Source organism: Melitaea cinxia, chromosome 7, assembly GCF_905220565.1.
Source record: "Melitaea cinxia chromosome 7, ilMelCinx1.1, whole genome shotgun sequence".
Classification (NCBI taxonomy): Eukaryota; Metazoa; Arthropoda; class Insecta; order Lepidoptera; family Nymphalidae; genus Melitaea; species Melitaea cinxia.
In genome coordinates, this window is record NC_059400.1 from 5181659 (window position 1) to 5427232 (window position 245574).

Here is a 245574-nt window from a genome sequence, read left to right on the forward strand (position 1 = left end):
GAACAAAATAACATACTTTAAAGAATTTTTTTTATAGCACTTAAATAAATAATATGTTGCTCCAACGTCATCTAGCAATAATCGAGAAAACGTCCTCGATAGATTAAAATAAAACTAAATTAATAACGTCGAAAGACTAATAAATTGTTTTCTAATAGCGATAGATGGCGCTAGTTTATTTACCATTTTGATATTATATTTTAATCTTTTTCTTATTTACTGAATTTTTTGTTCAATTACAATAAAATATAGCCTATAGCACTCCTGAATAGTGTAGCTTTCTGTTAGTGAAAGAATTTTCATGATCGAATCAGTATTTGCGAAGATTACCCCCTACATACAAAGTTATAAACTTTACCTCTTTATAATATTAGTATAGATGACGTCACATTTTGCTAACCTGGTTTAGAGAGTAGTTTTACCCGTCCGCAAATTTTATAAACCGTCTCTTAGAAACAAGCGTGCTGCAATAATGATTTTTACTAAATTAGCATGAAATACTAAATATATCGTAAACAATTGTAAACGTAACGGGAATTAAATTATATATACTTTAAGTATAAATCGAGTGCATTCAAGGTTTTGTAACGGTACAAGTCCTCTGTCAGAGACACACATACGTATTTGTAGAGCTGTTGAATTGTAGGTACTTACTTGTTTTATTTCCAAAACAAAGTCAAAGAAATCGTATTCATTTTAGGGGCCAACGCGGACATGGGTTAGCTTTGTCTCTGTTCATGAATAATAGTGGCACAAGATTTTTGGTGTTCGAGTATTTGTTCAGGAGGTCTAGTCCTTTTGTCAGACTGGGTTACTACCATTTACAACACATTTACCCGTCTTTAAAGCATGACAGTGTGTCAGCCTTATTGAAGTGTTATTACTATAGTTATTAATAAATTATAGTAGGAACTTATACAGAAAGATTAAATCGACTGATAGCGTCAGAGGCCATGCTATATCCCGTAATATTACACAAGAGGATTTTGCAATTTGAAGACTTTCGTTAAAATTACTTACAATTATAAAACCATAAGGTGGAATCCAATTTTGGATACATCAATCTAAGTGTTATTATTGTTATTTTGGACCTAAGATCAATATTTATTGCAAATTTTAGGTCAAAGGAACAGTAACAATGGCGAATGTAGCACTGCTCAAGTTGACTCCAGTGCACATATCTCTGACCCGTCGTGATAGTATTATCGTATGTGTAGTTTCAACTACATTGCGATAACAAACAATCAAACGGGTATCAAACGATAGTTATGAAAATACTTATTCGTGTTGATAAGCAATCGAGCTGGTAACCTTTTACATTATTTATTTTCTAGTTTATTTAAATAAACCGCTTTTATTAAATTTGATTATTTATTTATCTATCGTATGAAGACCGTTGCTAGGACCTTTCTGGTGGCTTAAAGTAGAATTGTTTGATTATTTGGTAAAAAATTATACCTATGTACTTTTTAATCAACCTAAAAGATTAAGTAGTAAACACTCAAATCTTTGAAGATATAAATTTTCACATGCCATAGGAATTTTTTTTCCAAATATAATTATCCATCCATCCATCAGCATTGAGAAGTCCACTGCTGGACGTAGGCCTCTCCTAATATTTGCCACTCCGTCCTCCGTCCGGCTTCCCGCTGTTTTTTATAGGTCGTCCGTCACCTGGTTGGAGGGCGGCCTGTGCTACTTTTGTCGATACGTAGTCGCCATTCGAAAACCGCAAATATAATACTAAACAATAATATGAAATATAACTGAATATAGCTTACGCATATTTTGGTACCCATACTTTGTAATTTTCGAATTCATTTCAGGCAATGTAGACACGGGTACATTTTACGATATTCTTTTTTTGTATCTCGATATTTTGAAATAATAATATAGACAAAGGTTAGCATTCATGATTTTGTTACATAAAATACAATTAAAACCCTATTATATTGCTTATATTATTACGAAATTGGTATGAAAAATATGTCCTAGATAATATTACTAACAGTACTAAACAAACAGGCTTAAACAAGTTCTTCGCGTGTTTATGCGAATCTAACGAGGAATTTGCTAACATTATTGCATAAATGCAAAATGCATATACCGTATTATTAATTGTACAATTTTACCTTGTGTTATTTATAATTGTAAGTTACAAAATATACACGATATAATATATAACTGGATATTACAATAGATAGAATAGTAAAAAAAGTATGTACAAGAAAACATATTTTTCGTTATTTAGCCATTAAATTAAAAAAGTTTTCCAACATTTTTGTATATTAATATTACACCATTTTTTGTCCACCTCTAGCTTTTAAAGTCACAACGCAATACCAATTTAGAAAATATTCGTCGTTTCGATTACGAAATGTATTAATTCTTTTTTTAATATAACTATAATTGTAAAAATTACACACCTTTAATTCCGAGTTAAACACAAAGCACGTATCGAAATCACTATGGCCGTGTAGTGTGCACTGCGTGTAACGCAACCGCGAATCGGCGACCAAGTGACCGGCGTCCAACCCGCGAGCCAAACTTCCTCCGCTTATCAGCTTGTCCAAGGGTCAAGAACGAGAGTCATCAACAAGATGACTGACGTGACGACAGTTTGAAATAAGTTTTACGCTACTTTCACAACTATACAATGAAACTCGTAATTTTGTGAGGTACTACAGTTATAGCAAAGCTGTAAAGCATACATTATTATTTTGGTCGTTTAGGTAATCGAATGTAGATTAGATTATGCATTTGGATTAAACATGATATCAAGTCAAGCAGTAACGGCAGATGTCTACTGTGCTGAATCCCAAACAATGATAGCAAAACTAGCAGTGAAACAACCCCGACTCATGAATCGATCTTCACCATGATAACGCGAGACCTCATACAGCACGAGAAACCGTTTTAACTCTACAGGAACTTTAATTAGAAACCATTCGTCACCCTCCGTATTCACCAGACCTTGCTCCAACGGACTACCACTTTTTCGGGATTTGAACAATTTTATTTATTTATTTATTTAACAATTTATGTACACTAGGATTGCAATAGGAGATAGTTCTTATAAACAAAGGCACTACTTATCCCATGATGGAATCTCTTTCAGTAGTCCTGCCACAGGAAACTTATAAAATAGTCGCAAAATTAGCGTGTACAATCTAAACATATTGAGAATAAAAATATAATATATACTAATATTCTACGCGATAAAAAGTTTTCTTCTCAGGAGGCAGTACAAAATGCTTTCACACAGTTTGTCGAATCTAGATCACCAGAGTTCTATCGCAATGGCATAAATGATCTTCCTATTAGATTGCAGCAAAGTATAGATAATAATGGTAACTATTTTGATTAAATTAATATGTTAAATAAAAAAAGACTAATTTCAATGTTTCAGTACAAATCGGCAATATCATACTTTAACCCCTAATATTTATTTATGTATGTATGTTTGTATGTATTTATTTTTGTGTATATTTTTTTATTTATTAATTATATTCACACGTTTATGTCACAATTTGCAGACCTACACCGACACAATATCATCTCCTCTGCCTCTAGGTTGCCTTTTCAGCGATAAGACCGCCCTTTGTACCTTATGATACTTTGTCAAAATTAATTTCATATGTTTTATTTCGGTTTTGGTGTACAATAAAGTGCATTGTTGCAAAGTGTATTGTTTAATTGTCTGTTGTCTGTCACTGGAGTGGTGATTCACTTATAATGTTGCCGAAATATTGGTAATTTAAAAATAAAACCATAGACTTCAGAATTTAAATGAAAATAATAATATCATTGTAAAGATTAGGCATCCAACGTATTATAGTATTCATGACACACGTACTATACACCAGAGTGGTTGTTATATATTCAGCGCTATCTATTGTTTTTGGTGTTTTATCGATATTAGGGCGCTAACTCTAACCCCGCTAAGGCTCTCTTATTGAAGTGAAGACCTTTTAAGAAAAAAAAAAAATATTTTTCATACAATTTTTAATATTCTTTTTTAAGGCTAAAGCATCCCATTACGAAAGACAATAAATGATAATATTTTATTTATAATTTTTAGCAAGTTTAATTTATTTACATTCACTATAATATTGTTAAATTGAGTCTGTTGTCCTGTTGGGTGGTTACGGCAGTAGGGAATATAGCCACCCCCTCTCTTTCTGTGTCTGTGTCGGTGTCTCCTCTGTTTCACTACCACCTTGGAACTTAAAATGCCGACCGATGGCGGGATAACCATGCAACTGCTGGCTTTAAAATACACAGGTCGAAGACGGGCAGCAACGTCTTCAGTGCGACAAAGCCAGCCCTGCGGTCACCAACCCGCTTGCACAGCGTGGTGATTATGGGCAACACACATGAGTTCACCGCCATTTTTGGCGCGAACTTGTGGAGGCGTATGTTATATGTCTAGTAGTGGACTGCAGTCTGCGATAGGCTGAAGTGAAGACAAATAACTCATATTTAACAGATTTTAAGAAAAGTAAGAGGTTTTCAATTCGACTGTATTTTTGTGTGTTACCTCATAGCTGGACGTGTCGATGTAAAATAAAGTCGATTTTTTTTTTGTTTAATAGCAAATACAATTATTTTTGGCCCTAGTGTATATAGCATTGATCGTTGACTCGTCGTTCATGTGGGCCTAGCTAGTGAAGTCGAGAGGGTCTCGCGGAGCTTAGGCAACTCTGTGTTTTCCTGAAGAGTGCCCCAGGCGATACAGTGTCTGTCTGACACTGTCTAAATCGTCTGTCATAATAGACGGACTAAGACCAATGATGATGGCACTGAATTACTATCCGGTATCCGGCCGAATACAGAATTACTATCCGGTATCCGGCCGGATAGTGAAAACAAGGCCGGATAGGCCGGATACCGGATAGTTATCGGATATCCTTTTCATCTCTAGTATATAGTATTGAAAATTATACCTTAAAGTGGCAGACACTGTATTGGAAACATTTATCCCATTAATTTTTTTAAAAATAACTTTTAAATTCGTTACTTTAGGTATCTGGTTATCTCTTTAACTAACTAATGTTCGATTAAACCGCACATTACAATATACAATAATATACATATCTAATATACATCTACAATAATTTTATCTCTTTTAATAATAATCATCATTATTAAAAAATATTTATAGGATACAAATGAAACAAAAATATAAATTAATTTACCGCAATAGTTTAGCACTATTAACAAAAATCAAGTACAAAAAAATTTATTATAAAAAAACCATTTTAAAAATAATAATTAGATAATGGGTCTAAGCGTTGTATGTATATCATATTAAACTAAAAAGTTTAACTATCTATTGTCATAATTACAATTTCACTATAAAAATTTTTACTTACTAGTTATATCATTTCAGAGCACCTTTGTAAACACGTTTACGACTGACTTTTTTTGAGTCAATGCATATAAGCATAAAGTCAATGCGGTGGGACGGTAATAATGCGGTATCATCGGTTGTAGTGGTTTTTTCTTCTTTTATTTATCGCTTTGTATCAAAATAGTTCTCAATAACTACGATTATTGCATTTAACCTCGTAAGTCCCCACGTACTTGTACAAGTACAAATTAACGATAACAGTTCAGACCTGAGATTTGTACTACATAGATGGAGTAACTGCCTAATGTACTTACCCAAGTACAAATGAGGGATTGCTCATTTACCGGGTAGTTTTTTTACATCGCCAACATTGCTACTGTTATTATAATTCTTTACTCTGTAGTCAATTCCGTCATGTTAGACAGGTTACGTCAACTGTCAGTGTTAGTGTCACTTTTTAGCAAGATGACCACGCGGTCGGCTCGTCGGCTAACACGAGGTAAGATTGTCTGTTTATATCAATTAAATCATTTGTTATTTCTATTGTTTTTGAAATGAAATAGTGCTTTTAAATTATGAATATTGTAAAACAAGCAATATTTGTAAGAAAACTATATATTTAAAGTGGTTCCTGATCAGTCAAAATAATTTGTACTTGACATGGTACGTTAGGCGTTTGTTACATAAATAACTGTTTATAATTTGTACTTGAGGTGGTACATTCGGTCTATATAACTACTGTTTTTTTTCGTATTTGTAGCTTTCGACGAAATACAAATAGCAGAACTTCTTAATAATTCGGAGTTCGAAGACTCGGATGATGAATATGTGCCTGACCTGACCTCACTGACCTAACCTAAACCTGTCCTCGGAATCTGAAGGTGGAGAAATAGAAATCGCTGTAAGTGGAGGTGGATCTACTCGTCGTACTCAAAGTGCTCGTGACCAACGAGTTGGACGTGGCCGTGGCAGACGTACAAGTACAAGGGCACGACATAGCGGGCATAGTGCCTGTACCATCAAAAATGCGACGCTTATATGGCAATATCCACTTACCGGAACATCTAGACAAACAACAACGAGGCCATCTCTCTGGGTGTGACAAAAGGAGTTTATTTAAATGCTCTGACTGTTAGTGTTGCCCAAATGCAAGAACAAGACGAGACTTAGCCAGTCTTGGTCTTGGTCTTGCGCCAATACACCTGGTCTTGGTCTTGGTCTTGGTCTTGCGCTCCCAGTCTTGGTCTTGGTCTTGGTCTTGCAGCAAGAGTCTTGCAAGTCTTGCAATTACCTATTAGTCTATTACTATTTATTAAAGTTTACTTTAAATCTTAGAAAAACGTATTAGAATTGGAACATTGTGAGCTTGAATTAACATAGCCATAGTAAAGATCAAGCAGATTAATAAATAACTGAAGATTTGATAAGAAATTCGAAAAATCAACTGACCTATATGTCGTTTTCCATGGAAGTAACTGTTTCTTAATAAACATTTATGATTTATAAGCTTACATTTGCTAAAACATGTAAAAAAACAAATTAATTACAATAACTTGACTGTATTTTAAAGAACAATACTTATCTGTCTAGAAAGAGATTGAACCCTCAACTTATAAGAAATTTAATAAAAGAGTTTTACGATTTATCATTTATTTGAATAAAAAATAAAATAAAACAAAAATCAACAGCTTTATCATTAGGTTATGATACTTTATATCAATTTTTTTGACCAAGAATTAATACAAAGTAACCATCTGGCTGACTCATCACTTAACCTATTTCTATGTTTTCTAATTACTAATGATGCTTTAGAAAATAACCTCTCAGCAGGTACTGAAGTTGCAGGTATTGCATAGGTATGCATGAATTATTTCGAAAAACTCCTCAAATTTGCTTTTGGGTCTTTTAGATCTGTGACTCAAACTCTCGTTACTCGGACTAGAATAATTTGAATCTTCGTCACTCATATTAAATTGTACACGTGATACGTTTTTAGAAAACAACGAGAATTAGTAAAAACAATTATTAAGTTAGACTCGAAGCACAGCTCAATTGGAAATGACTGGAATTAAAATAATTCCTTTATTTATAGTACGTTTCCTTGCTTTCTACCGCGCCGCCTCGCCACGTGCCGGCTCTATGAAAAGGATGCCGCCGCAAATCAAACAATGCCGCGTGCGGCGTACAAACACACACTAAATATTACCTACTTGTACAGACGCGACGCGTGAATAAAATATATGTAAAGAATTAGTGCCAATCACTATTCTTTACATATAAGTGAATGTTTTGGCGTACATCTATACTAATATTATAAAGCTGAAGAGTTCGTTTATATGTTTGATGACAGAAGTTTTAAAATAAATAAATAAGTCCTGAACGTCACTATACCTCCAAAGTTACTATTCCTCGTGGACGAAGTCGCGGGCACAGCTAGTAAATACTTACTCTCATCATCTCTCTCAGAGATATTCGGGCTGGTAAGTAATACAAAACTCTTATCGCAGGCTTTTTATTTTATTAGTAGGTAAGTACCTACGCTTTTTATATTATTTTATTAGTTTTGTAGAATTTTTTTACACGTTTCAAGTATATTTAAAAGTGGCTACAATATTTATTAAACGGGTGATATTTGAACACTTTTTGCTATTTTTTCTTGTAAAAACTTAAGAAATATAATGACTAAATGTACAATAATAGTACCTAAGTAATTAGTTTAAAACCATATAAGTAATCAATATTATAATATATACTTACTAGAATGAATTAATATGACATCTACTACCTATCCTTACCATTTTATCCTAATCATAATACTACTTGCGTGATCAGTATAATGTATTCATTTTCATTCTAAGCACTCTGAAACTTATTTATTCTTTGGAACACCTGTAGGTACTCTTAAAATTCGAAATTATTTTGCATGAGTATACCTACGCCCTATGGCGGCAATCAAATAGTGTCAAATGTTATGATTTCGGCGTGGCGGCAACGATTGTTTTAGATTTCAAAAGAAGCCGCCGGCGCGTGTATCATAACCATGTACTTCCGAAAAGCGGCAAATTTCTTTGAGAAGTAAGTACAAAACCTTTGATGCCGCATTATCAAAGTGCCGATGGTTAAAACATAACTATGCATGCACTCAGTTTGATTTTAATAGATATTTTTTTATTCGCTATGTTTATGGTATTAGTCGTAATGCGCATAGGTCCAGTTTTTCATATTCTTTGATACAGTTTTTTGCGTCTCATAGAATTCCTAAGCGTACCTACCTATACACCGAACTGTTACACCTAACTACTCAGTGAAATAGCACTAAGTCCTAGCTGCAAGACGCAAGAGTCTTGCAGGCTATGTCTTGTTCTTGCTCAAGTCTTGCACGGTCAGTCTTGGTCTTGGTCTTGCTAAAAATACGCGGTCTTGTTCTTGGTCTTGGTCTTGCAAAAACGCAAGAACAAGACCAAGACTGCAAGACCAAGACTGAATTTGGGCAACACTACTGACTGTAATGTAGCTATTTGCCTAAACTCAACAAGAAATTGTTGCAGGGCCTTTCATCGACAAGAGAATTAATAATAAGAAATAAAAAATGATTTTGAAATAAGATGTCAATTAAACTAGCATGTAAGGAAGATTGTTATGTCCTCTATCCTATTTCGATAATTAAGAATAGTGATACTGTTATCCTCTGGTTTATAAAAGTAAATTATGCTAATATTGTCTTTGAGGGAGTATTTTATAAATGTTTCTAGAAGAAAAATATTGTTTATGTTGTAATAAAATAAAATATATACTACTAAGTGATTTTAGAACAAAAATACTATTTAATTTTAATACGAAATAAAAGCTTATAACTTTTTCATATTGTTTTATTATACTGTGTTAACACCTAATGTACTCCCACAAGTACAAAATATTTTTATTTATTTCCTTTTTAAGAAGGTGCTATACATCACAAACATACCGTAAAAAATACACACAACGAACCCTCACTTCAAAAATTGCCTAAAATCGACATAATTTTGTCTCGGTCTGAAGCATTATTCTTAATTTGTACTTGGTATAGTACAGCCGGCAGATATGACTACTGGTGTTAATAAAACACAGGACTTACGAGGTTAAGACGCATATTTTAAACGATTTAGAATTTTCAAACGAATTTAGTTTAGAAATTAGCGGGTAGTTGTTACTGGGATCATTTAATTAATAACTTTAATTTATTGTTATCTATACTACAAATAAATAAAATGGAGTGTCTGTTTGTAATATTAAAAGAACCGCTTTGTACTTAATGCATATGGATGTATACGCCATACATATACCAAAATAACATTTTTTTCAATTCTTGTCTGTCTGTTTGTTTCCGCTAATCTCTAAAACGGTTGGACCGATTTTGACGGGACTTTCACTGGCAGTTAGCTGATGTGAGGCGTAACTTAGGCTACTTTTATTTAAGAAATTAATTTATTTTATAACTCTGTGAAATAAACAATATTTTTTTTGTTAAATTTCACGCGGCCGAAGTTGCGGGCACAGCTGGTATATAAAATATTTATAGTACTTGACCTGCAGCGTAATCTATGTCTGTAGAATAAATATAGGTACAGTTTGTTTAACGTTTTTGTAACCAAATCTTTTGCATATCTACTGTATGTTTATTGAGTGTCAGCTGTGCCTTGCCTGTAAAAGAAAATTAGTTATTATGATATTCTAATGAATTCAGATCAAGCAGCCACTAATGAATTACTAAACTTGAGCAGATACAAATCGAAAGCTTTACTTAAGGCCTCGGAAGTTGATGATATTGTCTTTAAAAAGAGGCTAAATTTAAATATATTCCTAATCAGTTTTCCCGGATTAACATTCTTTGTCTACTCAAAGACATAATGTTCAATTCTCGTTCTAATTGTTGGTTTCTTCATCATCACTTCAGTTCTAAGCTTCTAAAATAACATTCTAATGTGGTCTGGGTGTATTGTGAATCAACTGAAGTTTTTGTAATTCTATGCTGCGTAAGATACACATCAGTATGAATATGTAGTTATTGTTAGTTTCGTGATTTTTATAGTCCGCTTACTATACAATTACTTCATCATCATCATCATTTCAGCCTATTGCAGTCCACTGCTGGACATATGCCTCCACAAGCTCGCGCCAAAAATGGCGTGAACTCATGTGTTTTGCCCATACTCACCACGCTGGGCAGGCAGTGGTTTCTCGGGCGTTTCAAATTCTCCTCCCTAACTTTCGTTACGTATACTGTTAAAAGTTTTTACTTCCACACCTTAAGCTACAGTAACATATACCAGGTTCTTTACAGGTTGAAATTCAGGTTATGTGCGGATTTCAGACATTGAGAAGAAACCGTGGAAGGAATGCTGAGGCGTAACTGTATTATATAGGCTATAACTTTATTGCACATAGTAACATATAACAATTATATTTAAATAAATTACATCGCGTGCAACGGGCGGTCTTATCACTAGATAGTGATCTCTTCCAGACTACTCACCAGAAATGAATCTAAGGGACTATTTACGGATCTACGGATCATCGAAGCGATGGCAGTCCTTCCCACCCGCTTCAGTTTATACATAGTGTTACGTGAAAAGGCGTACTTTGTTTCTAAACTGTATTGAAAAAAAAAATGATTTAAACATTAGCTCAGGTTACAACATTGAGAGGTTAATATTTATCGCAAATGATTCATTCACGTGCACGGGAGTGACACCTGACACGGGGTAATCATTATTTAAGCAAATGAATATTATTTTATTAAAAAGCCACTACGACAAGGTGTGTTCCTAAACGTGATCTGATCCTGGCCAGCGACAACGTCAAATGTTTACAAACAATGCAATTCGATGTCTATTTAAGATGCGATTAGGACTGGTTAAATCACTGACTGTCGTAGGTTTGATTATCGCTGCGATTCGTTATTAATATTTAAACGAATTAGGAAGGGTCCTTGCCCTACTGTGGGAAAATTAAAGACTAGTTCAGTGAAGTTTAATTTACTTTACCAGATCACACTAAATAACGCGTTGTCATTTAGGGTTGGTGTTCTGCCTTGCCTTCGATGGCCAGTTTATTTTTATTATTCCTCATTAAGCAGATTTTTTTAAACACAGTTTAAATATCAAACATTTTGAGACCAATCGGTCAAAAAGCAGTTTTCAACAATGTTGTCAGCAATATTGTTGAAAAAATATTTACTATACAATCTGAAACTCTTGCACCATAAATATTCATAATTATAAATATAATGACACATTAATTGCAAAAGGATATAATTTAATGTCAAAGGTTATTATGATAACATAACATCATAAAGCATTCACGCTTTGCATATAGTTGCAAAATACAAAATATTGACAATCTGTATTTTTTTATTGTGGTTTTTTATATTAGTTGCAAGACCAAGATTTTATCTATAATATGGTAATAAAATTTGTAAATAATTACGCCTACAATTGCTACATAGTTTATATTCAAAATGCTGTGGCAATTAAATACTCACTGAAGCATGATGTTCGGTTCAACATTATATCATTATCATTATTATATAATAAAACTAAGTTAATAAAATGTGCGTGCCGATAAAACTTAAAAAGGAGTCCGGCACGATAAAGGGACTTATATAGTGTGAGAGCCCTTTATCCCCCCTTGAAAAAGAAAGTTCCCGTTTTAATCTAAATGGCGTGTTTTTAAAGATATAAGGGCTTTTCTAACCCTTCAACTTGGAAATTAAATGTAGTGGCGCCACCTGTTTTCGAGTATTTGAACTCCATTCAGAACAACGATTATTTGGGTTGCATTTCGAAAGGCGCTGCGAGCAATTGTAGCGTGTGTAGTAATGGCGCGAAATTTAAAATTCCAATTTTAATAAAGTCTTAAATTACATTTGTTACTACATATAATAAAGTTATTAAATTTTGTGTATTTATACAGCAGTAGCTAACTTATATTTTGGAGTTAAAGCGACATAATTTTAGTTATTCAAATTAGTTCTGAAAATATTTTAAAATTTAAGTTTTTAAATTTCGCGCCTTTACTACGTATGCTACAGCTGCAGAACCTATTGTTACGGCGGACGATAATGTCGAGAACGTCCTAGAAGGTGTGAGAAAGAAAATATTCTCAAAATTTCTCCGAATATCCTAGAGCCTAGCTCTCTGAATATATTAGAGCCCGGTGTCACCCGCCAGAGTTAGTTCGATTTGAACAGCGAAACAAGCCGTGGATCGTTTTCTCACTCGTAAATGTACGAACGGCAGAATTTATTGCCGATTATCTCTCTGTCTGCCAGTCTTTATACTGAATCGATGGTAAATTCGCATTAACTACAGTTCGTTTAATAAAAACTACTATAAAATTTTAATTTGTAAAATTATAAATTAAAAGTTTTTTTTGAAGTCTACATAAATGAAAAATTTATTTCCAAAAATTGAATTAAAGACATTTTTGATTTTGAAAGGAACTGTTTCAGACTGTTGTAAGCAAGTTCCTAATGGCAACAAAACCAAGATATGGTTTGTCGTTCGTGGTACATTTGTTTAAATACACCATATGAGATGAAGTGGGTTTATGAACACACTAACATATAACAAAAAAAAATATACGGTCGAATAAATAACGCCATCTGTATTGGGTTCCGATAGGTGGCGTTATAAGAACGTAACGAGATAATAATAAAACAAAGTTAAAATTAAAATTATTTATTGAAACAATTTTGATTTTTAAATTAATAATATTATATATTCTTTACTAAATCTAGTGGGCTTTGATTTATAACTATGTAATAGGAGCAGAATATAATATAACGTAATGAACAGACGTAAGTAGCCATAAGTACACCAATTGTATGCGTATGCATGACGTTACAATACGTTAACACTAGGTATCAATATAGGATGTTTTGCTTTGAATTTCACTGGGTCGCGACTTACCAGAGCTCAAATTATACCGATCGTCCACCGAAGTGAGCTCCGAAGCTCAGGTGATTACTATTAATATTAATATTTTATTATACAAATACGACAAATCGTTTACATCCAATGGAAGGTATGTGTAGCATTAGTCCTTGATCGTAGTAACTAGCTTTTGGGTAATACATTTTAATTTATAATTAAATACAATAACATGACATTTTAATTTATGAGGTCAATATGGTCAGCAACTCAGTTGCTTATAGTCAATAAGTTTCTTTTTCATTTGATTTAAAATACACGTTTTATTGTTTTCACAGATTAAGTACATTATAATTTATACTGGTTACATTTTAATGGAAGTAAGTATAGTAGTACCCAGGCGATTCGAGCTTTGGTTAGTTAACTGAAAGACATAATATTAAATTTCATGGAAGATAGAAGATTATATATTCCTATATATCATAGACACTAAAATACATTTAACATTAAAATCGATTAGGCAAATGCTTTTAAAATGACAACGGGACGTAAAATGCATTATAAGCGTGTGTTTGTACCTATATGATACCTTACTATTCCAGCATTCCTGTCTAAATGATATTATTTGAAGAGAAAACCAAATACAAAACATTATTGATATTTTTTTGATGAATTGATATATATAATTACTCGTACAAAAAGGATATGACATAAACAAAAGTGAAGTTCTTACAGCCACTCTTATCACATATTACAGCGTTACTACGAGTACTAGTTTGTCTACCATAGAAAATCTAAGATAACATTTTATCGCCTGTATACAAATTTCTAAACCAAAATCTACAAAATAGCTCTCGGTTCCAGTTATACTAACTTTAATGTACAGCAGGGGTCAAATAGTATGTATAAAATAAATTGCGCAAAGCAATCGGCTAAGAAATGAACATATGTTGCATTTCACGTCAAATTTTCAGGAAAAATATATATTCACATTGAATAAATTTAATTTCATATACGTCGATTATAATTTGGCATCGAAATTAAAATCTTAATTCAAGCCTCGCGAGGGACGTAAATACTAACAAGCCTTTGTGACGAGTAAAAATGGCACAATGATGAGATGTGCTCTCATACTTAAGATCATAATACGAAAAACTCGAGAGCCTCGCACGAGTTTTTGTCAAAGTTTATTGCTATAGCTCATCATGGTGCTCGGAATTGTACACTCATTAAGCGACATTGCTCTGCAACTATTGCCCATATCAATGACGGATGCCATCAGAACATTCAAATAGCACTCGCTCTGATTTGTTTTGGTGGTACATATTTCTGCTCGATAGACCTCCGCGGTATACCGCTGATTTTTTTAGGGGAATTTCCATTGTAGTTGATGGAAGATGGGAGCGATTTGTAACCGCCATCCGAACTATAATCTGTATCTGTCGACTGACCGTTCAGGCTTGGGCTATGTCTGTTGCCGTTAACACTTTCCTTGCTACTAATCCTGCCATTGTATAAATCACCATAGGATGTATGGTGTTTAGTTGAAGTCTCTTCTATCACGGTCGACTTGGCCAATAACGGCTCAGTCGACAAATAGTGCTGATTGTGGAAGTTCTCAATGGACCGAGACCGAGATGAATAAAGGCTTCTTCTCTCCGTTTTCTCACCTACGGATGAGTCTCTCTTGATGTATCTTCGGTTTTCGGTGTTACTCGCTAAGGCTTGAAGGTATTTAGATCCAACTCGACTATTTGACTTAAGCTGAACCGAATCCGTTCTTTTGTCTGTCAGTCTGTTGTCGTCATTATTGAGTCCGTTCACTTTCCTCGCACCGCACTGACATTTCACGGTCCCGTTGGAGACAAGCCTCTTTGTCTTTTGTGCATCACTATACGACGGCAGCTTCCTTCCACTAGCTTGTTCATTCCAACTGCGTATAAAAATGACATATGTTAAAATTTTGTGTTTAGATAGATAAGTTACGTTATACTATATATATAAAAAACTATGACTTAATAGAATATAGAAAATAATGTATTTACTAAGAACTTTTATACACATATCAAACATAAGGTATCCAACATTAATTAACAATTGATATATTAAACATTAAATCATTTTATTGAGGTTTGTAAATACCATCAGAAATATCCTTGCAAGCTGAAATGCCTATATTTTTATACGATAATATTAATTCAATTGACATTAATTTGTTTATAAGAGGACAGCTACAGTTAGTAACGGCTCACCTTTACGTTCTGTTGTGGCAGCGTGTAACACAGATACAATGCTCATAATCAAGGTAAGTTATGGCTTATACGCAAAGTTAAGATAAAACAAAACCACAATCACACAAATACTGACAACTCATAAATCTGTTTTCCTAATAAACGATTAGTGTTTGTTATATTATATTGTTATTTTTTATAAAAACTGTTTTAGTTTGTGTTATATTGTGCGTGTTATAAAATAGATATAGTGTACAAAAATATATAATTTTTCATATTGGTATCTAAGTCGTGTATATAAAACTGCAAAATTTTATATAAAGCGTATAATTAATTATCGAAGGTCAGATTTAAATTATACGTTAAAAATCACGCGTTTAATGTCATTGATTATCCATATACCTATTATTTAAGTAATAGGAACAATAAAATCATTATAGGCACAAATCTGTTAAACATTTTAATATACAGTGTGTATACAAAGGTTTTCATAATCTATCACTTAATTGATTCGCCTAACAATAATAAAAGTGTTATATATGTGTATTAAAATTAGTATGGAGTCAGTTAAGGTATTTGTAACAATATTCATCAATGTCTTTGTCGGTAACAACTTCTCCAGATCTTTGATACAAGAGATGCAACAAGCAGAGCACATTGACAGAACACAAGAGGCAGAGAGCGAGCAAGCAGTCGATCCACGCTACCTGATCCGACGGACGAACTCTCGTACCCAAGTGGAAACTGGTCCGATAATATCCAAATATTTCGAGTTTATCGAATCAAAAGCAGCATGTGAGGAATTAGAACAGCGTGATTATACAAATGAACGAGGGGATAATAACATGGAAATAATTTAAAACGCAATGAATAAAATTTATAAAGTAAAACTTAAAAAAAAATATCTAACCCAAAGATTGAATTTGAAAAATAAATTTAATTAAATGTAATTTTATAGTTTATTATTAAAATTAATTATTAAAATAAGATTCCCGTAAAATACGGTGATAATGTAAGCGTTATTCTACACATGGACGTCGGTGAAAATGTCATTTTTTTATTCATGTAATCAGTGAAAGCAATGGTCCACTTTGAAGTTCTTACATTTGAAACGAGGCAATTAATTTTTGTTCTTGTAAATTGGGCTACTGAATTGCACTGCTTCCTACACTGCGACAAGTTATATCTAGGGATATATGTAATATAAAATATGGTAAATGATGTATGAAACAAATGTAATAAAGACTTGAGTGTTTGTATCGAAGCGGCGTATAACCTAAAACAACAAAACAAAGAATTCTAGTGGCGGACATGAAATTACAAAACACTAAGAAAACTCACAAATAAATTATATTCCAAATATTAATGAATAGTTATATAAAGGGAAAGAGACCGTGAAATCTAATGTTGGTTGGTTCTAGGGTTTTAAAATAATGTATAATGTATATTTACCTCACTAATCCGGAATTTTCAGAACTTGTTAGCGTGGCGCCAATTGCAGGCCGCAACTGAAACAATATAAAAAATCAATATTATGTAGGTTGTAGTGTACATTGTATTAACAAGGAAATATCTAAACTAATGACAATTCAGTTACCGCTTGTATTATATAGGTATATGATCTGGATAGGAAAAAAAAACTAGTTTAGTGAATGCATATAAGTATTCGAAAAGAAAAATATTGCTCTCATTTTCTGACTTTATAGAACGCTATGCCGAAAAAGCTTGATGATAATGATAATGATGATGATGATGATGATAATGATGATGATGATGATGATAAGATATTTGATTGAACCTAATACACGTGGTATTTCTAGTAGACATATAATTATTCTAGGTTAGATATCGAATACCTTATTTTACTTATATTTGTATTGGCCTTTTATCGTAGATTATAACCATGGTTACACGCTCATTGGATCGTTTATGCATAAATGACTAACCTTATTATTTTATCAATTTATGTATTACTGTATAAATTAATTAACAACAATCAAATATATGTAGGTCGGGTTGGGAACGGTGGCTCAGGGTACACTGACTCACGCCTATATTACATAAGACGTGGAATCATATTAATTGGAAATGGAATATCCGTGCGTGAATTAATGATTTCAGATCCCTAAATAAAAAGAAACTATGTTAGAAAGACATTGATCTCAAGAAGTGATTTGATATTATAACTTTTAATGTGACTAATGTTGGTGAATATTAGGCTTAAAGGACGATTTTGACTTAAATAAATACACATATCTGAATATAAATCATAATTTTAATTTAATATTAAATAACCGAGCCACTGTGTACTGTTAGAGTCACTGTGTACTATGGGGTCGAGTCACAGTAGTCACAGTAATGTACCGGACACAGTGGCTCATTTCCCATTTTTTAAAAATCATAATCTGACAACTTTAATATTATCTTTATTGGAAAAATAATAATGCAGCGAGAAAGATTAGTAACCAAAGCATATTGGGTGTCAATTGCAGCTCGTTACTTTAGCTTTTTCTTCATAATTTCAACACCCGAGTCACTGTTCCCGATCCGACCATACTATCTTGGATATCGATTGGATTATTTTCATTAAACATATGAGATTATATATTTGAACTGCTCAAAATATGGAGCAGCCCGACTGAGGTAGTACCTCGACCTTACAGAAGATCACAGCAAAATAATACTGTTTTCAAGCAGTATTGTGTTCTTGTTGGTGAGTAAGGTGACCAGAGCTCCTGGGGGGAATGGGGATTGGGTCGGCAACGCACTTGCGATGCTTCTGGTGTTGCAGGCGTCTATAAGCTACGGTAATCGCTTACCATCAGGTGAGCCGTACGCTTGTATGCCGACCTAGTAACATAAAAAAAAAATCTATACCAGTTCTCGTACTATACAGTATGTAATATGGTAAAGCTAACCCTGTCAGTCTGAGTGGCGACGTTGCAGGTGTCGTCGACGCGCGGCTCGTGGCTCTCTGCCATGCGCAGCATCTGTTGCTGCAGTACCCGCACCAGACGATCGCGCTCCTCTAATTGACCCTGGAATACAATTGCATTTCGATTTCGATTTCATTAATACTGACATTTTTCTGACTTTGTGAAGTAAAACTTCGACTGTCCCTACGTATAATATCGAAATCGAAAAAAGGCACTTTACATTTTTTACGCTGAATGATTTGTTAAGTATCGATAATGAGTTATAAACTCATGTAAAATGTGATTTTATGTGTATTTTATAGCATTTTCTCTTTTTTCTTTGAAAATATACATAAAGAGTAGTTTTTTCATGCAATAAAAAAATAGAAAATTTTCAGTTTCGATACTGTACGTAGGGACAGTCGAATTTTTTACGCACGCTTAACTTTGGGAGTAAGTTGACGAATGCGTGATGAGAGCGCTACGAAGTGTGATCGGGCGAGGTGAACGGAGCAAGAGAGATAGAGAGGTGCAACCACACATTTTTTTCTCTCTTTCTGTAATAGCCAGTTTCGTATATCTAGAACACAGTGCAGGCCGATTGCTAAAGAAGTTTTACTTCAGTGGTGAGGTTTATTAGCACACTCGTTTTTTTTTAATTAGTAGGAACCATCAACATTATTTTATTTATTTTTATTATATTTTGTAGGAGTTATCGTAGAAAAATATATATAAAACCTGTTTTCGGTTTATTTACTTTTATTTTGTTTATTGGGCAAAACACATGAGTTCACGTTATTTTTGGCGTAAACTTGTGGAGGCCTTTGTCCAGCAGTGGACTGTATAGGCTGTAATGTTGATGATGATGATGATTATGTTTATTAGGGAAACATACAATTATTACAACACTAATACAAAAAAATATAAATAGCATAAATTGATCAAGTTTCTACATAAAATAAAATACTATAGCTTAGGTATCTAGTAAATCCAGCGCATTTTTTTTCTGACTTACTTTTGCGAACCGTTCTGCTAAATTATGATACGTCTATTATATAGTAAGCGAACCATATAAATCACGAAACTAACAATAATTACATATTCATACTGATGTGTATCTTACGCAGCAAAAAATTACAAACTTCAGTTGATTCACAATACACCCAGAACATTAGAATGTAATTTTAGAAGGCTAGAACTGAAGTGTTTTTCTCATAAAAGTGGCTTAAATATTACTCGTATTTTTTATTTGGTGACCATTTCATACATGATAATATAACACTACTATTTTATCTCTATGTACTCTAATGTTTATGTATACAATGCAAGGGTCTTACCGTCAATTGTTTTTTTAGTTAATTGGAGGTTGATACAAGGAGGTCATTCATTCGGTCAGCATTAAGACAATCGAATTCCGGTTCTTATTATTTTAAAACGGATACTTAGAAGTTACGTCATTTTGGATTTAAATTTAAAAGTTGTCATTTACACGTTCGTCTGGGACGCGGAGCTCGATTAAATTTAATTGAAGGTACATTGCCTTTCCTTAATTAATGTATCAATTTGAAATTAAAGGAGCCGTTTGGTTAATTGCTTAGAGTCTGGACATCATCATGAGTTCCGGTCATGAGTAGATAGTAATTGTGAAGAGTTTCTCAAGTAGGCAAAGTAATAAAAAAGAAATTTTAGACTGTTCGCGCGGTAAGGTCACATATAATAAAGGTGAATGCCTCTTTCGTGTATAAAGATGCTTATTTTTTTTTACTTATATTAACTAATTATTTAGTAACAGTAGATTTTTTTTTAATTTTTAATTAAAATTTAACGTTTATAAAATTCGAATTAATTATATGTATATCATATTGCAATTAGTGTTTTCTTATCAATGCCTTCACTACGTTACTTCTATATTTTCTTTTTCTATTTTAATAGTTAACCGATTTTGTTTACATAAATGTTATTTCAAGGTTTTTACATATTTTTTTACCACTTTTGTTGCAAACAAGCGTACGTTCCTTCTGATTAATAGCTATCGTAGTCTGCAATGGACGCTTGCAACACTATGAGCATCGTGAGTGCGTTGCCGACCCTACGCCCGCTGTCAACATAACGCTTCCTTTTAAACTCTGGTTATATTCCTCACCATTGAAATACAAAACTACTTTTTAAGTTTTGTATCTAATTCCATAGTCGGACTGATCCAAAATTTGAGCAACATATTTCCTGCTGTACTCTAACTTATTCAATGTACTAATTTAAAATTCTATGTGTATTTTTTTTTTTCACTAATAGAGACCATTCTCATTAAGATCCATGAGTCCATAGACATGTACAGTTTTTTTAAACCTGTACAGATGAATGGCGCAAAATCGAAAATAGATTATTTTGAGGTTAACCTGTGCAGGCAAAGCAGCACAGGTAACATCTACGGTAGATCCACAAATGTAACCTCTACACCTCTACCTCTACGGTAGACCTGCACAGGTAAACTCTACGGTAAATTTGCACAGGTAACCTCCACGGTAAACCTGCGCAGGTAGCATCTCCAGTAGAGTGTATGCCATACTTAAGGAAGGGCGATATCTCACCTGCAGGTAGACTATCTGGCGGCGCATCTCGGCGCAGGCGTCGGGGTGCAGCGGCGACGCGGGGGGACGGCGCCCGTTGGCGCGCGCGGGGCTCTCCGCGCACGCCGCTAGCAACGGGTCGAGAGTTTCACTCTGGAATTGCGTGTTACACATTTTAATATTGATCATTGACTTGTGTAGCCCATGATGCCCAATATCCTCACGAATTAATATAAATAAAAGAACGTCTTTCCATCGGAGGTTTTGAAATATTGGAAATGTATTGTATATGTCTCAGACAATATATAAGTTGTTTAGTTGGCTCTTATAATAAATATCGACTAACAATGTTGAAGCCACCACAAGACTACTCTTGAAAGAATGAAATTTGCGCGATATGATGTTTTTGCTTGCTTTACATGATAGTACCTATGTTTTGTATAGCGACCAAATCTGGGAAATTTAAAGAAATAATCATAGCTTTAGTCTATTTTAGTCTCTTAGAACGCTTTCTGGCTAAAATGTATCTAATTTCTAGCTAAATCAAACATCAGTTCTTACAATTTGAAATGGGTTTCGTACACCTAATGAATCTAGCCTAAGTTTAAAAATTAGAAACCTCGAAAATGCATCTAGAAAGCAACTATATATTTTTTATTTTATTAGAAACATAAAGTTTGCATTTTTATTTACCATGCGTGGAAACTTGCGTCAATAGGATCTCTAAATGCTGTAATTAAGGTCGACTACACGCAAATAGTTCGACTTATTAGCAATGTGGCTCGCGGTTGTCGGCGCAACCAGTCGTTTGACTGAAGAACTTACGACTAGGTGTACTTTTTGTTATTAATTTTTATTCACACGAAACCACAATCAAACTAAGAACTATCACATACCTATATACAACACACTAATGGTTTGATAATTTAAAATCCCTACTTCTCTACCGCTTCTCATTTTATATGCCCTGTCCTATACCCTAAGGTTGTCTGGAAGAAATCGCTCTTAGCGATAAGACCGCCTTTGTACATCTTTCTTCGTATGTATCCCTTTTTGTAGCATTTTTTTGTAGTGTACAATAAAGAGTATTTATTATTATTATTATTATCATGAATGTTAAACCTTCACTATTCAAAATAAAATAATTAAAATTTACAATTCAAATAAATAGCTACTACGTTTATTAAAAAACCATCAGAAAAAAAGCACAATTTATACGTAACAATATCCTATTAAGAATTCAGTGCTCATACCTACTACTACTCATAAATTTATTTCATTATCACACTACAAAAAATACAAAAATATAAACCTAGTACGTATCGAAATGAAGTCCTTAGTATATTGTATACTTGTATACTTTGTTTACTAGACTGAACTTCAAAAGAAACAGTGCGTGTTAAAGTGGAATTCGCGGGACGAAGCTATACCTACTCGAGCGCTTCTCTGAAAAAAGGAGTGTTTGAGATTGTGTCCTATGAAACTATATTTTTCATCTATGTTGTGCTATCTCATACTACCTACATGCATTATAAGTGAAGGAGTCGGTAATGTTACGTTCTAAACTATATACATTTAGATATACAGCTTTTTTAATTTTGATATCAAACCCTCGAACACCACTTTTTGGATTTAGGGACAAGCGTCTGACGCATGGATCTCTTTATGTTTATGCGACTCCGTTAAAATACATAATGTATCGTTTTATCTCCAGTTAAATATATTCAAAATAAGCGGCATTAGTACAACATTGACAGTCTTGTCCAGCCTGCTCTGGATTTTCTATACGTAATTGTTATTTTACTTACACTCATCGAATGATGCTCCTCCCCGGGCTGCGATGAAGCGGCGAACAAGGCAATGCAACGAAAACATAAAAAGTTACAAAAAAAAAAAACTTGTGCAGTGCAGGCAGCGAAACAGACTTCGTAGTTAGAGCGGTTTCGTAAAAGATGCAGTGGTTAAAACGCAAATTAATTAACGTTAGGCAAGAGATATGTAAACAGTTATTTTGTAAAATTAGTTAAAAAATAGACATTCAAAACAAAAACATTAGATTGCTTTCTAAAAGTGAAATTTAAAAACATACATCTAAGCTTAACTAAAACACATATAAACTAACTATTAATAAAAATTATTCACAAAAGCCACGAAGAATTAAAATCACCAAAAGTAAATCATCAAAAATGCCGAGCACATGAAGTCGTTAATCGATTAAAATAGAAAAATTTTAGCATAAAATAATCTATGAAAAGATATCTCGTGTATTGTATACTTTGCTGATTATGCTTGTTATTAAAAATTTATCACGTTAACTAAATCAGTTGTGTTATAAACATAAGGCAATAAATTTTCTCATCGTTGGCATGACACTAGGTTTCAATGTTATCTGCATGACTAACTGTAATGCAAAGAAACGTTACTAATTATACACTTCCACTTGATTAGAAGAAGTATGTATACTAGGTACCATCATAACAAGAACGGAAATCGTTTAACTATATTTTATAATATCTTCCTTCTAGTTACGAATGAAGATTTAGTGTACTTAATTAATTATGCGACTATTATGGATACGTTCAAATAAAAAAATTAAAAAAACAAAAATGACAAATCTAATTTACTTCTTTTATTCTGTATATATTTTACCATCTGTTGAAATATAAATAATTTTAAGAATTAAAATTTATTCTAAAAAAATACACAAAATTTTAATTAAGGCTTAACATTTGAATTAAAATTTAGAAGAAGAATTATTGTCTTTTTGCAAAAGAAATTAACTAATTTAGATTTCTAAATTCACAAAAAAAATTTACGCTGCTTGCTCTTGTAATTGTGTATGAGCGTTAGCTGTATTTTGATTTAAAGAAGCTTATGTGTACAAAACCGTTAAACTTTGTCGCATTCATTGTAAAAACATCGTTTTATTGTTATCGTAAATGTTAACCTTTAGGTTAACATAATTACGTTAATATCTACCGTTTATTATGTCTTTAGAAGGTTACATTATAGCATGCTAGATAAGTCAAATGCATTATATAATAGGTAAAAGTTAGAAAAAAATGGTGAAAGGATAAGTATAGCAGTCTGCATAATGACAAAAATACAAGAATAAAAATTCTCAGACCACAAAAATAGATAAAGTATATACAAACTAAACGACAATGAGTGCTATCTAAAATAGAAATCTATGTGAAAAACCTCATGCTAGCATACCTCCTGTAGTACCCGTTTTAGTTGTAAGAGCAGTGTCTTTATGTCGACGACATCTTGAAGCAGCGATGACGGCGCCGGCGCAGGCGACGTGCTATCATCACTCACTCCAGCGTCGGACGGCGTCTGCGTCCGCGAACGTTGCAACAGACGTGCAGTACGCACAGGCAAACTGGCCCTGAAAGAGAAATAAAATAACAATAACACGAAAAGGAACATGTTATGTCGGAAGTAAAAAAAAACAACTGTTAACCTAAATTTGGAAAAACCATAATATTCCGCATATTATCAGTCAGATGAGGTGAAATAATTAATGATTCATATGTTTTAAAACACTATCAAAGGTAGCTCTAAAATAAAAATAATTATCACAATGTAATTGGATTTAGTGGCGCTATATTTTATATAAAATACGACAATTTTTAACAGACTTCAAAAAAGGAGCAGGTTACTCAATTCGACTGTATATATATATGTATGTTCGGGGGTAGCTTCGTCGTTTATAAACCGATTTTGATAATTCTTTTTTCGTTGGAAAGGAAATATCCCTGGTGTGGTACCATGAAAAGGAAACCAGAATCTGATGATGGGATCCCAGAGAAATCGACGGAAACTCGAAAATCCACATAACTTTTTACTGGATGTACCGATTTTGATAACTTTTTATTTAATCGAAAGCCAATGTTTATAATGTGGTCACATTTAAATTTCATCGAGATTTGATTACAACTTTTGGAGTAATCTTTGATAATGCGTATTTACTTGACTAATTATTCGTCTACCTACGTTGTATTACTTGTCGATATAATTGAAGTCGGTTTTTCTTCGTTTGCCTGCAAACACAATTATGTAATAAAACACAGTTTATTTTTAAGAGTAACTGCGGTTATTCTTGCCGATTCTTCTCTGCAACATCTGCATTCCTAAATCGGTAGCTTCTCTTGTCACAAAAACAAATATATAATTTTTATTTGTAAAATGACGATTCAAAATTGCTTCTGAGGCCGACTTGAAGATGTTTTTTGATTTTGATATTTAGTAATGATAAGTAATCACAATATTGTGAATACTCATAACTCGTAAAATAAAATCTCCCAGTGAATTAGAAAAATTATGTTTTACACCATTTGATAGCATATTATTTACATTCTTAGTGGTCGTTTTTAGGGTTCCGTACCTTAAAAGGAAGAAACGAAACCTTTATAGAATCGCTTTGCAGTCCGTCTCTCTGTCGAGACCCTTTTTCTCAGAAACGCTTGGATGTATTAAGCTGTAATTCATATCAAATACATAAGTCTACTGTTTTTTAGAGCTATGCTTTAGAGCTGAAAAAATCAAACTTCTAAACCAACGGAATCAAAAGATACGGCCGTTTATGGTGCAAAATTTTCGGCGCTCGCCAGTGAATCAAAACCTACAGGGTATTTCCCGTGAACTTAGAATCTTTAAATTTGGTAAGATGCAACGTCTTATAACACATATAAAGGAAAAATTGCGATAAGCATAAATTTTTAATTACATCATATAAGAAAGATATTTTAAATTGTATTGTTTGTACGGAACCCTCGGTGCGCGAGTTCGACTCGCACTTGGCAGGTTTTTTTAATGATATAAATGGTAACACTATAACGTTAAGATGGTCTTATTATGTGTTAAGAGATTCTTGCTCTTAAACTCGCTGAATAGATAAAAACAACGCTCCACATAAAAAATTCGAAGTACGCCCATCTCTCTAAACTGTCATACATACATATATAAAAGTCTGGTATAATATATTAATATTGTGTGTGTAGGGTGTGCCACGATGACAAAGTAATTTACTTATTGACCTAATTACGCTATATTTGTAATAAATAATGTTTTAGTAAGCCGGCTTATGGTAACTTGGCTAATGCTAAAAAGGCTTCCTAGTACCGCCAATATTTTTATACCTACATTTACAAAAATCTCATTGGGTTATCAGTGAAAGTCAGAAAATTCATTAGTCTCGTACGAATAATATTTTCCATTCATTCCATCAACCAGAGTAATTATTTTGACTATACTTTCGGTCTAAGCACATCTATAGCATCGGCTTGTTACATTGATTACTTATTCGGGTGTGCATATCCCTATCATAATCCATGTTCCTATTTATAAATAGGTATAAATTGTAACGATATCTATTCGTCATATCGACTTATATTATAATAAATACTTCTATTTATACCAATGCTATACAGTACCCAAAATCTTATTATTTTATATTTTTTACCCGTGTTTCTGGCTCTTCGTTTGAAAAACAAAGTTCAAAACATTTTCAGCTACACAGCTACTTTGTGTTTAATTTTATCATAATTATATTAGCAATTTTAAAATGCCCAAGTAAGTTTTGTTAGTTTTGGTTTCGGCTGAAAATTCTTTAATAATACAATAATAAATCAATGGAGTACCTAAATTATATATTTGTATTTCATTTATAAGGATTCAATTTCATGCTCAATTGCTTTTAAGACTTTCGATAGTTGTGTTTGCTTGCTAACGAAAAAAAAAACAAACACAATTACATGGAACAGTAATACAACGCAAGTAGACGAAATAATACTCAAGTGAATACGCGTTATCAAAGATTACTGAAAAAGTAGTGATTATATCTCAGCAAATATAAACGAAAATACAAAACAAGGATCAGCTTTCGATGAAAACAAGAATTATAAAAATCAGTATACCCAGTAAAAAGTTATGAAGTATACAACGTAGGTCAACGAAAAAGTAGTCAAGTAAATATGAATTATGTATAAGCGATAACTAAAAAAAAATTCTTTACGCTTCAGCCTGTAATTCCACTACTGGGCATAGGCCTCTTTCCCCATGTAGGAGAAGGATCAGAGCTTAATCCACCACGCTGCTCCAAAGCGGGTTGACGGGTATATTTCCTACTATGAGTAACGATAGCTATCAGGAGTACATGATAACAACCGGGACCGACAGCTTAACGTGCTCTCCGACGCACGGTGGGGAGACCCATAAGGAGTGCACAAACACTCAGACCACGGCAAACACCTGTATGACCAATACAAATGTTTGTCATGTGCGGGGATCGAACCCGCAACCGCCAGCGCAACAGGTACAATCCAAAAATAATACTTGTCACATCTTAATTACCCCCCTCTCTTCCCGTGGGTGTCATAAGAGGCGACTAAGGGATAACATAGTTCCACTATCACTTTGGAACTTAAAAAGCCGATTGATGGCGGGATAACCATTAAACTGTTGGCTTTGAAATACACAGGCCGAAGACGGGCAACGTCTTCGGTGCGACAAAGCCAGCCCTGCGGTGGTGACTATGAGCAAAACACATGAGTTCACGCTATTTTTGGCTCGAAGTTGTGGAGGCCTATGTCCTGCAGTGGACTGCGATAAACTGAACTGATGAGACCTTAATTAAATTTAAATAGAGTACATGACATCTACCACCTTTCGATTAAAAAAGAATCATCGAATTCTGGCCACCCGGTCAAAAATTCTGAGGTAACATACATTAAAAAAAATACAGTCGTATTGAGAACCTCGTCCTTTTTTTGAAGTCGGTTAAAAATTGATTTGTTAGACAATATAATTATGGTATGAAAACATCCTACAGCAAACATCCGCCGGTTATTGACAAATTCATACGTTGTAGTAATCTATAAATATAACAACTTTATCGAGGCGGTGTCTGTTCGTGGAATAATATTTTATTTTTAAACAGGAAACTTTATTTTCGCACACTACCAGCAGGTAAAAATAACATTTTATTTATTATTTATTACTTAATTATAAAAGCGATATATTAATAAAGATAATATCTGTATTAAACGTAATGTAAATTTTTTTGTGTAGCTGCTTGCAATGGAACTATACTCGTATGGTACGAGCATAGGGATTTCACCAATTTTACGTAGAGCTCTGTAGAAATATTAATATATTTGTAACAAGTAAGAACTTAAAAAGTACATAAATATTTACTAGTACTATAAAGAGTAAAGATTTTTTTAATGGATGTTCAAAATGTATAGGACCGATTTTACTAATTTTATCAATAGTTGAATGAATGAATGTGACAATAGACTATGTATATAATTTTAACGGAAGAAAACAGAGCAAAAAATAGTGTCGTTCATACAAGCGACTTTGTTTCTTTTTGTACTAAAGTTTGGTTTCGAAATATATTATATAAAAAGTTAAAATCATTACTTTTTCTATATTAACGTTAATCAATTTACGGTAAAAGCTGAAAATAGTTCTAACTCATTGTGTAAGAAACGAAACATCTAAATGTCTTATTGCTTTATAGAGAGACTGTTTCCAAATTGGATAATGTAATTATAGTACTCTACGTTTTATAGTGAGTAACAAATCAGACAAGTGTACGGTTAAATGATTTCTCAAGAAGATAAAAATAAGAAGTTACAGAAAGGAAAAACGATAATATCCGGTTACAACACCGGGCCAGTGCATTATTGCGATTTATTAATTCATAAACTTTTAAAATGGTATACCTAATATCATTTTCACACGTACATAATATAATAGCTGAAATGCGTATTAAAGTTAGTTAGTTACACAGTTGTTTGTTGCTCGTTACACATATACATAGGTAATACTTATCCTGAATTTATTTATTTCCTTACGATACATAAAACGAGTTGATATAATTATGTACATAACGTACATATACATTGTGTGAGCGTAAAGACCCTCAAACAGACCCTCTCATACGGCCTTGTCGTTCTATAGTTCTATCTGATTACGCTTAAAACAATGGATTATATTACTTTGATAGGTTTTATTCGAGCGAATATTTGAGTGTTTAAAAACATTGGACTGTTATCGATTGATAAGAAACAATCGGCTGAGTGATAACAAACGTATATAAGGAAATGATATTGAATATGTTTTACGTATAAAAAAATAAATGAAAGGAGAATATATTGTTTTAAACAAAATTGATGACGATGCGATCATTTTGCGAATAAAAAAAAACGTGTTTAAATGAAATCAAAGTATCACGCGATCTCTTTTGCTTATTTTCTAGCAGCACCTGTATTGCTTCGCTCGCTGACTGCGCAGACTGGGAGCTGGGCTGGAAGATCTCGCAGCGGGTTCTGCGACATGAAGATCTGTCTTTTGCCGTCGGGCTCCTAAGCTGTGTTGTCCACCTGTGGACGCGGTACACGCCGAACGCATCGCGGGAGAATTTCACGGCGCGCACGCACACGGCCGACTGAAGTTTGCGCGCCCGCGCTATCGCAGGTACCACCGCCAGTTCGCCCGGAAAAATCAGATCTCGCGACGACCCTACCCATTCACGCCGAACGGATCACAATAAGACTGATTTCTTTTGTTACACTCTGTTTCAATTCAACGGCTGATTAAGTTGACAAGTACTGTTACGTCTCCTACATATTTTAATACTTGACATTTTCAAGTTTTCTAACACGGCAACACTGTCACAGAGCGTCTATTCGTGATTCTGAATCGGATGATTGTTTTTAGTCTGCCAACAAGGGCATGTCGACTGACGCAGCGAGATGTATCGCTAAAACAGAACGTCAAATAAAAATACTGGACTGAGTGACTGCACAGAAGCTTCACACTACAACCGTATGTCACGCTCGCTGCCTCTCACAAACACTTTCTTTTGCGCACGAATCTTAAAAATACAATATAAATGTCATCGCTCCAGATATGTAGACACCTTAGACATTTTATTTCCATTTAGGTTATGTATAGCAATTTTAAACTTTATCATTATTTACTATATTAATGATATGGTACGTTGCGAGAGGAACTTATGGTTTAATGTTACTAAAATAATTTGTTTTGTTATGTGCAGTGGCGCCTATGCCGGTATCTATCAAGGGGATATCGCATGGCGCATGCGTTAAACCGTTCAATAATCCTAACTTTAGGAAAGGTTGAGTCATATTAAAAGTGTGCTAAACATTTCACCTATATGTTAAATATATTGTTTCACTAGACACTTCAAATATCACTAACTTATTTATTATTTTAGTCTGTGATATAAAAGTCGTGTCGTATGAATTGTGTAGCCTAAAGTGTCTACTACGTAGGAGAGTCTCCTCGCGACTGTTAGATTGTTGGTTTGTCAGTAATTTTAATTCTGCGAAAAGTAATAGTTGGAATTAGCAAAGCGAAACAACTGCTGTCGCATGTACAATTAACGGTACAACTTGGGTTACGTGTCAAATAAAAATAATAAAAGTTTGTATTTAACTTACTAATAAGACTGCCTTAAGTAAAAACAAAAGACAATATTTTTTGAAAATAACAAAAGTGCAAAAATAATGGTTACTTTCTAGCTATCGATTGAATCTCTACGTACAATAAAATTGTAATAGTCTGATTTGTCTATATAGATATATTTAAGAAAAACAAACATTAGAGATTAGTCCATAGTTTATTTACCTGTCAGTTTGTTCCACAGCTGAACTTCACTATGGAAAATAATTGTGTTTGCTCGCAAACGAAAAAAAACCGACTTCAATTACATTATATTACAATTATCAAAATCGGTATATCCAGTAGAAAGTTATGTGGTGTAATACAACGTAGGTCGACGAAAAGAGCGTCAAGTAAAAACGCATTATTAGATATAACTCGATAATTGTGTTTGCTCGCAAATGAAAAAAAAAAACCGACTTCAATTACATCGACGAGTAATACAACGTAGATCGACGAAAAAATAGTCAAGTAACTACGCGTTATCAAAGATTATTCAAAAAGTAGTTATCAAATCTCAATAAAATTTATATGTGACTACAGGACAAACATCAGCTTTCGATTAAATTAAAAATCATCAAAATCTGTACACCCAGTAAAAAGTTATTGCGGATTTTCAAGAGTTTCCCCCGATTTCTCTGGGATCCCATCATCAGATCCTGGTTTCCTTATCATGGTACTAAACTAGGGATATCTCATTTCCAACAAAAAGAGAATTATCAAAATCGGTACATCTAGTAGAAGGTTATGCGGTATAATACAACGTAGGTCGACGAAAAAAGCGTCAAGTAAAAACGCATTATTAGATATAACTCGAAAAGTAGTTATTAGATCTCAAATAAATTTAAATGGGACCAATTGACATACACCACCTTTCGATTAAAAAAAAATTTGTCGAAATCGGTCCACACGGTCAAAAGTTCTGATGTAACATACATAAAAAAAAGAAAATACAGTCGAATTGAGAACCTCCTCCTTTTTTGGAAGTCGGTTAAAAAGTAGTTGTTAGATCTCAAATAAATTTAAATGGGATCAAATGACACACATCACGTTTCGATTAAAAGAAAATTTGTCGAAATCGCTCCACCCAGTCAAAAGTTCTGAAGTAACATACATAAAAAAAAATACAGTCGAATTGAGAACCTCCTCCTTTTTTGGAAGTCGGTTAATAATATCTACCGTAAATCATGGTAGGTGTGAAGGTGATAAGTAAACAAGGATTTATATTGTCTATAAAAAATACCTTTGCAAATAATTCACTATTTTAGAACAAATTTGGTCAGTATAAAAAAGGTTATAATAGTGAGCCAACCTTATTTATATTGTCTATAAAAAATACCTTTGCAAATAATTCACTATTTTAGAACAAATTTGGACAGTATAAAAAAGGTTATAGTGAGCCAACCTTTAAAGATAGACATATGCTGTCGCGGACTTTTTTTTTAAGAACTTTTAAAGGGGAAAAATTCCGTAATACATGATTTTTGCGAAACTTTAACTTTTTCCGCAGCGCATGCAGCGGAAGCTCTGAAACGAAAAAAAGAACCCCCGATTTTGAAACTTTCTTCATTGACGCTGCTCTTATTGGGCTTAGCGTGATGATATGTTTAATCTAAACTAATATTATAAAGCTGAAGAGTTTGTTTGTTCGTTTGTTTGTTTGAACGCGCTAATCCCAGGAACTACTGGTTCGAATTGAAAAAATATTTTTGTGTTGGATAGTCTATTAATTATGTATTAAAGAGATGATAATAGCGTAATGTTATATAGTCTTTAAGCTTAACTCGAAAAGAGATGTTAGATCTCAATTAAATTTAAATGGGATCATATGAGACGCACCACCTTTCGGTTTGTAAAAAAATGTCGAAATCGGTCCACCCAGTAAAAAGTTCTGAGGTAACATACATAAAAAAATACACACGAATTGAAAACTTCCTTTTTCTGAAGTCAGTTAAAAAATAATATTTTTTTCCTATTCTCTTATTTCATAACATTTCTTATTAATGCTCTGCTCCTATTCGAAGCGTAATCTTATATAAATAGCCTATAACCTTCCTCGATAAATGGACTACCTGAACAAAAATAACCAAAATTCGAACCAGTTCCAGCGATTAGCGCGTTTAAACAAACAAATAAACTTTTCAGCTTTATAAGATGAGTATAGTAGTACAATCTATAAGTTATAAAAAAATGTATTCGGTTAATATTGTATGTAAGATACAAACAACTAAGTATTTTTATAATTGAACTTGATATACCGATGTTTAATGTAATAGTTACTTCTTATTTGCTTAGTTTCATAATAAGTTGACATTTGTTGACATTTATAATAATGTTATTTGGCACAGCCTATCATCAAGACCAATTGTCATCCCTTTTTTAATTACGTTTTCTACGTAAGGTTACAAAAGGTTATTGTATTTATCTTAAAAAGATTAAACTTTTAATAAAACTCAAAGAGCACACAGAATTCGAAATATCGTGAAGAGAAAAGCCTGCGATTGAACTTTTGACTTTTTCATTCTCTTCAGTTTATTTATTGTTGTTTGATTTATCCCTTTTTGGTAAACATTCTTAAGATTTTAAATGGTTACATTAGGTTATTAAAACAAATGAGCTTCTTGTTTAAGAATTTCATTTCATTGAAGTCATTAGTCACAAATCTAATTCCTTTATAAATGAATAGTGCGAATGTATGACTTCTTCAAGGTTCCCCGTATATTCATTCTATTTTATGTTTATCCTCAAAGCCACAGCCAGCCAAATGTGAATTATTTTTTCAACATCATATTAAATTTTGCCCTAGTTACAAAAACAGTTGGAAAATCCAATCTTTTCATTTTTGATAACAATTTAATTAGCTTTTGTCGTTTAAAGAATCAATAAACTTACCTACGAGTATTATTAAACTTTCCCTAATATTTACAAGTTCCACTACTTCTGTTTAATTGGAGTACTGTTAAACTAAATAAAAAAGAGTTGTCTGTTCAGTCTATACTGATGTAGATATAATCCGTTAAATTCCTCAACTGGTTACACGTACCTACATATCTCGGTACGGCTTCTCTTTTTTTTTTGTTTGGTGCAAAACAGGTCGTGGGTTTTTGTTCATGGCAAAAGTGGGATACTTTTGCGTTTATAACATTCCTACAAACACGTGACGAGGGAAATATTCATAGCTGGTACATGCTCTAAAATGATTAATTTTTAGTAGCTTCCCGTTAGACCCGATTCTGCTAAATACCTCCTCCTCGTTAAAATTCACAATCATAAAACAAAAAAATTAAAATAATTTACAATCCATTTCCAACGTATTATTGATGTAACGAACATCTTCTATTCATGTACCAATCAAAACTTTCATCATTTATCTATTTAATTTATTTTACGGTAATCTTAGCAATTATTATAATGATTATTAATTATATAAAGATCGATATATCATTCGACATCACTAGTAAAATGCCGTATAGCGGTATACGAGTAGCAGCGTATATGATCTCTCTCTCTTTTTTTATATATTTTAGAAGGCGAATTATGTCGAGCTCATCAGATTACATAACGGTTTTTTTGTATATCTGCAACATTCGATCATGACGCGTTGCATTTTCGAGCTTAGAAACTAATAACAGATATTACTTGACGTAAAATAAGATGCGGTAAAATAAGATATACATTGCGGTATATAAAAATGAACGGTTTTCTCAATAAAGCTCAAATCAATCACTATTTTTGTTAAATAGTTTAAATGAAATAATGCAAAGAAAACCAATACAACCAAATACAATAACGTTAAGCTTTATCTGTTACAACTAGCAACACCCTTACACGAACAAATAACAAAAAAGTGATAACATTTTACAGATAAGATATTGTTTAGTAAGTGGGTAATGTTATAGTCAAATATTTTGAAGCTAAAAAAAATGTATTGTATTGAATTGTTTTCCTCTGAATGTGCCATATTTGGAAATTTCCTTGACTTCTGCTACGCAAAAGGATTTTAATCAAAGCCGCTGCTATAGTGCTCCTAGATTAAGGATGATATCTACACAGATATGTCAAATTTATCCCGAAACATAAAAGTTTCTTGAAAATAAATGAGAAATTGAAAGTTTAGTAATAAGCTAACCCGAAATTGAATCCCTGACATTTAGATAAGATCATACACACATTAAACTTTATTACAGGGCATCTCGTCTTAGAAAAGAGACTGAGTGGTACACCGTAATTGTTATGCTGTTGTACAGTTTTGTTGCTGTGAATAGATATAAGATTGTAAAACAAAGGCGGTAGATACTTGCATTATAATGGCCGTTCACGATTTTATAACTCCCGGAGAGGCCAACTATGATCTGACACGGCCTTGTTTAAGTTATTTAATTTCTTACAGAAACTACTCTTTCCTAATTTCTAACGAAACACGAAATCGAATATTGTAAAATATTTGGTGCAATCGTTATTTTGTGTATCATTCGATGTTCTCCTCAGTTTTTGTCTGACAATGTGAGACTGTATGAGAGCCACAAATTAGTAAAAGCTTAGCATTAAAGTTTCTTGATTTTCAGTTTGTTTTACTGAACTAAAATCATAAAATGTTTATAAAACACTGTAACCGATCAATCGATCGATTCAGCCTGTAACATCCCACAACTGGGCTCTTCTTCTTCTACTATGTGCCTCTTTCCTTCATATAGGAGAATGATTGGAGCATTTGGAGCTTAATCTACCGCGTTACTCCACTGCGGGTTGGCGGATATGTTCCTTACTATGAAGATCGCTATCAGGTATGTATGATAATAACTAGGACCGACGATACAAACATGCATCCCGAGCGGGAATCAAACCCGCATACCGTCAGTGTTTTAGGCGACTAGACACGGACCACTACACCAGAGCGGTTGTTTAAGAGGCTCAACCTGAAATCGATAAAATTACGAATTTTTCAATTAAAAACAGTGAAATGAATATTTCCTCTTTGATGTATACTAATTACATGATATCGATGGTTAAAAAGTTTTGCATAGATACTTAAAAAAATAAATTTTATGGGTTTTCATAATTTATGAAATTTAGTAGGCTATAAGATTCATAATGTATTAAATATATTTATAGATGCAGTAAAAACACAACGAAAATACATATAGGTGACACATATTATGCTACTTAAAGTTATTTAAATTACAAATCTAAGATTACAAAGCCTGCAAAAGTTAGACTACAAAGCTGTCAAGAAAGAACAAAAAAGGTATTTAAAGTATGTAAAGGTGGTCTGAAAGAAGATGTAGTGACAAAAATTGAGAAAGGTATGCTCAGATGGTTTGGCCATGTCGAGAGAATGAGTGAAGAACGATTGACGAAAAAAGTGTATAAAGCGAGTGTGAATGGAAGGGTTGGAAGGAGTAGACCTAGGCGGACGTTCCGAGACCAAATAAGAGACGTCTTGAAAAAAGGCCAGGTCAAGAGTACCCTAAACCGAAGAGCATGTATGAAGGGAATAATGAAAGTGGACGAAGCGAAAGAAGTATGTAAGGATCGTAGCAAGTGGAAAGAAGTGGTCTGTGCCTACCCCTACGGGAAATAGGCATGATTATATGTAATCATATACCGAAATAAAAAAGTTATAACAGTCGACCATAGGATCAGACGACCGTGTGTGTATGTTATAAGATAATATTTAAGATACCTATATGTAAATAGCTCTGTCTCATCATTTGATTATACGCAGATTAAAAGTAACATAAGCATTGCAAAATTCCGATATGTGACTCCCCAGTCACAGTCATAAAATTAGTATGTAGGGTACGTACATAATTATCTTCGATTGTGGCCTTAACTGTATGAGACAGGTGGATCAAGATATCGTTGCTTATGTACAAAAAGCAAATAGTTGTATATTTCTTATATGTAAGAATTTTAAATTAGGGTTATTAGATTAGGTTGCTGCCTACGTATGTTGAGTATATCGAGTAACCTGTGATCTTGACGTCTGCAACGTCGCCGAAATATCAAGAGTTTCAAAGTGACAATCGCGATAACTAAAGTTCTTTAGGATAAAAAGTGTTTGTAGCGAATATAATCTACGAGTAATTCTTACATATCTAAATATGTGGGGCGTTACATAAAAATTCATACTTTTCTAGTTTTCGAATTAAAGAGTACCTACGTAACATTTAAAAACATTCCTTACCAATTAATAGTCATAAATTATTTTTGTGATAAATTTTTGAATAAGCTTTAATTAAAGTTAAAAAATAATTTATAGTTTTTTTCGCGTACCCGATCTGTCTGGTCAAGTATCGAGTATGATTTCATGTTATACGTAATTATGTAACTTTAGTATTTAACAGGTTATTAATTACTTCTAATACATGTCGATCTGGTCTGGCCCCAGATTTGGCCCGGTCAACTTTTTACCACATATTTATAAAGAAGACTCGAACAGAGGTTAAGCAATAATTCAATAATTATTAAATATGCAGTTAAAAAATAAATGTACCTAATTGTATTACACCTACCGTACCTTAATCCAAACTGCAGAATTAAAAATAATTAATTAAGTTATATATATATATATATATATATATATATATATATATATATATATATTATATATTATATATTTGTAAATGTATTATTCATTAAATAAGAATTTTACCTCAAAGAGACCGCGAAAACAGTTTTTGAAAACCCAGAGAAATGATAGTAATTGCCCATACCGTGGAGTAGAAATGATATAAGGATCGCCATACAAAAGTAGTTATCTTGATAAAGCTTTCTTAATTTATTGACACGTTTAGATTTAAAATTGTTTTTGATAATAAAACAATCCGATAATTGCAACCAGTTCTTTTGATATAATTTTGCCGCTTTCGAATAAATAAAAAGTAAAGTAGGCCGCTTAGTTGACAAATTATATACTTAGTAAACATTTAGTACCTGATTGACCCTACCACTTATATAACAAAAAAATCTCATCATATAACATATTTTAAAATAGTTTGTGGAAATTTATTGTTGACGTTTTCTTTATCTACTCTTAATTTTTTTTTAATTTTTTATAACTACATGTATATATTCTTGTATACTATTTTTATATGTAGAACCTTCGTGGCTTCTACTACATTGTAGACGTTTTTATAGACTAGATTATCATATTTTAATAATATCTTAAACTAGCATCTACAAAACCCTAATGAGTTCGTGGAAGAGGTTTCGGCCCTCAGTTCCCGGCAGCCCGACTATTCTTAAACTTTACAATTCATAAATATAAGTTTACAAAGATTAATATATATTATATACATTTTTATTTTTCATCACACACGGAGATAAAATCACTACTTATTTACTATTTTTGAATAAGACTCGAAAACGTGTGACTATACGTTTCACTTTACTAAACAATGAGTATTTTAAAAGAGCGGGAATAATTGTTTAGCGTTTCTTTTTATATAGTAAATGTCAATAATAACTATAGTTTACAGTTAACGTTAGAATCATAAAGAGACAAACAAACATTTGTTTTATAATGAATATTCAATATAGCGGCGTCGCTTGTTAACATTATTTTAACAGGTCATTGTTTTATCGAAATCGACTTTCCTTTTCTAAATATAACCATATTATCACTAAGACGCTCGAATCTTTATTATCTTTTTTAATTTCTTTATATCCTTATATTATTATTAGCGACCCGCCCCGGCTTCGCACGGGTGCAATGCTGATACTAAATATACTACAGAATGTCTTTATTTATAGTGTGAAGCTAGCTTATAGCATGGTTATTGACATAATAACAACAATATTCAAATATTTGTCGTTAGATTACACGTTGTTACAGAATGCGTTGAAGAAATAAAGGTTCACTGCTCCTTTCCCGTAGGTGATAGCGTGATAATATGTATCCTATATGTTGACCCGACTTCTTAATAATATTTGTGCCAAATTTGAAGTAAATCCATGCAGTACTTTTTGAGTTTATCCCGGACATACATACAGACAAACAGACAAACAGACAAAAATTCTAAAAACTAAATTTTTGCTTCGATATCGATCCAAGTATTCTTGGAAAAAAATATTCAATGTACAGTTTTGACTTTCCTACCATTTTATTAAATGTATAGGATTCTAAAAACATTCGTTGGACTAATAATTTGTTGCTAGCTGGCCGGCTAGCAAATATATATGGTTCTATTTTGCGAACTGTCAAACTTTTTTAAATTTTTTTATAAAGCTTTTAGTCCCTAAAACACTAAAAGTACTTTTATAAGAACATTTATTTACACATTAAACTAAAACTTATAAATAAAGTTAGCTGAAATTAGCCGTTCTCGAGTTTTATACTTAGCAACAACATTGATTTTTATTTGTGTGGAATCTCGTAATTGAAGGCGTCTTATACAAAAGTATTTTTAAAATCAAATTTTTGTATTTATATTTTGGAAGTATCTAACTACACCTAACCAGTTTATTTTTTTACTATGTGTTTACAAGGCTCCGAAGCGAGTTACGTAAATTGAAATCATCCATAATAAGTTATCCTTGTTTATTCGATGTACTCATATACAGTTAGTTATCTTACAGTATAGTTAGTTATGTTACATTATAAACGAAAATACTTTAAAACGAAATAAATGTATATTATGTACCATTAGCTGGTAGTAGATATTGTAGGTAATGTAGAATAATTCCTCAAAAAGCTGTTCTTATTTTTAAAGTGAATATACAAGTTCTTTTTTTAAAGTTAGTATATAAGTATACCTACTATTAAACAAATAGAAATAAACATTTCTTCATTTTGAAATCTTACAAAATTAACTATTAAATGAAATTATCTACAATAGTATTACAAAAGTCATTGTACGTGTCGTTTTACGACAATTGAAAGCCGAACAACGGAAATCAGAGAGATATCAACTAACATGATGCTTACCCAGTATCAAGTGCCAGTGGGATCTACAGGCTGAGGTTAAATTGACCTTCGGTCTGAACACAAGATAGAAGACTTTATGTCTATTATCATTCATCATCATCATCATCGTTTCAGCCTATCACAGTCCACTGCTGGACACAGTCCTCCACAAGTTCACGCCAAAAATAGCGCGAACTCATGTGTTTTGCCATAGTCACCACGCTGGGCAGGCGTATTGGTGACCGCAGGGCTGGCTTTGTCGCACCGAAGACGCTGCTGCCCGTTTTCGGCCTGTGTATTTCAAAGCCAGCAGTTGGATGGTTATCCCGCCACCGGTCGGCTTTATAAGTTCCAAGGTGGTAGTGGAATTGTGTTATCCCTTAGTCGCCTCTTACGACACCCTCGGGAAGAGAGGGGGTGGCTATATTCTTTACTACCGTAGCCACACAGGTGGACTATATTAGTGAATCTAGATATTTTTAGATGGCAAAGAATCATACGGTTCACTTTAAGGCAAGCGGTTACCGTAGCATATAAACTCTATCCTTCGCAGGACCTACCTTACTCACCACAAGAACTACTTGAGAGTAATATTTAGCTTTAATCTGTAAGGACGAGCTACTTCCCCAATCCGAACAAGTCCAGCTTCAGATTTGAGCGGGATGCAGTAGACTACTGCACCGTTTATACAAACTGATGTGCCATTCCTATTTACTAATAGATTTTATTTCTATTGTAATATTTATTATAACGAAACATCTTTTTCGGATTTTATCACGGCTTATTAAGATTTTACATGTCCGAAGCTTCGTATAATCCTAGATTCCGGAGACTCCTAGTCCAAAAAAGTTATTTCATTATAATTAGTGAAATTCGCGTAAACATTAAAGAACAATTATAATATTTATTTTAAAATCCGCGATGTAAACGAGGACAGTGCAGAAAGGACCTACAAGATTATCAATATTCAATTTCATTACTATGGTTACTACTAGGAAAAATATAATACAAAATGTACGATACTTCTAAAAAAATAAAACGAACATATAAACACACTCGTAGATACGTGTATTTGCACTGTCCTCGATGATATACAATAATTGCAATACCTCTGTGCTTGGCCATTAAGCATGGTGACAACTTGTGCTACGATGCCTTTAACCGGCGCCTCCTTATCCGCTACCGCACTCATCCTTTCCATCGTCATCACAGCACTATTTATAAAACACTTTTTCACTTTCACTTCCGCTTTTGTTCTTTTAACACTAGTCTAGACAATGGCAAACTGCATATTTTGAAGAAAAGAAAAAAAAAACACATGAAGTTATATAAAATTATAAGTAAATTTTAAGCAAAGTTTAACTGACTTGATGTTGAGCTTAGGATTAATGTATGCGAATATTCGCTTGAGTAAAGTACATAACAACGCCTACAGACGATACAATTATAAAATAAGGACCATGACATTATACAGAATCTAGAAAAAGATCAGGAAAATTAGAATGGCCGTGTTCCTCGGAAACTAGACCGTTATAATACAATACAACTTATTCACAAAAAGATATTTACGAGTTTATATCTTCTTTATAAATCATAAAAGTGTTAAAACGTACAACAATTCAAAATGAAAAGAAAAATCCAAAAAGATTCATGGGTATGTAGGTAGGTAACATATTTTTTTACAAATATCGATGTATTTGATCATTTTAATTACAAATATTATGCAATATTTAAATGTAATATATACTTAATATAATCATAACAGGAGTTGGACATCTTAGACGTATTTTTGTAAAGCCTAATATACCTAACCTTTTTTTTATTTATTTAATAAAATAAAAAATTTACAACAACAAAAATATTTTTAAGATATAGGCCACAATCGTTACATTACGAAACGTCAATAGATTTGAAGTAATAAGCATACACATAACTTTGGAAGTGATAAAATTTATCATTGGTTAACGAGATGGTCTATTTACGATTTATCTTTGACCGATTCAATCGGTTTCAATAACGTAATCTATTTCTGATTTGGTTCACTAGAGATAGAATTTTGGCTAATAGGAATCGTGACATAAATGTAGGTATCTTAGTTAAGCAGAATCTGAGATCAGTTCTTGAGATCGGCTAATTAGTAAACAGTTTAAAGTGAAAGCTATTAATATTAATTAACAATAATAATAAATCGTTTAAATCATTGTAATGATTAGGTGAAATGAATGTTATAATAAAAGAAAACCATGACTAAGTAAAACAAACGAATTATAAAAATGTAATAAATTACTTAAAAGGGAAACACTTACATCATTAAAAAATATAATTTCGTTCAAATGTCAACATACATGTGTACATATTTTAATTAATATCAATAATTATGTAATAACTGTTTAATTTATAATCAAAAATTCCATTTCTTAAAATGAAAGTTATCTTAATACTAATAAACGCATATTACCGTTGTAAATATTATGTAGTAAATCGGAGAAACAGTAAAAGATGAAATAAATACAACTCTCACTTAATGGTAAATCGATAGCCACTCTTAAATTTTAATATCAAAACTTTACAATAAAATACTTTGAATATTTTAGAACTTAGATTTGAGGTACGAAAAATATTTTATTATAATTAAAGTTGTTTTTTTTAAACTTGTAAAACTACCGAAATTTAAATTTAATAATATCACTTTTTACATAAGTCACATTTTATCAAACAAAATGTTCTTCACCAAGCTCGTTTAAAGTTAAGTAATGTTATTCAATATTGCTATGGCAACGAGCTCTGTGACAACACTGGGGTTGACGGTTTGAAGTTATATCCAAAACGTGAAACGTGATCTAAAACTATAGAACAGATAAGTTAAAACTATTACTTACAGAAATTTAAAATAAAGTTACCTTTTTAATTTCTAGATTATATTCTTTTTATAAACATGTTTATCAGTTAGCACTTTTTGTTCAAATTGTAGGTTAAAATGTAAACATTCGAGGGAAGACGTAAATAATGAAGGTAGAACAGAATTTGACGTTGAGGGTAAAAAAATTGTTTTATCAGCTGCTAAATTACATTTAATTAAAAATTACATAAATAATACTAATCGAATGTTAAATAGGTAGTTAAGTAATATCAGTTTTATAATATTTTATGTAATAAAATTTATTCAATACTACTTTTTATATTTTTATTTTTTTTAATTGAAATATGAATCATATGTATGTTTAATTTTAGAATAAGTATGATTCTATTAGCAAGCATAAAGACGACATTCGCTTTGTTGGGACACGTTGCTTATGAAGCAATCTATTACATCCTTATGTATAAAAAATAAATCTCCGAACACAAAGAGGTCCTTTTAACTTCAAAACAGCTGCTCGTGCGCAACAGCTGGGACGCTTACAGGAAATAAATAAGTTAGTAAATGTTTGTTCTTTTTGTTCTTCATTTGCGAAAAGACTTAATATAGAAAGGGCATATAAATTTCAGTGTATATAATTTCTATAAAGAAATTTGTAACAATTTATACCATACATACATTCATGCATTAAACTACACAAAGTATTGATTATGAATCATTACAAAAACAGAGGAAAACGCCGGTGATACGTTATCAAAGCGATTGTGTGCAATACTAACAATGAAATAAAATTATATAAATGTCAATGAACTATAATAATATGCTTATAGAGTTTACACATAGTTTAACAAAATCGTACCGGTGGTATCACAAATCCAATTATACAAAGCTAATGCAATTAGGTACGCCACGTACGTCCTAGGAACACATCTGACCCTATACTAGAAAGTAACGTAAATTTAATTACACTAATAACTATTTAAGTTCGATTTTCGGCGTTCAATGACCGGTGTTTCGGAGATTACTTCGATCGTATTTACCGCGCACGTGTTGATCGAGATTCGTTCACGTAGCGTACCTGCGTACACTCTCGCGCGCGACGCATCACAGACTAACATGAAACATCGAGATCCACGACCCATAGCACGCGGGCGCAGGCGGGCGAGATGAACCGCATAAAAACCAGAGCCAGCTGCATTGCTCTATCCGATTACCACATAGATCAAGGACCTTTCGACGGAAAGATCACCGTAAAATTTACCTTGAAAATCGGGGCGCGGAACGTGAAATTTCTCTCGCGAAACTTATTTCTAAACGGTCAGTCGCAATTAATTTAACTCGATGTTTTAATTCGGAACGGCGTTAATTGTACCTATTAGATTTTCCCTTATGTCTCTAGAGGTGTTCGTTCGTAAAAAAATTACATTTGTAATATTTCGGTATCACTTTGAACGTTAGGTGGGTACTTTAATTCCGTATTTTTTTTTTCATTTCTTTCATTTCATTCAAGTTGAATTTTAGTCTATGATGTAGTGAGTAAAATTGCACAATATAATATACTTTGTGTAAAGTAAACGAACGATGAAACCTAAGCTGAAAACCTGGACTTCGATAATATTACCTACTTCACAGAGTTACTTTGCATGAAACGTGATTGATTGAAAACTAATTTTAAATATGCACACTCAAATAGTAACATTCGTTGAAGTTAAATTTATTTTTAGTACGAGTTTCTCCTCTCACAAAGTTGAGTTAAATATAATAATATTAATACTAGCTGACCCCGCAAACGTTGTTTTGCCATATATGCTATTAACCCCCTTTTGACTTAGGGGTATGAAAAATAGATGTTGGCCGATACTCAGATCTACCCGATATGCATAAAATTTTTATAAAATTCGGTCCAGCCGTTTCGAAGTAACTAACATGTCATGTGACACGAGAATTTTATATATAAGAAGATATGTATATTTTATTCTATTTCTTTTTTCTATCTAGTGAATAATGTATTATTTACTAGGATTAAATAATGATCCTTTATGTTGTCACAAAGCCAACGTTTTATTAGAATATGGTCATTAAAATGTATCAAAGTTATTAACGCACAGTGCAAAACATTTAAGCTTTGAGGACTTTCTTAAAAGAAATAGGTACCATACCGGTGTATTTGGAACGCTTGAAAAGACTTAAAGCTAATAATTATATACTATTTATATACTATACCTATAAGTATTAAAGCAAAATTATATGTTCAATTCAGGATTATAAAATAAATAGAAAAATGTATAGTGATATCAAGAGTACCTATTATTATTATTTTTTTTTATTTTATTTTAATCTTCAATTTAGATAACAAACTCCCATTCACTCAATGAAAACATTTGGATATATACCTACGTAAAGTAATTCAAAAGTGTTCCCAGCATAATATCGCCTTGCAAAAATCTCGCACCGAACGGTCTCAAGACGCATAGGAATCGTTCTTATTGTTGTGTAACTACTATTATCATTATAATGGAGGTCAAATGAATACCCACCGTTTTAGAGTCGCAGCCATCTTTATACATTGTTCTTAATTTATAATCAAATATAAAAGCAACAGTTTGCTGCACAATATTATGTTACTTAACCATGACTTCTATTGTGATCAATCACGCGAAAACTGATTTGAAATATCTGTGACGGATTTATAAAATAGTTTACTAAATAACAGTTCAGTAAAAGTCCATCCAAACCTAATATCAAGGCTATTTCTGTCTCTAATTTTATAATACTTCAGTTATTGTACGAGTAGGTATAGTTATTTTTATTCATTAATTTAGGTGATTAGGTTTATATTACAAATTTTGAGAAATAGCTCAAGAGTAAAAACGTACTATATAGGACGAACAGACTGGTTGATAAAATGTTTGAAAGATGTTTTGCTGAGTATCCAACCTTTTAAATACAATGTAAATAAAAGTTAGTGTGGTAAATAAAAAAGTTTAATACATCTTAATTTTATGTCTTCTATTGTACTTGAAATAAAATAAAACAAAAGTAAAAGTTATAAAAATATAAAGACAAGGTTAGTTCTTATAATTTAAAGAATAAAATTCGTTAATGCGATTCGAAATCACGAACTATAATCGTTTTAGTGACAATTACGTAACCAACTAGCGTAATAAGGCTCGATCCACATTATAGTGTTGATATCAGTTCGTTCTCAGTCCGTCTATTGTTTCTTGTTTTACCGGATCGAGATTGGACCGAGAACGAACTGGGATCAATACTGTAATGTGGTTTGGGACTAATCGATTTGCTTTATTTTTGTATCTGTAATAAAGTGTAAGTTCAATAGTGTTATTTCAATGTTAACGTTTATATTTGTGTGCGATTTTTTATGAATTTTTCGGTATGCACTTGGACAAAACGAATGTTATGCTTAACAACCAAGTCATACCTAGACCGGTATCGGTCGATGGTACCCTTCTTGAAGTTGTTCAGGATTATCTATATCTAGGCCATACCATCCAACTAGGCTGCAACAACTTCGAGAAGGTGGCCAATAGGAGGATTCGGTTAGGCTGGGCGGCGTTTGGCAGGCTTCGTCGAGTTTTCAATTCAAAAATTCCGCAATGCTTGAAGATAAAAGTCTTCGAGCAATGCGTCCTGTCTGAGTTAACATACGGGGCCGAGACGTAGACACTGACGAAGGGACTGGTCCACAATTTTAAAGTCGCTCAACGTGCAATGGAACGGGCTATGCTTTTCGTTTCTCTCAAAAATAGGATTGGAAATGAGACTATCCGCGAGAGAACGAAAGTAACCAACATAGCTCACAGAATTAGCAAGTTGAAGTAGAAGTGGGCTCTCATCTGTGTCGCAGGACCGATGGCCGTTGGAGCAGACGTGTCCTTGAATAGAGACCGCGTCTTGGCAAACGCAGTGTGGGACGTCCTCCGGCCCGTTGGACCGACGATCTACGTAAGGTTGCCGGTGTAAGCTTGATTAGGATTGCGGAAAACCGGTATGTCTGGCGTAAACTTGGGTAGGTCTATGTCCAGCAGTGGACTGCGATAGGCTGAACTGACAAACTCAATCTTTTTAGTATAAGTATGTCTACTAAGATAAATAAACCTCATTTATTTACTTAATATAAAAAAGTTTATGTTTCACGGATGTTTAGAAATTTGAGATATAATAAAATTTTCATTGACTTGTCTGACTCTGTGACGTGTTCTTGCATCAATTTACGGTCGAACAATTGACCTAATTGGAACAATTACATACAATTCTCTTTAACATAAGGTTCTTACTCATCAGCAAAGCAACGTTTGTACGATGTTTTAGTAAAGTGCAGTTATAGTTGACAAACACTTATCTCATTAAGAATGATTGTTAAGTATAAATAATAACAAACGTAACTCTATTTAGTTTCGAAGTTCGCGGTATTGTCTTTGTGTGCGATGCTCTATGTTTGCGTATTTCAGGGTACATTCAATAAACACCGGTAACAATAGATTTCACACTGACATTGATATGAAACGCTTAGAGAAATCGTTACGATGCTCCACTGAAACGAATTAATTTGAAGTTGAGATTTTAATGGAAATTTAACTTTTATATAAAAAGTGAATGGTTTTGTCATTTGGAAATGTTTTAGACATTTCTATTGTGTGTCATATGTTATATGGGAATCTATGATCAGATATTGTTTTGATGATATGTTGTAGTAATTGAATAAAAGTAGAAATATATACGCATGTAATAATTACAAAAATATAATTTAACAGATATCTACTACATATAGTCTGTGTGGTTACGGCAGCAAAGAATATAGCCACCCCCTCTCTTCCCATGGGTGTCGTATGAGGCGACTAAGAGATAACACAGTTCCACTATCACCTTGGAGCTTAAAAAGCCGACCGATGGCGGGATAACCATCCAACTGCTAGCTTTGGCTGACCGAAGGCGGGCAGCAGGATCTTCGGTGCGACAAAGCCAGCCCTGCGGTCACCAACCCACCTGCCGCGTGGTGACTATGGGCAAAACACATGAGCTCACGCCATTTTTGGCGCGAACTTATGGAGGCCTATGTCCAGCAGTGGACTGCGATAGGCTGATGTGTGTGTGTGTGTGTGTGTGTGTGTGTGTGTGTGTGTGTGTATCTACAAGTTCTAATATTGAAGGTAGAGAAGGTATTTATCCGTCCTACTCTAACCGACTCTGCGTATATGCTTTCTTCTGCCACACTGCTCTATTGCGGATTACACAGATGCATATTTTTGAAAATTTCTGTCGCAACATAAGTCTCCATATGATTAATTAAACGAGCACACACTCTAATATAGTTTATTAAATCTTTGCTGATATTTCGACCCACATGCATGGACTTTGGTCGTGGCTTGATTCATTTCAGCCAAGAATATTAACCTATATCTCGGCATGTACCCATTTATTGAAATACAATATTGTGTTATATGACCACAACATAAAATTTATATATAGTCGAACTCGTAGTTAAATATTTACGATATTTTCCTTTAAAGCTGAGCGCGAAATAAACTAAACCAAATTAAAAATTAAATTACAAGCTAACGTATATGATTCTTCTTAATTCATAATTACAGTGATTGGTTAAGTAAGCTCAACAAATTTATCACATTTTCATTTTACTGTACTAAAATGTTGAACGAATAATGTGATTTATTCTGATACCGTAGTTTATTGAAAATAGTAGAAAAAAAAATTAAGTGTCCGATTCAATTGGTGAAATATTTGGGTTTAAGGGTTTTCTCTGAGAAAAGTCCAGAAAAATCGAGAAAAATCATTGAACTGGGTTTTTCATTACGCAAGACATACATTTCCGAAGAATCTTTCTCCAGTAGGTACCTTCTCGAGCACAGTTCCGACGAGATACTAATCGATGCTAGTTTATGCATACCTTATTATGGAACGTTAATATTTGTACTCACCCAATGTTGCTAAGGCTCGTAGTGCTGCCAGAAAGCGAGTCGGGCGCTGTCTTCCCTTGTGCCATCGCCGCCAGCTGTCGGTCAAGTAAGTTATTCTTCTCCAGCAGTTGGCTCCACTGACGGACGGCTGTCTTCGATGATGATAGCTCTTGACGTAATTGTCGCTCATCGAGAGAATTAAGACCGCTTCGTAGCGAACTGTCCAACCTGTAAATTTTGTAATAATTACTTCCCTGTTGGATGACTACTTTTGTTAAGTAAATTGTCATGTTCCCATTTATGCAGAAAGTCTTAAATTTCATTTAAATTTCATTAGGTAAAAGTGTATTTTATCTTAAAAGCGACTCAATAGATCGGTATCTAAAAAGTTTTGGAAGGTATGCCTACGTAAGCTAAATTACCTCTTTTGTGAGTGCATATCAATCAAATAAAAACCGTGGGAATATCTTATAATTTGATAATGCTTACTTTAATTACTAATTGTTCATAACAAAGTCATTACGTTGTTAAAATTAATTAAATTAATGTAACTAATTATTATACAATTATAAATTTGACAATCATTTTAAATTCTAAGCCAGATGCTTATCCTAACTGAACAACGCTTATAGAGCTAAAACAAAAGTGATTATCACATTTCTTTAATCATAAATTCATCATTATTTTAGTCTAACAAAATAAAATGGAAAGTGGCTTAGTCACATCTTCACATTATTTGATTCCTAAGTTATGACATTATTTTTCGTAATTACAACTTTTTATGTAAGTTTTTTTTATATATATATTTCTTATTCTGTGATGTAATTAATATTGTTTAAAGTTGTTGTACAATTGAGACGTTAACTTATTAACATATTTTTTGTTCAAAAAATGACGTTCAAGTGAAAATTATAAAACAATGAAGTTATCTGATGCTTTCACGGATTATAAAAAAATCTTTTTATGTACGGACTACAGACTACACTTTTACAAATTATGAGTTAAAATTCTCCATATTGTTATGTACATATACCATATACTTATGTATATTATTATGTACTGCTATCAATATTTTTTTTAATCTTAAATTATTTGTGCTATAGTTAAGGTAATTATTGTTTTATAGTTTAAAGATATCTATTTCTAACATTTTCTGATGACTTAATACATATGTGAGTTCCTACTTTTACCAGATTGCGCCAAAAGGAACGGTAAAATAAAATACAATTTGTGGATTCATTTTACTAACTTTTATCATACATCACAGTGATGTTTCATGGACAGTAATCAAAAACAAATAATCCAAGCAATTCGTTGTCCTAACCGCAGCAAATACAGTTTTACGGGATTTCGAAGAAATAATAGGTAAATGTTATTTTATTGATTGAATTTTTAACTTAACAGTTCAATTTATGTTTTGAATTGTTTGGTATTTTTTTCAAATGACTCTTTTTGATATAATGAATAGCTGAACGTTTATGACATAGAGTTTGCCAAAACAATTATTTAAATAACTAAGGGCCAGTACTGAATTTTTATATTAAGTTATAGTAAGTGTGTATTTTAAGTAACAGACGTTTTGAGCTTTGAGGGGAAGGGAACAGATTATTTTTTGAAATTGTAGAGATTTTTATGCTATTAAGGTTCTACATATATTATATTAAAAATATTTCAAGGCTAAAGTTTTAGTTACAGAATTAGATAAACAATAAAATTACAATTTAAATACGATAAACGTTATGCGTATTACATAATTATGTCATACGTATTTATTACATTAACAAGAATTTGTAACAATTCTACTTCAAAATATAAGTTTATAACTATTTGTTATATATTTTTATTTTTTATGAAAAATTTCAAGAAAAATCTAAAATTATTAAAAAAAAAAACTTAAGTTGTATAATAGTTCGTCTTAAAATTATTCAGTTTTATCTCGTAACCAAGTTTGGCAGCACATGACGATATTGTGTCCAGCGGAGTTATAATACATATATAACATACATACATAAATACACAAATAAATACATACCATTGCAACGTTTAATCTACTTTTTAATATCGTTTTTTTTTTTATTTATTTTTTAATTCAGCACATAAAATACTGTTTCATTTAGAGGGAATAGGAGCTGTACGCATATACACATTTTCCAATTTAGCTTCAGAGGCTCTTTTGCCTTGTCAGAGGATATCCTATCCTTTTCTTATCTAACTATAGTTATTTTTTTTAATTAACTTTAATGGTACACCAACGACAATGTATACATATAAGTTCAAAACATTAAATCCTAAAAAACCTTAGAATTATTAAACTCAAACACAATTAAAAATATTATATAGACATCAGTATCAGGCAAGAGCTTTATAATAATCATAATTTTGTGCAGATGTAGCACAGATTAATATCTGCCTGTCTGTTGAAAAATACTTTTAATAGCTTGCATACCTTTCAATGTAGTCGTCGACACTTTGTAAGCTCGTGATAGATTGTGCTAAGTCATTGTCCATCATGAGATCATCAGAGGCTAAGCTTGACAAAGTGTCTAGAGACGGCGTTCGCTCGGCTGCCGGGTTACGAGTACCTATTGAATACGAGAAAACATTGAATTTTTATAAAAAAATTACACAAATACGACAGCTGTTGTGTAGACATGTAAATTATTTAACACTAACGACTTGCCCGGCTCCGAACGGGTACAATGCTGATAATAAATATAAAATATAAAATAAATATCTGTAACGTAAGCGCAAAAAATATGTTTATTACGACATCACATTAGAATCCTCTAAATCTATCAGCGTTCCTCTACTGTATTATGAATATATTTTACATATAAACCTTACTCTGGAATCACTCTATTTACCAAAGAAAACCGCAAAAAAATCCGTTGCATGGTTTTAAAGGTCTAAGCATACAAACAGCGGGAAGAGACTTTGTTTTATACTATGTAATCATTATAAAGCTGAAGAGTTTGTTGTTTGTTCGTTTGAACGCGCTAGTCTTACATTTTTTCCGAGGAAAACTAGGATTATATTAACATTTTAGTACTTTTTTTTTAATAACTTGTAAGAAACCGCTGGTAAAGCTTGTTTATTTATACAATGATAAATTTGCTTTTATGCTTTATAGGATTAAAAGTTATATTACGTATTGATGAAAAAAGTGAATGTGAAACGTTTGAATTCCAAAAATACTAATAGGTAAGTGCAAATTAGAACGTTACACATTTGTGGTATATTATTTAAATCCAGGTAAACTACAAGGAGATAGGACCATTATTCCTTGGTGCTTTATTGATGCTGCGTTAGTACGCTTAGTATACTCGATACCAAAACTTGGTTATATTTCAAGAATGACTATAGACAGTGGACAGAGATCGTTTCTACATATAGTAATAGTTCTGGCTTATGTAAATCTATGTAAATAAATAGTGTAAGTTTTTATAACGGTTATATATTTCAGGTTCGTCAGATCGCTGTTTTATATACACTTTGCTTAAGAAACTCCTAATGGATTAGTATGCATTTTTACCTTTTCGACTTCTTTGAGTTTGTGGACTTGACAAAATGTGCTCTCTCGACCTTCTGATTTTACTAGATTCAGAATCTGCTCGCTTGATGGATGGGCTCCCTTGATTATTTTCTATAATGACGAAAAGAAGATTATTGTATAATACTGATAATGTGAATATATAAAATTAATAAACAAAGAATAAGAGATCTTAGCGTTAGGTAATTTACAACCGTATACAATACATTTTTGGCGTTTAAATATTATTCAAATAAAATTAAAAATAAATCACATTAAACTTTAAAAAAAATGAATAACCGTACATGAATTAAATTACTGTACTATATCACAAAGATACTTTTTTACACGAGTTCAAATATTGTAAGCACCAAACGTCAGTAACTAATGCTAATATCATTTATCTATTAAGACAAAGATAGGTGGGTAAAGAAAATGGTAATATAATTTATTTCTTACTTCTAAACAGTAGTGCTGGTTGATCTGCGATTTCATCATCGAAGAAGTCCCTCCCGTCTGATAGTGATAACGATACCGACGCGTGCGTGGGTGTGCCGGGGGACGGCGGGGTGTTGTTCTTACTGCCACTACCACCGCTACCACTGCCATCACTGCTAGAAATTTAAACAGAATATAGTTTATAGGTCATAAATTTAAACATTCAAAACTACAAGATTTGGACATTGAGAACTTATATTTAAAAAAAATAATAATTTTTATAATGCTATCTACGAAAACATTTGAAAAAAAAAACTTGCTTGTATATTATAAAATGTTCAATTTTAAAATAGCAACACACTTAAAATTTTTTTTAGAAATTAAGTTTATTAGAATTGGTTTGAATGGAATTCAATTTAATCCTCAATAGAAACACCCGAAAAAGTTTTATAAAATTTTTATTTGATGATAACGACTTTTAAAAATTATCTCATGCTATATAAATTATTAAATGACATATAATAAATTTAAAAGCATAAATAACGTAATCAAATGTAGTAGTTGTAACACTGAATGCGTTCTTACCTTGATTCTCTAACTGGTTGCAGAATTTCACCATCCACCCTATCGTTTTCCTCTACTATAGGATCAGGCGTTCTAGTTTTAGTATTAGCCGTTTGATAAGCACTAGATATTGATGGTGCGTCCCTTTCAACGTGTAAATCATTATTAGAGTCGCTAGTACTCGTGGAAGATATCAAACTGTCTGCTGGTGAAGTTTCGTCATCAAGGAGACTTTGGGTTGAAGTTTCTAATGCAGACATATCAAATTTAGACTCCTCAAGAGTGAGCGTCAGATTGTGGTCTGCGCTCTGATTTGTGCATGTACTGGTCGTGCTGTAGTTAGAACTTGTCATTGAACCTGGATTGAGGAATTATTTTATTAAGTTTAGAAATTCTTGAACAAAATTGTCATTAGACATTTGGTTTATGAACTAAGTAATTGGTAGGGTTAAGAATTGTAAAAAAAAAGTAAAAAAAAATGTATTAATTAATTATGCATTTCAAGGAACTTCTATGAAAACGGGTTGTAAGTATAACCTTAAATGAAGATTATAATTCCGGATAAATATAAAATTATATAATTTGGAAATTTAGGAAGTTTAAAGCTTATATTAGTAGAATAATTAACTAATGATTAAATGAATTCGACTAGCCCGTTGGCGCAGTTTGTAGTGACCCTGCTTTCTGCTCCGAGGGTTGTGGGTTCGATTCCCACCCCGAGTCTGGGTGTAATATAAATATTTATTTATATATGTATTATTTATAAGTATGTTTATCGAAAAAAAAAATATATGTAGCTATATACCAGTCGGCTGTTACCTATAACACAAGCATTAAGTTGCTTACGTTAGGAACAGACGACCGTGTGTGTATTGTGTAAATATTTATTTATTTATTATTTATTTATTTAATGATTTATAACTTATGTTTGCAGTTAATATATATTTGAAATTTATTCTAACCCATCATTGTACCACGAAGAGAATCATGTTGACTCAGTGTCAGAGATTTCATCAGCAAAGGATGAGGAACGGGGGGTTCATCGGCTATAACTATTGTCTTTGTTGGAATTTCTGGTTCTTTAATTTCATTTTCCTTCGTTTCAAGTTTAGACTTGTCTTCTTCGCAACTAGAGACACTGAGTGCGAGGGATACGTCATCTTGAGATCTGTAAGAGATATATAAAGATTTTAGGCTTCTTGTAGTATTCCCGATACATGCTTTTTGCCTACTGAAAAAAAAGACGTAAAAAGGTTTAGGGTTAAATATTTCCAACGCAAAGAAGTTAAATGGTATAGCTGATATAGCGGAAGTATTTGTACCTATTCTAATCTATTACCTCTGCTAAATTCATCTAGTAAGGTAAATCAGCGTGTCAGTGTCATATCTCTTCTGTTCTGTGTATTTTATTTTTATTTTTTAGTATGTATTTACTAGCAAGTTTCAAATTATATGATGTAATAACTTTCGGACTTTGAAAATATTCTTGAATTATAATTTTAAATATTAAAATATTTTAATTATCAAAATGAAAATTTAAAATGCATTTATACGAATTAAAATTTAGTTTAAAATATTTTAAGCTTCTCTAAATTACCGTGTTGCCATCGCTTCACCAGCAGCGTGACTTTGCCAAGCGCTGCTGTTACCGAAATGGCTCGCCTCGCTTTTGCAAGACGGGCTGGAATCCTTACTGGAGTCTACGCCTGGAGATGTCACGCCGCTTGAAGATTTAATAAACGATTTCTGAAATAAAATAAATAAATATAGGTATATTTTAGTCAATCGAGGCCGTAAATTTTATTTATTTATAGAGCGATACTATAAGCTTTTATAATAGCAAAAACACAATTGTACTGTTCAGTAACGCTTGTACAATAGCTTTTTCCCTTAAGACTTATTGCCATTGTTATCTACCAAACAATTTAAATAATCGGAGCTTTAATCAAAAGATTCAGATTACTGGCGCACATCCCTCAAGACTCTTCGATCGGTGACTATTCAAGAAGATAGAAAATGCCACATAATATGTTAGGCATATTCTATTTTAGGCATATTCAGTTGCCATGTAGTAGTAAAATAATTTGGGTTTTTACCAAAAAATTAAAAACAAATACAGAAATTACCTGCTTATCTAATTTTTCCGGTTGTGCTCTATCCAATACAAACTTCTCCTCATCTTTGTACTCATTGGTTTGAATCCTAGTCGGTCTGGTTTTATTTCTATAGCGTTCTAAAGTGGACATAGGCGAATTGCTACTTGGTGTGGGTTCAACTATAGGTTTTGAGACGACAGGTGAAGGAGGCGCATACGGTGTTTCCATAACTTCGCATTCGGGAGACAATTCCTCATTGAATGAACTTGGTAGTTTTGGTAGTGGAATGACGGCGTGACCAGTAACAACAGCGTCATCTGTAACAAAAATTTAGTATAATGTCAAAGAAGTTACGCGAGATAACTGTTTTGGTGTAGTGGTTCGCCTAAAAGCGGATGAATGTTCGATTCCCGGCATTTTGTAAAAAAAATCTGTTGTTCTTTTTTTTCAAGTTTCGAGGAGATTGATCAGCTTTTTTACTTAAATATCACAAATCGATCAAATTCGTAACAAAAATATTCAGAAGATAAATAAATACACAAATAAAGATCAGACAGTGTACATATTTACGAAAAAAAAAAACACATTGACAGCGATTTGCATCAGTTAGAAAACTATTAATATCACTAATTGCTACAATGATAGTTATACATACAAAACTTGAACTTTATCTTCTATTGGTTTAACGGCTTAAACCATTAAACTGAATTAATTAATACATTTCCTTTTCTTTTGTTTAAATTGACGTATTGTTTTCACAATGCTTAGCCGTGATCTGCTGAAATTAAGAAGGAAAGTTGGTGTACTTTTCATTAGGGACTCTAAATATTTAAATCACTAAATAAGGGACTTTTTATATTTCCTAAAGAGCACAGATAGTTGTATTGTTTTTTTTTTTTTTCATTAATCTATAATCATTACTAATTATCAGATTATCGTCACCTAAATATTTTGCACTTTCATCATTCACAAAATAAATCAAGTTATTTAATTTACTTGTTTATCGTCGTCGAAAATTTTCGACAAGTCTTTTTACTATGTAAATTGTGTAATAACGTTATATGTTGATAGTAAAAGTATTTAATAAAAAGTTTATTTTATTCGTTTTGTGCATTATATTATTTTTTATTTTTTTGTCATCACTGAACAAGTTTTTCAGTCTGGTATTCTCAGAAAATCCTTTCATTAGATACCCATAGTATAGGAAAACATAAAAACTTACTCTTCTATTTTTACTAGCCGCCATATTGGATTTAGAGTAACACATCATTTTGTTTTGTCGGGTTCATTCTATATTCATCATTTTGGATTGTAGGAGTGCATTAAAAATAACTAAGTAGTTCGCCCTATTTAAAAGTCCGCCATCTTTTGTGTGGACGCCACGTTGAATTTAGAATGACGTCACTTAATATGCGTTGTCATCCAAATTAAACGTGTGTAATTGTAATTGAGTTGCAAGATTCTACCCTAACAAACACATATATTACGTACATACTTACATTGTAAGTTAAGTAAAACGTAATGTATGCTACTACAATGTTATCATAGTAATATCTATATACCCATTATGTCCAGATCAGCCACTTGCAGTTCCCTCAGGTGAAAGCTATGCGCGCCTCGCATCACCATCTCGAGGTTGCGCGGGCGGCGGCGTGACCGCGGGGAGAGCTCCCCCTCGCCCCCCGTCCACACGCCCGAGTCCGTCGATACCGCGGAACCTGCACCTGACAGGGGTTTCGTTAATTATATTAATAATAAACACTTTTGATTCTAGGTCTGTTTATATATATATATATTAGGATTCTACCCTAGGTCGACCATTAATCACGTGAGGTTCAAAGGGGGGAGGGGTTGGGAAAACATCACGTCTATTTATTTTTCGTTAAACGCGCGACTTCTAAACTAAAAAAAAAAAACACCAACAACCTTGAACTGTTTAGTAATTTGTATCACGACGCTTATTTTTTCAAAATTTAATCAGGTTATAACCGTATTGAATGGTAATATTCTGATAATTTCAATATACATTGCACAAAAACAATAAATGTGATTTTGGCCATAAATAGTCCCTAACCTCAACAAATATTACAAAGGGGAGGGGGGGAGGTTGAAAAATTGCTAAAGAAAATCACGTGATTAATGGACGATCTCCCACGGGTTTTGCCGGGATTATTACTTTGAGACTCCTAAAACATATTTCGGCGTCGTTGCAGACGCTATGGTAGCGGGTGACCATATTAAATAACTCACTAGTAAAACCAACAGTTGCTGCCCTGTCTTTCGAAATGTCAAACATATAAAGTTATGTTTTATTAAACTTTCGAAATTTTCCAACGCATTGTCTTTATTTTTTATCATTAAGATGTTTCTCCAACGCCTTCTTAGCCTATTAGAAAAGTTAAAAAAAGAATCAGTTGAATTTGTTTAATATTTCAACACATTTAACAATTTATTTTCCTTTATATAGATAAATAAATTACAACTCAGTGATTACCAGTAATTACTATATAAATCACGATAGCGTGAATGCTGAAGCGAGTGCTAGATTTTTTTTTAATTTAATATTTTTGCAATTGAACGAAAGTCTTAGAAATCTTGAAACAAAAAAATAACAGGTATTAAGTAAGAAATATCAGGCTTTTACTCCCGAGTCTCCGATTAATTTTCATAAATATATTTTATGTAAATAATTAAAAAGATAATATGTACGTATGTATATTTGTTGTCTTATTTTACATTAATACTCAACTTTATATTTATAAAAAAAAAAAAACATTTATTTCCATAATATTTGTTACAATATTATGTGGATAAACATCTACTTATTCTTTAATGTTTGTTTCATTTGTGAACATAAACTTGAGCATGCATACACATACGTTGATGTACTTATTATATACACGGTAATTTTATCTTTTATTCAAACAAATTCAGTACCTTCTCTCCATCCATCAACAGCGCTGGCCTTTCTTGTGTTGTTGACAACCTGTAAATGAATAAAACATATCACATTACACATCTCACATGTCACTTTCACTGCACTTTCGAATAAAATCAAAAGATATTAATATTATTAACCATTTCGAGTTATAAAAATAAAGCTAAATAATCATAGCTCAAACTCTGAGAAGACAGAACGATACAATATACAGCAGTCAAGTGTACCTACTACCTTTGTATAGAGGTGGACGCTCAAAATACACCGGACGTATGCCGTGAGATTTATCTCAAGATACCGCAATCCATTCACAATATTTAATCTATTAACTAGATTTCGTGTAAAGATGCTCAAAAATCCGTTTTGTCTAACAAATGATTACACGTGTTCATTAGCTCGTATTCTATCTTATTCTAAGGCAACTGCTAGCATACGGACAATTAATTCTAAAGAAAAGAGGTCATTCAATTACAAAACAACACGAAGGAGTAAGAAAATACGTAACGTTTTTGCAATCTCTTATTACTTAATGAGAGTATACAACAAATATTTGTTTCGAATATACCACTGTTATTATTAATTTTTTTTTAAATTAAATAGTTGTGTTATTGTGCAAAAATCGTCCACAACTCGTAGACGTTGCATACGTTAATATTTGTGTTTTGTGTCGCAAAAAATATAAATGCTATCAATAATTAATATTGTTATTTATAAATGAACTAGCTGTGGCTGCGGTTTCACGCGCGTTAGTTTTAGGGGAAAATAGCTTATAGGCTTTCTCGTTAAATAGGCTATTAAACACAAAAATAATTTTTCAATTCGGATCAGTAGGTCCTGAAATTAGCGCGTTTAATCAAACAAACAAACAAACAAAACGTTTCAGCTTTTCAAAAAAAAAAAAAAATAGACTTGTTTTAAATTCCCATTAGATAAACTTTGAGTTTTTTCTGTAATTTTTTTATTTGTAGGTATCTGTTATAGAATTTTAACACAAACGTAATTTTATAAATATTAATTAGTACCGAAACATATACTTTATGTAAGAAATAAGTTGTAAGGTTTTCATACTCGTAATAATGAACGTCTTTGTCGTGAGAAATGAATTGGTAGTTTATATTAACATACAATTCTCGATTATGATACCTAAAGCTTATTATTCAGTATGACTTTATTTACGCGATAAAGAGCGTAAATATATTTATAAAATTTCATAAAATTGTAGATTAACAAATGTGAAATAAGTAAGCGATGACCATTTTTCCATTTTTTTCCAGAGGAATATAGACTATATTATAATGTTATCTTTTTACAAATCAATATATTTTCTCTAACACCCATACAGGAAAATACCACGGGGCCAAGCCTGACCCAGGCTTGGCCCAACTATGTAAAACTCTGGGCCAAGCCTGCAAGCCGGGCTTGTCCCAGTATTGGTAGAAGTCTGGGATGATAACGATGGGCCAAGCCTGGGCCAAGCTTGGTCGCCGGGACTGGGCCAGGCATGGTCACCGGGACTGGGCCAGGCATGGTCACCAGGACTGGGCCAAGCCTGCAAGCCAGGCTTGTCCCAGTATTGGTAGAAGTCTGGGATGATAACGATGGGCCAGGCCTGGGCCAGGCTTGGTTGTCGAGACTGGGCCAGACTTGTAAGCCAGGCTTGGTCCAGTCTTGGTAGAAGTCTGGAATGATAACGATGGGCCAGGCTTGGGTGCCGGTACTGGGCCAGGTTTGGTTACCGGGACTGGGCCAGGTTTGGTTGCCGGGACTGAGCCGGGCTTGGCCCAGTCTTGGTAGAAGTCTGGAAGGATAACGATAGGCCAGGCTTGGGTGCCGGGACTTGACCAGGGTTGGTTGCCGGGACCGGGCCTGACTTGGTTGGCAAGATCGGGCCATGCCTAATTCCCAGGACTAGGCCATGCTTTATTGCCAATATTAGACCTCGCTTAACTGCTATTACTGCCCAAAAAATTAAATGCCGAATATTTTCCATTTATAAAAAAATGGGATTAATAATTGTAAACACATGTTGATAGTAACTATATTTTTATTATGATGCACTAGTTAAATTACATTAAAATACTTCACTGACTGTAATTAACAATGCAATATAACTCATCATCATATATATTAATATAAATAATTGCTTGTTCTAACCGGTCACAACCTATAATTTTTCAATCTTTTGCTAACAATATTTTAATAATTTGTAAATCTTTGTGAATAATATTTGGATAGTTTTTAAATACCAATGCTTTGCGTTTTTCCTCGTTATCTTTTAAAGATTTATAAAACTACAAATGTCGCAATGTCTTTGTATGGCAAGGCGTCACCGATAATATTCCAAGCTCTTTGTTTACTCGGTGCCTCTCTTGACTGCTGGACGACTTCTAATATTTTATAACTTGTTGTCCAATGGTGTAATTGACGCTTTTTTTTACTTTAGACATTTCAGTGCAAATAATACGCTGCAAATATTTCGCAAGATGTTCGTAGGTAGTTTGTGATGCCTGGAAATTGTACAATAAATGATCGTGGTAATATGTATTATTTTAAAATTAAAAATGTATAATATTTTCGTACAATAATTGACCAGTGCTTTTAGCCTTTGATAATGGTAAAAAGTGAAAAAAAAATACATTATAGTAGTATATAACCGTTTTTTATTTCTTTACTTTTTACGTGAAATTATAGCTCACTAACGAAGAGATTTTAAGCAATACAGTATTAACCCTTATCCAATTAAGCACCTTAAATAGGTTATGCATTTAATATAGATCAATATGGCCCTCAGCTCACAGCATGTTATTTAAATGAATAGTTTCGAAGATATTACAAATTTAAAATGCAGGGATATAGCGGTTGCGGCGGTACCGGCCGGGCGGCGCGGGCGCGTGCCCGTAAATAATAATAAAAGTAATAGCGCGTCAAAGACCGCGCGCTTCGACCACCACACCAACTTTGTTATAAGCCGAGGTGCGACTTCTCTAGGAGACACCCTAAAATTTAGGGTGTCTCCTAGAGAGGCATTAGGTAGGTCCTAGGTCATTTAGGGCCTAAATGATAAATTTTGAGGTTATAAGAAAAAAGTGCAAATAAAAAATGTATATATCTTTTTAATACCTACAACTTTACCATTTACCTTATTTCCGTAAGACTTGTAGTTTAGCCAGAAATCGACATAAGCCGTTTTTATCCCCATAACCCTCACTTCCCGACATTTATTTTTCCTTTCATTTTCGTTGTATTCTCTTTCTTTTCCAATGGGTTTCATCCTACTATAATTTTTTAGGTTTCAAAAGCTAAATGTACTGGTCTATATGTAAATATAATAATAACAATATTAATAAAAACAACAACAACATAATCCTTAATTATTAATATGTTTGTTCAATGTCAATTTGTAATTATCATGTGTAATTTCTAAAACGCGTATCATTTTTCAATTATTATTACATGATAACTAATTCAGGAAATATTAAGTAAGTAATACCTTTAGGTTCCATTATACTTTCACACGCAGCTTCATCGCTCTTATCAGGTTCCTTCTAAATTGTCATTGGAAGGAATTACTACAAGAGCATAGGCTCAGTATTTAGATCAATCATAGATTCACTCTCAGTGCTCTCAACATCATTTGTTTTAAAGGATTTTTTAATCGGCGTGATCCTTGATTATAATCCTCTGAAACGCCAATAAATTATGTTACTACACGATTACTACTACACCGAGCACCATTACTTTTATTATTAGAATTGAAATTCAATAACATTAGCGAAAACAAATTTACGTTGTACAATTTAAAACTTCTAAAAGATTAAATTCGATTTTGATATCTATTAAAAGGTTAATTACAAGGTATTGTCTCGAGATAATTTTAATACTATAAATAAAATAATTAATGTGCGTAAATACTCACTAGCTTAGCTGATAATCTGATTGGTTATTTTAACCATGTCATGAAAGCCACGATTTCAAGTTCAACCCATTTATTCACCTTTTGTCTTCATCTTTTTTTGGTGGCCACAAACACATAGTTTCGTTCTCAGTAAGCCAAGAGATTAGTACTAACTCTATAATTTTTTTATTGTTTAACAATTTAAATTTATTTATAACAATTTCCGTCATTATACAAGTAAAATTTTTTTAATAATAACCTAAAAGAAATTAAAAACGTTGAGTGAAGTAAGCACGTTGCTCGACTGATTCAACATCAACACAACAGTAGCGTAGCGTATGTCGCAGCAAATAATTATGAAAAAATATGGCCGTCGTTTCACCGTTTACGCAGGTACTATTGTAGACATAAGTGCTAAGGCAAATGCTCCACCAACCTCTGCGGTTGCCCGTGAGATTCAAAATATATTATAAAATATATACTAGTATAAGTTTGTCAGCAAATGAATAATTGAATCGTGTATTAATAATAAAGAAAATCTCGATTATTATTTTCTTTTGAAAAATATGTAAAGACATCAAAAATCACATATATTATATTATATTATTTGTATTATTTTTTTATTGTACTCCTACACACTACACATTCTTGCACATACCAAGGTTGACTGGTATAAAATGCATTAGCGTTAAGCCCGCCTTTTGTACACATTTGTTTTAGTGTATTTATTGTACAATAAAGAATTTAAATAAATAAACAAATAAATCATTCTTCTCTCGTCTTAAAGTTGGCTGAAGTTGATGCATTATTTTGACACAAAATTAAACGTTAATAAAATAGACAAACGAATCCATTTCGTTCGTTATTGTACTCTAGGGCACGAGAAGCGTGTGCGAGGGTGGAGAGGGACGCAAGGCGACAGTGCGCGCTTACGCAGACCCGAAAATCTGTTACTACGCAAGGTTTTGCGAATTCAAGGTCAAACACGATGCGACACGTGAATAGTTGCTTTGCTACTTGCTACATTTTCTATTGTCTCCGTGTATAGACATATTTATATTGAGTATATCAATTTACGGCTTCTAGTAATTCTTAAATAATAATAATAAAGAAAAATAAACGTGTCTGACTGACTGTAAAAATTAATATTTTTTTTCTATCAATTAAAAATTAAATCATTTCAGTATTTTAAATTATACAGTTAATTTATTTAGCGCATAGTTAAATTGTAGATTATCAATTAATGGAAAAAAACTCAATTTAAAGTTTTAAATAATTATATTAAGTTTTGAAGTAATTAAGACGTGAAAACTATTTTATCGATTACTTTGCAAATAAACTTAAATATGTACAACAATAGTCTAATATTATATTACTTTTATTTATTCTTATAATGCTCATATATCTATTTTAATATATTATAAGTTACAAAGCTTTGTTTTTATTTTTATAATATTATATATATATATCGGTTCAGGTTTATTTCTTACACACATATTAATAGTTCCGACATTCCTTTTTTGTTTTCATTTTTTATTTAGTTTTTACTTTAATTAACATTCCACAACAATAAGTATTTAATACTAGGTTGTTTTGTTTCGGATCTTCCAAAACTTTATTTTTATAATGTTAGCTAATTTTTTCAATTAAATTATTTTTTCATATAGTTTTATACGACACAAACTCAACAATAGAATATACAACTTTATCTGTTATCTGTTAATAAGCTATGATGACACGAGTTTCAAAACTATATTTTTATTTTTATAATGTTTGATTCGCATACTTATTTAATTCATTAGTTTTTAAAGTTCTATATAAAACAACAAACAAATATAACAATAGTCTTTCTTTATTTTAAAATTATTCCTTTTTTTCGGTTACATTATTAACCTTTTTACATTGCTTGGTGTTGTAAACATTTATTATTCGAATTTCGTTACAATGTGTTTTGGTCCAAAGTTTGGTATTCATTGGCATGGCCGAGGCTAGTTTAACCAGTCTTGACCCACGCTTGGATCTCCAATGAATGGCCAAGACTAGGTTAGCCAGTGTTGGCCCAAGGTTGGCTGATCATTGGCATGGCCGAGGCTGGGTTAACCAGTCTTGGCCACCGCTTGGATCTCCAATGAATGGCCAAGGCTGGTTTAGCTAGTGTTGGCCCAAGGTTGGCTGATTATTGGCATGGCCGAGGCTGGGTTAACCAGTCTTGGCCCACGCTTGGATCTCCAATGAATGGCCAAGGCTGGGTTAGCCAGTCTTGGTTTAAGGTTGGGTGATCATTGGCATGGCCGAGGCTGGGTTAACCAGTCTTGGCCCACGCTTGGATCTCCAATGAATGGGCAAGGCTGGGTTAGCCAGTCTTGGCCCAAGGATGGGTGATCATTGGCATGGCCGAGGGTGGGTTAACCAGTCTTGGCCCACGCTTGGGTCTCCAATGAATGACCAAGGCTGGGTTAGCCAGTCTTGGCCCAAGGATGGGTGATCATTGGCATGGCCGAGGGTGGGTTAACCAGTCTTGGCCCACGCTTGGATCTCTAATGAATGGCCAAGGCTGGGTAACCCAGTCTTGCGCCAAGGTTGGGTGATCATTGGCATGGCCGAGGCTGGGTCAGCCAGTCTTGGCCCAAGGTTGGATAATCATTGGCATGGCCGAGGCTGGGTTAAGCAGCCTGGCCCAGGCATGGGCCAATACTGGTACGCCGAAGCTAGGTTTCCCAGTACTGGCCCAAGCCTGGCCCCTTTGTCAACTCTGGGGGTTTCCTGCTTGGGCAATTATGAATAGTTCATTTACATAAAAAAATAACTATTTTTAATTTGTGTAGATTGTTGCAAAATGATAATTCAAAATGCTTTTAAAATTTCCTTAAATAAAAAATATTTCGATTTTAATGCCATTGTGATTAAAACCTAGGTATATATATATAAAAAAGTATATCTCAAAAATGTTATCGCGTGTGCTACATACACGAATGCACTCTGCAGTGATATTTTAAGCAAACGGCACGGGTTTCAAAACCAACAGCCCTGAAATAGATGAAGGATGACCTACTTCAGACTTCATAGAAAAAACGACTTCTTCTTTTCATCTTATAAAGATTACTATAGCTTAGCAGATACCTTAAAAAAAATTCGAGACTCTTTAAGATAGTCAATGAAAGCAAATTAATTCAAACGTAAGTTAAGAGTTGATATGATTTACGAAAGTAGAATGTTGAATCTCGCTTTAGCTTTAGTTTTGATTTTCTTGTAAAAATTTGAAGTTGTGTCACATATTCTTTGTTTAAAATGTAACTCAACTCCCTCAGTCTATCTTTATAAATAAATAAAATTGAATAGTTTGTCATGTTAAAATATAATTATTTGCTAATAAATGTTATATTTAAACGGATTTTTTTTTATCATGGGTCTTTCTTGGAATACATTATATTTCACAAAATTGTCCTATATCCTGACGTGTCAATTGAGTTTTTGTTCTAATCTGCGAATTTTTCGACAAAATTTGTAACTTTTATTAAAGATAAACATTTTAGTTTTACAACTATAACTTTATACAAATGTAAATGTAGTTAAATTGGAATGTAGATTTGTAAAAAATATAACTTAGCAACTCTAGACATTACCTGTTTGGTAGTTTTTGCATCGATGTTCTTCACAGATGGATACTGGGGTCTCGGCAGCTGGTTAGTTTGAAATGTATATTTCCCGGGTGGCCTCTGAGGATCGATACTCTGGCTCCGCGGAACTGAGGTCGCTCGGTTTGGCGTTTCAGCTCTATTCTTTCTAGCATCCTATATAAGTAAAAAAATATACTGTATTTTAATCAAAACTCATAATAACTACCTTCTTATAAGCTAATTACATAACCATTTTCTGAAAATTTTATTTACTTTGTAAGTTGATAGACGAACATATAAATTGACTGGAGGCTTTTTATTTTAAAATTGTAACGCCATTAATTCAGTCTGTTTGTATGCAAGTTAAATTCTGGCATATCATAGACAGAAAAAAGTCGCATCTTACACCCTTTTCTTATTAGTGTTTTTGTTAAAATTAGTTTAAGTGATTTACAAAGACAGACACACACTGGAAATGAATATTTGTAAAAATCCAAATATCTATCTGAGGAATCGAACATGCAACTGCCAGCTCACGGGTAACACATTTTACTGCAACAGAGCGGTTAACTTATTTACTACAAAACTATTACTTATATAACACCTATTCACACATACAATCTTTTTATAGAAAAATCTCTTTCTAAGTCCCTAGTTTAACTTTACTTTTATTTAATCGTCTCAACCGCAGTGCCATAAAGGTTTCTTACAGTTACAGAAACAAACGTAACGTGTATAAAGTCAAAGCCAAGGCTAAGGTACTTAGCGTCATTACAATAAACCAATTACAAAGAAACATGTGTTGACACTTGACCATAATTCCGGTGACCTAATCGAGTAAATCCTTCTGGAGACTGGAGTGATACGTTATTCGAAAATTGTAGTCATCTTTTAATTTTAAATATATATTGAAAATAATTTAATTCGTAAATAAATTTGTTAGGAGAATCATTCAACTGCTTTTATTAGCACACAAAAACAAAACATAAAAGTCCAGGTTTATTTAAAATACATTTAATTATACATGTTTCTTTTGTGTAAGTTTGTTTATACTACCTTTGTCCATTTAAAAGGATAGATTTGGACTAAATGGTCTTAGGAGGACCCCAAGATCTTGTTATATTATTAAGTAATAGTTCCACTTGTGCCATAAAAATATTTTATCCGTTCGTGCCGCCAATATGCTTGGGACCTTTGTTTATAATATTAATATCTTTTACATACACAACCTATAAAAATTAGGGATGCCCAATACGATACAATATATCGAAATACCGATAAAGTACACAGACATATATATATATATATATATATATATATATATATATATATATGTCTTTGATAAAGTACTATACGATATATCGACATATACCTAATACAATATTAAAGTCATACGAGTCGCTGCGTTATATCGTATATATCCTATTAACTATTGTAAATATCGTATCGACGTATCATATTATTAAACTATGACAATACTTTGTTTATAATTAAATTTACAAGGATTACATTACTTAACTTCACCGACCCGTATCATATAAATGTAATGATTAAAAATGCTAGACATTGTTATTTTACTGTATGACACAGAGGACTCCACAAGTAAACTTTTTTTTAAAATTTCTCTGCATGTTTAAATTATTTAAGATCTTTATGAGATTGGATGTGCCGAAAGCTTTGTTTAAATTTAAAGCTCATTGCTTGTGTGTTGTTCTGTTTGAGTTATACCGATTTGCGTTTCACTATGGCAACACCAGTAAAGTCAATTAAGTATTTGGAATTATTTTATTAAAGCGGATAACGATGAAAAGTGTGAACTGTGCTATTTATATCTTATTTGGCGGTATTTTAAAGTTCGGATACAGGCAGGAATGTGAGATATTTTTTTTTGTTGTTGTTTTTTTAAATCAATAATGTATGCTTTTTAGCCTAAAACATACATTTTTTTCATTTTGAAACCACTTTATTTTAATGTTGATATGGTTTTATCTCAGATACGGTCTCAGAAAATTATTGTGTTTGCTCGCAAACAAAAAACGACATCTTGTTTCGTTTGGTGAATATTTAATTTTTTTTTAAATTTAATTTAAATAATAATCAACATCTTACCTGCGTTGGATACTGTTGGGTTTGATAGGTCAATATTACGGTTTGCTTCGTGACTGGCTTGGGGACACCGGCCGCGCCTACTATAGTCGTGACCCCAGTAGACGAGACTTGGGTCGCAAGGAGTGGCAAGTTGTATGATTGATTTGTACTTTTCTTATCTGAAAAATAATTTTTCATGAGTACTAGATTTTTATTTAGTAAAAGGCTTTTGTGATTATTGTTGATGTTACATTTATCATTTCATCATCATTTCAGCCTATCACAGTCCACTGCTGGACATAAGCCTCCAGAAAAAGTTCAAAGTTCACGCCAAAAATAGCGTGAACTCATGTGTTTTGCCCATAGTCACCACGCTGGGTAGGCGGGTTGGTGACCACAAGGCTAGCTTTGTCGCACCGAAGACGCTGCTGCCCGTCTTCGGCCTGTGTATTTCAAAACCAGCGGTAGGATGGCTATCCCGCCATCGGTTGGCTTTTTAAGTTCCAAGGTGGTAATGGAACTGTGTTATCCCTTAGTCGCCTCTTACGACACTCACGGGAAGAGAGGGGGTGGCTATATTCTTTAATGCCGTAGCCACACAGCATTTATGTTCAGTTACATTTATGTTTAGCTCAAAATGGCAATACTACGTCAAAATTATTTCATTTTAAAGTTTTGACGTTATAAATTTGTATATTTGTACAGATTTCGGATGAGTTAAAATGGAGAAATAGCCGTTAAACCCTAAACATTAATGTATTATTTAATTAAGTATCAAAAGTAAACATAATTCTAATTATAATTTTATTTCTTAGATACATTACACATTTTATTGATGCAGTGCATAGCCGATATTGATGTAGGGCATAGTATAAAAATATCCTGCTCAAAATTTGAAGCAGACCGTCTGGGGAAGTTAATCTTACAAGCGATCTCAGCTAAATAATACTGCTCTCAAGCAGTGATGTGTCCCTGTGGCGAGAAAGATAGCCAGAGCTTTTGGGCAGGGTTAGGGGTAGGGTTGGCAGCGCGCTTGCGACTCTTGTATTGCAGGCGTCAATAACCTATAAGCTATTGTCGTATTATATATATTCATCATCATTACAGCCTATACAGTCCACTGCTGGACATAGGCCTCCACAAGTTTACGCCAAAAATAACGTGAACTCATGTGTTTTGCCCATAGTCACCACGCTGGGCAGGCGGGTTGGTGACCGCAGTACTGGCTTTGTCGCATCGAAGACGCTGCTGCCCGTCTTCGGCCTGTGTATTTCAAAGCCAGCAGTTGGATGGTTATCCCGCCATCGGTCGGCTTTTTAAGTTCCAAGGTGGTAGCGGAACTGTGTTATCCCTTAGTCGCCTCTTACGACACCCACGGGAAGAGAGGGGGTGGCTATATTCTTTAGTACCGTAGCCACACAGTACAGTAGATATTATATATATTAGATTATTAATAATTAAGATAAGTTAAGTAAGTTATTATACGTATTTTAGCTACTACACATGTATGTATGTGTATTTGTGATTGTAGGTACACCTCTATATCTATCGTTTATTTATTTTTCACGTACCTTGTCTAATTGCTTGAAAATGATCGCTCTGTCAGCGAAAACACTGTCTTTTTTACATATTTAATTATTTCTGTTTTCTTGCATAATATTTATATCTAACATATTTTTTGGTTTCAAGATAAAGTATATTTGTATTTGTATAATAAATAATAATCATAACAATGAAGTATGCGTAGATTGATGCATCCGTATATTTGCATGTCCTTGGCGTGTCTGTTTAACATTAGTTATTGTGTTTTCCAAATAAAGCTATCGGTAGTGTTCAAATAAGCTGAAGATTAATGATATTCTATGTTCGTAGTACAATAGAATCGTAAAACATTAGAAGGCTCTTTCCGTCATGAACTTAATTTGCCTACGGTATGACAGGTAAGACCTACTTCTAGACTAGAGAGTCCTTGTTGTAGAACTTAAAGTAGTTGTTTCATCTTCATTCCCAATATTATCTATGGTTTTAATTGCATTATTATCTGTTACAGCTGGATGTATATAAGATTATGATTAATGTAGTTTGCTTCAAGTATTGTAGTAATTGTGATGCCAATAATCTGAGTTAGTTATATTAATGTGCATTCGGGCTCCAAATAACGTCATTTGCTTGTAAAGTTCGCAGGAAGCCAATGGGAAGCCAAAATGTTACTTTTGAGGAACATAGATCGGCATGGGTTATTTTTAATTTTTCCATCCTTTACGACTCTCATATTCGTGTCAATTGAAAAAACTGTACAAACTAGCTACTGATCCTTATGTATCTGTATGTCAATATTTTCTTTAAATAATTGTGTTTGTTTTCATTAAAAAAACCGACTTCAATTTACATCGATAAGTAATCAAATGAGAACTTAAATACGCATTATTAGGGATAACTCAAAAACTACTTGTGAGATGTCGCTTAAATGCAAAAAGAATTATCAAAATTAGTACACCTAGAAAAAAGTTATAAGGTAACACAGACATAAAAAACACGATTGGACAAATTACAATTCCTACAAAATAAAATGATAAAAATGTTATTCAATTTTAAATTTCGAACATCAACTAAAAAATCTATTGCGAAACTAAATTAATGAGCATAAAACAATTATAAGTATAATTACAGCACCTGCACTTTCATAAGTAAAACTATTAATAAAGATGTCCATACCAAACTACTGACAATTCAATAGCAGTAAAAAAATTTAGGCGCCCTTGCACTCGACGCGCGAGTCTCATTGTTTTGCCTAAAACTCGTACCAAGTTCGGTCAAACCGCAATAACATACGACGGTGCGCGTCTTTATAACAAGATACCCTCACACTGACTGTTTCATTATATTATTATAAAAATATCTGTCTGAGTCATGTCTGAGTATGTAGAAGGGAATGATAGTGGTTTTCAGATCGTGGTGATGTTTTTGTTTTTTAATTGATCCGGGGTATCTCATATCTGGTTGGTTTGTGTCTAATGATTTGTGTCTTATTGTCTCTATTGAAAATGTAAGTATGACAACGAATGTCTGTTATTTGTTTGTTTATGTTTTAATAAGTTCTCATTTAAGTGACATCACTTCATTGTCTTTATTAGAATAAATAATATTTAAACCTAAAAAATATAGTCGAATTGAGAACCTCCTCCTTTTTTAAAGTCAGTAAACTGTATATTAACGTTACTGCACAAAAAACACGGACATGACGTTTTAACAGAACGCTATGAACGTCAATGAAATGAACTGAAGCTATTATGAAGCTAATGTTTTTTGTTTATGATGAGAATGTGAATAATAGAATAAAGACATTAAAGTTTCTGACGGAACGTCAACGTCTTCCACATTGATATGTAAGAAAATTTCTAAAATAAAAGCTGATGTTCTGCTGTCATTAAGTATTTATTATTATAAATAATATAATAAATACCCTATGGTTACATAAATCACAGAATGTCATTTTATTAATTGTAATTCTGTTATGTACTGCTAATATCGATAAAATTAAGAAGTATTCTCGTTTACTTCATAATACATAATTATATGATTTCATTATTGTATATTATTTCTTATTCTTTCAAAATACTACGAGATAAGAAAACAAAATCATTAAACATCAAATCTCGTTGATAAAATCTGCTTTATTCGTAACGTTATTTTGCGTTTCCTGTAAAGTATAACCGAAGGTCAGTTACACTTTAGTAATATCTTGATAAAAATTAAAGGCAATTAAAACGCCTAACGCGCAAAAAATACAATACCTACATGGCAATTTTAATTAACTTTATTTTGGCGCAATTAATATACATTTTATAGCCCGTAGATATTAGCAACTGTATTTAGAGACTGTGTGCGAAAATTAAAGTTATATTGATTTGGATGATTTATTGGATTGAGATTAGAATTTGTATTTATTCCTCAAATTATTTTTCTCAGCTGCGTTTAGTTTCAATGAATGATGAATATAATCTTTGTATCGTGAGATCTTGTTCACATTTTTAGATGGTACATACTTTTAATAATCTAATCTTAATCTGTAATAGTTTTCTATAAAATTTCGTAAGAAATTGAGATTTTCATTTAATTGATAGGCTGTGCTTTTGATAAAAATATAATAATTTTTTATTTTTAGTGTTACATTACTGCTACGGGAGACTAATTGAATAATTTTTAATTACTTAACTAAGCGATGGTTTGATCTGATTGAGTCTAACTAAACTAACCAGTTTGTTCTTAGCTGATTCCATAATGTTACAAGATTGCATTTTCTGTAATCATAATTACCATTTTGTAATATTGATGATATAGGTAGTTGAGAGACAAACGCTTCAATTATACTCCTGCTTACAAAGAAGCTATAAGATAGATCTGGTAATATCTTTCTCCTTTTGGATTGTTTATCTTATGTTTCCATAAATGTCGACATTCATAATGTAGGTATCACTTATTTCGTTTTGAAGCAATTTGTTACTTTCAGAATTGTTTGACTAAAGTCGACGTTTTTATTATTTAAAATAATCTACCATTTTATACGCTAGGTTTATTTAATCGTCGAGTTAATTAGATGTGAAATAATGATATTACCTAAAGCGTTATTATTGATGGCGGTCTCCTTATCTTTGATCGGCGCGGCGAATGCCTGTTCCGCTGCCACGCTTACGTCGGCCACTTTGGCTGTCTTGCTGTGCTGCTGCCTGAAACCGAACCTAGGGAATTAAATAGCTAGGGTCATTTGTATTCAGTGTCATCGATTGATGACAATCAATTAAATACTATATTTTTTTAACCATACTGTAATTATATTAATGAAAACGTAAAAAAAAATATATATATATTTGTTCTTTTTTATATCTGTATCTTAAGAACAAATGTATGAACACTTAGGAAATAATATAAATTTTAAAAATAAGAAAATAACGCCTGCCAAAAAATTAAGAGCAGTTCTATTTTAGTACTGATTGCTACAACGTGTATACAAAACATTTAAATAAAAAAAATAAAAATTAAGATGTTATCAATGTCATAGTAAAAATGAAATCAATAACCTAAAATAGTTTTCATTACGTAGTACTTTCGTTGTCGTTCGTAGAAAGACATTTAGTATTATGCGCAATTGCACAGAATATAGAACAACGTTTCAATTCTGTTTTAAGCATATTAATATAATAATTATAATTTATTTTGATAATTTTAGTATCTTTATAAACCATTCTTTAAAGATTAGCGCATAGTCTATGCGTTAATTTAATTGAAACCGGATGTCATAATTAGTTTAGATGTTGTAACGTAACATTGTTTTGAATACGTCGATTTAAAATTTAAATACAGATACGAGCATGCGAAAGGATGTGGTAATTTCCTTTTGTGTAATTTTATTTGTAGATAAACTTTCTTTTTCCGGCTTCCTACTGTGTATAAAAACATATCAAACCTGTTTTTTTCGCGTTAAAACTTTTTTCTAGCCAGTAATTTTTTATTTAATAGAAAACGTGTGTAACAAATTAATATTTGATTAAAATTCGACGTTTATTGATGAATAAATAATACATGATCACTCGTTTGTCTAATATAAGATTACATTTATATTAATCATAAAAATCAGAAAGTTTTTATAAATTTTACATAAATATTTACAAAACATAACTAGTATTTAATTTTATAACTATATTTGTCTAAAAATAAACATTATTGTATAATCCCTACTTTGAATTTCGTACATGCTATAGAGAAGAATGTATGTTTTTTTTAAATATGGTAAATGAATATATAATTATGTACCTATTGGTACGGAGCGGCTGACCAGAAGTCTCCTTGCGAGGCCTTGCCAAGGGTGTTGAGCGACCAGAAAGGACCTCTTCAGGTCGTAGGTCTTCCGTAGAACCTGTTTAGAAGTTAGTTATTACAAAAATATGCAAAAATAACAATAATAAAAAAAAAAAATAAATAAAAATATCAAATAATTTAAACATAAACTGTCGTGTGAGTATACTAAGTACCACATATAGCTTAATTTAATTTAATTAAGCTTCATTAAGCTTCATTATTTAGTAAGGGCAGCGTTAATTCTTTTAAATACGTTGTTAAGCTTAAAACTTTACTAATGTAGACATAATGTTCAGAACTCAATTTCTTTATTTCTCATTTATATAAAGTACTAACTCAAAGACTGAGGTAGCTTTGCATGTGAAAATTTCTTTCTTTTGATAAATAAAATCAATATCAGTTACCGAATGCGGTTAAGAAATCATCAATTGTTATTATAGATTTATATCGTAAAAACGTGGCTAAAGTTTTTTCTAGAGAAAAGAGGCCAGATTTCTAGAAAGAATCTAGAGAAAAAAATTCGTTACTTTTAAAGCTAAGCCAACTCTCTTTTAAAACAAACTAAGAAGTTCAGCGTTACACGTATTCTCTAAAAAAATTCATGTTGACTTTTCTACCGTACTAAAGTAAATTTTAGGGTAGAAACCGACCAAGTCTCTATATTTTTAAATGTATTTACGTCATAAAGATGTCATGTCATACAAGGTAAATAGAGCGTGTTTATGAATATCATTCTTTGTAATCGCTATATTATGTTATGTAAAGAAATTATAAAGGAATTCCTGACATACCTCCATTTCCGTTTTTATCGTGAGGCTTTTGTTTCCTACGCGCGTTGTCGTCAGCGCGCGACGTGCTTGCTGGTCGCCGACGGAACCCAAACGAGGTAGCGACGCCCCGGCTCGGCTTGTTGCCGTTACCACCTGCACTCTTCTCCCTCTTTTTTGCACCCTTTGATTCAGAGTGGCCCTGGAAAATAAATCTTTATTAATCATCTCATATTTAAATCGCTTCAGCCTGTAATATCCCACTGTTGGGCATAGGCCTCTTTCCCCATGTAGGAGAAGGATCACAGCTTAATCCACCACGCTGCTCCAATGCGGGTTGGCGGATATATTCTCTACTATGAGTAACGATCGCTATCAAGTGTACATGATAACAACAGGGACTGACGGCTTAACGTGCTCTCCGAGGCACGGTGGGGAGACCCACAAGGACTGCACAAGCACCCAGACCATGGCAAACACCTGTATGGCCAATACAAAGGTATGTCATGTGCGGGGATCGAACCCGCAACCGCCAGCGCAACCAGCACAATCCATCGCTGTGACCGTTGCGCCAACGCGGCGTCAATATTTAAAGACAAATGAAAATAGACTAATTATAATAACATACTCGCGTTATCAGATTCGAACAAAGAAACGGAAGTCTGTAGATTCATTTTGTAATTTACTGAAATAAATCCAAAATTTCAGAAAAATTAACGATTATTTACACTTTTCCGTTTGGCAGTTCGTAAGACAGAACACCGTCAGTCCGGTCGGCTAGTTCTAATATATCTCTATTTCTGATATGCCTAGGTACTAATATCATAAATTTGAAGATTTTATTTGTTTGTCTAAACGCGCTAATCTCAGAAAGTTTTTGTTGATAGTTCATTTATCAAGGAAGGCTATAAGCCTATATAGGCTATGTAATATTTTAACGCCGATTAAACCGCGGGTTACAGCTACTATTATATTTATTTTTCTTATATCGCTTTATCAGATTCGATCTGTAGATACATTTTGTACTGTAATAGCTTGTAAATATTGCAATGTATATATAAAAGCCTCTTTCTTATCATGTTGGTTTAATATGTTAGACTGCTCTACGATGCGTTTGTGCCTACATACATGATACACATGTCTCAGAATCACTTTCGAAACATACAGGTTACCTCATAAAGTCACCATGTTTTCCTTCACCGTCTAACATGTTGAACTTTATACTCGTATTAGTTTTAGACGTTAGCCGTTACGTTTTCTTTTACGTATAATTGTTTAATTATTTCGTAATCTGTATTAAATTTTTTCTTTGGGTTTTCAAAATAAAAAACTACTCGTTTATAAAAATTAAATGAATTTCGAAGTAAGTAAACTTTCCTTACGCACGCTTGACTTGGGGCGTAAGTAAATATACGAGAGCGTAATGAAAAGTGTGATCGGGCGAGACGAACGGAGGAAGAGAGAGAGAGGTGCGAGCACACATTTTCTGTCTCTCTTTCTCTCATAGCCAGTTATTTTTCGCCTATTGCTAAAGAAGTTTAACTTCAGTCGTGTGGTTTAAAACACACTCGTTTTTTTTGTTTTTTTATTTAAAAATATTCCAAAATACTTCCGTCATCCGCTGAATCACAAATACAAATACATTTTTTTTCATACAATTGAAAATCAATATATTACGTCTGTTATACTCTTACAGTGAGTATTAATAACAGTGTAAATAATAGTTGTAATTGAAAACTCTGATCTTAAACAATAAGTGATTGAGTGTAAAAGTAAATAAACTGGAACAGTTTTCTGCGTTATGTTTACCTAAAGCCGTTTGTCGTCGTCACAATGTTTAAAAACTAGTTAGATGTTACCTACACTACAAAATAGTACAAGATAAGTCTCGAACTATCACGTACCAGTCATTTATTTTAGAGATGGATCACAAAAATTCTTGTTTTATGTTATATTTGAAATAATATATAAATATATAAAAATCAAAAGCTGAGCGTTTGTCTCGCTAAAACTCGAGAATAGCTGTACCAATTTGGCTATTTTTGTTCTTAAAATATTTGTGGAAGTTAAGGGAATATTTAAACGGTGAGAAACATAAGTAACGGAAAATAGTCAAAACGACAGTTTAATTTTCCAATACAAAATGATCCTAGCTGTGAAACATTTGATGTACTTTGTCAAAAAATTTGTCACTTTGTTCTCAAATATTTTTAGGTGCGTTCAGAAAGTGTTTTGTCAGTATTTCTCACAAACATATGTAGGTGATACGAAGTTCTCCGGGTCATCAAGTTTGAAACAAATTTAGAAATATGCACGATTTTATTTTTGTGTACCCACACATTAGGAATTCTAAACATTTTTGAATATCATATCAAAAATTGACCGCTCCAGCGGGATTCGAACCCGCGTCTCCGACTCCGACACGGTCAGTCGGAGACGCGGGTTCGAATCCCGCTGGAGCGGTCAATTTTTGATATGATATTCAAAAATGTTTAAATTTAGAAATGCTATATGGTTACTATAATATCAACGTCAAAATGATGAAATTATTTTAATTTAGAATAATGCCGACCAGTTTTAAATAACAAGTCCTGTGTAATTTTAAAACAAGGAAATCTCGGGTCGCAATTTTTTTAACTAATAAAAATAATAAAAAAAATATGAAACCTTTATCTGCTTGATGAGTGAACGAAAATCTTCCAATATTAACAAAATCCAAGGTTAACCAATTAAAAAAATCATTAAAATGTTTTTCACGAGATAATATTGTTCCTCTTCCATGTTTTTTCTAGCTTAAGTCAAACAAAAATAATTTAATAATTTAATTTAACGTTGACCTTTTTGCAATATTTCGTATAAAAAAATTGTAATAAAATTTGTATAATTTACTTAATTTGTTTACATATAATATACATAGGTTAAAAAAATATATAAATATTATACTCATACTAGCTGACCCAGCAAACGTTGTTTTGCCGCTAAACGCTATTAAAAATAGGGGTTGTTGGTAGAAGGGTGAAAATTTATGGCTGTATGTATTTTTTAAAATCAAATAACAATAAAATAAAACTAAACTTTTTTTAACTTTTTATTTTCAAAAAAATATATATATTTAGGGGTGGGTCACTCTTATAATTTAGTGGTATGAAATTTATATAGTGGTTGAATCTCAGATCTACCCAGATATGTATACAAAATTTCATAAAAATCGGTCCAGCTGTTTCGGAGGGGTTTGGTAACAAACACCGCGCCACGAGAATTTTATATATTTGAATTTAAAAAAAATTACCTGTGTGTTATTCGGTTTTTAAAACACTAATATAGTTACAGTTAAAATTCTTAATAAAAATTTTCTCTCAAAAAAAATTAAAAAAAAAGAAAAGTGCTAACCACAGATGGCGTGGTTAAACGACAACTTGTTTAAAATGTATACGCGTTGGTAACACTGACCCTATAACAATATAATATACTTACTAGGTAAAAGATATTTTTAAATATTTAATAAGAAAAAAATACAACACTAATTTTTAAGTCTCGTTTATATTTATACAAATCTAAAGCTTTAGTTTTCCGTTCCAGCGCCATCGAAAAAAACGTTGCCGTTTCATCAAAACGTTGCCGCTTCATCCGTAAAAAAAGTTTCGCTTTAAAAATTGTTATTAATTTTTTCCCAATAAAGATTTCATTTAATTGTTTGTAGCTGACTTCAATTCGATTGTATTTATGTGTTACTTCAACTTTTTACTGGGTGTACCGATTTTGATACTTTTTTTAATCGAAAGCTGGTGCTTGTCGTGTGGTCCTATTTCAATTTGATTGAGATCTGACCAGTACCTTTCGAATTATCCTTAATAATGAGTATTTAAATGACTATTTTTTCGTAACGTAGGAAATTTTTATATATTACTTGATAAATTCAACTCGTTTTTATTTTTATTTTACGAGCAAACAGAAATATAGTTATTAAAATAAAATAAATCCCATAACGCTACAATAATCAATACTTGTCATGATATTTTTGGCGTCTAATCCCAAAAGTGATAAAATCCAAGAAGTGGCATGAAGATAAAATTTGCCAAGTGGTAGTACCGTATTCACAGATACTACAGAACCGTACGGTATTGTCAACAAATCTTCATGTCAAAAAGAATTAGCGAGTCATGACAACTTCCTTCACAGATGGTCATACGCACTTACACAAAGATGACAAATTGGTACACAGGTCAAAGATCAAGCATGGTCTTTGCATTTGTTGGACGAAAAGAAATACAACATTTTGTATTCAACACGTTACCAGCACTATTGTTAGTTAAAATTATTATACAGTGTCTACTTATTTTTATATACCGGTCTTAAAGTCAGTTTTATCTTATTAATAATATTTATTCCCAGATAAGGCTTAAGTTTAAACAAATTCTCACTAACCTTACCTTGACTTATAACATTTTTGATTTACTGGTTGCGAACGGAAACATTCGTCTGATGAAATGGCGTTTAGCGGCGAACAAGGAATATAAATAATTAATTGACTTCTATCTGTTTATTTCGTTCTATCGTCTATCTTATACCTATAACTAAATCACTAACTGGACAAATAGGACCTTATACTTTAAACGTAATAATAATAATAATATATTCTTTATTATACACCACGATATAAACAAACAGAGTAGTAAATAAAAAAAAAAAGATGTACAAAGGCGATCTTACCGCTGAAGAGCAATTTCTTCCAGATAACCTTTGGGCACAGAACACGATACAGTAGTGACGTATATTTTGAATAAAGTTTATTCAAACGCTACGCTACAAGAAATTTAAGCAGAAACCTAAATAGATTTACGTAGGTTATTAGATTTTGAGAATCGGAATAAACACTGACAGTGTCAAATGGATTATCCGTTTGATGAAGAACTCAGAAAACTTGCAAATGCCATAATTTAATTCTTACTACTCTTTTCCTGGTATACTTCCAATGTTTTAATCTATAATCAAGCTTAAACAGGTTACTAGTTTTAACAGGCTTACCATATAGGCGCACTGTGAGCAGCGGTTAGCAGTCAGCTTAATGATTTCATTTATACTTTAGATTAATCAACAAAAATATTCTTAAAAGCTCTTGACTCGGAACAGAGCGCTAATGGCGCTAAGTTGTTTTTCTGGCAATCAATTGTAACTAAGTAATTATTCCAATTCTGACATTTTTAAACGATCAGTAATTATTCATATAAGGCTTTTTACTAATAACCCAATAACATTAAAATAAATATAATGTTTTGTGATCGGTACTATAAAAATCTGTATCATATGAAATAAAAATGTTACAATACATTAGACGATAGTACATATACTCGTATTTTCATAGAGTCAGGTCAGAGGTCAGCACTGGTTTGTGGGTGTTGCGCTGGCGGTTGCGGGTTCGATCCCCGCACATGACAAACATTTGTTTGCCATACAGATGTTTGCCGTGGTTTGTGTGCTTGCGCAGTCCTTGTGATGATGTGATTATGATGTGAATATTTACATTTGCTTCAAACGAAAAATCTTTTTTTGACGTCGGCTAAAAAGCGGAACAACCGAAATTGTATAATCCACACGGGCGAACTCGCGTGCGGAAAGCTGGCTAATATGCTAAAAGTATAATTAAATATATAACAAGTCATTGACATCATGTGTTTTATACAGCAATTAGTTTTTTATTGATTACGTTGTAATAAAAAATTCAACAACGATCTCCAGAGGAGTGGCATTTCCATATGAGGTAGATAGATCACAGCGATACGAGTGCAAGCGAAAGCTCTGACCCGCAAGTCTTGTTCATGATGTTACATAATATAACATAAAGAACTCAAAATCAAAAAAATTGCACGACTATACAATATTCAAGTATAGATTCATAATTTTAAATATACCTACTATAATTATTAAGTATTTTATAAGATTCATTTAAAAAACATAAAATAAAAACGTAATTCTGTGTTTTAATCGAATGCTACATTTATTGTCTATCGATTATTTCTATTATTTTAATAAACTTACAAGTTTAATTAATATCAATTATTTTTAAAAATGAAGTTACCACCGATTCGGTATGTAATACAAAGAAAAATCGGCAAGAAACTCCGCAGTTACTTTGAATGATGAGGCCTGGAATTTATTCTAGTTGGATTTGACGGACAAGGACTGGTGACATTATCACTTTGAGAATATTAGGTAATTACGATGTCAATAAAGAAATGGATATTTTCATTCATTGTGATTTTAGAGGGAGGTAGCAAAGCTGGTCGCATGTTTTAGGTACCTTTTTATGAATTATAATTCTTTTTGCTCGCAAACGAAAAAAAAAACTACTTCAATAACATCGACAAGTAATACAACGTATGTAAACAAAAAAAATAGTCGAGTTTTCTCAAAAAATAGTAATCATGTATCGAACAAATTTAAATGGGACTACGACATGCACCTTTCGATTAAAAAAAATCAAAATCGGTCCACCTACTCCAAAGTTCTGAGGTAACATAAGTATATAAGAAAATACACTCGAATTAAGAACCTTTTTTGGAAGGCGTTTAAAAGCTCCGGTTTAACGGAAAGTGAAGTTTATTTATTTCCGTCTACGTGTGAGAATTATTAAACACGTAATCATGGTTATTAATATCATGCAGCTACCTTATGCATTAAAACAATAAATCATTATATTTATATAAAAGTATCGTATATGGTTGCAAGGATCGCGCACAGGATACTTGCTACTTAAAATTGGAGTTGGAGTTTGGAGTTGGTTGTCTGTTTGTAATATTAAAATAACCGCTTTTTACTAAAGGCATTTGGATGTATACACGGTACATTACATACACCAAAAACATTTTTTTAAAATTTAGTGAGTCTGTGTGTCTGTTTGTTCCGGCTAATCTCTTAAACGGCTGGACCGATTTTGACGGGACTTTCACTGGCGGATAGCAGATGTAGTAAGGAGTAACTTAGGCTACTTTTATTTTAGAAATTTATTTATAGTATAGCTCTGAGAACTGAACAAATACTTTTTTGTTAAATTCCACGCGGACGAAGTCGCGGGTACAGCTAGTATTTAACTAAATTTCACAATTATTGACCGTTTTTAATAATTGTTTTAACTGCAAAAATAAGAACGGTTTTATTTTTATTTTATAACAATTCAATGGGATTACGATCACTATTACGATATTACCATATACTTGACACATCCGTGTGTGCTCGTGTGTATGCATGAAATATTTCGAAGTTCTCATCTGCTAGTTATTCAGAGCACGAATACAATGAATAGCATTTCTGTTTAAATATTCAAAGTACTTGACTTTTATAAACTCTCGGGTCGTTCACTAGAAAGATGTGACGAAACTTTGTTCGAGTGAAGGTATATTACGATTTCTTTCGCACGCTCGACTTATTTTGTTATATTGAATATTGTCTTTTTGATCGTATATGAAATAATTTTTATAGTTCAATTTATATTTATTTATTTGTAGAAACTTGTTTCTGCTATTGTTAATGTTAATATATCTAAACAAAAACAACTGCTTTGAAAGAATATAATGTTGAATTATATTTAAATGTAACTTAGTCGTTATTTATTTATTCAAGTAGGCTTTAAAAGCACTTTTGAATAATTATTTTACAAAGTATATATTCTTTCGTCACTTCACAATGTGTATATTAGTCTATAAAATTAATAACCTGTAACTAATTTCTATCTACTTTGCCGAAAAGAAATTGTATGAAATTCAACATTTACTCTTTTAAAAATGGTCAGTACATCGCTCTATCATTATAAATTCAGTCATATGACTTAATAAAAGGCAGTGTTACAAGTTACTACACCCACACATGAATGTAATATTTAACAGTCACACGACTGTATAATATGACGTTTGTAAAACTAAAATATTACTAGTAAACCTTTTTTTTAATTATTTATGTAATTTTATACTGTCGACAAAAATAAATAAAGATATATGTTTTTTTATTTCACTTAATAGTTTGAATTATTATTACTATTTTTTTTTTTGTTTTGATTTATTTTATTTTACGATATTTGTTATTTTCTTAAATACTAAATTTCCTAAATACTTTTATGTACTTAATTAAAAAACAATCAAAAAAATTTGAAAAAAAATCAAAAGCTAGAAAATATATATAAAATTCAACATTTTTTTTCAAATTGTGTTTCTTCTATACTATCCGAAGGAACTTCGTTCCTACCTGGTTATTAAAATATACTTTAGATACTATTTTTTTATACATTTTGTTGTATGCTGAAGCCTAAATAATAAAAAAAATCTTTCTTAAAAATAAAAGGTTCACCATCTGAACTATTTAACTTGCTGTGAAAGTAGTAACTACAAACAGCACTTATCTTGTTCTGTGTTATGATTTTTATTGTACTATTAAAATTACGTAAAACGATTCGTTGTCCATTTCAATTAAACTATGAATAAGAAACTTATTGCGTGTAAATAACGGGTTTTTAGATTTATGTAATCTTTGACAACCTCTAATGTTCTAGGTTTAGATTTATATTAAGTATGTAAAGTTAAGAAACGTTAAGCAGTCGGTCCCGGTTGATATCATGTACACTGTGTCATGTTACTCATAGTAGGAAATATCCGCCAACCCGCATTGGAGCAGCGTGGTAAATTAAGCTCTGATCCTTCTCCTGTATGGGGAAAGAGGCCTATGCCCAGCAGTGGGATATTACAGCCTGAAGCATATAAAGATGTTTGTCGTGGTCTGGGCATTTGTGCTTGTGTATTGTGTGTGTTTCCGGACCCTCAACTCAGGAGAAAATCCTACTGGTGGCCGTTGAGTGTAAAATGTTTATTTATTTATTTATTTATAACATTGCTTATTGTATAAATTTTATAAGTAGATATAAACAACTAGATTTTAACGGCCTGGACTTCAAGAGATGTCAAATATTTAATACCTATAATAGTATTTTAATTCCGTTTCACAGTATTCATAAATTTACTACACTAATATTATTTTACTAAAAGGCATGCGCTCTCGTTTTTGTAATGAAATAAGTCTAGACGTACGAACTCGTATATATTAAAATGAAATTTTAATATTTAAACGAAAGTAAAGTTTTTTTAATGTTAATTTTTGCAAACATTAAAACTTCATTAAGATGTTCATAAAAACTGGCACGAAAACACAAATACGAACATTATTTCATTAAAAGAAATCTAGAGTAATTTGTGATTACTAAATATTAATAGTGTATTAGGTGTCTAACCGACTTACGGCCGCTCTGTTGTAATGTGTCGTGTAGGCGCCTAAACACCAGCGATTCAGCAATTCCGACTCGGAGTGAATATTTGTGCTTATACAGATATTTATTTCCCGTCTGGTTTTCTGTCTTTGTGGGTCTCTCCACCGCACCTCAGATAGCACGTTAAGCTAGTATAAGTAATAAGTATCTAGTTATGAAGGTGGTAACTGCATAAATATATTTAAATGCTGTTTAGTTGTGTAAATATAAACAGTGCAAATATTACTTCAATATATTGAAATAAGGGCCTGCATCTTTTTCTATTTTACCTTTATTTTTGCGTTGCATTTGCAGCTGTAATTTGGTTGACTGAATTAAAATAAAAAAGGTTAGTAATTATTTTGAACATTTGCATATTACCACTACACACATAACTCACATAGTTAATTATTACCGTAGGAGCTGTGTAATATGATCGTACATATTAGAATTAAGCTGTGGTACAACAATTTAAACCCAATTTTAAATCTAAAAGTTGAAAGGCTATACGGATAACGAGTGCCAAATAAGTCATTGGCGTCACTTACCAACAGACCATTGTTTAGTTTTAGACCACATCCGCCTTGAGCCATATCAGACAAAGATATACATCTATAACTATATCTAAAACTTTATTTAAGAGATGACGAATAAACATGAGTACTAACCTAATATATACCTAACTTTATAATGTAAAAAATCTATTTACGTAACTAAAATGTAATCTTCTTCCAGACAAGAAAATACTTTACAATAAATGGCTGAATGTTGAGAAAAGGATATTACCTAATACTGTAACTGCCATCAACTTTATGTATAATTTTTCTGTACATTATTTTTAGTGCAATAAAGTATATAAATAAATAACTGTTTGAAGAAAATTTACAATAAAGCTCTTTGTTCACAGCTTCTCAGATTAGATCTTACAATATAACAAACAATAACTCTCAACTCAGACCATTGTTTTAAAGTTACTTATTGTGAAAGATGTTGAGATTGTAATTTATTAATTGATCATATCTTAGAAGAATATCGTAAAAGTAAAAATAAAACTATGGCGTTGGTATTATGAATATAATATTGTTAGGTAACAACGTTGTGTTATATATATGCTATATAAAGTTTACATATTTATAACATTATTAAATAAATAAATAATTAAAGATATTCTATTTAAAAAACAAAGACCTTATGTGGGTAAAAGGTATTGTATAACCTAAGCACATTATTTATTGCAAGATAATAAATAATGAACATATGTAGGTTTAATATTGTAATAATTGTAATTATTTAAGGTTTGTAATTGTACTAACACTAGATTATGAGAAACATTGTTACTAACACTATAATATGGGCTAGTAAATATAGATTAATTATAATTATTATTAATAATAGCGCTGGTTTTAATTAAAGACATATGATTACTTTGTTTTTTTTTTTTTGTAATAAGATTAGTCATTCATTACCATGTGCATTCCGAATTCATAACTGTTTGAAAAGACTACAGTGTAAACTCTACCTGGTTAGGGGACGTTCATAAAATACGTGAGATGTTTAAGGGGGGGAGGGCGTCGAGTCAAATCTCATCTAATCTTACGTTGGAGAGAAGGCCTCGGCAAATATCACGCATTTTTTTCTGATTGAAACAAAAAAAATATACTACTTTGTTCCATTTAATCCAGATTGTACATGCTTAAGATTTAATCTTAAGCGTCATCGTAATACGATTAAGATCATTCACTAATTCGTTCGAAAGAAAATAATTTCAATAACAATCCAACGCGTTTACCTAACAAACCCACATTTTGAAAAATCTCACGTGAGATTGGGGTATGGGGGAGGGGGTTGAATAAAATCTCACGTCATCTCACCAGGGGGGAGGGACCGAAAATTAAAAAAAAAAAACACCTCACGTAATTTATGGACGTCCACTAAGTAGTTACTGTTATAAAAGATAATGTCATTTGAACGCATAATAGGTTTGTCACTGAATACACGGCAAAAACAAATTTGCTTAAATTATTTTATAATTTTTCAACTATATTTTTTTTTTGATAGTGTAAATATCCGCTAATCCGATAATTAATTAAAAAACTCAAATACAACTCGCTCTTTACATGGCAGATTCACTCGTATCCGTGACGCAATTATTTTAATGGGAATCGATTCAAGCTATTGTTATTAAGAATAATGATGCAACAAACATTGAGAACAAATGAAATTAAATAATGTGTTTATATTCATTCATTTGGTTTAATGGAATAATGTTTTATATGACTACTTAAAGAATAAACGTGGGTAGCTGTTATGACACATGTTTTGAACATCCTGAGATCTGTTCGAAGTTTATTTTTGTTTAGAACCTAACCTAACCGTTAAAACTTTATATGACTCATACACTCTCTGATCTGCGAAATTTGCACCGCCACAGTTCCTTTACGTCAATGTATCGATTTTTTTTTTCTTTTATACGAACCTTGTCTAGACAATAACGAACACGAAGGAAAGAAGATTTGTCGAATTTGATGCAGTCTTTTTTAGATATGTATGTGAGTGTATATATTACGACGAATCATTTTTATTTATATAGATAGATAAGATTAACATATTCTTACTACGATGCAATCGTAATACATTAATTACGCAAATTATTAATACTTTGTAGAATATCGTGATGATTATTTTAAAAATAATAGAAAATAATAACCAATAATAATTATGAATTCATAATTTTGAACGAGCTCATTAATATAACAATTAATTAATTAAGGTCAAGGTTAACTTAGATTACGTCAAATTCATATGAAATTAGAATCATTGTTTTGATTCTACGGTATTTTAATTTAAACTTTATTATCTTAATAAAGAAGTTCGCCATTTTGTACTGTCAGTGCGACAATAACTTGCATTTGTATTTTCCTACATTATAAATACGTACGTCATTATTAAATTTAAACGCAGAACGAAGACCAAAACCAGTTTCTTTACGAAATATGCATCAATTCATGAAGATACTCGGAAGCTGACCCTCAGGTCGTAGAGTGGAAGAGACGAGTTTTACAAAATGATGCTAATAGCTACAAATAAACTGTCAAGGTTTATGGATACGATGCATGCAAATGCATGTACTTCTATTGAAATTTTACATTGTTGTAGCGTTGTGCATGTAGCTGCGTGTTTTATTGTGAAAACATTATAATTATTATTGGTTTGAGACTAGAGAAAATTCGAATGCAGTAAGTTTAATTAGTGCATTGGATAAATTTGATGCGAATACGCTGTTTTAATAAATTTATTTTAGAATTTTTTTTGGGCTTAGCGTTTTTAATAAACGTGTGTAAGTTACAACATTGCATTAATTGTTATTAATCATGGAGCAAGAGAGAGATGCCCGAGATGGGCGGCGCTACGTCGCGATCTGACGACAGTCCTCGGAGGGGACTTGTCACTGCCGAGCGTTATCACCGCGATGCTCGGTGACGACGAGTCCTGGAAGGCGATGGTCTCCTTCTGCGAGACAGTAATGTCCCAGAAGGAGAACGACGAGCGGATGAGAGAGGGGGCCGCCGACGAGGCCTCCGTCCGCAGGCGACGAACGGGGGTGCGTAGGAGGCGCTACTTAATGCGTTTCCAGTAACGCCCCTGTGCCCATGTCGGGCCGGGATGGGAACCCGGTCCTGCTAGACATGGCGTCGTCGGGATTGTTCAGAGGTGAGCCGGACAGTCCCATGGAGGAGAAGTCTGGTCTTTTCGCCGAGGCCAGCCTGTCGCTGGAGGGATCCTGTTGCCTGCAGATCCGGGACCCTCCAATTAAAGCGGCTGAAGGCTCCCGCAGGGGTTTTGGTCGGTAGTGCACCCCCAAGTGCTAAGCTGACATACGGTCTAGGAATGCCTATCCGGGCATCCTGGATATCACCCGTAAATGGGTTACCCTGCGATATCAAAAAAAAAAAAAAAAAAATGGAGCAAGAGAAAGATAAATGATATTTTATGTTGCTACATTCGCTATAACAAACAATAGTTAATTAAAAGTAAAGTCAAGATTTTAGTGAGGTTTCATTAAGTACTTAAATTTTTTGTTTACTCTTTTACCTAAGCATAATTATTATTCTAAGTAGACTAACCAGTTATTATGACACTCAGTTTTTTTTAGTTTAGCAATTAACTCGAAAATAATAAAATGAATCTAAGTTAAAACTTAGGGCTATTATGTACAATATAGGTAGATTTTTTTATCGAAGGTTAAATTTTGTTATTTCTGACTTTACCTTAATTCCGGTGCTGTGGTAACAGTACTCATGCTCCGTACTGCGACTATCACGCGTTATTTTCGAACAAATTTACGTAAAATCGATCTTTACTGGAAGATCAAAATACGATACGAACTGACCTTTAACGACTGACAAATCGACACTTTTAAACAAAATAACGCGTCAGACATAATATTCTAATAAAATTAGTAACATTGCGTGCTAGAATATAGGTTTAGAAATTCGAAAAATACCCAAAACCGAATCGAAGCACCCCACTGTCCACGTGGTCTTGGTCTGCCCTACCCCTAGTGTTTTTTTAAGCCGGAGCCAAGCGTTACTCTAACCTTAAAGGTGGTAGGTTAATTTTAACCTCAAAACTTCAACTACGATATCTCTGTAACAGCGGGGTTTAACAAAAATTTAACCTCCGATAAAAAAAAAATCTACCTATATTGTACATAATAACCAATTTTATCATTTAACTATTCTTCTTTAGTTTGTTAAATAATTTGATCAATAATGCATTCTCTAGTACTTATTTTATAATTTGTATTAATTTGTGTATAATTTGTGTTAGTTCAGTGCAGTTTCTTACAAAAATTTCAAAACATAAAAACAATATGCAAACCATTCGAACTAACAATGCTTGTACTTGTATGCAATGTAATAAATACCTTCCTTTGAATACAATTAAGACATTACAATAGATGGGAAACTTTTCACACGGACACTTAATAGACATTATTGTGTGTTCAAAGTCTTCGCGGCCTATCAAAGTTCAATGTGACGCTTATAATCAGATCGTTGGAATAAAACCTTTCGTAAGCACAAATAATGATCACGATTCTAATAAGTGAGGTGAAAGCTGGAACAAATTATCGGACTCATCTATTATCATGGAAAATTTACAGTGACGTTAACAAAATAGGCAATATCTTACACTGAGGTAGGGCACAGCAGGAAATTTCCTGTTCAAAATATGGAGCAGCCCGACTGGGGTAGTACATCGACCTAACAGAAGACCACAGCTAAATAATACTGTTTTTAAGCAGTATTGTGTTCCTGTTGGTGAGTAAGGTGATCAGAGCTCCTACGGGGGGGGGGGGGGGGGAGAGGATAGGGTCGGCAACGTGCTTGCGATACTTCTGGTGTTGCAGGCGCTTTATAAGCTACGGTAATCGCTTACCATCAGGTGAGCTGTCAGGTGCCTTACGCTTGTTTGCCGACCTAGTTATATATTTAAAAAAATCTTGTTTATAAGAATATATTGTGACAAGGATACCAGAACATATCCTACAAATAGAGTTATTATTATTATTATTATTATTAAGAAGAGATTATTTTAAGAAGAAAGAAACAAGCAATGAGATGTTACAGGCGGAATCAAAGTTACAAGAAAGCAAGTCACTCTATAATGTAACCTTCTGTAATCGTTTTTAAGTATCCAAGTACTATAGCCAGAAAGCTCTTAATTAATAAGTTAAATTGGAGCCAGTTTCAATTTGCTTTAATACAATTTATTTTTGATCACGATTGGAATTTAAAAAAAAGCTAGTTTCGTAAAATTCAGTGGTCTTTGTAAAATTTTAGTTTTTTTTTCTTTGTTATTCCATAGTACCCGTCATTATTTGAAATTACTACCGTCTTGATTTAAATTATTTTGTAAGACCGAAATATCGAACTTTTATTCAAAAACCGACCCGTTCCCACTTCGTTGGTCGTTAATTATTTTTGTGATGCAAATTTATAGTATAGTTTTCATTTCACTCGTATTTCTCCGACTTGATTTACATATACTATTATATTTTACTGAAGTTTTTGTTCAATAAAAATAAAATATAGCCTATATAACTCCTGAATAGTGTACCTTTGTGTTAGTGAAAGAATTTTCATGATCGGATCAGTAATTGCGAAGATAACCCCCCCCCCCCAAACAAAAAAGTTAGAAACTTTACCTCTTTATAATATTAATATATAGACTTTCATAGGATATTTTAATTTTAACTTCAATAAAAATAGTTCCGCAAATTATAGCTCTTTTGTAATGAGGAATTTCTGTTATAATCAACGTTTAACATAGTTTTGAGGTAGTACATATATTTCATAATTGCAACTATTGCGTAATTAGTTGTGGACCATCATAGCGAAATAAGCTAATCTTTTTCCTCTGAAAATTTAGAAAGGTCTTTCCTAATTATTTCAGCCTATCGCAGTCCACTGCTAGACATAAGCCTTCACAAGTTCGGGCCAAGAATGGCGCGAACTTATGTGTGTTTCCCATAGTCACCACGCTGAGCAAGCGGGTTGGTGACCGCAGGGCTGGCTTTGTCACACCGAAGACGCTGCTGCCCGTCTTCGGCTTGTGTATTTTAAAACCAGCAGGTGGATGGTTATCCCGCCATCGGTCGGCTTTTTAAGTTCCAAGGTGTAGTGGAACTGTGCTATCCCTTAGTCGCCCCTTACGACACCCACGGGAAGAGACGGGGTGACTTTACTCTTCATTGCCATAACACACAGCTGCCTTTTCTTATGAGGCTTCTTATATTGGTTACCTAGTATAACATTAACTAACTGTTAAAATACCATCAAGAAGAAATGCTGTTGAACAAAACCGAGATATAAAATTGATTCTTGAAGTAGCGGTTGTAAGATACGATCATTACAAGCTAGACTCATGAAACGATATCATTTTATGGTTAATACTCACACAATTCATAGATACGGAATTATGAGCTTTAATACTCTTAATTTAAAGATAAGATTGCTAATGAATGCGTTTCAAACCTAACTAGCTTATTCATAGGTTTGAGACGATAATGATAGAGAGTATTTCCACGCTGCCTCTGAGTCTTGGAACTAATTGTAAGATCTTGATAAAATTTCCATAATGACCTGGCGCAAATGCAAAGTATGTTAGACTTTACTTATATTAGTTGTAATTTTGCACTTTGTGATTTTCTGTAAATCTTCTTTAAATTTATCTATTTGACATTAAGAAATAATTAATTATATATATATATATATATATATATATATATATATATATACATATTTATATATATAAATATGTTAAGTAGGTTGGTGACGCAGTATTTTGAGAATGGTTATGTTTTTTGATCCATTCGAAATTTTATCCTAAGGTGAAATCACTTCAGCCTGTCGCAGTCCACTGTTGGATACAGGACTTCACAAATTCGCGCCAAAAAATGGCGTGAAATCATGTGTATTGCCATAGTCACCACGCTGGGCAGGCGGGTTGGTGACCGAAAGTGAAATATCGTCTTCAATTTTGTAAATGGTCAATAGTACAAATTGAAGCTTATTTCTACTCATCATGAGTAAGAAACCAGTTCTGAGAATATACAAGCCCTATAACGGGTCTAGATAGCTGTAATAAATTAGTTCTGACCGTTAACGAATACCACATGCACGTTAAGAAAATACTTTAAAAGCGATTGCTTTATATTATAACTGAAAAACATCCACCTACTGGGCATAGGCCTCTTTCCCCAATCCCCATGTAGGAGAAGGATCTGACCTTTACCGCGCTGCTTCAATTCGGGTTGGCGGATATATTCCCTACTATGAGTAACGATCGCTATCAGGTATGCATGATAACAAACGTGACCGACGGGTTAACATCCGCCAGCCACATATTTTGACTAAGGTGTAGAGTTTGTGAAGTTAGGGCTTGTAGAGTTAGGGCGTGTAGAGTTAGAAGCTTGGCTCTACATGAGATCTGATAACTTTTTGACAGTGCGAGCCATATGATCTCGTCTTGGCAACATTTTACATGAAAATGTTTTTGGTGGGATAATATATTCAATTAAATTCTATCGTAATATATTTATAAATAACAATATAATCTATATATATATATATATATATATATATATATATATATATATATATATATATATATATATATATATATATATATATATATATATATATATATATATATATATATATATATATATATATACATATATATAATATATTTAATGGTGAGAGACAGGAAATATTTTCAATGCAATATATTATATAGGGAAATTTTAATATATCCTGCTATTCCTTCTATTCCTTATTTCTTACAGAACTCAGAAGAGATAGTGCGGACAGTGTTTAAAATTCCAATCGTGTCAGACAGCTTACGGGACTTCTAAAAACTGATGTCTAAAACGATCAGATATATTTATAAAATATTTTTTTAAATGTTAGTTTAATATTTTTTCCTTAAACAGATTACAGACTGCTACAGATTTATTATAATTTCCATTTTGCGTTATTCTGAAGGTTTTATCAGCAGAATCACTGAACTATTTTAATAATTTCTAGTAATTAAATTAAATCATTAAAAAATCATAGAATGGATTGTAAATTCACGGCCGCGATGTGCGTTGTAAATCGTAAAAGGTTCAAATAAGTTATCATCATTATATTACTATAGGCACCGGCAGGTGTGAAATTCGTAATGACATCATCAACGACCAATGAATTATGGAAAGCTGTCATACTGCACGGTAATCAGTAGTGTATCCAGCACTTCTGTCTTCTGTTTCTAAAGTTATACCGTTAATGTGTTGTATACGCTTGATTTTAATTTCATTTTAAAATAAAAACTAAAGAATCGTTCAGTAAAACGTCCCACAGTGTAGTGTGAGGTTTTTTTTTTGCAAAAGATGTTAAGCTTTTGCATCAAAGAACATTGTCTCTACACGTTTTTCTGTCTTCATTCAAAACTTAATTTTATTAAAAATTTGAAATATAATACTAACGCCCGGTTTCTGAAACGTTTGTCAAAGTATAGGTCTACTAATCGGCTGTTAGATTTAAAACGGATGTCAAATCAATTGGAGTTGCTGAAACGTCATTCACAGCAAAATTAGCTAGTCCTCGATTAGTTTGATTTGACATTCGGTTTGTAACATGTGGTCATGTAACATAATTAAATATTATTTTATATATTTGTGATGTATCAAAACCTACAGAAATTGTTAGTTGTGATGTTATTTAATACATATGATAATACTCAAACATCTAATAAAGCATCATATAAACATCTAAGGAAGATACAATAAAAGGAAATAGTTCCTAAAAACAATAACTGACTAGCCCGTTGGCACAGTTTGTAGTGGCCCTGCTTTCTGTTCCGCAGGTTGCGGGTTCGATTCCCGTCTGAGTCTGGGTGTAATATTTGTATTTATATATTTATATATCTATTATTTCTTTGTATATTTATAAAAAATGTATGTTATAAGATATTTATTTATTTATTATTATTTAAAAAAAAACAATATCATGAAAATAAGACGAAGAGCATCTTTAGAAAAAAAAAAAATTATCAGAATATTGTAGACTGATTTAAAAAAAAAAAAAATTAGTAGAAAATAGTAAGATGAAAATATGATAAAGTAATTATAATTATAATAGCTTGTTTCAAATTTTAGTTGTTAAGTAATTATAAGTATTTTTTTAATAGTTCCTATAAATGTATATTTAGATATATATTTTTATGACCTTTTCTTTTAAATTCCCTATTATTTATATATTGTTAGTAATCAAATTTAAAACTTAACGATTAAAATGTGTCAATAATAGAGATGACCGAACTGAAGTGTTTTTATTTATTATTGAACTTTGACCAGTATCTTCTTCGTAATAATAATAGACATCTCTGTAAGCTACAACAAAGAACAAAAAATTTTAGTTTATCAAGACCAAAATGTAGACTATTATAAGATAAAACATACATTACATATATAAAACTTGGTTATAAATATGTTTTATATACCTTTAAAGAACCAAAATGTAGTTTCACGTAGAAAATAATTGTTTTCCTTAAGTTAATTCGCCGATATACACCGATTAGTGGACCGAGTATTTGACAGACGTTTGATCAATGATTATAGCTTAATTCGCGTTTCAGAAACCCAAAATGGCGGTTAACATACGATTCCAGAGTCAAATTTGACAGTTATGTCAACTGACAGTATGATTAAATTAAGTAGTTAACCATGCTTTTAGCAACTCATTTCATGCTTAACAAGAGATTTGACAGATGATTTGTTAATTTCAGCATTGATCAGCCTTTCGGAAACCGGGCGTTAATGTTTGTCTTTATCCTCATAATGACAATAATCAAACGCACTCATTTTCCTCCAATATAGGTCGAGAAATACAATATTTATTAACATAATATTTAAGAAAGTTGAAAACCTGGCATTCGCTTAAAACAATCTGAGTCTGCGTTTACCCTGAGGTTATACATGAGAAGGTGCAATTTGTTCCATGTTTCTATGTTAGGTGCAATCAAAGGCCGCGCCATTCACCATAATTCATCTACCGGGCACCACGTTCACACAATTCAAAGGTACCCTAATCAAGTAATTTGATCCAAGACGGTGAAATACCTCATTTCCTTTCTTGGAACTATGTAAAGAACATGTATGTATAATATTTCAAACACATTATTGGTGAAATATATAAGCAAAATGTTTTTTAATATTGAATTTAACGTTTAAATAAAAGTTATGAAATCTTTTTATTTCTTTAATTATTTTTTTTACTAACAGAAGTCCATAGCTTATGAGCTGGCAAAGCTCGCCTCGTTAGCTTACCAAGTTATAACATCAAAATAAGCTTAGTGTAACAAAACTTTACAGATTACGTAGGCATATGTAAAATTATGTATATATTTTTCAACCAATAGGTTTTGGCATAGCAGTTCTAAATAACCTTGTACATTAATAAAATTGTTACAAATTGTAAGGAGATACTACTATAATTGACTCTTAAAATTTTGTGCTAGTAACATTGAATGAATATTGCACATTAAAGCTACTTTTAGGTTATTAATTATCAACTGTTTATCATACCAATAAATAAAATTAGTGTCTGTTTGTAATATTAAAATAACGGTTTTTTAAGAAATGCATATGAATGTATACACGGTACATATACCATAATAACATTGTTTTACAATTTTTGTCTGTCTGTCTGTCTGTCTGTTTGTCCCGGCTATTCTTCGAAACGGCTGTACGGATTTTGACGCGACTTTCATTGGCAGATAGCTAATGTAGTAAGGAGTAACTTAGGCTACTTTATTTTAGAAATTTATTTATTTTATAACTGCGAACTGAACAATAACTTTTTGTTAAATTCCATGTGGACGAAGTCGCGGGCACAGCTAGTTATTAATATGATCAGTAATTTAGAAAACACTTTTATACAATAATAATGTAAATAAATATTAGATTGATGTACGACTTTGTCTCTAATAAATAGTATCTTTATTTTTTTTTTAATATCTTAACATACACATGCGGTCGTCTGTTGCGGGATACGGGGGTAGAAGGAATAGCTTCGATCTATGCTGACTTCATGTACAAATGCTTTGGTGTTGCCACTGTACCTGATAAATAAAAAGTTCCTCTCTTCTGGTATATCTTCCACACTCTGGAAGGATGTTCTTGTTATACCCATCCATAACGGTGGAGTTACAGGTTCTATCAAAAACTATAGACCTATTTCACTTATTACGGTAAAAATTGTATGACCCATACTTTCTTGGCACTTAAAACACTCATCGCACTGCAGAAATAATTTATACTAAACTTTGATATTAACCGATGCACACATACTTTTTCACTTTTTCTTTTTATTTTTTTATTTTTATATTTCTATTATTTAATTACGATACATATTTTGATAAAACGTTAATTACGATATAGTAAAAATTTCACTTTTTATTTAAAATTTATTTTTATCAATGTTTATTAATTTTAGTTTTAAGTTTTTACCCCAAATGTACTTCTCTACGATTCCTATTAAGATATTTTTACTATATTATTCCTTTTAAAAAAGTTGTATTTAAATTGCACGAATGTACAATGTCTCGTTTCTGTTGGTGTTGTTAGTCTTGTTTGGCGCAATTTATAAAAAAAAAAAATGAAGTAATAAATACGAATATTTGCAGTATTATTATTTAACAAATAATAAAATACTTTATGATGTATTTAAGTATTTAAAGTCTTCATATAAACGATCATAGAAATTAGTTTTAATTCTAGTAATAAAAGAGATTTACTGGATATAGATTAAAACTGTTATGCTATCATAACAGTTTTCATCTAGTTCATTTCCTTCACAAAAACTTTCTCGTGATAATTTTAGAGTTGAAAACACAAAAAAAGAAAAGCATTTCTTAATTCAAATAGGCTTTAAATGCACTTTGATTTACCATTTAACCAACAACACGGAGCATTTAACACATTATAATTAGATTGGTTTTTAATAAATTAACTATATTTAATGTGACACTACCGCCGATTCTAAACGTAGATTCTTATGAGAAAAATCGGCAAATAACTCAGCAATAAACTTCTCGTCAATATGACCTGTACTTGGTTTTCCTACCAACGCCTATGTATCGATTTATGATTACACACTTCCAGTGCACTGGGGTCAACACACATCCTGAGCAAGCTATGCGGATGAAACCAGTGACCTATTATATTACAGGTTTAGCTTGAACTAGACCGCACTATTAAAAGCATTGTTCATATTTTGACCTCAAAAGCTACTTGTTTATGTAGTTTTAACTTCAATCATGCACCGCTTGTGTCAGTAACAGATATAGCTTATTTTCTTGCTGTCTCACGTTACTAATTTTGGCCACTATTACAGTGTATTAATGTTTCATGCACATTTATCAAAGCAGTAAAATTTGTCGATAGCTCATACTAATTGCACTGATGAAGCCATAAATAAGTAAACAGCATTAAATTTAGTGGCATAATTAACGCACATTTTCGCGCTATCATCAACATTAAATAGCAGTAAACAAGCTGGCATGGAACATAGCTGAGTAAATGATTTTAGTTCATATTAAAGCTATATACTCCGTCTATTCTTGTATTTGAATTAAGAATTAAAACTCTATATTTATTGAAAGTTACCGGTTATTAAATTCTGAAAAAATACGAGTAAAATAAAAACATCTCATTTGTATGCATTAAAATGCAAATGTATCGAATAACTTGTAACTAATTGCTTATGCCTAATCACAAACAGCTTATTTCGATTACGTATTCAACGATTTCATATTTCTTTAATTGATCCAGATGTAATAAAGTTATATTTAAAAGTGTCATCGCATTATTTTTTTAATGATGGGGATACCTATACCTACTATACTACTTACTGAGGTAGGTTATGTAATCGTACGTAATATTTACTATATAATATAACAAATAGAATTTGTTTTAGGGTCACATTAAATATTACAATTTTGAATGTTCATATGTCATTTTTGTTGACTTTTAAGATCACTCTTCGTTCCACAGAGTTCTAGTATGACGATTATTATATACTTATGGATTATGTAACTATATAAAAAAATATCATAACGTCTTAAAAGAAAAAAATTATAAAAATCGGTATAGTAGGTTAAAATTTAACGATTACATAAATATATAATTTTTAAAACCTAAAGGTTAGTAAATAAGTGTAACTCCGATTATGAAATGATACAACAATTGTTAACCGACTTCAAAAACGAAGGTGGTTCTCAATTCGACTGTATTTTTTATAATGTATGTTACCTAAGAACTCTTGACTGGGTGGAGTGATTTCCATAATTCTTTTTCTTATCGAAAGGAGATGCATGTCTTACTTTTCTATTTAAATTCAATCGATATCTGACAAGTAATTTTTAAGTTTTCACTAATAAGGTGTATTTGCTTGACAATTTTTTTGTCTACCTACGTTGTATTACTTGTCGATGTAATTGAAATCGGTTATTTTTCGTTTTCGTCGTTCACAATTATTATAGACATGCACTGTTGATAATAAAAACATACAACAGATTTTTTAGACTTCACTAGAAACAGCAATATTATAATACGAATATCCTCTATGACTTCACACGATATTAGGTAATGATTGTAAACAAAAAACATTACACAAAGAAGTTTAACCTTTACGTCTAAATATGCGACTCTTATTATTAACATCGTAACAGAGAACACAATAATAATAACAAAATAATATAACATGTATAAGAACACGATTATGCTAAAATGTAATTGTTATACTATTACAATGGCGTGGGTGCGTGAACGTTGTAGGCAAGATTGATTACCCACGATGCGTTGCTTATTCTTACTTCCCTGGCTTTCACTTCGTAGGAAAACGTTATTGTAAAACACCTGCCTTACTATCAATGTTATTATTAGACTAATCTTCAAAGACTAAGATTCATATTGTATCACATAAAACCTCTCCTTAAGTAATATCCAATAAATAACTTATTTAACACAACTTATAGATGTATTCTTATAAGGTATCCACTACGTAAGTGATAAGGAATATAAGTTATGAATGTCAGGAAACATAAGAGAAAATCTTAATTGATTGTATTTGTGTCTTTATTGAAAACAAGTAGTGTTATAATTCGCAGTTAGCTAAAAATCTGCATTTAAAATCCAGGTACGTTTCAGTCAATTTAAAATGTAAAATATAACGCAACAAAAATAATTAATACTTACTTATCTTTTATGATCATATTAATTTCTATAATAGATAGAAAGAAATTTAGAAAATAAGAATTATGAACTTAATTTTCTTTTTAATACGTGAGAGATATGAAAATAAGACTTTTGCGAAGATATTGCACCATTGCGAAATTCGACGTCCATCTTGTGAAAATTTCGCAACAGGAGGTTTTCACTATTATATAATCCATATTTTTTCATAACATTGAAACTAGGTTCGTGGCTTATAAATTCAAAACAATATTCGCTAATACACTAGGAAAAGAGACACAATGATAAAATGTACGGGTACATTTCTAAATTTTATTAATAACTTATACTCACCATATCGTCGCACTGCGCTTCACCGTCGTCGTCATAGAAGATGCTGCAGTCATCCATCCCTGCTGCTGGTTGCGCAGGCCTTACTAAGCCGGGTCCCTATACCCGTTCATCAATACGGCCCCCGAGGGCCGGACAACCGGCATTCGAAATCACTATAACACTACACCGGCACCGACTAACGAAATAATTAATGTAACAAATCGAATGTACAAATTCAACGGGGTAATCCGATGAGTCACACCACAAATACCCGACTAAACTGCAACTAGGATCGAGACTTAGGCGCGTAGGTGACCTTAACTAGCTAAATCGAATCTAACGAACTGGTGTAAGCGACTTGTGTTCAATGAAAAATTTTTTGATCACTGACTAGCGGACGATAAAAACAGTTGTTTGTAAAATGGTAGATTGACGTTGTGTGTTTTTTGTTGTTCAAGGGCGATCCGATGCACGAGCTCGCCTTTACAGATGGTGTTTTTTGTATGGAACTGCGTAGATAGCCGTGTCGCGGTCGAGCTGAGGGTGGCGCGCGCACTCCGCCGGGGTGCATTGATCGCACATCCTCTGCGCATGTCTTTTGTGTGAAATTCTCGACTGTTTTGACATTTACTCGACCAGCCTAGGGTCAATTGATAATAAAATGTCGCCAATGTCGCTATGTATTGCGGCCACTTTAGATTATTTCGTGACTTATTCACTATTAAGGGACTTAGCGTACTCGAGAATTTTTTAACGTCAAATATTATATAAGATTGCAGATTTATCGTAATATAATTATTTTTATAGGAAATTAATTTTAATGTTTGTTCTCACGTTTTACTGGGAGAACGCCTTTTTATGTTGGTTTTATTTCATAGAAATCTTGAGAAAGTACGAACACAATTACATTTCCTTATAGGCAACCGTTCAAATGGAATTCTAAATAAACATAACTTCTAACTTTATACTTGAATATTAATACTTAAAACTGAAAATTGCGGTCAACAGAATTTAAATAACTTACATGTTTTAAAAATAGTTTGATCTTTAATCATTTGTGTAGTATGTTTAAAGAAAATAACTATGAAATTTAATCTAATTAGAATATTCTAAACGATGTGCGAAGGTGCTTAGTATGAAAGAGTTGAACTACAGTTAAACTGTGCCAAGGCACTCGGGACCAGCGGACATTCACTGCTCTGGCGTCTTCCTTATTTACAACTATGAGTAAATATGGCAGTAAAAATTAAAAGATTTACGTTTATTAAATTACAAAGCTGTTATGAGGTTTTACTACAGATCACGCTAACAGACACTAAGATAAGAGTACCCGTATTTGCCTTAACGGCAATAGTGGTTTCAATTTCCGCGCTCTGCTATAACTTGAAAGCTACGAATATAAAGCAGTAACTAAAAATCATTCGGATGGGATAGTCACAGTTAAAATGATTGAAACCATACAAATCGCTTATTTAAAAATAAATTTCAAGCCTTATAGACATGTCTCTTCAGTAATAATGATTATTAATATCTCACGGTAATGACTCCAGTTACGTCTATTTTAATAAGTTGTGGACATACTGCAAGTCATAATGTTTAAGTATATTGTGTAAACGTTCACTCTAAAACGTTTCACAATTTAACACTTATCTGATTGCATAAAAAATGTAGTCGTGACAATATTGGCACGTATTTCAAATATTTTATTGTTTTATTTATATTTTTAGTGTAAAAATCGGTTCTTCCATATTGTGTTTTCATATTGTGAATGCGAAATCAATTCACACACTCAACTGTATCATAACATCTATACATCTATACAAAAAAAAATTGGAGTGTCTGTTTGTAATATTAAAATAACCGCTTTTTACTAAATGCATATGGATGTATACACGGTACATATATCAAAATGACATTTTTTAAAATTTTTGTTTGTCTGTCTGTCTGTCTATTTGTTCCGGCTAATCTCTGAAACAGCTGGACCGATTTTGATGGGACTTTCACTGGCAGATAGCTAATGTAATAAAGACTATCTTAGGGTACTTTTATTTTAGAATTTTTTTTTTTATTTTATAACTGCGAACTGACAATAACTTTTTTGTTTAATTCCACGCGGATGAAGTTGCAGCTAGTACAGGATAATATTATGATCTTTTCTACTCATTGTAATTATTCTACTTAGCTATACGAACTCACTGACACCTCACCTTGTTGACGTGTACTTGAAGATATTTTTTAGAAGTGGTAAAATATAAATACACTTCGGACCGAGAATCGAACCCGTAGCCTTCTGCAGGTGTCATAGGGAGCTTCTTCCATCACTGCTCTAGAACGGTTGTCAATGTAAATGCACTCAGCTTCCTTTTGTTATAAAAATGTAAATATAATAGCCCACGGTTTTAACCTTCAAGCATGATCGAATCAAAGAAAAAAAAACTTGTGAAATCTTTAGTCCGTATTTAAAGTTTTATTTTTTATTTTAATTTATTGAAGAAGCACGATTTGTCACTAACATTATTTGTAAGTTACAATAAATTATTCTATATCAAGAAAAGCCTGTTGCAACTGATGCAAATTCTGTTTTTATATATCATTTGTAATACTGTTAAAACCTTGTATTGGTGTGCGAAAGAGTAAATAAATAAAATAAAATAAACACCTGCAGTTTTATTGGAGAGAAGCATCATAAATAAATCTATAAATTATATATCACACTTGCTTTAGAATCTTATAGAAATCCTCCAACGATGTAACTGAAATTCCTTCGCAGTTAAATGTATTGCCAAGTATTTCCCCGAGGAAATTTGGTTCGTGTAGAATTCTATCAGTAGGAACATCGTATGGGTAACTCAATGGGGACAAAGTATTTTTTAAATTTTTAACAAAATAAACGAGTGAAAAAGAAGGAAAATTATTCGGTTTGGATTGACCAAAACTAAGATGTTATAACTTGCTGTGTAGGTACGGCACCAAAGAATATAGCCACCCCCTCTCTTCCCGTGGGTGTCGTAAGAGGCGATTAAGGGATAACAAGGTTCCACTACCACCTTGGAACTTAAGAAGCCGACCGATGGCAGGATGACAAAGCCGGCCCTGCGGTCACCAACCCGCCTGCCCACCGTGGTGACTATGGGCAACACACATTAGTTCGCGCATTTTTGGCGCGAACTTGTGGAGGCTTACGTCCAGCAGTGGACTGCAATAGGCTGGAATGCTGAATGTTGATAAAATTAAATAACAAAGCAAGATCGAGTAAGAATCGAACTCACTTACCACAAGCTCCGTAAGTCCGTACCCATATGCGATAATAAAAATAAATGACGAATAAATACCGCGAAAATCATCTATATGGCCAATACAAAAGTCGCGTGAGCGGGGATCGAACAAGCAACCTCCAGCGCAACAGCCAGTTCTTACCTGTCTGAGGAGTTTTTCGAAGTAAAACTTCTTTACGCGCGCTTGACTTGGGGAGTAAGTTGGTGAATGCGTGACGAAAGCATTACGAAAAGTTTGATCGGGCGAAGCGAGGGCGGAGAAGTTGAGAGGGAGATGTGAGTTAGATGGAGCTAAAGAAGTTTTACTTCCGTCGTGTGGTCTAAAGTACACTCGTGTAAATATAGAATGCATTGACGATATGTTACTTCTCTTCTTAATCATAATTCACGAAATAATTAAGAATAATATTTCTATATCCTTAATTAAATGATTTAATTTGCCTTGAATACAAGCTAATGGATCCATTTGTTTTTATTGTTACTTTTAACTAACTTGTTAAATGTAATATTTGTTTTCATTCATGCATGAGTGCTAAAGACTATAATTGTAACAATATTATCAGTCCTATTACAGAAAATGGTTTATTTTTATGTATTTTAGTCCAGACTTAAAATTGTTTTCGAAGCAATTTGCTCATTTCCGGTATTTTATAATAACACCCGAGTCTTATCTACTTACGAGACTTTTATACGGAGAAAGATTTTGATACGGTTTCGTGTTATTTGTCTCAAAAGTACTGTTTAACTTGTATAGTTCTAATTTCAGAAATACCTAATAAAGTTTTATATGAACTTAAAGTTAAAGTTGAAATTTTAGTTGACGTTTCTAATTTATATTTGATTAGCGTCTCAAATTTTACTTGTATTAATTAACTTGATAGTTGTTATCGAGATTTATCAATTAGACAGTGAATGAATATATTTCGGTTATGTGTATATAATTATGTAGATTTCATTTCAAGGTAAAAGTCAATCGTTAAAGGTCGGTCGTTAAATCTAAATTAAACTATGGTCCAACTTAAATCTAAAATGTCAGTTTTGTGCGCTTTGCGATTTTTATAATCGTTTATTATATAGTATATATTGTACGAGTATGTTATCTACAATATCCTACAGTATTGGAACGGATATGAAATTTTTTTTCTGTTGACTGTCTTTATAACGCAAAAAGTAGCAGCTAAATTAAGCTTTTCGATTTACGTGTGTAGTTAAGATTTTAAAACGTCAAGATTAGATATGAAATTTAAAAAAAAAATTGTAGAAATTCGTGAGAATATCAAATTTATATAAAAGAAAGTTAAAAATAAAATTTTTTACTGCCATATTCCCCTTTTCGTGTGTATTTATTTTTATTGCTTAATTATGTAAATAATAAGTGAAATGGAATTTAAAAATTAATAAAAATATTAAATTCGATATTTGAGAATCGAATAAGCATTTATCATACATTCTAATAAAATAACTCTCATTGGAATATTTTATTGGTTATTATATAATTTTTTCTCGATTTACATATTATTCAACTTTATAATACCAATATAAGTGTATATCTACACTATTTAATTTAGAAATATTTAAACTCAAAAACTACTGAACTGAGTTTGAAAACTCTTTCACCAGTACAATGCTACGTTATCATTATGTGATATAAGCTATATTTTAACGGGAGAATAGAGCAACCAAAATCATATTATAATCCGTTAATAAGTTACTTCGGAAAGGTTATGTTTTGCATACTTTTAGTTTTCACATCTATAATGCCACTTGACTTCCCGCTTCAGCGTCGTTATATAAAAATGGTAAGTTTCTCGTGCAGCAAGAAATGCGTTTTGTAAAGTTGCATTTGTTGTGTTTGTTTAATGAGCAGATCCGGTCATTCCCTCGAGACCGCATTCCTTAGGGAGCTGAGAGCTGCGGAGCGGTTATGTCAATCCGACTTAACTCCTGTTTTATAGAAGATAGAAAAATATCCATAGGCCATGCTAAAGTTTTACCGTATATATGTGTGCGTAAAATATATCGAGTTCTAAATGAAAATTTTTTTGATAATAATATGTTAATCTATACATAAATATCCTTGCCGTAGATATCGTGTAAAATTTAATAATTTACGCACGATAGCCATTCCCGAGTAGAAATTATAAATTGGTTGTATTTTGTCAGAATGATAACTTTAATTAAAGTTATCATTCTGACAAAATACAACCAATTTATTACAATAGGGTCTCTAATTATGTATCTAAGATGTCCTATTTCTATGCTTTATCTAAGCGGAACGAACTCAATCACACATAAAATTGTATTGAAATCAGTCCAACCAAAATGGGGAGTACAATGACACATACAGACTTACGAAGTCAACCATATTTTTTAATTATATAATTATATACCGATTATTATTATACTATCATATTTATCTTATATACCGATTATTATTATACTATCTATATTTTTTATAAGAAAATTATCTAATATAATCAATGCAAAATTTAAGTAGAGAAAATTGTCTTACAGTTTATTCGTTTATTTAAAAATAATGTAATCTCCCAATCGTGATCTTCATTTTCGGCCACGGCAACCAATTATAATTTCGATCTGACCACGCTTGTGACCGCAATCAAGATGCCGACATCATTATACGAGTAGACGGGTTTGTTGCACGATTGAGTCAGACCCACGATATCGCACCCTTAATAAAATAAAGATGTAACTCAAAAATCGCAATTTGTGGGAATTGGCGTTTGAAGTTTAGCACTTTTTCCGCATTGTGTTTGATTAAAAATTACCAATTATTTGTAATGCTTTTAATGACTTTTATTATTGATATCAGTAGTTTAAAGTACAGAGATTAATAGAATAATAGAAAAACAACTGTGTTAAAATCTATAATAGCTGTAAAATGGAGATGAAAAAAAAGTTCCGACTTAAATCTCTTTATGCCAAAAATTACTTAATATTTTAGGTAGTATTTCAAAAAAATTCTCTTTAGTATTAAAACATAACAAAAAGTTTTAAAAATAAATCACAATGTTTCGTTTTATGATTATTTAATTGTAATTATGATGTTGTATGTACTAATGCATCATTTTTTTATAAAACGAAAACTGAAATTTATCACCTTTTTTTTAAATTAAACAAATTTTTATTAATCATCCGATATTTATATATCTCTTTATGGCTACAAATATTGTTTTTTAAACAAAACAAAAACTATACACTATTATAAGAATTAGGTACAATTAGTCTCTAGTACTGTGTGGCTACGGGTACTGTGTGGCTACGGTACCAAAGAATATAGCCACCCCCTCTCTTCCCGTGGGTGTCGTAAGAGGCGACTAAGGGATAACACAGTTCCACTACCACCTTGGAACTTAAAAAGCCGACCGGTGGCGGGATAACCACCCAACTGCTGGCTTTGAAATACACAGGCCGAAGACGGGCAGCAGCGTCTTCGGTGCGACAAAGCCAGTACTGCGGTCACCGAGCCGCCTGCCCAGCGTGGTGACTATGGGCAAAACACATGAGTTCACGCTATTTTTGGCGTAAACTTGTGGAGGCCTATGTCCAGCAGTGGACCGTATAGGCTGTAATGATGATGATGAGTCTCTAGTAAATATCTCCTAAAATCACAAATAATTACTAACCACAAATAATCTAATATATAAAATTCTCGTGTCGCGGTGTTTGTAGTTAAACTCCTCCGAAACGGCTAGACCGATTCACACGAAATTTTGTGTGCATATCGGGTAGGTCTGAGAATCGAACAACATCTATTTTTCATACCCCTAAGTTATCATATATGGCAAAACAACGTTTGCGGGGTCAGCTAGTAAATAGTATAAAAATCAGCAGTCTCTTCTTTCTTATATTGTCTATCATCTTGTTTTTGCTCATTGTTTGAATTATCATATGATACACATATATCACACTGACCTTTTTTTGGTTGGTGAAACCCTAAGTTAAATACCGTCGGAATCAATATTTTCTGCACATTTGAATCGTCTCGCCATAAGACTCGACGAATTCCAACCACCAGAGCAGGTTGGGTTTCGAAATGACTACAACACCGTAGACCACATCCATACTGTTCGACAGATTATTCAAAAGACAGAGACATATAATCAGCCGCTGTGTATGGAATTTGTGGACTGCGAGAAAGCCTTCAACTGTGTCGAGACCTGGGCTGTCCTGGACTCTCTGCAGAGATGTCATATCGACTGGCGATATATCGTGGTACTGAGATGTATGTACGACGCAACGACGATGACCGTTCATGTCCAGGACCAGAGAACAAGACCTATTTCTCTGCGGCGTGGGGTAAGACAGCAAGATGTAATATCACCGAAACTGTTTACCACTGCGCTAGAGGATATTTTTAAGACCTTGAACAAGGCATCAATGTCAACGGTGAATACATCTCACCTTCTTTTTGCCGACGATATCGTCATCTTTGCGGACACGTTAGATGAGTTAGGCCAAATGCTAGCCGGTCTAAACGAGTCCTCCCGACGTGTCGTTCTCTGTATGAACTTGGACAAAACGAAAGTTATGTCTAACAACCAAGTCATACCGAGACAGGTATCGGTCGATGGTACCCTTCTCTATGTTGTTCAGGATTATATTTACTTAGGCCATACTATCCAACTAGGCCGCAACAACTTTGAGAAGGAGGCCGATAGGAGAATTCGGTGGGGCTGGGCGGCATTTGGCAGGCTTCGTCGAGTCTTCACTTCGAAGATTCCGCAATGCTTGAAGACAAAAATCTTCGAGCAATACGTCCTGCCTGTGTTAACATTACCGAGCCGAGACATGGACACTGACGAAGGGACTGGTCCACAAATATAAAGTCCCTCAACGTGCAATGGAACTGGCCATGCTTGGGGTTTCCCTCAAAGATAGGATTAGAAACGAGACTACCGCGAGAGAACGAAAGTAACCGATATAGCCCACAGAATTAGCAAGTTGAAGTGGCAGTGTGCTGGTCATCTGTGGCGCAGGACCGGTGGCTGTTGGAGCAGACGCGTCCTGGAGAAGAGATCGCGTCTTGGCAAACACAGTTTGTGACGTCCTCTGGCCCGTTGGACCGACGATCTACCTAAGATTGCCGGTGTAAGCTGGATGAGGATTGCGGAAAACCGGGATGTCTAGCGCGAACTTGGGGAGGCCTATGTCCAGCAGTGCATTGCAATAGGCTGAACTGACTGACAAATATTTGGTTTATTATTGCAGTCAGAGTCAGAAGAACTTTGATTTTCAAACATAAAATTTCTTCTGTTGACAAGCTTATTAAACAACGTATTAAAATCTACAGTGCATCGTCGTCACTCAGGTCGACGTCACTTAGATCTGTGTATTATACTGGAGAAATATTGTAACTGGCCACACTATTGTAATTTCGTCGCTCTCTCAGCTGAATTTGCTCATATTTTGCTCAGTATCTTGTGGTGAATTGGTGTAAGACGTCTTTTCTTCACAATTCGTTGTAACGTTTTGTGGGGCAGGGTTTTGGGTAGGCATTGAACTATTGGAGCTTGAAAAACTGGATGAAGATGAGCTAGAAGAGCTTGACGATGATGAGCTAGATGAATCGGAACTAGATGAAGATGATCTTGAAGATGAACTAGAGGACTGTAAATGGCTAGTATTATTTAGGTGTCATTTTTCTCGTCAACTCATAAGTGACAGTAAAATATTGAGTCGGTGTCATCATTTTCGTCAGCTCTGCAGTTACATTTTTGGGCTCTGGAGATATATGTATTTTGTTGATTTTCCTCTTCAACCTGCATAACTTCTTTAGTCTAAAATAACAATAATTCATAACACTGTAGTATATTTTAAAGATGAATAATAATCATAATTATTTAACGTCAAAATAGCAGCATTGTTGAATGACAATGATCTATTCAGTCGTTTTGCCATAAAAGAGTAACAATCATCCATCCATACGTCATCCTCATAAACTTTCACATTTATTACAGTAATCAGATGAAAAAAAATTATAACTTATTACACTATTATTATATTACTTAAAAAGCCGACCGGTGGCGGGATAACCATCCAACTGCTGGCTTTGAAATACACAGGCCGAAGACGGGCAGCAGCGTCTTCGGAGCGACAAAGCCAGCCCTGCGGTCACCAACCCGCCTGCCCAGCGTGGTGACTATGGGCAAAACACATAAGTTCACGCTATTTTTAGCGAAAGCTTATGGAGGCCTATGTCCAGCAGTGGACTGTATAGGTTGTAATGATACACTATTATGTTTATCTTATAACTTTGACGCTCGATACGCTGAAACTTAACAAAAATTGTGAGCTCTAAGACGACTCCGTTTTCAAAACCTATAAAAATAAGCACAACAGTTACAAGTTATTCTTAACTTTTACACGAAAAGGGAATTAATGTTGAAAGTTTTTATTTATCTTTCGTCATTCTAAATAATAAAAAGAAGTAAACAAAAGTGACTTTTATAAATAGCCTTATTTATTACAATAAAGTGATACTTAACCAATTACTCCAACAACTAAGGCATATATTTCAATATAAAACTGAAGTGTTAGGCGTTAACTTTGTAAAATTTGTCAATTTTTAAAACAAAACCGAAGTAAATCCAAATGTTACACATCATTATCAAATGCGTTTTCTGAGAGAATGAAGTATAACAAAAATCATCTTTTTATTTTAAATCCCTTTTAATCTAATATCGAATTATTTGATGTTACTCAAAACGGCAGCACTTTAATCTCCGCTCACTGCCGGTGCATCTCTAAATCACGCCACTTTATAAGAACTGACTTGTCAGTTCCAGTTCATAGAAAAGAGAGCAACAGTCGCGTATCTCTCTGTATCTTATAGTTAAAACGCCGGAGTCGAAGTCTACCTATTCTTTACGCGACGAAGACGGGTTTTCTTGTAAAATCTCCAAATCCACAAATTTTGAGTTACATCTTTGTTTTATTAAAGGTGCGATATATGCATTTGTCTTATTCCATGCATCGTGATCAAGAGATGCCATCGGTCGAGTGTTTTGTAATTCATCTTAGACATTGATGGAAGTTCGGAATGTACGCCTGTAACCTATGGTTGTGAGTAATTATTATTAAATTACTTTTAAATTTTTTATTTATATTAAGTTTATACAATATTTTTTTTTTTGTTAAGCTATGTATTGGCCCTCCTTTTGGCGCGTAAGAGAAAAATGATGAGAGTAAACTTTTATAATGAGCGTGCACACTGGCACAAAAAACCTACACCCTGATATTAGCTAGCCAATGAAGTATAACTTCTTACGTGCGTACATAGGTACACACACACTTTTTTTATATAAAATTAATCATAATTAATACGTGTATAAATAAATCATATATTAATACGTGAAGCAAAAACTTTGAACCCCTTTTTACGAAAATTGCGCGGACGGAGGAGTATGAAATTTCGTACACTTAGGTACAGTTTATGTAGAGAAGGAGAGCAAAATGTTAATATTTTCTTTTAAATTATGCGTAAAAATATATTAAATCAATAAAAGAAACATTACACACACTACCTTGTATTTGACACACATATTATACTATTTTGTTGATTGTCAGTCTGTAGTCAAATTGAAAAATTTTAAAAAAGGTTCTATATTTTTATTATTTTTTGTTTTTTTGTAATTCAAATTTATAATTATGATCGAATTTCGACCGCTGGGTGACCACTAGTCTTATATAAATCGCTAATTGTGATGCTAAGCCCAAATCTAGGTAACTAATTCGACTATTTTTTATTTAACGCTTTGTAGAAGCTTCTTACGGCATGAAAAATTAAATCACTCTTAATAAAAGCAAGATTATAAAATATCGTATTGAAAAATAATTGCTATCGCTGCATTATACTCAAATCAATGAGTATGTAAATAATACTTAAGTAAAAACATACATGGAAGTATTGTACGCCTATTTTATATAAAGTGTAATTGGGAAGTGTTTAGCCGTTGAAAGCTAAGAGTCAGTAAACATTAAATTCGTTTTAATAAGGACTGAAGGTAAGATAAGGCATACAATAAAGTTATACTAAAAGTCATAGAATATTTTTGTTGTAACACCTCTGACTGGTTACGTAGTCAACGCAGTCGGTATTCGTGTTCTGGCATCGTATAATTAATTAATTACATTCCTGCGCGGGCGCGTTGTAACTTTGTGTGCGTGTGTACGGGCAATTTGTATAAGCGGAGATTCAGTTTGTGATGAGATTTTCAACAGATTATTTAAATGAAACATCTATCGCAATGAATAGACAAGAAGTTGATGTGAATGTCAGCAACAAGAACAATGGTCTGATACAATTCCCAATTAATACTTGCGTCAGGTAACTCATATATTTTACATAGGTACACCCGTGTCGTATCAAATTATCAAGAATTGAATCACAGGTTCTATAAGTACCTACTTATAACTGTTAACTATAATTTAATAATTGTAATAAAAAGCAACAGTTTATGAACTAGAAACTGTCATAAAGTGAAATTTTCCATAAATCTCGAACCTTTTTTATACAAACAAGTATTTACAATTTGCAATCGTAAAGGGATTGTAAGTGAAAGGGACTTGAAAGTTCTTTCGTTACATGTATTATGTCCATTACTATCACGAGCTTCATCGTTCCTGAAGATAAACGCGTTTGCCATGAATGGGCTTCTTTCACTCGGTGACATAAACTGACAGCAAGTCTTGCGCATAAAACTGAAAGCTGACCTTTGATAAATTAATGCATTTTTTTACACTGAAAGTGTAGTTTGCACACATTCACGATTTGTCTGATTGATAGTTTTTGGATTATTAACATTCCTATTTAAATCTAAAAAACTATAAAGTGTAATTTTTAAAGAGTTTATTAACGCTCTATCTCTCTTTATATTGTTCATTTTACTTATTTGTAAGACTTCCTTGCTACCTCGTCCTGTCACCATCCTAATTCCAATTCCAAAAACGTGACGATTTTGATTAAATGAACTTTTAGATAATACTTGTAACTTCTTACATTTGTTATTTTACCATGCCCAACTGGATTGCCCATTGGTCAAGTTGGAAGTGCCGCTTGTTTAGCTCCAGGGTTCTGGATTCGTTTTAACATTTATATAAAATATATTTAGAGCACAGATTATTATAGGTAGTAAATGTATGTTATATGATATTATTATTTATATAAATACACCTTCCATTAATCTGTTAACTAATTATATAGTTAAATAATATGTAGATAAACAACAAACGATATAACGATAAGATAACAAATATTTAAATAATATGTAGATCAATCTAATTGCACGGACTGCCTACCTTAGAAACAGTCGACCGTATAGAAACAGTCGACCGTGTTTGTGTGTTAAATATAATACATTTTTTCTCATGATTTATGTGACCTATTAAAAACTCTTATAAAAAAATAATACACTGCATAATTGTATTTGCTCGCAAACGAAAAAAAAAAACCGACTTCGATTACATCGACAAGTAATACAATGTAAGTAGACGAAAAAATAGTCAAGTAAATACGCGTTATCAAAGATTACTCAAAAAGTAATCAGATCTCAATGAAATTTAAATGTGACCACTTTCGATTAAATTAAAAATCATCAAAATCGGTACACCCAGTAAAAAGTTATGCGGTATAATACAACGTAGGTCGACGAAAAAATAATCAAGTAAAAATATTATTAGATATAACTCGAAAAGTAGTTGTTAGATCTCAAATAAATTTAAATGGAGCCAAATGACACATACCACGTTTCGATTAAAAATATTTTTGTCGAAATCGGTCCACCCAGTCAAAAGTTCTGAAGTAACATACATAAAAAAATACAGTCGAATTGATAACCCTCCTCCTTTTTTGGAAGTCGGTTAAAAAAAGTTAAGCCTCTTGGTTAAAATTTCTGCTAAAAAGTCGCATGCAAAACCTCACAGCTTCTTTTGTAATTTAATATCAATGTTCGTTTAAAATATACGTTACTATTAGCTCATTGGAGGATCTCTAGTAATTTTTTTATTTAAAATAGTATATAACTTATAATAGCGGTAGTTCTAATAGGTAGGATATTTAGCAGCTCTAGCGACTTGCGAGATAACTTCACAAAGTTTATAACGCACTTAGAACAAGTACTAGACATTTTAAATGCTAGGTACAGACGTACCGAGAAACCGCAAACGTTTATTTTTAACCAACTTCCAAAGAAGGAATAGGTTCTCAATTCGACTGTATTTTTTATGTATGTTACCACAAATTTTTTTACTGGGTGGACCGATTTCAGCAATTATTTTTTAATCGAAAAATGGTGGTTGTCATGTAGTCCCATTCTTTAATCGAAATTTTACAAGTAGATTTTGAGCAATCTTTTATAACGCGTATTTACTTGACTATTAATTCGTGTACCTACTACTACTTGTCGATGTAATTAACGTTGTTTTTTTTTGCGACCAAACACAATTATCCTTTTTTATTTCTTAAATTCTCTTCCGCATACACACAAGATAGACAACTTAATGAATGTGCTTCGATAACAGCCGACTGATACACGTTTTAATCATAAATGCTCGTAAAACATTTTAAAATAAGGAATATATACATATTCATTGTATTTTAATTTACAAGAACATTCATAAATTTAAAATACAGTCATCAGTGATCCTTCCTACTCAAAAACTTGTTTTTATTACTTAGATACGCAAATTACATTAACTTTAAGTTGTAAAAACGAAGCGTATTTAACCTTGAACAAAAGAAGTTTTTTGATAACAAATTTATTGTACTGTATTCTCTACAATTCTTCGGTTTTGCTTGATTGCAAAACAATAATAATAATAATACTCTTTATTGTACACAACAACAATCAACACAATAACGTATTACAAATAAAAAAACAGTGTACAAAGGTACAACAATTACGTTTGGTTCGCTTTATGTTCTCGCGCTCTCATCACATCTAGTCCTGCAATGGAATAAATGATAAAAACATCTGCAACGTTATCCGGCGTGCATAACTGCACAGAGCTTTCTCTTAATCTATAAGATCATCTAGATGGTGTAGTGTTTTGCCATCTGGTAATTTTTATTTAAACATACGTTAGGAAATAATGAGTAATGTACTTACATGCGACGAATACCTCGAAAAGTCGAAAGTTAAATAACATAAATGTATCTATAATAATGTAATAGCGTAAGATTGTTTTTGTAAATACATTAAGAGTAGAAATATATATATTGTATATTTTATGTTAATAAATATTAAAATAATAATATATTGTAATGTTATCAATTAGTGACAAAAATCAAAACTTAAAACATTTTTTTATGTGATTGAATGTATTAAAGCTTTTACCGTAACAAAATATAGAATCAAATTAAATACTTCCGTGTAATTGATTTAACTATTGTAATTTTAAGATTAACATCTCATTACATTTATAGCAGTAATGCAATAATTACCTTAATGATAAGTTATTAAACATCAAGTAGATTTGTGAACCTATTACAGATCTAATTGTATTTTTTTTTTTACGTCAAGTATAAAAAAGAGTGAACGAATCATTACAGGCAATTTAGTGGGAAGAAGTCTTGGGCGGAAGACGAACAATTACAGCGCTCTTTTTCTTTCAATTTCATCTTTTTGTCTCGAGACATTGCGATATATACCAGTACAGTGTAAAGCTAAGTGGTCTATAGAGCATAAAGAGGTGGAAAAATACATAAAAAACGACAAATTACTTAAGGAAAAGATTGAAAATAATTGAAAATCTATCTCAAGGCCAACGGCCCCCAAAATTGCTGATTAGTTCTGCTTAAATGAAAAAAATGTTTTCGCTATCTGGGGGCACGGTAGTGCCCCCGCCAAAACGAGCGAAAAAAAAACGAAAAGCACTACCTATCTTTTCTCGAAGCGCTTCGTCGTTTTTTTTGAACCCTCATATTTTGACTAAGGTGTAGAGTTTGTGAAGTTAGGGCTTGTAGAGTTAGGGCGTGTAGAGTTAGAAGCTTGGCTCTACATGAGATCTGATAACTTTTTGACAGTGCGAGCCATATGATCTCGTCTTGGCAACATTTTACATGAAAATGTTTTTGGTGGGATTGCATTTTTCTTTCAATGAAAAAAATTGAACATGTAATAACATGTCATAAATCTATACAAATATATAAAAATTAATCTCAATGCGCTTGGCCATACCACAATACCCGAGAATAACTTTACCGATATTTATTTGTTTATTTATTTTCTCCATACATACAAGTTTATAGAGCTTCGCTACAGATACAAAAAGTCACAGTAAGTAATTTATAAAATAAAAGAAAAAAAATGAAAATTATATGTATTTTTTATACTTTATATTATAGAAGATTCTTACGGAAAAAAAATTCACATCGGAGACGAAAACGAAAAAACAATTTTGGCGTAGCTTCCTGAGGCTGGCAACAGTGCCGGAAGGTTGGCAGCACTGAGACAATTCTGTCAAGAGGACAAAACGCCAACGTATCACACGATTAATAAGATATTTGTGAAAATCATTAAAACGAAGACTGACAAAGTAGTCACTTTACTTGATTATCCCACTATTCGCCCTCTAACGAGAAAAAGCTGTCCTCGACATTTATAAATATAGAAAATCGCGGAGAATAAAATAAAGGAATCCAAAAACCTAACATTTATTTAAACTTTACGTTCATATAGTCAGATATTATGAGACAAAAATCTAACAAATTTTTAAAAATTCCGTCCATTTATCGATAAACAATTTGTTTAACGCTAAAATATTTTGAATAAAAACTAAACAACACGCCTCCTATTTGTTTATATTAAACCTAAAAGTACAATTAAAAAAAAAACATACATAACTCATAATGGATTCGCTGAGTTGCAGACTGTTAATCGACCTGATGGGATTCTCGATTGATTTAAGTTACGCCAAAATTATAAGTACAATCACTTTATTCGATTAAATCACAAATAATATTACAATTTTAATAAAAAAAGATGCGTAATGTTATTATTAAATTCTTTAGTAAGTACATTGAAACTATAAAAGAAATACACATATAGAGTAAGACGGTATGCTGTGTGCATAAATCCTGAAACTGTTTTTTTAGAGGTTTTTCCTAGTCACTTTTTATTTTTATCTTATATAGATATAATTATGAAAATAATCAATAAACATTTTACACTTAACTGATAGGGGCTCTAAAAATATATACCTAACACAATATACCAATACCAATATACATATATCAGTTTGCTGTGAGTGGGAATGAAGCATGTGACCTCTAGTGCAACAAACACAGCAGTGACCACTGTGTTAATGTGTCATTAGAACATAAACGCTTTGAAACCTTTTAAACGCGCACTGTACCAATGAAGTGTGAAAAGACACTAAGATTTTAATAAAATCAGAACGTCTGCTCTTGAGATTAGTTTTATTGTAATTGTATAACGGTAATATCTGTCTGTTTATGAAGACTTTAATTAGATAAGCAAATTAATTCTTTATTACGGGAATTTTACTTTTAATTAAGCTATTGTTTAGTACAATGTAACCGTTTATTATAATTATTTAACACTTGACTGAATGCAGGACTACAACATTTGACAATATTTAATATAGTTGTAGAATAACCTTTAATAAACACCATAAATTATACGCTAGTACAAATATTTCATTATAAAATACCTGTTTTATAATCAATAGCATTTACATGATTCATTTATGATAATTTAAAAATTATATAACGAGCAAATTCAAAAGTCTGTCAGATCCATAGGTAAACGTTTTTATTTTTTCTAAATGAAATAGAGAAGATAAAAGTGGAAATAATATTTTAATGAATCAATCTGTTGTATAATACTATAAAATAGGTATAGGACAAAAATACAGTGACAATAAATAATAATTAATAGAAGCAGACGTTACTTGAAAAGCCCAATAAACTTAAGTCTGAATGACTAAATTATAAACCTCTTAAGTTATAGTGCAAGAAACTTGATACCAGAGGTGAGCTATAGGTCACTTCATTATGGGATTGAATTAAAACCAAGCTATAAAACCGATAAATACCCATTATGTATAAAGCGTTCTATACCGATCTTGCGGTTTTGTACACATAGTAGTTTTTTATGTTTAGATCGCGGTTACCTGTGTTAGTTCAACAATGAGATTTATTCGACTTATCAATCAAGTAAATGGAAAATTTAACAAACAATAAAATTGTAAATTGAAAAATCTTGTAAATTAACTGAAATACATCGACAATAATGACAATCGCCAAAACGAAATTTATTGAAAAGCAATAGAGTCGACGCGTAATGGAGAATGATTTAAAGACTGCATTATTTAAACTTTGATTATTTTACAAAATGAAAGTGATAATTTTAATTACTTTACTACTAGTTAAGAACTTATTCTATAATACTGTTCAATAAACAAAACAGAACTAATCATAAATAGTTAAGGATACCTCGACTCGTACTCGTACATTGATTTAATTTTATTGAAGTGGTCAATTTTATTGACCAATTTTCACTTATCAAAGGGTCACGATATAAAAATGATATATGCTGTTGTTTCACTTTTGTGGCGAAGATCGAAACGAGCAAATTATCTTAGCCATCGTCACGACGGTCGTGCCGATCAGCGTAGAAATACCTACTCCTACAATAAAATATTGTTCTCATTCTCAAATAACGGTTTATAAATTCTACTTCTGATCAGAAAAATAAATTATATTCGTAAAACCTTCTATAATATATAACTCGGGTCAGCTTGTAAATAGGATACCGTTAGATTTTAATTAAACCTTAACCGCATATGTGTAAACGAACAACCAATTAAATCGTTTAGTATTTTACTTAATAACTATTAATACTACAGAGGTGTCGGATTTATTACCAGTCCGGATATCTTCTTATATATAATAATTATTCTCATGTCACAATGTTAGTTACCATACTCCTCCGAAACAGTTGGACCGATTTTTATGAAATTTTGGTGTGCATATAGGTCTGAGAGTCGGCCTACAATTATTTTTCATATCCCTAAATTATAAAGGGGGAAGGATTAAGGGGGTTAATAACATATATTGCAAAAAAACGTTTGCGGAGTCAGCTAGTGTTAATGTACAAGTAAGTAGTAAGTGTAAGTGTAACAAATCACCTATTTTGAACAATATTTTTTCAATCTACTTATCTATTAACCTCAAGTCAATGTAGTCTTCAACCATTTTTATATTAAAAAAAAATACATGCACCGAGAATAAAGTTGTAACATCGCGGTTGTTATTAACTCCAAGTTACGTGAAATCATGGACTGGATTTTTTATAATACTTATAACATTTTAAATTTTTGCGCACTTATTCAAACACAATAATAATACTTGTTATTTCAGGTCTTCCTAATATTTAGATTATAATGTTTTCATTGGTATAATTAAAAAACTCCGTGATCCAATTAAGATTAATTGAAATTACTTAATTGAAGCGAAGGACAACCTTCAGCAATTATTTTTATTTATTTTTTCGTAGAACCATATTAATTGGTTCATTTGTATTAGATATCATACCATGTTATATTTATATCCATTTTGTTTTAATTCGAAGATTTGGAAATATTTATCGCAAAGCTAAAAATACAATAACCGGTTACCTCAATAGAAGCTAAGTAATAAAGTATATATATATATTTTTGTAATACTTGAAAAAGTGTTTTTTTTTTTTCTAAGGTATCGCCAGTGGTAAAGTTTTATATTTATAGTCACTAATTAAAATTACCTAAATACCTATCATCACATGTATAAAGACATATATATGAGTAGGTAAATAAAATAACTCCAAGTACCTTAATTTTTCCATCAAATTTATTTTCTAGAATGATAAAACTGGAATTCACCAATTTAACGCTGGATCTAAAAACGTCTAGACAGGTTTTGCTCGTTACGTACGGCGATAAAACCTCAAGAAACGACTACTTCTTTTTACTTTACAAACTAAACCACCATCGGTGTAGACTTGTATTTTTTATCGTTTATTGTGGTAACGGAAACAGTAAATTTTGAAAAAGTAGAAGTCTTATCGTTAATACTTACTATTTGTTTAAATTTGTTATTAGCGTTTGTGTACCTGTATATTTCTTGATGTAATATATAGTTGTAATATACATTTGTTGATACATCCGCGCAAAATAGGCAATATTTTTTTAATATAAATTGTATTCGCATTAAGCCTGTATCAACCCACTGTTGGGCATAGGCCTCGCATTCTCCATATAGGAGAAGGATTGGAGCTTAATCCACCACGCTGCTCCACTGTGTTGGCGGATATGTTCCCTACTATGCGTAACTATCGTGTATACGGTGACAACCGAGATCGACGGCTTACCGTGCTCTCATTATTGAACAAATACAAATATCCATCCCGAGCGGGAATCGAACCCGCAAACCGTCAGTGTTTTAGGCGATTACTCGCATCACTACACCAGGGCGGTTGTTGTTTGTATATAAATTGCATCAAAAATAAATTAGTACAAAGTCTTAGTCGAAGCAAATTAATATTGAAATAAAATCAATCATAACATTTTACCGATTCCCAAACGTATCGATTTCCAGCGTGAAAGTCTAGCTTGGTAACAATATCCACAATCCGCACAACTTTTTTCTCTCCCAAGAAACCACATTCACATATACAAAGGTAAATTAATCTACCACAAAAGGGAAAGTTTCGCATTTCGCATGGTTCACATGATACGGGAGTGCTTGTTTCAATCATTGAAACAATGAGAGCACACATGCACGTCGCTACGCGGCTACCTGTGCCATACCACTTCTTAAATGTAATAATAAAAAGCACATAAATAAAAATTAAACCAAACGACTGAACCAAATTGGATAATTCTTTTTTTTATGCTAGTCATTGTCAGGACAAGGTTTGTATAAAAGAAAAAAAATTGTAGCTTCACAAAGTTTGCCGAGTCAGTATTAAATAAATATAAGTTACAAGTAACCATTGTCTTCACTTTCTTTAATTAGTAAGAAATAATAATTACAGTACATTATTACCCCTCTATCTCTTTACAATTTTAAAGACTGTCTCGCAAATTTTGATAAAATTTAAACGCATAAAAGTTTAATAAAGTACTAATTAATTAGAATGTTCTCTTTAACATTGTTATATGCTATCATAAATTGAACGCAACAACTCACTTGTGATGTTAAACCGACTGAGATCGTCCCTCCGGACTCAACGTAATAGTTTCATAGCAGCAAAAAGTCTTTATTTCTAGACGCAAAGCAAAAATAAATCTTATAATGTAATTTATCTGTAACTAACGAAGGTTTTGTCCTATAAAATACAGTAGAGTTAATAGGTTTTTATAAAATCTCAACTATAAAAGTAAAGTAAACTTCGTAAAGTAAACATTGGGAAGATACCTAAAGTAAATGACGAAGTAGACAAGATTTATTAATATTTAAAATAACACATATTTTAAGGAATAAGTGTATAAAATTACATAAGATTAATTAAAACTTCATCATACAAGCACAAAAACATAAGTATTTAAACAATCAAAAGAAATAAATTTTGTTAATTACAAAATAACAGAATGCAACGATTTTAATAAAACAAATATCTTACGTTTTTGCAATGCAATTAGAGCTTCCTATCTTTGTTAAATAATGAAATATGCTTAATGCGAGGGGTTGATATGTAATTCATTAGAAACGAATAAACGAGTTTTTTAAACCAGACTTGTTTCATTCAATGTTTACATAATAGTTGTGGTCATCATTCAATATTTTTCTTTTAGTATAATACATTTTTTAGAAATGCAATCAAATTAGAACAAATGAATGCATAATAGTAGGTTCCTAAATTAAATATTGAACGTGTAGAAAAACAAATTTAAGAATGTGTTTTTAGTATTAAACTATTAATACCACTTTGATGTTAACCTCTCAGTCTTTATCAACATAAGTTAAAACTCTTAGTCTCCTAGAGTCTAGTTTCATTTCAATCAGTTGATTGAAATGAAACGACTTTTAGTTTTACAGCCAACTACCGGTCGATAATAGAAATATCCGACAAATAAAATAAAATTTGGTAACGAAGAAGGAAGAATATAGCATAAACTTTTAACTATTGGACACAGTTATACATCAGATATAACTATTCGGTGAAACAGGTATTTAGTTATTACAATTTTTTCAGAACAAAATGTAGTCTCTCTTACTAGTCCAGGTTTGTTTTAAAAATAACAACATTAATGCTTCATAACAAGTTTCATTGTAAGGAACAGTCGCTTGAGAATCTCGTGATTAAACGACGCATTAGCTTGGAAACTTACCCAAGTTCGTAATTATTGTGGAGAAAACGTAATTACTACGTAACATACTTGTAATACTATTATTATGATGGTTAAGATAGTAAAATGTAGATTCAATTAATATTATACAAAATAATGCAATATCCTTTATGAAATAAATCAAATTAAATAGAATTGGTCGAAATTCAATTTCCTTCCTTAGATTAAAAAAAAAAAAAAATATCCGCGTGGGAATATACAACATTTCACGAGTAATAGATAACGTAACTGTTTATTTATATTTTAAACATGACAAAAAAGCGAAATTAATAGGTATTCTATTTTACATGTAATTACATGGTACTACTACTAATAATAATCATAAGCACATACGTACATACATACATAATACAGATTATTAATCCTTAACAAATAATAAGACCGCCTTTGCATATTTATCAGTGTTTCTTTCTAATTTATTGTACTACTATTTGCTTTAGTATAAATATATAATAAAGCAATAAAATAAACAAACAAATAATTATTATGGTATAATGACCTTAAGAAGAACTAGTAAGTATAAGTATAAGTTCATGTAATTTATTTATTTACATATATTTGCAACGCAAAATTTACAAGTAAAAGAAACATCACTAAAAGTATTAAAAGATTTAATCTTGTTACGTTGGGAGGCGAATTTTTCTACGTTTCCTGTTCGGAAGGGAGATAATCGGGTCACTGGCCCCCATTGTATCCATCGGGCAACAATCATGACTGTTTCTGTGCGTTTAATTGTAACTGTTATCCGTACACGAACATCATTCACAATATCATACACTACTCCATTCATCCCTCGTCACGTTTAGAAAGCTCATCTAGATAGATATTTTATTATATCTGGTACAAGGTTGTATGAAAACATCCATTTATTATACAGATTCTAGATAAGTATTGTAAAGGTTATATTGCTAAAGGTCTCTGTTTGATAAATGATAAATAGTATTCAAGTTCTAGTAAAATAAGTAGTATGAACTATGTGTATAGTAAGACCACCAATTATTTAGGTTTTATGATATATCAAAAAAAGCGTGGGTCTACATAACTATGCAAAATTTTGAAGTAAAACTTCTTTACGCACGCTAAAGAGTAAGCTGGTGAATGCGTGACGAGAGCGTTACGAAAAGTGTGATGAGATATAATTCAGATGGAGCTAAAGAAATCTTACTTCAGACGTGTGGTCTAAAGCACACTCGTTATTTTTTTTTTTGTTTAATTTAAATAAGGTGATTATTTTAGTTATACCTAAGTATTTATAATAAAATGAAAGTACAAAAGTTGCGATAAAAATTACGCAAATTTAATCAGTTAGTTGTAATGGTATTATAAACAACAAAAAAGTGTGTTTGATAATGTTACAAAATTATAACAAAGGAATATGTTACCAAATGTTTTGTCAACTGACTCATGGCCGTCAGGTTGTTGATGATCCAATAGAAACGGCCACATTTATAACTGATAGTCGGCGAACATTTCAATTTGCATTTTAAAAATAATTTTTATATCGTCTATACTAGACACGTGAAATATCTTCTTTTTAATTTAAATTTAAAATAAGCTCATAAAACGAATAATACAGCTGTCTTATTTATTATTATTTTCACATCTCTACCAGACCACGGTAAAAATGTAAAATTTTATTGCAGTAGAACAATAAGTAACAATTTGTGTATAATATGATGTTAATAAGGTTTCAAAGCCGACTAATATTAAAAAGACGATGTTACGTAGTTTTCTTTTGCATTAAGTAAATATGATACTTAAACCTATTTTATAAACTTATATTATAAAAAATTATTTATTACGTGTAGAGTTGAAAATAGTATGAATTACCTATAGGTATTTAGTATGTAAGTATACCATTTATACGCACACTGCAAATAGTAAGAGGTAAATTCCTTGCAGAATTATTTTGCATTTAGAATTACCAACTTATGTGGATCTCTCTTGTGCTCTTTAATAAAACGTTTATTATACTCCATTCACTTCAATAGTGTCCATGACTTTCATTTCAAGTAGTAATAGAGACAATTATTTTACTATAAAGATCATAGTGCTACGCTTCAGCCTGTAATATCCCACTGCTAGACATAGGTATTTTTCCCCATGTAGCGAAGGATTAGAGCTTAATCCACCACGCTGCTCCAATGCGGGTTGCTGGATTTATTTCCTACTACGAGTCGCGATCGATATCATGTCGGTGATAACAACCGAGACCGACGCCTTAACGTGCTCTCGGAGGCTCGGTGGGTAGACCCACAAGGACTAACAACCAGACTGGAAATATATGTTTGTATAAACACAAATATCCACGCCGAGCGGGAATCGAATCTGCATAGTGCTACATTATAGTTGAATTTTGTTAAAAATAGTGTCAAAACAAACGAATTAGCATTCAAAATGTCATTCGCGTCATCTCGCGTTCATTTGAATTCTCGCATCGTTGACTAATTTTGATATTTCAGTCTTAACGGACCAAACATATATAACATTTTTATTATTACTCAATATTTATCAGATAATCGAAAATATAAATTCAATAAAAAGGCGATTACGCCCTACATAGGTATGATAAAATTTTGTATATTGACATTATAGCGTAACTAGGTACCGATGTTCAATGAAAATAAATAACGAATAAACATTTTATTTTCTTTCAAATTACAGTGTTAAACCAAGGACTTCTTTATTTGTTTAAAATTGTCTATATATTTGTGTTATTTTCCCAATTTAGCATTGCTGACATTAAAAATATTTTAGATCTTGATAGATACCTTCAAATGAGACTTTCTAAATATAACATTTCTGAAATTGATAGCACGGCTAATGATGCTAATAAGCTTTGTATGTAAAAACCTTTTGCATATTTATTATCTCTATTTAGATTTGTTTAAGTATATCGACTGGTTTTATGTGACTTAACTATTAAATTTATATGTTTATTTAATTAAAACTAAAGGATAAAAGTATTTTCTTATTCATGTAATAGGTAGTTTTATGATATACATGTATCACACTATACTTGTGAATATACTTACTCTGCGCGCACTCCCGCTAACGCTACTCGCAAGGCTCTCGGTGTCGTAGTGACGCGAGAACGCGTACGGGCCCGGATGGTCCCGGGACACACATTGCCCCATAAGCCCGCTCCCACAAGACACAAATTATAAGCAATTCACATCAATCACTTTTATTAATCTTTTATATCACTAACACTACACTTCACTACAAGTTCCGTTACTTAAGACATTGTTTTAGTAAGTTTATTTTATAACTATTTTCTGATATCAGCTAATATAAAGTTTATTGATTACTATTTTTAAGTAACTAAGACTATTAATAATGTAGTTTAAATATAAACGGTATAATATCTGAAAAATTATAGTAAACAAAAATAAGTAAATATTCAAAATAAAATTAATTATATAATTAAACGAATAATTTATTATTTATAATTATATTTTATATTATTATAAATAATAAATTATTCGTTTATTATTTATAATAATATAAAATTATTATACTGACATTAGTATAATAATTTTATTATACTAATGTCAGTATAATAATTTCCAACAACATTTATTTTTATTATGGAAGTAGTTGATATTCTAATTTACATTACCACTCTATAAATCTTGTAATATGTCTTCTTTTCCACACTTTGTAATCAACTAAACACAAATTCATATTCGTACACTCAGTTCATTATCAGTCTTATTTAATCACATGCGATCGAACTTAAATATTGGCGGTCAAAGCCACACCTGTCAACGGTGGGTAGCGCGTGGCGCGCACTGCGCTCCATGTGCGACTGTGACCTGCGCCGGCGCACCCGTGATGTCGCGACGGACCTTGCACAGCTGTTGATTGACTCATGCCATACGACAAGTGCCCCTAACACCGCTCCCTATCCTTGCAGGTATCTGTAACATAACACTTTTATCCCCACAATTGAGAGAGCCTTTTAAGTTAATTCAATAGTATAGGTACTAAGTGAGTATATAATATAGGTGTGTATGGTAGAATTAAATTGCCAATTTTTTAATTTAGTTTGATAACCGACCACATTAACGCGTATATTTTTTTTGTTTCTAGTCGAATGTATTACAAAAGATTTTTCACATACAAAGTTTATCAGCTGTGTTATTAATTACAGAAATTTTATATTTAGAAAGTCGTATTTTAAGGTATTTTTCAAGACCTAGAATATTTTCTATGTCAGCGATCCTATAATGACCAAATAACACAAATACAGGGATAATTTTAAAGAAATAAACAAATATATTAATAAAATTTTCGTCGCCTGTAAAAGTGCGCGATTTAATGTCTGTCAAAATCAAAAAGAAATAAAAAGGACAATGAATACAAATTAAAATTATACTAAAATAGCTAATTATAGTAAAAGTAAAGCTATCACCGATTTGGAATGTAAATTCTGCAGAGAAGAATCGCAAAGAAACTCCGTAGCTTTTTCTGTATTTTTGTTTTTTTTCCGTAGCTTACTTTAAATAATTGTGTTTACTCGCAAATGAAAAAACAACCGACTTCAATTACATCGATAAGTAATACTACGTATAGCTTGACGAAAAAGTAGTCAAGGAAATTCGCGTTATCAAAGATTATCTACTCAAAAAGTAGTGATCAGATCTCGATCAAATTTAATTATCCTAAATTAAAAAAAAAAAACCTACAATCGACCGATAGCGGTCTCGGTATCACTTGTTTATTAAATATGAATGTCATCGTCGCTGCGTCGTATATACACCTCATTATGTTTAATGATTTATTGCCAGTCGATACGACATCTGACATACGACTCTGTACAGAATCCAGGACAGCCCAGGTCTCGACAGATCAGACTTTCTCGTAGTCCACAGATGCCATACACAGAGGCTGATTACTTTATTCAGTATAATCTGCCGAAAAGTACGGATGTGGTCTCCGATGCTGCAGCCGTTTCGAAACCCAGCCTGCTCCGTTGCATAGAATTCGTTGAATCTTGTGGCGAGATAACTTGTAACGACCCTCAAGAACAACTTATAAACGTGGCTCAGACGTGTGATCGGTCTGTAGCTCTAAAAGAGAGAATTATCACCTCTTTTGAGGAACAGAACAACCACACTCCTGGATCATGCCTCCGGCGTGAAAATTAAAAAAATAAAATATATTGTGGCGCAATTGTTAATTTATCTACCTTATAAAAACATCCTGCAAGGAAACTCGAGATCCAAGGTCATAAATCCGCGAATAGCCCTTTATTGCAAAATAAATGCAGTCTCAATAACTGAAGCATTACCCTACAGTAACGTATTTGATTGATTTTCCACGGCCTATTCTCCGCAACTCGACGTCTTAGTGCGCCTATTTTGCGTGGTAGGCTGGGGGCCTCATTCATGCCAGCCTAGCTCCTTGAGGAAGCCTAGCAGACCCCTTGTGTTGCCGACGACTTCCCGGAGCGACCTCGGTGTCCCGAGGTGTATCGCCCTGTAATTCGCCACACTACCGCATTCCAGCAGGATGTGTGAGGCCGTTTCTTCTGCCTCCATGCACGCTCTGCATAGGGGGCTGTCTGTAACACCTAAGTTGTGTAAGTGTTTGTTAAGCAAGGCATGTCCCTACAGTAACGTAAAACATACACTATAGAAATAGCTAAAATATATTAAACGCGTAGTAGCAATGCCAGTCAGTTGACGAACTTTCCTAACTGCAAAGGCTGCGGACCTGAGTCTATCAGTAAAAGAGACAAATGATGTCTTTATAACTCCGTAAAACTCTGAAAAGATCAAATATTCTCTGAAATTTCGAACTTATTTTTAGTTATGCGCTATTTAGTATATTTATTATCGGTATCAAATATTAAAATGAGAGACTGTTTTAGAAACACCTATGCAATCATAACTGTCTATTCCTTGATCATGCACAGTAAAGGTCCTCTCGATTGTGCGTCTTATATTGACAAAATAAATGTCAGTATAAAAATCGCGAGAGAAGTCTTTCTCTAATGTCAAATCCGTTGTATACTACGGATATCGTGCGGATATGCTTGTTCAATAAATATATATATTTTAATATTTTATAAATTAAATACGAATGAATATTATATATGTTATGTGTGATTGCTATATACCTAATACATGTAAATATAATATACATAAATAAATAATTATGAGTTTCCCACATATTCTATTATGGAATTAGTGTATTATTTGTCCTATTACCACAAATTGGTTAAGTGTGTGTGTGTGTGTGTGTGTGTGTGTGTGTGTGTGTGTGTGGGTGTATTATAAGTATTTGTTGATAAATACATCTATTTAGGTAAACATATGTCCTTCAGCAAAGACAGAAACACAGAAGAAGTGGACCACGATAACGATTATCCGGAAAAAGTACTGGACACATAAAGAAATATTCAAATCACACCTCTCGCTACCCATCAAGAAGATGGCTATGGACTCAGCAATTCTACCATGTCTTACCTATGGATGTCAAACTTGGATATTTAATCACAAAATTATGCACAAAATTCAAACCACTCAAAGAAGAATGGAGAGAAGTTACCTCGGCTTACAACTGAAGGACAAAGTCAGAAATAGAGACATTCGCATAAAAAGTAAGGTAACAGACACATTCACGTTTTGCCTGCAAAGAAAGTGGAAATGGGTAGGTCACGTGGCCAGATACACAGACGATAAGTGGACACAAAAAGCTATCAAGTGAAAAGGCCTACGAGAGCAAGAGGCAGGCCTTACGCTAGATGGTTGGATGATTTAGCTAAAGACAAAGAGTTTAAATGACAATGATTAGTCTGTTTTATTGAATTTAGCTTAGTTTGATTAGTTTAAATTTGTTTTATTTAATTTTGTTTCATTTGTTTAATTTGATTTTGTTTAGTTTGAATAATTTTCATTTTGTTTAATTTGTTAAATTTAATTTTGTTTAATTTAATTTTGGTCAATTTAATTTTGTTCAATTTGTTTTTTTTATATATCACTTGGTGGCAAACTAGGTTTTTGCTGCAAAAAAAGATCTGCCACGTCAAATTTACTAAAAGATGTCGTTACCTTTCATATGTAAGTATTTTTTAATTACATTATTATTGTATACTTCTTTTAAACCTTTTTGTAAACTCAAAAATTACAAATAATATCGGTCGTGTTGTTTCGGATTTGCTTACCAACACAGGCCGCTCGGCCTCATACAATATGCGGATCGGTCGAGCGACTGATCCGAGTCTATTTTCAAGAAGTTGCTGTCGCCGAATAATAGTGTTGTTACCAGTTTGTTTGTAGATAGTTATCGATAAAAACGGCAAAGGCAAAGGAGGAGAGAAAGATATTTGAAATTCTGATTTATTTATAATATAATATTGCGAGCTTAATTTTAATATACATAGTTTTATAATAAAATTGCATTAAATTAAATATAATACAATACTTACGACTATTAACACATTTCACTACAATTACTTAGTGTTAACTTCGACCATAATGTTTTATATTAATAATTTTTGCAAGTTTCCTAAAGATCCAAAAAGGAATACATGGATTTTTTTTGTAATAGCAAACTAACCTGGAAATAATAAAAAGAGATAGTGTCATTTGCTCAATTAATTTCAATACATCTGACTTTCAAGAGTGTAACTGGCAAGATTAATAATGAAAAATATACCGGCACGAAAAGAAAATCCACAAAAATGTATTTGTCATATTTATAAAAAACTAATCCATTTTAAAAACCTACTAAAAATAAATACAACTGTCACTAGTTTTTAAAATGATATAAACATTTAGTTTATTTTTGACATGATAATTATTGTAGTACATAATAAATAAAGTCCATCTTTATAATAACACCTTATCTTTGTATCTAACCTAACCTAACCGAGTACTTGAATTTATCGATAGTGCGTATCGACAGTTGTTACAACAACCACGGCTGTAAGCAACTTGTCAGTGTAATTGCGGCATGTCATTATACTGTAATGACACAGAATGTATCTATGATGTGTGAAAAATGTAAGTGTGTTTATAATTTAGTATGTGTGAGTTTCGTAGTGACAAACGATTATTTTTGTGTGGGAATTAGGTAAAGTGTGCGTGTCAGTGATTTCCCCCCGCAAAAAATGATAGACAGTTTTGTATCGGCAAAAAAACGCTATGGCGACTCTCCTCCATGTTACTCTTTTCTTCTTACCTATAGAATCCAACAATCCATAAAAATGTCAATTTACTTTAAATAATTCAGGTTCCACTAAGCGTCCGTAACGCCCGCAAAGCCCTTTCTATCGTTCCACCTAAGACTCGTGGTCGCCGTGAGCGATCCCTCGACGCAAACAGTGACGTCATATATGAATATGACGTCACTGTTTGCGACCATATCGCCCACAAAATATATGTGGGTCAAAGTTGGCTTTCATCAGAACGTAGCGGGAATTTTCAAAACACAATTGTCAATGTCAAATTGTGAATGTTATCTCTCGTCTCGTTTCAATTTTGCAAAAACGCGACAATAAATTCGCGGGATTCCATGTTGAATTAAGTCTTACTCCAATCCATGTGAAATATTCACTCACAACCCCCACAGCTGCATGTTTTGCACATAGCTGACTCCTAACACTTGATAGCATTGATAGCGTCCTGATATGCGTTCCACTTATAAAATTCGCCCACAACGCCCGTGGTGTTTTTTACGTTAGTAGAACGGCAATTTCAGCGGTCGTAATCGACAGCGCTGCGGGTTTTAGGAGGAACGCGCCCATAAAGCATCAAAGTCAAATAAAGATGTCAATGTCAAAATATGACAACTATAATCTTAAATCTATAGGTAGGTAATGTTTTATCGTCAGATTATTTTTTGGCGCAGTATAACTGAAGCAGTACCTATAATTTGTTGTTACTGTGAATTTCGGACCTAAATAATTCCATGTCTGGAATGATAACTCGAGCAAGAGCCTTCTCGACGCAAGCGTTGAAGGTAGTCAATAATGCTGCTAAGCAACAGTTTGTTGTGACTTTACAAAGCGGTAAGTGTCAACAATTATTTTACTCATAATTTATAATATTTATGCAGTATATTAAATTAAGACATTTATTTACAGCGGAAGCAACCGTTACTTATGACAAAAAAGATGAAGAAATAACATTTATTCACACAAATGTGCCTAAGGAATTTCAAGGGCGAGGTGTTGGTAAACTGTTAGCTCAGGTATGGCGTGCTTAGTAAAATTCTATATGGCCTATTGATTATATCGATTATAGCCTGATGAAAATAAATTTAATATAGCATATTAATTATAAATTTTATATAACCTATTGATAGTTACAATTTAAATATTCATCTTGCCCAATAGAGATAAAGTATGTTATAACTGAGTATTTACTGAAATTAAGCTAAATATAATTGTAAATGCAATATTCAAGTGCAATAATTTTTTTTGGCTATGATGTACGATATAGGTAGATTTTTTTATCGGAAGTTAAATTTTTGTTCTTTCTGACTTTACCTTAATTCCGGTGCTGCGGTAAGTGTACTCATGCTCCGTACTGCGACTATCACGCGTAATTTTCGAACAAATTTACGTAAAAACGATCTTTACTGCAAGATCAAAATACGATACGAACTGACCTTTAACGACTGACAAATCGACACTTTTAAACAAAATAACGCGTCAGACATAATATTCTAATAAAATTAGTAACATTGCGTGCTAGAATATAGGTTTAGAAATTCGAAAAATACCCAAAACCGAATCGGAGCACCCCACTGTCCACGTGGTTTTGGTCTGCCCTACCCCTAGAGTGTTTTTTTTAAGCCGCGGAGGCGCGGAGGGACGGCAGCCCTCGCCCGTGTGAAAGCGCGCGAACGAATGTGTAGAGGAGCGGAACGGAGCATGAGTGAGCGTGCTTTCGCACGCAAGGGTGGAAGGGCTGCACTTCCCGCAGCGCCGGAGCCAAGCGTTACTCTAACCTTAAACACACAACTTCAACTACGATATCTCTGTAACAGTGGGGTTTAACAAAAATTTAACCTCCGATAAAAAAAACTACCTATATTGTACATCATAACCTTTTTTTTAATACCACTAGGTCGACAAACAAGCGTACGGCTCACCTGATGGTAAGCGATTACCGTAGCTTATAGACGCCTGCAACACCAGAAGCATCGCAAGCGCATTGCCGACCCAATCCCCAATCCCCCCCCCAGGAGCTCTGGTCACCTTACTCACCAACAGGAACACATTACTGCTTGAAAACAGTATTATTTAGCTGTGATCTTCTGTAAGGTCGAGGTACTACCCCAGTCGGACTGCTCCATATTTTGAGCAGGAAATTCCTGCTGTGCCCTACCTCAGTTAATATGTTTTAAATCTATGCTTTCATAAGTTAGTTTAGATCAGTGTTTCTCAAAGTGGTCAATAACGCCCCTTGTGGGTGCTGCAGTACTAAAGGGGCGGTAAGAGAGCTAGAAAAAAAAATGGTGCCGTTGTTTAGAGGCTTGGGGGACGATTTGTCATTTAATCTATAAGGACTCTCGACTACAACTTGTGAACATCAATTAATATTCATTAAAAGATTGCTCAAAGGGGGCACTATAAAATAATTTATTCTCTTAGTGGGCAGTAGACAAAATAAGTTTGGGAACCCCTGGTTTAGATGATATTAATATTTCCCTTTATAATATTAATATTTTTGTCAACAGCATGTTTTTACTTACGCCAATGACAACACCTTGAAGGTTGTATGCAAGTGTCATTTTCTTGCAAAATATTATGAAGATAATTTAGATAAATTTAAAAATCTTCAGGTACAACTAGATTTAGAATAAAACAATGGATGCTATGTGGTGTAGGTGTAATATACATTATTATTTACGTGAAAAATGTTATGGTAAGGTTAAAAAAATTGCTAGGGAAGCTGCAATGCAATATAGTGACAAATCAGAATTTTTATTTTATCATGGATTATCAAATATTTTAGAGGGACAAATACAACAAGGTATAAATGATTTAACACCTCTGCAATCCCATAGAGATTTGCAGTTTGCTATTGTGATGGCTCTTATTTACAGTAACAAACTGTTGAATAGTTCTGAAAGAGAAAATATATACAACTTGGAATCGAAATTAAAAGAAGAAAAAAAAGTCGCTAACAGTGTTTCATTTTATTATGCAGGATTATTTTTATCACTAGCAGAAAAGTATGAAAAAGCATCTGAATATATAAATAAATCATTAAGAAAAGATCCTAATAACTTGGATACATTAATTTTGAAAGGTTGGAATGACATGTACTTAAACATTGGTGACATTCAAGCTTCAATTTTGGACTGTCTAGAGTTAGCTCTTCAAAAAAGTGAAAGGAACATAGAAGCTCTTTTGGGTTTAGCAAAATTTAAATATTTTATGAGAGACTTCAATGCCTCCAATTTATTATTGGACAAACTTATAGTAAATAATCCACACCAAGCTGTACCAATTATTGAAAAATTAAAAAATGAATTTGCTGCTCAAAAATGGGATGCTGTATATGATGCACTAGAAAGAGTTCTTTCTATAGAACCGGCAAATGTTGAAGCTCTAAAGATAAGAATATTTATTGCCCTATGTAAGAATTCAGACTATATTGAAGCAGTTGATCAACTCAATACATTTTTTACTCTCTTGGAGAATGAAGAAACTAACAATGCTTTTCTATTTTATAATACTGCACAGACATTTTCTAGAGTATGTGGAAGATCTAGTGCAGTACTTTCTCAAGTATACAGATTTGCACAATATGCATCAGAAATGTATTCCAATAATGTTGATTACTTAAGTGAAGTGGGCTACCAATGCGTTTTACAGGGAAAGTATAAAGATTCCTTGAGTTTCTTTAAAGCAGCTAGTAGAGTTGACAGTAATTCCATAACTGCTTTATGTGGTTTAACAATTTGTCAAATGTTTGAAAATGGTCCAACTGATCAGATTTCTCAACAAATTGAGCTTTTGTATGAAATGCAAGGAATGCAAAAGTTTCCAATTTTGTACTTATTGTCAGCACAGTTGAACACAAAGAATCCAAATGCTGTTAACTTTTTGAACAAAGCAATAGATGCTCAAATAGCTTTAGCTGATATCTATCCATACAGCCTTATCTATATAAAGAATCTTGATCCAGATTTTCTTCTAGAAGTTTATAAAGAATACAAAAAGCATTTACCAAAAAAACCTTTTGTTATTGTTGGTCATATACTGTACAATCAAGAAGGAAATAATTCATCTGTGTCAAATTGTATGAAATTGTTAACTACAATATACCAATCATGTCCTGGATTAATACCTGTATTGTATGAATTAGCCAAATTAAAATTTGCCTTTGGTTATTCCGATGAGGCACAGAAGTTGGCTCAGCAGATTGTTGATCTTGATAATACTCATGCAGGTGCCCAAGTTTTACTAGCGCAAATATTAATTCAACAAGGTGCATTTGCAAAAGCAGCACAATCTTTAGAAATGTGCCTGAGCTATAATTTTAAAATTCGAGACAGTGCTATGTATCATTTTCTAAATGGTGTTATTTTAAAAAATATGAATCAGTTGCAAGAAGCATTGGCAAGCTTCGTAACGAGTCTTCAGATATTGACAGGAAAGAGTAATATTAACAGACATATTGAACCTGAACTAAATATAATTGATAGAGCTACATTATATTTGCAAATAATTGAACTACAAACAACTTTAGGACAACTTGGAGAAGCAGAAAAAACCATGCAGGTAATTATATTCTACAGAATTTACATGTTTTTTAGGTTATTGTAGTTTGGCTTCTTAAAAAAATCTCACACAAAATGTAGTCTTAATATATAAATAAGCTGCTTATTAATTTTAGGAAGCAATTCAGGAAATCACCTTTACTTCAGAAGAAAGTCGATTACTAATAGCTCGTTCAGAATTAGCCCTAAAAAAGGGTGACATTGACAATGCTATTGAAATTCTCAATGAAGTAAAACCAGGGCAATCTTATTACTTCCAAGCTCATAGCAAAATGGCACACATTTACTTAAAGGAAAAGAATGATAGAGTTATGTTCACATCATGCTTCAAAGATATTGTCAACAATCACCCAATGGCAGATGCACATACAATGATGGGTGACGCTTATATGTCAATTCATGGTGAGTTATAATTTCATACTTTTTAGTTTTACTGTTGACATAAACAGGCGTCATAAAGTAAATAAACTCATAAAATTTACATCACTAAGACTCGGGATTAGTGCATTCAAGAGAAAATCGTCATGTCCGTGCTAGAAGTGTAGTTTTTTGAAGTTTGCTATTGTAATTGTCATATATTATTTAAAATTACATCGTAAGTCATTCAACGTTGTTCATATTATTTTAAGAGCTTAACAAGGATTGTATGTACACAAGTTACTGTTTACTGTTTACTGTGTACTTGTGTGTACTGTTTGTTACACAAGTAAATGTTTTTTTAGCATATAAGTATACTTTTAAATTTTATTAATGTAGGTTAATTTTAACAATTATAGAGCCTGTACAAGCAGCTGAATCTTATGAAACAGCTTTAAAGGGCAACCCTAAAGACATAAATTTAATAAAAAAGCTAGGAGAAGCATTAATGAAAATGCATGAATATGATAAAGCAGTGCAACATTATGAAAATGCTATTAAATTGTTGAATGATGATGAACTTAAATTTGAATATCTGGAAATTCTTATCAAGGTTTGTGTAGATATATTTTAAAATTAGTTACATGACAATGATTTTTTTTAAATTATATTTTATTACTTTAAGTTGTAATACACAGAAGCTAATTAATTTAAGTCTTTGGCTTTTGGTTAATTTTAAACTAGTGATGTGCCGGATCGTCAAAAACCACGGATACGGATCCGGATACAAATATTTAGTGTCAAGATCCGCGGATACGGATACGGACCTTTATTTACTCACTCAACTGGTGTTGGTGCGTAGCTTTGAAACGATAGTTGGCGTTATGCCCGCCGCAATGACGGGCAGGACTAGGGTTGCCAGATCGAATGACCCTATTATCGGGAGAATAAAACAATTTTTCGGGATATTGGGACGTTGGTCGGAAGAAACAAAAATAAAATAAAATAAAAGTTAATATATATATTTTTAAACCAACAACATTTAACGTTATTGTTACATCGTCCGCTGCTGATAAAAATTTCTATATAAATAAATGCTAACTAAAAAAAAAAGAAAATGGTTTACTTATTACCTATATTATTATTATATTATCAATAATCAACGAAATTGAATAAAGTAATTTATTTTTTAGCTTCCCACAATGTATTTTGTGTTACTTTTCACAGATTTTACCATTTCTGTGATTTTTCACTATTTAATTTGCAATTCAAACAAAGTTGAGTGAAATTATTACCTCTGTTTTTATTAAATCCATAGATTGTTCAGTAAACTAAATACTCTTCCACAATAAGCATTGCTTACTGAAATAGACAGCACTAAACACATATATATTTTTTTATTCTTTACCTCTTTGAACCTACTAATAAAATAGGCTCATATTTTGTCATTGGACATATTCATTTTTCTTCGGGGAACAATAATAATCATTATACAGTTACATTTTTCTACTAGATCCAAGAGTTCATTCCATGACAACAAAGACTCCCTCTTAGTGAAAATTTCGAGAGCCTCTAATTAACATCTAATATAAAGAGTTCTTACTGAAATAAAATCGTTCTTCTAAGTACTTTAAAAGCTAGTTTGAAAAACTTCTCTGCTTCTTAATAAAATTGTTCCTTTTTAGTATCGGGTACTATAATTTATATGGATCTGTTCTTACTGCCATAGATTTTATCTTGCATTCTGCGTTTGATCTGGTTAGTAGCTTTCCCATTACAGCATTTTTTTTTTATTCAACTAGGTCGGCAAACAAGCGCTCAAGGCTCACCTGATGATAAGCGATTACCATCACCAAATATTTTTTAATTATACTAGTTAGTTACATAATCTAAGCTATTATGCAGCATTTAATCCTGTCAATTGGACATGGGTCCATAAGCCCGTGGATGTATATCACTTGGAAAAAAAAATATTCCTGTCAATTGAATTTGAAAATTAATAAAAGATCCGCGAGAAAAGTGCCGGATACGGATCTCATTTTTCCCGCGGATATCCGCGAATACGGATACGGATATCCGGAACATCACTATTTTAAACATTATTTGTCTCCGGTAATTGGAATGAAAAAGATAAAAATTTAACTGTCAAGTACAAAAGTTTGTTGATTTTGTTTATAAAATAGTACAAACATGACAGGCTTTCTATATTGTACTGTCATAATTTTTAGCTAAGGCAATACGACAAAGTTGATTCAACAATATCGAGCGAACTAAATCAATTATACAACAAAGAAAAAGATATATCAACATTGAAACGTCGTATCCGCCTGCTTCTTACTCAATTTAAAAGTCGTGAACTGAAAAATCCAACAGCGGGAAATACAAATTTAATTCTAACAGAAGCAAAAGATTTACAAACAACTATTTTGAAAAGAATAGAAATAGACTCGAGGAGAGATTTAGAAGAGGAGAAAAAGCAATTGTCAACAATTCTCTGTTTATTAGCAAAAGTAAAGTCTGCTAAGGAACCTGCAGTTGCAGCCAGCCTTTATTCGGAGGCATTAATAAATTTGCCGAGAGATCCAAATACTTTGTTGGCTTTAGCTAAATTATATGCCCAGGTAAAATTATTTACATAATCTAATTCTTCTTAAATTGCAAATTTTATTTTAAATTTAAAATACCGTATTTTTTAGATGAATAATCCTGAAAAATGTGAACAAACTTGTACCGTGCTTCTGAACACAGATCCTAATAACGAATCAGCAGCTGTTATGATGGCAGATTTAGCTTTTCGTAAGGTAATCCTCGTTTGTTCTGTTTTCAAATTTTATTGTAACTGTCAGATAGTCATGTGTTCATACTTTCCTAGTTTAACTCAAGCCATAATTATCGGTTAATTATTAAATACTATCTTTTATATTACGATATCTTGACACTTAGTATTTCGTTGAACTATAAGCCCATACTGAAAATCCTATTTCTATTATCGGACGAAGTGTCCCAAAAACCTAAACATTATCACTTTTGTCACAACCGTATTTGCGCTGGTCATTTTATAATATTCATTGTAATACACAGGTCGATTTAGAAACAGCTCAGCGTCATTTAGAACAAATTTTATCTGTAAAACTTACGAGCTGGGAGGCGCTTGCGCAACTCATTGAAGTGCAGTGGCGACGTGGGAAGTTAGAAGAAGTTGAACAAACATTGGATGCAGCTAAAACCCTATTAGGAAACCACGACGATCCAGGTATGATCATCGAAATAAACTCTCAATTTAGAGTAAAGTAGCAAGCCCGGCGAGCTTTGTAATGCCATATTTTTATTTCGTGAATATTACGTAGTTTTTTTTTCTAAAATTATCTTAATACAAACCTTGTCGTAGCAATAACGAACATAACAAAAAATTGGTGAAGACATTTAGAAGTATGTCTACAAATATAATCTTATTTTTGTCCATAAAACTGATTAATAAGATTTGCTTATTATAATTGGACTAGCAATTTCCGTGCGAATAATTCGCACTAAATAAGTAAAAAATTTACCGACCGTCAAAAACGTAAACGTAACGTAATGCACATCTTATGACGTCAGCGTGCGTTCGGACGTGCATGCTTGTGTGCGTGCGCGTGTGTATGCGTGAGCGTGTTAAGATTAGAGTCGTTTTTAGGCTATTCGTACTGCGTGGGCCTGCACTCGATGTACTCGGGGCGCGTGAACGCGGCGCTGCGGCAGCTGAACGCGGCGCGCCGCTCGCCGCGCTGGGCGCACGCCGCCGCGCGCCGCATGGCGCTGCTCTGTCTGGCGCAGCACGCCAGCGCGCCGCGCGCCGAGCCGCTGCCCGTCGACGACTCGTGAGTGTCCGGGTGTTTTCAAGAAAAATGGGAATTTAGAGCCCGTGGATATTAATTAAAAAAAAAAAAAGCGGAAAAATTAATAAGGTTTATCTTATTAACATTGAAGCCCTTCCCTTTTCTCTATCCATGTCCACTCTGTACTGACGCTGTACTATTTGTTCTCGTTTAAAACTTTTTCATATATATATTTAACATAATATAATTATATATTTTCGCGTATTATTTTTATTTTGAATACCATTTTGTAAATAATAATAAAATATATTTCGCCAGGGATACTCGTCTCCTAGCACTGAGAACAGGCGAAAAGCTTATATCGGAAGTAGCTCCATCGGAACGTAAATCGTTACAAGCTCTCTTGCAACTGGCTACTAAACAGAAATCGCAGGCCGAACGAGTGTTACAGGAACTTTTGCCACTAGTCACTGAAGATGGATTCCAGGATGACCCGTACCTTATTCTAGCTATTGCAAATGCGTAAGTGTGTAATGTATAGAATGCATTAAATTAAGAAGACTATCTTGACAGCTGCTTAGAATCAATTAAAATCATATGACTTATAACTTAACGCAATTTTTTTTATATATTTTCTCTAAATAAAAAAGCTCAAGTACGACCTAAAGAGAAACCAGCTTAAACTTTTTTTAATTATTTTGAGTGCATGTAATTTTTTTTACTAATAAAATTTTATTATAATATATTGCTAATACTATAAGCTGTTAATATATCTTTCAACTTTGTAAAGGTACAACATCTTAAAACAACCAACTAGGGCAAAAAACATTCTAAAAAGAACCATATCTTCTATACCATGGACACCAGAAAAAGCAGATGGCTTGGAGAGGTAACTTTTTTTTAACCATAGTAATCGTTTTGTGACTGTACATAACTATTTAATGTTCTCTATGGACTTACCTAGGATTTCTTTATAAGTTTGGGAGCATTCTAGCTAATAATATATTTTAATAAGTAACAGACTTTGTTCGTTTCCAATACTTAAGAGCCATTTCACAATTTTACGCTCTGCAAGTTTAGGTAAATTTGGTCGCATCGCGCGAATCGTACGAGCCGCGCGATCTTTGTGCTAGTAAGTATAGTGTGACAACCAAAAGACCATCTTGATCATTTTCTAATGTATAATAAAAATTAATAACTATGGTATAAAATGTTTTTTACATAATTAATTTGTTAAAAATTTCAAGTATGTTATATAACAACAGTCAATAAATTTAAAATAAAAATAAAAAATCAATTTTATGAAACAATTTATTTAAATTGATTTAGTTTTTTCAGTTTACGAATGAATCTAATATTTACGATATGAATAAAATAGCATTTTATGACATCGATACCGACAAACATATTAATTAACAAATAACAAGACAAACAGATTGAAATGCCTATTTGTATTGATAGTGTGAGAAAAGAAAATTAAATTATACATTTGTTTACAGAAATTATCATTATATTATTTTACAGTCATTTTCGTAATATGTCTAGTTTATTTTATTATGAAAGTATCAAATGCGTTTTATCCGCTATAACAACAGGCGCTTGGCGCGTGTGAGCGAAAGAGACGGCTGCGCAGAATTTGGCGTGGACCTTACCTCTAAGAGCGCTAGCGCTCGACTGATTTACTGGGCTTGATGCGTGGTAATATATACTATCTTTTTATTATTTAATATAAAATGTATTAAAAATAATTACATCTTTTAATTTTTTTTTTTTTTTTTTGTTTCCTTAATGATGTAAGTTTACTTTGATGAAGATACTTCGTTATAATTTCTTAGTTTTCTAAGAGAAATATCGCTTTTAAAATTGTACTTATTTGGAAAATATTCGTAACTTTAAATTTTTTTTATCGTTTAATAGAGATACAAATGGAATAAAAATCTATGATAGTGCGCAACAAAATTATATTCCACATATTATGATATTTTTTTAAAATGGTTTCAACGTAGAGGTTATTGAAAAGTAGGACTTCAAAGTATACATTGCGACCGTTTACCTAGGGAGGAGGCTGATGAAAAGGTTAATAATTTTATACACATAATATAAATCAAAATTCTGATCCGACTATGGACTACAACAAAGGTTGCTTTATTATATTTCAAGAATATAAATTACATTATTGCATCCAACACTGAGATTAACGACGTCTTAATATTACAATTTCGCGGATTGTTACCGATTTTTGTGAAATGGCTCTTAAATCAAACCGTAATCTTTACTTCATATATATCTAATACTTTTAAGTATTTTTTTGCTAAATTTTAGGTGTTGGTTGGAAGTTGCAGACAATCAAATAAATTCGGGTAGATCAGACGCAGCAAAGGAAATTTTAACAAAAATTATAAATCACAACAATTCTTGTGCAACCGCTTATCAATATTTGGGTAAGAATTACAAAAATTCAACGGATTATCTAGTTTTTTTTTTTTTTTTTTTTAATATATTTACTACTGTTTCAATGTATTTTTGTAGGATCTTTAGCCGAAAAGGATCAAAACTATAAAGTAGCCGCTTATAATTATGATAAGGCTTGGGTGCATACAGGTAAAAATGATTTGGCCGTAGGATATAAACTGGCGTACGCATACTTGAAGGTGAAAAAATACCCAGAATGTATTGTCGTCTGCAGAAATATTTTAAAAACTCACCCAGACTATCCGAAAATAAAGAAAGAAATATTAGATAAGGCTAAAATGAATCTCAGAACTTAAAGTATTTTAAAAAAATATGTATTGCAAGAAATATTCGAAATAAAAAAATTGTTTTCTTAGTGAAATAATTTGGCCGTTATTTGTTTCGATTTACGTAACAAGAACACTTGGTATAAATTTTTTACAGGTTTTGGAAATTTTATGCTTAGTTTCTCTTACATATTATAAGAAATATCTAAAATGACTATTTTGTAGGATCCTAATAATATAATATTACTATGAAAAAAGGCGCACAGCATTTTAATAAAATGACTAGACGAAATTGTGTTTTGTATTATTTAACATTTACATTATTTTTTATGGGTAGTTTCATTTTTAACCGAATTCAAAAAAGGAGGAGGTTCTCAATTCGAGTTTTTTCTGTGTGTAACCCCATAACTTTTTACTGGGTCACCGCTTTTGATGATTCTTTTTTTAATCGAAAGCTGATGCTTGATTAAGATATGACGAGTACTTTTTGAGTATCTCTAATAATGCTTATTTACGTACTATTTTTTCGTTTGCAAACAAACAAAATTATGCTTTCGATTCCTTGATAGATTTAAATGACATAATAAGTAGGCAATTGGGAAACTTCTCATTTTTATTTGTTACAACACAGCTTAAATAAAAGACAAGTTAAACGCAAAAATACTTTATTTAACATCTATGCATTGTGACCTTTGCACCTATTTGCAAACAAAATGTATGCGAATACTGTTGCAATCTAAACTACATCATTTGATTTTTTTTTTTTTTTGTTTCTGAAACTTTAATCTTCATTTTCTTCTTGTTCGAGAATAGTCTTGAAGCAGAATGGCTGGAAGACGTAACCCAGACCAGCGTAGAATTTGCTCATGAACTCGACCCTGAAATAAAAATGTTAATAATCTTATAGCATGAACATTTTCATCATGAAATAGTCTAACATTTTTACGAAATAAAACAACAACTAATGTCTTCATAAAAATTGCTTCAAAATTTGAAAAATTAAAAGTTACAAAAAAAATAACGTGTATACCAGTGCAAACGCAGTGTGTGCAAGAAGGCCGAAAGTCCTTCCATCATGACCAGGATGGCGAGTGTGAACAGTGACCAGAAGAAGAACGCCACGTAAAGCTTGATAGCCCCCACATAATTGTGGTCCGTCAGTCCGAACCTGAGCACCATACTCCACAGTACTTCGGATAATTCTGTGGGAATAAAAATGCCGAGTTAAGAACTCTAATAAATATTTTTCCAAAGAATTTCTGATATAAATAACCAGCCTCCTTTGAAAGTAAGTTAATTGAAGTTAAAAGGGAAATGACAAATTTACTTAAAATTAATATTTCTTGCCTTTTATTTTCTTCTCGATTAAGATATTGGATGTCCTTGGCCAAGTTCGAATGATAGTCTTGCGAGAACCTTCTTTAACTTGAGAAACAAACACATTACTAACATATATGGCATATATGAAGAAATAAGCGTATTTACCTGCGTGCGCTAGTGACAGGGCCCACAAACGTAGGTAGGAAGCTGTGTGGGAAATGGTACTGAGAACATATTCTATGGTGTGGATAGCTTGATGGATCATAATCTCGCTGAATGGCTCGTCGTCATGGTCATGGTCTGACGATTTAGCTTTTGCCTTCGGCGGTTCGCTAATATCTGTTTGTTCCTGCATTTCAATGCCCTGGTTTACGTTTCCATTGGATTGTGTGGGCTGAAAAAAAAATTAATTATTGATACTCTCAAGATTATCTAAAGTAATTCATATTAACCTTAACGTAGCGGTCGAAATTTATCAAGCCTAACAGTTATACAAATTCAAGAATATTTCCAAACCTTGTTGTCCTTCTTCTTCTTAGCCATTAGTAAATACAGCGGCTTTCCGAACAACATGACAGGGATGCAACAAAGGGCGATAAGTACAAAAACGCGTTGAATGGTGCCTTGGCCTTCGAACATGAACTCCTTGCAACCACCCTCAGCCTCAGTGCTTGAGAACAACATCATGTTAATGAAAAGAATAAGGACGGAAGGTGCGCATCCTTGAGAATAGGCGATGTCTGTAAATAATAATAACTTAATAAATACGACCCGTATTATGTAAAAGAACAGTAAAAATATTTAGGGACAATTCATAAATGAGGCTATACATTAGTATCTATATGTTACAATTATTTAACCCTTCTACCTTTTTGGCAAAGTTAAGATCTATGTGAAATGAAGTGATATCGATCTTTTATGAATTAAATATTAAAACGCGTTTCAAGAACTATTGTTATAAACGCACAGTTAAATCATACATAAGTACGTTTCTGTGCAAAAATGAAAAAAAAAGATTAAAAGTTTTTGTTGATGTATAGGAGAAATTTTTGTTAAAAAGTAAATAAGAATCATAAACATTTTATGTCTTACCCTCTGAAAAAGTACTGTAAGCAACCCATTTGTAGAACATCATGAAAACCATGTACAAGAAGAGAAGACACAGGAACACTACTTGTGGGATAAACTCGAGGAAGATGGAGTAGCGACGCTTGAAGAAACTGTTGGCAAGTTATTCAAAATTATATAACCGTTCATACTAGTAAATTAAAAGTGATATATTATGTGTTTAGGACATACTTGAAGTTAACGACGCTCATGCAGACACCGAAAATCATGTGTACGACGCCAAAGATAATTGATAGTTTCATTTTGTAAGAGTTCAAGAAAATAATCTTGTTGTCAGCAGTCTGGAAAACGCGAAAAGCTTTATAAAATATCATCATCGTCATAAATACGTAGCAATAATTATTTATAATAATAACATGTATATTAATCAGGTCACAGTATCTTACCTGCCAAATAGGATCAATACCGATAAAATAAGGCTGGTCGATGTATGAATCTTTAGGATCTAAAGACAGAGCCGCATTCGATTCAAGCGTTTCGTTATCGTACGGAACAACCCAAGAGGTACCAAAGATGTTCATCGACTTCGAGAATATATCGTTGTAAACGATACCGGTGTACATTGAGAAGCAGCCCATGAGTAAGATGATGTAACGACCAGCGAAGAAAATGTTCCAAATTTCATTGTTCGATTTCTTTGCAGCGAGCGAAACTTCTTTAATAACCATCCAAGCACCAAACAACGCCATGATAAAACCGTGGCCCAAATCACCGAACATCACGGCAAAGAGGAATGGGAAAGTAATTGTTGTGTAAAGTGCTGGAAAAAGAGAAAAAACATTAGTCGAATCTTTATTAAGGTTTTTAAACTTATTGAATTGACGCTATTGGTAATATATTCTTACCTGGATTACATTCCCTGTAAGAGGCAACACCATATGCATCGATAAGGTTCTGGAAACCACGAGTAAAACGGTTGGTGCGATTGAATGTTGGTGGCTCTTCGTCGGCTTCAATGCAGTTCAGGAAAGATGGGATAGAACTGCCGCATGCATTCTGTAAGTTAAAGAAATATGATAATTAAATAATCTTGACACCAAATTTCATGTAGTATGCGATTTTTTTCTTATGAAGCATTATTTATAATTTTTTTTAATGTTCTTACAGATCCATCAGCTAAAGCCTTTTGCACGTTGGGTAGATCAGCAGTTGGTACCCAACATTCTCCAATGAGACACTTCTTCGTGACGTCCATATTGAACAGGTTCAGAGTATGGTAAATTGCCTTCATCTTGCGAACCATGATTGACCAGCTACCGAGTTCCTTGGCCACACTAACGAGTACGCGTTGTCTGTGATCACGTGTTTGGTTCAGCACCTAATTTTTAAAAAAGAAAACGTTTAAAGGAATACCAAAAATGGTTTTTAAAGAGATAACATAGTCTTAAAGTTAAAAAAAGAGTATTACTCACCATATTTAGATCCTCAAGACGAGTTCTGACTCCTTTCACCATATCCAATCGCTCCGAATTGGATGGTGGACAAGGATACAATGATGCGTGGAAACCAGAGCATACTTTCTTGATGCGAGACTTAAGCTGTTCTCCTTGGAAGAAAGCAACGAATACTGTTTTGTAGATCTCGTTGCCCTAGAAATAAATATGAAGAGGTTCTAATTAAACATTCATTATTTAACCTTTCAGTTTGAAATTGACTTGATACCACTTGATAATTAAACTTAAACTGTGTTCTTTTTTTTTTTTAAAAATTCAAAATATTATAGAGCGTTTCGACACCGAGTTGGCGCAACGGTTACAGCCATGGATTGTACCTGTTGCGCTGGCGGTTGCGGGTTCGATCCCCGCACATGACAAACATTTGTATTGGCCATACAGGTGTTTGCCGTGGTCTGGGTGTTTGTGCAGTCCTTTTGGGGTCTCCCCACCGTGCCTCGGAGAGCACGTTAAGCCGTCGGTCCCGGTTGTTATCATGTACACCTGATAGCGATCGTTACTCATAGTAGGGAATTTATCCGCCAACCCGCATTGGAGCAGCGTGGTGGATTAAGCTCTAATCCTTCTCCTACATGGGGAAAGAGGCCTATGCCCAGTAGTGGGATATTACAGGCTGAAGCATAATAGAGCGTTTCGACACAATCGTTCCCCTTGCGTGCATATTGCACGATATCATCTCTAATTTTGAACGTATTTTATATGTTTATTAAAAAATAAGTTGCTTCAGACTTAAATCCCATATCACTTTAAAATGGTACTGAAAGTCGATTTTTATTTAGTAAGCAATTGTTAACTTACCGTATTGGGGTCCTCAAGAGGTTTATCTAGCTCGGAGCGACGGAGGAAGACGTTTCCTCTCGAGATGCGCCACAACATCCTTTCGAAAGCAGGCACGCGCTCGCGCTGTACAACGCCAGCGACAAAACCAAGGCGGCCGCGAGTAGCCGCTTGCTGGCCGGCCTCGTCGGATATCAGAGATCTGTTTTTGTGAGGTTAATATATTTATTTGCAAAAGTATATGAGGGTAGCCGTATGGATATTTTTAACTCTTTCATGTAAAATCTTTTGGACCCCATTGCCTTGGAACTTGGCTTATAAATAGATGATACCTAGTATTTTTTTTATTGTAAAATATTAAGGTACATTCTATTCCTTGAATCCTCCGTAATGTTTTAATAGCAAGTTTTGAATTTATGTTATAAAAGATGTAACTATTTTGTAATTTAATACTATAAACCTTATGAGTTTGTTTATTTAAACGCGCTAATCCCAGAAACTACTGGTTCTAATTGAAAAATTCTATTTTTTTTGGATAGTCCATTTACTGAGGAAGGGAAAGGCTATATAATAGATACTTATTTTAGTACGTTTTTGTTTTGTTATTTCCTTAAAATTAACGCGGGCGAAACCGCGAAGTACAACTAGTAAACCATATTACCAAAAATACTACAAACGTATAATACGCACTTTGTAAGTGAATCCATTCCTATTTCTTCTTGAGCAGAGAAGAAAGCTTCGGTTTTCTCTAGAACGTGTTTCAACTCCGTCAACTCCAGATAATTCTGTTTCAGGTTGATGGCATTGTGCGAAAGTTCAAGAATTTCATTTTCTGTCTTTTCCAAATGCGCCTGTGAATTAATTAGTTAAACCAATTAATATATCATTTTAGTACTAGCGACCCGCCCTGGCTTCGAACGGGTGCAATGCTGATACTAAATATAAAATATAAAATAAATATTTGCAATGTAAGCGCAAAAAGTGTGTTTATTTACGACCCACATTAGAAACCTCTAAAACTCTATACTATATATAAACCTTCCTCTAGAATCACTCTATTTACAAAAGAAAACCGCTTCAAAATCCTTTGCGTAGTTTTAAAGATCTAAGCATACAGACAGCGGGAAACGACTTTGTCATACTATGTAAGACATCTTTTTAAATAAGTACATAACAATTTTAAAATATGTATGTTAGTAAACAAGTTATTTTTATCAAAGACTATAATTGTACAGTTAAAAATATTTATTCAAACCTTAAAAATTTTAGTTAATGATTGACGTACGTGACGTGAAGTCAAAAGTTAGTCAGTAGGTAGAGTCTGTTATTTGAAGTATTACGCATTATAGTATCCAAACATTTACTTCTATTAAATAAAACATCGAACTATTCCAGTTAGAAGTTACGATTTTAACAAGAAATTCCGATACTACTTTCTATATTTTTTTTCTAACCTTTTCTCTTATCATCTCATTGTCGCTGTTGTGGAAAAATTATCCACAACAGCGAATCTATTTTGAGGTTTATACATTAGATAATCAAGTTTGGATGACCTCTTTGACCTTACGTACCTCAAGATCGATGATTTCCCTGGGATTGGGGGCGCGAGGCATGTCCTTGACTGGTGGAACATGCACTTTGTCCTTGTGAACCTCTGCTTCGATGTACCGCAGCTTACGTTCCATCTCATCGCACCTACGCACCTCGTTAACGAACTTGCGTTGGAACGCATTTACGTCAGGATTTAACTGGAATTAGAAAAATAATACGCATACTGTATAGCATTTTCTTAAGAATTCTTAGGTACTTGTATTATCTATATCTAATGTACATTATGTATAATGGCTTTAATAATTTGGAAGAAAAAAGTAGTTTGGAGTCTAACTCTTCGCGTCATATATGTATTATTAAGTGTTAGTGAAAGGCTACTTAGGCGTTAAATAAAACCCAATAATTATGGTATTAATTTACTATAACTGCGCGATGCTTACAAACATGAGATTATAAACTGGATTCTCATACAAAGCATTCAACGTCGTCGGTCGGACAATTTAGATCGAGCAAAAAACAGACCTAAAGACTAACAAACTATAGAACGGACGGACAGATGCTGAGTTTTAGGTCCCTTGGCACGGATTTATGCATAACATTAAAACGTTAACAAATGACGATTACATATTCCTTCACTTCTACTAGCTATCCAAGAGAGGCTTTTTAAGATAATTGTGTTTGCAGGCAAATGAAAAAAAAAACCGACTTCAATTATATCGACAAGTACTTAATACAACGTAGGTTGACGAAAAAATAGTCAAGCAAATACACATTATCAAAGATTACTCCAAAATTTGTAATCAGATCTCGATGAAATTTAAATGTGTACACATAATAAACATCGGCTTTTGATTAAATTAAAAATCATCAAAATCGGTACACCCAGTAAAAAGTTACGAGGATTTTCGAGAGTTTCCTTTGATTTCTCTGGGATCCCATCATCAGATCGTGGTTTCCTTATCATGGTACCACACCAGGGTATCTCCTTTCCAAATAACGGTCTAATTGAGTTACCTCTTCCTTTTTTGAAGTCGGTTAAAAATAGTGCTGTAACTATTTTAAAAGTTATATTGTTCAAGTTTTTTACTAGACGATTAGTTCGGCCTTTGAAATGCGGTTGTATGCTTTAATCATTTATATTGCGTTTTTGGTCTGTCCAGTGAATCCCGTTTGTCCAGGGTCAACAACTCAGTTGCTTGACCGCTGGGATGTGCTTATAAATATTCGTACAAGGCAAACCAGATCGACACATCGATCGATTATATGTTACTCCCCCCCCTGTCAGAAGAATTTACGTCTATAGCAAAATGCCAAAAAAATGGAGAAAAAAGAAAAAAAAAAAAAACAAAATACAAAATTTAACAGATCGCAACTAATACCAACTACCTGCCAAAAAATAAAAAACAAATACTACCAGTTTAATTCATACATCACTACATCCATCAAACAGCTACCAATTACGCAACAAAATAAAACTACATTTTAGTATTTTATTGCCGAATAGGTATATAAAAAAAAAACTTCAATATTTAATCACAATTACGAACCGTTAACTTCAAGTCTTTAATATGCCAAACTCCCAAATCTTTACCATTTAAATCCTGTAATCTATAAACTAAAGGAGACTTTTTACCAACAATTTTACACTTAATGAATTTCGGCGCTAATTTCTTAGTAAAACACTTATCTTTGTCCCTCAAAAAAATAAGTTTTCTTCTAAACAAAATCACCAACATTAAATTGCGCCGGCTTACGGCGTAAATTATATCATGTTTTATTTTTTAATGAGCTGCATATAAACGAAATTGTACTTTAGCAAAAATCACTGCCAACCGCCCAAGTTCTCCGCGTAAGAATCGCGAGGAGTAAAAATTATATTAACTACATTATCGGAGTCCAGATAATGCGAACCATATGACACTAACTCTCTGCCGTAAACCAAAAAGGACGGGGTGAAACCCGTGGTTTCATTCAGCGCACATTGCAATAGCAAATTGAATCTGTGGTAAGTACAAATCCCACGATCTATGATCCTCATCCACAAAGGATGCAATACATGTCAGAATAGTACGATTATATCTCTCAACCGGATTAACCTGAGGAGTACCTACTTATAACGCGGAGTAAAATGAACATTAGGAATATTATAACTTTTGAAAAAAAATATACACTCGTTACTAATGAATTGCGGACCATTATCTAAAATTACCGTCTGTGGAATACCGTGAACCAAAAAAACATTATCCTCAATTAATTTAATTATCAATTTGGAAACCGCGCGTTTCATATAGAAAATTAAACAAAATTTTGAAAAATAACATGTTATCACCAATATAAAATTATTTTGTTTCCTACTTGCCATGGTCGGACACAGTTCTTACATCGGCCCATGTCACCTACATGTTACATACCTATTCTTGTACAACCCAAAGTAAGTGTTAATAATTTGAAGCGATTTATCAAAAGAAGTTGTGAATTTTTACGAGTGGGAATCTCTGAACTGGAATCTGTGAACTGATCATTTAAAAATACACGTGGGTAAAAAATAAATAAAAATATAGTATTAGTTTTAACAAAATTTTATGTGATACGTTTGGTAGCTATTTAATTACAAAAACATAAAATACCACTAGTTTGTCTCATTACTTGTCATCTAAATAGTTTTATAGTTATTATATATTATCTATATATTATACGTGAAGCAACAACTTGAGTATGAAATTTGAAGAAAGAAGAAAGAAAGAAAGACATTTATTTGAGACACATACACTGCTTACAGACATACAACAAACACAATGAGAGCACAAATACATTAAAAAAGTAAAAAAAAAAGTCAAAATTAAGTAAAAATGTAACTAAAAATTTAAATAATTGATTTAAAATAAGAAAAGTAAAATTTTATCAAATAAAAAAAAAATTAATAAATAATAAAGCGAAAAGAGTAATAATAAAAAAAAAAAAACAAATTTCGCACACTAATAGCTTAAAATTTTATATAGATAAGGAGTTCGGAATGCTAATGTTTTTTTTTAATTATGCATAAAAAATACATTAAACCAATAAAAAAAATTACATACTATCATGTATTTGACACAGACGCATATATACTCTTTTGTTTATTATTATAGAAGTATAGTCTTTGAAAATAGAACCTTAAGAATTTTCAAACGTAAAATTTAAATTAATTATGCTTGCATTTTGACCAATGGGTGACCACTAGTAGGTACTTATAATTATGTAAATAAACCTGTATCTGTGTAGTCACAAAAACGAAACCATACATTTTGTAAAGTGCAGACTTTGATAATAGTTTCTAATTTGAGATTTTTAAGAAATTCATACAGTAATATATATAGAACCTCAATAAAAAGCTTTCTGACTAATTTTATAATATATTTAATATGAAAAAGATCTTAAATTAAAGAGAACTCAGAATCAAGTATAATATAGAAATATACCTATTTAAAAATATATTGATTTAGAGATAGGGACAATGACTTACCAATCCTATAAGCAATAAGATCGCCTGGTTGTACAATTTGTAACTATAATTGCTTGTAATGTAAATTTTGTTCTTTATTTAAATATTTAAATGTGCAATAAAGTATATTATTATTTTTTAAATTTTATATATAATATGCGTTGGCAACCTCAATCGCGCTTATATTAAGTTGAAGTATCAACAAAGCAACAGTGGTATGTTGGTAAAAATGACGACAACGAAATGTTTCAAACACTAAATATTTGAAACTTAATAATTACGTTTGTTCTCATTCAAATGTACTCGCTGTCTCATACATACTTTTGTTGCCAATTTATATCGACAAGTATATTACAATACATTTCAAAAACTACACGCCCGATCTCGATTTAATATCAGATCGCAACTAGAGCTAGCTTTCGAGTAATTTTTTACTTCATTTCTTTTTCAATAAAATCGGTATAGTAATAATAATATTAATAATAATAATACACTTTATTGTATCTACACCAAAAACAGAAGTAATACATCGCAAAGAAAGAAAATTTTTAACAATATATTCATTAGGTACAAAAGGCGGCTTTATCGCTATTAAAAAGGTATACCTTTTTAGTAAAATGTTATGAGGTCACACACAATAAATATACAGTACAAATGAGAATCTCCTTCTTTTTTTAAGTCAGTCGGTTATTAATAAGAAGTTTTATGATTTTTTGTTTAAATACGACAAAATTAAACTAATTGTAGTTATATTTCTGAATTTCCTTAAAATGTGCATTGAGATGATCTAAATAACATTAAAAATGAAATAATATAATTACGTAATATATGTTTTAAAACGTTCATAGTTTTATTTTAAGTCACTTTGGTAAATTATATAGTTTTGTCCGTAACAAATTACGTGAACTTGATCGATCAGTCACGTTAGTCAAAGGCGAGCGAGTTGCAAGTTCGGCTGTCTCCTGAAGGTAGTTGCAAGGTGAACATCTATCTGCACTTTCGAGTTTGCGACATGCTTTACGAACCATGGCTAATATAGATTAATGTAAAATAACTTGAACGTGTTTCTCTGAACCATTCGAACAATATTATAAACATCTACTCTGTGATCGGACTCCTATGGAAAAGTTATATGTAGGTATATGTACCACATACTTGCGTATATATGTATATAACTTGGAATATACCTTATTTATGAAATCAAATGTCCGTATTATTTTTCGTGCTATTGTATTTTTCATTTAAGATCGGTTTATGTATCACTCTATTCTTGTACTTGAAGTTCAAAACTTTTATTGATTTTATATCCATTATTTAAAAACTTAATGTAAACGCAGAAAAATAAGACCCTTTAAACAGTAGTTATTACTCATCTATCAAATAATAACTAACACATTAAAAAAAATACTTAAATATTATATACCATTTTGTCAGCAAGGTCACATACCTGCAGTATATCTTAAGTATAATATTTAAATAGCATGCTTGGTTATTAAAGAAAAGCTAAAAGTATTTAGACAATTTAAAACAATATGTACCTATTCATAAAAAGTTATTTCGTATTTGAATACTTTTGTTTCAACATACCTTGAAACTAAAGTAGGATAAGTGGGTACTCAAGTGTGAATAGCGTTTATTATGATTAATTGGCATGTTATCAATGTTCGTATGAATGGAAATATTATGATTTAAAACATATCGCGAGTCTAAGACGGTTCTAAACGAATACATCGAGAAAAAGAGAATCATTTGTTTAAAATTAAAATACGGATTTATACCAATAAAACAATCTTTACGAATATAATAACAACTAGTAGCCCACGACTTCGTCCGTGTGAAAAGTGACTTTGGACTGCATTTTTGAATATATCTTTTGGTTTGTTTTTTGGATTATAAATACCGTCGTGTGGGTATTTACATGTTCAACGAGATTTTTTAAATAGCCATAATTTTTTTTTATTTATTAACCGATTGACATGAAACAAACACTAAATGTTAAGTGAAGCTTACCAAAATGTCTTAGTGAAAACCGCATCTAAATCAGATAAGTCGTTTCTGAAATTAGCGTGCACAAACGCACAGACAAATAGGTAAAAAGTCTAACAATCATTGTTTTGGGTTCTGTTTACGTTGATAAAGGTCCCAATAATATTTTTTCTCGTATATTTTCCATGTACAGACAGCGATCCGTTACAATTTTATTATATGTTAAGAATTTTCGTATATTAGCTACTAAACAGTATCCATGTAAGAAAAATATAATTTTCATGGTTAATTTGGTATGCTTCTTACAATAGTTTTATTAGAAGTTAGTGTGAATATTACTAAACCTGAGATAGTCGACTAGAACACGTGATACGACATTAGGCGGTCGAGGGTAATAGTTATAAAGGTCTAGCACAAGCTCGAAGGTAAAGAAAACTATGCATCTTTCATTAAATTAAAGGGCAAAGGGATTAGGGGGCAGAGGATTCTTTGTAAGATAAGGAATCTTTACTCGGCAGAGGGACGTATTTTACTCTATAATATATTAAAGTACGACTTAAGTAAGTAAACTTACATCTCTGAACTGGACTGTGCCAGTTTCGCCGAGCTCCGAGACTGAGGTGTACGCTGCCTCAGGTTGTATGAAGAGCTGGCAGAGCGCCATCTCTTCGCTCCGGAACATCGCCCCCATCCTGGTGGTTTATTTTGATCCTTTTCCTTCAATAAAAGAAAAATATTTCTTTATATATATAATATATATATAAATTATAATTCACGAATGAAGTGAAGTAAAAAAACGACAAAAATCAAAGATTAGTAAGCATTCGTATTTAAGTTATATGTTTACCTGATCTTTGTGGATTTTCTTTTGGCAAAACATTAATTTTTATAAGTGTTACATTACAAAAACAAATAATCAAAATGAAATAAATTTAAAAGTTAGGGCTCAATTACAAAAAAACGTTTTTCGGCGGTTTATCAATGTTATGAAGTTGTCTTTGTTGTCGTTTTTAAAATACGCAACACTAAAAATTAATTTTGATCGTGGTCACCTACACGTGTTAGCGGTTCAGTTGATTCAAATGATACCAATTCGTTCCACATTTAAACAACAATGCGAATTTTTATTGTGTCAATGTATAATTAGATTTGTAATTTATGGACACGTGAAATGTATTCGCTTCTTGAACGACTTCGTACCCATACTAGAGGACGAAACAAATACTGATGCTATTTGATTAATAGTATTATATGCAGTTAATGTTGTTTTATAATGGAATTTATAATGAATGTTAATAATTACTTTAAGTGCACAGACACGAACTGCGTGAATGCATCTACTTAATTTATTGTGATATCTATTAAACGTTTAATTTGTGGGTAAATCAGTTTGTTTTGATAGAGAAAAGTTTGAATTTTATCTTTTACGTTACTCTTATAGATATCTGAGTGTTATAGAAATAAAAATAATATCTATCAGTAAATTATTACATACAACAATAATAATACAATAATAATAATACAATAATAATAATACAATAATAATAAAATACAATGTTTATGAAATTTTTGAAAAGACATTTAGTTTTAGATGTATTCTAATTGGTCTGCACTAGAAACATTGACACCGTTTTTATAATAAGTAATAGTTATTCTTATAATTTATTTCAATTGATGTATTGAAATAGTCTATCAGAATGATAATTACATTAGAAACCTTCATTGATGACCTTATAACTATTGACACTTATAATATCTAGCAATTGATTATAGAAGCTTTTCATTCTAGATATACCCATCGGAATGGGGGCATGATTGTATCAAGTGGATCACCTTTCTACACTGCAAGGTTAAAAATGATTGCCTCAGTTATTGTTATCGTTATGATCAATTGTTACTGAGGGCTGACGACTTTAATCGTAACGCAAACGACGCATGAGATCGATTTATCGAGATATTTATTAAATAACTAGTACACTGAACGTTCTTCTACTCGCTTAAGAAGTCTTAAATTACGGCGCCACCATTTGAGTCCAATTTTGAATATAAAGTAGTCTGGTGACGTGCACAGACGAGCAGAACATTTTAAAAAATATACATAAATTTATATGTATATTTTACAAATATGAGACTCAATTACAACTTTAAAATTCAAGTAAAAAAAATTATTTAAAAATTATTTTTATAAATATCATAGGTAAATGTAAAGTTACTCATGGGGCGGGATGTGCAAGTCAATACGGAATAACGTATAGACAAGTATTCGTAGGTATATGTAGGTATAATCAAATCATAGTAGAGTTGTTACGTCTTTTCTATCCTACGTGAGATTGGCGAAATCAAAAGTGATTCCCTAGCACAACGGAAAGCCATTAAATCCAGGAAATAATTTAATAGAGTTGTTGTTGATTGCTACGCATTTCGCTTATATAACCGCAATATCAAATATCTCCACCTCCAACATTAACAAACAAGTCATGTCGATGTATCTATATTATTTAGTATTGTAAAACTTGGTAAAAAAAAAATAGTTAAATTGGCGTTAAGATAATGCAGCAGTAAAAAAAAATGTCTACGCAAAAATTACACAAAAAAAAAACTGAAAGGTGATATTGAATAGTACCTTTAATAACCAAAAATAAAAGTAATTTAAAAATATGCTTTCTGTAATCATTAATATTACCTACATTTATTTTATTCAAACATTGTCGATTTAAGCTTTTATCTTTTTAAACAAACAAATATCTAAAAAAAAAATAACTTAAATAGATTGTAGAGAAATGTTTTATTATTGTTTCAGTTTCCGGCACAAAGAAAAAAGTTTTATTACAACTGACCGCAATTGTGAACAATGTTGTTTTTTAGCTATTATGCGATTATTACGCCTATGAAGCCGTCAGTGAAGCAGGAATTGTTTCATGACCGAGCCCAAGGCCAATGACTACTCTTTGCGCTGTTTTTGTCAGAAACGATGTCAACCATTTCCGAGAAGGTGATCGTTTTTGGATCATTTGACACAAATCGGCAGTCGATTAGCGGAAAGATACTTGATTTATTTGTTCAACTTTTACTATACACACACAATTGTATTTGCTCGCAAATGATAAAAAACCGACTGCAATTCCATCGACAAGAAATACAACATATGTAGGTAGACAAAAAGTAAATACGCGTTATCAAACATAACTCCAAAAGTCTCGTCATCATCATCATCATCACTCATCAGATCTCGATCAAATTTAAATGAGACCACAAGACAAGCATCAGCTTTCGATTAAAATAAAAATAATCAAAATTGACACACCCAATTAAGTTATACGATATACCTAATACAACGTAGGTCAATGAAATAGTCAAGTAAATACGCAATATTAGAGATAACTCAAGACTCAGGACTGGCTTTAACTGAGGTAGGGCACAGCAGGAATTTCCTGCTCAAAATATGGAGCAGCCCGACTGGAGTAGTACCTCGACCTTACAGAAGATCACAGCAAAATAATACTGTTTTCAAGCAGTATTGGTGAGTAAGGTGACCAGAGCTCCTGAGGGGATTGGGGATTGGGTCGGCAACGCGGTTGCGATGCTTCTGGTGTTGCAGGTGTCTTTAAGCTATGGTAATCGCTTACTATTAGGTGAGCCGTACGCTTGTTTGCCGACCTAGTGACATAAAAAAAAAGAAAAAAAAAGAACCATCGCAATCGATTCACCCACTCAGAAGCTATGAGGTAACGCACATAAAGAATACAGTGTAATTGATAGCCTCCTCCTATTTTGAAGTCGGTTAATAAAGTAAAACTTGTTTCTGTCGTTTGAAAATTAACGAACAGACATAAGTAAAATTTGATATTCGAAACGCGAAGAATACGTCTTCGTCTAAGACTTACGTAACATTGTAGGTAGGTTTTGTAGGTTTTTACAAGGTTGGTATGAATAAAAAATTTAAAAAATACATTAAAAAGATATTTCGGTACGACAAATAAGTTCGCCGGGGCAACTAGTCGCAAATAAAAGTTAAAAGCGACAAATACCTACATTAAAATATTGTCAGTCAATCAGTTAACCCGTTCAGCCTATTACAGTCCACTACTGGATATAGGCTCTCCCCAAGTTCGCGCCAAATATCCCGATTTTCAATCCTCATCCAGCCTACACGGACAATCCTACAAAGATCGTAATCACGTAGTTATCGTATAAAATATTGATTTGACATGATTTTTAATAATAACAAATAAACGGTACAAACATAACTTTCATGCCGGTGTTAGTTGTTACTAGCGGTAACGACGATTTATATGAGCACCAAATTGCTTGCCGCATATTGACGAGAAACACAACGTTTATAAATAGGAATTGTTTTGTTAGTGCTAACTGCCAAACCATTAGGATTTACTTGAACACATTTAAATACAAATATATTATTGACGACGGCGTTCTATTAATTAGTAACGTTAACACAATATTCAAAACAAAATATTCAAATGTCATTTAAAAGCCCATTGTAGACACAAATGTATCTTATTTCTTTAACAAAGGTAGTTATGAAATCATTTAAAGCACAAAAAATAACATTCTAGTAGGGTACATAAAGGATTTGAATTATAATTTTTTCGGAAATATATCTTGTTTCATAAAATTTTCATTTTTTTCGTTTTAATTTATGTAATTAAAGATAATTTTGCTGTTTTCTCGACCTTGCTATTCTAGTAATAGAAAAATTGAAACGCGATCGTCACTCACTATCCATAAATAATTGTGTTTGCTCGCAAACGAAAAAAAACCGACTTCAATTACATCGACGAGTATTACAACGTAGATCGACGAAATAATAGTCAAGTAACTACGCGTTATCAAAGATTACTCAAAAAGTAGTTATCAAATCTCAATAAAATTTATATGTGACCACATGATAAACATCAGCTTTCGATTAAATAAAAAATTATTAAAATCGGTACACCCAGAAAAAAGTTATTGCGGATTTCGAGGAGTTTTTCTCGATTTCTCTGTAATCCCATCATCAGATCCTGGTTTCCTTATCATGGTACTAAACTAGGGATATCTCCTTTCCAACAAAGAAAGAATTATCAAAATCGGTACGTGCAGTAGAAAGTTATGAGGTATAATACAACGAAGGTCGACGAAAAAAGCGTTAAGTAAAAACGCATTATTAGATATAACTCGAAAAGTAGTTGTTAGATCTCAAATAAATTTAAATGGGACCAATTGGCACACACCACCTTTCGATTAAAAAAAAATTGTCATAAAAAAAAACAGTCGATTTGAGAACCTCCTGCTTTTTTGGAAGCCGGTTAATAAAATAATAAGTACCTAAGTATCTACTCTTCCAAGTAATAGAATTCTTTTTGTTAAACTTAATTTAATTTTTTTTTTAATTAATTATTTTCTTTAATTAGTTTTTATTTGTTGTTTATTAATGATATTTATTAAAAATAATTTTTCAAATTTAAAACTTTGAAGCCGAAATTAAAGGTACCTAAGTTTAAAAGAGTTAAAAAGTTTAAGTTAAGCTTTATTCAAGTTCTGAGTTGCGTGTAGGGAATTCGATCCCAGGATCTTGAAAATCGAAAATTCCGGCTCATTTTTCGGTATTCAAATCCCGGAATTTCATTTGTAAATTCCCGGGACTTTCGGGATTTGAAATAAAATAATTACTCATAGATAGATAACTTTTTAACCTATCCGAATTATAAAAAAAAAATATGTATGTACACAGGGAAAACCAAAAGCGCGCCCTCTTTTCACTTATGAAACGTAAAATTAAGAAGCAGGTGATAGACAGTTGTTTATATGTCATTTTTTTCGCAATACCAAAAAAAAAGATACTTCATTATTTAATTTTAATAATAATATTTTTTTTTGACTGATAGCTGATAATATCTACTTTTACTACTATATTTCTGTTTAAATAAAAAAAAAAAAAAACTAAGTAGGTAACTAGCTACTTACAGTGAAATGTTAATATTTAAGTGTTGAGGTTTATTGATTGTTTACAGTACAAAATACTATGTTAAATAATTGGTATTCAATAGTAATTATAATGATTAGTTAACGACGCTATAGCTAGTGTCTATTAAGTTCAAAAATGTGATTACAATTTAAAAAAAGTAAAAGTCTGAATAAAGCGTGATTTTGATGTGTTTCAACTCTTTTTTGTATAATTCAAAAATCCCGGGATCCAGGGATCGCTTTTCGTCAATCCCTAAATGTCGGGATCGGGAAAACGGGCCGCGATCGACTTTTCTAGTTGCGTGTGACACATTCGTATCAAATTAAAATTCATGGTTATGCTCCCTGAAGGCTGTCATGACAATTTCCGGTTTGTTTTCCTCTTCCGACATAATGACCTTTGATCAATTGATAAGTTTTTATTTATCCATTTATTTTCTAAAAGCTTGTAGTTAATATGTTATAACTATCAATCTGTTTAAAATAGTTTTAGTATACAAGTCCTTAAAAATACATTTTAATAATAATTAAGCTAACAAAAAATCTGGATGCAGATACAGCTAATAAGTTACTCTTTCAAAAACAAATTATCACTATAACGCTTAAAGAATTATGAACATAGTCATATATCCGACATATACGAGCAAGAGGTGTTTATTAATTTATTAGCATTCAGACTGTAACCTTCCCCTGTAGTATAGGCCTCTTTTTCTATATAGGATAAGGATTGTATCTTGATCCATCACGCTGCTCCATTGCGGTTTAGCGGATATATAATTATAACTAGCTTAATATGGATTCGATATGTGACTTATATCTGCACTCTATTTGCACTGGGCATATATGGGTGGCAATAATGTGTATTTGCACATCTATTGTCAACACTAGCGATAATCATGATATGACAGCAAATTTTTATTCAATTTATTTTTAATTTTTTAGGGTCACAAACAATGTATCATTAGTATTTATTAACCATTACTTTAAATGATTATTATTAGACCTAAGTGCTTAGACAGACACAAAATTTCTTACTTTATATTAGAAGCGTAAACATGTAACAATTTATTGTTTTTTAACCGACTTCCAAAAAAGGAGGAGGTTCTCAATTCGACTGTTTTTTTTTATGTATGTTACATCAGAACTTTTGACCGGGTAGACCGATTTCCACAAATTTTGTTTTAATCGAAAGGTGGTGTGTGCCAATTGGTCCCATTTAAATTTATTTGAAATCTAACAACTACTTTTCGAGTTATATTTAATAATGCGTTTTTACTTGACGCTTTTTTCGTCGACCTACGTTGTATTATACCGCATAACTTTCTACTGGATGTACCGATTTTGATAATTCTTTTTTTGTTGGAAAGAGGATATCCCTAGTTTGATACCCTGATAAGGAAACCAGGATCTGATGATGGGATCCCTGATAAATCGAGGGAAACTCTCGAAAATCCGCAATAACTTTTTACTGGGTGTACCGATTTTGATAATTTTTAATTTAATCGAAAGCTGATGTTTATCATGTGGTCACATATAAATTTTATTGAGATCTGATAACTACTTTTTGACTAATCTTTGATAACGCGTAGTTGCTTGACTATTTTTTCGTCGATCTACGTTGTATTACTTGTCGATGTAATTGAAGTCGGTTTTTTTTCGTTTGCGAGCAAACACAATTATTTACAATTTCTTATTTATATTTAACTTCAAGTCCAGTATTCGACGCTAAATAAATGCGATATATAAAAATTCCCATGATTCTATAATAATAAACGCCTTACACTTAACGGCTCCAGGATTATCTCCTCTGTCAGGAGTCCGGAAACATACACAATACGCAACCATAAACGTCTAGACCACGGCAAACATCTGTATGGCCAATACAATCGTTTGCCATGTGCCCCCGCAACCGCCAGCTCCTATTTTAAAGTCGCCGAGTGTATTTTAAAGAATTTTTCGCCTATAATATTTCCAGCATATAAATTCTACAATCATATATTGAAGATGTTATCCAGTATTAATAACCACGAACAAAGCATTCGATAAACAATTGGTGTGTACTTGTAAAGTTACTAAATATAGTTTTTGAACGTCAGGTATCAGACGATGACGGCATAATAATTGTTTAGGTAATGGTAATTTGGTTATTTACACCTGTATACTTGTTGCGAAAACTTAGGAATTTTACTCGCACATAGCACCTATATTTATGAAATAATAGATGTAGTAAAACATTTAATAATGCACAATCATGGCCTTTTAAATGCTTCATATCTCAATAAATTTGCCCTTTTTGAATAAGATTCTGCTGTATGCTTACGGCCGTAAAGAATATAGCCACCCTCTCTCTTCCCGTGGGTGTCGTAAGAAGCGACATAGGGATAACGTTCCACTACCACCTTCACACTCAACGGTTCACACGGTGTAATAGGACCTACATTTCACAAGTAAAAAGTGTTTATATCTAGCATTTATTTAATAGCGTCAGGCGCATATTATTACATTTATCCATTGTACTAGACTATGCTATGAACAATTTCACTAGGCTTGTAATTCGATATTTACTCATTCGATTAAAATATTTCGAATTTTATACACAGCGTATGAGTATACATATAAGAAAAATTTTGTTTCATATAAAAAAAATTACAAGTATATAGAACCGTAGCTGATAAATAAGCAATGATGTCTGAAAATAATTTCTATGCAGCACTATATAGATAGGCACATAGATTGAAAAAAGTAGCTAAAGCTAGTAAACTCTAAGTATTATAATAAAAAAAAAACTTTAACAGCGTGTATATATAAAAAAGTAATAGGTACTTATGTAAGCATTGATATAATATTCGAGCTTTATTCCATCTTCGTTTGAATAAAAATCGATATTTACAAAACATTAACAAAACCTATCTACGTTGTACTAATTACTTACTATTTGGGTTTTTATAGATAAATGCTACTTACCGATGTAAATTAGTTTTTTTTCGTTCGTCACGACATATGAGTAATTATTTTAGCATTGTAAGAGTTTTCTTAACACAAAATATAAATATAAAAATCATATTTCTAGAACGTTTCATAATTGATTGAAATAATTTTTATTTTTTATTTTACTTAAAGTAATTATTTTGCTTAATCGTCCAATCTTATAGATTTGTATTATTCTTTTAATTTGAAAATTAAATTTCACTTTCAATTTAATAATTTTAGGGCCGATTTCACCATCAGTTGTGGATAAACCTTATCCTGTTATTACCTATAATACCTCAAAACACTAACCTATCAATTAAGTTACAAAATTAACTTTAACACCAGGAAGTAGAATAGGCCATTAGGACCTCCACAACTAATAAACTATAACTTTTAGATTCACATTTTCCAATAGAAATCTATACATATAATAAAATGATAGGAAAATCAAAACTGTACATTGAATATTTTTTTTTAAAAGAATACTTGGGGTGTGATCTACAATCGATACCGAAGCCAAAAATATAGTTTTTAGAATTTTTGTCTGTTTGTCTGTATGTATGTCTGGGATAAACTCAAAAAGTACTGCATGGATTTACTTCAAATTTGGCACGAATATTATTAAGAAGTCGGGTTAACATATAGGCTACAAATTATCACGCTATCGCCTACGGGGAACGAGCAGTGAACCTTTATTTCTTCAACGCATTCTGTAACAACGTGTAATCTAACGACGCATATTTGAATGTTGTTATTATGTTAATAACCATGCTATAAGCTAGCTTCATACTATAAATAAAGACATTCTGTAGTACATTTAGTATCAGCATTGCACCCGTGCAAAACCGGGGCGGGTCGCTAGTTTTACATAAAACCACAAGAGACATTCTAACAATACATTAATTCATATAAGCACATTGATAGATGTTATGATAGCTTTCTTCGTTTCTGCTATTGTATTTGTTACACAACGCAAGCATACCAGAGATATGGAGAACATACCTACGTCGATAACATAAACATTATGAAATACTCGTAACTGTTAAACTAACACGAAAGCGCAAGCAATGTGTAATGTTATACGCAGTTTACTTGTGAAAATGCAAACAAATAGCATTTTTAAACAATTACTGACATATTATTATTAAACTTTATAACTAGAATAATTTAAAAAATACGAAAGTAAATTATTCTAACTGTCTGTCTGTCTGGCTGTTCGTCTACTTAACAATACACTTTCTTTCAACTTTACAAATCTCTTTGGCTACTTACTATTACTTACTATATTACTATTTGTACGTATACATTATTAAGTATACGAAACTTTGATGCAGGTAGGACATAAACTAGTCTAAATAATGCGGGATAATACAGGAAAACAAAAAATTGAAATTTCAAAAGGGATAATTTCAAATGAGACTATATACTAGTCATATTTCATATTAAAGCAAATATGTAAAAAATTTACGTCAACGACTTTTAGGTTTTGTAAAGAATATCTAATTAAGCGTTCCGAACCTTAGCTAAATATTTGTTTTGTACATTAGTCACAACCGTTCGCAGCCGTTCCTTTAATCGAGCGATAATTGCACCGCTGACGTACGTCACTACAATTTAATTTTTTTTTTTTTTTTTTTTGTTTACTTTGGTAAGTATTATTCATTGGGGTATTTTATCAGTTGTGATTTTAATATACTATCAACTTTAATTAATGTATGTAATTAATTATCCCCTAAATTTGTTTACTATGTTCTCATCAATATCGTCACATATAATGAAACTGTTATTACAAACTAAAAATAATTTGAATATACAGCGCTATCATTTGAATAAATGTATGGGACACGTTTCAGCTCAAAAAAAAATCCTGTGATCATGTTTAATTTCATTGATACGCTACCGGAAAATCACTTATGGGGCGGGGCGTCCATAAATTACGTGAGGTGTTTTTTTTTAATTTTTTTGTCCCTCCCTCCGCCCCCTGGTGAGATTTTATTCAACCTTCACCCCCGTCCCCCAATCTCACGTGAGATTTTTCAAAATGTGGGTTTCTAACGTAAACGCGTTGGATTGTTATTGTAAAAAGAAAAAAAAAATGCTTCGTGCTTTTATTTACGACTAGTTAAGACTTATTAGATTAGACTAGTTTTATTTATTTATTTATTTAATTTTTATTAAGACTAGTTATCAGACACAATCAACAAATCAGACAGTCAGTAAATGTATAACGTCGAAGTATGAATGAAATTATTTCCTTTCGAACGAATTAGTGAATGATCTTAATTGTATTACGCTGCTTAAAATTAAATCTTAAGCATGTACAATCTGGATTAAATGGACCCAAATAGTAATTTTTTTTATTTCAATCAGAAAAAAAATTTGCGTGATATTTGCCGAGGCCCCTCTCTCCAATGTAAGATTAGATGAAATTTGACTCGACCCCCTCCCCCCTTAAACATTTCACGTATTTTATGAAAGCCCCCTTAGCTATACCGTACTATGATACCGTGTTATGTTATGACGTCATGATGATACACAGTTCAATTTGCAGCACACCAAAACCACAGAAACAACTACTATGACATTTGCGACCGATGATTTATTTAAGGTTTTGATACGATTGTAATAGAAGAATGTTATACTTGTTTGTGTATCTCTTTAAAAAGGAAAGTACCTACGCTGTGAATATCAAAAATTCTTCTTATATGAACTACCAGTCTAGCATCATATAAAGCAATTTTCAGTCTCTAACATAAAAATTGCAAACTTATGTCTACAAATGTTTTTACCTTAATTAGGTGATTTTAAGTGGACAGAAAATGGCACTGTCACTGGGATTGTGCAAAAACATTTTATACCAGACAAATACATGTTACGAGACAATGATAACGAGTATTATTTATGAAGATAATCTTGTTTAATAGCTTTTACTGATTATTATGATATCCTACTTAAAAAGATAAGGAGAAAAGTGAAATGAAGCACGTAACATGTAATCGAAGGCGTATACACATTTTATAACTACAAATGTTTGTTAAGATATACAATCAGTGTACATGATAGTATAACAACTAAGTGGCATAAAACAATTTCGTATGTTATTCTTATTGTTAAATGTCTTTGTAACATACATTATTCATTGCATTAGCCTTCCTTTTGGAGTTTACTCTTTTAGAATTGATTTTCATTTGAGGCCCCCGTTATGAAAAAAATATATTATATCGGAACCTAATAGGGTTCCGGTAGATGGCGTTACGACGTTTTCTAATAACCCAACTGGGTTCCGACCCGGCGTTATTTGATTCGTTTATTTACCACTTGATATGGCATTAATCTTTTTCTTAGACTAGTAAGCCTTTTTTGTGCCTATTTAGACAGTCGATCTGAAGAACTCCAGTCGTACGTCGAAGCTGAAACACACACTTTTTTTCGTTTTCGTTCCCTTTTGTTTAGTTTTGGTGTAAAATAAAGAACTCAACGTGATTTGTTGTAATTTTTATGATAAAACAAAATGAATCCAGTTTTGGAAATTTAATATTGTTACTAGTAATGTGACACTGTATCAACTGCAGAAGATAGTAATAATTCTCAGTATAAATGATGAACTCTTACGGACAAAAATCAAATGAAAAGCAATTTTTATTGTGTTATTATAGAGTACGTGGTTACGTAATGCCATGTTATATAAAGATCACCCATCACAGATTAGGTCATCATCAATCAGAATCAGCGCAGAACAGCGAACACTTGTGATCTCATCAGTCATACATTGAAAATCAGTAGACTTTTCAGATTAAAGGAAAAATAATTGCAACATATATTTTTGTTTGTATTCTTTTGTTATTTCCTTTAATGTAATTCTAATTTGGCATCAAAGTATTACATACATAAATAAATATTAAAAAAAAGTCAGAAAGCATTAAAATTTGTAGAAAATTGAATAAAATGAATTTGTTTTTCAAAATTCGAGTATATATTTTTTGAAAAATTCCAATAGCCTTTATGTAAAAGAATTTTAGGTACACTTATTGGTAAAACTTGAATAAGAAGTCGTTATTACGGTAAACGTGCTGCTCCTCAACCGATAAAACTTATCTATCTTCAATGAGACGTTTCGAAGCAATGTCAGATAACATGACATGAAGATGAATTACCTTTTTAGTTAAGACAATTTTATCTGTTAAATATCCCTACATACGTACATCATTCAATAGTGTTGTTTTATTACATTTTTTATAAAGATTTTTAAATTTTTGGACAACTTACATAAAATAGGAAATATAGGTATATTCGATATTAACTGTTTTATATATCCTATTTGTTTTATACATCAAATTAACTTTCTGCCCGTGGATTCACCTGTGAAGTTTGCATAATCTTGACTGTTCCATTTTCTTCGTAATAGGTATACGAGTATAGCTACGCTTCTGACAACATGCTACTAGTAAAAAACATTTTAAATTTGATCCGTAATTTTAATCAATACAAACAAAAAATCCAAATCTTTCTTCGTCATAATATCAGTTTAAATTTAATGACAGTTAACTTCTTACACTATTTTTTTTTCCTTATTACAGAACTTTGCGTCTATGGCGACTATGTCTACCTCGTGGAATTATTATGTACCTACTACGTATAACTAGTACATAATAATTCCATGGTCTACCTAAATAGATTTTGGTATTGCCACTATTAAATTCTCCACTATTAGTATAAAACAGTTAATTAGGAAAAAACTTGCGTCTTCTAGTTTCGTTCTAAAATATGATAGACATCCGCTGCTACTCAACAAACAGAACAATTTACCTAGGGTGCTGATTTATACCCATCAAATGACCAATTTTATTAAATGTGTTCAGATCGTAACCGTAATACAGGTTAATTTTTGAGTATACCTTATTTAAAAAAGGAAGAGGTTCTAAGATGTTGCATTATTAATGATCATTTTTTTTTCTTCAAGTTAACAGACATGCATTCGTGTGGAACTAATTTATTCCGATCACGACCATAGTGTATTATAATATAGATAACGAGTGTGTAAAAGAACAAAAGCCATACTAGGTACCTTATAATTATACCTATAGATACAATGTTAACAATACAATTTACTCTTTTTTAGTACTACTTTTAAAGTAATTAACCCACTTATTATGTTTTCACGCAAAAAATATATAAAACCTTCATTCAAGACTCTTTCGATAAAACATGTCGTTTTTTACCTTTAAAATATCACTGTACCGTTTACACAAATGCTCGACACTGCTTCCTTAATTTTGTAGTGACTAATCGTGCCTTGCGGTTGGCGTTGCAATTTCAGAATAAAAAATAGCCTATGTATTAATTTACCTTTACAACTATTTACATAAGCACCACAATACAAACGGTTAAGTAGTTTTGTATCAAAGAATGATAAGCACCCCTTAATAAATTTAGGTAATTATAGCATTGGAGCAGCGTGGTGGATTAAGCTCTGATCCTTCTCCTTCATGTGGAAAGAGGCCCATGCCCAGCAGTGGGATATTACAGGCCGAAGCGTGAAGCGTATCCACATTTCTCACTACTTAACCGGCGAATATTTAATTAGAATAAGTATTACTCAGAACTTAAATTACACCAACATCATACTATCACACATTGTTCTAACTCTAACGTCTGATAGTTTAGTATCATTTAATGCAGTGATCACATGAACTCACTCAAGGATAATATAAACGTGTATCATAAAAATTCTAGACAAGAATCGAACTCTCGACTCGACACCTGATTGTTTTTGGTTGTACAATAAAGTATATTTGTATTGTATTGTATTGACACATGATTGACACCTGACTGAGAAAGCATGTGACCTGTTGCTACATCGTTTACCTATACTTTACGTAACTTTAATCAAACTTTATTTTACATAATAAGTATAATTAAACACCCATATAGAAAATCAGTATTTGATTAATATTAATTAATGTTGTTAGTAAAAACAGTATCAAAACGAGCGCATCTTTTAAAATCGTGTGAGGATAATAAAATGATATTACTCGTTTACATACATTTTCATAAACCTTATAATTTACAACCAGTTCAAAGTGCATTCACAGTTAAAAGTCAGACAAACTAATAGGTATATTTAGTAAAAATATCACGAATAATAAACTTATCGCAATTTTAAATTAGACATTAAATATCACTTATAAAAACGCATTAAATATTCGCACAATTGGCAAATATAGAAAATAATTAATTCGTGGTAGAAAGCATTAACTGATAATAAACAAGAATTTAAACATAAACTCGTACGCCCAACTTTAACACAATTATGATATAATTAAACTAGAATCAAACTAGAAACACATGCCTTAGGAAGTAACGATAATAAGTTAATATTAAAAATGATTAGTATGTTTAAAGATTAACGCACCAGTTATCGAGTTTTGAGCGCCAAAGTGAGATCACTGCACACGTTTAGCGCGACGAACGCGCGAGAACAAACTGAATAGAATTGTCTTTGATGTTGGTGCCCCCGAGCATGTGACCGCGGCAGTAACTTCATGATGTGATCATTACGTTATTTTTTTTAGTGATGGTATGATTCTCCACGTTGTATCGTAAAACGAAATACCCGTGCTATGCCTAATGCTACTCCTGTCCACATCAGTAGAAATCTTAAAATTTTATTATGTCCTTTAATTATGTATCTTAAAACAATAAAAAAATACTTACAAATGTTCGGACGTACAACACGACTTACACGGTTAAACAACAAGAAGAATTGTCTCTGACGTATTTGCACGTAAACATCAGCTGATAAGGAAGATGAGTTAGATGAGATGTATCGCGTGATCGGTCTGTTAGGTTGGCAGCTCTGGGCAACTCCTGCGCAGCCTCCGTGACCTCGACGACCGATTGTGTAAACAACAGCATACAGTGCTGCTTTGATATTATTATGCGTTTTATGTTTATTAATAAAATTATGGAGTGTGATTTCATGTATCAAATATTTATTTTATAATCAAAACGATTGTTAAGTTATCACCACTGGAGGACTTTATTTTATTTATTACTTAATATCCTTTAGCGGCATTATTTTTTTTTAAACGAAAGTAACCAAGGTTAATAAAAAATAATATTTATGTATTTAATCTATACAAATAAATAAAATTAGAGTGTCTGTTTGTAATATTAAAATAAAATAACCGCTTAAGGTACACGGTACATATGTACCAAAATACCATTTTTTACAATTTTTGTCTGTCTGTTTGTTCCGGCTAATCACTGAAACGGCTGGACCTATTTTGACAGGATTTTCACTGACAGATAGCTGATGTAGTGAAGAGTAATTTAGGCTACTTTTATTGTACAAATTTATTTATTTTATAACTCTGCAAACTGAACACATTGCGCTATTATTACTAATACATTATACTTCAATGACTGAACAATAACTTTTTGTTAAATTCCACGCGGACGACGTCGCAGGCACAGCTAGTATTGCATAAAAATATAAAATAAAATAATCTATTTGAAGATTGGCTGCTTCATTTCATTGTGTGCTATGTAAAAAACCTCATAAGTTAGTGTAATTGACAAACAAAAATCCATACTTTTAGATTAAGCTTTTACATAAGCTTCGATCAACTATTAAAGAGAATAATTAATAATCAAAAACTAAAGTGTTTTGTGTAGTGACTTAAGTTACCTTTCTAGACCTAATAATAGAAAAATACACCTGTGTTTTTTTCATATAAATATTTCATTGTCTGCCATTTAAGGTTTTATTTTTTTAGCTATTCTACGTCTGTTATTCGTAAATTGATATTTTATTTATTATCATCATTAATAAATCTTACAGTCCCCTTTTAAATTTTTTTACATTCCTAAATGTAAGTTAAATTTTGCCTTGTCTTTATTTTATTTTTTTACAACTAGGTCGGCAAACAAGCGTACGGCTCACCTGATGGTAAGCAATTAGTAACACCAAAAGCATCGCAAACGCGTTGCTTATCCTATTCCCAATGAGCCCAGGAGCTCTGGTCACCTTACTCACCAACAGGAATAGAAGATTGCTTGAAAACAGTATTATTTAGCTGTGATCTTCTATAAGGTCGAGGTACTATCCCAGTTGTGCTGCTCCATATATTGAGCAGGAAATTTTCTGCTGTGCCCTACCCCTACTATTACAATGTACTCTGTGGCCCTACCTTAGTTAAAAAAGTTTTAGTCCCCAGTTTAGCATAAAGTGACCTTGATTTGCTGTACAAGTGATTTTTTAGTACAAGTATCTCTCTAGACGGTCACCAACTCGCCTTCTCAGCGTGGTTACTATGGGCAACACACATGAGTTCAAGGCATTTTTGGTGCGAACTTGTGGAGGCCTATGTTCAGCAGTGAAGTGATGATATACCTAGAACTCCTGAAAGTGCGTCGTAAAACGACATTGTAAACCTAAGTATTTTTTTTTAAATTCATCATCAAAGGCGTGAGCTGATGGTAAGCGTGTACCGTAGCTTATAGACGCCAGCAACATTAAAAGAATCGCAAGCGCGTTGACGCCATTAACTCTGACCCTCCCCAGGTGCTCTGGCCATCTTACCACAGGAACACGACACTACTTAAGTGCAGTATAGTTTGGCTGTGATCTTCTGTAAGGTTCAGGTACTTTCCTAGACGATATAAATACAGATAATTAATGAGCACGCAAACTAAGATGTTTGCGAATCTTGCACAATCCCCATACTGAGGCCGAGCGCACGAGATCCGTGCCGATACTTATACCTGCTGCTTTACTTAGATATTCAAGACTTTAAAAAGCTTCAAATAGTCGGAACATTGAACTGATTTGAAGTCATTACAAAAATACCGAAAGAAACTTCTATATTAAGAATACCTTTACGATACTGAATCAAAAACAGGGCGAAAAAAAATTGGAATAAGTTAGAGAAAACAACGTGTTACAGCCTACCAATATGCATTCATTGCCATTTCATGCTAATCCCGTACCACGAAGTATAGTCAGACCCTTACCATTAAAAAGACAACTCGAAGCTGGTTTATACTTTTATAGCAGCGCAAATTACGATTGGTTGAAAATCTAAGGATAATAAGTATAGTTCCTGTTCGTAAAAGATAAAGTGAAAAACCTTATATATAAACAACCGTTTATTACTATAATATTAACAAAAAAAATTATTAACTTAAAATAACAATTGTTGAAATTTATTAAGATTGCATATAATAACACGGTTCAAGAAACGATTTTTTTTTAACTATCGATTTATAGAGAGAGGCATATATCTACATTATAGCAAATAACAATTGTTTAGAAACCAAGAAATATGAAATTTTTGTTTGTTAAAAATTTACAGAGTCTAATTTGGCTGTGATTACTTAAATATATCATTATCATCAGTTGATTTTTACATAAATACAATTTTAATGCTTTTTATTTAAGACAAAAGTCAAAATTGGGAACACTATTGAAGTAATAAATGTCGATTGTAAGTACTGTTTAATACAACGGTTTAAGTAGCTAGTTGTCACATTGAATTTTAAATAAATTATTAAAATAACAGTGTTGAATTTTATAATTGAGGATTCCACCCAACAAACAAAATTGATTTAAAGATTAAAGTTCCTTAATATATCAATAGATGTCACTAAAACACAATTAAGTTAGAGTTGGGTTGGTGGCCGCAGGGCTGGCTTTGTCGCACTGAAGACGCTGCTGCCCGTCTACTGCCTGTGTATTTCATTGCCAGTAGTTGGATGGTTATCCCGCCATCGGTCAGCTTTTTAAGTTCCAAGGTGGTAGTGGAACTGTGTTATCCCTTATTCGCCTCTTACGACACCCACGGGAAGAGAGGGGGTGGCTATATTCTTCATTGCCGTACCCACACAGCAATGTAAATAAGCACAGCAATAATTAATATGTCAATAGATGTCACTAAAACACAATTACGTTAGAGTAATAAGCTAGTTTCATTATAACGTCAATAGATGTCACTACAATGTAATGAAATCGCGCAAACGTTTTCTCTCGAATGTAATAACCTATAGGTCGAATTTAATTTCAACAAACCAGTTCCAGTTGCAACAGCAGTGGTGTATTATTTAGTGAGTGAAGTGGAGTATTACGCAACAAAATTCTGGTGCCGAAACTCGGGAGTGAAGAAAGTAAGTGCTAGACGGTATAGTAAATAGTGAGAACTAAGTGTTAGTGCCTAAGTGGACTTGAATTGCAGTGTAAAGTGTAAGGACTATGGACTATGGAGTAAGGACTGGACAGACCGTGAGTACAGTGAAAAATATTAAGTAAAGTGTGTAGTGCTGGACTCAGAAAAAATTCGTGAAGTAAAAAGTTAAAGTGTAGTAGACTTCGTGATTTCGTTCGTTGATTCGAAATTTCGTGTGCATTTGTACGGCCACTGGTCTTAGTCTCTGAAGTTTTTCATGGACTTGGGGGGACTTTTGGGGGGCGGGATCAGATTTCGACGGCAACATGTCGTTGGGATCCTCCCACCGCCGAAAACCTCAATTTAGAAAGAGGATCCTGTCTCCGGGCTAGGGCGGGCGGGAGGAGGAAAAAGAGAGGAAAAGGGCGACGCCTGGCAGGGGCCGAGGTCGACCGGCTACAACCGGCCAATACGTCGGACTGGCCGAAGCCAAACGTCGCCTTAACGACGAAAAGGAGCGCGAACTGAAAATCCAGGCGGAGAGCGAGCTGGCCGACATGGCGCGGGCGGTCCAATCCAGGACAAGCTCGCGTCAGTCGGACATGTCGCTCAGCGACGACGCCGAAAGACATGGAGACGCGCTTTCTCGAGCGGAAGGTTACCTCGAGCTTCTACAAAAGGTGACCGGAAGCTCGAGAAACCTAAAGGGCACGTATATCAAGGCCCTTAAAGAAGTCAGAAGAGGTATGAATGAGGTGGTGGAGGAACTCGCCAGTCGCAACGCGACTGACGAGGTCGTCCACCTCAGGGCGTTGGTGGCCGAACTCCGAAAGGAGAAGGAGGAGTGGAGGGCGAAATTCAACGCCCTCGAAGAGAGGATGGAGAGGTTCATGCTGTCGCAGGCTGCGGCGCATAATTCTCAGCGTCCCGATGACTGGGAAGAACGCGAGCGCTCTCTCGCGTCCAAACTGAGCGACATGCTCAACGCCTCGATCGACGCCAAGATCGAGGCGTTGAGCGACCGGCTCTTGCCGGCCAACCGGCGCCAACCGGCTCCAACCAGCTCGTGTCGCTCTGGACGCGAGGAAGGAGAGAGAGGCCCCAGCTTCCGAGCCGGCTGACCAGGCGGCGATCACGACGTTGACCCCGCCAGCGAATCCGGCTCCGAAGAGGGGGAAGGAAAAGAGACGGGAGAAAAAGAAGGGCAAGACCACGAAAGCGGTCGAGACTCCGGCGGCAGCACCGAAACCTGCTGCGAAACCGGCGCCCGCGACTCCGGCTGCGCGGGAGACCTGGTCTACCGTCCTCGGACGGAAGGCCGGGAAGCCAAGCAAGGCTGCGGCTACGGCTGCTTCGAAAGAAGCGAAGCCGAAAAAGAAGTTGCGGGCGCCGTCTTCGGCGGCGGTTTCGATAACGCTGCAACCGGAGGCGAAGGACAGAGGCGTCACGTACGCCTCTGTAATCAAGGAGGCCCGCAGCAAGATAGACCTCAATGATCTGGGAATCCAAACGCTCAAGATCTGAACGGGCGCGACGGGTTCCCGGATCATCGAGGTCCCTGGAGCGGAGAAAGGCGAGAAGTCCTCGGCACGGAAGCCGTCAGATTACAGCGGCCTTCGAAGAGGGTCGAGCTGCGGGTCATGGGGCTCGACGACTCCGTCACCGTCGAGGAGGTCACCCGAGCACTGGCCGCGGAGGGTGGGTGTCAGCCGGACGACATGAAGGCTGGCTCCCTCGCCCCCAACGGCTCGCTCTGGGTGAGCTGCCCGGTGGTCGCGGCGCGAAAAGTCGCCCGTGAAGGACGATTGCGCGTCGGCTGGACCACGGCGAGGGTCCGGCTGCTCGAACCGAGGCCGCTGAGGTGCTTCCGGTGCCAGGAGACGGGGCACGTCGGCGCGAAGTGCACTCGCGAAGTGGCGAGTCGGGCCACAGACTTTGCGAGTGCAAAGCCGAGCCGAAGTGCGCTATATATGCGGCGGCGGACCGGCCCGCCAACCACAGAATTGGCGACAGGAGGTGCCCCGACTACAACAAGAAAAAGACCAACAAGAGTGGCAGGCGCAAAGACAGGCCCGTAAAGGCTACCATCGTCGACGCGCCGGCTGCTAAGCCAGTGGAGAATTTAATGGACGCCGATAATTAATGGCGTCCATTAAGTTCTTGCAGGCCAATGTGAACCACAGTGGGGCATTAATATTGCGATAGTGGCGGAGCCCTACGCGGTCCCCGATCGCGGCGATTGGCTGGGCGACCTGGACGGCTCGGTCGCGATGATCGCTCCGGCCTCTGCGGGCTTCGTGGACGTCCGGAGGGGGAGGTCACTCGGTACGATGGACGGAGTGGCCGTCATCGGCGTGTACGCTCCTCCGAGCCGGAGTCTCACCGACTTCGAGGCAATGCTCGCGGAGATCGGAGCGTCGATCACTCGGCGGCCGTACCGTGCCGTTCTGGTCGACCATGACGTAAAAATTTAAACAAGTGCCATAGACTTAGAAAATTTTCGTGCCAATCTTGTGTAATCTGTGGACTTTGTCTGTGGAGTGTATCTGAGACATAGACAATTTGTGTTTATTTGTTTATGCCTTCGACATATTTAAAAGAAGACTTATTGAACTGTCACAAATAAAGGACATTTTAAAAGCTATAAAGTTATAAAACTGAATTTACTTTTGCGACTACAAGAGGAAATATATACACAAATTATAAAAAGACGAGTAAAGAGAGATTATCAACGTTATATATAGAAACCAAATTGGAGAATCTGGAAACATTATGAAAGAAATATACTGACAATCATTATCAACTTGTGGGTCGCGCGTCAAAAACTGAACAAGAAAACTTACCTTACTTTACAGAAAATTCGTATGCAACATTGGAAGACACCTATATTGACTGCAAAATTAAGATGAAAGAGCATTTGAATAAAAGTAGAACTCCTGTCTCAGATTCAACAGGAAGTGACTTGAACATTAAAAATATCTCAACAAACCCTGAAGTAAAGCTTCCACAGATACAACTGCCCTCATTTTTTGGTGCATATGAAGAATGGCCGAGTTTTCACGAAATGTTTATATCATTAATACATAATAATCACAGTTTAAGTGCAGTACAAAAACTTCACTATTTAAAGAGTAGTTTGAAGGGAGAAGCAGAAATGCTACTACGAAGCTTGTTAACAACAGAAGTTAAGTACACAGAAGCATGGGACCAATTGGTGCGCCGATACAATAACAAAAGATATAATTCAAATGAGATAATGAAAAAATTATTTTCCTAAAAATGTATTGCTAATGAATCGGCCACCGCTATAAAAAGTTTACTAGATACCACCTCGGTTTGTCTAAAGTCACTACAAAATTTAGGCATTAATACAGACTCGTGGAACGTTATCATCATCCATTTAACAGTATCAAAATTAGATTATGGAACACAAAGACAGTAAGAAACTGAAATCAGCCGTGTATCACCTAATGATTTCCCAATCTGGAACCGATTAGTCCAATTTTTAGAAACAAAATTCAGATCACTGGAGATTGTAATGGGATCAAAACTAGCAATAAAACGTACACTGCCTACAAGCTCTGGTAACTGTCTGGAGCAACTTTCCAAAAAGAGAATAAAAGAGAAAATAGCTGCGTAATGTGTTCCAGTCCACATTTATTGTACCAATGCCAACAATTTGGAGCCAAGTCTCCCCAAGAGAGATCTGAGAAGAGATCTTTATACAAACCAAGAGGCTTTGTTTCAATTGTTTTTTATCTACACACAATGTGAAGAGTTGCCGCTAGTCTATGTGTTGTCGTCGATGTGGTAGAGGATATCACACCCTGCTGCATATTGAGAGGAGTCAACCCCAAGGAACCCTTAGCGTACCAACTGCATCTGTATCTGATTTGTATCGTCAACAGGTGCAGCTCATGTTAGGAGAGTTCAAAGTGTGAGAAAAAGGTTGTAGCACATTTTGCAAAGGAAGGACATCAAGGTAAGGTGTTATTAATTACAGCTTTAGTCAAAGTCAAATCAAAATATGGCTGCTGTCAGACAGCACGAATCTTAATAGATCAAGGTTCAGAAGCCTCTTTTGTTACGGGCGAGATGTTGAATACAGATGTAAGTAGCTAGTTCTCACATTAAATTTTAAATTAATCATTAAAATAACAGTGTTGAATTTTATAATTGAGGATCCCACCCATCAAAGAAAATTGATTCAAATATTAAACTTTCTAAATATATCAATAGATGTCACTAAAACACAATTAAGTTAGAGTAATAAGCTAGTTTCATTATAACGTCAATAGATGTCACTACAATGTAATGAAATCGCGCAAACGTTTTCTCTCGAGTGTAATATATAAGTTGAATTTAATTTCAACAAACCAGTTCCAGTTCCAACAGCAGTGGTGTATTATTTAATGTGAGTGAGTAAAGTGGAGTATTACGGAGCGACAAATACAAATACCAAGATTTAAGTAAATTATATGAAATTAGAATTCATCATTAAAAAACTCTCGAGTGCTGTCATTTAATTTAAGAATAATAAATAATAATAAAACTATAGTTTTTATTTATATGTCAAATTAAATGCTGCTAGAAGTAGGTGACCAAATCTGACTATTTTCTCTCCTGAGTGAAGTACAATAAAAGTAAATAGCATGTATGCATGCACATAAGAATACTGTCTATAAATTTATTTTTAAACATACATTAAGATGGTTGCAATATTACAAAATGTGCATTTTTCTTAAATTTATAAACTTTCAGCATAAGCATTAGGTATCTTTTAACCTTATACAACTCGTACATAACGTGATTAGAATTTTAAATTATTTAATTTACTGTCGCAAGTAACATCCGACACTTAAAAATAAAGATATTTCATATCTTTTAAATCTTACATTGTCACGGTTCCCCTGGTCTATTAAAGATGTAAATGAAACCAGGGTACCATGAATTAAAAAAAAAAATTATTAAATTAATTAACCCGGTGAGGTAGATAGAAAAATGTATGTATATGGGCGGGGTCGAGCACTCAATTCACACAAGCTCCGAATGCAGTTCGGCTCAGGTACTCTCCTGGTTCGCCGTGCAGGTGATAATCCCGGGAGTCGCGTGGCAAGATTCCGCTATCGAACGGGGGCGGCAGGAACGGGTAGTTCAAAACCCGGCGGAGTGCACTCTCGTCGTTGGGGTTAAAGGGTTAGATGGAAACTTCCAAAATTGGTGACCCAAACGTCGAAATTGGTGACCCAAACGTCGAAATCGGTGACCCAAACGTCGAACCCCAGTTTGGGGGCGATAAACACTGACACTATATATATTTGTTGAATCGAGACAACGCTAAGCAAGGATCACAATAATTTTATAAAGTACGGTTACGATGCTTAAATATATATTAGACACCGTATTAGAGACCGTAATAAAATATGTGATGTGCGTTAACTACTTTCTTGAGGCAAAATTCCAAAAATGAATGACGCGGCGGCGACCAGTACTGCCGTTTTTATAACCCGAGACAAAAGATTCATTTGAAAAGATAAAATGTTGCCCGCGCGAATATATAAATGCCGGTTGATGAATTTATATTATTTGTTTGTAGAAAAAAAATAATTTATGATAAAATTGTGTTTTATAAATTACTGTACATTTTCATGCAAGATTTAATTATAATAAATTAATGTTTTTTTTATAAATTTATTTCACGTATTTTAAATATTAAATTTAAGCATATTTTAATTTACTAGCATAAATAATGTACGTATAACGTTACAACATTAACGGTTTAATTTGCGTCTGATGCACTTTTATGACACTATGACATAAGACTGTCATAACATGAATGCTGTAGTTACGTCAGTAAAGAATATAGCCCCCCCTCTCTTCCCGTGGATGTCGTAAGAAGTGACTAGGGGATAATACAATTCCACTACCATCTTGGAACTTAAAAAGCCGACCGATGGCGGGGTAAGGCCGAAGACGGGCAGCAGCGTCTTTGGTGCGACAAAGTCAGCCCTGCGGTTAACAACCCGCCTGCCTAGTGGTAACTATGGGCAACACACATAAGCCCACGAACATGAATAGCCAATAGCCTCTTTAAAACTTAATTGAACATTTTCTGTCTGGCAAAACACATTACTGTCTGGCATCTGCTCAAAGAAAAAATTAAAAATCACTTTGGCAACTGGAAAAACCCTGCATCCCAATCAGCTCATAAGTTGACTGGGTTGAATAAAAAATGAGATACAAGAAAAGAAGTGTGTAATCTCCATTCTGTCTGCTATTTGGCGATAAGACCACTTTTGTGCATGTATTCAATACATATTTAAGTATTTTGTGTAATTTTTTTTGAGATATACAATAAAGTACCGGGCGCCGCAGCGTTGGCAGGCCACCCACGAGATGGACCGACGATCTGGTCAGGGTCGCGGGAAGCCGCTGGATGCGTGCTGCGCAGGACCGGCTTATGCTCAGCAGTGGCCGTCCGTGAGCTGATATGATGATGATACAATAAAGTGTATTCTCTCTTTCTTTCTCTGTTTATGTGACATTGGGAATCTTTTGTACTTTTTGGCACCATTGGAAACCATTAAACATACTTGTCAACAATAGTCTCATTGTAAATTGATACATTTGAGTCATGGAATAATTTGAAACAATGATACATCTGTACCATTTCATGTACTTCGTACGAATTGTTTGGAGCACTTGGTACTCCGATAAAAATAATAATTTATATTTACATTTTGTTATCAATTACAATTTCTATAGTTTTAAACTAAAAAGCGCCATTTTTATTTCACTATTATAATAATTATTCTGAAACCCACTTTTACAATTTTTGCAGTTATGATGAGGTATAGTAGGTAACTAAGTGTCTGAAAAAAAAATAAAAATAAAAATTTTCTTCTGGGGACATATTTTCCTATATGTACAATTTGACACAAGTTTATACAAATGTAAGTACGCTGTTACTGTACTTCTAATGTAATCTATTCAAGACAAATATATTAGGTCTTTACTTATGAAATTGCCGTTTCGTCATACTGGCTATTTCAAAACTGAAAAAAATCGCTAAGAACTCGAATTCCAAACTATTTTTAACCGACTTCAAAAAAAGGAGGAGGTTACTCAATTCGACCGTATATATATATATATATTTTTTTTATGTATGTTCGGAGATAACTTCTTCGTTTATGAACCGATTTGGATAATTCTTTTTTTGTTGGAAAGGAGATATTCATAGTTTGGTACCATGATAAGGAAACCAGGATCTGATGATGGGATCCCAGAGAAATCGAGGGAAACTTTCAAAAATCGTAAGGGTGACTAGTAAATTTAATCATGTTTTCATTAAGTACTATAAAGCACTACTATTTAATAAAGGTCTGGAGTCGATCTGATGATGGAGAAGAAAGATAGTCGAGGGAACTCTTTAACGATTTATAGCAATTACCTGCTGTTTGAACTTAATTCGTTTCTATTGATGAGAACTTTGCACCTGTATGAGTTATAAGTGCCATTACAGTCTGATGATGGAGACAAAAGTTAGTCGAGGGAACTCTTTAACGATTTATAGCAATTACCTGCTGTTTGAACTTAATTCGTTTCTATTGATGAGAACTTTGCATATATATGAGTTATAAGTGCCATTTCAGTCTGATGATGGAGACGAAAGATAGTCGAGGGAACTTTTCAACAATTTATAGCAATCACCTGCTGTGTGATCATCTGTGTCGCAGGACCAGGTTTGATGATGGAGCCCATAAACACTCGAGGGAATTTCTCAACAATTTACAGCAGTTACCTTTTGCTGTTTGACGACCGCTTTGATATAATGGTGCATGTGCCGTGTCGGCGGCGCCTAAACACCGACGGTCGCGGGTTCTATTCCCGCTCGAAGTGGATATTTATGTTTATACAAATATTTATTTTCGGTCTAGTTGTTAATCCTTGTGGTTCTCCCAACCTAGCCTCGGAGAACACGCTAGGCTGTCAGTCCCGGTTGTTATTACGTACACCTGATAGCGAACTTTACTCATAGTATGTCGACGCGTTAGCGCAGCGGTCACAGCACCGGCTGTTGCGCTGGCGTTAGTGGGTTCAATCCCCGCGCACGACAGACATTTGTATTGGCCATATAGATGTTTGTCATGATCTGGGTGTTTGTGCTTGTGTATTGTGTATGTTTCCGAACCCCCGACATAAGAGAAAAAGCATCCTTGTTAGGTCTACCCATCACTAAAAATTGTAAAATAAAATAATTTTTAACAAAAAAAAACCGACTTCAAAAAGGAAACTAAAAAGTGAAAAATAAATTTACTTAGTACAAAGTGATTCGTATTTTGATTTAGTTAATCAGAAATGATTAAATAAATATTTTATAATTTTGAAGTTGGTGCCAAGTAAATACTACAACAACCTGGCTACAATAACAAATACAAACAACACACACACACAACAAACAAGTACAAAAAAATATTATTAGTATATGTCAAAATCATCATCATCATTACAGCCTATACAGTCCACTGCTGGACATAGGCCTCCACAAGTTTACGCCAAAAATAACGTGAACTCGTGTGTTTTGCCCATAGTCACCACGCTGGACAGGCGGGTTGGTGACCGCAGTACTGGCTTTGTCGCACCGAAGACGCTGCTGCCCGTCTTCGGCCTGTGTATTTCAAAGCCAGCAGTTGGATGGTTATCCCGCCACCGGTCGGCTTTTTAAGTTCCGAGGTGGTAGTGGAACTGTGTTATCCCTTAGTCGCCTCTTACGACGCCCACGGGAAGAGAGGGGGTGGCTATATTCTTTAGTACCGTAGCCACACAGTCATAATATATGTCTATATGTCAAAATAATAACAGAATAATAACAGTATTCAACCTAATAGTCAATGAAACAAATTATGAAAGAAAACTGAATACAACTTACGAGTAGATACTAGAGTAGTTATTGTTTTACTTGGCACCGACTTCAAAATTATAAAATATTTATTTAATCATTTCTGATTAACTAAATCAAAATACGAATCACTTTGTACTAAGTAAATTTATTTTTCACTTTTTAGTTTCCTTTTTGAAGTCGGTTTTTTTTTTGTTAAAAATTATTTTATTATTTTAAAAATATATGTAGATTTCTTATTTTATAATTAGTCATTTGTTTAATGGTTAGCGTTCTGTTTACAACGAATTTGTACGTTTTTCGTAATCGTGGATATCCAATTTTATTTAATAATTAAAAATTCAAGTGATAATGGAGTATGAGTTCAGTCGTGGTAGCAAAGCGGCAGAAGCGGCACGCAACATCAACGACGTTTACGGTGCGAACACTACGAACGATCGTACCACCCGTTATTGGTTTGCTCGCTTTCGTTCCGGAAATTTTAACCTAAGAAATGAATCACGTGGTCGGCTGAAAATGTTGGTCGACAATGACGAATTAAATGCGATTGTGGAGGCTGATGATACTCAAAGTACATCTGAATTAGCAGCAGCTTTCGAAGTTAGCACTAAAACAATATTGGTCCATTTGCGCCAAATTAGCAAGGTAAAGAAGCTCGACAAACGAGTGCCTCACGAATTGAATAAGCATCGGCGCGAAATACGCGTTGAGTAATGCTCAACAGATACACAGAGAAGGCATCATTATTACTTGTGACGAAAAATGATTTCTATTCGACAATCGCAAGTGCTCAGCTAGTTGGTTAGATTCTGGTTCAGTACCTAAAAAATGCCCTAAACGAAAAATGACCCCTAAGAAAGTGATGGTATCTTTTTGGTGGTCTAGCGCCGGTGTAGTTCATCACAGCTTCTTACCAAACAGCATGAGCATTAACTACGGATGTGTATTGTGAAGAACTAAGCACAATAATGGGAAAGCTCGCACGTCTCCAACCAGCTTTGGTCAATCGCTCGGCTCCGCTGCTCCTGCACGAAGTTGGAAGTTCTCCGTCATCCGCCGTACTCATCAGATCTTGCCCCTAGAGACTTCCCCCTTTTCCAGAATTCGGATAACATTTTGGCGGGAAAAAAATTAAATACCCAAGAGTGATTTACCAAAAGAATACAGATATCAGTTTGCAATATCAGCGAATAATGGTACGAAAACTGGGGGAATGGTTTGGGCTAACTGTGATAAATTGATTTGAGGCAGTACAAAATGCCTTTGAAGAGTTTGCTGCCTCCCGTCCAGCAGAGTTTTTCAAGAAAGGCATCAATAAGTTACCACTACGTTGGCAAAAATGCATTGCTTCCATGGGTAATTACTTTGAATAAAAAATAAATAAATATATATATATACATACATATATATACATAATTATATAGAAAAAAAGTGCGTTAACTTATTTCATCAAAAACGGCAATTTCATAGGTAAAGACCTAATTATTATGTGTCTTATTGATGATCTTTGAAACTATCGAATCATTTTATTTTATATAATTATATAAATTGTTATCATTAGAAAGCTACATTAATTACAAGTAGCATAGGCTATGAAAACAGTATGTAACGGCTTATAGTACAGGAACAGTAGCCACAAATGTCAATAAGGTAAAACTAAAAAATAAACAAATAAAATTAAAAGCGCACCAATAAGCACACACAACTACACAAATACTTACAAATAGCTCAATAGTTCTCTAAAAATTGCACTTACTTGTTAAACTAGGAACTTCCATAGCCCATAGAAGGGTGTTACTGCACTTTACTTTCACTTGTTCCGAGCCATCAAATGTATTTGATGTGCTCACTAAACGACCAAATTTCAACTGCTGTTTGTCTAAAATTTAACATTTATAACAGTACATAAAAATATCTCTACAATAGAGAAGTAATTTCATGATAGCGCTAACTGGCTGACCCAGCTGACATTGTCCAAACTTGTCAAACGCTTTATATATATATATATATATATATATATATATATATATATATATATATATATATATATATATATATATATGGGGTGTGGGCAGGGTGCGAGTGGGCTTAAGTGTGCGGCGTTAAGTCGGCTCGCCTCTGTCAAGTCTGCCATACGCGTCCACGTCGCCCTCAGCTCGCCGACGTACGGGCTCGGGGGCGAACCCATTCCTTAGGACGTCATGTCTTCTGGGATGGGTCGCACACCCTGGTAATACAGTGGTCGTAACGGGCGCCGCAAACTCCACCTTCCCCGGACTGCTGTAGCTAAGTATGACAGGCCATCCGCCGGGTATAGTAGGTGACCCGGCGGATCACAATTGCAAATGCCTACCTGCGTGTGTCCTGCGCAGTTGATCGCCGTACGCAGGGATGAAGGAGTCCTGGGGGGCTGAGTCGAACGGGGTCTGGGTTTTGTTACCACGGGAGACAACACGCCCTCTTTGGTCCGGATTTCAGGCTAAACGGTAGCCCCGTAGCTAGCCACTGCGGGGAAACGGACATGCGTAACTGCACGGATGAGCCGGGTGCTTTACGCTGGCGAGATGGGGAAGGGTCCTCTGGGAGGACACGGGGACCGGCCATGCTGACGGGGCAAGGGTGTTCGGAACAACTGGGGGCCGTGGGATCGCGGTCACCAGCCGGGCATCTGCAGCTCCCGATGTCGCGCTTGGAACCCAACCTTTCACATCTATACCCACTGCGTAGCCCCGGTGTCGAAACGGCATCCCCAACGTTGCGGGCTCCATGGAGGGTAGGGAGCGCAGTGGATGAATTTATATATTACACACTATGGATAAAAACAGATCCAAACCCACACAGGGACCTGAAGGGAAACCGGATGGTACCTCACTGGTGGCGAGAACCGCGAACGCGGGTCCGTCTACCAAACACTCACCACAACTTCAACAGACACAACAGGGGAGCGGTACCACGAAGTTGGGACCGCCCTCCTCCACAAGCGGAGGCAAGGCAGCGAAGTCGACCTTGACCTCAGCAAACACACACAAACACGGGGGTGGTGCTGCCAAGGTGGCGCCACCACACACAAAACGCAAGTCCGTGGGTGGCCGAGGGGAAACTGGGAAACCGGAGGAACCTAGGCCGTCCACGTCGACGGCGACCTCAACAGAGGGTGCCATCCTTGTTGCCGACAGGGCACCGGGGCAACCCGGAACCCGGACGGCGGAAGAGGTGGCTGCCCTCCAACGCTTTGACGAGGCGTGGACTCTTGTCGACCGACGACAAGCCAAGGGGAAACCCAGCAAGTCGGCGGGACGCGTGGGTGGTACAGGGTCCTCCCAACCAGGGAGCGAACCTAAGCCTAAGCGCAAGAGCAAGAGGCAGCGCCAACGTCAAAGAAGGGCCCTAGCCAAAGAACCCAAACCCATGGGGTCCGTCAAGTTTGCGAAGGGGGCGGCAGGTGGCCAGGGCAACCAGGCAACCGGTCGCGCCCAACGCGGCGAGGCGCTGGCGAAGGTCAAAGCGGGGGATGGAAGTACGTCCCAGGCACCGGCCAAAAGGGCTCGCCTCGACGACTCTCAGTCGCCGAGGGGGGACCCCAAAAAGCCGAAGCTAGCGGACGGAACCCATGTCCCCTATGCTGCGGCTGTGCAGTCGGACCTACTGGTTGCGGTAACAACTGCGACCGGTGAGCCCTTGACTGCACAAGCCGCACAAGAGATACAGGTCCTTCTACAGGAGCGCCTTCTCAAGGACTCCATAGAAGCGACCGATGACGAGCCGGTGTACCCTGTCTTTCAGGGTAAACCGACCTACGCAAACGGGGCTCTGAAACTGTGGTGTGGTGACCAGGATACCGTGGGATACCTCACGCGCATAGTCTCGGAGCTCACCTTGCCCACGGGTGCTAGACTGACGGTCAAGCGACAGCGCGACCTCGTCAAGTTGGTCCGCTGCGGCGTTCTGCTTCCGGGTGAACAACCGGACATCTGGAAGGTGGGACGCGCGCTGCGGTTCCAGAACAAGTGGGCAAGGGTAGACAGCTGGGTCCTCCACAAGGTCGATAGACAGGACGGTAACACGTTCCTGATCTTTAGCGCTCCTGAGGATGTGGTGCAGACCCTGGTTGAACGCGAGCGCCGACTCTGCTATTTGCTGGGGTCGGTGTACGTAAAATTCCAGGGTCCAAAGGGCAAATTCGCCGAGCACCTGCCAACGGGGCGTGAAGACCAAGTGGAGGGCACAGATGACAGCGTAGGGCAGGCGAAGGAAGAAGGGTCAGGAGCAATCCCGGCCATTCCTGAGCCGCCCCCTACGAGGCAGTCGAGCCCCATACTCCAGACCGAAGAATCGGTGGTCGTGGTAGAGCCGCTTCGGGAGTCGGAGGAAGGGGCTTGCTTAACTGGCCTGGGCAACCTGGCCATAGGGGGGACAGGGACGGAGGAGGCGGGGGAGAGGCTATCTGAAGATGGCTCACCCGACTCACTCGTCCTGTAAGGTCCTCCAAGCTAACCTCCACCATAGCATGACCGCGACGGCTCAGATGCGGAAATGGTTGGAGGTTAACACGACAGCCATTGCGCTGATCCAAGAGCCGTGGGTCAGAAATGGCATGGTATGCGGACTCCGGAATGCTGGAGGTAAGCTCATTGCACATACGGGCCCGGAAAACACCAGGGCCTGTATTTACATCACTAAGGATATACAGGCGCAAATTTTGACGAGCTTTTGTTCTAGAGATCTCTGTGCCATTAAGCTGCACAGAACGCAAGACCACAGCCTGCCGGAGATGGTGATCGCGTCGGTCTACATGCCAGAGGCTGACGCGCCACCGCCGCACGACATGGCACGGCTGACAACATACTGCGAAGAGTCCGGACTGCAACTGATTGTAGGCACTGACTCCAATGCACATCACATCCTCTGGGGAATGAAAACAACAAACGAAAGAGGTAAGCTCTTAGTTGAATATCTGATGACGACTAATCTGCAGATCATGAACGTGGGCTCTGAACCCACATTCGTGAACAGACGTAGTAGGACAATCATCGACCTAACACTAGCCACAGAAGCGGCCTCTGTAAACATCTCCAACTGGCACGTATCCGACGAGGCATCGTGCTCAGATCACAGATGGATACGCTTCGACGTGCAGGTAAACACAGTCCCAGCAGTCCCTAGACGTAACCCACGCAAAACCAACCGCGTGCATTACGTCGAGAGACTGGAGCAGCTGCTCAGCGAGCAGACATGCCCAGACAGACTCGAGGGAACAGGACAGATAGAAAAACAGGTAGATATGATAACTAACAATATTATAGACTCCTACCAAACTGCATGTCCCTTATCAATCCCACCGGAGAACAAAGTGAACTGGTGGGGGCCTGAACTGGAAAGACTCAGGAAAAAGGTAAGGCGACTCCTAAACAGAGCAATGAATACATGCGCCGATCTGGACTGGGACAAGTACAAGAAGGCCAAGTCCAGATACAAGAAACGTTTAAGGTATAGAAGTACCGACTCGTGGCGCAAATTCTGCAGCAGCGTGGAAACCTGCGAACAGGCCAACAGGGTAAGGAAGGTTCTCATTAACCAATCTAGCCAGTTGAGGGGCTCCCTGAGAAAGCCAGACAACACCTTCACGAGCACGCTGGAAGAAGCTGAGACCATTTTGGTGCAAACGCATTTTCCAGGCTGCCGCATTATGCGGTCGGTCGATTGGCTCGAAGAGGATGTGACCCCAACAGAGGAGCAATGGGAGTATGCACTCAAGGTAGTAAGTCCACCAAAAGTTAGATGGGCTATCAACAGCTTTGACTCCTTCAAATCCCCAGGGTTGGACGGGGTCTTCCCAGCACTTCTGCAGTGGGGAGGCAACCAACTGACCCATAGCCTTACCGCTGTCTTGGTAGCGTGCTTAGCTCACAGGTACGTGCCAAAGCAGTGGAGGGAGGTAAAGGTAATCTTCATCCCCAAACCGGGAAAAAGTGACTACTCCGAACCCAAATCCCACAGACCTATCAGCCTAACATCGTTTCTGCTGAAGACCCTCGAAAGGCTGTGTGAACGGGATCTGAGAGAAAACGCCCTGGCTACAGTACGCCTACACTCACACCAACATGCGTACAGCCAAGGTAAATCAACAGAGTCAGCTCTACATGCAGTGGTCAGCAAAATAGAAGAGGCCATCGAAAACAAGGCAATGTGTCTCGGCACCTTCATCGACATAGAAGGTGCGTTTGACATGACCAACTTCACCAGCATCTCGTCGGCCCTGGTTAAGCACGGTGTACACCCGGTAATGGTTGACTGGATAGGTAACATGCTCAGTAAAAGAGTCATCAGACTTACATCATCTGGGACACAACATGCACTGGTGGTTAAAGGATGTCCACAGGGAGGGGTGCTCTCCCCACTACTGTGGAACGTAGTGGTGAATGACCTTATAACCAGACTGAACCAGCACAACTACTTCACGATCGGGTATGCTGACGATATTGCCATTCTAATTAGCGGCAGAGTCAGCAGTACCGTGTGTAATGTTACACAACAGGCGCTACGGATTGTGGAGAGATGGTGCATAGACAACGAACTTACCGTCAATCCCAGAAAGACGGAACAGGTAATGTTCACTAACAAACGACTACTGGGGAACTACAATCCCCCTAGACTGTTCGGAACGGAGCTGCAGTTCAGCTCGGAGGTGAAGTATCTAGGAATCATTCTAGATAGCAAACTGAACTGGAGCAGCCATCTCAACAGCAAGATTGACAAGGCCACAATAGCCTTCTGGCAGTGCCGCAGAATGATAGGTAAAAGATGGGGTTTATCCCCGAAAATCACTCTGTGGCTGTACCAGTCCGTCATCAGGCCAATTATCAGCTACGGCGCAGTGGTTTGGTGGCCGAGAACCAAACTAATCACCGGCGAAGCAAAGCTACAACGACTTCAAAGGCTAGCTTGCATGGCGACTACGGGCTGCATGAGGACCACCCCGACTGCGGCCCTGGAAGCCCTACTGAACTTGCCGCCGCTGCATCTGTTTATCCAACAGGAGGCGGGAGCGGCCGCGGTAAGACTCAGGAAGCTAAACCTATGGAGAAACGTAAAAGTAACACATACAGGTATACTTGGAGTACTGGCGAACAGGGAACCGCTCATCGAAGCGGTCACCGACAGAATACCCAAACAGTACGTATTCGACAAAAAATATAGAATACAATTACATGAAGACCCAGGGGAAGGTATCAACCCCAGGGAGTTGAGAATCTTCACAGACGGGTCGAAAACATCAACAGGTACAGGTTCTGGGGTTTACTCAGAAGACCTGAATATCAACATGTCATCGCCATTGGGAATCCACAACACCGTCTTTCAGGCGGAATGTATGGGAATCATAATGGCTGTAACAGCGATCACGGCTAGAGAGGTACAGGGTTTTCCAATCCGTATTCTTTCCGATAGCAGATCGGTCCTGCAAGCCCTACAGAGCGACACCATGACATCGGGGCTAATATACGAGTGCCATCGAGCTCTGACGAAGGTAAGTGAAACAAACACCATTATCCTCCAATGGATAAAGGGCCACAGTGGATCGCGAGGCAACGACGCGGCTGACCGACTGGCGAGGAATGGATCGGAGATGAGGGTCTACGGACCCGAACCCATTCTACCCCTGCCTTTCGGATGGCTGCGCAGCCAGCTGCGACACAACACCAAGGTAATGCACCAAGAATATTGGACAAACCTAACCACCTGCAGGCAGACCAAGGAAGCTCTTCCGACGATCAACCCAGGATTGTCCCGCAAACTTCGCGGCTTTGGGAGAGCCCAGCTCCGACTACTGGTCGGGGCTGTTACCGGACATGCCTTGCTCAACAAACACTTACACAATTTAGGTGTTACAGACAGCCCCCTATGCAGAGCGTGCATGGAGGCAGAAGAAACGACCACACACATCCTGCTGGAATGCGGTAGTGTGGCGAACTACAGGGCGACACACCTCGGGACACCGAGGTCGCTCCGGGAAGTCGTCGGCAACGCAAGGGGTCTGCTAGGCTTCCTCAAGGAGCTAGGCTGGCATGAATGAAGCCCCCAGCCTACCACGCAAAATAGGCGCACTAAGTCGTCGAGTTGCGGAGAATAGCCCGTTGAAAATCAATCAATCAATCAATCAATATATATATATATATATATATATATATATATATATATATATATATATTATTTCGTTAGGGGGCGTCGATAAAATACGTAACACAAAATTTTACCATTTTAGACCCCTCCTTCTATTTTTATTACGCTACGTCACACTTTTAACGACCCTCATCAAATATTAAGTACCTTCTATGTACGCTTCAGCCAGTAATATCCCACTGCTGGGCATAGACTTCTTTCCCCAAGTAGGAGAAGGATCAGAGCTTAATCCATCACGCTGCTCCAATGCGGTTTAGCGGATATATTCCCTACTATGAGTAACGATCGCTATCAGGTGTACGTGATAACAACCGGGACCGACAGCTTAACATGCTCTGCGGCACAAACACCCGGACCAAAGCAAACATCTGTATGGCCAATGCAAATGTTGGTTATGTGCGGGGATCGAACCCGCAACCGCTAGTGCAATAGCCACAAACCAGTACTATGACCGTTGCGCCAACGCGTCGTCACCTTCTATGTAAGTATGTGATGAAATTCTACCGTATTCTATATTAGACATAGTTATTATAAGTTGTAAGTTATCCAAATAAAAAAACGAGTGTGCTTTAGGCTACACGACTGGAGTAAAACTTCTTTAGCAATAGGCCTGCACTGTGTTTTAGATACACGAAACATAACTGGCTATGAGAGAAAAAGAGAAAGAAAATGTGTGCTCGCACCTCTCTCTCTTGCTCCATTCGCCTCACCCGATTACACTTATCGTAACGCTCTCATCGCGCATTCACCAGCTTACTTTAGCATCAAGCATGTTTAAAGAAGTTTTACTTCAAAAAATTGTGAACAAAATTGGTGGTCGTACTGAATTACACATTAGAGTAAAATGAACACCAATTTAATAAAGTTTATAGTAAACAAATATTAAGTTTTCTAAGTACAAAAATTTACCTAAATTCCACTTAAGTCCACTAGTTGTAACACTATCACAAGCTTCCCCTACTGGCATCAATGCACACCAGCATTCTTCATTGCATCTACATTCTTCTGGTATATCAATAATATGAGCACCAGGGCTTAATAGCCACGCTATACAATCACCAGACATTAGATACATTTTAGTGTTGGGGTTTAGTAATCTTTCTTCTCTGACTAGATACAATGTTTGTATATTCCCTAGAATTTGATCTAATCTCCCAGAACTTTGAGCAACTGCTATTACATGGTCTACCTGTTGAAGTTTACTTTATATTCATTTGAAATATAGATAGATAGACAGATAAATACATTTTGTAGTGACTACAATTAGAGTGAACTATAAAAAAAAAAGAAAACAAAAAACATAAATAAGTCCAATACACTGAGGTGGTCTTTTTGGTATTGGAAAACACTAAAACACATAATACAATATATTTAAGCACCTATGAGAAGTACTTAAATTTTTAAATTTATAACTTTGAATAATGAACTGCTGTTATAATTACAATTAGTATTACTAATATATTAAAGGTTAAAGTTTGTTTATATTTCAATGGTATCCTTGTCAAAGAACAGAGAAGACGCAAAGATTCAGATCAGTAATTTGAATGTACCTTGATAATAATAAATATCTCGAATAGAACTTAAAATTAACATTTTATAATAAGGAACTACGTTCCTATCTGGTGTCCCACAAATCACACGGTTCCTATATTATATGGCATTTCTCACAGCTTACCTGAATTTTTTCTTGTTCACAGTAATTATTTAACTCCTTCAAAGCTTTCGTAAAGTCTGTGTGATTTTGATCTGGTGTGTGTATAGTCTGAAATTCAAATAATTAAAATATTGTAAAACCTCATCATTTCTTATAATTTTTATATATAATATGGTTGTTAAACATATACAGAAAAGTACAGTAATCTCTCCATATCTGGGCAAATTAGTAACACATTTTAAAATGCGTATTTATAAAATAAAATAAAATAAAAACTTTAAACATGGAGTTACTGTTAAAAATAGAATATTTAAATAAAAAATCTGACCAATTTAAAAAGTATACAAAACTATTATTTATTCAAATGTATATAAAATATTTGTGTGGTACATATATATAAAAACATGTCTGATATATATATAAAAACGTGTATATGGTAGGGATTCTTTTTAAATTTACTCGAAGCAGTTATAGTAGGTTAAGTAAATTGGTATAAGCTTATGAATTTTTCATAAAAAAGCCTTAATATATAGAAGATTGATATTTTTTTTTAAATTTTCACCTTACAACCTTTCTTTTTATATTTTTCTAGGACATCATTGGTGATTGAGTCAAAATCTCCTGTGATCAGATCAGGCAGTTTCATGTTCTTTCTGTCATTTTCAGTTAGTTTATTTACAAAATTATCCCAATGCACCATTCCTCCATCAACTGCTATAGTTAAAGTTGCTGAAAGTAAAATATATTTCTTCTGAGTATTGGAATCAACTTCATTCCTTCCAAACCTAATATGACTTAAATTTCTTATTTTTCATTTTTTGTTTCTATTTTAAAAAATAGGCTATTACAACAAACTATCTGTATTCTGATTAATATTAAAATAATATGGTTGTATGTCTGTGTCCTCAAATAGTATAAGTAAAAACAACATAATTTCTGTAGTTTTAATATGTGAAAAAATTGAAAGATTTATTATACATTAAAATTAAATTAATTTATATTCTTTACCATTATTCCATAAGTCTTTTATGAAATCGTTTCTCTGAGGTATAGTTCGGTTAAGTATAAGTACTGCATATTTCAAATTTACTTGATTTGCTTGATTTTTAATAAATTCACCGATATTCCATTTCCAACACTTGACCACGCTGCTTGTCCGATTCTGTTGTACATAGAAGACATTTAATAACTTAGAAACCTATAAAATAAATAACAAAATGCAAACTTTTAGATAAACTAAAATTCTCAAGCAATTCACTTCAAATTTTATCAGAATCTATAAGGAATTATATATAATTTTCCAAAATAATATGTATCTACACAAACCTTCATTAACACATTTTTCACTTCCATTTTTTTTAATTTCAAAATTTTTCTGATCTTAGTTTTTCTTTATTTGAAATACCAAAAATATTTCAAATATTTTTATCAGTCAATGATAACATTAAAATTAATGCATAACAAACAATTGAAAACTGACTATTCTTTTTTTTTACTATATATAATCAAAGAATATATTTTATGAAATTATGCATATGTTATTTATAATTAATGGTTCTAAGAAAAGATTTAACCTTACAATAACAAAATTGCATCAAACTTTGCGGTCGTTTCACTCATGCATAAAATTAAAATGTCAAATTGTCAATACTGTCAGTCATGTCAGTGTTACTACCACAGACTACTATGATATAAACAAGTTACCTACTACCTCACTAAAGCAAGGTCTTCTACAGATGTCTTGCAACAACAGTAGGTGGGGCCCACAGACATATAAGAGGAACAGACCGAAGGTGACAGCTACAAAACCGTGGCAACTATACAACACTAACACATCTACACACACATCAACAATTCCTGGGCCGTATTCAGTACTTATCAATTTATAAAATTATAACACAGATTATCTTAATAAAAAAAATTGATTGCAATTCCAATGTCTGGCTAAAATCGAGAACGGCTGGACCGGTTTGACTAATTTTGGTCCTAAAATGATCATATCAGTACAGATAAGGTTTCAGCGATGACAAATTTTGAAATAATTGCGGGGAAAGTATTAACACTTTAAATGATGAGAAATATTGGAAAAGGTGTAGGTATAGGTTATAAGTGTTGTTGTAGGTCTAAATTTAGTTGTAGATATAGGATGTAATGATTTATTTATTCCAGCTTATACCTAGTTAATAGGGACAACGTAAGTCGGGACAGCTATTAATTTATAACTATGATGGAGTTGAACAATATAAATGAAACCAAAAAGAATTTACGAATTATTTATTTTTAAATAAGACAATTTTTTTTTAATAATTTCGTTCAGTTGTTAGTTTTTTTTTTTTGCATCGTATTTACACCTTAAATCTACGTAAAACTTAATAATAATTCTAATTAATAAATGCAAGTTATTATAGTCATATTTTGCGAACCAAATGTGTCATAATTTAAATAATCACCAACATATGAAATCATAGAATTTTAATTAATATTTTTCTTTAATCATCTGCGAAACCTTCTTACATGATTGAATAATTTTAATCAGACCATCTGATGGGTAAATCAAACCTCCTCTATCTTTTTGTTTATTAATGAACACAATAAATTTTCTTTTACGCCTATCATTAATGATTGACAAATCAAACAATTTACTACTTTATTCATTTTCAAAATATTTTGAACATAACACAAGATTTTGTGGGCTGCCAATTTGTCATATTCATATTTGCCAACCAGGAATTTCTCCAGTGGACATCATTTGGAAATCTGAAAACAGTAAATGTATCAAGCAAGAATAAAGAAATAACCTATACTATTAAAATAAAATAAATTTAATAAAATACATGAAGTAAATCTGAATCCGGCCCCTCCAAATAACTTAAGAACCAAAACTGTCAAACAGATTTTCAGGGAAGTAAAATGTTATATTATTTAACTGAACTTAGATGAAATTGCTGGGTATCATACGTATTGCTAAAATATACACGTAAACTAAACGCTTGATGTTTATATTTAGCTGAATTAAATATGAATATTGGCAAAATAAACAAAAAAACTTATGTGAAGTTATTTTGCTTAAGGGGCCTACTCAAAGCACTGCCTGCAGGGCCCTGCTTGCAGTGCCACTGCCGATCGTATTGTATGTATGCATGCAGGGCCGATATTTTAATTGTTCACCCTGTCGCAGGGCCGCAGTGTCGTTCTGCCAGCCCGACACACGATCTCCCCACTCCGTAAACTGCAATCAGGGACATGTGTAGCTCGGTCGGGCCGATTTAGACCACCATTTTGTTTACGTCGGTACATTGCGACGTTTGTCTACTCTATTTGACCTGGGGTTTGTCTTGTCAGTGGTTGTCATTTAGCAATTAATCAGTTAGTTGGTGGTTAGTTGGTTTGGTTTTATTATATTATTTGTTTGGCTCTGTTTTCTTCAAGAAAAATGAGCCAGCGAGAAAAAGACGTATGGAGGGACGTAATCTAATTGTATAGGGATTTGCCATGTCTTTGGAAAACTAACCACGATCATTATCATAACAAAGATATGCGGTCGCAGGCTATGTCGCTTTTACATGAAAAATATAAAACTTTTTTACACCAGTGCTTCCTTTTTTTCTTTTGAACGCTACAAGTACTCAATACAGTCAAACCCAATGCTATTTTTTGGTGTTTAAATAATGTAGGAGCCATTTATAAAAACTGACGAATTTAGGCAAGGACAAAGAGAACACAAGTGAACACGACAACGTATGCCGCGTAAATGATTTGCAGTGCTTTGTGGAGCAACATCCTCTGCGGCAGTAACTGCAAGCAGGCCCTGCAGGCAGTGCTTTGAGTAGGCCCCTTTAACAATACTTACTTATGAAATGTTATGTCAGGTGTTTTATTATATGTAGCACTCCTATAAAGTGGGGCATTGCACTTTACCATATTTAATCCGTCTTATTTTCACAATTTACACATTAATATTCAATATTTATAAGAAACAAAATCACTTAATCGATTTTGCTAGGAAGCCATGTGTCTTCTATCATCATCTATCAACATGGCGGATTGCTTCAATTTTGGTTTTGTCTATGTATGTGTCTGTGTTACTACATTGAAAGACAGAGAAAGATGTATTTGAAATTCAGACGAGTGAGAACAAGATGGAGATATTGCTTATTACTGTCTAAGTGTTTGTGTAATTTGTGTACAGTCTGTTTCTCTTATATGTCTGTGGTGGGGCCTAAGCTGGGGGTACATCGGCTCACTAAATTTGGCCAAACTTTATTCAATTTAAAAAAAAAAATATTTTCAATTATTTGTTCATCATTTAATCGTTATTGTTCGAATGTAAAAAAAATTTGTTCGTCTTTTATTTATTTTCTTTTATTTTATTTATTTACTAGCTGACCTGGCGAAATTCATATCGCCTTATTTTATAAAAATTTGGCCAAACTATTCAATTTAAAAAAAAAAATATTTTCAATTATTTGTTCATCATTTAATCGTTATTGTTCGAATGTAAAAAAATTTTGTTCGTCTTTTATTTATTTTCTTTTATTTTATTTATTTACTAGCTGACCTGGTGAAATTCATATCGCCTTATTTTATAATTACACATATCAAAATAAAATATAGCCTATCTTTCAAAGCGGATTAAACAGTACACGGTGTGAACATTTTATTAAATTCGGTTAAGTAGTTTAGGAGTCCAAGCGGACAAACAACGTTACGCGCAATTTATTTAAGATTAATTTAAACAAATGTTCACCTTTAAGTTAGTCTCCCTTATTTAACTGACTTCAAAAAAGTAGGAGGTTACTCAATTGTGTATATATATATGTTCTGGGATAACTTCGTCGTTTATGAACCGATTTTGATAATTATTTTTTTGTTGGAAAGGAGATATCCCTGGTATGGTACCATGATAAGGAAACCAGGATCTGATGATGGGATCCCAGAGAAATCGAGGGAAACTCTCGAAAATGCGCTTAAATTTTTACTGGGTGAACCAATTTTGATGATTTTTAATTTAATCGAAAGCTGATATTTATCACATTTGTCACATTTAAATTTCATCGAGATCTGATTACAACCTTTGGAGTAATCTTTGATAATGCGTATTTACTTGACTATTTTTTCGCCTACCTACGTTGTATTACTTGTCGATATAATTGAAGTCAGTTTTTTGTTCGTTTGCCTGCAAACACAATTATTTATTTTTTGATTAATTATCATTTGTTCGACCACTATTGATGAGTGTTCTGTCATAAAAACAATTCTTAAGAAAGAAGTAAAGAAGTCTTTGCAAGCGTGTTGCTGCTTATTTTGTTCCCCTTTTGAAATTAAATCTTGTGGCCTTCGTCAAGACTCAATTCAAGTGTGTATATTTAATTTATTACACACTAGCTGACTCGGCGAACTTCGTATCGCCTAACACAAACTTTATCGTATGGTATTAAAGTTCAAATTGATTTTTAAGTATTATCACAAATCTTTTGTATGGGAGTATAGAAACGTGTTGTTTTTAGACTTTTTCAGGAAGTTTAAAATGTTTTTTTTTTTTAGAATTTTTCTCTCCGTAAGAACCATCCTCATACTTCAAGGAATATTTTAAAAAAAGAATTAGCGAAATCGGTCCACCCGTTCTCGAGTTTTGCGCTTAGCAACACATTTTGCGATTCATATTTATATTATAGATTACCTTTTATACTCTATGGCCTTCAATATTCTGAATCAGCGTGACCAGACTTAGTAGATTTCTACTTTTTTGGTAGATTTCAAACACGGTTTCGGTTTGTAACACTGTTTGTATCTAAATTTAACTTTACATAAATGGTACTTCCCAGAGGCATATTATATAAGCCTCTTATTAAACAACTCAATTTAAGCTGTATTTCATAGGTACTAAGGATTGAACATTATTGTTCTTGGAATGTAGGGGCTTTCCACAGTTATCAATTCCGAGTGAAACACAAAATTTCAATAAAAAGTAGAATAGGTTAATGATGCTAGGAAATAGGGCTTTCAAATCAAATTAATGGACTCAAAACAACTTAGTGACAATGTTACCCAAAATAAAAAAGAAGAACCATAACTCGATTACACACTTAAAATACAATTTAAGATACCTATATTTCTGTAGATTTTAATTTTAAGTAAAAAACATTGCTTCATCTAATTTATAGTGTTTTCTGTCTTCATCTTATTGTTTTATCGTTATAATCAACACAATAATATTACGCTTTTTCGTTGTAATACAACAGCGAAAACATGTAATAGATTTTTAGTATTTTCTCGTTCTCTTTTGGTAGAATTTAGTGGTTTTTAACCTCCACAAGCAGTAGATTAGTTAAATAAAATCTGGTCACACTGTTCTGAATATTCTGATGTCAAATTTGTTGTCTTTTGTGAAATAGGAAATTCCTATGAGGGATTTGTAATTGCTATTTGTATATCAACAAATTATTTTCATTTATATTACACTATAAAGTGTTAAAAATGAATCGATTGTTTGGTAGAGGAAAACCAAAAACTCCAGGCCCAAGTATTACGGATTGTATAAACAATGTAAGTATTTTTTAAATTGCATGATATTATACAAGAAAATGATTCATCTACACATCTATGCGACCTATGCAATTAAATTTACGTTCCAGGTCGACAGCAGGGCTGATAATATAGAGCAGAAAGTGCAAAAATTAGATACAGAGCTAAGAAAATATAAAGAGCAAATGGCTAAAATGAGAGAGGGACCTGCTAAAAACTCTGTCAAACAAAAGGCCATGAGAGTCTTAAAACAGAAAAAGATGTAAGTGTTAAAAAAAATAGTGTGTCTATACTTATGTACGTACTTAAGAAATTATACTTCATTGGCTAGCCAAGTTCGTTGCTTACTTCTTCGTTGACGAGCTAACTTCAGGGTGTCGGATTTTTGTTACGGTGAGCGGTCATTTGTTAGTTAAGTGGGCTCCGATTTATGGGGTGAAATGGGGGTGGAGGGGTAAAGGGAGGTGGGGAGGGTGGGTTTTTTAGCCCCCCGTAGTGTGCATTTCACGTAAACCCCGTGGTTTCGAAGATTTCGTGTTTGAAGTTTTGGGGTTAACTTTACGTGATTCAGAGATATTACAATACCTTAGAGCTCTGTGTCTGACTCCACCTTAACTCCGGTGCAGCGGGAAGTGCACTCATATGCTCCATTCACCAACTTTCACACTTTATTTTCGAACAAATTTACGTAATAACGATCTCGATTGCAAGATCAACAAACGATACGAACTGACGCTTAACGACTGACAAATCGACACTTTTAAACAAAATAACGCGTCAGACATAATATTCTAATAAAATTAGTAACATTGCGTGCTAGAATATAGGTTTAGAAATTCGAAAAATACCCAAAACCGAATCGGAGCACCCCACTGTCCACGTGGTCTTGGTCTGTCCTACCCCTAGAGTGTTTTTTTTGTGCCGCGGAGGCGCGGAGGGAGGGAAGAATGCGTAGAGGAGCGGCTGAGGCTGGTCGCCGAAGGCGACCAGCCTCCGCTGCGGAACGGAGCATGAGTGAGCGTGCTTTCGCACGCAAGGGCGGAAGGGCTGCACTTCCCGCAGCGCCGGAGCCAAGCGTTCCTCTAACTTTCGAAATTCTTCTTCTAACCTCAAAACTTTAACCATGGATATCTCCATAACCATGGGGTTCTGAGGTGTGACAGTGGTACCAGGGGTAGCGCCCCCCCCCCTTCCCCCCACGGTCCCGAAATTCGGTTTTTCCTAATCTAAAGCTTTGTGTTTTAAAGGAAATGCTAAGTGACGCCTTATTTTGGTCAACGGTGTCTATTTGTTAGTCGTTAAACGTCAGTTCGTATCGTTTGTTGATCTTGCAATCGAGATCGTTTTTACGTAAATTTGTTCGAAAATAAAGTGTGAAAGTTGGTGAACAGAGCATATGAGTGCACTTCCCGCAGCACCGGAGTTAAGGTGGAGTCAGACGCGGAGCTCTAAGGTATTGTAATATCTCTGAATCACGTAAAGTTAACCTCAAAACTTCAAACACGATATCTTCGAAACCACGGGGTTTACGCGAAAAGCACACTACGAGGGGGGTAAAAAAAACCCCTCCCCCCTCCCTTCAACCCCTCTTCTCCCAGGACCCCATAAATTGGAGCCCACTTAACTAAGGATTTACCGGCCTATGTCCAGCAGTAGACTGCAATAGGCTGAAGATGGAGTGATGAATTTTATTTAGCACCAGCTTTAGAGCCTGTTAAAATTATCATACACATCAGCCTGCAACTTCCTACTGCTGGGTATAAGGCCACTTTCTCCACATTGGCTTGGAGTTTAATCTACCATGCTGCTCCACTGTGGGTTAGCAGATTTGTTCCCTAATATGTGTAACAATCACTATCAATTATTTATGATAACAACCGGGACCGATGGCTTAATATGCTCTCCAAGGCATGGTGGGGAGCAATACAAGAACAGACATCCAAACCAGAAAGAAATATTTGTACACATACAAATATTTATCTCTAGTGGGTATTGAACCCGCAAACTGTTGGCATTGTAGGGGACTACTACACCAGAGTGGTTTTTAAATTATTATAACAATATGTCATAAATTATTAATTGATTTTAATTTTTACCGATAGAAAAATGTTAAACATAGATTATAAACATTTTATTCCAGGTATGAACAGCAACTGGACAACTTAAGAGCCCAATCATTTAACATGGAACAAGCAAATTACGCTACACAGACTTTAAAGGATACCCATTCCACAATAGCTGCTATGAAGGATGGAGTAACTTCCATGAAAAAAGAATTTAAGAAAATCAATATTGATCAAATTGAGGTTTATTTTTTTTTAAATATGAATATCAATTCCGAGCAGGAATCGAACCTGTAACTACCGTCGCTTAGGCGCCATACATAGTACAAGCCCACATAGTACAAGCATTACAACACCAGAGTACCCTTCAGTTGTAGATTGCAGTTTTCTTTTGAAGATGACAAATTTCCAAAATTACATTCTGGATAAAAATGTTAATAGTTAAGAAGTAGGTAACAATTACAGTAATGAAATTATTTAATTTATTGCAGGATGTAAATGATGATTTAGCTGATATGCTGGAGCAAGCGGACGAGGTACAAGAAGCTCTTGGACGTCAATATGGTATGCCAGAGATGGATGATGATGAACTAGCCGCTGAGCTTGATGCATTGGGTAAATATTTAACTACATTGATGTTTTTATTGTAACTTATTCTCAAGTTTTGTATATTTGCTTATTTCTTGTTTTTGGTGTATATGAAGAGACTATATGGTATCCTAAAAGGAAAAAAAAAACAACATTTGTGTACCTAAACCTTGTCTATAGTCTGTTCAACGAGAAGAAATACCAAACGTAAACAAAGACCCATCATTTTTTCGTAGTGACGACGAACAAACAAAATATAGTCTATCTCGTTCTATCTGGTTTGCTATCTGTTGCACGTCTCTCGACAATGTCGAACAATATTTTAACTGGCCTTGAATTCATTCAGACCGCGGACGGCCTTTTGATTTTGTATTATTTATTTTTATTTCATTCCTTGTCCTGAAGTGTTCAGGGTGATTTTTATATTTTGATAATTATTATTTAAGAAGTATCATGTCTTAAATACATAATTATATTTAATTAAGTAATTATCAAAATATAAATATATTTTACATTTAAAAAATTTTTGTAAGTAAGAAAAAGGTTATAAAACCCTGCATAGGTGAAGGACCTCGCATTTGGTTTGTTAACGTTTGGTATCTCGGCTCCTTACAAATTAAAAAAAGCTAATTTCTTTTTTTAATTCGTAAGGACCTTTTTTACTCTGTAATGCAATTTAAGTTATGGAGACCATTTTTGAATGACATGGAGACAGTTTGGAGAATTGGTAATATAATCAAAATCGCAATAGTTTGATTTTTAGGTCGAACAGGCGTCGTTAACTTAAAGTAAGAAAGTTTTTATTTATTTCAACATTAAGAAGTATATTACTACACTTAAATTTTTGCTTTAGGAAGCTTTTTAAGTGCCTCAGTTTTCGTGTCTAATTTAATTAAAAATGAACTGATAGTAGTAAACTGATTGCTGGAAGTGTCTCTGTCAGCTACATTGTGTTGTCAGAAATTTAATATATGATAGGTTATTTTTCATGGTTGTAAAAATTGCGCATACGTTGCAGAAATGTTTAATTTTGATACATTTTGATGATGCAATACAGCGAAAGTGTTTTTGAAGTGAAAACTTCTTTAGCCGCGTTGGGCACTTTTTGGTAGGGGAAAATCTTATGGGTTCGCGTCTCCAATATGCCCATAAGTGGCGCACGCGCGGCGGGCGTGTGCTGTGCGTGTTAGACGCTTTTTGGATGGGTGAAAACTCGTGCGTTCGCGTCACCGACATGATTGATGTTCATAATTTTAATTTGAATATTATGAAATTTCTAATTTTTCACTGCTATCGGCAGTCTCCCAATTTTTTTTTAAATCCACACTTCAGTAAAGAAACCGTTAAAAGACCAATGTATCATAAGAGGACGTATACGTGCGTAAATTGATAGTCACTATAGTTCAGTCAACGAGATAAAAAATAAAGAAAAAATTAAGTTTTTTTCCTCTCCTATAAAATTCGTCGCTACGTACCTAATACCTTTTTGCCTCTATGGGTTACGCGGTATTGCAGTATGACCGACGCCTATATATAAGCCTTTTTTACCTAAGGAAGCCAAGCGATTTCACCTGTGTTAGTTTGATATTCATCAGATTGAATCACATTTATATATTTTGCTCCTGTTTTATCAGACCCAGTGTTTATACAGACTAGTCTGTATAAATAATATACAGACTTTGATATTCAAATAAACATAAGTTGTAGGTCTCATTAATCTTTAAGAGGAGCGTGGCGACTGTCTCACTGTCAACGTTCTTTTGAATGAAGAAGAATGTTTCATTTTGGCCCATCAAGAAGTAAAGTTGTTACCTCGATTTTTATGTCAAATATTTAATTTTCAGGTGATGAAATAGCCCTAGATGATGATACGTCATATCTAGACGATGTTGTCAAAGCCCCAGCGGCCCCCGACAAGGAACCAGGCGCGGATAGTTTGAGGAACAAAGATGGCGTTCCGGTCGACGAGTTCGGATTGCCTCAAGTACCGAATGCCGCGCAAACTTCACGCTAATAATTATAAAGCTCCGTCATTTTGTTTTAACAGATTATATATACAGCTTTGTTCGGGCGAATTTTATTTTTATTACTTTTTTACATAGACAATTAAATATATTTATGAACAAACCTAACGCCTTTGTTTATTAACGCTATGATCTAAAGTTATGTGTATGTGTTATATGTAATTTTAAAAAGTATTTTATAAAGTGATAGTTTTTTTGAGTAATTATACTGAATATGAATTCACTGATAGTAATTTTTATTCACACTAAACACTCTTATTCTTCGTCTTATTGTTATTGTACTGTCATTCTTCGTCTTATTGTAATGTCATTGGCTTCTAAAAGAATTTATCTTTTATAACTTGTTCAAAGATAATAGAGTTAACAGTCAGCTCAAACATAAGAAAATATAATATTAATTTGACCTATATGTGCTACTATCCACTTAGATATAAATTTTAATATTACGATTGCAATTTAGTTTTTTTTTTTTGTATAATTATCATTCTTTGTATCGAGTTATTAACAGATAAATGTAGTTGTAATTGAAGTATACATTTTAACAATATGAATAATAATCGTTTAATTGTTAAATCAAAAAAAAGAAAAGAAAATACCGTTAGTTATAGTTCGCGTCATGTAAAAAGAACGCTGGCCTTGAAGCTGCGCAGAAGCGATTTATCGGTCTATTTGGTGGTACGGGTAGGGGGACGGGAGTGTTTATCAGGTGTCGCATGCTTGCCGGTGTGCTATTGGTTGACAGCGGTTGGCAGTTCGATGTCGACTCAAAATATTATCGTGCACAAAAGTTTTAAATTACAAAATTCTCCATTTACTATTTATTTCACTAAAAAACAATTATCAATTTATCATTTTAAACACATAAAAACTATTAAGATACGAATATCGGGAGTACAGATAATTATTATTTTTGAATACGACATTTCAAAAACTAAAAAATTTGTTATTGCTTTTGTTTAAAAAAAAATTTGTGATTTTGTAAAGTGATAATTATTATACTTATTTAGTCCGAATTATTCGCACTTGTATTTCTAGTATTTTTTAATGTACCTGCCAATAACCATTATACGAAGCCGCGAGTGAAAGCCTAATTAAAAAATAAAACAGTAGTACTTGTGCGCGAGTATACCCATGCGCAAACGCACCCCCTCCAGTTTCTTTCAGCGTTCTTTTTACATGACGCGAACTATACATAATGTTAATACTCACCACTACCACCACATCACTAACTCTTAATAATTTATTAAAAAGAGTTTTGTTTTGTGAATGCGAAGTTTAAGTGTCTTCTTCTTGTCATTATACTGTTCTTTTTCCAGCTGATTCTAGTTTTGCTTACGATAAAAAATTGTAACGTTAACATAAATATTGTTGCTGTAACATTTAACGTAATTGTAATGTCTATTCACGTTATGTAATAAAAATAGTTAAAAATTAAAGCCTTTTATTTTATAAGTGTTATGAGATTAAGGTTTCGAGAAGTCGCCTTAACTCCGATATATGTGGGTGTGATTCCGTTTGGGGCAGATTTTTTGTTTATATGATTAGGGTGACAAAACAAGCGTATGGTCCACATAATGGTAAATGGCTACGCGCGCTGCCAACCGCATCTTCTATTTTTTGGCAGTATTATTTGGTGATCTGTAAGGATGAGGTACGTCCCTAGTCGGGCTACTGCAGAATTTGAGCAGTATATTTTCTGCTGTGCTCTTAACTCAATTAAATGTTTAGGTATACTTTTACAAATACTTGTATCTGGCTTCGGTGTATAGACATCTGACACTCAACGGGAACACATAACGCACCAGCAGATACGTCCAGATATAAACCATCTTTATGGCCTGTACCCACAAATATTTGTCAAGTGCCAGGATGTAAATGTTCTCGTGGTTTCCCAGCCGAAGTTCGTAGAGTATGTGAAGGCCTCTTCACTTTATCGTACATCACAAGTACATTTTAAAGCAAAGTTTAAATTGACTTTAACATCGCGTACTACAACAGGTACACAAGGCTATACAATTTGATTTATAAAAAAAAAACCCTTATGATCATCTTTTAAGCCTACCTAAAACCCTAAAATTGTCAACTTGAAGCCCCTCCGTTGGATGGTTGAAAAAATATACAACACAAACATGTTTGTAAGTCATATAGATGTTTCGAAACTACTTGGCCAGCATTAGCCAGTTGTTATGACTATTGCCCTAACTACCAACTCGTCGTCAAATGACATAAATCGTACCTATGTAGGCTAGCGTTTCAGCTAGTTTCTGTGACTCCTGCTCGCATGTTTCATTAATTTTCTTTTTCTTTTTCCCTAATTTATCTCGCGTTCGGAGTTTGTCTAAATTAAAAAAAAAGAACGAATATCTTATACAATACATTAGATATCACATTGAAATATTAAATTCCTCTTTTATTATATGGCTACACCATATATACTAGGCTTAGGCTACACAAAATAGTGTATATTTTTTAAGTATGTGTAAAGATTTTTAGTAGGCTTATTTAGGTGGTTAGGCTTACCTATTTTTGAACTTATGTACCTACCAAGCAATATAGGTATATATTCGTTTTTTTTTAAGTGTGAATCATGAGACCAAATATTGTGTACCTATTTTATTTCTGTTCGTTTAATTGTATGTGACTAATCATTATGTATATACAACCTGCCGTTAAACTGAGGTCCTGCTATTTGAATACGATATCAGAATCAAATAAAATCAAATCAAAAACAACTTCAAAATCACCTTCTAATCGTGATTTTACAAATTAAAATTTTAAAGTGATTAATATTTTTAAAAAATGAATCTATCACCGATTCGAAATGTGGATTCTTCAGAGAAGAATCGGCAAGAAACTCTGCAGTTACTCTTTTGACAATAATATATAAACTGTGTTTTAGTATAAAATTAGTAATATCTTGCATGAAATAAAGCGTCACTAAGTCCACACATTTGTATCAATTATGTAATCCTGTATCGAATAATACGCTTTATATATTAATTTCTTTTTAATAAACCCTTTAAATTTATATTGAGACAGTTGCAAATTGTGGAATTTTATTACACATACTACCGCCTAACACCGCTATAAAGACTAAACGCTTTACGCCTAAGCAGTCCTGGATTAGCCTATAAGCTATTTAAGCATTTGCTTAGAACATTCCGTCTCGAAAAAAAAAAAAAACGAGTACACGAAAGTTAAAGCAAGGGCAGAAGGCACAACACAATTATTATTTTTTTCAATTAATTCTTCGTAGTTCACTTAAGGATAGGGGCCCACAGGAGAAGATTGCTTAGGGCATCAATTTATTTCAATCCGGCACTACGCCTAAGGTTACCATTTTAATACCCATGTTGCATTATTGTTGGTGTATTCTATGCCCTAAAAGCATACCCTGCAAGAATATAAATTAACCATAGTTCATTTAAAAAAATCAAACACTGTTAGGGAAGGTAGATTAACCTTTATTAACAATAATAATAATTTAAGGACATTATATTACACAGTCAACTCTAAAATACTGCTTAATCTTACGTTCGATACATTGAATACTGAATCACAGTAAATGGTAACGGTAAGAGGCGGGACATGGCCGTCCTCGACGCGTTCATTCTACGGACAATAAATAAGAATACTTAGTCCACTTATTTACATCTTATCATGTATCATGTACACTCACTTGTGATCTCTATATGACAGTCTAATTGTACTATCTAGTTTTGATTTGACACTTGGTATTAGTCGAGAGCCTCTTGTCCTGTCTTTGGCAAGAAGAAGCAGAGAAGTGCAGCAACTGAAATGGAAAAGGTTTTAAGGTTATATATTAATATCAGGTATAATTTTATATGCTGTACCTATTAGATACTATAACAGCTTGTATGCTATAAATTAAATTTTTATGATTACGATTGCATTTTAATCCTTCACACGGTTTGACATTGGCATTCATTGATATGTCGTAGAATTTTCCTGAGACCAATTTAATAAAATGTTGTTTTCCTTTAGCTTCAAGCATAAAACTTCAATAGAACGTAGATGGAATAGATTTTTTAAAGACAATCAACAGTTTAATTCCGTACTTGTAAACTAGTTTCTCTTCGGGTACTAACCATGAGTCACTTATGTGCTCGATTGTTAATTTTATATTTTTTTATGTAAATATTTTTAATAGATAATCTATTAGTATGGAACCAACTTAAAAATTAAGTTTTAAAAACCCAGACCATGCCAAACACCTGTATGGCCTTTATACAAATGTTTGTCATGTGCGGGGATCGAACCCGTAACCGCCAGCGAAACAGGTACAATCCATGGCTGAAACCGTTTCGCTAACGCGGCGTCTATTCATCAGCATGTAATTGCTATTTAAAGATTATTTCCAAAAATACGATTTACCAAAAAAAGAGCAAAGTTCGGACATTCAGGTACTATAGAAAATATAGAATATAAACTGTAAATACGAAAGATTTTGTCAATGAAGTGGTATTTTTTGTATTCAATTTCAAATTATAGTTAGATATATAAGTATATAATTACATATCATTTCATCGTTTATAACTCACATTGCCGCATTTCTGTGTTCATGTATTGAAAAACAACCAATTTTCATTTGTGTGGCAGTAAAGTGGTTAAAGTTTTTACATAATTACGTAATTAACTTAAAATTAGATCAAAAGCGTGTAAGGGCCAGACTTTCGCCATATCATAAAAATGTTGAGTACGCCTGTGCCACTTGGTTTCTGCTAGAGCCACCATGACTTCATATTTGGCCATTGGTTCTATCTGTGTCGGGAGCATACACAGAAACTTTCAGCTCTTATAAAATAACGAATGTCTGGTCCTTTCGAGCTCTTGGGCTATTATGAAAAGAAAGTATAAAATATCCAGGATATTAGTTAGTCTGTAAAATTATAGAATTTAAAGAGATATAAGTTACTTTTTAGACTTAGATATCAAATTTGTTGCTTTTGGGAAAACAAAACTTACGAAAACATTTTACTTATAGCATACTTTTTTTGCTGCCTTTGTCAATGTCACTATACTAATTCTGGGTTGACTTTATATATTTTCTTGGCGATTAACATTTGGACTAATTTTGTCTCATCAGAGATAATCCTCAGAAGAACATCATATTTATAATTATTATATGTAATAAACATTTTTGTGTAAAAAATCGTACTTAATTGCGTCTTCTAACATCTATGACTTAGTATAGATTTGTTCCTCTGAGTTTGTAAATGATATAGTCGTACAAAACAAAATGTTCCTACGAGACAGTCACGCTAATTGAGCTAGACTGGATTAAGTCTTATGTGGATTATTTTTTCTCTATACGACTTTATTTATCTTCTTATATTTTAAACGATATAAGAGTATTATGAACAAGCTATTTTCTTTGAAGAATACTTACTAAACAAAAATGCTGAGAAGACGACGATGGGTACGACACAGTTAATGTCGATCAAATACCCGAAGGACAAGTTGCCTATGAGACCTCCACCTCGACCGGCAGTGAGTGAAAGCGCAGCTGCCATTACCCTGTAAATTTTTATCTTTCAGTCTTATGTTGTAACAACCATCTTTAAATATCTGTCTAGCTAACACAAACTAAAGGTTAGTGTTATAAAATATAGAAATTCGCAAATATTCATGTCAAAGATCAACTTACCTAAGATTCGTTGGGAATAAATCGACAAGCACGCAGAAAACAAGACTGATGGCGAGCGAGGTGAGCGCTTCAAAGATACATGATAGTACCAAGTTTTGAGTGGAGTTTTGTACGAAGTACAAACCGACGGTTACAACACCAGCAAAACCCAATGAGAAAACTGTAAAGAAAAACAAATGTTACAATTATGATTTATTTAAATAATCTAGGAAATGTGGAGTGTCTGGATAAGGTTCCCCTCACCATTTGTGGTTTCATAGTGTGGCGAGCACTTTAAACGTTAAAATATTTATGATATTATGTAGTACGGGAAAGCTATTTGTTACATCTCATATAATGTACAGGTAGGTAGTTTAAGTAGTGGTAGGTAGTAAGTAAGACTCGTGTAGCGTAATCGATTGCGAGATTTTACATAGGTAGAGGGCAAATAATCCTCTACAAATGTAAGAGATAGACAATATAAATTCAATTCCAAAAAAAGAAGGAGGAAATACTTAATGTGCTAACTTTAAAAATTAATTATTTTATTTTATATATTTTTCATAAAAAAAAAGGAAAAACCATGATAAGTCTTTATACGTATAAAATATTAAGATTCATGGAAAAAATCACCAAATACTATCTGATATAATTGCTAAATACCTTTTTAATACAATGTAAAGAAGATACTCACTTAAAAAGAATTTAGCACCAAGTTTGTGGACGCAAAGAGGCAACCACAGAGATGTTGGGATACAAGCGAGCCCAACGATCAATGTGTGCAAGTACACGTTCTGATCGATGATCTTCTCACAGTCGAAGGGGTCAGTATTGGTCTCATCTTGCACTACGATTCCGGAGACATCGCAAACTGACGCGGAAGTGTTAGGGAAACGGTTTTCGAATTCCTCGTAACGGTTGAACAATTCAGGGAACCAGACCATAAGGGTGTAGTAGCTGCAAATTGTAAAAAGTATGTTTTTAAATAAGTCACTTGGAACAGTATACATGAAGAGAAGTGTTTTGACTCTCTTGTAGTTGAAACTACAAAACATTATATATTATTATATTCGAAGTATAATATCATCACCTATATTTTATTTCGAATTACTTTACCTCTAGTTTGATTAGAGTTTAAATAATAATTGCTGAGTAAATAATTGTGAATTCACTTTTGCTTGTATAATTTTTAATAATTAATATACGTCAGAATATTTTCGTAAAGCTGACCTTGTAGTTAAGCCGAATTGAATGATACAAGTGAGTATTGTGTATTTGAGGTAGGGTGGCTTGCATAGAGCCTTGGTTTGAGCCCAGATCTCGGTAAATAGTCGTTTCAGATCCTTAGGTTTACGCATGCTCAAACTTCGCACTGATTTCTGTGAGCTCTGCGATGCCACGGATATTGTTCGTACTTTCTCTTTGAGACTCTTGATCTGTTTAAAAAAAAAAAACATTAATACATCCTATACTTCAAACATGTTTAAGAAAAGAAAAGCCCAGAGTTTAAATTACCTCCATATTAAAAAACACACAGACAGAGAGATAAATAAAATTACGGCCTTAATTTTGGCGTTAAAATTATTAACATAGATGCTATATCACCATCACTTACAGGGTAGTTATCAGGGTCGTCTCCGGTATTCTGTTTGTAGATGCTCTTGAGACACACTAGTGCGTCGTCGTAGTCACCACACTCCATCATGAATTTGGGACTTTCGGGGAAAGTCAGTAGCCAGAAACCTAACAGTAAAGATGGCACTCCGCAAGCTGTTACGAACCAGTTCCACGAGTCGTACGAAAAGCCTTGAGTTTCGATACGAATGCCCTGGATAGGAATGATGCCCCATGCGATCACTGTAAAAAATGTAAAGAATAACTTTAATGATAGTTTCAAATATATTCTTTATATCTTCTTTTATTATTATAAAATGCGAAGAAACATAGGCCTGATATTAAATTTGGTCACAAGACCTTTATTTATAAAGTTTCAGTAAAGTGAAATGGTTACTATGGTATTGGAATTGAAATAAATGAGTGAACTAACATGGTAATATGATGACACCCAGAGTCCAGAACATTTCCATCCAGCAGAGGATCTTCTCTCTGTATTTGGTCTGTTGGAATTCACCCAAATACGGAAAACAGATACCCATAGCACCAGCGACACTGTAATATTATCAAACATATTATTAGTTCTTACTTTTTATTGCCATGTATTGTTTAAAACTAATAAGATTATAATTAACTATAAAAATAATGAGGTCAATTTTAATGATTGTATTTCTTACCAAACAAAAAATAAACGACTTTACTTTAAATCGGAAAGTACAGTGCGTCGTAGGAAGTCGAAAAAATTGTCAATTAAATACGCACTATTAGTAATAACTCAAAAATTGCTTGTCAGATCTCGATTAAATTTAAAAGAAACATACGAAAAGCACCAGATTATGATTTTAAAAAAAACATCAAAGTCAGTACACTCAGTAAAAAGTTATGAGGTAACACATATAAAAAAGTAAAGTAGAATTGAGAGCCTCCTCCTTTTCTTGAAGTCGACAAGAACTTATTAATAAGATCGTCTATGTAGACTCGAATTTGAATTAAAGAGTTTAACTAATAGCAAGATTGCGCAGGTGTTTTCACTAATGTCACTCAAAACAAATCAATTAAAAAAAAAAAAAAAAAACAGTTACACCAAAGATTGTTTAACAGTCAGCTATTAGTCGGGATTATATCATGATTCGTTTGAATAATTAGGTAAAAAAGTTTATTTGTTAATCAGACATCTATTTTAATACTTACGCAAATCCGTTGACAAATCTGCATGCCATAAATACGGGCAGAATTTGTACGAACGAGGAGATGATGCCGACAGTTCCGTCGAGCAATAGCGTTGATACTAACACAACCTTTCTCCCTTTGGTATCGGCCAAGCAGCCCCAAAAGTATGAACCAAGAACCATACCTAGAATAAGTTATTTTTTGAAAAAAAGTGTAATTCAAAAGTATATTTATGGCGTGATTATAACGTAACTTTGCGCAAAATATTACAACGTAAATATTTATTGTTGTTTCATAAGGCACGTAGTCTACGTACTTATTTTCTTTATAAGGATACGTTAGTTCTCTTTACAAGCACAATACTAATACGCATCATGATAAGAACAACATGATTCACAAAGTAGGATTATATTTAATCATTCTAAGTAACAAGTAATCGTAGTGTCTAAACTAGCACACGTAAAACAAGTAAGTTTTATGACTTTTATTAATAACACTTGAATAAATGGCGTAGTTAATAAATCAATTACATTTTGCAAGCTGTTTCCGAAAAATTTGTTCCTTCGAGATAATAATCTTGAGTAGAAATTTACTTAAGAAACTCTAGTTACCTTCTCAAGAAAATCTACTAGAGTAATCCCTCACAAGATAAAAATCCATAAATAAATCTTTGGCATTAGTAACGTTTATAGTGTAGTAACAATCTGCTAAAACTAATAATATTTCTCCTTTATTGTAAAATTTAAGTATACCGAATTATCGAAAATATTTTCACAATAAAAATGATGTTATTGTATTAATGTTTGTGACTTTTCATTTATTTACATATTATTGTTTTCCCATAGAAATATTTGTCGTGATCTTGGCATTTGTGATTATGTAGTGTTTCTGAAACCTTGATACATGATTGAAATTCTACTGAACTGTTGAGCGTAACTCATTGAAAAAAATGTCACCCGGATTAGAAAATAGAAATCTTTTATCTTACCCAACATAGGGGCGGCTGTGAGCCAGCCCTTATCGGCAGATGTCATACGGAAGTCGCATGTTGCAGCAGGTAGCACGAAAGATATAATTGTAATGCCGATAGCCGTGTTGGCGTAAATCAAACCAGTGATCGCCAATAGGCAGAAATGAAAGCGGCCGAAACCTGAAACAAACATGAGGTAAAAATAAGTGAGGAACTTTATCTTGTCTATAAAAATTCTGCTCTTCGATTTTCTTGTGTTTTAAGAAAAGAGTATTTGTTTATTTATTTGTAATTGACAACATCTCAAACTATCATACCGTATTTAATTATTCTTATATGTATTATCTAGAAATAAAATAACCAATAATTTTTTTCAAATGACTTATTGTAACAGCCGTGACCTTAATCACGGGTAAAGCCGCAATGGACGTCTTAGTAACTTATATAACCAATTTACCCATTTCAATCGAAATGTAAGCAATAAAATAAAAATTATAATTTGATTAGTTTTCAACTCGAATCGAAGAAGATTTGGCTGTTGAAGGCAAATTATAACAGTATGGATCGAAATTAAATATAGAAATCATAACTACCTAAATCACCGATAACAATTGTTCTTGTGTGCGTGTGCCGTGTAGGCACCTAAACACCGATGACTGGCGGGTTCAATTCCCGCTCGGGATGGGTATTTATATTTGTACAAATAAGTCTTCCGGGTTTGGATACCTATCCTTGTGAGTGTCCCCACCGCGCCTCGGAGAGCACGTTTAGTTTTGGGTCCTGGTTGTTATCATAAATACCTAATAGCGATCGCTTCTCATAGCAGGGAATATACCTATCCGCCATCTCGTAGTGGAGCAGCGTGGTGTATTAAAGTTCCAATGCTTCTTCTACATGAATGAAAGATGCCTTGGCCCAGTAGTGGGACGTCACAGGCTGAATCGAATCGATATCAATTATTACCATGCAGTAAATACAATATTTTCCCATAATTAGCCGTTATAACAGATCGTGAAGTAGCCTACCTAAGAAACAACTTAAAAAAAATGGACCAACAAAAAATAGGTAAAAAAACAAAAACTTTGACCGTTGATCTTGAATAACTTTTTTAGTACACATGGGACCGATGGTGACTTTGGTACTTTAATTTTACTGATGTACCCAAAGTCTCTAGCAAAAATCAGCTCTGTCGGAATTTGAAATGTTTGTTTTGAGTAGGCTATTATGTATACCAATCTGTGGTAATTTCATTTTGTTTCGAAATTATTGAAAAAAATGCTTTACTTCTAACTTTTTTTTAACTTGAGAACGTTTTTTCAGTTAGATGCTTAGTCAGAACAACAACAGATTATTGATAGTAAAAAACTAATTAGAAACATATGTATTAAGTGAAATTATGATTTTGAATTGACCCTTAAATTTTTCGAAGTTTAAATAGGAAGTTTTGATTTATAAATTAAACTACTACAAACTTACCGGTTGCGGAAATTGCAGCTTCGAAGTCCGCTCCATGTTCTAAGAAGTCTAAACCTGTAAAACAAATAAATGTATTAATCATATGTTATTATTTTAATAAATCTTATTTGTTTTGTATCACTTAACTGACATCACAGGTCTAATTCGCCTTGTTACTGTTAAATGGGCTTCAAAAGTCATTCTTATAGAATATTTTGAATAAAAGACAATAAATTAAATAACGTTTATAATAAAACACATAACGTTAATTTTTATATATTAATGTTTTTATTTATTAATTTTACATATTATTTTAATCGATTGATTGATTGATTGGTTTAATAATTATTTTAATTGAATTAAGTCCAAGAACTGACACGATTTTCATCTACCTTCTTTTTTTTTTGATTTCTACATTAAATTGCTTTCAATTTTAGAAGGCATTCCATTTCACTTGTTAAAATTTTTAGTTTATATAGACTTTAATATTTATTTATTTATGGGCGTTTATTTATTGATTTATTTATTTATTTATTTATTGATTTATTTATTGTTATTTTTATTTATAAACAACACTGAATATTTGTAATAAAATGTCGAGATTTTGAAGGAATAGAAAAAGAAACATTAATTTATTATTGATATATAAATTTGCAATTTGTTAACTTTATTTTAAATAAAATATTATGGGTCCACGAGTATTTAAGACTGACATGAATATATATTATGTACTCGTAAGTCTGACGCGGCACTGCTATATGAATGTATAGTAACTAATTATTTACATTTAAACGAACTTAATTAATATTATCCTCGTTAAAGATATGAACAAGACATTTGTGTTAATTTAATGTTAAATGAATACTACGGTTTTTGTTTAAAACATCAAATTAAATAAGAACAATTATTTAGAAACTATCTATTATCCTCTGTTTTATCATTTTAATTTTATGTGGCATGTAATGACATTACCAACCTAGTTAGTTTTCATTTCATATTTATTAGAGCAGAATCTATACAAATAAATAAAATTATAGTGTCTGTATGTAATATTATATTAAAATAACCGCTTTTTACTAAATTCATATAGATGTATATACGGTATATATACCAAAATAACGTTTTTAAATTTTTTGTCTGTCTGTCTGTCTGTTCCGGTTAATCCCTGAAACGGCTGGACCGATTTTAGCGGGTCTTTCACTGGGAGATAGCTGATGTAGTTAGGAGTAACTTAGGCTACTTTTATTTTATAAATTTATTTATTTTATAACTCTGCGAACTGAACAATAACGTTTTTGATAAATTCCACGCGAATGAAGTCGCAAGGGCATAGCTAGTTTGAAATAAATTTAAAGTTTATTGGAAAATTTGATCGTTTACGAGTAAGACATAGTTCATTATTTTGTAAAAAGGTGTATCATAAAAAACTTGACTACTGTTTAAATGTAAATATGATCTCGACTTCATAAAAAAAAAAAACGTATAAGATGAGACAAAACAGGACAAAATCAAAGGCGACGCGGATATCTTTCTATTTGATTTGATATCGAAGATTGTTACGAATAGGTACATACTTTGAGTATTAAATTCATCTTATCAGTACTATGTTTTCAAGATAAACATAAGCCAGTAACTGTATTGTTATTGTATATCTGTACTGTAGATTGACGCCTAAAATAAATTAAGTACAACATCAAAAAGCGATTGCCAAAAATCTATTAAACTGTCATATCTAGATGTACCTATTTTTTAAATGAAGCCTATAAGATAAATTATACACGCCAGCTTAAGATGAGCATTAAATTCAAAGTTTCTTAACGTTTCGGATATCAAGTTATGTAGATCTGATATACAGAGTTATAATGTACTGGCTGTACCCGCGACTTCGTCCGCGTGAAATTTAACAAAACAGTTATTGTTCATTTCGCAGAGTTATAAAATAAAAGAAGCCTAAGTTACTCCAGTGACAAGTGAATGTCCTGTCAGAATTGGTCCAGCTATTTTAGAGATTAGCTGGAACAAGCAGCCAGGAAGACAGACAGACAAAAATTGAAAAAAATGTTATTTTGGTATATGTACCGTGTGTACATCCATATGCATTTAGTATAAAGCGGTTATTATAATATTACAAACAGACACTCCAATTTTATTTATTTGTATAGATTAATTATCGTCTAAATGATGTAGTGTAAAAGACGAAGTTTAATGAAAGTATTTATTTTAATATAAAAATCAATTTGTTACTACCAAATGTGCATTAGAAATGTATTTTCAATTTTTATTGTATTTGTGGTTCACTGTTTTGGCGATAATAGCATACTCATAAAAGATAATATGCTGTCGCGGACTTTTTTGTAGGACTAATTAAGATAAACATTTCTCCTATACATTATATACGTGTAAACTCCACAGTTTTTGCAGTGTCTGTAGCTCGCAGATGGCAGATTTTTTTCCGACTTACTTGACAATTATCGTTAGATTTTGGACAAATCACACACTATGTCAAAAAATTATAGCCTATGTGTTATTCTTATGTATAAGCTATATTATTGTAAGCTTTCATTAAAATCCATTCGGTAGTTTTTGAGTGAAAGAGGAACAAACATCGATACATCCATACATCTATACAATCATACATACAAACTTTCGCGTTTATAATATTAATAGCTGAGATTAATAGGATGTAATTTCCAAATTAACATACCGAAGATCTTAAACTATTTAGGTAGGTGAAAATGTGTATAATATCTCCCTGTCTCACGAACCAATCATTAATGATAGTAATAAAATCCACATTTTGTTAACATTCCCTCTTCTAATTGTGTTGAAAATCGGGACAAAAAAATTAAAAATTAAATAATTTTTGTTTAAGTAAGAAGTGAATGGTCAGTTTACAAAGATAAATTATCTTTTCTCTTTATATATATATAAAATTCTCGTGTTACAATGTTAGTTAAAATACTCCTCCGAAACGACTGAACAGATTTTTATGAAATTTCATGTGCGTATCGGGTAGGTCTGAGAATCGGCTAACATCTATTTTTCATACGCCTAAGTTATAAGGGGGGGTCAAGGGCGTTATTAATATATATGGCAAAACAGCGTTTGCGGGGTCAACTAGTATTGTATATAAGTTTAATTAATTATTGTTAAAATAACGCTACGTAGCGTTTAAATTCAAATATATTAATTTACTTTAAAATGTATATGAAATAAGAGTTCCAACTCGATTTTTACGCGACACAAACTTGTCGCTGTTATCTTATCAAACTACACAAGTAGCATTATTTGTTGAAAATGTCTTGTGAATAATCAATTTTATAAAATGAGATGATGGGTTTTCCAGGCGTAATCAAATTTCTCCGTGACATATCTAAACATTTAGGCGTTATCGTGTTTGCATATCGCTTTAAAGTGACAAATATATACGATGGGGACACGGTCATTTCATGGCATTGTTAGTACGTCAAGACTTCTATTTTGAAAACTGTTTGTTTTAAGAATATTTATATTATAAAGGAAATGAATAGAAAATATATTTCAGTAGTTACATCGATTGAATCTGAAACACAAATTAAAAGTATACGTATAGTACGACAAACGCGGATATATAGAAAGGTAGGAAACTTAAAAAAAGTAGGAACGATAACGAATTTAATATGCAAGTAACTAGTGGTCACCTAGTGGTCGAAATTAAATAAAAAATTAAATAATTATTATAATTTAAATAATAACTTTGAACATTAACAAATGAGCATATGTTCGCGTGTGTGTGTCAAATACGTGGTGGTGTTTTTTTTTATTCATTTAATGTATTTTTATGCACAATTAAAAAAAATAGCATTATGCACATCTTTTCTATATAAACTACAAGTGTGCAAAATTTCACACTCTTCCGTCCACGCAATTTTCGTAAAAAGGGGTACAAAGTTTTTATTTCACGTATTAATATAGAAGAAGATATTCTACCTCCAAAATTAATTCGTAAAATTTGAAAGATATATATTAAATTGACACATGTAACTTTATAGTAAAATTACAATTTATTTTAGTTAGTAGAGCTTATTTTTTGTGAAAAAATCTAGTAAGAGTTTTGTAACGAATGTGTATTTTGGGAAAACAATTTTAAATGGTTACAATGGAAATCGTCTAAAATCATTATAGGGTTATTTATTAATAAGGTATCACAATGGAGCTTACGACGGTTCAAAAATATATGTAACAGTTATTTTCCGAATATATACATATTGTTATATGTTAAAATAAACGCTTCGATGTGTTGCGCTTGATAATGATAAAATGTTAAAAGATAAAAAAATATATTTGATATCGGATCATACTACCTCAAGTACGTACTATGCCTCAGATTGACACAATCTTCTTAAATATACTAGCTATATTCACATTCTATTTAATAAATAAACCCCATTTTTGTTTTTCATGCATTCTTAGACGCCTATCTTTTGATGAATGTGTTAATAACAAAGTGAAATCAAAATAAATCGATATTAAATTTGTTAAGGTTAAGAAATTCAATGAACATATAAATTTACTAGCTGTGCCCGCGGCTTCGCCCGCGTTGAAATCAGTGTGTCACAAATTTTTCCCGGCAAACTTGAAGTGAAACTCATCAAAATCGGCTTAGCCGTTCCGTAAAATTTCCTTTTGAAGCCCTCCATTGCATGAAAATCCGTTCAGTAGATTTTGAGGGAATCGTTCACATACCTACACTTTTGGGGACTTTGTTTTATAATACACTAACTGTTGCCCGCGGCTACGTCCGCGTAAAGCGCGCGTCACGTTGAACAAAACGGTTCGTTGATTCGTCAGAATTGTAGTATGAAATAATATAGTATTGTAGTGTAAATATGCTTAAAATATACTGCATGCAATTTAGTTTTTAATATGGTTCTACGTAAATATATGCCACGGAATAGCGTAACGCATGCTCCTCCGTGACTCCGTGACGACAGGTGTAAATAAAAAAGTATTCTAGTAACGTAAAGATTAGATATTGTAAAAAATATGTCTTTGTCCATCCTGGATGGATGGACCATCCAGATATACAAACTTCCAACCCGCGTTTAACCCCCTTAGGGGTCGAGTTTCGTAAAATTAGTTCTTAGCGAATGTCTACGCCCTATAAGGAACCTATCTGCTACATTTCAAGTTTGTAGCTGTTATATTTCCGGAGATTTCGTGATGAGTGAGTCAACCTACCATCCCCCGTTTTAACCCCAAAAGGGAGTTGATTTCTAAAGATACATTATTTGGACACCTTTTCATCATCTATAGAGTATACATTTTAAATTTCAAGTCTCTTACTTCAAAAACATAGGACTTTCATACAAACTTCCAACCCCCGTTTTACCCCCTTAGAGGTCGAGTTTCGTAAAATCCGTTCTTAGCGGATGTCTACGTCCTATAAGGACCCTACCTGCCAAATTTCAAGTTTGTAGGTGTTATAGTTTCGGAGATTTCGTGATGAGTGAGTGACCTTTCGCTTTTATATATATTATTATATATATAGAATATAGATATAGATAAAGTAATAATTATGATCATTAGTTTATTTTAAAGATTTGTAATTGTACAAAATCGTTACAAATCACTATGTAAAACTAGTGTTATTAAGTTGAAACTTAGTATAAATCGAAATACGTCGAAATAAAATATATTTAGTTAATTTGATAAGAGTAAGCGTATGAAAATCTATTTTTGTTGTTACTTTTATATAGAAATTGCTCATACTTCTCTGTGTAGATGTATAACAAATCGGTAAACACTAATAAGTACATATTTTATGTTCAATGTTCAAATCTTTTACAAATGACTTTATCTGAGACAAGTCTGTAACTGACGTTGATACTAATGTGATAAATGTGTTTCACAGATAAACAGTCAATTTTCGAGTAGTGTAGGTATATAATAGTACATGTATATAAATTACGAAGCTTTGTAAAAATTGTCATGTCTATTCTGAGAACCCAAGATTTATTACTTAATGTCAATAGTAAGTTAATAAAAAGCATGAAAATTAAAGCTTTGTATCATTATTTTTTAATACTTGCTCGATTTTTCTTAATTATAATATAATATAATTTTCTTATTATTAAGATTATATGCATTAAATAAGCATTGTGTAGATTCAGAGAAAAAAAATTAGAGAGATACATTTTGATGTTGTGAGACTATAAAATACAATAATTCAAAAGAATAATTACTTTTTTTAAACAAAGAATAAAAGTGTTTTTGTTAAAAAAAAATTATGTATGTAACAAAAAATAATATAATATCGGTGTCTGATTAGATTTTATAATGATAGTCTATATCCGGGATCTACACGTTTTTTCCTTTGTGAAGGATTTATTTATTTCTATAAAAGAATCGAGAATTTTAAGCATATGTTATCACGTAATGACTACGTAAATGACGTCACAGGTTGTTAAAATTACGTAACAGCTTTATATTAAATTGCTTATGCCCAGCTGTGGGATGTTACAGGCTGAAGCGATACGAAGCGATATAATAAATTGTGTATAGACATCACTTAAAATTTATTACATTACTCGAACGTCACTTTCCAATGGATTCGAATGAGCGTATTTTGCGATACAGTATCTATGTAGGTCTTAAAAATGTTACTCATGGAACTTGAAATTATCATTTTTTTGAATTTTTATTCTTTTCTTTTTGTTCGTAATGTATGTAATATTTTTATGTTTTTCACTTGGTTTAGTTTATAAGGTTATCGACCTTATGTAGAAATAAACGGTTTTTTTCTGTTTTAGAATTATCTTACGAGTATTTGTATTTATGTGTATATAAGTATATAATATATATTAGCAAAAATTTTATATAACTCCATACACCTCACATAAATGTCTTGTAAATAACTAGTTGTAAGTGAAATACATTTTTTAATACGTAAAGAATTATTTTTATATGCGACTACAAATTGAAAAAGCGTTCAATAATATTATTGGCGTTTAGTCCATGTCTGTCAATTTTTTTTTTTATATTTTAGTCATCCGCTGTCTGCTACTAATTTTAATTTTGAAAGACAATAAGAAAATTTGTATCTTTTAAAACAAAGTGTTATTGTCATTAGCCGTGAGTGACAAGCGTGTGGCTTGCGATTATCGTTACAAATAAAAGTTTATTGAATCTCTGTCTTTGTGTACGGGTAAACCTGCTGAACTTGACTTTTCAACAGAATTCATAGCGCATAAATGTGATTGTAGAGAATTTTAAAAATTCAAAAACACAAAAATATTAGATGAATTTTATTATCTCTAAATATACACTAACAGTACATACACTATATTTACAGTAGATATTTATACATGTATCACTTTATATATATTTTGTATTGTAATAAAGTATTATTTTTGTACTACAATAACTTATCATGATACGATTTTTTTTTGGTTTATGAATATTTAAAAAAGGTAAAGTATTAGAATAGGCTTTTAATCACTTTTATAATTTAATTTTGTTTGACATTTTCGACATTTTAAACTTAAGATTATCAAATAAAAATCATTATTAAATAACACAAACTCACCCATATTTAATTATTATTCACTTCACTATAAAATAAAATGTCCGGTATATATCAATCACGTTATACCGCCTACCGGTGTTGCATCGTCACCTTACGGTGCAACGTATGCGCGTGGGCAAGAGTTCTGTCGCGTAAGGATCGCGTGTCGCCCGCTGAGGCTTCTATGCGAATGTCGACTCACTACCGGCTCCTACTGAAGATTCCTTCCATGATAACATGAAGGCCGGTCGATCGCTCATCTCATGTTATCTAGACGGTGACCGCGATCAATCTCCTTGTGTGACTTCTAGGCCGTGATCCTTGTTATAATCGTTATGTAAGATCGACGTAAGTCTTCAAGCTCTATCACTAATTGCTTTTAATTTCGTGCTACACGTTATGGCTATCGTATATGGTGTAACACGTCTTTACTATTATATAAATCGTTGAGTGTCTGTTTGTATATTAGAGTATAGGTTATCAGTTATGTAGCCTCGAAATTACAGTCCTGTATAGGGAATATAACAAAGCATACCGGATGAGAAGAGTGGAAGTAAGAAGCATATAATAAAAGAAGATATTTAATTTAAATGTTAAATACCAATTAAACATAAAATTAAATTGTTTTCCGTAAAGGTAATTAAATAAATTGCGTTAGATATCACAAAATACTTGTGTTAGAAGATATAACTTGAGAGTTGCTAGATCGATTTGGCTGATTTTTTTGTTGTTATAGTTGTAATTGACAAGATAAGGTTTCTATCTAAAAAATAGTAAAAGTCGGTTGGAAATTATACTTAAAATGGACAATATTGTGATATCACTATGTAATTTTCAACCATTTTTATCAACAGTAGAAAATCAAAAGTATTGATATAGGATTTTCTTCATGTAGGTTTCATTTTTCTGTTATATCTTTCTTTTTGTTATATTTTGTTTATTATTTTTAGTTATTACATGTGAGTAAAGCCATTTGGGGGAATCAGAACAGATTTATGTAAAACACCTGAAAACCTGAAAAGTTGGTTTGGTTGTTTGTTTAAACAGGAATATCACAAAAAAATAATAATTGAAAAGCATTATTAAATTGAGATTAGGGTTGGCGATGACCATACAAATGTATAAGGAGAATTGTCAAATATATTAAAATTTGTCGTATCTTTTAAAAATATTGCGAAATATGACGACACCGATCTATGTAAAATAAGTTTCAAAAAAATGATAAAGTACCTATCCTTCAATCTATATATCTCCTTCTATACTTATAGAACCGAGCCGGTTTTCTTGTTCAGTTATACTGCAAAAACTACAAAAAAGCGAACTGATAGGAATAATACTTATACCATAAGATGCAGCGTGCTTCGGAGAACATTTTAGTATGTGATGACATGTTCGTGATTACTTATCCTGTAAAGATATGGACAAGCAGAGAGAGCTAGTGTATGTATAAAATGTATACGGTCGAATTGAGTAACCTCCTCCTTTTTTTGAAGTCGGTTAAAAAACAAAGTCGTGTTAGCTATACCACTTATAACTCAAGAACGGCTGGACCAATCATTATGAAATAAAAATTTTTTGGACGGCTCTCAGTCTGAAATTGGATGATAAGTATTAAAAATATTGGAAAATTGACGAAAAAATAAAATAAGAAAAAAACAATTTTCCAGTACAAAGTGTTCATGGGTTTCGTAACTGTCAAATATTTAATATTCATCCAGTCGATACGGTAAACCCACCCCGAAAATTAAAGAATGTATTTAAATAAAGGTATATTTGTATAGTCGCGTATTTCAGGTTTTATATATCAAATGTAGAATAATGTCAGCAATGTAAAAGGATAGACATATTTATTGGTTGTCAAATATTAACGCGTGTGTTCAGAAATTGATTTAGTGTAAACTAAGGAAAATATATCAAGCTACTTAAATACACAACAAATGTCAAATGAACAAATAACAATAAAAAAAAAGTTAAATCGATTGATCTTACTGAATCATTCCAGATTATCAGAGAGATATGTCAGAGTCACAATGTTATATAAATATTTACGTCGCGAAAGTGTAAAAGACATGTTTTAAAATATATCTTAATCTGTACTAATCTCTACTTATACTAGCTGACTCGGCAAACGTTGTCTTGCCGCTAAACGCTATTTAAAAATAGGGGTTGGCGGTAGAAGGGTGAAAATTTAGGGTTGTATGTATTTTTCAACGCCAAATCATAATAAAATAAAAAATAAATAATTTATTTAAAAATTAAAAACAAATTTGGGGTGGACTACCCTTGACATTTAGGGGAATGAAAAATAGATGTTGTTAGATTCTCAGACCTACCCAATATGCACACAAAATTTCATGAGAATCGGTCAAGCCGTTTCGGAGGAGTTTAACTACAAACACCGCAACATGAGAATTTTATATATTAGATTATAAACCTGAAAAGTAGATTTGTTTGTTAATCGCGCTACCCTCATAAACTACTGGCTCGAATTGAAAATTATCCTGAGCCTGATAGCCCATTTAAAGAAGAAGGTTAGGTATATTTTAAGAAGGAAGGCTATTTTTTTCCTCGAAACAACGTAGAAGAAACCGCGGGACACAGCTAGTTAGGTTATATAGATACTCAGCTTAAATTTTTATTACTGCTATGTATACAGGAGTGTGCACGGATCATAACAGAACTACATATAACCCGGTAGGATATCAATGTCGTATCATCACTTTACAGATATACACTTTAATTGACGTAATTTGTAAAGTTATTGCACTGTCTAGGACTTAAATGTGTACAACTCTTTGTTTGAAAACCTAAATACATATAAGAACATCTAATCCAATACCACTGACATTTCGAACTGACCGTTTTCTTTTGAGATTTGATAAAAATAGTTGCATATACGACGACGCGTTGGCACAACGGTTACAGCACTGCTTTGTGGCTGTTGCGCTGGTGGTTGCGGGTTCGATCCCCGCCGCACATGACAAACATTTGTATCAGCGATAAAGATGTTTGCCATGGTCTGGGTGTTTTTGCAGTCATTGTGGATCTCTACACCGTGCCTCGAAGAGCACCTTAAGCCGTCAGTCCTGGTTGTTATCATGTACACCTGATAGCGATTGTTACTCATAGTATCGAATATATCTGCCAACCTACCTACTACTATCTTTCCCCTACATGGGGAAAGAGGCCTATGCCCAGCAGTGGGATTTTAGAGGCTGAAGCAAGCAAGTTGCATATATGTATATTTCTTGTGTGTAAAAAACAATATCTGAAAATTATGTATATATTAATATAATAAAATATATCGAGCAATCAATCAAATGTTGTATTAGCAAATTGTTTTAAATAACAATTAATTTTTGTATATGGCTGATGTTTTAATAATTTTCTCTATTTCAGTCTCAAGACGTGTCTAGGGAATTAAATGTAAAAGCGACGACGTCTAATGAGCATCTCAATAAGGCGCTTTGTTATCCCTTGGTAAAATTAAAATAAATATTTACTAAAACTTTGCTAATAAAATAAAAAATAAAGTATTATTTTAAGAAATAATTTAAAGGTAATTTTAGAATAATTGTTAGTCCAATATTTCTGAAAACTCGATCCAAATTTGACAGTTTTTTAAATTATAAACTTGAGAATAACTTGTACTTAAATTTTCAAATGCTGTAAGATAAAAGGCTTATGTAAAAAAAAACATACCCTGTTAAGTATTTGTACCTGAGGAACCTATTTTTAACTATTCTAATTCTGTTACCCCTATAAAGTAAGGCCTTGGTAATAGTAAGCGATATAAGCATAGGTGACCTTTTATCAGGGTCTTTATTAATAACAAAAATATCTACATTGTATTAGTGCATTAGTAACGTCCATTATTATAGGGGCTTTGTAGATTTTTACAGTCTCTATTGTCGTGTACAGAAACGTACACATTAGAGTCGAAATTTATATTTAGTTGAAAATATTTATAAGGTATTTCTTTAGAATAAACTAATTGTGTTGCTCTGAAAATAAGGTTTTTATTTACTTAAGTTTAAATTTACATTGTAAGAAAGATCACTTAAATTTATCAACACTCTCACCTGAAAATGAAAAAAACGACACTTAATGTTCATTCTTTCTAACTCTTACTTTATTAATAATTATACTTAATTCCGTCTTCATAAGCCACCATATTTTTATAGCTTGATTATTTTTCTATGTCATCTGACAGTGACACATCAAAACGCTAAATTTAAATATTTATAAAGAGGATATCTTTACATATGTACTTACACGCTGTTGAGGTAGAAAATAGCGGGGAATATTTAGCTTGGTCTGGTGCAGCCCAAATGGGGAAATAAACCTTTAATTTACAGAAAACTACAGCTTGTGTTGTGTTCCGCGCCGGGGGAGGCTTAGGGTTAGGGTCGACTTCGCGCTTGCAATGCTTCTAGGTGATGCAGGGTTACCGTCAGGTGGGACCGCATGCTTGTTTACTCTTGAGGTAAAATAAATAAATATATGGAGTTATTTCTTGTATACATTTTTGTAGAAATTTCAAATAAATGGCGTTTTACATTTGTCATTTTTTATCAATAAACTATTGATTTTTCATATATTTACAGATGATATTCATGAAATGAATATGTATTTTATATTTTTATTTCTTATTGCATTCTAAAATTAAAATCTAATATATAAAATTCTCGTGTCGCGGTGTTTGTAATTAAACTCCTCCGAAACGGCTTGACCGATTCTCATGAAATTTTGTGTGCATATCGGGTAGGTCTGAGAATCGGCCAACATCTATTTTTCGTTCCCCTAAGTTATAAATGGGGGGGGGGGGGAAGGAATTGAGAAGGTTAATAAAATATGTAGCAAAACAACGTTTGCGAGGTCAGCTAGTATATTTATAAATTTTATCTAAGATAAAATATGTCATATAAAAGAGAGATGTCATTTAGAGTGTGTGTGATTTCGTATTTTATTTTTACATTTTTATATTAAGATAAAATTTGTATAAATATATCAATAAAATAGGTATATTTCATTTTTTTCTTATTTAAGAATGAAACATTCAAAAACACTCCATGAGTGTGTTATAATTTTTAAAAGCGTAGTTGGCAGTGCTTCACATGAACTCTTTTTTGTTCCATGATTGAAAAAATCTACTAAAATATGTTTTTTTTTTTTAATATTAACCTCCTGGAACATAATATACACGCATTAAGTCTACCTTATGAACAGATGATTGTTAAAGTTATTTATTTCATGCTTTTGTTTTGTTAACTGCATGAGCAGTGTGGTTACATCTTTACAAAGTCTCATTATTGAAAATGCGTCGTACAGGTACGACACGGCTCACGGCCGTGCAAGGCTTCGCTCCGGTCAAGTTCGCCTACCTGCCTAGTTTAGATATAGGCAGTTAGGGCTAAACAGGAAAAACATTACTGCCTTATTAAGTTTGAAAGGTGTAACAATCGCGAATTATTTTATATAGAATTTTAGTTACAGGAAAATTTTCACATCTTTAAAGTACCTGTTTTGCTATTCTTTGACCTAGGTTATTTAGGCTTAGAAATTTTATTGTTCCTAAATTTTATAAATTCTGATAAAATTTCACTATCATAACAATTAATTGTATGTAATCGATAATTCAAATAAGTTATTTTACATTTACTAATTTTTTCCGCAAAAAATATCAAAATTTTAAATTTGTTTTAGAATTGTTTTAAAAGAGAGATGATGAACACCCGATTATAATCAACTTGAACGTTATTAAATTGATAACGTATATTTGTATGCAACACATGCGCTACCACGTCCTCTAGTTTGTTTCGACATATCGTGAATTTAACAATGGCCGTCCTCAACTGACATAAAATAAAAATAAACCATTTAGATAAACTTGCATCTTATTTTTTATCTATATTTATAGAAAGTATTGGTCGACGATTGATTAGGGAGAAAAGTTTAATAATATTAACTTTTTATTGTTTTTAAAAACCAGATCTTAGCTAAAACAGCTCCGAAGATTAAATCCCATATCATTATTCTATTTTTTGCCTAAAATATATTTAAAACAAATACAATTACTATTCCATACATATCTTTTAAAAGTTTATGGTTTATATATTTTTTAAAGAATCTTTGTAACAAATTCCATCCTTTATTGACCTCGAGCTACTGAGTCGTAAGATAGATAATAAGATAAAACAGTGGCATGTAAGCCAATGCAATTACAATTGTAATCACACGAGCACACACAACAAAAATAAAATGCCTATTTTCAACACACACCTAAATAGTACTATCTTTTTTAAAGTATACCTATTTGATCAAATATTTCAATCGGGGCCAGACCGTGAGTTTAGGGCGCCCTGGGCTAATACTACTTAGGGGCCCATCTAATTTAACAACGATTGAGATGAATGTGTAATGGCTGCCGAACATTTTAACAGTCAGTTCGGAGTACCAACACCTAAACGGAGACTTGAATTAAATGAACCGAATTAAATTAATCGTAGGATTAATCAAGCCCCTTCGATTATGGATAAAATTATGGATTCTTTCGCATTATCGTCTATTTTTGACTTTGACTTAGCTGGGAGACCGTTGAATCCACGGGCCCCTGGGCTGAAGCCCAAAAAGTCATATGGTAGACCCGGCCCTGATTTCAATGAAATCGCCTTTTGCTTTAATCTTTTAAACTGTGCATGTATGAGCACTAATAAATTGTTTATGTGAAGGTGTAAAATTGGTAATAAACATGCCACGTAATACCGGAGGGTCGTTCTCACCGAGACTCGAATAATAAAACCTTAAAGGAAACAAACAATTCGAACCTCGACCTCTTTGCATGTTACGAAATAAAATTATTACATATGCTAATGTGTAAGGTATGGCCGAGTGATAGAGATTTTATTAATTATCCACTTGTTTATGCTCTAAATAAAAATGTACGCGCCTTATTTCCGAACGACTGTACCGTGTTGTGTACCTATTTATTTTCTTCTTTTGAGTTATTGTCAAGACAAGATGTGTACAAGAGAAAATTAAAAAAAATATCTAAATGTTTACATAGTAATTGTGTTTGCTCGCAAACGAAAAAAAAACCGTCTTCAATTACATCGACGAGTAATACAACGTAGATCGACGAAAAAATAGTCAAGTAACTACGCGTTATCAAAGATTACTCAAAAAATAGTGATCAGATCTCGATAAAATTTATGTGTGATCACATGATAAACATCAGCTTTCGATTAAATTAAAAATTATTAAAATCGGTACACCCAGTAAAAAGTTATTGCGGATTTTCAAGAAGTTCCCTCGATTTCTCTGGGATCCCATCATCAGATCCTGGTTTCCTTATCATGGTACTAAACTTGGGATATCTCTTTTCCAACAAAAAAAGAATTATCAAAATCGGTACACCCAGTAAAAAGTTATTGCGGATTTTCAAGAGTTTCTCTCGATTTCTCTGGAATTCCATCATCAGATTCTGGTTTTCTTATCATGGTACTAAACTAGGGATATCTCCTTTCCAACAAAAAAAGAATTATCAAAATCGGTATATTCAGTAGAAAGTTATGCGGTATAATACAACTTAGGTCGACGAAAAAAGCGTCAAGTAAAAACGCATTATTAGATATAACTCGAAAAGTAGTTGTTAGATCTCAAATAAATTTAAATGGGACCAATTGGCACACACCACCTTTCGATTTAAAAAAAATTGTCGAAATCGGTCCACACGGTCAAAAGTTCTGATGTAACATACATAAAAAAAATACAGTCGAATTGAGAACCTACTCTTTTTTTGGAAGTCGGTTAAAAAATGACGGTTTGCTGGATCAGCTAGTTGTTTAGTAATTGTTTATGATCTCATAAAGTAGTATCAAGCCATAAACAATACATACCAACCTTCGGAAGAAGATAATCGGCTAATTTCAACTTCGTAGCCCGTTATGGTCCAACATCTTAGGCCCCAGACCTTCCTTATTTTCTGAGTGACAAAATAAGCACAATATAGTAGTATAAAGAATTGCTAAAATATTTTATACGGATTTTTAAAAATGATCCAGTGAGTGTTTGACAATAAATAATGCCGAAATAATTGTGTTTGCTCGCAAACGAAAAAAAAACCGACTTCAATTACATCGACGAGTAATACAACGTAGATCGACGCAAAAATAGTCAAGTAACTACGCGTTATCAAAGATTACTCAAAAAGTAGTTATCAGATCTCAATAAAATTTATATGTGACCACATGACAAACATCAGCTATCGATTAAATTAAAAATTATCAAAATCGGTACACCCAGTAAAAAGTTATTGCGGATTTTCAAGAAGTTCCCTCGATTCCTCTGGGATCCCATCATCAGATCCTGGTTTCCTTATCATGGTACTAAATTTGGGATATCTCCTTTCCAACAAAAAAAGAATTATCCAAATCGGTACATCCAGTAGAAAGTTATGCGGTATAATACAACGTAGGTCGACGAAAAAAGCGTCAAGTAAAAACGCATTATTAGATATAACTCGAAAAGTAGTTGTTAGATCTCAAATAAATTTAAATGGGACCAATTGGCACACACCACCTTTCGATTAAAATAAAATTTGTCGAAATCGGTCCACACGGTCAAAAGTTCTGATGTAACATACATAAAAAAAAAATACAGTCGAATTGAGAACCTCCTCCTTTTTTGGAAGTCGGTTAAAAAGGCGTGTCGCAGTATGAATTAAAAGTTTTTTCACAATATTCGATTAATATAATAAGTAATGTAAATACCAGTACATATAGTAGCTAATATAATAAAATAAGCTTTCCAAAGGTCGATGTGCATTATTAATTGGCGGGTACAATATATCTTTTTACGTTATAGGTATCTAGTGTCAATTTTTTGTAGCATGAGTGTAAAGCTCGATGCTTCGAGAACTATCAAATCGGTCAGATATACTACGCGCTTAGTAAGCACTCTAAAGTAGCATTTTAAATTAGTACTAGTAAAGCAGAAAATTGTACTTAGTAAGTTGAAGAATTTGAATCATAAATAGCAACGTTTCTTTGTTACTGATTGTTAATTAGTACATACATGTCTTAGAAATATCTTTTATATCAGCAGGCGTCTCTTTGTACTTTCGTTTACCCCTGAGGCAGAGCAAGGTCGTTGTACCTAAGGCTGTCGCTGTTTGGCCGTCCGTTCGTTTATCACAAAACTGTATCCCGTCGTTAGCAATCGGGTGAGTCTCATTGTAGTCAATGTCACAAAGAATAAATCCGCATAAAAGAAAAATGTCTTTCTGCCGATGTATGCTCGACTTACAAAGTATGTTTGTAACATTGTGATGGTAAGGACACTTTCGAATTGGAATTCTTTTTCTACTTTAGGTTCTTGATAAATTATAATTACATTCATGTGTGTTGCCCATAGTCACCACGCTGGGCAGGCGGATTGGTGACCGCAGGACTGGCTTTGTCGCACCGAAGACGCTGCTGCCCGTCTTCGGCCTGTGTGTTTCAAAGCCAGCAGTTGGATGGTTATCCCGCCACCGGTCGGCTTTTTAAGTTCCAAGGTGGTAGCGGAACCGTGTTATCCCTCAGTCACCTCTTACGACACCCACGGGAAGAGAGGGGGTGGCCAAATTCTTTAGTACCGTAGCCACACAGTAAATAGGTACTTACTACATGTATTTCTCTTCTCTTCAGTTTTATTAAATATTTGACACTTTTTTAGAGTTAATAGTTATCTTGGGTTACGCTTACGCTTCAGCCTGAAATATCCCACGGCTGGGTATAGGCCTCTTTCCCCATGTAGGAGAAGATTGTAGGTTTGTAGGATTCATCATGTAGGATTTTCCTATGTAGAGGAAGGAATATTAGGTTAAATCAAATTAATTGAATTCTGACAATTGCTATTTAAACTTGAACAAATTCTACTTGATACAATTTTCATCGGTGTATTAAAAAAGCGACAAGAAAGTTCGCTAAAATATTGTTTGCTTTGCGTGTAAGATTAAAATGTTTACTTTTAATATCTGTGCGAGCTCGTCACGACCATAATTGGCCTTGGGAGGAATAATTGACTACTGTCTCTATTAATCGCTACATTGCTATTAGACGTTATGATGTTATAAGTAATTTGCTTTAAGATTTTTAAAATCCGAGTAATATGGAAATAAAACGAATAAACTTACCTATAGTTTGACAGTGACATGGTAAACACATACTTGTTTTTAACTGTATAAAGTTAGCGTATCCTTTCTGGGGCAAAAATATTTGCATCCATAATGTAATTCCGTAAACAGTTTTTGTTTTACATTAAAACCACAGTTTTGAACTAAAAACAGTTTATTGTTATTTTAGTGATGGAAAAAATTAGTTAAAATTACCTTTTGAACTCGAGTCATATAATATTATAATGTTTTCATTTAGTTTTTAATCTACTTTTATTATTTTCAAATGTCATTCATTTTTATTAACCAACTCGTCTGTCTTTTCGATTGAAAGACAATGTTAGGTATATGCAAATTACCGTTTTAATATGTAAATATAATAAACATTATCGGATATATAAGTAGGATATGGGTGTAACAATTTTTTACGTATTTATCTTCATTTATCGGTATCGAAATACTCGTTTCACCAGTTACGGAAGGACGAGAAAATATGGCAATGAAAATAATTCAATGATTTTCTAATCCCATATGTACCTCCGCATATCCGTTTCTTGTTTCCTACAAGTGATATTCAATAACAGAGAAATGTGGGGAAAACTGATATTATCTGTGACATTGATTGTCCATTAAACCAGTGAAAAGTTGAATAAATAGAGTTAATTAGAGGCGTAATTATTATTTTTATTTTTTCATTTTATACAGCTTAATTTGTGTGATTTTATTTTTGTGCTACCCACACATTAGGAAATTCTAAACATTTTTTAAATATCATATCAAAAATCGACCTTGAAACTATGAAAACTTAAAACTATGAAACTTTGAATAGTTACGGGTTTCTGTAAAGAACTCACTATAGACGACGCCACGGTTGCTTAGACCGAATATAAAATTATCATATCATAAATTTCGATCTAGCGAGTATATCGTTCTATAGCTTAATTGGCTAGAGCACCGACACGGTCAGTCGGAGATACAGGTTCGATCGCCGCTGGAACGGTCGATTTTTGATATGATATTAAAAAATGTTTATACAGCTTAGTTACAGTCGCTATTATCTTGCTAACAGCTATAGTCATTTAAAAATTGATTTTCGTGACTAGAATTATACTATATATTACTATGCTATTTACCGTAATATGTAGTTATATTATGTGATAATGACAAAAAGAGTAATATTTTATAGAGAGGTATATTTAAAAATTTTTGTTCAAATTCTGGCGATGTCTGATTGGAAAAGTATCTCACACAGAAGAGAACATCCAAGTAATAATGCTTTCAAATAGTGTTGTAGTAAATAAGGCAGGGAGGGTTCATAGGGAGGGTAAGTGATAACATTAGCAATGAGCTTGAGATGCTCCTATTGTTCCCGACGTCTGTAGAGTATGGTAATCGCTCAGCACTAGGAAGACCATACGATTGTTTACCACCCTAGTGATATAAAGAAAAAAAATCCACAGTAGTATAGCACTCAAAAACAAATTACAACCCTGGAAAATCTAATGTGATTTTTCTTTCTACTCTTCATACTTCATCAATTTTATTTCTGGCAGTTATTATGACTATTATATAGTCAATGACCTTCATTACAAAGCCTTTTTAAGGTCCTATTGTAATATCACAAATTTGTTTTTATGTTTAATGTTAAAAACTACGCCAAAGTGTCATAGAGATATTCATCTATCTCTTCATATCACAAATAAATAACGATTTGTATAGCAAAAATAAAGTATAATTAAAAGATATAATATAACAAAAAAAAGTTATGTTAGCGGAAGAATTTAAGAATAATATTTATAGCTACCGGTATTGTTGGATAATAGTGACGTACAAAGTCTAGTTCATACGCGTCTGATGAAGCCCCACGATACGGTGATCCTATTAACACACGCCTAACTACTTTCGAAGCCGTCTATCAACGCTCTACTAAAATATACTTATATACATATGAATATTTAGTGGATACATCGTATTTGTATTACGTTGATAAGTTTCTAATAAAACCACAATTATTATGTGAAGACGATAAATAAATTTTATTTAAATACGCTTCAGCCTGTAATATCCCACTACTGGGCATAGGCCTCTTTCTCCATATAGGAGAAGGATCAGAGCTTAATCCACCACGCTGCTCCAATGCGGGTTGGTGGTTATTTAAATAAGTTGAATATATTTGGAATAATCTAAAGCCATATAGAAGTCTATTACAGTGGCAGTTATTGTAAATATAAATTCAGAAAATTAAAAGATCTCGCAGGCTTTGTCTCTATTTCTGATTTCTTCCTTCTTCTTAACAATATCGTCATTACTTGTAAAACGTCTTACCCTTATATGAATGTATTCAAATAACACAACTCACCTTATTGACTTCAGAGTAAAGATGTAAAATTTATATAAAGTTTATAATATTGACACCTGATATGAAGAACGTTGTAACTAATGAAACAACGTTTTCTAACTATACCATCAAAATACTGAGGGGAAAAAAGGCATCTTTTAATCTTGGATCCGTATTTATAGGACCACTATAACGATTTTTAGATGAAAAAAAATTCCTTGTAATTCAAGATAATCCAGATTTCTGCATAAAGAAAAATTGTAATTTCGGTTACGAAAATAAAAACATACATATAATATTGGTCTTCCTTGAACACCGTAATTTATAATAACAAATACCACTTTTAGGGTTCCGTAAATCAAAAAAAAGGCACCCTTATAGGATCCCTTTGTTGTCCGTCTGTTTGTCACTATCCTTTTTCTCAGGAACGCGTGGAGGTATCAACCTGAATGATGTATCACAACCTGGCAAGTTCATACTATAGAACGCAAACATTAATAGTAAATCAATTTACTTTATTACGGATGCGGCTTTTGTAAAACGCTCTCCTGAAAACTTAACAAAATCAGATACAATGTTCTTCATTTTAGGTGTCATATGTATCATCATATTAGTAATCGGAAGCACACTGCTGAAAGACCGACTGATATTCAGAGCCGGTGAACCGGTGAAGAGCAACCATTTAACGTCCTTCTGCATATCACAGTTTCTGAGGATTAAAGAAATACTACTTAGGTACCAGTAGCTGCTTTTGTAGCCAAAGTGACGCTGGCAAGCTTAAAGACCAATACATCAAACCATAAGCAAATTAGCTACATTTTTTAGCATCTATTCGGCAAAAAATAATGTTTAAAATAGGATAAAGTGACTTTGCAATTGGCATATAAAAAAAAAAACAAAAACAAAAACTAGCTTAAAGAATTGACTCGTTACTTTATAATTGTGACACGGCGTATATTAGGAATGGAATGTTGAGACGAAAAGTATTTTTTACAAATATAGTATACTCATGTGAAGATATGTGTTTTATGTTCCAAAAATATCATTAAAAATGTTTCTCCGGATAAGTTCTGTAATAAATATAAATCTTTTTACTATATAATTATCACAGTGGCTTTCTGCTGTTTACTAGAACGAATATATTTTTTTATTACACTGAGCATTAAATAAACATTGAATTGTTAAAATAAATAAACGTTACTGTAACATTTTTTCTTGTATACGATGTAATTTTAAATTAAAAGTGATGACTAACTCGCAGCCTTATATTATTTAAATTCAATTTCCCGTTCAATTTAGCTTTACCTTTATTTCAAAATTAACATTACCAGTTCCCTTTAAAAACCTTTTTAAATGTACATATTTGAATCTAATTTATTTATTTACTTTAATTAATTATTAAATATTAATTATATTATGTATAAGTAAATGATTATCTAAGACAAATAATATAATAGTTTAAGTATCAAACAGGAAGTTTATCAGCTACTAAAACTTACATTAAATAATGTCACATTGTTCTTAAAAGGATATAGTTCTATTTGGTTACTAAAGAAAAACAAATTAAACATAATACTCACAAAACAATAGTAATTTATGACTTTATTACAGTTCCAATTTATTAAAGCCGTGGCGGCGAGTGCCTGTTTATAGTTTGAATATATAGCTTTACTAGAATTGAAAGAAACCTTGAAAAGATTTACAAAATCATAAGTATGTCGATAGCACGGCTTAATTCCATAAATGCTGAAGCCGAGTGATTCTTCCCACTAGCATTTGTAGCTCTAATAAAAATCGATTTTATTTGTTATACTAGTCTATATGAGACTAGCCGACCCGTGCCTAGTTCGTTGGGCGTTAATTATTATTTTTGTGATGCAAATATACAGTAAATATTTCATCTCACTCGCATTTCTTCAACTTGATTTATATATACTATTATTTTTCACTAAACTTTTTGTTTAATAAGATTAAAATATAGGCCATATCACTAGTGAATAATGTAGCTTTCTGTTAATGAAAGAATTTTGATAATCGGATCAGTATTTGCGAAGATTACCCCCCACAAACAAAGTTAGAAACTTTACCTCTTTATAATATTAGTTATCATCATCATCATTTCAGTCTATTGCACTCAAGTTGGTGCCAAAAATGGCGTGTGTGTTGCCCATACAGTGACCACGCTGGGCAGACGGGTTGGTGATCGCAGGGCTGGCATTGTCGTACCGAAGACGCTGCTGCCCGTTTTCGGCCGGTGTATTTCAAAGCCAGCAGTTGAATGTTTATCCCGCCATCGGTAGGCTTATAAGTTCCATGGTGGTAGTCGAACTGTGTTATCTCTTAGTCGCCTCTTACGACACCCACGGAAAGAGATGGGGTGCCTATATTCTTTAATGCCGTAGCCACACAGCCAATATAATATTAGTATAGATAATTAATTGTGTGTATGCCATTTTTAGTACTAAAACTTTTCAACATTAATTACTTAATCCCAGAAACACGACCTCGGTTAGAAAACATTTTAAATTAACAACTAATTTACCTTATAACACGATATTGATTATATTTTTACAAATTATAAAATGTGAAGGGTATGCTGTTACCTAAATGTGCATTTGTTATATTAATAAATAAATTTTAAATGTCCATAAAGTTTCCATTCGGTATTATAACGTCAAAGAATCTCCTTGAAATGAAAAAGCACTTTCATACAAAACCTATAAAAAGCCCATAAAAAGTTGATAATTTTATTTTAAATTTTCAGAAAATAACACAAATTTAAGGTAAATATCTTGTATTGCTCTGATAAGCAACCACTCTCTCTCTTATCAGTTTGTTTTCAAGATGTCGGCTGTCAGCGCTTGATTGATTCGCGAGGCCGTGTAAGAGGGATTGTGGAATTTTGTCTAAAACCAAGGTCATGGGTCTAAAAAATGATTATATTGAGCCTTATTTTAAATGACGTTTCAGTTAAAAAAATTAAATTCTTCATAAATATAAGTAACCAGCACAGGTTAAATTATAGTTTCAAATATTGTCGTTATAATTCTAACACATATTTCACCACATTTTATTCTTTTTAGAAGTATGGTAAGTTGAAAATATTTACTTTGAGACAAAAAATTGTGATGATATTATAAAATCATTTTAATCGAATTAAATTTAAATTTATTGAAAATGTGGTTGAAACTGAGAATAGAGAAAAGAAGACCTAAATTAAAACTAACCACCGTAGGCTCTAAGTGTTTTTTTTAATGTGAGCTTTGCTGTTTCTATTTTTATTTGCTATTTTTTGTATAACGAATACGATTCAGCCTGTAATATACTGCTGGACATGGGCCTCTTTCTCTACGTTGTAGAAGGATTAGAGCTTAATCTACTACGCTGCTTCACTGCGGGTTGGTGGATATATTCCTCACTATGAATAATGATCGATTAGGTATATATGATAACAACCGGAGACAGCTTAACGTATTCTCCGAGGCACGCTAGGGAGACTCATAAGGAGACACATCCAAACCGGAAAGAAATGTTTATTATTATTGGAACGAAGTTCCTTACGGCAGGCTTGACATTTGGCTGGGCGACCGATCTGAAAAAAATGTGATACTAAAACCGTAAGAAAAATATATAACGGAAGTGACGTAATATCAGTCACACGACTGTATAATATGACGTTTGTAAAACTAAAATATTACTAGTAAACTTTTTTTTAATTATTTATGTAATTTTATACTATCGACAAAAATAAATAAAGACATGTTTTTTATTCCACTTAATAGTTTGAATTATTATTATTTTGTTTGATTTATTTTATTTTACGATGTTTGCTATTTTCTAAAATACTAAATTTCCTAAATACTTTTATGTACTTAATTAAAAACCAATCAACAAAATTAAAAAAATCAAGAATTAGAAAATATATATAAAATTCAACATTTTTTTTTAATTTGTGTTGCTTCTATACTATCCGAAGGAACTTCGTTCCTACCCGGTGTCCCATGACACCACATAATTTGTATTCAAATAACACAACTCACCTTATTAACTTCAGAGTAAAGATATAAAATTTATATAAAGTTTATATTATTGACATGTAATATTGAAATGTTTATTATTATTATTATTCGCAATCACTCTAATTACTAAAATAATTGTGTTTGCTCGCAAACGAAAAAAAACCGACTTTCAATTACATCGACAAGTAATACAACGAAGATCGACGAAAAAATAGTCAAGCAACTACGCGTTATCGAAGATTACTCAAAAAGTAGTTATCAGATCTCAATAAAATTTATATGTGACCACATGATAAACATCAGCTTTCGATTAAATTAAAAATTATCAAAATCGGTACACCCAGTAAAAAGTTATTGCGGATTTTCAAGAGTTTCCCCTCGATTTATCTGGGATTTCATCATCAGATCCTGGTTTCCTTATCATGGTACCAAACTAGGGTTATCCCCTTTCCAACAAAAAAAGAATTATCAAAATCGGTACATCCAGTAGAAAGTTATGCAGTATAATACAACGTAGGTCGACGAAAAAAGCGTCAAGTAAAAACGCATTATTAGATATAACTCGAAAAGTAGTTGTTAGATCTCAAATAAATTTAAATGGGACCAATTGGCACACACAACCTTTCGATTAAAACAAAATTTGACGAAATCGGTCTACCCAGTCAAAAGTTCTGATGTAACATACATAAAAAAAAAATACAGTCGAATTGAGAACCTCCTCCTTTTTTGGAAGTCGGCTAAAAACCGCATCAAAATCCGTTGAGTAGTTTTAAAGATCTAAGTATACAGACAGCAGGAAGCGACTGTGTTTTATACTATGTAATGATTACATAAAAAAATGAAATATTAAAAAAGGTCACTTATCAATTTAATATGCTAGACTCTTTCGTTTCTTTATTAAAAAACCAATTATAAAATATGTTTTTTAATATGTAAGACTTGGCTAAAATTAAAAAATAATGGAAACTATTGCGTATTTTTTTTATTTCACGTATGCTTTATATAAATATTATTAATTTATTGAATAAATATTCATAAAATATTTTCTACGTATAATTATGAAATTATTCGACATCATAACGTCTGATGTAAAAATATAATATAAATAAAATAAAACAAAAAGTAAACTCCGAATTTACTATGCTAATGTGGCCAATATATATATATATATATTTTTTTAAACTGGAAACTCTTGCTTAATGAGTAAAGTAAAATAGTATATGATATACATTACTGAACTGCTTCATCAAATCTTAGTACAGTTATAACTAGTTACTAGTGGTCGCCCAGTGGCCAAAATTCAACCATAATTAATTTTAATTAAAAGTTGGAACATTATTAGGTCTCTGTTGGCAAAGACTATACTTTTATAATAATAAACAAAAGAGTATATAATATGCGTGCGTGTCAAAGACATGGTAGTGTGTATAATGTTTTTTTATTGATTTAATGTATTTTTACGCATAATTAAAAAAAAAAAAAATTAGTATTCTGAACTACTTTTCTATATAAACAATAAGTGTGCGAAATTTCATACTCCTCCGTCCGCGAAATTTTCGTAAAAAAGGGGTACAAAGTTTATGCTTCACGTATTAATATATAGAAGATTCTTATAAATATCGCGGATAAATGAGCGTAACTCAGCTTAACATAATAAGTGTTATATAAATATGCTAAATATTTGAAACAAAAACAAGCATTCTTTAAAAATTTATTCAAAAACAAAGATGCAAATTGTGCAATATGTTAAATTTAAGTATTTTAATCAATCAGTGGCAAGTCGCAGCCGGTTCCGCTTCATGGTTTAATTAGAGTAAAGGAAAGACATTCAAGTGACTCGTTTTATTTTGTCGTCTCATCACGAGGGATAGCGACGTCGTGCTAAAGCCAGCCTTGTTTTCTATCGCCATTGTAATTAATACAATTCAAACTTATACAGTAAATCTAAATGCAAATATATTCATGTAATTTATAACTTGTAAATAGTACGTGCATATCTTAATAGTTTATTGAAAAAGCCTTTATATATTGGTTAGCATGAACATTCTCTTAGCACGAATGAAAGGTTTCAAACTTTCTAGAATCGAATTGTCTAATATTTAAAAATTATAATTCCATTTATGATTTCAGCAACTGACTCACAATTAATATGTCACACTAGATTTTCTCCTAAGCGAGTGAAGTAAATTAGGAAAATTGGGAATAGTGTTACGTTCACAGTTATAAATTTATTACTTTGGTTTGAAGTATAAATAATACAGTCAAACGTTGTCAATTCAAACATTTTTTTTATAAATGCGAGTTTAAGAATTAACTTTCTTGGTTTCAATGAACATATGGGAGAATATAAATAGATAGCAAATAAAATGAATTTAATTATTTATTAATTAATTTATTAACAATTAAAAAATAAAATGAATTTAAATCGTATAAAAATTTCAAGTTTATTTATTATACATTTACAATACGAGGAAATATATATTACACTTATTAATTATTTCCTTAAAAGAGTACATAAGCGTAGCAACTAATGTGTCTCTGTATAAATGTAGAGATATTTTATTATCAATGATAAAGAAAATAAAATCTGTCACCTTTTTTTTTTCAGTACGACATATATGTTATGATTATCTTCTTCTTATGTATAAAACTCTCGTGTCACAATGTTAGTTACCTAACTCCTCCAAAACGGCTCAATAGATTTTTATGAAATTTTGTGTGCATGTCGGTTAGGTCTGAGAATCGGCCAACGTTTGTTTTTCGTACCCCTAAGTTATAAGGAGGAGGGGGGGGGGGATTAAGAGGGTTAATAACATATATGGCAAAACAACGTTTTGGGGTCAACTACTATATATATCTATATATGTATAAAAATTTCGTGTCATTTTTGTCACACCGTTGAATGCTAATATTTTTTAGTAAGATTCTTTGTATTTTAAATAAATAAACAAAAAAATAAATAAATCAAATGTTTATTATACGACTTTAGTGTGTATTTATCGGTTAGTTCTATAAAATCCTAACAGATGGCGGTTTTGCATCTAAGTTGATAGATATCCGGTAGATAGCACCGTATTTCTATTTCTAGATTATAGAGAGCGGGTTTGAATATAGAAATTACATATATTTTAATAAATTATAATATATAATTATAATCTATAATATATATAAAAGCGAAAGGTCACTCACTCATCACGAAATCTCCGAAACTATAACACCTAAAAACTTGAAAATTGGCAGGTAGACTCCTTATAGGACGTAGACATCCGCTAAGAACGGATTTTACGAAACTCGACCCCTAAGGGGGTAAAATGAGGGTTGGAAGTTTGTATGAAAGTCCTATGTTTTAGAAGTAAAAGACTTGAAATTTAAAATGTATGCTCTATAGATGGTGAGGAGGCGTTCAAATAATGTATCTTTAGAAATCAACTCCCTTTTGGGGTTAAAACGGGGGATGGTAGGTTGACTCCCTCATTACGAAATCTCCGAAACTATAACAGCTACAAACTTGAAATTTGGCAGGTAGGCTCCTTATAAGACGTAGGCGTCCGCTTAGAACGGATTTTACGAAACTCGACCCCTAAGGGGGTAAAACGGGGTTTGGAAGTTTATACGAAAGTACTATGTTTTTGAAGTAAGAAACTTGAAACTTAAAATGTATGCTCTATAGATGGTGAGGAGGCGTTCAAATAATGTATCTTTAGAAATCAACTCCCTTTTGGGGTTAAAACGGGGGATGGTAGGTTGACTCCCTCATTACGAAATCTCCGAAACTATAACAGCTACAAACTTGAAATTTGGCAGGTAGGCTCCTTATAAGACGTAGGCGTCCGCTTAGAACGGATTTTACGAAACTCGACCCCTAAGGGGGTAAAACGGGGTTTGGAAGTTTATACGAAAGTACTATGTTTTTGAAGTAAGAAACTTGAAACTTAAAATGTATGCTCTATAGATGGTGAGGAGGCGTTCAAATAATGTATCTTTAGAAATCAACTCCCTTTTGGGGTTAAAACGGGGGATGGTAAGTTGACTCCCTCATTACGGAATCTCCGAAACTATAACAGCTAAAAACTTGAAATTTGGCAAGTAGGTTCCTTATAGAGCGTAAACATCCGCTAAGAGCTGATTTTACAAAATTCGACCCTTAAAGGGGTTAAACGGGGGTTGAAAGTTTGTGTAAAAGTCCCATGTTTTTGAAGTAAGAGACTTGAAATTTAAAACGTATGCCTTATAGATGATGAGAAGGTGTCCAAATAATGCATCGTAATCTATAATATATATAAAAGCGAAAGGTCACTCACTCATCACGAAATCTCCGAAACTATAACACCTACAAACTTGAAATTTGGCAGGTAGGTTCCTTATTAGACGTAGGCATCCGCTAAGAACGGATTTTACGAAACTCGACCTCTAAGGGGGTAAAACGGGGGTTGGAAGTTTGTATGAAAGTCCTATGTTTTTGAAGTAAGAGACTTGAAATTTAAAGTGTAAGCTCTATAGATGGTGAAAAGGTGTCCAAATAATGTATCTTTAGAAATTAACTCCCTTTTGGGGTTAAAACGGGGGATGGTAGGCTGACTCACTCATCGCGAAATCTCCGAAACTATAATAGCTACAAACTTGAAATTTGGTAGGTAGGCTCTGTATAGGACATAAACATCCGGTACGAACGGATTTTACGAAACCGACCCCTAAGGGGGTAAAACGGGGGTTGGAATTTTGTATGAAAGTCTTATATTTTTGAAGTAAGAGACTTGAAATTTAAAATGTATGCTCTATAGATGGTAAGAAGGTGTCCAAATAATGTATCTTTAGAAATCAACTCCCTTTTGGGGTTAAAACGGGGGATGGTAGGTTGACTCAATCACCACGAAATCTCTGAAACTATAACAGCTACAAACTTAAATTCGGCAGGTAGGTTCCTTATAGGGCGTAGACATCCGCTAAGAACGGATTTTACGAAACTCGACCCCTAAGGGGTAAAACGGGGTTTGGACTTTTGTATGAAAGTCCTATATTTTTGAAGTAAGAGACTTGAAATTTAAAATGTATGCTCTATAGATGGTGAGAAGGTGTCCAAATAATGTATCTTTAGAAATCAACTCCCTTTTGGGGCTAAAACAGGGGATGGTAAGTTGACTCAATCACCACGAAATCTCCGAAACTATAACAGCTACAAACTTAAATTCAGCAGGTAGGTTCCTTATAGGGCGTAGACATCCGCTAAGAACGGATTTTACGAAACTCGACCCCTAAGGGGCAAAACGGGGGTTGGACTTTTGTATGAAAGTCCTATATTTTTGAAGTAAGAGACTTGAAATTTAAAATGTATGGTCTATAGATGGTGAGAAGATGTCCAAATAATGTATCTTTAGAAATCAACTCCCTTTTGGGGTTAAAACCGGGGATGGTACGCTGACTCACTCATCACGAAATCTCCGAAACCATAACACCTACAAACTTGAAATTTGGCAGGTAGATTCCTTATAAGACGTAGGCATCCACTAAGAACGGATTTTACGAAACTCGACCCCTAAGGGGGTAAAACGGGGGTTGGAAGTTTGTATGAAAGTCCTATGTTTTTGAAGTAAGAGACTTGAAATTTAAAATGTAAGCTCTATAGATGGTGAAAAGGTGTCCAAATAATGTATCTTTAGAAATTAACTCCCTTTTGGGGTTAAAACGGGGGATGGTATGCTGACTCACTCATCGCGAAATCTCCGAAACTATAATAGCTACAGACTTGAAATTTGGTAGATTGGCTCATTATAGGACATAAACATCCGGTAAGAACGGATTTTACGAAACTCGACCCCTAAGGGGGTAAAACGGGGTTTGGAAGTTTATACGAAAGTACTATGTTTTTGAAGTAAGAAACTTGAAACTTAAAATGTATGCTCTATAGATGGTGAGGAGGCGTTCAAATAATGTATCTTTAGAAATCAACTCCCTTTTGGGGTTAAAACGGGGGATGGTAAGTTGACTCCCTCATTACGGAATCTCCGAAACTATAACAGCTAAAAACTTGAAATTTGGCAAGTAGGTTCCTTATAGAGCGTAAACATCCGCTAAGAGCTGATTTTACAAAATTCGACCCTTAAAGGGGTTAAACGGGGGTTGAAAGTTTGTGTAAAAGTCCCATGTTTTTGAAGTAAGAGACTTGAAATTTAAAACGTATGCCTTATAGATGATGAGAAGGTGTCCAAATAATGCATCGTAATCTATATATATAAAAGAGAAAGGTCACTGAATCACTCATCACGAGAACTCAAAAACCGCTGGATGGTCTATCCATCCAGGTTGGACAAAGATAAAGCTTGGTAGGGATGTAGATTATAGTTAGCAGACGTCCGCTAAGAACGGATTTTACGATATTCCATCGCTAAGGGGGTTTAATTGGGGTTGATAGTTTGTATGAAACATATACAGCCTGAAAATAAAACCAAAAATGTGGTGTATAGAGAGGTTTTATAAAAATAACTATTAAATTATACTAAATTGTGCCTTTTAAAAAGTTACTCAGTTTGATAAGCATTTCAAGTGACTGAAATAGAAAAATAATTTGCGTTAAACATCTTAATAGTAATACATATCTTCATAATCACGAGGACGTAATCGCGGGCAACAGTTAGTGTATTATAATATAAACAAAATCCCCAAAAGTGTATGTGATCGATTCGCTCAAAATTTACTGAACGGATTTTCATGCGGTTTCACTATTGTAGAGGGCTCCACCATTGGCAAGAGGAAGGTTTACGGAACGGCTAAGCCGATTTTGATGAGAGTTTAACTGGAAGTTTGCCGGCAAAACTTTGTGACACACTAATTTCAACGCGGGCGAAGCCGCGGGCACAGCTAGTATATATATATATATATATATAACGAATGACGGGATGTACATTCATTTCGACAGTTACGAAACCCATGTAAATTTTGTATTGGAAAATTGTTTTTTCTTTACCTTATTTTTACGACTATTTTCCTAAGAAACATCCTTCAATCAAATATCATAAAAATTGGTCTAGCCGTTCTTGAGTTATGAATGGTGTAACTAACGCGACTTTGTTTTATATATATACTAGCTGTGCCTGCGACTTCGTTTGCGTGGAATTTAACAAAAGGTTATTTTTCAGTTCGCAGAGTTATAAAATAAATAAATTTCTAAAATAAAAGTAGCCTAAGTTACTCCTTACTACAACAGCTATCTGCCAGTGATAGTCCCGTCAAAATCGGCTCAGCCGTTTCAGAGATTATCCGGACCAAACAGACAGACGGACAAAAATTGTAAAAAATGTTATTTTGGTATATGTACCGTGTATACATCCATATGCATTTAGTAATAAGCGGTTATTTTATTTACGTTTTAAAATTTTTTTAATGACGCTAAACGATATTAAGTAATAAACAAAATAAAGTCCTCTAGTGGTGATAACTTAAAAGTAAAAAGCTTTAAAAGCGGTTATTTCAATATTACAAACAGACACTCCAATTTTATTTATTTGTATAGACTAGCTGACCTTGCAAATGTTGTTTCGGTTTTTCACATATGTTATTAACCCCCACAATCCCCCCCTTTTAACTTAGGGGTATGAAGAATATATGTTAGCCAAATCTCAGACCTACCCGATATGCACACAAAATATCATAAAAATCGATCCATCCGTTTCGGAGGAGTATTTTAACTAACATTCTGATACCAGAATTTTATTTATAAGATATATTTAAAAATTTTAATAAATTTAAATAAATTTTGAATTACGTCACAATATTTAGATGATTTATTTTAGAATAAAACCTCACAACTACTATCGATTCTTTACTTATACATTAAATATGTTGTGTAAATCTCTTCATCACATCACTTATACTTATTATATTAAACTTATGAAGACCGTTAATGGCATATTGACATTGATAATAGGGAGTGCAAAACATTATAAAGTTTGCTAAAACTTAAATAAAACTAAGAAAAATTATAAATAACTTAAATTTAACTACGTTTAATATAATACAAAATCATAGAACAATTTTACATGTTAAACATTTTTTTCAGATTAATGATTTTTTACCTAGTTTGCTTATGCCACTATATTGTGACTATTTAGACTATATTTTGTTACAACGCAAGTGAAACCACGTAAGTAAGCTAGTATAGAAATAAATCCAGATAAGTTTCATTGTAAAAAGTGTTAAACATGTAAATGGCCACGATCATGGCATTGATAGACTATTTCAGTACATTTTCATTTGTTAGCTTTACTATACATTCTGAGACAGTAAGGATGAAAGCAATAAGATGAAACAATCATTTTGTTTATATAGGACCTCTAGGAAAACAATCTTTCGCCCCCTGGGATGCAATAAGTGTAATCCGCGAAGCGAACGCCACGGATCTTATTATTTCTGAAGTGAACGGAATAAACGTTGTCGCGTTAAATGTAAGATAAAGATAAAATAACTTTTATTTAAATTTATTTAGCTTTGTACTCGTCATGTACTCGTGATCCCATTTAAATTTCGTTAAGATTTTTATGAGTTATATCTACTAATGCGTATTTACTTGACTATCGTCTCGTCTACCTACGTAGTATTATTGGTCCGTGTAATTGAAGTCGGGGTTTTTTTTCGTTTGCAAGCGAACACAATTATTGTTTATTATCTTTCGTTTCCTTATTATTTCACTATCTTCATATTTTTTTTAATAATTATTCTTTAATATGACTTAATAAAAAAATAATTATCGATCAAGGAACGTCTATTAGTGATTAGCATATGGACTATTGGACACAATATGTTGAATTTCTTACTTGAAGTATATGATATGATCACATCATATCACATGATCGATAAAAGACAAGAAGATGTGATACATGAGACTGAATCGTTTGGTGCTTTAGATAAATGTTTACTGTAATACTTTTTCTCTACACTGTTTTTTTGGATCATAGTTCGCAAAGGCAATTATTATTTTTTATATCACCTTTAAAAGTTGTTTTGTATAAGATCTCAAAACGTAAAAACAAACCACGTCTGCTAATGGATTAGATAATATGTATTATACTCGTTCGTGCTAAATGTAAGTATGGTGTAAGTAACGAAGAAGCTGTCGGCTATTGTGGTTTTTAAGATTACTAATATTACTATTTATTACTAAAATGCTCATGACCTTTAACAGATAACATTTATTTATTTTCCCTGTAAAGTACTACGCAATGATTATAATAGAAGATACTTAACAACAACAAAAAAAACAGTGTATTACTATATTATTATTCTCTTACACATACTACCTTAACAAAAATTGAAACTATTATAGCTCGTTAAGGGTAAGGAGATCTGCGCAGAGGATCATCGTGGTGAGGGTGATCCGGGGGTACCTTACGGTATCGTGGGCTGCAGCTACTGCTCTAGCCGGCGACCTCCCGTGGGAGCTCGTGGCGGAGGTCCTTGCCGAGATCTATTCATATTCATGGGTGGGAGGGCACTCGGTGAGAACTCAACCTTGGACGGGATCCTACGGGTGCGCCGGATGGGTCAAGAAACACTAATGCGGAGGTGGGGGGAGGACCTGGCGGAGCAACTGTATGGCACACGCGTAACGGCTATCTTGCGTCCAGTTCTAGAGCGGTGGATGCGGCGTAAGCGTAAGCCCTTCACCTTCCGTCTGCTTTGGTGACTACTTGTGTCGGATGGCCCAAAGGGAGCCGACGACTGGATGTTACGCTTGTGGCACGGCGGTGGACTCGACCCAGCTCGCCCTAGAGGTGTGTCCGAGATGGGCGGCGCTGCGTCGCAATCTGACGACGGTCCTCGGAGGGGACTTGTCACTGCCAAGCATCATCACCGCGATGCTCGACGAGGACGAGTCCTGGAAGGCGATGGTCTCCTTTTGCGAGACAGTAATGTCCCAGAAGGAGAATGACGAGTGGGTGAGAGAGGAGCCCGCCAACAAGGTCTCTCTCCGCAGGCGACTAACGGGGGTGCGTAGGAGGCGCTACTGAACGCGCCTCTAGTAACGCCACTGTGCCCGTGTCGCGCTGGGATGGGAACCCGGTCCTGCTAGACACGGCGTCGCCGGGATTGTTCAGAGGTGAGCCGGACAGTCACCATGGAGGAGAAGTCTGGCTTTTTCGTCGAGGCCAGCCTGTCGCTGGAGGGATCCTGTTGTCTGCAAATCCGGGACCCTCCAATTAAAGCGGCTGAAGGCTCCCGCAGGGGTTTGGTCGGTATTGCACCCCCAAGTGCTGAAGCCGACATACATAGATAGCCGATAGACATACGGTCTAG

The 245574-nt window shown here is 33.4% G+C and overlaps 7 protein-coding genes and 5 long non-coding RNA genes across 12 annotated transcripts; 5 read left to right on the forward strand and 7 right to left on the reverse strand.

The window, feature by feature from the left end:
• Positions 1-13055: 13055 nt before the first annotated feature.
• Positions 13056-123269, reverse strand: LOC123655247. Its single transcript, XM_045591071.1, has 23 exons — positions 123044-123269; positions 122841-122858; positions 73967-74144; positions 73131-73233; positions 71937-72058; positions 67341-67498; positions 65238-65405; positions 57719-57767; positions 56344-56505; positions 54812-55098; positions 54283-54431; positions 53648-53853; positions 52707-53043; positions 52143-52297; positions 51687-51797; positions 50601-50736; positions 48176-48403; positions 24193-24367; positions 22785-22811; positions 20998-21129; positions 18413-18532; positions 16947-17002; positions 13056-15196 (listed from the first exon to the last, which is right to left on the reverse strand). Exons 1-23 carry the CDS (start codon positions 123122-123124, stop codon positions 14551-14553), a joined length of 3804 nt encoding a protein of 1267 aa, XP_045447027.1. The 5' UTR covers positions 123125-123269; the 3' UTR covers positions 13056-14550.
• Positions 59746-60922, reverse strand: LOC123655249. The gene is made up of 2 exons (XR_006743359.1): positions 60859-60922; positions 59746-60226 (listed from the first exon to the last, which is right to left on the reverse strand). It is a non-coding gene; the product is annotated as an uncharacterized LOC123655249 (long non-coding RNA).
• Positions 60936-61704, reverse strand: LOC123655248. Its single transcript, XR_006743358.1, has 3 exons — positions 61636-61704; positions 61210-61400; positions 60936-61032 (listed from the first exon to the last, which is right to left on the reverse strand). It is a non-coding gene; the product is annotated as an uncharacterized LOC123655248 (long non-coding RNA).
• Positions 123270-128762: 5493 nt separating the features above from the next.
• On the forward strand, positions 128763-139939 carry LOC123655250 (tetratricopeptide repeat protein 21B-like). The gene is made up of 13 exons (XM_045591072.1): positions 128763-129009; positions 129085-129191; positions 130686-132738; positions 132854-133139; positions 133514-133707; positions 135323-135715; positions 135791-135895; positions 136176-136347; positions 136768-136951; positions 137228-137431; positions 137700-137798; positions 139232-139350; positions 139439-139939. Exons 3-13 carry the CDS (start codon positions 130816-130818, stop codon positions 139675-139677), a joined length of 3918 nt encoding a protein of 1305 aa, XP_045447028.1. The 5' UTR covers positions 128763-129009; positions 129085-129191; positions 130686-130815; the 3' UTR covers positions 139678-139939.
• A 356-nt stretch (positions 139940-140295) lies between these two features.
• Positions 140296-166771, reverse strand: LOC123655251 (V-type proton ATPase 116 kDa subunit a1). The gene is made up of 15 exons (XM_045591073.1): positions 166691-166771; positions 151919-152061; positions 145898-146074; positions 145017-145177; positions 144348-144528; positions 143508-143684; positions 143201-143413; positions 142941-143091; positions 142482-142855; positions 142267-142376; positions 142060-142187; positions 141484-141707; positions 141133-141361; positions 140678-140849; positions 140296-140525 (listed from the first exon to the last, which is right to left on the reverse strand). Exons 2-15 carry the CDS (start codon positions 152033-152035, stop codon positions 140429-140431), a joined length of 2511 nt encoding a protein of 836 aa, XP_045447029.1. The 5' UTR covers positions 152036-152061; positions 166691-166771; the 3' UTR covers positions 140296-140428.
• LOC123655252 lies at positions 142847-143731 on the forward strand. The gene is made up of 2 exons (XR_006743361.1): positions 142847-143093; positions 143203-143731. It is a non-coding gene; the product is annotated as an uncharacterized LOC123655252 (long non-coding RNA).
• A 4272-nt stretch (positions 166772-171043) lies between the features above and the next one.
• LOC123655122 lies at positions 171044-173718 on the forward strand. Its single transcript, XM_045590957.1, has 2 exons — positions 171044-171185; positions 173297-173718. Exons 1-2 carry the CDS (start codon positions 171044-171046, stop codon positions 173716-173718), a joined length of 564 nt encoding a protein of 187 aa, XP_045446913.1.
• Positions 173719-177226: 3508 nt separating this feature from the next.
• Positions 177227-190818, reverse strand: LOC123654956 (thiamin pyrophosphokinase 1). Its single transcript, XM_045590809.1, has 7 exons — positions 190499-190818; positions 190181-190370; positions 189735-189901; positions 189194-189280; positions 188428-188707; positions 181097-181219; positions 177227-177313 (listed from the first exon to the last, which is right to left on the reverse strand). The coding sequence occupies exons 1-7, from the start codon at positions 190523-190525 to the stop codon at positions 177306-177308; spliced, it is 882 nt and encodes a 293-aa protein (XP_045446765.1). The 5' UTR covers positions 190526-190818; the 3' UTR covers positions 177227-177305.
• A 613-nt stretch (positions 190819-191431) lies between these two features.
• LOC123655010 lies at positions 191432-193275 on the reverse strand. Its single transcript, XR_006743303.1, has 2 exons — positions 193023-193275; positions 191432-191929 (listed from the first exon to the last, which is right to left on the reverse strand). It is a non-coding gene; the product is annotated as an uncharacterized LOC123655010 (long non-coding RNA).
• A 2162-nt stretch (positions 193276-195437) lies between these two features.
• Positions 195438-200596, forward strand: LOC123655253 (charged multivesicular body protein 5). Its single transcript, XM_045591074.1, has 5 exons — positions 195438-195718; positions 195808-195959; positions 197838-198003; positions 198252-198375; positions 200193-200596. The coding sequence occupies exons 1-5, from the start codon at positions 195650-195652 to the stop codon at positions 200360-200362; spliced, it is 681 nt and encodes a 226-aa protein (XP_045447030.1). The 5' UTR covers positions 195438-195649; the 3' UTR covers positions 200363-200596.
• Positions 200597-203820: 3224 nt separating this feature from the next.
• Positions 203821-214024, reverse strand: LOC123655123 (synaptic vesicle glycoprotein 2C-like). Its single transcript, XM_045590958.1, has 11 exons — positions 213994-214024; positions 211250-211303; positions 209792-209953; positions 208825-208987; positions 208067-208188; positions 207635-207876; positions 207250-207455; positions 206714-206976; positions 206041-206200; positions 205783-205910; positions 203821-204165 (listed from the first exon to the last, which is right to left on the reverse strand). The coding sequence occupies exons 1-11, from the start codon at positions 214022-214024 to the stop codon at positions 204110-204112; spliced, it is 1587 nt and encodes a 528-aa protein (XP_045446914.1). The 3' UTR covers positions 203821-204109.
• Positions 214025-223195: 9171 nt separating this feature from the next.
• On the forward strand, positions 223196-224664 carry LOC123655254. The gene is made up of 2 exons (XR_006743362.1): positions 223196-223260; positions 224106-224664. It is a non-coding gene; the product is annotated as an uncharacterized LOC123655254 (long non-coding RNA).
• The last annotated feature ends 20910 nt before the right edge of the window (positions 224665-245574 follow it).

Coding starts and splice junctions, on each gene's coding strand:
- LOC123655247 (XM_045591071.1), bottom strand. CDS start 123,124: ATGGGGCAATGTGTGTCCCGGGACCATCCGGGCCCGTACGCGTTCTCG. Junction 56,506..57,718: donor TGTTGATGGATGGAGAGAAG/GTACTGAATTTG, acceptor AACCCCTGTCAG/GTGCAGGTTCCGCGGTATCG. Junction 15,197..16,946: donor GAAAATTCCGGATTAGTGAG/GTAAATATACAT, acceptor TTTTATACGCAG/TTGGAATGAACAAGCTAGTG.
- LOC123655250 (XM_045591072.1), top strand. CDS start 130,816: ATGGATGCTATGTGGTGTAGGTGTAATATACATTATTATTTACGTGAA. Junction 135,716..135,790: donor TAGCTAAATTATATGCCCAG/GTAAAATTATTT, acceptor CGTATTTTTTAG/ATGAATAATCCTGAAAAATG. Junction 139,351..139,438: donor AACCGCTTATCAATATTTGG/GTAAGAATTACA, acceptor GTATTTTTGTAG/GATCTTTAGCCGAAAAGGAT.
- LOC123655251 (XM_045591073.1), bottom strand. CDS start 152,035: ATGGGGGCGATGTTCCGGAGCGAAGAGATGGCGCTCTGCCAGCTCTTC. Junction 143,414..143,507: donor GTCTTGAGGATCTAAATATG/GTGAGTAATACT, acceptor TTTAAAAATTAG/GTGCTGAACCAAACACGTGA. Junction 141,708..142,059: donor TTACAGTACTTTTTCAGAGG/GTAAGACATAAA, acceptor TATTATTTACAG/ACATCGCCTATTCTCAAGGA.
- LOC123655122 (XM_045590957.1), top strand. CDS start 171,044: ATGTCGCTCAGCGACGACGCCGAAAGACATGGAGACGCGCTTTCTCGA. Junction 171,186..173,296: donor CCTTAAAGAAGTCAGAAGAG/GTATGAATGAGG, acceptor CTTACTTTACAG/AAAATTCGTATGCAACATTG.
- LOC123654956 (XM_045590809.1), bottom strand. CDS start 190,525: ATGGAAGTGAAAAATGTGTTAATGAAG. Junction 189,281..189,734: donor ATAAAAAGAAAGGTTGTAAG/GTGAAAATTTAA, acceptor TTTGAATTTCAG/ACTATACACACACCAGATCA. Junction 188,708..189,193: donor GTGAACAAGAAAAAATTCAG/GTAAGCTGTGAG, acceptor AAACTTCAACAG/GTAGACCATGTAATAGCAGT.
- LOC123655253 (XM_045591074.1), top strand. CDS start 195,650: ATGAATCGATTGTTTGGTAGAGGAAAACCAAAAACTCCAGGCCCAAGT. Junction 198,004..198,251: donor TCAATATTGATCAAATTGAG/GTTTATTTTTTT, acceptor AATTTATTGCAG/GATGTAAATGATGATTTAGC. Junction 198,376..200,192: donor CGCTGAGCTTGATGCATTGG/GTAAATATTTAA, acceptor TTTAATTTTCAG/GTGATGAAATAGCCCTAGAT.
- LOC123655123 (XM_045590958.1), bottom strand. CDS start 214,024: ATGTGGATTTTATTACTATCATTAATGATTG. Junction 207,456..207,634: donor ACGACCCTGATAACTACCCT/GTAAGTGATGGT, acceptor TTTTTTAAACAG/ATCAAGAGTCTCAAAGAGAA. Junction 204,166..205,782: donor CTTCTCAGCATTTTTGTTTA/GTAAGTATTCTT, acceptor TTTCCATTTCAG/TTGCTGCACTTCTCTGCTTC.